This window comes from Plecotus auritus, assembly GCF_963455305.1.
Source record: "Plecotus auritus genome assembly, chromosome: 6".
Classification (NCBI taxonomy): Eukaryota; Metazoa; Chordata; class Mammalia; order Chiroptera; family Vespertilionidae; genus Plecotus; species Plecotus auritus.
The window spans coordinates 125,294,296-125,582,653 of record NC_137773.1 but is presented as its reverse complement, the minus strand read 5'-3'; the positions used below and the strand labels follow the sequence as shown (position 1 = coordinate 125,582,653).

Below are 288,358 nucleotides of genomic sequence, written 5' to 3'. Positions count from 1 at the left end.
CACCTCCCCTGAGAGAACTTTCCCGACCCTTTATTGCAGCAGCTCAGACACACACACTCTCATACCTTGTGAAGCATGCCTAGAAATTATCTTTTTACTTATTAATGTGCCCTCACCCAAATTTGTCTTGCTCACCTCAGTAGCTCTAGAGCCTATGATGGTACAGCACACAGTAGGTACTCCATAAATGTTTGTCAAAGGAAGACATTATAGAAAAAAATCACTCTCCCAGCTTAGCATTTTCCCCAAGGAGGCATTGAATTCGAGTGAAGAACAGCTGCTTGCCCAGGTAACACAGCACATCAGCAGCAAGGCCCGTCTAGTTATATCCCAAGTTCCAAAGGACAGATGCTGCAGCTCACACACCCCTGTGCTCAGTGTTGGCCACGGTGTCAATGCCCACAAAGTAAGCACTGGCTTGAGTTCCAGGCCTGAACTTGGGGGAGGCCAGTGAGGTCTTCCCCTTGGCAGCAAAATACATGGGGCGCCAACAGCTCAGTAATCAAGATAAAGAGCATTTTTATGCAGTATTTTAAAGAATCAAAATTAATGCAAAATAGTCCATGATGAACAGAATATCAATATTTTAAGTAAAGACAGGAGCCTACCTTACATTTGCACTTCTCTTCTTCACTTGCCTCACCCTAATCCTAGTCCTGGTAAAAATGCTCCCAAACTCAGTGAAATAAAGGGTAGACTTCCTAATACTGCATTTCTCTCTTTACCCACCATCTGTCATCACCAGTAGATGATACACTTGCTCATCCCTTGATTTGCCGGGGCCTAGCACAGGGTCTGGCTCATTTCAAATGCTCAGCAAACGTTTGTTCAATGACTAAATAGAAGGCAGTAGCTCCCGCAGGGGTGGGGGCAGGGGGCATTAGCAATGAGAACCCCAGGTTATCATCGGTGCTGGTGCAGGATGCTCACCTGGCCTTCTGGGCAGAGCTACCGAATCCAGCTCTGCGCTGCATACAGCCCAGTAATGGGCAGAAGTGGGTCGGGAGCCCAGTGTTCTCACCATGGATAGTGCCTATTTGTATTTTCATTATGAAAAGTTTTAGCAAAGGTCAGTAAGAAAACCAGCGCGTTCCAAGTTTCTAAGAGATGGAAGGGCTGTATCTTGAGGAAGCAGCAACTCCTTCAGTCGCTGCTAGGGGCAGCGGTCCTGTCCGGTGTCTCACTGGATACCTGTGGCTGGTGAAGGTTGCAACCGTAGGATGGCCCTGGGGAACCTGATTTGTGTGATCTGGACCTTTAACCTTTGTCCTTTGTCAAAGGGGAGACGCCAAGAAGTTGTGACTGGTCTCCATATGCACAAGGCCCAATTCCCACAAGCACCTGCCTTAAAGGGCACTTCTTCCTGGGAGAGTCCCTTGGGTCTATCTCCTCAGGGCAGGAGCCAGTTTCTAATGGGCTGGTTTTCACCTGAGGCTCCTTTCCTCCCTCCCTCCCTCCCTTCCATGCTCTCTGAAAAAGCAATGGAAACAGTATCCGCAGGTGAGGATTAACAAACAAAGAAAAATTTTTAAAAAACGCAAACAAACTTCACTCTTATTTCGATCAATTAGCCTTTGGTGAAATTGGTTTACTTATACTTTGTTTTGCTTAAAGTCACAGAATCTTGGATGGCTTTATCTCTGCACAGCCTCTCACTGGTGCTTATTTCTTTCTCTTACCTACCAGGAACAACTCTGACGGTTGTAAAAGGGGCGAATCTCCCTAGCAGTGGCCCATGCTTACAAGCGCCATCAGAGCATCCTCCTAATCAGAAACCCACAAGAGGTGTTTTGAAAAAGAGTGTGTAAAGCAGGGTAGTGAAGGAGGTGGTGGGGTGACTAGAGATGATTATCTCTCAGTGGTGGGATTATGGAGGACTTCTCTCTTCCCAATGCACACTCCTCTGTCATCCACAAACGTTCTAGTATGAGCATGAAACACCATATATAATCAGGAAAAAATTAAATCAGGAGAGAACTGGAATACACAGTGTTGGTGGGCTAAATATTTCACAGGGCATTATACTGTCTTACATGTATAAACATATTCACATATATTTAAAGCAAAAATATTTGAAATGATCCAAAGTACTACACTAAAGAGCATATATCTTTCTCTTTGAAAAAAACCTTAGAATTCTGTAGAGCCATTGGCCCCACTTATCCTAAAAATTAAATAACAAAAAAGCACAAATACGTGGTTAAAGGACAGTTATGACAGCATTCTTTCTAAGAGGAAAAAGAAAAATTACAAATGATCTAACTACTTGACATTAGAGGGACTGTTAAATAATCTCATAGAATATGGGGAAATTTAAAAATAATCTCATAGAAAATGGAGAAATTTGTATGACTACTGTTCCATTTGGAAAGCAGATTACAAAATAGCAATATGAGTTCACATTTGGAAAAGATTTGGGGTATTTGTTATGCTTTCAAAAGTACACATATATTTGAATATTGAAAAGTCCAGATTATAATAAAAATATTGCAAGTTGTGATCAATTGATTTGAGATTTGAATATCAAGTGGTTTAATAGTTTCCCTTTTGCTAGTCTAATATTTACTTTTAGTTTTAAAAAGTATATTTCTTGCCCTGGCCAGCTTGGCTCAGTGGATAGAGCATCAGCCTATGGACTGAAGGGTCCCAGGTTCGATTCTGGCCAAGGGCACATGCCTGGGTTGCGGGCTCAATCCCCGGTAGGGGGTGTGCAGGAGGCGGCCAATGATTCTCTCATCATTGATGTTTCTGTCTCTCTCTCTTTCTCCCTTCCTCTCTGAAATCAATAAAGAGATATAATGAATAAAGGTAAAATGTAAAGTATATAAATAATTATTTGACTTTTTAATGCTCTAAAAGAGTTGCAAGGTCTTAAGTGGTAGAATATAGAGATGAATTTTTCTCTTTTAATCTATGCAGAAATTCTATAAGAAGTATGTATTATTTTTAATTAAGAAACTTTTAAAATTTAAAATATAAGTGAGATTTAAATATGCATAAATAATTGTCTTATAAAACAAGTACTAGTATTCCTTTGGAAGGAGAAATTTAAGGTTTTATTTCTTAACAATTTTCTAAGTTTTTTCCCCCCCTAGGATATGTTCTTTGTAATAACAGGAAAAAAAAATTTTGTTTTCCCTTCTTCTGTCACTCCCATCAACCATGCATTTGAAGGCTTTATAATACTGTGCTCCTCATTGTCCCTGTCTCCCCATAAAAGCACAGATGCAAAGGTGACTTTTTAATAATCCCTCACACTCATGTCGCAGTAGGTAACTTATTGGAACCCTGAGAGTCACAGGAAGGTCAGGAGGAAACAGCTCAGTGAGGTGGTGGGATTTGCCTGACATCCTGGGCTGTTAGAGATGGTTCCAGAAGGAATGAAGCCAGCTTCGTAGGTCCAGGTCTCATGATCCCTTACTGCCTTTGGGGAGAGCTTTCTATTAAAGTGCATGCTCTCTTTCTGTCTCTCACACAGACACACACAGAAGTGCTCAGGGTACCCCATGTGCCTTGGGGTGGGAGCTAAGTGCATTCAAGTGCTTTTAGAGCACCCACAGGTGGACTTCCTTGCAGGGCTGGCTTAGGTCTGAGTGGACAGTGAGCATCCTTCCTCCTTAACTACCTCGTTTCCACATATTCCCCATATTGCCAGCCTCTCCTGACCCTGCTCACCGCTCGAGGCTTCCCCTTTCCCTCAGCTCTCAAGTCTCTCTTGTATCATATTTTTTAAATCCTCACCCGAGAATATGTTTTTATTGATATTTTTAGAGAGGGGGGGGGCGGGGAGAGAGGGAAAGAAACATGTGAGTGACTTTGGTTCTGGGTCTTCTTAGAAGCCAGACAGAACCAGTTTGAACCAGTTCTGCAGTTAAAAACCCCTAGGGGCAAAGACCACTTTAGCCACTTTCTGAAGATAAGAGGACAAAGTAAGTCAGGACTAGGTCTGTGCAAGCAAATATCACAACCAGGAAAGGAAAAGATTGTTTAAACTCATCCATAGCACGTTAAGATGGGTAACTTAGGTTTCTACAGGCCTGGTCTGGATCCTGGGCGGAAGCAGTCCTCTTCCGAGATGTCTGTCTTCTCTTCTTGGCCAGGTGGGGTCTGTTGTCCTGTTTCATTTGAAAAGGGACTAACTAGAGGGACTTCATAGTGTCCCTTCCACTTAGGTTGTAGCTGACCTCAATGTGGGTTTTCCCAAGTCTTGAGGGCCAGATAAAGTAGCAGCTAGAGATTGCACGTATTTTATAGTGTCAAATATTTTTACAATATGCTTAAGGAAGGGTCTCCCAGTAACGTTCCCTACGGGCTCCATTAGAGCTTGCTTCCAGGGGCTGCTCTCACCCTAAGCAGGGCAACTGATAAGACCTCATCCCAAGTAAAGTTGTTTTCTTGACATATTTATCTTTTCAGTCTTTCCTGTAGACTGAGACCTCCATGAAACAAGTTCTTTTCATTGTATTCCACAGTCCCAAGAACTCCCATGTCACCTTGGCTGTGGCTTCCCCAAAGATGGTGGGGTCTGTGGGGCGAGGCTACAGTGTTTAGACAGGTTCAAGCCTTGGACTGATGAGAGGGCACAGTCCTCTCGTGGCCACGTGCAAGTCCCAGCTTGGAGGGCAGAGCCCTCCCAGCACAATTATAGCCAATAGCTGTAGTTATAAGCTTGAACCTATGGTCCGAACACGTGGCCCCACATGTCTAAGTGATATAGGCTGCAAGTAAACAAAGCTTGATCAGGTGCATGCATGTAATTGAGTAGGATTGAAACCCACGGGAGTGTTGTAAACATCTTGACCACACCCTTACTTTGCCTCGTGGCATCTAGCTATAAAATAAAGACACGGCTTGTAGTCCGTGGCGCTTCTGGGTCCCCATCAGGGAAGCAGCGTCCCATCGAGTCCCAGCTTTTGTTCTCTTGTCTATCTTTTCTAATCCTTCATCACCCCCACTCGAGTTCACTAAACCTGGCTGAGCTGGCGCAGCACATAAGGCGCCCTGGGGCTGAGTATGCCATGGCTGTGCCGGCTCCCCACAGGGGTCATTTTAAAATCCTTGTGAAAATATCACCCAGCAATATTGTTGTTTCACCATAGTCTCTGGATCATCCCATTCAAAGGCAAAGAGTTCCTGGGACTGAGGACTTAGGGATATACAGTAAAAGGCAGTTTTTAAGTCCAGAGCTATAAACCAGCTAAAAGTCTCCAGATAAAATTGTAAGCACCAATGGATATCTACAATCTGGTTAATGGCTCCAGAAAGATCCCAAGCTCCATCATTCTTAGTCACCATCAGCGGGTTATGGTATCTGGTGGGAGGTTTGGGAGCAAGTCCCTTTTCCTTCTGGCCAAAGAAGGTTGGGACACGCCCATTTTCAGAGTGCTTCATGTCTGCAAAGAGTACTTTGCTGTGGTGTAAGAGATGGATGGTCTTCTCGGTCTAGTTGTGTATCTGGGGGTCTTACACATGGTCATTTGTTCTTCCCTGAAGACATCCCATTGGGTCTTGGCTGGTCCTGGCTGAGGGCTGCAGCGAGCAGAGAAGCTTGTCATCTCATGTCTCCTAGCTTCTGCCTTTCCTATATTTCATCTTAGCTGTTAAACACTTTAAAAGCAATCTCTAATTGAATGTTGGTATCCCCAATCTTCCTTCCAGTTTTTGCAGCTTTTTTTTCCCTCATACTTGGAGCACTGTGGTTGATAAAGCTCATATTGACCAGTCGTGTTATCTGAGTGTTCCAGATCAATAGCGTATATTGTTGGAAAGCATGAAAAATGCTTTCAAGGGCCCTGCCAGAGTGGCTCAGTAGTTGAGCGTTGACCCATGAACCAAGAGGTCCCCAGTTCAATTCTGGGTCAGAGCACATGCCCGGGTTGTGAGTTCGATCCCCAATAGGTGGCGTGCAGGAAGCAGTCGATGGATGATTCTCTCTCATCAATGTTTCTATATCTCTATCCTTCTCCCTTCCTTTCTCTCTAAAATCAATTCTTAAAAAATGCTTTCATGGAATGTGGGTGGGTTCTTTTTTGGACCTTATGCTTCCTGGATCTTATTCAAACTCTTTGTTTTGGGGATTCCTTTGAGAAGCCCCACTATCAAACATTCCTTATAGTGGTTTAGATTTGCCTGGTCTCCTGGGTCACTTGGGTCTCACCCTGGTTCTGTTCCAGGGATGGCCTGCATGCTGGGGTCCTGATTGGATTGTTTGGTTGTAATTCATGGAGCCTGTTGGCTTCTTGGCGGTCCTTCTCTAACACTATCCTACATTCCTCCGGAGTGAGGAGGGTATTCAGGAGGGCCTAGGTGACAGCCCCCTTAGGATGATGAGTAGCAGAAATCGAGGTGGAGAGAGTTTCCATGCCTTTAGGATCATCACAGTAGGATGGCATGTTATTCTTCCAATTATGTAAATCAGTTAGATAAGGGGAGTGCACATACTGGTAAACAAATCCCCAAGGTTGACCTTGGCCATCTAGACCTGCAGGGACTTGTCACAGCGGATACTGCCCTGCCTGAGGCAGAGTAACCCCAGGGCTGAATTGCATCCTCCAGTGAGTACAGGGCAGGGCCATCTCCCTGACTGTCTGGCAGGAAGGGTGGAGGGCTGGGCCCGTGGCCTCAGTGGACTGTGGGTGGCAGCCTCAGCACTGCTCAGGGGATCCCCATCTCACACGGCAGGGCATCTTCGAGGGGCAGAAGGAGGGGCAGATGTAGTAAATCACTGCTCTGACTCAGGCAAGACAGGCTTTTTTCTGAGGGTCTTCTGAACCATAATTTTACATCTCTTTTGTAAATTTTCATCCTGATATAAAGACATAAAAGATTGTGCATGTGGAATTTAATCTCATTTCCCCTCTCTTTTGCAAAGCAGGGCTAATTGTAAAATAATATCACAGGTTAAGACCCATTTTCAGGCCATTCTCCTGACTCCAACTGATATTGGGGCCAGGCAGTGTTACAAAAGCAAACCATTTTCCTCTTATTTAGGCTCATAGCTAAATATTGACCAATTTTAAATAATATATCTCAAAAGACTGCATCAGGTAAACCATTAGCATACTTCATTTTGAAAGATTTCTCAGGATTATTGGAGCAAAATGACAAGGAGCAGATTCAATGAAGTGTTGCTGTAGTCATTTGTTAACCCTTATTAACCAACTAGAGGCCCAGAGCACGAAATTCATGCATAGGTAGGGACCTGGGATCAGGGCCCATCTTCCCTGGCTGCCAGCAGCCAGCCCTGCCCCCTGCCACTAGTAGCCCTCTGTGTATGGGGCGACCGGCAGGGAGATCAAGGCCCTGGCACCACCCACATTCGCTGCCACCCTCCTGGTGGGGGGAGGAACTGAGAGGTTGGCCATTCTGCCCACTCACTGGCCCCACCCCCCGCTGCTGCTGGTCGCCCTCTGTGTGTGGGGGGCAACCGGCGGAGTGATCAGAGCCTGCGGGTTGGGGGCAGCTCCTGCATTGAGCGTCTAGCCGACTGGTCGATTTGCATATTACACTTTTATATATATAGATTCTTAACAGATAAAACAATCAGACATAGACAAACAACATCCACAACCACAGGACTCTAAACCAAGTTTGGGACTCTAACCTGATCCTTTGAATACCTTGGTGACTATAACCTATTATATTCTGTGTCTTAGGGTGAAATTTTAACCCACAATCCCAGCCCAGGAACTCTGAACCCAAAGTTCAGGACCCTAACCTGACAAAATCTCCCCAGGTGGGGCTCTAACTCACAGTTCTGATGAGGTTATTAGACAGTTTAGGTAGAAGCGTGTTGTAATGAGGTTACTCATCCAAAAGAAATTTGACCCACATACTGTTTCTCTTCCCAAACGTGGAATTGGTGCCAAAGAGCAGGGAACACCAGGGTGGATAGAGGAGCAGCCAAGGCTCAGACACACCCCTCCAGGTGGCCCCTATGGGTGGCCCCAAAGCCCACATCCCCTGGAGGCCAAAGTGCCTCAGGCAGGTGGGCACAAGATTGAAGTCCCTTCATGGATGCCAAAAGGGCTGCTGCCTGATGTGCATAGAAGCCAACACCGCGGCACCGGCTTTAAGGAAAGGAAGAGCTTTCATTGCTGAGTGAACTTCCAGGATTCTGGAGGCACCACTCAAATCCGTCTCCCTGATCCAGGGTCTGGGGCAGGATTAAAGGGTTTCATCAGCTCTTCCTAGACAACAGGCCCTTTGCTTCTGAAAGGGTTTTGGTGTTCAGGTCCCAGACATGCCCTGGTTCCCTATGGGAGCAGTTAAGGGTTCACAAGGGTTCCTCATGAGTGGCATGATTTTGGTCCCAGGTCTTGTTAGATACAGGATAGTGCCAGTTTGAGCTGGTTCTGTGGTTACAATCATCACGCAATGCCTTCTGTGAAATGAACAGAAACCATGGAAAGGAGAGAGACACCCATCACCCTAATCCAGACTTAAGAAACATCCTGTTAACAGGCTACTGATTTGGTACGAGGAGCTGATATTTCTTCTCACTCCTGGCTCAAAAATAAATATCCTCTTCCTCCTTCCTTCCCTCCCTCCCTCTTCCTCCTTCTCTCTCTTTATCTCCTTCTCTCACCCCCTCTCTCCCTCTCTCTCTGCCATAATGGCCTCTTTGTCTTACCAAGACATAATTACTCAGTAGTTCTCAACTTTTCTATGCTTATACAGTAGTCTCCTACCCCATCCGAGGTTTCACTTCCCACGGTTTCAGTTAACTGCGGTCAACCTCAGGCCAAAAATATTATATGAAAAAAAAATAATTTATAAGACATGCCTTTCTAAGCAGTGCGATGAAATCTCACACTGTCCCACTCCATCCAACCCAGGACATGACTCATCCCTTTGGCCAGCTTCTCCACATTGTAAATGCCACCCGCCCAGTGGTCACTTAGGAGCCATCTTGGTTATCAGATTGGTTATCAGAGAGAGAGAGAAAGAAAGAGACAGACCACATTCACATAACTTTTGTTACAGTGTATTGTTATAATTGTTCTATTTTGTTATTACTTATTGTGGTGAATCTCTTACTGTGCCTAATTTATAAATTAAACTTTATTATAAGTATGTATGAGAAAAACATAGTCTATATAGGGTTTGGTATTATCTGAGGTTTCAGGCATCCACTGGAGGTCTGAACGCATTCCCTGTGGGTAAAAGGCGATGTCTGTACTTTCTGATAGTAGAATTTTAGAGAGTTCTCTTGAAGGCAATAAAATACCCAGGACAAGACTAAATAGGTCAGCAATCAGTGCAACTCAATTGCTACTATAATATAAGAATCATGTGTCCATTTCACTTGTCCTTTAGCATTAAGCAGTTTGAATAGAACAGTGTGTCTCAAATTTGGCTGGCCATTAGGAATGATTAGGGGGACTTTTAAGAATCCCAGTGCCCAGGCCAATTAAATCAGCATCTCAAGGGAGGTGAGCAGGCATTAGCATTGTAAGAACTCCCCCGTGATTTCAACATGCAGTCACAAAGCAAAACCATCGGCTGTGACTCTTGAGGCAAAGACTTCTCCTGGCCAGCTTCTTTAGCTGTGATTTCTTCCTTCCAGAAGTTGTGCCCAGCTCTGCACACCCATCAGAATAAAACGCTCAGCATCTAGGTAACAGTTTATAACATAGACCTAAGGAGGGTGGGTCTAAGTTTCTAGAGGGCCTTGTGTTTACTAGGCCTGTATCCACGCAGCCAAATGTGGAGCAGGTAGGACACAGCTAAATTCTGCTCCCAGGAAGTAAAGACTGGGGTGAGGATGGGGTAGAAGAATAGGGGGAGATGGCGATGGAGGAGAACCCCTTTGTTGGCTGGGGCCCATAATGTCTAATGGGGATTGCTCAAGTGAAATGTGCAGTGCCTCAGGCCGTCCCCAGCCCAAGGCATAAGAAATCTTCCACAAAACCACGATATTCACAGATGGTTGGCATCCCTAGACCCCAGAAGGGGGCTGAGCTTTGAGTCAAGGCTGGCAAAGGGCCAACTCTGAGCTAGCTTCTGGTGACAAGTGGCAGCCCACACCTGGGCTTCAAGAGTATAAATTCAATCGCAGCCAAACTAATGATGCTCATTGGTCGGAGCAGCTGTGTTGGGCTCACGCAGCCTGGTAGAGACCCACTGGATGGAGGCAATGCTGGTGAATGCCACCGGCAAGGCTGACTTCTGTGCTCCAGGACACACCGCTCAGCATCTCTGTGAACAGAGGGTACAATCAAATTCACAATGTTAATGAGAGAAAGGGAGCCTCTAATTCCAGTAAAGGGCCTGGACGTCACATCTCCCATTTGCCCTTGGCTTGTCAACAAACACACATCACTTCAAAGACTCGAGCTAAGCCATCACTCAGGTAAAGCAGAGATTTTGGGTTTTTCAACAGCTTGAGCAAACGGATCTGATTTTTCAAGGTTCCGACCATCTGGCTTCTCACCTGCAATCCCCTTGAGGCTTTTTCCCTCCTAAACCAGCAGCCCCCAACCCAGACCTGTCTAATCCTATCTAATAAAGAGGGAATATGCTAATTGACCATCACTCCGTCACAAAGATGGCTGCACCCACAGCTGAAGCCAAGTTCCCATAAGGAGCCTTAACGAACAATCAGCAGGGACCTGAGACTATGCCTTCCCCCACCCGGCAGGGCTTGACAGGGGACATCAGGCCTCGCCCCCCGCCCTGGCGTCAGGCTGGGGGACATGAGGCCACACTCCCCACCCAGCGGGGCTTGATGGGGGACCTCAAGGTGCGCTTTCCATCCTGGTGCTGGGCTAGGGGACCTCAGGCTGCTCCCCCTGCCCAGTGCCAGGCCAGGGGACCTCAGGCTGCGCCTCCCACCAGGTGGGGCTTGACAGGGGACTTAAGGCCATGTCCCCCATCCTGGCGCCGGGCCAGGGGACCTGAGGCTACGTCCCCTGCCCACAAGGCTTGACAAGGGTGGGACTGGACAGGTCTGGATCTAGCCCAATGGGGGCGAGGGACAGTGGGTCTGGGTCTCACGAGATTTTGAGGCGCATGTGGGTGGGTGGGGACTTGACTCTGGGTCCCGTGGTGTGCCCCAGACTCTGACAGGAGGAAGGTTTTTATATTATAGAGAAAGGGCAAATAGCAATATTAAATTATTTCCTCTAATTAATCCCCTTTTAATGTGCACGAATTTCGTGCACCAGGTCACTAGTATCTTGAGAAGACCCAGTCCTAATTCTTTCCAGGGAAGTTGCCTCTTTTGTCTAGCCCAGCAGTGCTCAGCCTGGTTGCACACGAGAATAACCTGGGGAGTTACTGTCTTTAACATGTCATGTCTAGCCCCATCCTGATCAATTAAACCAGCATTCCTGTGGTGAGGCGTGACAATGGGTAGTTTTTAAAGCTCTCCAGGTGCCTGTAAAGTCCGATCAGAGTTGAAAACCTCAAATCCACCTCTTTTTCCACAATTTCTTTATGCATCTGCCTAGATTCCCTGGTCTGCCCTCTGCATGAGCCTCATCCTACACGCCCCCTCCCTTCCCAAAGCCAACAGTGCCTCTCCTCTATGTGGGAACAGCAGAGGGACCCACTGGTCAGGACAAGACCTCCAATTCCTTGCTCTTCAGAGGTGATGTCAGTGACCAGCAGCCTTGAAATGACCTGGAAACATTTAAAGTACATAACCCTGATAACTCAGAACCTGCATTTAAGCAAAATCTCCCAGTGACATGAATGCACACTGGAGTCTGAGAAGCACTGTTAACGCATAAGCCCACTCCCTCCCAGGACCTCTCCAAAGGCCCTCTCTGATGTGCCGGGGCTGGAACGATCAGACTGTCCCCCAAGGTCCTGACTCTTCACGAAGCCCTGTCCTAACTGTCTCCTCAGATGCGGTTACTTCATCCTTGCTGGCGCTCCGTGAGGTTGCTTTATGAACCCCTAAATGAAAGAAAACAAGGCTCAGAGAAGTGAAGTGACTTGTGCAAGCTGGCAAGTGATGGGTTCAGGATTTTGGCAGAGGTGTGTTTGAGTCCAAAGTTGCTTCTCTTTACAGTAAAGCAGGTGTCACCGAAATGCATGGGCACACAGAACAGGGGAGACTGCTCCTGCCATCCAGCCCCTCCTGCTCTGGACCAAAACTGTAAAGACTCTGTCTTTGCTGATATGAGAGAGACCAGCTGTCCTATTGCAGCAGCGAGTCACCATCTCACCTTGGAAATGACCGGAAGGAGCGCGGGAGTGCTGTTCTTGCACCACCGCGAACCCCCAGGGAGCACGGTCTGCTTAGTCTCTTTTGGAGGCCCTCCTGGACATGAAACTCATTTCCTCCTCAGCAGAGAATCCAATCTCTTAAGTATTAAAACGTATTCTTCCCTTTCATGATCTCTTCTCCTAAGCCCCAAATCATCAAACCAGATGGGCCTTTCTCTGTCATGTATTGGACATGCACAGTTATAAATGGTTGTAAAAAAAACCATTGGAAGTCTTGTTGAATGGAACGAACCTTCCTACTGGCAGCAAGGGAGGCTCTTACCTCTGAACACAGACTGCCTCTTTGTTTTTTTAGACAGGATCCTCAATGCTTGTAAATGGGTGAGTAGTAGACTAAATTGTCCTTTCTTCATAAAAGTGGTGGCCAGGACATGTGTCGGCATTAGGCAGCCTATCTAGTCACAAACAGTAGCTCTCACTGCTTAGGCCCATCCGAAGAGCTATTACTGTAATTTCTTGCTCACACCACAAGGGAGGGAGAGTGAAGGGTGCTCTGCTCCCTACAGACATCCAAGCCTATAACACTCCTGACTTCTGCAGCTGCCCCTTCCAGACCTGCACCAGCCAGTATGGCAGACGCTAGCCATATGTAAGTACTTAGATTGGTCAAAAGTAAAAACTTACTTCCTAAGTCATGCTAGCCACATTTGCAGTGCTCAGTAGCCACATGGAACTAGAAGCTGCTATATTGGACAGTGCAGAATAGAAGCTTTCCATTATTCCAGAAAATTCTACCAGGAAGATTGCTCTAAACTTCAGGGTCCTCCACTGGGTTGTCTGCATCCGGCCCAGAGGTCAGTGAGGAGTGTTCAGTCTGGTGTAGGAATGGTGGACATATGTCCTCCAATTCCACTGGCAAAAGTTCAAGGCGTGGCCCTCTTTACTGCAAGGGGCCTGGGAGTGTCAACTGGCTTCATGCCAGGAAGAGGACAGAGTGCAGACCTGGGCGAGCCCCTGGGCAGCCTCGTCCTAGTGCAGTGCTCCATTCCTTGCAGTTCTCATAGAACTTGCCAAGCTTCTAACCAACACTGCCTTGTTCTCATCATTGTAGATGTTCATTCTTGGTGGGGAAAAAAATGGGGGGATGAAAGCATTGGTGAGGGTGGATTCCTAGGTGCACAGGATTTTTAACAATAGCCACTTCACTTGACAGAAATACTTACAGCATTTATCTCATCAACATCGGTCCATGTGGAAAAGGTGTTCTGTTTCTATCTTCGAAATTGGGGCTGGCAAACTTTCTGCAAAGAGTCAGAGTCAATATTTTAGGCTCTGTGGGTCACGCAGTCTTTATCACAGTGACTCAACTCTGCATTTGTAGTGCAAAAGCTGTCATAGATGAGTAAGCGTGACTGTTTCAATAAAGCTTTATTTACAAAAGCAGGTGAGGGTCAGATTTGGCCTGTGGGCTTAGTTTGCCAACTTCTGCTCTCAGTTTTTTACCAGGTCCTCTTCACTTTGTAGCAAAATCACCCTTTCCTTCTTCCCATCCCCCCAAAAAAAGAATGGTAAAAAGAAAAACGGAAATGTTGGTGCATGCGTAGAACCAACATTCTGCTGTGCTGAGCACTTTACTTGAGCTAACTAAAGTTCATGTCCTTCTCACAACTCTTTAATTAGGTTTCGTAGATTGTCCCCATGTTACAGAGGAGGAGCTGAGGCACGGAGTGGGTAGTGACTTGCCGAGTGTCATGGAGCAGGCAAAGGGTGGAGCTGAAATGGAAAGCCAGGTTTGGCTGATGCAGAGGCTGGGATTCTACGTGCATGGCCTACGCTTCTCTATGAGCCACTGGGGCACAGAGCAGTATTGTTGAGTTTCCCCAACATGGTAATCAGGGAAAAAACAGAAGGAGCAAAGTCCCTATGAAGTCACATCCTGCTTCTTTGGGGTCTGCTTGGATGATACTCTAGACACATTAAACTAGCCCACTTACTTATGTTAAGCGCTCTTTGTCCAGCTCTGTGGAGGCCACCCTTTCTCTGAATTCACTCCTAAAACCCATTTCAAGGGAAAAGAACATCAGCGGGACAAATAAAAGAGGGAGAGGTTCTTAGGCCGCCACAAAAATTATTTTGCAACCCAGGTAATTGTAGCTGAGAGTTGTATCTGGAAAATGTCAAATAAATTAAATTTTGTAAATGCAGTCCTGTGTGAAAAGCTGTAAGGGCGTTCTTTATGAAAAAGGCTGTTAGGCGAATCTTTCCGTAACAAGGCTTCAAGGTTTAAATTTTTACATCTTTCCCTATCAAGGTTTACATTTTTAATGTTTTTCTCCTGGTTGCAAAAATAATACATATTTATTGTAGAAAATATGAAACACTTAGAAAAACAGAAGAAAACATTTTAAATATGTATAACTACCACTGAGAGAGCTATTTTAAATATTTTACGTTATACTTTTCCAGATAAACCAACACATACACACACGTCTGCATATACACATGTAATAAAAAGACTTTTCAAAAAATTGGAATCAAACTGTACATATTTCTTTGTAACCTGCTTTGTTTCTCTTCACCTAGCATGAGGATTTTCTCACATTACAGGTATTTTTCCACAACGTCGTTTCCAAAGGCTGCAAAGAATCCTCTTGTTGAACATTGAGGTTGTTTCCAATTTCTGATAAAATAAATAATGACACTTGTCCATATCAATATTATTTTAAATCAAGACACAGTGATGCTAAGTAAAACAATGACATTGCTCAATGCCTCATGTTTTATTCATTCTACACCACTGCAGCTATGCTTCAGGAATGGGGTAAGTGGTTCAAGTGTGTGAACACACCAACAGCTCCTGGGGCTGGACCGAGGCTGCTGCACTGCTGGGTCAGCCCTCCTGGGGTGGGGAGAGAAGCATGCCCTCAGGTGCTCAGATGCCCGGCCTTACACCTAGCTCCCAACTCGGGGGGCTTCTCTCAGTGCCTCCAATACAACTTCTACTATGAAAAGGGGCAGGAGAGGAAAAGAAAATGGATGGCTTCTGTTATGGGTTGAATTGTGTCTTTCCCTACCACCCCCCCCCCCCAAAAAAAAAAAAAAATCTGTACATTGAAGGCCAAGTTAGCTCAAGTAAAGTGCTCAGCACAGCAGAATGTTGGTTCTACGCATGCACCAACATTTCCGTTTTTCTTTTTACCATTCTTTTTTTGGGGGGATGGGAAGAAGGAAAGGGTGATTTTGCTACAAAGTGAAGAGGACCCGGTAAAGAACTGAGAGCAGAAGTTGGCAATTCTCAGTACCTCAGAATGTGACTGTATTTGGAGATAGGTGATTTAAAGAGGTTATTAGAGCAAAATGAGGTCATACAGTGGACCTTAATCCAATCTGATTGGTGTCCTTATAAGAAGAGGAGATTAAGATGCAGACACACAGAGGGAAGACCAAGTGAGGACGTAGGAGAAGACAGTCGTCTACATGCCCAGAAGACAGACCTAAGAACCCAACCAATGGACACCTCCATCTCTGACTTCATGAGGTCTCCCCAGAATCGTGAGGGAATAAATTTCTGTTGTTAAATCACCCAGTCTGTGATACTTTGTTATGGCAGCCCTAGCAAACTAATATAGCTTCCTAACAGCTTCCTACCACTTCTTAAGAGGAATTCCTTTTCCTCCTCCCTCTCTTACCCCTCCTCCTCCTTCTTTGTCTAGCAGGCCCTTTAACATTTCTTATAATACTGGTTTGACGGTAACTATTTTTTTTAGCTTTTTCTTATCTGGGACACTATTTCTCCTTCAATTTTATTTTATTTTTTATTTTTATTTATTTATTTTTAAAATAAATCTTTATTCAGATTATTACAATTGTTTCTCCTTTTTCCCCCCATAGCTCCCCTCCACCCGGTTCCCACCCCACCTTCTGCCCTTACCTCCCCCGCCACTGTCCTCATCCATAGGTGTATGATTTTTGTCCAGTCTCTTCCTGAACCCCCCATACCCTTTTCCCCCTGAGAATTATCAGTCCACTCCCTTTCTATGCCCCTGATTCTATTATATTCACCAGATTATTCTGTTTCTCAGGTTTTTAATTCACTTGATTTTTAGGTTCACTTGTTGATAGATATGTATTTGTTGTTCATAATTTTTATCTTTACTTTTTTCTTCTTCCTCTTCTTTAAGAATACCTTTCAGCATTTCATATAATACTGGTTTGGTGGTGATGAACTCCTTTAGCTTTTTCTTATCTGTGAAGCTCTTTATCTGCCCTTCATTTCTGAATGATAGCTTTGCTGGGTAGAGTAATCTTGGTTGTAGGTTCTTGCTATTCATCACATTGAAAATTTCTTGCCACTCCCGTCTGGCCTGCATAGTTTCTGTTGAGAAATCAGCTGACAGTCGTATGGGTGCTCCCTTGTAGGTAATTAACTGCTGCTTTTAATATTCTCTCTTTGTCTTTTGCTCTTGGCATTTTAATTATGATGTGTCTTGGTGTGGTCCTCTTTGGATTCCTTTTGTTTGGGATTCTGTGCGCTTCCTGGACTTGTAAGTCTATTTCTTTCACCAGGTGGGGGAAGTTTTCAGTCATTATTTCTTCAAATAGGTTTTCAGTATCTTGCTCTCTCTCTTCTTCTGGCACCCCCATAATTCTGATGTTGGTATGCTTGAAGTTGTCCCAGAGTCTTCTTACACTATCTTCAACTTTTTGGATTTTTTTTTTTCTTTTTGCTTTTTCGGTTGAGTGTTTTTTGCTTCTTTGTATTTCAATTCTTTGACTTGATTCTTGCATTCCTCTAGTCTGTTTTTGGGTCTCTGTATAATATTTTTTATTTCAGTCAGTGTATGTTTAATTTCTAGTTGGTCCTTTTTCATATCTTCGAGGGTCTCGTTATATTTATCGGCCTTTTCTAGGATATTCTTGAAAAGCCTTATAACCGTGGTTTTGAATTCTATATCCAGTCGTTTGCTTTCCTCCATTTCTTTCGTTTGTGATTTGATTCTTTGACACCGCATTTTCACTGCTTCCCTGAGTTGGTAGGGTAAATTTGTGTGCTAGGTTTCCTATGGCCCAGTGGGTCGGCCTCCCCAGTTAACCTGAGGTGGACACTCTTGGTGCACCCCTTTGTGGACTGTGTGTACAGCCTTGTTGTAATGAAGTCTTGATTGTTGTTGGTATCACTGGGAGGAATTGACCTTCAGGCCAGTTGGCTGTAAGGATCAGCTGTGTCCATGCTGGGAGAAGTTCAGTGCTGAAGACAGCCTTATAGGATTAGACTTGCCAAATTGCAATAGCCTCTGTGCTCAGCCTGGATGGGATGGAGTCTCAGGGCGGAGCAGACAGTCTTGGCTTCCCTTTAGCCTTGCCCTTGCGCGCACTCGTAGACCTCTGCCTTCCCCAGCTCCCGAGTCTCCGCCCGAGAGTCCAGACTCCCCCCACAAGAGCATGGGTCCCCAGGGGCTCACCTGAAACCGGGGTTCAGTGCAGTCAGAACTGGGGCCCAGTGCAGTCAGGAGCCTCCGACTCCCTTCCACTACGGAAAGCCTGTGGCAACCTCCACAGCCTCTGTGAGCACTGGCACGCGTGCTCCTTCAGACCTCTGCCTTCCCCGGCTCCCGAGTCTCCGCCCGAGAGTCGAGAGTCCAGACTCCCCCCGTAAGAGCGTGGGTCCCCAGAGGCTCGCCCGGAACTGGGGTTCAGTGCAGTCAGAACTGAGGTGCAGTGCGGTCGGGGGCTTCCTTCCCCCTTCCGCCAGAGAAAGTCAGCCAGGCTCTCAGCCACCCTTCCTCTCTGCGCGCACAAAGACCCTTTGCCGTACCTCCAATTCTCTGTGAGCTTTTCTCTTTCCTTCTAGTTGTAGAATTTTCACTCAGCCAGCTTTCCTGTGGTTCTGGATGGTGTCCGTTCTGTCTTTTAGTTGTAGTTTTGAAATTGTTGTGCGAGGCAGCAGTTTAGGTGCTTACCTATGCCGCCATCTTGGTTTCTCTCTCTCCTTCAATTTTAAATGACAACCTTGTTGGGTAAAGTAGTCTTGGTTATAGGTCCTTACTTTACATCACTTTGAATATTTCATGCAAATCCTTTCTGGCCTGCAATGTTTCTGTTGAGAAATCAGCTGAGAGTCTTATGTGAGTTTCATTTTAGGTAACTGTCTCTTGCTGCTTTTAAGATTCTCTCTCTGTCTTTAACCTTTGCCATTTTAAGTATTATGTATCTTGGTGTAGGCCTCTGTGGATTCAACTTGTTTGAGACTCTCTGCACTTCCTAGACTTGTGTGTCATTTTTCTTCACCAGAATTTGAAAGCTTTTGGTCATTATTTCTTCAAATAAGTTCTTGAGCCCTTACCCATTCTCTTGTCTTTTTGGTATCCCTATGCTGCATATGTTGGTTCGCTTTATGTTGTTCCAAATGTCCTTAAATTATCTTCACTTTTAAAAATTCTTTTTCTTTTTGCTGCTCCGATTTGGTGCTTTTTCTACCTTTTCTTATCCTCTTTGGAGAAGTGTATAGTCAGGTCCTTTACCCACTTTTAACTGGACTATCTTCCCTTTGTTGAGTTGTATGAGCATTCTACATATTTTGGAAATTAACCAAATGTATCATTGGCAAATATGTTCTCCCACACAGTGGGCTCCCTTTTCATTTTGATGGTTTATATTGCTGTGCAGAAGCTTTTTATTTTGATATACTCTTATTTGTTTATCTTTTCTATTGTTTCTCTTGTTCCAGGAGATATGTCAGTGAAAATTCTGCTATGTGAGATGTCTGAGGTTTTACTGACTGTGTTTTCTTCTAGGATTTTTATGGTTTAATGTCTTACATTTAAGTCTTTTATCCATTTTGAGTTTATTCTTATATATGGTGTAAGTTGGTGGTCTATTTTCATCTTTTTTGCACATGTATATCCACTTTTTCCAGCATCATTTGTTGAAGAGACTGTCTTTGCTCCATTGTGATCTGAGAAGACACGTGGTATGATATCACTATTCTTGAATTTGTATAAACTTGTTTTGTGTCCTAACACGTGGTCTGTATTTGAGAATGTTCCATGTGCACTTGAGAAGAATATATATTTTGCTGCTTTGGGGTGAAATGTTCTGTAAATATCAGTTAGATCCATCTGATCTAGTATGTCATTTACTAATAAGGCCACTGTTTTCTTGTTGATTTCTCATCTGTTAGATCTATCCAGTGATGTCAGGGTGATGTTAAACTTCCATACTATCACTGTATTGCTGCTGATCTTTCCCTTAAAGTCCATCAAGAGGGTTTTTTTTTTAATATATATTTGGGTGCTCCTGTATTAGGTGCATAAATGTTTACAAGGGTTATATGTTCTTCTTGGATCCCTTTAGTATTATGTATTGGCCTTCTTTGTCTCTTTTATGGTCTTTGTTTTGAAGTCTATTTTATCATATATGAGTATTGCTACCCCTGCTTTTTTTCATTTCCATTTGCATTGAATATTTTTTTCCATCCCCTCACTTTCAGTCTGTGTGAATCTTTTGTTCTGAGGTGGGTCTCTTGTAAGCAGCATGTATATGGGTCATCATTTTTTATCCAAACACCCTATGTCTTTTGATTGGAGCATTTAATCCATTTACATTTAAGGTTATTATTGAGAGGTACTTACTTAATGCCATTTTTCTTTACCTTTTTTGCTATTCTTATATTTTTATGCTTATGTACCTCTCTCTCTGTTTTCTTCTTCTTCTTACAAAAGTCCCTTTAACATTTCTTGCAATACTGGTTTGGTGGTAATGTACTCCTGTAGCCTTTTTGTATGTGTGTGTGTCTGGGAAACTATTTAACCTTCAATTTTAAATGATAGCCTTGCTGGATACAGTAGTCTTGAATCAGGCACTTGCTTTTCGTTACTTTGAATATTTCATGCCACTCCTCTGGCTGAAGTGTTACTATTGAGAAATGATCTCACATTCTAATAGGAGCTCCCTTGTAGGTAATTGTCTTTTTCTTGCTGCCTTTAAGATTTTTTCTTCATCATTAATCTTTGCCATTTTTATTATGAGGTGTCTATATGTGGGCCTCTTCGGGTTCATCTTGATTGGGACTCTCTGTGCCTCCTGAATGTGTGTGACTTTTTCCTTCACCGGGTTAGGGAAGTTTTCTGTCATTATTTTTTCAAACAGGTTATCTGTTCCTTACTCACATTCTTCTCCTTCTGGTAACCCTATGATGCAGATATTGTTTCATTTCATGTTGTCCCAGTCTCTTTGATATCCTGAGCTGAATGCTCTAAGTCCCCTGGTGTGCATTATTTTGGCTCTCTTGCTATAATTGGGATTTGATTGTTGATGTCCCATTCATGGGTGGGATCTCCCCTCTGACTTGCTGAATGTGAGGCTCAACCCCAAACTTGTCATGCAAACTGTAATACAGATGATGACAGAATAGTACAAGACACAACAGGACTGAACCAAAAACAACACAAAAATCAAACTAAGCAAAACACTTTCTACAAAGAAGACTAGAAGGAAAAAGAAAAGAAAGCAGAGCAAAGAAAAAATAAAAAGGTTACTAAAAGACATGAGACCAAAGTCTTAGAAGGGACATAAAGAAAAAGGGAGAAAGAAGAAAAAGAAAACATGGAAGGAAGAAGGAAGCTAAAAAAACTAGAATAAGAATAAAAAAGAAAATGAAATGGAAAATAAATGAAATAATAATGATGAATTTAGAATGTAAAAATAATGGATATATTAAAATATAATAGAAAAAATAAAATGGAAAAAGAAAATATGAAAAATCCTATTAAATAAAAGAGTAATATGCAAATTAACCATCATTCCGCTACACCCACAAGCCACGCCCACGAGCCACACCCAACAGGCAATCAGGAGCGAATATGCAAATAAACCCAACCAAGATGGCTACGGCCACAGAGAGCAGGAGGGAGGCTTGGGTTTCCCTGGCAATGGAGGAAGCCAAGCTTTCTGCCTGCCCTTGTCAGCCTAGGCCTCCACTCAAGGCTACAAAGTTTCAATGATAGAAGATAAATAAACCCAAACAGAAATGGCAGCAGCCATGGAGCTGGAGAGAGCAGGAGGCTAGGGTTGCCCCTGGTGATGGAGGAAGTCAAGCTTTCCACACACCCTGGCCGGCCCAGGCCTCCGCTTAAGGCTACAAAGTTTCAATTATAGAAGATACATAAATCCCCCCAAAAAATGGCTGCTGCCACGGACCAAGCAGAAGGCTTGGCTCCGCTCCAGGCTACAAAGTTTCAATTGTAGAAGATAAATAAACCCCAGATACTAGGGCCTCCGCTTGGGTCGCCAGGGGGCATGGCCGGCCTGCAAACCACCACTGGCCCCTCACCCAGGCCACCCCACACCCCAAGGGAACCCCCACCCTGATCCAGGGCACCCTTCAGGGCAAACCAGCTGGCCCCCACCCATGCACCAGGCCTCTATCCTATCTAATAAAAGAGTAATATGCAGACTGACCATCACTCCAACACACAAGATGGCTGCCCCCATGTGGTCAAAGATCCTGCCCCCATGTCGACACAAGATGGACACCACAAGATAGCCAGCAAGAAAGGGCAGTTGGGAGGGACCAGGCCTGCAAGGGAGGGCAATTGTGGGCAATCAGGCCAGCAGGGGAGGGCAGTTGGGAGGGACCAGGCCTGCAAGGGAGGGCAGTTGGGGGCGATCAAGCCAGCAGAGGAGGGAAGTTGGGGGCAACCAGGCCTGCAGGGAAAGGCAGTTGGGAGGGACCCAGGCCTGCAGGGGAGAGCAGTTGGAGGGGACCAGGCCTGCAGGGGGGGGGGGAAGTTAGGGGTGACCAGGCCTGCAGGGGAGGGCAGTTAGGGGGGACCAGGCCTGCAGGGGAGGGCAGTTAGGGGCAAACAGGCTGGCAGGGGAGCAGTTAGGCATCAATCAGGCTGGCAGGGGAGTGGTTAAGGAGTGATCAGTCTGGCAGGCAGAAGCAGTTAGGGGCAATCAGGAAGGCAGGCAGGCGAGCAGTTGGGAGCCAGCAGTCCTGGATTGTGAGAGGGATGTCTGACTGCCTGTTTAGGCCCAATCCACCAGGATCAGGCTTAAACGGGCAGTCGGACATCCCTCAAGGGGTCCCAGATTGGAGAGGGTGCAGGCTGGGCTGAGGGACACCCCTCTCCCCTGTGCACGAATTTCATGCACCGGGCCTCTAGTTATTAATAAAAAAGAGAGAGACAAAAAGAGAATAAAAGAGAATAAAAGGAAAGAGTGAAATTAGAGATATGCAAGAAAAAGAGAAGCAAGAAAAAAGGGGAAAAAAAGAGAGAAACACACACAAAAAGAACCCTTTGGGTCTGGTATTTGTGGTGCTCCCTGGATTTTGCTGTGATGTTGAATCTGCTCCCTTAGTGTGTCTATCCTGGGCCTCCTGGGAGCTTCTCCATTGCAGGCCAGTTTGAGTCACTGTCCCTTCCTGGCCCTGGGCAACCTGACTGAGGCCTGATAGGCAGGACCTCCTTAGCCCAGAGGCTGAGTCTGCCTTGGGTCTCACACCTGGAGTGTCCCTGTTCTGAGCTGTTCTCTTCCCTTCCCTCCCCCCACCCCCTGGAGCTGGGCTCTGCATGGGTAGCCTGGTCTTGGCCAGGATGGTTTGATCAGACTCGTGTTGGGGGTGGTGTCAGTAGCTTATAGTAGTGGGGGCTGGGCACCTCGTCTCCTTCCAATGCCTCAGCTCTGCCTGGCTTGCTGGCACCTCCTCCCTGCCACTTGCAGGGGCACAGATTTCCAGCCCCAGGCTGTTCCTCCTTGCCTCAGGTCTCTGCAAGGCGGGTCAGAAGCAGCTGTTCTGCCAGTGGTGAGAGGGCACCTCCCCTCCAAATGGCAGTGCTGATCCTCCTTCCTGGTCCTACTGTCCAATCCCCTTTCTGCTTAACAGCAGGAGTTCCTCCAAGAAATAAAGGTCCTCCCAGATGCAATGCTGGGCGTGTCCTCAGACCCCTCTGCTGGGGGCTGGCTCTGAGTTCCACTGTGTGGCCTTCCCACTGACACAGACCAGGGAGATCTTCCCGGACTGGATGATGGCAGCCTGCTAGAGTTACTCCATCCAGGGACTTCAGCCCCAGGCTTCTGCTGCGCCCACTTTGCGGTCTCCACCGTCAGCAGCCTTTGGGCCACCTCTCTGTTCCAGGCACTCCCATCTCACTCACAGACCTGCAGCCTCTTCAGTCTGTCCAGTCCTCAGCCCCAGCAAATCCGGGCGGGGGGAGGGGCGGGGGCTACAGCACCCTCTCTGGTGGTGGGGCTGTGCAGCTCAGCTCTAGGGTAGCAGTGGCCACATGATGACAGTGGTGGTGGTGGTGACAGTGGTGGCGGCAGTGGTAAGTCCAGGGTTGGGCCTTGTCATGATTCCAGGGTGGGTCCCAGGCAGTCACTTGAGGTCCAGGTGGGGTCCGAGGCAGGTGTGGGGTCCAGGCTGGGGCCACATCTAGCAGATGGTGGCAAGAATGGGTCCGGGCCAGGGCCGTGTGGAGCCCGGATGGCGGCGAGGCTGGGCACTGGCTGCAGTCCCTCCCACAGCCTCCTCAAGAGGAGGACCTCGTAAACTTTCTAAGATGGCATGGCCTCCAAGCCGGAGCTGAGAGAAGGGCTGGTCGAGTGGCTGTGGAGGCAGCGGTGGCTCCCAGGCCAGGAGAGCCTGAACCACCTTGCTCCCAAGTACCCGCACAATTGGACTCACTCTGACACACACACACACACACACACACACACACACACACACACATGCACGCCTGCCCACTCACCCTCTCTCATTCACTCCCTCCCTCACACTCTCACCCTCACTGCAGTCCTGCCTGTCACATGTTTTTTTCTTCTGTAGTTGAGTTGTGAATGCTATTGGCTCATTCATGTGTGGGGTTGACCTTCAGGCTGGCTGACTGTGAGAACCAGCCCTGACCGCGGTGTCTGAGCTGCTGTGCAGGTGCTGGCCACGGAGCAGATGCACCTCAGCAGGCCTGGCCCCAGCCGAGTTCTCCCTTTGGATATGCCGCTTGCAGAGCTTATTGGCTCCTGCTCCGATGCTGTCTCAAGCTGATCATTGGGATGTTGTTTCTGGGGCCTCTTGGGGGGCACTCTGGTGCAGGCCAATGTCAGATGCTGCCTGTGTCTGGCCCTGGGCAACCTGTTTGGAGCTACAAAGCGATCCACAGTTGCGGCTGCCTCTGTGGGCCTGGGTGTGTGCGGGAATGACCAAGCTGTGTACCAAGGCTAGCTTTTACCACCACTGGGCCCAGGGGCAGGCCCACAAACCTGAGATCTGCCTCCGCCTTTCGGCTGCCTGTTAGGCTCAGTCGCTGAAAGAGCCTGTGGAGATACTGAGTTGCATGAGAGAGGGTCTCAGTAAGTCGCCAGGTAGGTGAGTGGCATTCACCAGGCTGATACAAGATCAAACTCGGTGGTATTGCTGGGTCTGAGACCACTCAGCATTTGCAGGGTCTGCCAAGTCCAGCTGCCACCTGTGGGGTAGGGTCTTGGGGGTCTTTAGGGTGAGGCCAGTGGAATTTATCAGGCTCTAACAGACCATGATATGGCCGTGCGAAGGGAAGGCTCTGCACCAGTCAGGCATGTGAGGGGAAAATTTTCCAGTCCTGGAGCCACACAACTCTGTCTGTCCCAAAGCCTGCCAGCTCAAACATGTAATTATCCGGTAATCCTCAGGTGTCGTGGGAATGCTCCCAGGTATTCTTGCAGCAGGTTTACCTCCCCTGGTCCTCTGAACCTCTGCGTTGTCTCCTATTAGTTGCTAGGTAACTGCAGGAGATTTATGCACATCTATTTTTAATTTCTGAGGCAGCTTCCAGCTCTGCCATAAACAGCACCAGAGGCAGACACCACACTGGCTTCAGAGAGTCTCCTCTCACCCTCCCCACGATGAGGCCTCCCAGGGCACATCTCTAATATAAAACATCACATGTTCTGGTAAAAAAACAACAACAATGACCATAATGCTGGTAAATTCTCAACTTCCTGCAGAAACAGTTGAGCAAATTTGAGACACTTGGGCCTATACCCAGTGCCCTCTTGTGCCAAGTCTAATAGAATTTTTATTCAAAGAGTGTTGTCTGCCCTCTTAATTTGCTGCATGAAATCTAATCTCCCCCATCCTTCCCAGCAGCACCAAAATTCATCTTTGAGTGGAAAATTTGTGTCCGAAAGGCATCTGCAAAATTATTTCTCAAACCAGTGGTTTCATTACCTTTTTAAAGGCTCTTGTTAAGCACAAGTACCATTTATATTGGTTTGGACCAAATGTACACATTTTATTGCCACTGCCTGGGTATGTGATGAGGGAATCCAATTTATATCATGGTCCCCAAACCAAAGTTTTATAGATTGATCATAAGCATAACAACTCTTTGCATTTGGGAAATAGTCATGTTTTACTGCGAACTTCCCTGGGCATCCCACCATCGGATTCTCACCACAACTCCGTTACAAGGCCTGGTGCATGGCATTGTCGCTGCTGGCTTAGATGCCTTCATGACTTCAAGTCTGCCAACTGGTGGTCCAGCCTTCTCTCTTCCTAATCCATCCCCCACACAGGCTCCAGAGAGGTCGCTCTAACACAGAAACCCAAACACACTGCTCGGGTTTAAATCAGCAGTGTGTCTCATTTACAGGATCCAAATTCAAATTGCTCAGCACGGAAGATGAAGACCGCCAACCTCTAGCCTCTGCCGGCCTCTCCATCTTGTCTGCTGTCAGTGTCTCCTCACGCTGTGCATCCCACTAGCACCAGCCTTGGTGTGGTTCCCTGCCCACCATGCTGTTCCCTCCCCCTGAGCCTTTGGTCACACACACTATTTGCTCTGCTTTCAAAGTAGGTACTCCCACCATCCAATCATTGCACCACCTCCTCCAGGGAGCATGCTCTGACTGCCCCTCCCCTCCTCCCCACTGCTGAGTTAGATACCTCTCCTCCATGCTCCTAGAGTTCTCGATGAACATCTCTACCGGCGCACCTATGGAATTCCTTTAGAACCTTCTGGTCATCTGTCTGTGTCCCTCACTACATGTTTAAGCTTGCTCCAAGGCAGTGTCTATATGCCATCTTCTTCCTTTTGTTATTTCCAGAGCCTGGCCCAGTGCCTGGCCCATCATGTGTGTGAGTTTATTGGAGGGAAGTAGTAAAGGGGAAAGAAAGAGAGATCCTAAGGGGGAGGCCAGTGGCACCACTGGCCTGATTCAGGGATGAGGCAACCCAGGCTCCCAGGGGTGCACGAACCCAGGCAACACACTTAGCAAACAGAAGAGCCACACGTGAACAGGGAGGAAGCTGCTTAGAAAGAATCTAACCTCTCCTTGCAGATAGTGAAAAGAGCTTCTGCTCGCACAGTCCAAGGGGTGGGGTGCTCACTGCCTTTCCATGGTCGGTCAGCTACTCCGGGAGACAGTTCTCTTAGGTTGTGCTGAAACCAGTTTCCTATGATTCCAATCTGCCTGGCTCTGCTTTTGTCTTCTGCTCTTAGTCATTACCTCTTGCAGAGCAGAAACCTCAGCCTTCCCATTCTGTGGGTAAATCACTCTCCAGTTGGACCCGCCTCCCTCAATCATCATCAAAAATGCAAAGTTAACCAGATTCCTAGGCTGCATATAAGTGTTTTCCATACGCTATCTAATTCAAACCTTCTGGAAACACGAGTCAAAAAAACATGCCCAAGATCACACAGCTGGGGAGTCACAGATCAGGCCTAGACCCCAAGGGGTCTAACTCCAAGGTCATGGATTTAACCACCTCACAATACTCCTGCTTGTCTGAGCCCTTCAGTCAGTCGACAGTGAAAATCTAAGCAGATTAACAGTACATAATTCCTTCTCTCTCTCTTCCTTCTTCTCTAATGCCAGCTTTATGGGGACTAGCAGATCTCTCTTCTCTGAGGGTTATTTTAAAAAATTAGTTTCTTTCTCCTCCCTCCTCCTTCCCAGGCCCCACAAGAGGAAGAAAGATCCCTCGGTTGCTGCCTCTGCAAATACCGTGTTATTCGCCGGGTGCGGCCCTGGGACGAGCCAACTCATTAGTTTCAAAGCCTCAAATTAATCTGACATTACTGTTCCCGGAGGTGAAAGGTCATTTTTTATCTTCTCAGCATTATTCACCAGCGACGGAAATTGAGTCGTTATGCAGGCAGAGACCCGCTCCACACCGCACCCTGTGGAGGCTTCTCTTCTTTGTTTTGAGTGAAATTGAACACAGAGCGGGGATGGTTTTAAAAGGCCAGAGGTGGTTTTGTTTTAAGAAGGAGAATTTTGTAAATCATTGGGGTAGAGAAAGGACTAAGAGTCTGGTACTGGAGTGTTGAAGAAAGCTGGAGGCAGGAACAAACCCGTGATGCCAGAATGAAGCTGCCGGGCACTGGACCAGAAAGTCCTCCATCCTCCAGCGGGCGAGCTCCCTCCGGTGCTCCCTAGTGGCAGAACCTCGCCTGGCACCGCTGACTGGAGAAGAGGCAGTTATAGCCTCAGCAACACACAACAGTGGTGACTTAGAGACAACAGTTTAATAACTAGCACCAATAATCATACCCTATACCAAGGATGTGTGTTAAAAATTCAATCAGGCTAGTGTGTGGAGGCACCCGTGGGGTGGTAGTGGTCCACGCTCACGGAACATTCCAAGCTGGGTCCCGATAACGCCCCAAATCATGAAAGGAGCCACCCTGCAGAGCGAGGCATGGTTCCCAGTTCCCAGGCTGGGCTGCCCCAGTTAGACAGAGATTCCTCCTGGGTAGCCCTGGCCCTGCTGGATCAAAGCTGCATTGAGGAGGGGAAGAAAGCTGCATTGAACCCTGCCTGCTTGTGTTCACAGAAGCTATTGTCTCGTCCATAACGGTGTAATCAGAGCGAATACATTCATCAGTGTTTGCTCCCCAGCCCTGCCCTCCGTGCCTCCTCCCAGCATTTCCCCCAGCTGCATAGGGAGGTTGGCATTTACAGGAGGGTGGGGGATGGAGTGTGACCCAGGGAACAGAGAAAATACAGCCTTCTCTTTGCATCTCTAAATGCTTCTAATAGACGCCCTGCAGAAAGCATAGGTTTCCTGCAGCTTTGCGGTAGGACTGAGAGTGAGGTAGAAAGTTGCCCTTTTCCAGGGCACTGTCCATCAAAAAGGCCCCATTAACACCCTGGAGCCAAATGGCATTCCTTACGGAAAGTAGCTGCTCCACGGAACAGGGAAAAGGTCAAGGTCCAGAGGTGGGATTTGGAGTAAGAAAGCAAAATATAGTCATCATAGTTTCTAATTCAACTTAATTTTAAACCATATTCAGCAAAAAGTTTAGTGACCCCCTGGAACAGGGCAAAGCGGTTGCATTAATTACACACCATGCTTCCAATTCAGGTCTTTTCTCACTCAAAGATAGAGGTGGTGGGACACAAACCCCACTGGGAGTTAAACCCCCTGAGTGCAATCGAGGACGAGCTGAGCTGTGAGAGAGGACGGCTCGCTCGCAGTCAGTCCAGGTGTGGGCCCAGCGATCATTGGGGCCACTGGTGTTTGCCTCCAAGCTGAGCTGGCACTGTGGGGAAGGAAGACGAGGTGCCAAGGAGCCTGCCCGTCAGCCGAAGCCACCTTAACCCATTCTGGCCTAGACAGGGAGAGAAGTTAGGGGCAAGGTCTTTCTCATGTTGGTAACCAGCAAACACTGTGTAATGGGCCTCCCTACCTGATCCACTGGGGACTGGTTCTTGGCTCCAGTTGAGTTCCGCCTATGCCGATGGGTGTAGACGTGAGCAAGGCTGGTTCCTGGCTTGCTGTGGAGGCAGGAGACACAGGTTCCTCCATCCCCTTCAAGGACAGGGTAATGAGAGTCGGTCATTCTGCTTCCTTGGCGCGCTTCCCACTGTCTTCTGGTAACAGCACCATGATTTGCGTGTGGGGAGCCACTTCTTCACGTTCAGCACGTACAGTAGCTGTTGCTTCCAGATGCTTCTCTTTCCCCTTCACCCAGCACTAGGAGTAGACCTACGTCTGGCCAATTGAAATCCACCTTGGGCTTTGGTTGGAATGATCAGAAGGGAAAGCTGTCTCATGGTGGCTGTTGGGAGAACAGCTTGTGCTTCATTCAACTACAGCTCAGTGCTTCACTCAACTGAGAGGGGCAGAAATAGAATATCGGGGACCGGCTATAATTGTAAGAAATATTAATCATGCTCTGTTCACTGTGATTTTTATTCTGATTAAAGAAGGCACATTGTAACCTGGCTGGGTGTTACATGTGGGACCTGGGAGCTCACCTGGAAATGCAGCCCATCCTCTCCACCAGGGAGCTGCCTATTATCATGGAAATATTAACAATGTGTTGCAGAAATCAGAGCTCCCAGTCCTTTGAAGACACCCAGCCCTTTGCATACCCACAGGCCTTTGCAAATCTCCAGCCTGCATTACCTGTAAACTGCCCATTTGGTGTCATATTTTTCCTTAGTGTTTGTGTTTCTTTTTGCCTTTCTCTTTCTTCTTTTTACAGCAGTCCCTTTAGCATTTCTTGCATTGCTGGCTTGGTAGTGATAAACTCTCTTAGCCATTTTTTGTCTGTGAAGCTCCTGATTCCACCTTCAATTTTGAATGATAGCTTTGCTGGGTATAGTATTCTTGGATTCAGACCCTTGCTTTGCATCACTTTGTATATTTCATTCCATTCCCTTCTGGCCTGGTGTGTTTCTGTTGAGAAATCAGTTGATATTCTAATAGGAGATCCCTTGTAGGTAACTTTCTGTCTCTCTCTGGCAGCCTTTAAGATTCTTACTTTGTCATTAGTGTTCGCCAGTTTAATTATGATGTGTCTTGGCGTCGGTCTTTTGGGGTTCAACTTGTTTGGGACTCTATGTACTTCTTGGACTTGCATAGTTTTTTTCTTGCCAATATCAGGCAAGTTTTCTGTCATTATTTCTTCAAACAGGTTTTCTATTCCTTGCTTCTCTTCCTCTCCTTCTGGTATCCCTATTATTCTAATATTGTTTCGTTTTGTGTTGTCCCAAAGCTCCCTTAGGCTCTCCTCTTGCTTTTTAAGTCTTCTTTCCAGTTGCTGCTGTGTTTGTGTGTTTTTTCCTACCTCGTCTTCTAATTCGCTGATGCGGTCCTCAGCCTCTTCTAGTGTACTGTTTAGGCCTTCCATTGTGTTCTTTATTGCAGCTATGTCATTCTTCATCTCCTCTTGGTTTCTTTTCATGTTGGTGACATTCTCATTCAGCTCCTTATAGTTCTCATTGAGTTGTGTGTATTTGTCATTGAGTTGTGTGTATTTGTCATCCATCCGTTTAAACATCCTTATAACTATTACTCTGAATTCTTTCTCTGTTAAGCGGCTAGCCTCAATTTCATTTAACTCTCTTTCTGGTGAGTCCTCTTTTTCTTTCCTTTGGGAGTTGCTTTTTTGTCTCCCCATGTTTTCCTGTAATGTTTTAATTGTAGATCCAATTGCTTTGCTACCCAGGTTCTTTTGGTGATGGTGCTACTGGTGTAATCTCTCAGTTCTCCTGGGCTTGGTAATCTAGTGTAGCTCCCTACTTGAGCTATTTGGGTTCTCTTGATGTAGGCCTGCGAGCTTGAGAGGCACAACTGCGGTGTCTAGAAGTCAGCAGCCGTGGAGGGGAGTGTCCCAATTTTTGCTGTCTTGCACCCTTAATTGAAATCATGCGTGCCCAGTGGGGACTCACAGTGGCACCAAGGAACTGTCTGTCGGGGTGATGTGGCTCAGGGGGCCTGCACTCTGGAAAGGTGTGACTGTGATGCCCAGATTTCTGTAGTTATGGGGTGGGCAGACTCAGCTTTCGCTGCTGCACCTGTGGTGGATAGGCGCTTACTCCCAGTGGCGGCTCACAGGAGCACCCACGGTAAGTTTGCCAGCGAGGCACACTGAAGCACTCTGAAGGGCCCTGGCAGTGTAGCCGTGTAATTCAGGTGCCTAGCTTCTAAAGATTTCTCTTTAGGGCAGATCCTATGGCCTCAGGGAGTATTCAGATTTCATGGTGTTATTCAGGGTGGGATCTGGGTGTGGCTATATTGGTTGCCTGGAGACTGGAGGGAGGGGCTATCTCTCAGGAGAAAATGGCAACCGGGGCTTAGATATGACTCAGCACCAGACTCACTTCCACCTCTCCTGGACCGTCCACTGCCTACTCTCCCCAGATTCCACAACCCCACCCCTTCTTCTGCACCTCAGCCACAGGTAAGTGTCTGTATCTGAAAGGTCCTATGATCTAGGTTCAGTGGAGAAAGGCGCAGGCCCCAGCGCGAGGAGGGACCGCATCTCTGCAAGTTCCTCTCTCGCCGGCACTGCGCGGTCCGGCAGCTCTTCAGGGCTGCCTTTGAGCTCAGATCCCAAATCCAGACTCCAAGGTCTAAAATCCACTACCTCCCGCAGTCCCATGGACCCTTTTTTTTTTCTTTCAGTCAGACACTTTGCCTGTCCTCAGGGACGCAGCTTGGCGCTGTGTAGTTTCTCCCTGACCTTCTGGGCACAGAGGTCCGGCAGATTCTACTGCCTAGATCTTTGATTTTACCTTTATCAGGGGGATCTCTGCCCTTCCCGGGTGCAAACTCTCACCCGGCTGCGCCTCCTTCGCCAATTCAGGCTGGATTCCACTTGTTTCAGCTGCTCCCTCTATTTGCTCCGGGACAAGGCTCAGGACACGTCCGTCTATTCCGCCGCCATTTTGTCTCCAGCCTAAACTGCCCATTTGGCATACCCTTTGGCTACTTCCCCATGTAACCTTTGTCCTTCTACCCAATATAAGCAGTTGGCTTATGGTGGGGGGCAGAGCAGATTTTTGTGGATGACCTGCTGCTCTCCCATGCTGCCGGCAGTATTGGAATAAACACTCATATATGATTCAAACTTATCTCTGCTTAATTGGCTTGAGTAGTGACAGGCAGCTCAGACCTATTGATTGTCCAGTTACAGAAAAGTTGCCAAGGGCAGGCCTGCAGGAGAGGTGAAGAACTGGGGACATTCGGGCACTTAAGCTCATGGTACGAGCTGCCTGGGCTGGTGGCCGATTTGCCATCCGATGGGACAAGTCTGCCTGAATGAAGCCAACAGCAAGGAGAGCCCAGGCAAGAGATGGAGACTGAGACATGCTATTGTCATTGGGGTCCTTGGGCCCTGCTATGCCTGGCTTTTCACTTACATAATTGTTGAAGTCTGTTTCAACTGCATTTCTGTGGTTTGCAAACAATGACACCTAACTGATCTGTATCAGCTAGGAGGCTCAGGAAGTGTGGCAGGACTCAAAGGGCAGGCCCGGTAGAGAAATGGTGCTGGAGGCTGAGCCTAGAATGGTTGCCAGAGGCCACTGGCTAATTGAAATCAATCTTGGGATTTTGTTGGAACGATCAGAAGGGAAATGGAGCCTTCTACACGGTGCCCTTAGAAAGCCGATCGGTGTGCAGGGAGCGTCGGAGGACACCGCCATTGAACACTCTGGACCAAAGGAATATAAGGGCCCTTGTTCTCCAGCATCTGACAGAAACAGATGAAGAATATCAGAGTGGGCCACAGCGACACAAGCGAGCCATATTCCTCATCCCCAGAGTAGGAACAACGTAAGTTCCACAAAGACTTCTAGGATCATAGGCACTAGAGAAAGTCTTTGATCTAAAAAAGTAACCAAAATCTCAGAGCAGCAAATGAGACTTTTGACCTAAGTCTCAAGGATGCTGGTATTTGACTAGCCTTAGCAAGGACATTAACTAAGCCATTGCCATTTATTGAGAACCAGCTGTGTGCCGAGCACTGGGCTGATGAACTGACATGTGTTAGAACACCCAATCCTGTTAAGAAACCTGAGAGGTCAGTATTGTGTCACCTTTTGCAAATGAGAAAGATGAAGTTAGAGAGGTTCCATCCCCCACTGAAGGTCCTGGGGCTGAACCTCTGTCCTGCCCCAGAGCCCCACAGTTAACACGAGGCTGTGAGCCACCCTTTGTCTTTCTGACCCCAGAGCCCACAGGGACCTTTTTATTAGTACTTCCTTCCCTTGCCCTTTTAATAGCCTCCTGTTCTTTGAAATTGAGGCCCCACATCAGACTGGAGAGAAAAGCCTGCTCTCTAAAACCCTTTGTACAGTCTTATTGTAGAGGGCAGTTGTGGCTGCCGCTGCCCGGCACCAAATCTCTCATCCGGTAGGAGCACCCAGGTTTCCTTTGGGGAATCACCTTCCCCCAACCCTCAGTCCAAGTGACTGAGGTGGAACACAGCTGATCCTGCACCCTGGCTCTGCACTCCAGGTGTGGGCTTGGGAGCTGGGCTGCCCATCCCTGCAGTCCATGACCTTAGTCAGAGAGGCACACAGCCTAGTGGGGCCAGCCTACTGGGTGTGTGACCTTGAGCCACTTACCTAATCATTTCTGTGCCTCAGTCTTTCCATCTGTAAAATGGTATGATAATAATAGCACCCCTCCCCCCAGCTCTATAGAGATGTTATGAGGAAGAGTTAAGATAACGCATATGGAGAACACTGTACATACCCCCAACAAAATACCACTGTGATCATCATTGGTCCAGGTATGGGCACCTGACAGATCCCAACTGATGGCAATCTTTGCTAGGGTTTTGTTGGAAGTAGCTGAACAAGCAGTGTTCTTGCTCTCTCTCGCTCCCTCCCTCCCTCCCTCTCTCTCTTTTTCTCTCTCTCCCCCTCCCCCCACCTCGTTGTCTCCCAGGTGGGGGTGTTAGCTGGGGATGTGGGCCTGGAACACTAGAGGAAAGGAGACCTGAGATGTCCAGAGAAAGACTTTTATCAGCACTGTTTGTGGACTGGGTCTGGCTGTGCCTGCAGGCACTGCTTCCCTGGGCTTTTCAGTAGCGTGTGCCAATGATTTCCTTTTGTGGGGAAACCAGTTTTCTATGGAGTCAGGGCAGGGGACAGGCAGCAGAGTGAAAAGGGTAAGAATTGTTGGAGTATCTTCAAACTTCAGCATCTCCTGACAGTTCTCTCCTCTCTTAACCCATGAGACACGGAGCAGTAAAGTAGGACAGGGGGAGAGAGAGGCCAGAGCCTTTATGGTATTTACATCCTCCCTGTCTCCCTCTCACAAGTCAGGCAAAAGCACCTTTGATCCTTACCCATCTGGGTGTGAATCTCAGGTTGGCCATTCCCCAGTTATAAATCCTCTGATACAACCATATGAAAGGGTCATTTTTATAGGTCAAAAATGGTTCAATATTGATAATTTCACGTTGTTCAACCAACACTTTCTACCTTATGGGGTTTTGATAAGATTTAGTGAGATGATCCATGTGCAGTTCTTAGCACTATGCCTGGCACTGAGTTAATAGCTGATCAGTGTCAACTTCTAAAACAATGATGATGCTGGTGATGGTCATGGTGGTAATCACAGTAGTGGTGGTGATGGTGATGGTGATGGTGATGGTGGTGGTGGTCATGGTGGTAATCACAGTAGTGGTGGTGGTGGTAATGGTGATGGTGGTGTAGGTGGTGATGGTGATGGTGGTGGTATAGGTGGTGGTGGTGGTCATGGTGTTGTCATGGTGGTGGTGGTTATGGTGATGGTGATAGTCATGGTGGTGTAGGTGGTGGTGGTCATGGTGGTCATAATACTGGTGGTGGTGATGGTGGTGATGGTGGTGGTAGTCATGGTGGTCATGATGATGGTGGTCATGGTAGTGATGGTGATGGTATAGGTGGTGGTGGTGGTCATGGTGGTCATGATGGTGGTGGTGGTCATGGTGGTGATGGTGATAGTGGTGGTGATGGTGGTGTAGGTGGTGGTGGTGGTGGTGATGGTGGTCATGATGGTGGTGGTCATGGTGGTCATGATGGTAGTGGTGATTGTGGTGGTGGTAGTGGTGGTGGTCATGGTGGTCATGGTGGTGGTGGTGATAGTCATGGTATTGGTGGTGATGGTTAAGAAACAGTCACAAGTCAAAGCAAAAGTAAAAGCAGCAGTTTTCAGCATTGGTGTTCGGGCTCAACTGACAATTCTGCTTATTTCCCTCCAAGTCTGGCTCTTTAGGGTCTTTAGTGTTTTTGTCTCACAAACAGGGCCCCAGGGTCCACGAAGGTAAACCAGGGGTTTTCAGGCCTCAGTGACTCTTCCGTACTGAAAAGGTCCTCTGGCACCCGGGGTGTGTGACGTTCCCACAGCTGTTTTGGAGAAGAGGAGGCGGGGAGCAGGGAGAGGCTCATTTAGAATTACCACTCATATTTTTGTACATCTTGGTGTCCATAAAACAGTTTCTAATTCCGTGATAACTGAGGCATTCATTTTAACTGAGGGTTTCTCACCCACCAGTCAGTTATTGGGGTCAAAGCAGGGAATTAGTTTTCTGAAAAGCGACAATAAGACACCTAGTTACTCTCATTTCCTTAGCTTTCCTGGCGTGGCCACCAAGGTCTTCAGGTATTCTTCCTGCTTGGGACACATTCTTCCCTGCATCCAAACGCTGTCCCCTCCTTCTTCACTTGCTTCACTCCATCAGAGTTCTTAGCCTCAATGTGCCTGTGGGATTCCTTTTTAGACACCCCAAATCCATTGACCCTTCTGTAATATTACTTGGTGATCTTCTTTCACACCACATCCAACACTGCCACTCGTCTCATTATCTGTATAACTGTCTGTCGACCATCATCTTCTCCACCAGACCAGCTCCAGAGGCAGGTACTGACTGGGTCTATTGTATTCTCCACTGTGCCCAGGACCTAGCCCAAGGTATGGCACATGGTTGATAACTCCAAAAAATGTGTTAAATTGTGATCTCATCATTTAATAAATCATAATAATCAATTAAAATGCATTAATAGGTGGCAGAGGCTTGGGCCTATCCCATAGGAAATAAGGTGGGTGTTGGAATTGGGGCACAGAAGGGATTGGCAGCAAGAAGGCCACCTGGACCACCATATGAGGGAAGGGCAAGGGGAACAAAAACTCCTTGGACTTGGAACATACTCCAACTCATTGTGAAATCTGGGATACAGGACTGAAAGACATTCTAGAATTTTGTAAAAAATCCTTCACATGCAAATAGAGATTATTGAGAACCAGTCTTGAACTTTGGACATGACTAACAGCCTGGGATGAACAAGTGCCTGATTCATTTAAAGTGCACAGTGATAATGCACGAGGGAAGGGATGCTACACTAGCATCAGAGGGCGAGGGACACTTGGTCTATCTTCACAGGCTGCTCTTTGAATCATGGATGCTGGGGTGGACCTTGCTCGTGTTCCCACCTGAGTGTGCCAGCCATTGGCATTTGCAAGAAGAAACAGCAACCAGAGCAGATGTAGGGAGGAAACATTTTGTTCAGGTTACACTAGCCAGTCAACTGTAATTTATCTGCTGTCCACACTATCTCCCCTGCAGGCAGGGAGCACTCTAGGCCAGACCCTGGGCCTCACTATACTTTGCAATTTCTGTTATCCTAGAATAAATGTCTTTGGATGAACAAATGAATGATTTCTATTATTGTCACACGGCCTCTCTCCCTCAGGAAAACAAAGTACAATCCAAATCCACAGATCAAGATAATTTTACTCCAAAAAATCTCTATTATCAAGAAACGCATATTTATTGAATACTTACAATGTGCTAGGCAGCATCGTATGCTTTGAGGCACAAAGGGCCTATGGCCTCAAAGAGTTTAATTACCTGGTTAGGAAGGATCTAGTAAAAGCTCTTTGAGATCTGCATAACAGAAACCTCAGTTTAGCTCAAGTAAGGAAAAAAGAGAGAAAGCAAAAAGAAAGAAAGAAAGGAAAAATGGAGGAAAGAAAAAGAAAAAAAGGTTGTGGCATCAAGAAAGGAAAGAGTTTAGCAGGTTCCGTGGGCCCTAGAACTGGAGAGCCAGGATTGGAGGCGACCTCACCGTCTCATATGGGCTTCTTCATCTGCTTACTTATGTTGCATGTGACCCAGGAGGGCACCAGTCCCAACACTACATTATGACCCTGAAGACCAAGTGCTTACCCTAAGTCGTCCAGCATGGATGGCGAAGGTGTCCCAGTGGATCACATGATCTGCTGCCTCCTTACTGGGGCTATGTGCAGGTTGCCCCCGGAGGTGTGGCAAACGATGACTGACATTTCAAATTCAGGCAGAAAGGCTCCATAAACATGGAAAGATGCCTGAGGAAGGGGCAGCAGCCGAGGGCAGAGAAATGCCACGAAGAAGGTAATACCTATAGGTTTGGTCTGTGCAAAAGGAAATGTCACGTGGGTGGGGAATGGGGGAGGTTGCACATTCCAAACCTCAGTTAAAAAGAGGGGCTCCCAACCTTCTTTCCCATGAGTCAGGGCTGTGATGGTTTCACTGCCAGAATGCAAGGAAAATGCAAAGAAAATGACCAGGAATGATACATCCCAAATGCAAAGTAAAAGGTTGGGAAAGACACCCTGAATTGTAACCTCGAGGCAAGAGGGTCAGGACCATAATGGGCAGGGGCTGGTCCAGGGGAACTTCAGACTCTGTGACACATGAAGTTTTTTAAAAGGAGAGGGATTCATCTCTTACTTGGGTGATTACAGTTTAATTTTTAAAAAGGAAACCCGGCGTAGAGTATGCTTCTTGGGGGAACAGCAAGAAAGAGTTTAGCTGGCGGAGTTCCCTGAGGCCAGGGCAGGGTGCAGCCCCCATGGCATGGTCCCAGGACTAAGAGGCAGGTTGGCTAATTTAATGATTAACTCAACTGAAAGCATGTCTTTCTGCAGACTGAGTCCTAATTTTGACATTGATGTCAACATGTAGATTTCTGTTTTTAGAGAAAGCATCTGGTAGTGTTTTCCCAACTATTGTTAAAGCAAAATTAGATGGAAAGACAAATGTGCATAAATCACTATTTTGGGGGACTCTTGATAGAATAAGAATAGGAAATATCAGAGCACCAAGAAAGTGTGTCCAGCTGTGGGCTGTTATAATTGCATCCTGGCTTTCTCTTTGAATTTCACACACACACACACACACACACACACACCTCCTTCCTGCCCCACAATTCTCAGGAGCTTAGAGGTGAAAAATCATATAATCAACACTTAAAAGTTGTCAACGGATGAGAATGTAACCGAGAATTTATAGCCACAGATCTTCCTAAGTCTCCGAGCCTACCGTTGGTCCCAACTACTTCCTCTACAATCTTGACTAAATCTACTGCAAACCCACAAATGCTCATGCGGTCTTGTGTGTAAAGCACGTGCAGTTTCCCTTTCTGCCAGCCTGTTAGCTCTGGTGTCACACTCTCCCGCTGCCTGCCCATTTCCACTGGAGGGAGAGATCCCTTGACTCTTTATGCCTCCCTCTAGGGCAGTGGTTCTCAACCTTTCTAATGCCGCGACCCTTTAATACAGTCCCTCATGTTGTGGTGACCCCCAACCACAAAATTATTTTTGTTGCTACTTCATAACTGTAATTTTGCTACTGTTATGAATCGTAATGTAAATATCTGTGTTTTCCGATGGTCTTAGGCGACCCTGCTAGCAGTTCTCAACCTGTGGGTCGTGACCCACAGGTTGAGAACCACTGCTGTAGAGCCTAAGACAGGGGTGGGCAAACTTTTTGACTCGAGGGCCACAATGGGTTCTTAAACTGGACCGGAGGGCCGGAACAAAAGCATAGATGGAGTGTTTGTGTGAACTAATATAAATTCAAAGTAAACATCATTACATAAAAGGGTACGGTCTTTTTTTTTTATTTCAATAGTTTTATTCATTTCAAACATTTTAACAAGAAGAATGTAAACACTAATTATTATAATTTGAAACTTCAAAAAATGGAGGAATCATAGCACAATAACATACCTTATATTGAAGATGGCAAAGGCAAAATAAAATTGCCTAACAAAGGAAAGGTACAAAAGCCTTTCAAATTAAACTTAAATATAATAAAATAATTTAAAACTAAAACAAATAGAAAAGAACAAAATGTGTAAACAGTAAATTAAACATTTTCTTTAGTGCAACTTCCAAATTATGCCCGGGACGTAGATGTAGATGGCAATGTAGACTGGGTTGAAAGGTTTTTGGTCTTTAAAACATCAACTTCAGTGGGAACAGTGTTGTTGGTCTCCTTTTTAGCTAATGCTCTGATACTGTGCTCTCCAGGGGCGTGTCTCCCTACATCACCACGATAACGTGTCTACGCATTCCCAGGGTGATGTCGGGGGACGCGTCCGTGGGCATTACAAGGAGCCTCTGGAAGATTGAGAGCTTGTTCCTTCTACTGAATGGGCGGATATAAATCCGCCCACTCAGAAGAAGGAGCTGCAGCCGTGTTTCCCGGCGTTGCCATGTTAACACTGCTGCTGGTGAAGGAGCGGAGGGGAGAGCAAGAGAACCCTCCGCTCTTTCGGCTCCGCGGGCGGATAGAACAGCGGAACGGGCCGGATCCGGCCCGCGGGCCGTAGTTTGCCCACGGCTGACCTAAGACCATCGGAAAACACAGATATTTACATTACGATTCATTAACGGGAGCTAAATTACAGTTATGAAGTAGCAACGAAAATAATTTTATGGTTGGGGGTCACCACAACATGAGGAACTGTATTAAAGGGTCGCAGCATTAGAAAGGTTGAGAACCACCGCTCTAGGGCAGTGGTCAGCAAACTCATTAGTCAATAGAGCGGCAAACCGCGGCTTGCAAACTGCATGTGGCTCGCGAGCCGCAGTTTGCCAACCACTGCTCTAGGGGATTCTAATGGCCCAGGCTTCACAGAAGATACAAAAAATAATTCAATTTAAAGCCCCTTTTTGCTATGCTTTACCAGTATCTGTGGGAATGCGCAAACTAAGCTGTAAGAATTGGGTAACTTTGTTCTCGGACTATATCAACCCACAGAAATCAAGGGTTTCTTTAAAGACCAGGAATCAGAAGGTGGTCTCAGGGGAGGAGTCAGCCACCGGCTGGAAAGGCAGGAAAGAGAGGCCCGAGACCTAAGGAACTGCAGTTACAGAGTGGCCGGGACTTAGAAATACCACGGTCCACAGAGATGGAGGAAGCTCAGGCTGTGCAGACACCATTTTAAGATCTCATTTAATTCCCATGACAACCCAACTGTTATCCCCCTTTTACAGGTGAGAAAGCTGACAGTTAGGAGAGGCCAGGTCACATTATTAGGCAGAGGAGCTGGGGTTTTAAGGAAGGCAGTGTGACTCTGGTGTTTACACCCAGTAGGGAGGCAGCGATGGGGATAGGGTGGGACGGGGGGAAGAGGCTGGAAATGAGAAATTGTTTTGGAACAATCTGCAAACATCTTGAACAGAGGCAAATCTCAGCAGTGAGGTTCAAAGAATCACCAGGAATATAAATACAGGGAAACAGATTGCATTCACTGTATGCAAAGGAAGGCGTGTCATGGGGCCCATGGAAACAGATGACCACTCGGGCTGGGACAATGGGAGGAAGGCGTGTTTAGAAAGGGACTGTTTACAGAGCGGCAGGTGCAGAGGAAGGTGAGGCTGTGCCATGACCCAGGGCAGTGGCAGCAGAGGGCGTGGCCCCGCTCTGGAGGGAAGGGAGCTGAGCCTGATGATTTCTCAGCGAAGCAGCCTGAGAGGAGCACAGACCTTAGCTAGGGGCGGCCTGGCCAAGGTGACCTTGAAAGGAAGGGCCAAGAAAACCCTTGCTGCACTTCTCCCTCCTCCCACCTCCTGCTGGGGGCTCTGTTTTGGCTGAACCCCCCAGATGCCAAAGTGCAAAGGCTCCCTGTGGTCAGCCACGGGCACCAGGAAGGGGGTTCAGGGGTGAACCCAAGACGCCAGCTCAGAAGATAAGGCAGCACTTTTACCTGGAGTCAGGTGCATGGAGCTGCTGGAGGGGCAGGGGGAGCCCAGGATGCAGACTCAGACACTAAGGAGTAATAACTTAGCCTGAAATCCCGCATCTGGCCTTGGTGGAAACTGCCTGGGTGAATTGCTCATGGTCCAGATGGGTTCTTGAGCCCTTCAGAGGTTACCTGAGAGAGACCCCGCAGACAGGCCCTTAAAGGGCTTGTACCAGCAGTTATTTGTATGGCCGGTGCTGGAAATGGCTTTTCAGTAGAAGGACGCCTAACCGTTCGGGGAGCCAGGGGAAGATGGACAGGTGAGATTCAGAGCCAGGGATCCCACCACCCTCATTCCATGCAGTCCAGGGGGGAGCCTCTTCCTCATATCTGGACCCCACACCCAAGGGACCTTGGGGATAGGGTTGTGAATGAGTATGTTCAGATGATGGGGAAAAAGACATTTTTGGGGGTTAGCAATCTGAATCTAGTCACTGCCCCTTTAATTGTCTGGTCCTGCAAGACGTGCTTACTCCCATGTTAGAGAGCCCATAAACCTTCCCCAGATGAAGTTATCAGTGCTGGTGCCAGGCCAGGCCTTTGGATGAAATCTCAAAAGCCCCAGCACATAGGGCTCTTTAAGAACTTGCAAAGTTGGACTGGAAAACCCCATATTTGGGAAACAAAGGACTGGGAAAGATATAAAAAGGGACAGCTTCCTCCATGTTGTTGCTCAGAATTTGAAAGACATTTTTTTTCCCCTCTGAGCCCGCTGTTGTAATAATAAAGTGTAACTCCATTTCTCTAAGTGTTGCTTGGTTTTTCTCCGGTCTTCTATAACACAGAAATAGTTAAGATGGAAGAAAAAAGATACAAGGGAAAAAATTTTGTGACTATGTATGGTGGTGGATGTTAACTAGACTTGGGGTGATCATTTCATAATACACACAAATATCAAATCATTATGTTGTACCCCTGAAATTAATATAATGTTTTATGTCAGTTATACTTCAATCATTCTGGTAGAGGATTCTCTTTGTTTGGAGAGGGGTTTGACTTGTAGTGAAAAGAAAATTAAAAAAAAGAATGGCCCTTACATTGGGTCATTTGTTGCTAAAACCATAGGTTTCATTCAAAGAGCTGTGCCTCAGATGAGAGCCCAGAGAGAAGGCTGTCTGCAGGATGGTGAGGACATAGAAGGACCTCCCGCAGCTGTATACAGCAAAGGCAGCCTGTGAGCATACCGCTCCCGGAGGACGGACAGGGGCTTCATGTTACACTGGGTCAAGGGCAGAGGAGGGGATGGGGCAGCAGGCCAGGGTGCCAGTCTGCAAGGAACAGGAAACACCTCTGGAACACACTGGAAATAAGGTGCTCATCAGCTCAGGTTTCCTTACACCACGGGCTGGGATGCAAATCGGTTCAGATACTGTCAGAGTAGGAACTACCCTCAGGTGGAAATGACCAGCAGTGTCCACCAGGGCAGACCTGGCTCTGGGGAAAGGATTGCCACCAGCCTCTCTGAGCTGCACCGTTCAACTTGAACCCCAGGATGTGCCTCCTGACCACCGCTTTAAGGCAAAGTGTGAAGAGATGAAATTTTGGAATCAAGGAATGCATGAAGTAGTGCTGTTTCCTGGAGACTCATTTTTTACTTACATTTTGTCTCTAAAAAACGTTCTAAAAGTTGTCTGGTTTATAACATTGGAAGAGAAAATTGAAGAGAAAGGAATGGAAAGGATGAAGGATTTAGTTAGTGAGTGAATGAGTGAAGGGAATTGGTTGTGAACATCTATTCACTAGAACATGTTTGCTCTTTATCCCCATTAAATATGTTGAAGAAATATTTAAAGAATTACAGCTCGACTGGGAGACTTTCCTTGGGGAATTCTGAGAGTCCAGCCCCACTGTTACAGAAGACCGGAAAAAAACCAAACCATGCTTAGAGAAAGGGAGTTACATTTTATTAAGCGTAGGGCCAGAGAAAAATGTGCCTTTCAAATTCTGCCCCCCCCCCCCAACATGGAGGGAACCTTTTCTATTTATTTTTTCCTAGCTCTTTTGTCCCCCAAATTTGGAATGAGACTTCCGGGCCTTCTGGGAAAGAAGGCCTACGTGCTGGGAAGGGGCCATGAGACCATATCTCAAGGCCTGGCCTGGTGTCAGCATTGACAACTCTGTCTGGGGCATAGTCCATGGCCTCTCTGGAATGGGAGTAGTCTTATTTTCCTTATTATTTAAGCAAGCAAGCGTTTACAGAAGCCAAAATAGCAGGGTTAAAATTTCAAACAGCAGTTTTTATATAAGATGAATGCTTCACCACAAACTAACAAAATGTGTCAAATGCAGAAAATGACATTGCTTGTTAGTTTTTCTTCCTCTTATATTTCTTTGCAACACACTCAAATTCACCGTGCACATTCTATAAATCAGGCCCTAAGTGTTAAACATTTTAGTTACAATCCAAAGGGTTTTCACTGATACACCGACCTTGAACTCAGACACCTTGAACTCAGACACGTTTGAGACATATTCCAGTATGGTAGCCACTAGCCATGTGTTTATTTAAATTTAAAAAGATTATAATTAAATAAAATTTAAAATTCAGTTCTAAATTTTAAATGAGCCATGTGCCTGTGTTGAGTGCTCAGTAGCCACATGTGGCGGAGACTAACTACCACACACACAGAGCCACAGAGCAGACCCGCATTTCCCTCACCACAGAAAGCACTGTCGAACAGCAAAGTTTTAGACCCTCCACAGCTGTTTCTACCTCCTGGGAAATCATTTATTCAGCTGCCATTAATTGAGCACCTCCTCGGGACTGTTCGAGGTTCTGGGTCAGTTATATAAGACCATCTCACCATTGCCCCTCTCCCCGCTCACACATCTCACCCCATTTTAGAGATGAAGAAACTTGAGCACAGAGAGGCTAAGTCACCTTCCCACTATCACACAGCAAGTGAGTGGCAGAACCATGGCAGTTTGACTTCAGAGCCTTTGCTCATTCCAAGGGCATCTCCCCCACAGTAAGAGGAAAGCTCCGCCAGGGACTAGAAGGAGCTGCTGGGATTCTGGCTCTTCTGACAGAGAAGTGCCACATACCTTTGGGGGCCAGAGGACCAAGCTCAATTCCACCATCAGCTAGCTGGGTGACATGGGGCAGCTCACTTATCCTCTCTGAGTATATTTAAAGTGGGGATGCTCACAGCACCCACCTTGCAGAGCGATGAGAATTAAATGAGGCAGTGCATGTAAAGCACTTAGCACAGTATCTGGTACGTAGTAGCTGTTTAGTAATGTAGATATTATCATTATTTCTGGAGTGTGATTCCTTTTCTGCTAGTTGAGTTGGGAAAAGCAAGCAAGATTCCTTTAGCCAACTTAGTCACATTTCCTAGTCTGGCGCGCCCCCTGCTGGTCGCTTCTGGATACATAACTTGGCTGGATGTTCTCTAAAGGAGCCCCTCCTATTTGGGGGGCAAGGGGCAACTTGGCTCTAAAACAGGAAGGTCCCACGCGAGAAATCAAGGAAGTGGGTGGTGGTGGGGGGGTGTTCCTTTACATTTCAGCTCCTCTTAGCACTCAGGAGAAATTCGGAGCTTCCTACCTTTGCTGCAATCCACTGCACCGCCTTACCTGCCCGGCAGATAGAGATGTGCCTCTTCAACACCCCATTCTCAATGTCCAGGCCAGGAACCCAGGGCCTTCTAGCTGCAGTCCACCTACAAGCACGGGCACTAAGTACCATGCTGGTGGTCCTTTCAGTCCCATGCCGCCCCCATATCCCATCTGACAGTCTTGTTTTTTTCTCCTAAATATGTTTAAAATCTGTTCACTCCTCTGCCTTGTCTGTCACTACTCCAGTCCAAGCCACCATGGTGGCTCACCTGGATCACTGCGTCAGCCTCCTACTTGGTCCTCTTGTGTGTTCTCCCTCCTCCCTCCAGCCCAGGCTCCACACAGAAGCCAGCGCTGAGATGCCAGCTGCTCAGGGCCACTGGACCACCTTAGGGCCTTTAACAAACTACCAGCACCCACGCGCCAACCCCAAACTAACGAGCTTAGTGCTGGTGGCGGCGTCTCTTAACAGTAATAGCTCATTCAAAGTTCTGGATGATTCTTTTGTGCAGCCAGGATCCAGAGAGCCTGGTAAAATTCAGTAACAATAAGAACAGGAGCCATTCCCCCCCGTGGATTACCATGAGCTGGTCTTTTCACATTCTATCTCTAATCCACGCAATGACCTAGAAAAGCAAGTATCTTTATCTTTAATTTACTGATGTGGAAATGAAGACCCACAAAGGCAGAGAGATTTGGCTGAGGGCAAACAGCTAAAAGGAGCAGAGCCAGAGGGATCTGGGCTGCCCGCTTCTCAGCCACTGAGGGATACAGACGGGATACAGGAGTGAAGGAAAGAAGGGAAGAGGGAGGGAGGGAAGGAGAAGTGGTGGGAGAGAGGGAAGGACAGGAAAGGAGTTTGAAGAACTCTTCCCTCGGGGAATTTTAACAGGAAACGCTTAGCCAAGGCAAAAATGAAAAACTGAGCTATAATCAAAGAACCCTCGCCCTACTTTGCAGTTCTCTGATCCTCCCACCATCTCTTCAGAAAAGAATGATCAAGCAATGATGGCTGCCTCAACTTTTAAGGCTTTTTAGTAGCTTGCCCTGAGCATTTGGAAGAAAAGCCCAGAAAGGAGATGGAGAAGGCAGGACCTGAACCCGACCTGCTTCTGCACGGCCCACCCTCGCTTCCGGGCACAGTACAAGTTGCTCGTTCAAGGTCCTTCTGCAGCCACTGCCTCATGACTACATCAGGTAAGAAGGGACTAGCAGGGGTGGGCAAACTTTTTGACTCGAGGGCCACAATGGGTTCTTAAACTGGACCGGAGGGCCGGAACAAAAGCATGGATGGAGTGTTTGTGTGAACTAATACAAATTCAAAGTAAAAGAGCGGAGGGGAGAGCAAGAGAACCCTCCGCTCTTTCGGCTCCGCGGGCCAGATAGAACAGCCGAACGGGCCAGCCCGTGGGCCGTAGTTTGCCCATGGCTGGACTAGACGCTATAACAGATAACCCCGCCCTCCCCATCTTAACATAAAAAAAGTTTATCTCTCCAATAAAGGCCAAAATCAGTGCTCCTGATGGGGGAAGGGGGACAAGAGAGGGGAGGGGGTACTCCCACCTTGGCTGGGGAAGGGGAAAGAGTGGAAGGTTGATGGGCCAGGCCTGAAAGCGAGGCACATCATTGACCCACATTCAGGGGCCACAACTCAATGCCATCGCTATACTTAGCTGCAAGGGAAGCTGGAAAGAGAGCCTACTTCTCAGGTTAGGGGGCAGCGAGCCAGTTCCCGCCTCACTCCCTGAGCTCAGTGGGGAGCCCTCCACCTGGTGTCCCCCTCTCTCTGCGGACAGAACTTCTTCATGGCAGAGAAGACTATGAATGTCACCGCCTGGGGAGGGGCCACCTCAACCTTCCATTCCCATCTCCAAGGAAATGAGGTCTCCAGGGTTTCCCTGTGAGGAGGCTGGAGTTGGGGAAGGAGGGAAGGAAGAGGAGGCTGGATGCACCAATTTGCTCCAGGCCAGTCTTGGCTGAAAGAGGGAGACAGCTTGTCACCACTTTAGTGTGAAAAGTCTACCTGAGGCCCATTCTAGGTGTTTCAAAATTTCACTGAGCAAACACTGAGCAACAACAGTTCGGCAGACACAGGCCTTTGGGACACCAATAAAGAAAGAATATGACATAAGCCTATTCTTTAGCTGGTTGAGATTTGGAAAACATCTGTGATTAAAGTTTGAAATAATAATATTCAAGATTATATTCAGCACGTAACATAAATTATCTCATTTAATCTTCACAATAACCCTGAAAGGTAAGTACTATTATTATCCCCATTTTACAGGGGCGGAAACCGAGACCTAAAGAGATGAGATAATGTCCTAAATCTCACCACTCGTACAAGGCAGGAATGGGTCCTAACTACATTATCCTGTCCCTATTGTTAGATTGCAGCTCGGTATGCACCCATCACAGCACAGGCATGATGCAGTCGGCTGCAGAAGGCAGAAACCGCTGTGGAGTTCTGAACTGTTTGAAAGTGAGAACAGGTGGAAGCTGACCTTGGAGCTAAGCAAACTGTGTGACCCCGGAGAGATAATCCCTCTCCCCGCCCTTTAGTTTCCTTCTGTAAAATGAGGGAGCTGGCCCAGAGGACCTTACACCCTTTGTTCTTATAAAAGCCACAGGGCTAGTGGGAAGGGCAGAAGCTGTCACAGATTCCCATTCTTTCTACCTGTCTGAGCCTTTGTATTCCCATCTGTGAAATGGGAATTAGGTCTGATTTGCAAATTTTCCTTCTGGTGTCTGACACAGGGAACATAACAGGAGCTCAATAAATCCCTCTGCCCCTGCATCTCACACCTGACTGCAGATGGCAAGAATGTGCGAGCAGAAGGCAGACTTCGAAGCTTCAAGCTGTTTCTGAGAGTGCAGGGTACCTGACCCTGCATCCTGGGAACCAGGGGCATCTGGGGAGCATCTGAGGACTGAGTGTGACATCACACAAGGCCTCCCTGCCCCGCTGGCCCCCTGCCCCTGCCCTATCCCTGCAGCTCCAGCCCTGGACAACCTGGGTCCCCAGCAATCTCTCAGAATCCCCAACAGGTGAGTTCAGGACTTTGTGGCACAGGCTGTAGCTGTCCCCACAGCCCTCTCAAGCCAGCTTTATTTCTTAGGATGGATTTGGGATGCTCCCAGGAGCCCTGTAGCCTGGCAGATACTGAGGAAGGCAGAAGGGAATACAGCGTCTTGGAACGGTTGCCTGGTTACAGTGTGGCCTGGACCACCTGGTCTCCTCCCCTCCAGCGCCTGGGAGAGCTTGCTGAGGGTGAGGAATGGGGGGGGGGGGGATGGGAAGGGGGAAGGGGACACATGTCTGTGTGCAGGGGAGGAGAGGCAGCTCCTAGACACTGTGCCTCCCTTTCCACCCCACTGCCCAGGGCCAGGCCCTGCTCACTGGCTGACCAGCTGTAGAATTAGGGCACGTTCACACAGCCCAGCCATGCCTCCCCTTTAAAATCAGGCTCAGCGGTTGAGCATCAACCTATGAACCAGGAGGTCATGGTTCGATCCTGGTCAGAGCACATGCCCAGGTTGTGGGCTTGATCCCCAGTAGGGGGCGTGCAGGAGGCAGCCGATCAATGATTCTCTTTCATTATTGATGTTTCTATCTCTTCTCCCTCTCCCTTCCTCTCTGAAATCAATAAAAACATATTTTAAAACACACACACACAAAAATGAGCCTAACAGTACATAGCTCATGGGGTTCTTGCAAGGCTCCCGAAGAGCTCACATAGGAAAAAGGTGGCGCCGGGGCCGGACCCCAGTTGGCTGGACCCCAGTTGGCCGGACATCAGCAGCCAGTGCTGCCAGCCAGAGCCCGAGCCCGAGGGGGGTGCCATCAGAAGGCCAGGTCAGGAGCGGCTGCCTAATCCGAGGTCCCAGTGCAAAAGGACAGGCAGGACCCCTTGTTCGGAAAGCAGGAAAGAGGTGCAGTTGATACTGAACTGTGAAGCTGGTTGTGTTTGTGTGCAGCCTGTCAGCAATGGGCCACCATGCTCAGTACTTGCTACTAATGCCCTGCCCCCTTGGGCATGGGGCAAGCGCAGACCTTCTCGGGAGCTGCCCGCACCTGGCATGTGGGGCATGGCCTTCCGCTGCCAGGAGCTGGGAGCAGGGAAATGGAGCCAGGAATCCCTTTCCCACAGGCTCTTTACCCACCCACACTGGACAGGCAATCTTCCCGCCAGGAGGCACTCGTGCCTGATGGGGTAGGGAGAGGCTCACCCCTGCTGGGTAGCTCACTGAATACCCCACCCTCCCTATGCCCAGGCCCTGGACAGGCGTGGGGTGATGGGACCAGGAGAGTGGGGAGGGCAGATGGGGCCAGGCCTGTGACACCAAGGGGTGGGAAGCTGGCGGCTGAGAACCCACCTGGGGAGGTGGTGGGTCGGGGGGCTTCACAGGAACAGAGACCCTGACCCTGACAGCATGCTCTGGGGGCCAGCAAATGCCAATGTAAAGATACAGTTACTAAGAATAAAGAGACAGGACAGCGACAGAGCACCACACCCCACGTGCAGCCAGTCCTGCGCTGGCTGCACGCCCCGTGGCGACGCTATCCCCGCTTCTCGCCTGGCTGTCGCTAACGCCCCTCTCAGGGCCTCAGTTTCTCCTTCTCTCCATGGGGGCAGGGCTGCCTGGGGTTTGCACCCTCTTCCAGCTTTCAGAGTTTATGACCTCGAGTCCACTGACGCACTGTGGCACGGCAGGTCCCTTCCCCTCTCCGGGCCTCAGTTTCCCCACCTGTAAGTCAGGGTCCCAGGATCCCCACAGCCTCTCTAGGGGTAAAGCTTGAAGAGGCCCCTCCTTCCACCCCTTCTGGTCTGAGGGGACCGTTTTCTTCTGTGGAAGGGCGGTTAAGTTCAAGCAGGCGCTGGGTGTGGGGTTGGCGGGGACATTCCTGGTGTCTTCCCTCTGCCCCCATTAGTGAGCTTGAGGGCCATGAGGACAGAGAGGAGGGGTGCCCTGTTCTGTAACCTGAGTGTCTGTGGCCCCTGAGAGATGATAGAGGATACGTGCTGGCCCTGCCCCTCGTGCCTGGCCCAGGGCTACCACACCCGTAGGTTCCTGCGTGACAAGGACACTGGGAGCATCTTTGTTCTGACACTTGGTCTTTGCCCCTGTTCCTGACTCAGGGCTCCTGACTCAGGGTGACAGGAGTGTCTTCTGTTCTGTGAGGGGACTCCGGGTGGCCCTTGGATGGGGCCGGGCACCAGGAAGACCAGGCCATCATCAGAAGTTTGGAATTCTCAGTCCGCCCCACTCTCCCGGGAAGGGAGAAGGGCTGAAAAAGGAGCTAATGAGCCACCATGTCTACGTGATGAAGTCTTCACACAAATCCCTAAAGTACGGGGTCCGGAGGGCTTCCAGTCATGTGGGCATATCTCTGTACTGGGAGGGTGACACCCCAATTCCACAGGGACAGGAGCTTCTGCTGGGGACCCTCGCGGACCAGGTACCTGCTCATCTGGCTGTTCGCCTGTACCCTGTACTGCAGCCTGTGATAACCGGGTAAGTGTGTGTTTTCCTGAGGTCTACGAGCTGTTCTAGCAAATTGATTGAACCCGAGGCAGGGGACATGGGGACCTCCAATTTGTAGCCACGTTGAACGGAAGTTGTGGGGAACCCGGGGACCCACTCCCTGTGATTGGCATCTGAGGCAGGGCTGCTCTTGGAACTGAGGCCTTCCCCTGGGGGATCTGACGCTGCCTCCAGGAAATAGTGTCAGAATGCAGTTAAACAGGACACCCACCTGGTGTCAGGGAATTGATTGGTGGGGGGGACAACAGAAGTGATCAGAAGTATCAGAAATATCAGAAGTGAGGTGTTCTGTGTGAGAGTAAAGGAGAGAGACACAGGAGCAGAAGTCTAGGTTTTCCCCCAATTCACACCCACTCCCATAATTCTTACATTAAAGCCTTAACCCCCAATGTGATGGCCTTGGGGTTAGATGAGGCCGTGAGGGTGGAGGATGAGTGCCCTTGTGAGAAGAGACGCCAGAGCTTCCTCTCTCTGCGATATGAGGACAGGGAGAAAGACCATCTGCAAGCCAGGAGGAGGGCCCTTGCCAAGAACCGAGTCTGCTGGCGCCTTGATCTTGGACTCCCCAGTCTAGAGCTGTGAGAAATAAATGTCTATTGTTTAACCATCCAGCCTATGATATGCTAATAAGGCAGCCACTGAAGCAGACTAATGCAGCCTGCAGGGAAGGCGCCAGGAACAGGAGGCAAAGATCAGGTCATCAGAGGTGAGAAAGCAGGCAGCCCTGGGCAGTTCGTTCGTTCGTTCGTTCGTTCGTTCATTCATTCATTCATTCATTCATTCATTCATTCATTCGTTTGTTCGTTCGTTCGTTTACCTGGACGGTTGCAGTGGCTTCTGTCCCATCTCTCTGCTTCCAAGCAGTTATTCCCCTTTAATCCATTCTCTTCACAACAGCCTTAGGGAGCTTCTTATATGATAAACAACCACGTCCTTCCTTCCCGAGAACCTCCATCTGCTAGGATTAAGTTCAGCTGTTACAGGTAACACACCAACAGTCTCTCTCTCATAGAAGCACTTGGCGCTGGGTTATCCAAGACACATGGAGCAGCAGCTCAGTGGAGTCAGAATCAGGCTCTATCAGCCAGAGGCACCTCCATCCCTGGCCTCCATGTCCAAGGTCACTGCAAAGTCCGCGATGGTGCTGGGGCTCTAGCCATTTAGTCTGTGACCCGTGTAGCAGCAAGGGCAGGGGTCGCTCTTTCTTTCAAAGACACTTCTCAAGAGTGACATACCCACTCGGGCTTGCCTTCGAGGGCTGGAGCTTAAGTGCCATGCCCACACCTGCAAAGGAGCCTGGACAAGGAGCCCACATTCCAGGCAGCCACGAGCCCAGTTCAGCACTGGGTGGTCTAATGAGGAAGAGGGGCCAGACGATACTGGAAGAACTGATACTTAGCACACAATCCTTCCCTCCCTCCCTCTTGTACTCGGAATAAAACCCATACTCTTCACTATGGCCACACAGCTCAGTCTCATCTCTCTCATCATACTGCTCGCCCATGGCTTCCTTGGGATTGTCAAGGGCCAAGGCTCTTTCTCACGCAGGGTGTCCCCCATGCTGTCCCCTCGGTCTGGGACAGCCTCAGTCACTCTGCGTGCTGGCCCTTCCTGTCCTTCAGGTCTTGGCTTCCATTTCACCTCCTGAGAGAGCTCTCCTGACCACCCGTCTAGCATAGTGCTCCCCACCATTCTTGGTTGATGCCTGCTTTTCTCTCTGTAACATGCCTGGCATAGAAAGGATTTTATTAAGTTATCCGATAAAAAGCAAGACCGTGCACGCCTGCATCCTTTTGGTTGATTTCTGCCTCAGAAAGGCAGCTCCATGAGGAGAAGGTTATGTCTAGTTCACAACTATATCCCCAGAGACTCTCTGGACAAATATTATTGCTCGTCCACTGTGTACCAGACTTTAAAGACAGGAGCATGTTCAGTGCTCAGCTGCAGGGGCCAGGAGATGGGATTCGGGTTCCTCGGCACAGACCCAGGCAGAGGGACTGCGGGGAGGGGACTTTTGTCCCACTTTTAACTTTCCTGGCCTGATGTTTACTCTTCAGTCTTAGGAGCTTTACATCCTTCCTGGAAGAGAGGCAGGTAACAACAAATACAAGATAAAAGGTTTAAGGGAGAAAAAAAAATATGGCGGTGGAATAGACAGACGTGTCCCAAGCCTTGTCCCGGAGCAGATAGAAAGAACAGCTGAGGGTCACACGGGGAGTGTCTGTTGGTGAGTTAAGGGACAGCTATACTCCAGGAGAAGGTGGGGGACTGCTGGACCGGGCAGCCCCCACTGCTGCTGGGTTCGCTCCCGGAGCCACCGGCTCGGACGCGGAGACCGCACCATCTTGAAGGGTAAAGTGGATGTTATCAGAAGCCTGAAAATCTACAACTGTGGAACCCACCAGACAACTGCGAACCCCAGATCACCGGTCCCCAATTGGCGCAGACATGCGAATTCAGAGGAGCTCTACACTCCACCACAGAAGGGTCAGATTTCACCTGGGATAAGGTGAGGTCTCTGGTCCTGGCAGGACAGAGAAATGCGCGCACTGCGGGAGCTGGAGGACCGGGGGAAGTCTGCACCTAGAAAAATCCGTTTTTCTGTCAGCTGTTGGGGCTGGCATGATTCGTGAATGTGGAATGTGGAAGGGGGTCCTCAGAGCTTCTAACAGAGGGGATCTCTAAAAAGCAACCCATTTTAATCTGACGCAGGACAGCCTAAAAATTTTAAAAGTGTGCCGGCTGCTTGGACACGGGGGGTGGGGGAGGGGGAGGAAGGACTGCGCAGACTTGCGTGCAGCCCTGGAGTTCACACACATGCGCTTTCTCCTCTTTAAATCCTTGCTTCTGATTGCTGGGCCCAGTGCATGGGCTCACCCAGTTGGGGACACCCTAGGAGACTGCAGGGGAAAGTTGTTTTTCTGGAACCTGGGGACTGGAGCGGGGAGTGACCGTCGGAGAACCAGCTCTGGGGCAGCCCAATCCCCAAACCAGTATTCAGTGCCACATGGAAAGCAGGATCTAAGCACAGGTTAGAGAGGACCTATAGACCCGAAGGTCAATCCAGAAACACTGACACTCAGGGGCTGAATCACAAATTAACTCTTGTGTAATCACAAATAAAGGAATAAAAGAGAGTAAGACACACTGCCTGCTTAAAAATCAGGAGTGGCTTACAACACCGAGGAGCAGTGGAACGCAGGGAACTGCAATACTGTCCTGACTGGGAAACAGGCATGCCAAACAGAACAATAGAGGAAGTGAGTGACTTTCACTACTGCACATTTTATCTTTATTTTTTTATTTTTTAAATTTTTTTTATTTTCTATTTTTTTCATCTTTTACTTAAGAAACTATTTTTTCTTTTTTCCTCACTTGATTTTACCTTTTTAATTATTACATTTTTATTTTCAATCAGTATTATTACTACTACTATTTTACCTTTTTTTAAAAAAAGTGTCATTTTATTTTCTCTTTATTTGACTGAGATTAGTGTTCTACATTCTATTCTCATCTTTCCTTTAGCATCATTCTACTCTATCTCAACTCTACCTTTATGCCATCACTCTCTTCCTAACCTTTCCCCTTTTGTTGTTCTGTTTCTCTTACCCTTCTGCTTCACATTCTCCCTATTCTTTCTTTTTACCCCCTGTTAAAATTTCACCCTACTTATATATCTAATTTCCAATCCCCTGCTCCGAGTTCTTATACAGCTCTCTCTTCTCTGTCTTCACTATCCAAAAAATTGTTTTTCTCTCTGTCCTTTTGTTGTTGTTTGCTTGAATGTTGATTATATCAATTTTTTATGCCTGTTTGTGAGATTGTTTTGCTTCTTTTTTTTTGTTTTTTTGTTTGCTTTGTTTTTTTGTGTTTTTTTTTTGCTTTTGTTTTCCCTTGCCTTGCTTGATATTAGTTGTTGTTTGTAGTCTGTATTCATCTCCAGGTACTTGTTGCTGGCATTTGCTGGGATTAGTGGCTGTTCTATTGGAGTTTTCTCCCCATATATATAGTTTGTTCCCCTTTTCTTTCTTATTCTCTTTCTTTTCTCTCTTACTTTTTTTTTTTCCTTTTCCCAATTTCATTTTGGCACTCTTTTTTTTTTTATCGTCTTCTTTCTCTCCTATCCCCTAATTTGCCTTTCTCTGGTGGTCACCTTTATTTGGGGTTATTAATATCATGAATACATTTCTGTTCAGTGCCTTGTGTGTTGTACCTGGTTGTGTTGCATTTTGTGCCTTTAAATCAACACAGGAGAGAGAGAACTACATAACCAGACACCTGGAGAAGAGAGACCATGGGAAGACAAAAAAACAGCCCGCATATGAAAGAAAAGCAGGCATCACCAGAAAAGGAAGTAAACGAAATGGAGTCAAGAAACCTGTCAGAGAAAGAATTCAGAGAAATGGTCATAAGGTGGCTGAAAAGAATGAAAGACAAATTCGACAATATGAGTAAGAACCAAGAGGAAATGAAGAAGAACCAAGAAGAAATGAAAAATGACATCGCTGCTGTAAAGAACTCAATAGAAAGCATCAAGAGTAGACTAGAAGAAGCAGAGGACCGCATCAGTGAATTTGAAGACAAGGTAGGAAAAAATACCCAAGTAGAGCAGCTTCTTGAAAAAAAAAAATTAAAAAGTAGGAGGAGAGCCTAAGGGAACTTTGGGACAACACGAAACAAAACAACATCCGCATAATAGGGGTTCCAGAAGGAGAGGAAACTGAGCAAGGAATAGAAAACCTGTTTGAAGAAATAATGACAGAAAACTTCCCTGATATAGGGAAGAAAAAACCCACACAAATCCAAGAAGCTCACAGAGTCCCAAGCAAAATGAACCCCAAAAGACCGACACCAAGGCAAATTATAATTAATTTGGAAAACACCCACAACAAAGTAAGAATCTTAAAAGCGGCCTGATAGAGACAGAAAGTTACCCATAGAGGAACCCCCATCAGACTAGCAACTGATTTCTAAACAGAAACTCATCAGGCCAAAAAGGAATGGAATGAAATATACAAAGTCATGCAAAGGAAGGGTCTGAATCCAAGAATACTGTACCCAGCAAGGTTATCAATCAAAATTGAAGGTGAAATCTGGAGCTTCACAGACAAAAAAGGACTAAGGGAATTTATTACCACCAAGCCAGCAATGCAAGAAATGCTAAAGGGTCTGCTGTAAAAAAAAAAAAAAAAAGAAAAGAAATAGGAAGCAAAGAAGGAACACAGGGGTAAAGAATAAATGGCGGCAAATAAGTACCTATCAATAATAACTTTAAATGTAAATGGATTAAATGCCCCATCAAAAGACATAGGGTAATGGATTAGATAAGAAAACACGACCCACATATCTGCTGTCTACAAGAAACCCACCTCAGAAAAAAAGATGCACACAGACTGAGGGTGAAGGGATGGGAAAAGGTTTTTCAGGTGAATGGAAATGAAAAAAAAAGCTGGGGTAGCAATACTTATATCTGACAAATTAGATCTCAAAGTGAAGGACATAACAAGAGATAAGGAAGGCCACTTCATAATACTAAAGGGAGCAATCCAACAAGAAGAAATAACTCTGGTAAACATATATGCACCCAATACAGGAGCACCCAAATACATAAAAAACTCCTGGAGGATATCAAGGGAGAGATTGACAGCAATACAATCATAGTAGGAGACTTTAATACCCAACTATCACCATTGGACAAATCCTCTAAGCAAAAAATCAGCAAAGAAACATCAATCCTAAATGACTCACTAGACCAGATGGAATTAATTGATATCTTCAGAACATTTCACCCCAAAGCCACAGAATATACATTCTTCTCAAGTGCACATGGGTCATTTTCAAAGATAGACCATATGTTGGGTCATAGGCAAAGTCTCTTCAAATTCAAGAAGATAGAAATCATATCAAGCATCTTCTCAGATCACAGTGGCATAAAACTGGAAATCAACTACAATAAAAACAATCCAAAGAAATCAAACACATGGAGACTAAACAGCATGCTATTAAACAATGACTGGGTTACCAGAGATATCAAGGAAGAAATAAAAAACATCATGGCAACAAATGACAATGAAAACACAACAATCAAAAATCTATGTGACACAGCGAGAGCAGTCTGGAGAGGGAAGTTCACAGCTCTACAAGCCTACTGCAAAAAAACAAGAAACAATGGTAATAAATTACCTAACCCTACAACTCAAAGAATTAGAAAGAGAGCAAGAAGAAAAGCCCAGTGTAAGCAGAAGGAAGGAAATAATAAAGATCAGAGTGGAGATAAACGACATTGAGACCAAACAAACAATACAAAAGATCAGTGAAACCAAGAGCTGGTTCATTGAAAGGATAAACAAATTGATGAACCTCTAGCCAGGCTCACCAAGAAGCAAAGAGAGAGGACCCAAATAAACAAAATCAGAAATGAAAGAGGAGAAATAACAACAGACCCCACAGAAATACAAAGAATTGTTAAAAAATACTATGAACAACTCTATTCCAACAAAATGGACAACCTGGAGGAAATGGACATATTCTAGAAAAATATAACCTTCCAAAACTCAATCAGGAAGAATCTAAACATGTCAATAGGCCAATAACTATGGAAGAAATTGAAGCAGTCATCAAAAAGCTTCCAGCAAACAAAAGCCCAGGACAAGACAGCTTCACAGGGGAGTTTGACCAAACATTCAAGGAAGAACTAAAACCTATCCTCCTCAGACTATTCAAAAAAATTCAAGAGGAAGGAACACTTCCAAGCTCATTCTATGAAGCCAGCATCACCCTAATACCAAAACCAGATAAAGACAACACAATAAAAGAGAATTACAGGCCAATATCCCTCATGAACATAGATGCCAAAATCCTCAACAAAATTCTAGCAAATCGGATCCAGCAGTACATCAGAAAGATCATACACCATGACCAAGTAGGATTTATCCCAGGGATGCAAGGATGGTACAATATCCACAGATCAATAAACATGATACATCATATAAACAAATTGAGAGATAAAAATCACATAGTCCTACCAATTGATGCAGAAAAAGCATTTGACAAAATCCAACACCCTTTCTTGATAAAAACTCTCAACAAGGTGGGAATAGAAGGATCATACCTCAACATAATAAAAGCTATATATGATAAACCCACAGCTAACATCATACTCAATGGGCAAAAACTAAAACCATTTCCCCTAAGAACAGGAACAAGACAGGGATGCCCACTCTCACCACTCCTGTTTGACATAGTACTGGAAGTATTAGCCATTGCAATTAGACAGAAGAAGAAATAAAAGGCATCGAAATTGGAAAAGAAGAAGTAAAGCTGTCCTTATTTGCAGATGACATGATATTGTACATAAAAAACCCGAAAGACTCCATCCAAAAACTAATAGACTTAATAAATGAATTTGGCAATGTAGCATGATACAAAATTAACGCCAAGAAATCTATGGCATTTCTATATACCAATAGTGAACTTACAGAAAGAGAGACTATAAAAGCAATCCCATTTACCATTGCACCAAAAAAATTAAGATACCTAGGAATAAACTTAACTAAGGAGGTAAAAGACCTATACGTGGAAAACTACAGGACACTGAAGAAAGAGATAGAGGAAGACGTAAACAGATGGAAGAACATACCATGTTCATGGATTGGGAGAATCAACATGATTAAAATGTCATACTACCCAAAGCAATCTATAGATTCAATGCACTCCCCATTAAAATACCAACGGCATATTTCACAGACCTAGAAACAACTCTCCAAGAACTCATCTGGAATAAAAAAAGACCCTGAATAGCCACAGCAATCCTAAGAAAGAAAAACAAAGTAGGTGGGATCTCAATACCAGATTTCAAGCTGTACTACAAAGCCACTGTTCTCAAAACTGCCTGGTACTGGCACAAGAACAGACATATAGACCAATGGAATAGAATAGAGAACCCAGAAATCAACCCAAATCACTATGCTCAATTAATATTTGACAAAGGAGGCATGGACATACTTTGGAGTCAAGGCAGTCTCTTCAATAAATGGTGTTGGGAAAATTGGACAGATTCATGCAAAAAAATGAAACTAGACCACCAACTTACACCATACACAAAAATAAACTCAAAATGGATCAAGGACTTAAACATACAACGAGAAACCATAAAAATACTAGAGGAATCCACAGCCAGAAAAATCTTTGACATATGCCGAAGCAATTTCTTCACTTATACTGCTCCTAGGGCAATGGAAACTAAAGAGAAAATAAACAAATGGGACTACATCAAAATAAAAAGCTTTTGCACAGCAAAGGAGACCATCAATAAAACAACAAGAAAGCCCACTGCATGGGAGAACATTTTTGCCAATGATATCAATGATAAGGGTTTAATCTCCAACATTTACAGGGAACTCGTGCAGCTTAACAAAAAGAAGATAAGCAACCCAATCAAAAAATGGGCAACTGATCTAAATAGACACTTTTAGAAAGAAGACAGAAGGAAGGCCAAGTGACATATGAAAACCTGCTCCAAGTCACTAATCATCAGAGAGATGCAAATCAAAACAACAATGCGGTACCATCACACACCTGTCAGAATGGCTATTATCAACAAAACAACAAATGACAAGTGCTGGAGAGGATGCAGAGAAAAAGGAACCCTCGTGCACTGCTGGTGGGAATGCAGACTGGTGCAGCCACTGTGGAGAACAGTATGGAGTTTCCTCAAAAAACTAAAAATGGAACTCTCATTTGACCCAGTGATCCCACTTCTAGGAATATATCCCAAGAAACTAGAAACACGAATCAGAAAGGATATATGCACCTCTATGTTCATAGCAGCACAATTCACCATAGCTAAGATTTGAAAACAGCCTAAGTGCCCATCAGCAGATGAGTGGATTGAAAAACTGTGGTACATCTACACAATGGAATACTACGCTGTGGTAAAAAAGGAGTTCTTACCATTTGCATCAACATGGATGGAGATGGAGAGCATTATGCTAAGTGAAATAAGCCAGGCAGAGAAAGATAAATATCACATGATCTCACTCATTTGTGGAATATAATGAACAACATAAACTGATGAACAAAAATAGATCCAGAGACAGAGAAGCATCGATCAGACCATCAAACCTCAGGGAAGGTAGGGGAGGGTGGGGGTAAGGGGGAGAGATCAACCAAAGGACTTATATGCATGCATATGGGCCTAATCAATGGACATAGACAACAGGGGGGTGGGGTCATGAATTGGAGGTGAGGGGTAATGGGGGAATAAGGACACATATGTAATACCTTAATCAATAAAGAAATTAAAAAAATAAAAAATAAAGTATCAGACCTTGTGTTCTGCGAAACAAAAAAAAACAACAACAACAAAAAAAAAAGATTTAAGGGATTTGGGTGTGTCCAGTTGCCAGGAATAGAAACCTGTTCTAACCAGTGGCAGCCTCTCTGAATGGCAGGGCCCATCAAGCATCAGGCCGTCTACTGGGGTGTCTTAAAGGGCGGCAACCAGATGTGCCCCAAAAAGTAGCTCAGCCTCCTCCAACTGGTCTTATGAAATTGCTTATTTTGTTTATAAGAATTTGGGGAGTTAGAATGAACAGGTTAGCCAAGTAACTAACATTCATTCAAAATACATAATTGAGTAATAACTGATCTGGATTTAGGACTTCAATTTAAAATCGTACTAAGTTTATCATATGTAGTTTTAGAACACTTTAGACACTTTAAGGATTACCATATTTGTTAACTTAATATAATAGCGTTATAAAAATTATTTAAGCATCTAGATAGATCTGTCAATAATACAAGTGAGCTACTAAAAATGAAACTAAATACTCAGAATTTATAAATGTAGGTTAATTAAGTTTGCAAATGCAATCAAACATTTTTCAAATGTCTCTTAGGAAGATGTATAGGCTGCGCTTACCAGCCATGGGCAAACTACGGCCCGCGGGCCGGATCCGGCCCGTTCGGCTGTTCTATCCGGCCCGCGGAGCCGAAAGAGCGGAGGGTTCTCTTGCTCTCCCCTCCGCTCCTTTACTTTGAATTTATATTAGTTCACACAAACACTCCATCCATGCTTTTGTTCCGGCCCTCCGGTCCAGTTTAAGAATCCATTGTGGCCCTCGAGTCAAAAAGTTTGCCCACCCCTGGCTTAAACCCTTGCTTTTTTAACATGTGACTTTTAATCATTAATTTCTAAAACCAAGATGCACTTCAGAAGAGCATTTTGTATATCCTCAAACCACCAAGGACTCTAACCATTCTTTATCACATTTATCCCTCGTCAGAATGTAAGCCTCCTAAGAAGAATATTTTGCATGTTACTCACGCTGCAGTCTCGGTCCTCAGGCTGATTCTAGCACACACTAGTGCTCAGGAAAATGCTGAGTGAGTGAAAACGACTACTTTTTGCCTCTAAGTCCTACATCAGGGTTGGGGAACATCCGGCCTCAGGGCCATATAAGGCCATCAAAATCATTTGGTCTGGCCCTGCCAAGGCACAGGGGTGAGTTAGTTAGCAGGCTAATTTTTAAGTTGATAATTTTGTATGGCCCGAGAATGGTGTTATAAATATCCAAATGGCCCTTGGCAGAAAAAAAGGGTCCCCACCCCTGTATGATCTCAGCTCTTCGTACACCCTGAAGAGACAAAGACCAGTGGAAGATGGTCCTGGGACCTCGGGCCCTGCCCTCCTGGGCTCTCTGCTCTTCAAGGGCATTTATACTGGCTGCCTCCTCCATGAAGTCCCCCACTGGCCTCAAGGAGCATGTTACTCCATTTACATGACTCACCCGTGTGAGGCTACTTTTGTGCTTAGTTCATCTCTTTTTCTGCTGGGCTTAAAAGCTCTTCATTCTACACCACGCCAACATCTTCCTATGCCTTTCCAATGGATGGATGGACAGACGGACAGATGGACAGATGGGTGGATGAATAAATAAACAAACAAACAAACGGCGCTTGTGTGAAACACTGTTCCCACTGCTGCCACCAAGGTTGATAGCCCCGACTGTGCACTCAGCCTGCACGGACCCAGTGCTCCTGGCTTCAACCCACGGTTAAGAAATATTGAGAATCTTCAGGCTTTAAAAGTAAATGCTAGCTTCAATCTGCTCACCAGGCAAGATGAAAGGAAAAGCTGGCTTCAGGACGCCAGTGGCAATATTTAAAGCTGTTTGCTTAAGATATGTCAATAGATACCTGCAGATGTAAAGACCTCCCAGTTCACGCAGGCCTTCGGAGGCGGGGGGCGGGGGGGAGAGATTCAACATGGTTTACATATTACAAACAGGAGGAAATCTGGAGGGAAGGAGCCCAGAGGAGATAAGTCTTTAGGTAAATAGTTTGGGAGGCACCAGAGCCGCTTCTTGGGTTGGGCCATGACAGCCTGACGGTGGGGGTGGCTGGCTGTAGCTGGAGAACAGGGTGGGCGGGAGAAATGGAATGGACCAGGATTCAGAGCCAGGCCCCTCAAATTTTAGTGCACGAGTGAGTCCCCGGCATCTTGAGGAGGCAGCTTGGATTCAGCGGGCCTGGGCGGGGCTGATTCTGCGTTTCCCACCGGCTCCCAGGAGCATGGTGCGGCTGGCCTGGGGACGCACTCTGAGGAGCACAGTCTGGTATGAAAACATACACACCCTCCAGACATCTCAGTGCAACAAGACAACCCCACACCCAGAAGTACAAGCAGGGCCAGCGCTGCTTTTACTAGTATTCTCGCTGGGTAGGTGTATCTTAGCATGAACCATCTAAAAATTCTGCTGAGGTTCATTGATTTGCTCAACAAAAAATTACCAAGCATCTACTAAGTATGAGACACTGTTCCAGGTTTTGAGGATACAGTGGGAAGCAACCATGACAAGGTCCCTAACCTTGATGAGTTTACATCCAGTATGGAAAATCGGACAATAAACCCATACACACATATAGAAATACACAAGCAAAACAAGATAAAATTGTTTCAGTTTGTGATAAACGGCAAAAGAAAACGAAACAGGGTTATGGATTAGAGAGGGTTTGGGAAGGAGAGCTTCCGGGAAGGGGTGAGCGTAACCAGCTGTGCAGGGACCTCAGGCTGACCATCCTAAGCAGCAAGTAGAGCCCTCCATTGAGAAAGAGGCTGGTGCGTTTGAGGAAGGGTGTCTTGCTGTGGTTGGAGTATAGTGACCAATGGGCAAAGTATTAATCTGGAGCCAAATTGTGGTAAGGAGCTGGGGTTTTATTCTAAGGGTGATGGTAGATAAAAAGTTTCCAACAGAAGAGTGATATGGACACTTTTAAAAGACCATTCTGATCGATCTTCAAATCACTAATAGAGGCCTTTATGTGCCTCTTAATAAAATAAAATGTGGAGGACACAGCAACGCTGATAAATAGTCTTGCAGAATATGTCTGTAAACCTAACACCTAGCTTATAGGAACTACGGGAGATAGAGGATCAAGTTCAAGGACATCTTGAGGAAGCACTCAGAAAAATGCAGGTGGGACCACGGGTTGCCTTTCTTCTCAACCATCAGTGGCATGAAAAAGGGAGGGATGCTTTAGACTAAAAAGGAATTTAAAGATATCACAACCAAATGTTTGCAATGTGTGGGTCTTAATTGATTGTGGTTCCAATAAAGCACCTGTAAGAGACATTTTGGGGACAACTGGAAGCATTTTAAGGTGGAAACAGGATCTTAGGTAATAACGAAGAACTACTGTAATTATTTCAGGCGTCAGAAGGCATTGTGGTTAAGGAGGAGAAAGTCCTTATTTTTTAGAGGTGAAGATTGAAGAATGTAGGAGTGGAAACTCATAATGTTTGAAATTTGCTGGTGACTTGCTTCTAGTGAATAGAATATAGTGAACGAGTTGGATGCCCCCTCTGAGATTCGGTTCTGAAAGCCCCTGACTTCCATTTTGCTGACACCGTTTGTCTCTTTCTTAGCGTTTGCTCACTTGGATGAAGCAAGTTGCCCTGTCATCAGCTTCCTGGGGAGAGCAGCTGGGCCAGGGACTGAGGACAGCCCCACCAACTGCCTGCGAGGAGCTGAACCCTGCCAACAACCCTGGGAAGGAGCTGGGAGCAGGTGCCTCGGCAGGCAGCCTAGCGACGACTGCATTGGGGTCCCCATCACCATGTGTAGCTAGGACAGTGGTCGGCAAACTCATTAGTCCACAGAGCCAAATATCAACAGTTCAACGATCGAAATTTCTTTTGAAGCCAAATTTTTTAAACTTAAACTTCTTCTAATGCCACTTCTTCAAAATAGACTCACCCAGGCCGTGGTATTTTGTGGAAGAGCCACACTCAAGGGGCCAAAGAGCCGCATGTGGCTCGTGAGCCATAGTTTGCCGACCACGGGGCTAGGAGACCTGAAGGGGTCTCAGATCCAGCTAAGCCACACCTGGACCCCTGCTGCATAGACACTGCTGTGAGATAAAATAACTGTGGTTTTAAGCTGCTAAGTTTTAGGGCGGTTTGTTATGTAGCAATAGATAACTATAGACAGATAAATATTGATATAGATGAATAACTATATAATATAATATAATATACACCATTATATAGATTTATCATAATCCACTTTCCTAATCTATTCTCAGGGGCAATTAGGTTATTTCCAAGACTTTTGCTATTATAAATAATATACCCTTAGGAAAGCATTCTCTGTTTTCTTTGGTTTAAGCCTTACTGGAGGATATTTTTTCCATTGATTTTTGTTTTAGAGAGAGTGGAAGGAAGAGGGACGGGGAGGGAGGAGAGAGAGAAACATCGATGTGAGAGAGCCACATCAATTGGTTGCCTCCCACATGGCATGCACCCCAACCAGGTACATGCCCTTGACCAGAATCAAACCCTGAGACTCTTCGGTTCACCAGCTGGCGCTCTAACTACTAAGCAACGCCTGCCGGGTCAGGAAAGTATTCCTAAGGTACACTCTTAGTTTGGAGAATTACTGAATTGTCCTTCTGAAAGTCACCAATTTATACTCCTATCAACACAACTTAAAAGCATTGCAGGCGGAGCCCTGGCCCCTGTGGCTCAGTGGTTGCAGGCTCGATTCCTGGTCAAGGGCACGTACCTGGATTGCAGGTTCAATCCCCCATGCAGGAGGCAACCAATCGACGTGACTCTCTCACATTGATGTCTCTCTCTCTCTCTCTCTCTCTCTCTCTCTCTCTCTTTCCCTCCCTTCCACTCTCTGTAAAATTCAAAGGAAAAATAGGATTAACAACAACAACAAACACAAAAGAAAGCAGTGCAGGGGAGAATACTTCTACAATATTGAATAGTGTCACTTTTTCTTCTTTTGACAAATGAAAAAGATTCTCATGGATGTTTTAATTTATATATTATTGATTATGAAATAAATTGGGCATTTTCATTTGCTTGTCATTTATTTTAAATTTTCTAAAACTACCTGTTTGTGCCTTTTCACCATTTTTCTCTCTAAATTTTCCTTTTATTCTTATTCTTTTTTTCTTTCTTCATTCTTTATTTTGTTTTAAATTTTTTTTCAGTAAGCACTTATTTCTTTAACAGCCTGCTCATATTTGTTAATGAAATAATGCCTTAATCTGGCAAATAGTTTTCTCCTAGTTTATCTTTAGACCCTGTATATGGTTTTGCTTATTTGTTCATATATAAATTTTTTACTTTTATGTGATTAAATTAGTGATTTTTCTTCTTTTTTTAAAAAATATATTTTTATTGATTTCAGAGAGGAAGGGAGAGATAGAAACATCAATGATGAGAATCATTGATCGGCTATCTCCTGCATGCCCCCTACTGGGGATTGAGCCAGTAACCTGGTCCTTGGGTCCTTGACCAAAATGGGTCCTTGACCAAAATGGAACCTGGGACCCCTCAGTCCACAGGCCAACCCTCTATCCACTGAGCCAAACCAGCTAGGGTGTGGTTTTTCTTCTTCATATCTTCTGGGTTCATGTTGGCTCTAAAAAGATAATCTTAAATATATATATATATATATAAAAAATTGATTTTTTACAGAGAGGAAGGGAGAAGGATAGAGAGTTAGAAACATTGATGAGAGAGAAACATCGATCAGCTGCCTCCTGCACACCCCCTACTGGGGATGTGCCCGCAACCAAGGTACATGCCCTTGACTGGAATCGAACCTGGGACCCTTCAGTCCGGAGGCCGATGCTCTATCCACTGAGCCAAACCAGTTAGGGCTAAAAAGATAATCTTACTTAAGGATGTTGTCAGTGAGAAGGATGATGGCGATGACATGAATCGAGGGAGGGAGGGATGATGGACATTGACTTCATTCACTGTGGGCCGGTCTCTGGGCCCGAGCCCGGTGCACATCATGTCATGTCAACCTTGAACTTCCTTAGGAGATACATGCTGTGTGGACTCTGATTTACAAATGAGGAACTGGGTTCCAGGGAAGGAAGCTCCCTGTGCAGATTTTAGAAACCCACCGGAACCACCGCACACTTCCAAAGACCTATTCTGTGTCCTTTCCTGAGTTTACACCAGCACTGAGCAACGGCTCTCTGTGACCACAAAGCGACCTCTGATTAAAATGCTGTTTCATTACCAAGGAAACCCTCTACTGCATCGAAAAATGGAGCCATAGGTGATTTACACGCACAAGGAGCCAGACGTGGGGATGGTTGCTGAAAACCAGCTCCTCTGGGCCTGGCACAGAAGCAGGCTCTCAGAATGGCTCGCATCCTGTACCAATTAAGTCTTCGGAGCGACAATGGCTTCCTGATGTGGAGATCACTTTGAAACTTGTCGGCTGGTGGTTAGAGCCATTAGTCCCACTGGGGCTTCAAGGACAACTACAAAGAAAACTTTTTGTAAATTGTGCAAGAAGCATGGATTTGCCAACCCCTGGGTTAGCCCAAACTGGTCAAGCAATTGCTTTTAACACTGTTTCCTAAGAGGACTAATTCCTGGGGGAGATGGAAAACAAACCTCCCTTCAGACAACACTGGGCTTCTTAAGGTCTCTCTGTGCCAGGCAGCTATTGTGTGAAGGGCTTGGCTCGTTCCTCCCACAAAGTTTTTATTTCAGGCCCAAGATCAAGGGGGTGCAAGTGAATCCAGCGCCACTCGCCCTTTCTTTCCTGGTGGGAGCATGGCTGGCTGCTCGGGACACTGAGGAAGGCAGTTTTGAATGCTTCTCGGTCAGAGTGAACGTTGGGCCACAGAGAAAAGGGATAGGAGGGAAGTCTAACCAACTGGACAGCGGCCTCATCGCGACCTCCATGGGCTGGGACTCAGCTGCCAGTCGGGATGTAGTTGAGCAATCACCAGGAAGGGTCCTGCGATTCTGTCTTCGTTGGCTCGCTCAGGTGCAAGAGGTTATCATTCCTCCTCTTTGGGTGTGGAAGCTCCTGGTGTGGCCTGTCAGCGTGGCGGGAGTGAGGAGATATTGGCTTTAGCCTCGGCATTGCCCGTTCAATAATCTGATGTTCCAGACGCAGCTGCTCACCTACAACTCACCTACACTGAGTGGTGAAGACTCTGGGTTTGGGAGCCAGGCTGTTGGACTCTCTTAACCTTTAGTTTACTTATCTTTAAAATGGAATAAAAATAGTCGCTCCCCTCAACAGCTGTCATGAGGGGACACATGCAAAGTATTTAGGGCTCCAAGTGAATGGTACCCTCCCGAGTGTGGCTCTGTATAGATATAGATATAGATATAGATATAGATATAGATATAGATATAGATATAGGTATAGATATATAGATATAGATATATAGAGAGATATAGATATAGAGATAGAGATATAGAGATAGATATTGAGATAGAGGTGTAGATATAGATATAGATATATAGATATATATAAATATAGAGATAGGTATAGATATAGAGATAGATATAGACATAGAGATACAGGTATAGATATAGATAGATATAGGTATAGGCATAGGTATAGGTATAGATATAGACATGTACCTAGGTGTAGGTATATAGGATTTACTATATTATATGTAGATATAGAATACATAATATTATACCATTTATCTAATGATCTGGAAAGAGACTCACTTTATGGCTCACACAACTGTGAGGATGGCAAGTCTGAAAGGTGCAGGGCAGGCTGCAGACTGGGGCCCAGGAAGAGTGGATGGTGCAGTCTGAAGGAATCTGGAGGCAGAATTCCCTCTTCATCAGAGGACGAAGTCTTTACCCTTAAGGACTTCAACTGATTGGATGAGGCCCACCCACAGTGTGGAGGGTCATCTGCTTTACTCAAAGCCTACTGATCAAAACGTTCATCACACCTAGGAAACACCTCCACAACTACATCTGGACTAGTATTTGACTAAAACCTGGGTACCCTGGCCTGGCCAAGGTGACAAACAAAATTATCCATTACACATAATAAAATGGTCAGTAAATACACTTTTCATTATTCTGATGATGAAGTTATTATTATTATTGACCTATACTAGTATACCTTTTCAGGTCCCTTCTAGTCATGACATAATCCTTGATCCACACTTTCATTCACATTTTGGGAAAGAGAAAGAATTGCAGTATTTTGTGAGCAATTAGAATCTGAGGAGGAATCTTACACAAACCCTAGTTTTCTCACCTCTAGGACATGGAGTTGAGGTAAAAGTTGGGTCCATACCTTCCCCACAATAGCCTTTCCCAAATCGAAGCATGCATGATGCATGCATTTACTCATGCATTACATGTATTTTCTAATAGCTGAGAGATATTGAGTACTCACTACATGCATTGTTCTAAATGTAATAGCATATTGGATCCTCACAGCAACCACATGACATGGGTGTCATTATCATCCCTCATTTCACTGAAGAGGAAGATGAAGTCAGGAGTTAAGAGTCATGGCCAAGGTTACACCGCCAGGGAGTGGGGGAATGAAGACAAGCCATTCCATCTTGTTCCAGAGCCTGTGGGTACTGACCACACACCCACTCTGGGCAAACGCTAAGTGTGGGAGAGGCGGGGTGCGGGGAACTGCCATTGTCCAGCGACTCACTGCTGAGTGGGAAAAGTAGCCTCAGAAAGGTGGGTCTCCCATTGTGCATAGAATCACTTGGGAAGCCTGTCAAAAGGCAGATTCTCAGGCCCCATCCCTACAGCCACTGACTGAGGAAGCTTGGGGTATGTCCAGGGACCGCACAGGAACTCCCTGAGTCTCCTTTCTTTGCCCTGACTGTGCTGGGCTCAGAGGCTCCCAGATGTGGCCCTGTTCAGCCTCTGTGAGGCTGAGCATGAAGCAGTGAAGAAGTATCCTAGCTTATCAAGAAAGATAAAGAAAGCACCTTACCAAGTATATCTAAGAAAGTTTCTGTACTTAACAACGGCTCATGTTCTAAAAGACTGTCATAAGCTAAGAGAGGCCCCATAAGCCTTGAAGCAGGACAGAGACATGAGGCATGAGAGATCCCAGACCACCACTTTAGTACCATAAGAATTCCATGTCCTAGGAGGTATATCTAAATCCAGAGTTCTCGTTAAGTCTTTGGACCAATAAAGGAAGATGTTTATATATAAGAATAACATACAAAATTCCATCAAGCAGTCTACCTGTTCATAGACTTTGAGATGCAGGGGGAGGGGGGTTTAGGCAATATGTGGCATTTTAATCCAGGAACATGGGCTATGGAACATCCTTCTTTTGAAGTTAAAGGTCATTGACTTAATGGCCAGTGTGGCCTATTAGGGATTTGGACAATCATATCAGCATCTGGCCAATATCTCTGGCCCTTAAATGTGTGGAAAAGGTGTAGTAGACAGAATGACCTCCCAGAGATGTCCACATCCCAATCTCCACACCTATGAATATGCTACCTGACATTCCACAGGGCATTTGCAGATGTGATTAAGTTAAGGTTCTTATATAAGGAGGGTATCCTGGGCTAGCTGGTGGGCCCTATGCAATCACACAGGTTCTTATAAGAAGGAGGCAAGTGAGTCAAACTCAGAAAAAGGTGACATGATGATGGAAGCAGAGATTAGAGAGGGAGGTAGAGATTTGAAGATGCTACCTGCTGGCTTTGAAGATGGAGGAGGGGGCAACAAGCCAGGGAATGCAGGCGGCCTCCGGAAGCTGGAAATGAGGAGGAGGCAGTCTCTGCCCTGGAGCCTCCAGAGGGAACATAGCCTGCTCACTGGTCCATTTTAGAGGGCTGGGCTCCAGAACTGAGACATAACATTTGGGTTGAGGTCATTTGTTGCAGAGCAATAGGAAATGAGTGAGTGCAGAGCTGGAGTGAGAAGAACCACCCTGGTGATCTGATGCTCTCATGCGTTTACCTGACCAGCCTGCTGAGTCTACAGCGCTGAGTGAGCACATGACTTTTAGTCATGCCAAGAGCAAGATATAAGATCTAAAAATGATTCAGGGAATCAGGACCACCGTATGAACATTTGTGTGCTAAGGAATATGTGTAAATTTGATAGCTGATAGTTTATATAATAATAATTTTAAACATTTGAACTGTTAGAGTGGTAGTTTATAATGCCAATTTAAAATGTGTTTTAAGTTAAAACCATACTAAATTAATTTTCCACTTTGAAATATTTAAAAGAACCTTAAGTCTACTGATTTATGTAATATTTATATTTTTGTATTTATAAAGATTAAATAGTTAGAAAGACCTCCATAAGTTAGATAATGGAAGGACATATGACAGAAATAAAATTCATGAAATGTATAAATACTACATAAAATATTAGAAGGGTTTTAATTGTTTAAGTCATGAAATGGAGCAAACATCAGAAGTTTTTCAAAAAGTAATTGCTAAAAACTAAGCTGGTAAGTAAAATAATAGGATTTGTAAGCTGAACTCTAAAGCTCTTTAAGAACTAGGTTTTTGTCCTTGGAAATGTAATAAATTGAATATTAGTTGTCTTTTTTATGTACACACACCATCCTCAACCACATGGACACTCCTATCAATAGCCTGTAAGGCAAGCATGTCAAACTCGCAGCTCAGAGTCCTTATTGGGCATCATTGGGATTAATCATGTAAAACTAGCTGCGTCACCTACTGAGCAGAGGAAACATATGCCGGGCTGCAGCAAAGATGGTCTTCAGGTTTTGGGGGAAAATTGATATTTGATATTAAAAAAATAGTCTTCATGAAAAAACACACACCCCAAATTCATGGTCTGGTTTTATTTTTAATTTTGAGGTATATGTTTGAGGGGAATAATATAATCTTTTCAGGGCCTAGGACCTCAAAATGTCCTTGCAAAATCACCCCTGAAATAAGCAGAAAAATCAGATACAGAGAACAAACTGATGGTCTCCAGATGGGAAGGGGTTAGGGGCTGGATGAAAAAGGTGAAGGAATTAAGAAATACCAATTACCAGTTATAAAAATAGTCACAGGGATGTAAAATACAGCCGGGGAATGTAGTCAATAACCTTGTAATAACTATGTATGGTGTCAGATGGGTACTAGAATTATCAGGGTGATCACTTTGTAAGTTACATAATGTCTAATCATGGGGTTGTACACCTGAAACTAATATAATATTGTATGTCAACTGTAATTGAAAAATATTTTTTAAAGGGAATTCTAAGCCATGCTACAACATGGATGTTATGCTCAGGGAAATAAGGCAAATAGTGTATGATTCCACTTATAGGATGTGCCTAAAGCAATCACACTTACAGACACAAAGTAGAGTGGCAGCTGCCAGGAGCCGGGGAGGGGAGATGAGGGTTGTTTAGGATACAACAACCTGTTTTGTAAGAGGAAAGAGGTCTGGGATGGATGGTGGTGATGGTTGCACAACAATGTGAATGTACTTAATGCCACTGAGCTGTGCACTTAAAAAACAGTTAAGATAGTAAGTTTTATATTATGTGTATTTTACCACAGTAAAAAAACCTTAAAAAAAAAAAAAAAGTTAAGCAGTAAAACCCTGCAGGCTTAACAGTGCAGTGGCCCAGACTCCAGACTGAAATGACAGAGCCGGCCCTCTCCTGCCACCTATTGGTGACAGGGAGCGTTTCCCAGGGCCACTGCGGTGGAAGCAGGCTTTTATGGTGACTCAGGGCTCTGTTCCTGGCTATGGAAGCTTTCCAAGAAGGAACTTCTTAGCAGCCAGTTTAAAACACGCTCCCCCAGGCACTGGGCGTGCCCAACTCCTAGTCTTCCAGTGCTTCTCTCCATCTGCCACGCTAGGTTTTGCTCGCTATTCATTATTTTTGTATCCATCCGAAGAGGAAGAAAAATCAGCACGCTAAAGCAGAGGGAGGAACAGTATGTGTGGATGCTCTGGGAATGCAAGGCACTGGTGCTCAGGCAGAGACATGACACGTCGCCATGGGATAGGGACAGCCACGGTGGGAAACTCGGTCAGATTTATTTGAAGAAAAGAATTGCAGTGTTTTACTTGCTTATTTTTCTCATCTGTCACCACTAAAATGTAAGCTCCAAAAGGCAGAGATTTCTGTAGGTTTTGTTCACTGCTATGGCAGATGCAGCTGCCTAGTCTCCCCTCCTTCCTGTTAGTAACAGAAGCTCCTCTGGGCAGTAGCTGGGTGTGCATTGCCAACTAGAGAGTACACTTCCTAGCCTCTCTTGCAGCTACATGAAACGATGCATCTAGGCAATTGCCAATAAGTTGTGAATAAAATTTCTTCTTTAACTTCCAGGTCTTGCCTTAAAATGGCTGTCCCCTTCCTGCAGGCTAGAGACAGACATGGTGAGGATGAGCCTTGTAAGGACGATGCCTCAGAAAATGGCCAAGCCACAAAGCAGCAGGAGCCCGAGTCCTCTGATGCCATGCAGACAGAGCCACCAGCCCTCCCCGCCCCCGCCCCGCCTACCCATCTCTGCACAGCAAACGGAAGAGGAATAAATGCCCATCTTATTTTGGGGTCTCTTTGGCATAGTCTCTGTTATGAAATGCATTGTCTTCCCAAATTTTATATGTTGGAGCCCTAACTCCTAATATGACTGTATCTGGAGTTAGGGTTTCTAAGAGGTCAAATGAGGTCATAAGGGTGGAGCCCTAATCCAACAGGATGGTAGGATGGGGGTCTTTATAAGAGGAAGAGACACCAGATCTCTCTCTCCTTCTCTCTCCACGCTGGGAAAGCCCATGTGGGGACACAGCTAGAAGAGGGCTGTCTACAAGCCAGGAAGAGGGACCTCACCAGAAACCAACCCTAGTAGCACCCTGGTCTTGCACTTCCAGCCTATGAGGGATATCTTTCTGTAACCTAAGCCACCCAATCTGTGGCATTTTGATATGGACAGCCTCTTGGTCTACACCCTAAAACATTGCTGAACCTCCAGTGTCCAGAACCGAGCGTGGAAATTAGCAGAGAGGCAATAAATATTCTTTGGATAGATGAATAAATGAGTAGAATACAAAGACAGTATTTAATGTGTGCAGTGATATAAAAATGTAAAAGATGAATGGATTTCAGCAGATTGTATCTGTCTACTCACCCACCCGTCACCTTCCCATCACCCTGTTGCTATTTGGAAGCAAAGTGGAACCTCATCTTGTACTCATGCCAGTCAGTGCCTTCTCTCCCACAGCCCACCCTGCACCTACCCACCGTCAGTGCCTGTTCATTCCACCACCGACATCACTGTAATTACCTGGCATTGCAATGGTCACCGCTCTAGCCCAGGCTCTGTGATCTCTTCTTACTTTGATAGCTGCTTCCAAACCTTCCCTCCGCAGTCTCTTTACCTGAACCTGTTGCAGAGACTTCTATTTGCCTCTTTCCAATCCATGTGCCTTCTTTCCTAGGAACAGATTCCTCGTTTCCTGCAGTGTGACCATGCTCTCTGTGCAACTGCCCTATTTCCCCTGTGCCCGCAGCCCAGGTGCAGCCATAGGGCTCAATTCAGGCTGAGCAGGTACAAGCGGAATCTGTGGGTGAGGTTTTTGGAAATCCTCTTACAAAGAAGGACAGAGATCTGGGACCAGGCCACCTGTTACACATCCACCATTCCTTTTTCCTTGTTGCCTGGAATTTGGGAGTGATTGCTGGAGCTCTAGCAGCCACCACTGAAATATTGAAAATTGAGAAGTACATAGAGAAAGAACCTCCATCCCTGATGATCTTGTGGAACTGCCACACCCTCCGGGTTGCCTCCCTCCAGGTTTAATTTACACATCAGTGAAATACACCTTCCAGCGTGTAAGCCGCTGTAGCTCCTAACTGGCCCCAAACCCATGCCTTCTCTGCCGTCAGCTTAACCTTGCCTATCATGCACATTCTGAGGGCTACTCCTGGCACCACGGTGCAGGCTCAGAGGGGCTTCAGCAAACATCCAATCCTGCAGGGCAGCGGGGAGGACTATCAACAGCCTCATTTCACAAGGCTCGAGATCATTCACTTAGCAGATGTCAGGGGAAGGACGAGAAGCAAGGTTCAGATGATGTTAAGGAATGACAGGGATGGGACTGGGACTGTGGTGTGAGCTACGGGACTTGGAGACTTTACATATGCATGTGTGTGTGTGCACACAAACCCTCACACACATGCACATAGGTGTGTACATAAAACACATACACACACACAATTGGAATCTAGATTGGACACCTGCTGCTTTTGCCTGTCTTCATACCATCTGCCCTTTTCTGATGACTGAACTCTTCTGTTGTGGGAACTGTCCCTGTTCCAACTGAAGCTGTCAATCACTGGACATGACCCCAATGGGCATGTGGTCCGCCTCCACTGCACAATGTGAGGGCTCCAGAAGTGGCCTTGTGACTCACTCAGTCAGAGCTCTTCAGGGACTGCCCCTTATTCGCTGTCTGTGACTGGGGGCCTATTTGCATCTCGAAGACTCTGTCTCCTTCTTGATAGAATGATGAAAATTGATTACCTGCTCTCCTGGGTAGTCCTGGGGATGAGCTAAAACAATTCAGTAAAGGGCCTGGTATATGGTGAATGTCCACTTACTATTAGACTTCTTTGAAAAGCTCTCATTTCTATAGGCACCATTAGTCTCTAGTGTAGAAATTACTGTTAAAAAATGGACAGTTAAACTCCCAAATCCCACTTAAATCTGGTTCATTAGTTCATTTGTTCTCTGTCACACAGATAAGAGGTTTATATCTCTGATTTTTGGAAGAATCACTTCCACTGATTTGAGTGATAAAAAGACAGACTTGGGGACAGTTCCCATCCCTTATCTGTCTCTAAAATAGCAGCTATAATTGCTAAGATTAGAAACTCTGCATTTCTTCTCAATCTGGCAATCTTAAAAACTAGAGACATTTTCATTCCCACTTGAACGAGAGTCCAGAAACCATTTGGAACACAACTGTTTGGACGTGGTCATGGTATTTATTCATAGTATACTATATTTTTGCAATGTGTTAACAATGGACAACAGCATGTATTCATACACTGAGTATACCCTCTCCTGGAGTTCCGGGGTGTGGAGAACACTGCCAGGTTTTTCTTCATCTCTTTGGTTTGTGGAAGTGGGCAGGGTCTGCCAGGGGGTGTTGGCAATGACTTCCCTCCAGTCAGGTCGGAAGGCAGGAGGACCATGGCTTTGGCACTTCCATTTGGAAAGACGTAGCAGAGTGGGGTGATGGACGATCAGAAAGACTGGGGAACCTGGTTTTCCACAGTTCATGTCTTGTCACAAATGCTGATCAAAGAAGCAGCCATGAACACTGGCAGGGTCTTGGGCTTGCGGCCGGAGGGACAGGCATGTTGCCAGCCAATGTTTTCATGCAAAAGGCAATGACTAAGAACCTGGCTCTGAACTTCCGGGTATTCTGGTGGTGCTGAAGGCCAGCCGTCCTATGTATGCACCCTCGTGTCACAAATGGTAAACTTGGGCGTCATTTCAGAAAATCTTAGCAAAGTGCTAAGAGGACCTCTCTTTCTCAAGGCCCCTGGAATGACGCTGCTTGTGGGGCCCTCCGTTTTCATGCGGAGGGACTAAGGCACCATGAAATGAAGCAAAGCATATTAATAACAATCACAATAAAAAGAACAGAGTACAACTCTCTTCCAAGAAAGACATGTCCAAAAATAGGGTAAACAGCTGATCTCATTCTAGCCAAGTGATTCCGTCCATGGGACAATGTCCTTCGGTTCCTCCCTTATTAAATGTGTTTGCATTTCTGAGTCTGAAGATCACTTAAATAATACAATAGTAGCACCAAGGCAGCAATTTTGTTCCCAGAGTTCACATGAAACTGAATAGATACTTAATGTAATTCATAGCTGGTACAATCTGTGACATCACTAAATTCCTTACTGGCTAATGATGCTTTCATAGAAATGGCAAATACCGCTGTAGCACCTTGATGATAGCTAGATTGTTTTAAAAAACAAATTACAATTTTTAAAAAAAAATGAGCAATAAAAAGATTTACATATAGAAAGTAAACAATAGTGTACCGTGATAATGAAGGATCACTTTTGTCATAATACTACATATAATGTAGAGTACGTAAAATGCAGTGGTCTGACTGCAAGGAACAAAATATTGCAAAAGGCAGTCGTAATAGAATCATTTTACGTACAAAAATATTACATCACAATAAATAATTTCAAACATAAATATTAAACTTTACATCATTAGGACATTCCACAAATATACACACCCATATCCGGAGATATGTGTGTGTATATAGGTTTATATATGCATATGTATATGTACACACACACACAAGCATACAAGTCCACACTCACACGCACGCACGCACACACACACACGCCCAGATTTTAGGTGGAGGTATTGCATTACTATCCTTCATCCATCCATCACGGCTTCCTCTTCAGGGCACCTGGAAACAGATGAGCCAACCAAGAAAGGTCAATCTTCTGTCTCAAATGTCACAAGTCAAGCATAGGCAATCCATATATTTTCACATATAGAATGAACTATCACACATTCTTCTCTTAGATTTTACAAGTAATGTATGTTTGCTATAAGAAACCTGTAGATTTCAGGGGAGCATAAAGAATAAAAACTCACTAGCCAGAAATTCCCACCTGAGAGAATTCCCACCTGCTCTTCTCATACTGGTATATTTCCTTCTAGGCTTTTTCCTATATATACATGTAAATATTATGTAAAACACATGCAAACATTTATTTACCATATGTAAAGTATATAAATACACATATAATGGGGATCTCTAGTGGATACTTGCTGACTTTGCCTGCCTTCATCCCGTCTCCCCATTTCCAATAACAAACCCCTTGTGCATTGGGAACTATGTCTCCTCCAAATGAAGCTGTCAATCACCCGATTCTAGGTGGGTACATGATCTCCATTTCCTGGACATTGTGATTGGTTCAGAAATGGCCATGTGACCCAATCAGAGCCAGAGTTCCTGTGCAGAATGGATGCTGGAGATGAGCATTTACTTGGGACCATGAGCTGTAAGGGTGGTGTGAGCCTAGAGCTGCCAGGGGCCACGGTCGGGGGGAGATGACCTCCCTGAGAAGGAAGCTGTTTAAGAGACAAGCATTGCTGACTGATGGAGAAAGAACGAGTCCGGATGACTCAGTTTGAGCCTCTGGATCCAGCCATGCCTGAAGCCAGCCCATTGCTTGAATGGCTGAGTTATTTAAGACAGTAAGTTTCCTTTTGGTCTTTTGCCTCTTGCAAAGGAAGTAATCCTAACTTGAGATCAAAATTTTGAATTTAATTGAACCTTGAAATACTGCTTTATAAGTGACTACTAGGTTCTCCTGTGTCAGGGTCTTAAAGAGCTTCCCAAGTTAATGGGCTGCTGGAAACTGGACAGCAGTTAGTGGGTGGTCACATGAATAGGTTGAGTTCTTCCCTTGTGGCTGAAGGCAAGAAAAAGCGGGACTGATTCCGCCCTCTGCCCAGCAGAGAAGGCACTGGTCGGCATAATGTGGTTAGACCAGGGGTTGCCAAGCTTCAACAAGCACAACTCTCCTAGGGATTATTTGAATGCAGATGCTGGTTTCACAGGTCTAAGATGAGGCCTGGGATTCTGCATGTTTAACAAGCTCCCAACTGCACCCAAAGTGTGTGCCACAGTGCAGTCAAGAGGGCACGGGCTCTGGTGCAGGACACGCCCGGGCTTTGCCAAGGGGACTCATTGTGTCCCCGGCAAACTGCCTACTGTGTGGGCCGCGGCTCCCATCTGTAAAACAAGGATCACAGACCATGAGTGGGTTTCTTGTGAGGATTCCATGAGATGATGCCTGCAAAGTGCTGAGCATGGTGCCCGACACACAGTCAGGGCGCAGTGAACACCGAAAATATTATTATTACAATACTCCAGGCAGCATTCGCCAAGGTTGAGTCACCCACATCAGAATTCTTTGTCCTAAAAACACAGATTCCTGCATCTACCAGAGACCTCCTGAAGCAGGGCCTGCCGAGATGGAGCCCAGTGGCAGCAGTTTAACCCGCTCTGCAGCCAAAGCTGACGCAGGAAGCCTCAGACCCCAGGGTGGAGGGCAGATGAGCAGGAGAGGAAAAGGCAGGACAGTCCCCTGTCTGGGGGCAACTGACCTGGCCACATTTGTTACTCATTAGGCTACAGAAAGAATGAGGTTGATAGATAGACAGACAGACAGACACAACTTACTTACCTTAACTATAAAATCCGAACCTCCAGGCCAGTGCCTGAGGATGGAGTGCATTTCCCACAGTAACCACCGCATGTCCCCACGACTCGGGTGCCATCCTGCAAACAGATGCATGACATTAGACTACCCGCTTGGCTAGCGTTTCCAGCGCTTGCCCTGGCTCTGTAGGCAATCATTCCTGCACACACAGGAGGCAGGCCTTCTAAAGGCAGCGGCACCTGTACCTCACTGTGGGGTGAAGCTGGGTTGATGGCCGTGGGCTCAGTGCAGCCTCCACCCACTTCCATATGGCCCACAGGTCAAGAATAGTGTTGACGTTTTTACTTTATTTTTTACTTATTAATGTTGAGAGAGAGGACGGGGGAGACACAGAGAAACACTGATTTCTTATTCCACTCATTGATGCATTCATTGGTTGCTTCTTGTATGTGCCCTGACTGGGGATTGAACCCACAACCTTGGTGCATCAGAATGATGCTCTGACTAACTGAGCTACCAGCCAGAGCATGTGTACATTTTTAAAGAGTTTAGAAGAAGCAAATAATAATAATAATAATAATAATAATGATACTTCTTGACATGTGAAAATTTTATAAAATTCAAGTTTCACTGCCCATAAAGTTTTATTGAAATGTAGCCTTGTTCATTCACGCCACAATCCCAGGGTTGAGTAGCTGGGACAGCTCTCATTGCTCTATATTGCTACTCTGCACACTGCCAATCACGGTGACACCTCTTCAACCGACAGTGTTTTGAGTGCCAGGCGTATTCTATATCATGACATTCTGCTTTATTTTTTTTATTACTAGTGTCAAAACAAGAAGAGAAGAGAAAAGTGGACTCTGGATGCTACACTTTTAAGGTACAGTGATGTGTTGATTATCCCGTTATCAAATTGAGAGGGCAAAGCCTGGGCTTTATTACACAATGACATCACAGCTGTGCGAGGAGAAAACACTCTAAACCAGCAGTCGCCAACCTTTCGGACCTCATGGACCACTGGTCGGCGGACCCCTGGTTGGCGACCACTGTTAAACCAGTGTTACCAAACTCGGCCTTCATCACAATGTTTCCAACTCACGGGTGAGCAATGCCCTAAGTTCAGAATGTTTAAAAAGGAATATCTCACCGAAGCATAATTTCTTTGTAAAAATAAAAAATGCAATGAGTAAATAAGTTTCAAAGTGGCTCAATTGTTAGCCAAGAATGGAAACAGTTTACCCATGAAATCTTGTTCTATTGCAATAGCCAAAGAAATATGTCCAGAGAAAATAAACCTGTCCTTTGCAAAATTTTCCAACCCTTGATCTAGAGCAGGGTGGGGAACCTTTTCTCTGCCAGGGGCCATTTGGATATTTATAACATCATTCTGGGGCCACACAAAATTATTAACTTAAAAGTCAGCCTGCTACATTTGGTCAAACATGTAATTAACTCACCCCTAATGCCTTGGCAGGGCCAGACCAAATGATTTTGTGGGCCTTACACTCCAAATACCATCACTTCCCTCTACCCTGCCCTGCTGCACCTCTGAATTTCATTGGGCTGTTTTTCTGACGTGCTCTTTACACTAGGCCTGAGCACATGTCGCTCCTCTACCTGGAGCTCTCTCTCCTCCTTGCCCTCTGTGTGCACTGGATCAGCCCAACTTTTGACTGGAAAGTCCTTCAGGACCCAGCCCAGGGGTCCTTCCCTTTATATGCCTTCCTGACCCAGTTACTGCTACACAGCAGCCTGTAAAGTTAGGCAGTCCTTCTTTTACATCTGTCTTCCTGCTAGAAGGTGAGCCCCAGGCTGGCAAGGCAATGTCAAGTTAAGATCCCAGGGTCTCCAGAACCTAGCACAGTATACAGGAAGGGCAAACACAGGTTTCCAGGGGTACATATGGAAAACAATGCAATAGTTAATAAACAGCAATACAAAAATAAGTGTGCTTCACACACTCACACTGTGAACCTGCGTGGCTCAGAGTGATACTAAATATGCATTTGTTGAATGAATGAATGAATGAGGCTGAGGCGCACTCTTCTTTTTGATCTGGGATTCGGATCACTCTGCTCGTTAGTTCTCCTGACACTTCACCATGCAAGGAAGAACTTGTTTAAGCGGCGTCTCCCACACTGTGAGTTCCCTGTGTCGCGGTGCCCCATTACCTCCCACCCCCTCTGCACAGTGTTGGCATCTTCTACGCCCCATATGCCATCCGCTATTGGGATTAACACTATGATGGGCCATCGCGTGCCTGCATTGGGTTACATTTCCAGAACTGGGTCAAAGGCCACGGATATTTGGTTCTTAAGGCCAAATTAGGAAAGTGTCTTGCAAATAAGGATACTCTTATTAGACATAGAACTTTGCCAAGTTAACAAATAAAGAGGACAGATTAGGTTCTCTCTCTTTCACATTTGCATGCCTTGGAGTATGAGTGAGATGAGTTGGGGGGTTTCTATCACCCTGATGGTCCTGGTTTTAAGGCCCATGTGAGTTCTGGAGCGAGTCTGATGCCAGCAACTGGATCTGATGCCAGACCAAGCTTCTAGCCAGGAACCTTCTCCCAGGCTGAGAATTGGTCTGGTGGTCGTAGGATGCCAACATGCTAGAATGCCTCTGTCTCATCAAAGCTTGAGCTTCACCTAAACTCTCTCCTGACCCGGCGGAGAGAGGACCTGCTGGCGGCGTGGGGCCGGTGCTGCATCTTTAAGTAACTGTAAACCCGGGGCACCTAGAAATGGGGGTGATATTAGTCTCTCATGACAGGTTTGCTGTAAATCAATGAAGGCTTGTAAAGTGCTTGGCCTAGTATTTAACCTAATATTTGTGGAATATTCGCTGTCTATATCATAAGGGTGTATTTCCTCTGTGCATCTCCATCATTGCCTGTTGTCATGGAGACGAGGAAAGGCTGGTATTTGTAAAACCGTTGATAATGACTTTGCAACTGTCATGTTATTTCATTAATTGGGACTCTGCTAATGTGATTTAGATAAAAACTAACCCCAAATTTATTTTTATTACAGAACAACAACAACAAAACGTACTAGGGAAATGCATAGCATAAAGTGGTTGCCATAGAAACAGTGCCTATTATTGAGAAGAGGGTCAGTTTTCCAGCATTTTAGAAGCACCCACTCACCTACAACAAATCAGTAATTGCAAATCGTTTTTATTTCTTCACTAAAGCAAATAGAACTTTCTAGAAATAAGTCCCATGACTTCAACAAACATGTGGTAGCCGGCCTGGTTTGAGCTCTTACATATATTAAGATGAATGACTCTCTGCACCATTAAGGACAGTTTATATTTCATACTTTCCCCACCTTCTCTGTTTCCTCAGTCAGTATGAGAGGGGAGGTCTCCCGGTGCCTTAGCGAAGCCAGCAGCTCTGGGACTGGAGTATGCTCATTTTCCTTTCTTTGGCGTGTGCTGGTGGTGAAACTGCCCCTAAAACCTGGCATGTGCATGTATGTACATTTTCAATCCGGCCCCAGCAGTTGCATACATATGAATATATGTACAAACGTGCCTGATTTCTATAGGGATGCACAGCGTAGAAGCACAGACGTATAAGGTGATGTCACTACACTGTCTGTAGTGTGACCTTTACCCGTGGCGGACAGTTGGGTTTTCAGAAGGCATCACGGGTGGGAGGCATTCCACGGTAGAGAAAGGAGACCTGCTTCTGTACCACAAACACACAATTACCTCCTGCTACCTTCATGCCGCTGGCTATAAGGGAGCTAGACAGGCACCAACCAAGTCTATCTCCTCTACGGCAGCACACCTTCACTCATTTTACATTCCACAGCGATTCTTCTATTACAGCTCTTCCTCTACCCTCCTCCCCCGCAATCGCACAGGATTGCCAGCGAGGCCCTGGGGCCAAGCCGGAAGTCTCAGAACACAGGCCTCCAGCCCCCTATTCCCAGGTGCACACAGAGGGGGTGCCTCTCCCATGCAGCCCAACGGGATCCTCTTTCCTTCTCCCTCTGATCTCAGCTCTGGGCCACGCACTCCTTTCTGTCTGTCCATCCCTCACACACAAGCAGAGCAGAAATGCATTAGCACCTGAGCCACGCAGGTGCAGAGAAGCCTTTGCCTAGAACAGCCGTGGGCAAACTATGGCCCTCGGGCTGGATCTGGCTGTTCTATCCGGTTCTCTTGCTCTCCCCTCCGCTCCTTTACTTTGAATTTATATTAGTTCACACAAACACTCCATCCATGCTTTTGTTCCGGCCCTCCGGTCCAGTTTAAGAACCCATTGTGGCCCTCGAGTCAAAAAGTTTGCCCACCCCTGGCCTACAAGCTGGTCCCTGGGCCAAGGGGCCGTCCCACCTGCTTCACTCCTGGGTCGGGGGGGGAGGGGGTCCCATGTGGACAAAATCCATGTGGTGCTGTGGATACCAGAGGGCCCAGGCTCAGCCTTGGCTCAGGCTGCAGTCCCCTGGCCTTCCACCATCATCGCAAGGAAGCCTGCTTCCTTCGCCACCTCCACCAGCTCCTAAAAACGGTGGCCAGCCTCAGGACTGGGAAAATGTTGGATAATCCTATATAATAAAAGTCTAATATGCAAATCGACTGAACGGCGGAACAACCGGTCACTATGATGCACACTGACCACCAGGAGGCAGACACTCAACGCAGGAGCTGGCCCCTGATGGTCAGTGTGCTCCCACAGGGGGAGCACTGCTCAGCCAGAAGCCGGGCCCATGGCTGGCGAGCACAGTGCTAAGGATGTCTGACTGCCGGCTTAGGCCCGATCCCCGAGGGGACATTGTCGGAATGTCCATTTGGGCCTCCCCAGGCTGGCCAAGTTTCAGCCAGCCCCAGAGGTGGTGCAGACACAGGGTCGGGTCTGAGAACCACTGATGTGGGTAACCGCTAGTTTGAATAAAGTCACAGATTTCCACCCTGTGTACTTAATCCCACCTCTCATGCCCCATGCTTGCTGTGATGCTTTGAGAACGAAATAAAATAGAAGTTTCCTTCCAAGAGCCTTTGGCTGCCGAGGCCTATTCCCACGGAGCATCCCTGGGGTCGGGCGGGAAAAGCGGTGTTTCCTACAAGGGTTGCCTGCGGCTAGTGATGGCTCAGTCTGGCTCCAGAGGAGGCAGGCATAAGGAATGCCCCACAGACCCTGGCGATTATTTTGAGCGCAGGCTCTCTGAACTGTTGTGGAACACCAAGATTTAAAAGGAAAATGCTGACAGGCAACTGTGGAACCAATTCCCTCCTGCACAGGGGAAACCGCGCCCAAAGCTTGGGGAGCAGCCCTGGGATCTTGTCCGGTAGTAATCATTGTTTCCACAAGGTGGCGATCCCGGCTGTAACTATTTTCAGTTCCGTGAATAAAACTGCGATATTGACTTTGGCTGCCTAACAGAATTGAAACTTGTAACGCAGTTTACATAGATGGTTTCCTACATAATGATGCTTCATGTCTGACCATGTTTGGGGCAGTTAATTAGTTTTTTGTTCCTCTGGGTCATTGAAACATAATAATATGTAGGCCCTGGAGGGCAGGGGTAGGGAAGAGCATTATAATTTCAGGGCACATCCTAAAGCACGCGTGTGCTGCTCTCAGCTCTCTCCATCCCCTTCAGTGCAAGGAAAAAGATGTAATGATTAATTTATGCACAATCAATCTAATTAGAGGTAGTTGATTGGCTGAGACAAGAGGGAGATGTTTTTTTTTTTGTTGTTTTTTTTTTGTTTTTTTTTCATAGACACAAATATAACTGGCAGCTTAAAACAAGAGAACTGGGAAACTCAGATTTTCCTGGGAAGTCACAATGGGATGAAGCTGCCTTTCCCAAGGGGAAGCAGATTGAGCTGCTTCTTTATATTCTGACTTGATAGGATTAGCAAATAAAAATACAGGATGCCCAAGCAGGGGTGAATTTCAGATCAACAACAAATACTTTTTACAATGAATATGCCGCATGTGATGTTGAAGACTTAATAGTAAAAAAAGGTTCCTTGTTTATTTAAAATTCTAATTTAACGGGGCATCCCGTATTCTGTCTGGCAGCTCTACATCCCATTTCCAGTTCTCTTTTTCCTCCTTCCCTCCTCACAGTCCTGAGAGGGCCTTGGACAGGGGTCATGGCTGGGGTCAGCCTGGGGCCACGGGCCGTACTCTGTAAGCTCCCCACTTGTCCCTGGGCCAGGTTCCTGCCCCAGGTTCATAGGACTTCTGAGGGAGCTGGGAAGGGCAGTGGTTTCTGCTCTGGCTGAACATTAGAATTACCCGGGGAACTTCAAATTCTACCCCTGCTTCAGGGATGCCATCCTGTGACAAGCGGGGCCAGGGCACGTCCATGTTAAACTCTCCCAGGTGATGCTAATGTACACCCAGGCTGGGTCAGGGCGTCTCAAGCTGTAGGTGCTAATGCACCACCTGGCAACTTGCTCCAGCGCAGACCCTGACTCAGAGGCTGCGGCCTGAAGCTGCATCCAGCTCCCAGGTGATCCGGATGCTCTAGCCACATGGACACACCTTGAGGCGCAAGATTTTAGAGCATGAAAAACTGACTATTGTAGAACCCATGCGTGATTCCCCAACTCTCCAGAAATTTCACCCAAGTTATCCTTTTTTCCCAGCCCTGTTTGTATTTCAATTTTTCTTAAACGTCCTTTCCCCTAAGCTCATAAAAGGGACTCTCATGTTTGCTAATTGCACGGTGTCTGGGGCTCACACTCACCGGGTGGCTTCTTATTGCTCCCAGCCTCCTGGCCAGCACCCCCTAACCACCTGCAGGTCCGGGCTCACATCTCCACGGAGAACGCTCACCTATACACTCTTTACCTTTGGTTTATTTCCTAAATTTTCTGACGCTTTGCAAAGTGGTTTATGGAAAGGGACAGCACATTCGTACACCACAGAGGGCAGGGGTAGGAAGGGAGGGAAGAAAGAGACACCGAGCCCGCCCTCCCGCTCAGCGGTACCTTACCGGTGACTTCCTAATGTTGGAGACGGCATAGTTCCCTTGCGAAATCCATCTGGCGGACTCGGTTAAAGAAAGGCCTGTTCCGTAAAGGTTGATGCTAAAACGACCCTGGAAAATGGCCAGTGAAGAAGATTGTTAGTCCACGTGACGTCCCAAGCAAAGGCCGCGTAATCAAAGGGAACTTGGAAAGGAGACGGGTGGCAATTTATAACGAGTAACTAATTATGAAGGGTTTTCTTTTTGGGGGGAGAGGGAGTAGGTCTGGGCCAGACCCTTTACAAGCATCATCTCATCCATCATCGCGAGAGCTCTATGAAGGAGTTTTCTTCGCAGATGGGGAAACTGAGGCCCAGCAGAGCTGCTTGGCTTCTTCAGGATGCCATGCAAGCCCAACCCACGTTGTTTTCCTGACTTCAAAGTCTTCGCTCTCAACTAACGCAGCAACCCTGATGTTGCCCGTAATTATCAGATTCCTTCAGGAACAAAATGCCACAACGTAATTTTTCTAACAAGATCTCGTTGCCAAAGCTTCCTGGGCTTGGCTCCCCGCGCAGAGCACTGGGTACTGAGCACAGCAGGGCGGGACTTCAAAGGAGCGGCGCGGCCTCCGGGGCGGCCAGCAGAGGGCGCGCGCGGCCTGCTCCCGGCCCCTGGACCCCTCTGGCCCAGGGAGGCCCGCGCGCCCGCTCCAGGCTACTGGGGTTCCTTTGGATACATGGCCCTATAGTCTGTTTCCATATTTCTTCCTAAGGAAGCGGTGCAGAGAGCTGTTCTCTTGCTTTTCCCATCTGTCTCTGTCCCCTCCCTCTCTCTTTCAAAAAACGGCTTTGCAGAGGCACCTGAAATAGTTTCTTCAGAGGGAAGGTAGGGGAGGGGTAAGGGGGAGAGATCAACCAAAGGACTTGTATGCATGCATATAAGCCTAACCAATGGACAGAGACAACAGGGGGGTGAGGGCATGAGTGGGGGAGTAGGGGGCAATGGGGGGATAAGGACACATATGTAACACCTTAATCAATAAAGAAATTTAAAAAAATAGTTTCTTCTAGAGGTTTACTCCAACGCGAGCAGTTCCCGAGTGAAAACGATCCGCATGAACACGCTCAGGGCGAACGCTTCCTCCTGAACCTTACCACCCAGTCCTTTGTCAAAAGCCTTAATAACGCAAGGAGGGGTGAGCTGGAGGCCCATCAGCCCGAGTGTAAATTCAGCTCTTTTTTAGGGCATGAGAGAGACCCTGACTCATTTTTCAGCCCCTGGGACCTCGGCTTGTCTGTCTGCAGTGGAGGTAATTAATAGTAATGTTTTCTGGGGTCAGTGAGCAGCTAACGCGGAGCGGCAGCACTGTGGGGGATGTTCGCTTCCCTGACAGGTGTTTCCACGTCCAGGCTGAAAGAGGTTCTGATTTGTGACATTTGTCAGACCACAGGGGCAGCCTGCACTTCCTGGTTCCTGGTTCACAAATTAACGTGATCTGATCTAACCTGTGAATAAGAGGGGGTTAGGAGGTAACTCGCTATCTGGCAGAGTAGCTGAAATCTTAAAATGTGCCCTGCGATTATTCTGTGACAGCCCCTAGGGTTGGCGGTGGTTAATCTGAGTGTCCCCGAGTGGCTGTACCGAGGCAAAGCCGCCCTTGTGGTCCTCAGACACTGGCTTCTGCTGGCTGGATTACCCAGCAGGCCACTTTTCTTTTCTCTAGGTCATCCTTGCCCCAAGGACTGGTCCATACCCCCTCTTATGCCCAGACCACACCGTTGCCAAGGACCCCTCTCATTTCTCCCTCCCCATCCTGCTTCCCAGGCACTGGCCTATCCCACCTGCACTGCAGAAGGTAGACTTGATCTGCCCAGATGTCAAAGTTCTTAGAAGGTCCAGGCGGCTGACCTGGCTACTAGCCCAGGAAGTTATCCCCACCCCCCCACCAACTCCCTTGACCTGGTGTCCAGGGTCTGAGCTGCCCTCTCCGAGCAGGTGAGCAGGTGACACACCTGAATGGAACACACCCTCCTGCTCCCTCCTCCTTTTCCGGTTCAGGGATTTGATTGGCAGCAAGTGTCCCAGCTCTAAAGCTGAGGACTGCTTGTGGGGGGGGGGGGGGGAAGAGGGGGGAGGGAAAGACCTCTGTCCTTTCTCACTCTAGTCAGGAGCATCCTTATCCCAAGGCCTATCTTCAGGATCTGGAGGGCAGGCGAGTTTTAGCTACTAAAACTGGTTTAAAAGAGAAACAGTGATGAAGCGCCATGCATACACTAGATGACCCAGAAAGCTTTGCGAAGGATATGCCTCAAGGTTTGCTCTCTGCTCAGACGCGAGTGAATGCAGCAGAAATCCTGCCTGGAAACAGGATCAGCCAGACAAGCAGGGCTGCCATTTGCACTTCGACACCTGGGGTCAAACCTAGCCTCTACGGCGCACCTGCTGCATGGGTCTGGACAGTCACCCAGCCTTTCTACACTCAGTGTCCCCATCTGTAAGTAGGGAGTATTCTCATAGGATGCTGTGGGGGTCAAATGAGATGCTGACTTACAAATGATTAGCACAGCGCCTAAAGCCTAGTAAACAATAAATGCTACCAATACCAGCATCAAAAAGTTAATGACAAGGTGGCATCTACTGGGTTATGATTTAAAATATATACATATTCTGGTATATCTTCAGGTGAGGGCTCTTGGGGACCCCCCCGCCCCTTATGGTAAGTAAATCCCCAAAGCGGCAGCAATGGATAAGGCAGAAGAAGCAGACTGTCAGAGCATCCTCGATTTGACTTCTGTGCTCTCTCCAGGTCAGAGGATAAACCATCCTTAAGCAGCTCGCACAGCCCTGCTTTCCAGACCTTTCCCGAAAAACCGATTTGAAAACTCAACGTTGTTCATCTACATAGTCGGTGCTCAATAAAGGAAAAGAATTCTTTAAGTATCCAATATGGTTCGAAGAATGGGCTGGGAAAAAATACAAATTAGCCTCTCACTGGCTTTGGGTTTGCTCACTTAGCAACTGCTTCAATGTCAGGATTTAGCAAATCAATCTGCTCATTTGTCTCCAAATTAGTGAAATAAATGAATGCGAATTCACTCCAGTTATTTAAGCTCCCCCAAAAGATGCGCATATAGAAAAGAGAGACCCCTGAGACAGTTGACAAAGGCAGGGCGGGCCAGTCTATTCGCTGCTAAAATGCAGCCCTTACAGGGGGTGTTTGAAGTTCCCAACTGCTCTAAAGAAACTGCACTTCAAAAGTTTCCAGTCCTGGGTAATGGAGAAAAGGCCCCTTTCACCATCATGTCCTTTGTTTATTTTCTTTCTCCCCTGAGAGCTTCCTTTTCACTTCTCTGAAACGTTTAGCAATGCTTTCTAAAGCTTGGGGCTGAGAAAACACTTCCTTAAAGGAAAATTCAGATGTGTTTGTCTTTGGATGATCCCTGTGGCTGGGGGTAAATCTATCCTGGGATTCCGGAGGCATCCCCCAGTCCCTATCCCCAGGCTTTCCAAGGTGCACAGGCAGAGGGGGAGATTCCAGGCCTCCTTCGAACCAAAGGAAACCCCGGGGCCACGTTCTCCTGCCAATCACCTAGCTCTGTGTTTGTCCTGCAAAGATTGGTGGCTGTCCTCCCGAAGTAGCCCCAGCTAGTGGTGACAGCCACGCTAATGTTGCAGAAGGAGAGCTAAAACCTGTGGCGCGGGAGAATGGGCAGGAGGCCTGTGGGCAGCAGTGCTGGGGAAGCGCCAATGCAGGGGGAGATGGTGCATGTGCACTCCAGGTCTGAGCATGGCACGTTTTACACGTCTGAGGTAGGCGACTGCTTCTCCATGCCACAAACCAGACAGGGTTTTTAATGGCTGACAGGGGTGTGTTGGAGTCCTCTGCACTGGCTTTTGAGAGCTGATTGCATCTCTCCCCAGCTCTCCATTTAGTGACATAATGTCCATGCTTGAAATCAGTCACGCAGGTGGGAGGTATTTGTACCACAGAAATCGGCAAATGCTACAAAGCAGGGCTGTTCTTTCTTTCTTGGAGAGCCAGCCATTAAACATCTACCAGCATGTCACTGACTTCGTAATATTAATTTTATTATCATTTGCTTAACCAAGCTGCTTGCTAGCCCACATCTAATTTGTTTCTAAATGTTTACATTGCAATAGGTGCATTTTGCTGAATGCAGAGGTTTGGCGTGTGGCTGTGATCGGTCCCTTAGGAAACACTCCTAGGAGTGGAATGAGGTTAGATGTGAGCATTTGAGGGGCTCCTGGTGCAGGGACCAAGCTGCCCCCAGAACAGCTGTTCTAACTGCATTCCCAGCAGCCAGGCCCGGGGACAGGTTCCCAGCACATACCTGCGGGCACTTGGCGGCACTGTAGCAGTCCCCAGCGGTGGCAAAGGGCACGGGATGCCCTTCGCTCGTCCTTGCAAACTGTAAGTCCGTGGCTGTGGAGTTTGGAGAAGGGTTAAAGGCAGAAGAGAGATGATAGCGGGAGAAAGAGGCAGGGAAGGGACCGGATATTAACGAGGAGAGAGAAGGGAATAGGAATAGTAAAAGAAACAGTAAGAGGGAGTGGGAGAGGAAAAAACACACACAGTATGATTAGTGAGCAAACGCATCCAGATGTGCTCTGGCTTCTTCCTGGTTGCGGGTCTGAGAGCCTCTCCCTGGGTTGTATCAGCCCTGACTGTCTCCTCACAGCACGGAAGCCCCCAAAGGGGGTCGAGGTGACTGTATAAATGATGTGTGAACCGCCTCACTTAAACAGAGTAACAGGGAGGGGGGTGCGGGGCGGGACTGTGAACCTGCTGCTCACTCACGGCCTCCGAGGCTTCGGGACCGGGACCGGGGAAGGAAGTCAGGAAGGTGTTTCCAGGGAGTTATTCCTCGAGGCTTCCTCTGTCCTCCTGTGGCCCAGGCACTATGTTATTGCCCAAATGTGGAGCAATTAGAACCCACATCTTGAAAGTATTAATGGCAGTTTCTCAAGTTTGGGGTTAACTTGTAGTTTTTTTAAAAAGCCCATAAAACAACGGGCTTGTGTTTTTAACTGTCCTGTAGCTCTTGAGACCAGCTCTGTGAGTGGGGAAGGCCGGTCAGGAGGCAGACGGGATCCTGCAAAAGCTGTCACTGGGGGACCTTTCTGCCCTGTCTTTCTGGAATCTTCCTGTAGCTTACCACATTGTGGTGGGAGGGACATCTGAGGGACCCCTTACCGGGTTCTGCAGGAAAGGGGTCCTGGCAGGAGCCCTGGGCCTTAGCTTGGGGGGAGGGGGGAGGTCTGAGTGAGAAATTGCAGACCCCTGCCGCTAGCCCTAATGGTCCAACTAAAAGCAATTAGAAATATCTTGGTACAAATCAAGTGCAATCCACCTCAAGAGGAAAGAAGTGCAATATTATGGGTACATAGTTAATGAGGAAAAATTAATTATTCATCACTTGTTTTTCCTCTATTCAGGGGACCTTGTTTGGCTGTTTGAGCTGCATTAACCACTCCCATGATTAATGTCCCTAACAAAAATGCAGTGTTGGCCAGAGTATAAAATCAGCCCACGCACAGGCTGGTTTTAAAAGGTAATTGTGTGCTCCATTTATCTTGTGTGAATCAATCATCAGAAGAAGTTAGCTGTATGCCTGTGTGTGCGTACACTGTGTGTGGTAGCCAGGCCCACACAGGTCCCCAGTGCCTGCTCACCCCTGCTTGACCTCAAGGCCTCAATTCTGATGTCACTTTTGGGGGTGCTGCTCTGACTCCCCCACTGCAAGGGGCCCCTTTAATATGCCTCCATCTCCTCCATCCATCACAGATCTGAGGGTCCCGATGTGCAGGCACCTTCCCAGCCGGGCCCAGCAGGGACAGAGGGGAGCAGCCCCACCCTCAGGGTTAGGACAGTGGATCTTGTCCCTCCCGGCATCCTGGGCACCTGGCCCAGCCGCCAGGCTGACTGAGGGGAGGACAGATGAGCACTCCTACATGACACCCCGAGCTTACTTATTATCTGCATGGTGCCCAGGTCTATCCTGATTTTCTGGAAGCTGGAGAAGCCGGCTGCCGTGTAGTCCTTCCGACACTGGCAGTCGTCACGCCGGCTCCCGTTGTAGGGACATTCAGTCGGGTTGTGCAGCCTGCATGCCAGAGAGAACGTTCTGGTGAGGACGGACAGCGTCCAGGAACCTGCAGGGCTGGGCTCCCCAAGCCGAGCTCGCCTACCTGTGCCCGTACACCTCGGAGAAGTTCTCCGCGTCCCCACGCACCAGGGTCAGGTACTCTTTGGGGTGGTCGGACTGCATCCCTGCACAGAAGATCTGAAAGGCAGACCGGAAATTCCCCAGGGGGCGGCTCCGGAACGGGCGCTGGGGCCGGGCCGCTCGCTCCCCACGCTTTAGGGAGAGGACTGCTGTCTCACCTTCAGGAGCTTCCCCTGGATAGCCAGGAAATACTCTCCGTCTTCCGTGGCGCCGTTCAGATGCTTCACCTCCCTGCAGTTCTGGGGTAACTCGCCTGGAAAACATGAGATGCCACATGGCCTGAGATGCCCCGGGGTGGGCGTGTCTCCTCAGGCTCTTCAGCAAAGGGGACAGTTTCTTTAAAATAAATTGCATATATCTGAAGTGGGCAGGCAAACAAGTGAACAGAAAACTCTGTTCTTCAGCCCTAGCTGGTTTGGCTCAGTGGATAGAGCGCTGGCCTGCAGACTAAAGGGTCCTGGGTTTGATTCCAGTCAAGGGCACATGCCCGGGTTGTGGGCTCGATCCCCAGTAGGGGACATGCAGGAGGCAGCCAATCAATGATTCTCATCATTGATGTTTCTCTCTCTCTGAAATCAATAAAAATATATTAAAACACACACACACACACACACACACACACACAAACCACGCTGTTTTTCAGGCTCCAGAGAGGCAGCTTCACTCGGCCGACTTACAGTTGTAGATATTATGGCATGTTTTTCTCTCTTCCGGCTTCAGCTCCGCGGGGCAGAGGTGGCTGGGCTGGTCCTCGTTGGTCAAGCACTGCACGGATCGGTGCCGCACCCCGAGGCCACAGGACACTGAGCACTGCAAGGAGAGCAGGATCAGCGGCGGGCCAGCACCGTGCACAGGCGTCATGCAGACCCTCTGTTGCTGAAACAAACAGCTGACTATTGAGCACTTACGATGGACTCGTCCCTGCGCTGAGTTTTACTTCTACCACTTATGCATGCCTACTACCCACAGTTCCATATGCATGTGTACATATGATGTGATATAGTGTTACATTCTCACTTCAGTCTTACAGTGACCCTCTTATAGTAATGCCATTACTCTGTGCAGAGCAGAGATTAGGGCTCCAGTGTTAAATTTGTTCCAGGTCCAGGTGGAGCCAGGGTTCACACGCTAACACTTTCAGCGACGCCTATACTTTTGCCCAATCACTGCGATAACAGGATATGTTAGCCCAGGTGAGTTACCCAGGACTGCAGGGAGCTAGGGGCTGTGGTGATTTCCCAGGGCAGCTCCAGTTTAAAATCTTTTCCCTTGGCCTGGCCAGGGTGGCTCAGTGATTGAGTGTCAACCTATGAGCCAGGATCTCACAGTTCAACCAGCCAGGGCACATGCCTGGGCTGCAGGCTCAATCCCCAGTGGGGGGCATGGCCGATCAGTGATTCTCTCTCATCACTGATGTTTCTCTCTCCCTCTCTGAAGTCAATAAAAATATATTTAAAAAAAATAAAAATTCTCCCTTGTACCCCTTATACAACAGGATTACTTCCCGATGCAGAAAGACTAGACCACATTGACTGCTCAGCCACAGAGCGACGTGACGAAGTTCTAGGTGCTTTTTAATTTTTAATTGTGGAAACTGTATGCAACTTAAAATGTGACACTCTGACATAAGTGCTTTTTCTGTATTAACCATTTCTTCTTCACAACCACCCATATGGCAGGTGAGGCAACTGAGGCCCGGAAGTTCTGCCCTTGCCCAAGGTCATTTGACTGGGAAGTGGCCTATGCGCCCAGCAAGCCCACTGCAAGGTGCTCATGGCTGTTTCTCACCAGGTCTCTTCTAGAAGGAGAATGACAGGGTAGGTCAGGCAGGCCGTGTGACGGCAGGGTTTTCCATCCCACAGCTCTGTGATTGGATAACTCAACCATCTACTTACGCTGCCCCAGTTGCCCACTCTCCAGGTGGCGGAGGCCGGGCACTCCCTCAGGTAGCAGGGGTGCACGCTGGGGGGCTGCGTGCCCGGGCAGTTGGTGGCCGCTTGGTGGCCGTACTCATAGTTCTCCTTCCCGGTGTAAATCTCGCTACAGGAGACCAGCCTTTGCTTGTAGCCCTTTCCGCAGGTCACCGAGCACTGAGGAGAGAGGGGTTGAGGGAGAGGCTAGGGCAGGGCCCAGGGCAGCCGCCACAGACCCCTGCCCTCCGAGGCGGGCATGCCGAGCCTGCAAACAGCGCTGCGAAGGCTCTCCATGCAGCAGCGTCCTGTGCTCTGCAGCCGCCCCAGCGCACAGGAGACCCGGACCCCCTGCATCTGTGCTCCCGCTGCCTCAAGCACCTTCTGTGGATTTCAAGGGGAGGGGGGGGTGGGGGTATGGGGGGAGCTCCAGCTGTCACTGGTTCCATTTACAGCCTCCACAGCCCACACCCTGGCTTTCCCAAACCGACAATGACCACATCAAAGAACTGACCGAGTGGGATGCAGAGAGAGCCCGAGCCCAGGGCTGAGCGTCAAACCTGAGCGCTTAGCCAACAGGGGACCCTGGGACAGGCTCCTTTTCTGCTCAATGGGGTTTGCTTTTCCATCTGACCGCCACCAATTCCCTTCTCTCTTCTCTCTCCCTGGCTACGTATATTGACTAAAATGTTGCCTTTCTGCTTCTCTGTCTGTCTCACAATCATGCAGTCATTGAGCCCGTCTGCCATGATCAGCATGCATTAAAGGTACCCAGAGGCACAGAAAAGGAGGAGAAACAAGTATCTTACTAGTGTCCCACTCCGTGATGGTACTCCTAATTGGTTATTTATTTTATACGCGGTTCAACCTCCCCAGCGAAGTATTTCATGTACTATTTAAAAATAAATCTGAATGACAATGAATTTCATTTTGATATTTTTAGTCAAAGTCATCAAATAACTGGCCGTCCCCTGTGATGGTGTCACCTGAGTTCAGGTGGAGCATGAGGACTGAGACCACAGCTCTCCGGGATCCAGGGGAAGCCCGGGACAGTCCAGCAGTGGCCGGTGTGTGCTGCTTCTCTGGGCCGAGGGAACAAAGCGTCCCTTAGCTCTTATGGACTCTGAAAGCCACAGCCTGCTCTTTCCTAACGCCCTGAGCTGTGCTTTACGCCACGTGGCTTTCCTCCCTGAAACTCCTCCAGGGAGAAAGCTGTCCTTGAAGGCCTGCCAGAGGCAGGACTGAACAGGCCCAGCCGCAGGCACGCACGGCACCCTCCCAGGGCTCAGGGCTTGTCGCACTGCCTACGTTTCTTCCTTCTTTGGCAGCCGCTGTTCAAATGCCGAAGACCCGGCTGACGCCAGGCCCGGGGAGTGTGAGGCCAGTCTGGGGTGTTTCACGTGCAGGCAGATGGCTGAGGGCTGCCCTGTCCAAGCTGCAGGTTTAGCGTGTACCCTGTGTGCAGTGACCTCAGTCCGCGCGAATCTGAACAGGGCTGTGTGTCTGCCAAGTCAAGTCCTGAGAATCACCCACCCACAGAGCAGCCCGTGGCCATGGATGGGGGACACAGTGGCAGACAGGCATCTGCTGATGGAACTGAACCCAAATATGGTCAGGTTTTACTCCGAAGAGGATCTGGAAGCACGCACCCTGCCTCTGGCTCCCGAATGCATTTCAGAGCAGAGCTCGGAGGTGGAGGAGGCTCACCGCTGGGGGCGGGGGGGAGGGCGGGGGCAAGTGCAGAGGTGGGGGAGGTCCTACTGTCGATTCTCCCTGCTTTGGGGTCACCTCTTGTCATGAATGTGGGTTGCTTTTCTAATTGGAAAATAGCAGTAAAGTGAAACAATAAGAATGTGGGCTTCTGGCCTCAGTGATATCTTCTGCCCCACAGGGAAACACACCAGCCCTGGGAATCTGCTTTTGGGATCTGGCCCCGGCGCCCCAAATTTAGGAGGCCGAGCGCAGGGAGGAGCCCAAGAGCCATGGAGGGAATTCTGGCCCCATCCTTTGGCACCCTTCCCCTCACAGGGCCCCTGCCCTGTGGTCCTATGTGAAGTCCTGTCTCCAGCCTTCTCAACTTTGCTTGTACATTTGCAGATTTTTCAATCTATGACACATCTGAGAATTGGCAGATGTGTAGAAGACTTTTTTTTTTTTTTTTAAATCTTCTCCCTATGTCATCCTTTAGGGGCTAAGATTAGGTTTTAAAGCTATAGGAATAATGACTCCAGACTTAGAGACCAAATTCCTCTAGCAGAATAACAACACACCACAGACTGGCTGAGGTGACAGGGAGTGTCCCCTGCACAACAGGAGGTTTGGCAGCACTTCTGGCCTCCACCAGATGCCAGGGGCATCCCACTTCCCCAGTGGGACAAGCAACAATGTCTCCAGACGTTGCCCAATGTCCCCTGGGAGGGAGGCAGAGAGGAGGATGGAGAGGCGGAGCTAGAAAAGACTTCAGGACCAACTTTCATAGAAACAATTCAACACACACAGACCTGAAGAGCCCTGGGCAACAGTGAGCGCCTCTGCCAGGAGCCCAGGTCCTTCCCTTTCGCATCTCTAAATTCTTCTGGGCAAATCACAACTGGTTTTGATGTTACAGATCTTTCCATGTTTGGAAATATTGTGAGGTCGCAAAGTAATAGAATCATGCTATTATTGCTGTTGTTGGATTAATGATAAAAAGTGTCCAGATAGGCACTCTCTGCCAGAGGGGATAGTGAAAAATAGACCCTTGAAATTCCTTGTATATTATGGGAAATTATTTTGTTCCTGTGAGCAGAGTTGTTAAATGGGCAACCCACATCTGGCCCATGAATGTGTTTGGTTTGCCCTACACAATGTTTCAAACAAATAATTTGAGTCCACATTTTAAAATTAGGAGACCTCAGATAAAACCACAGGCTGTGTCCTCTCCTGAAAGATCAGGTTTAGACCCATATTTCTGCACGGCCTCTGCGAGTGGGAGAGAGCCGTCCCATTATACACATGTGCTAGTGTGCCGCAGTCTCCGCCTCTCCCTGCCGCCTCCCGGCCATGAAGGCGTTTTCTTATACGTAACTCTCTTCTGCATGGAGAGGCATCTTCTGAATGTGCAGCCTCGGTTATGATGTCTCCCTAATCATACCAGCAGGACATCGAAGTGAATCACAGAACCAAGAGTTGAGGGGAGCTCACCCCTTCATGCTCCTTCCCCAGTATGCACACGGGGGCCCTGGCCAGGGAAGGCGGAGGGATTTGTCTGAGACCTGTGCTCAGGGGAATGCGTGCCCTCCCACCCTGCTTCCCTCAGGCCACTGCTGACCACTGAGTCCCCAGGACGCACCTCCGACCACTCTCCTGTGATCCAGATGTACTCGCAGGGCTGCACACTGCAGCTCTCACGGTCAGCAGGCCGCTTGCTGGGGTCACAGTGCCCGCCGTGCACCTCGCCGCCTTTGTCCTCATCCACACACAGCACCCTGCGGTACCTGGCGCCTTCGCCGCAGGTCCTGGTGCACTGCCGAAGACAAGCAAAGAGGGCTGATGTGCAAGGGTCTGGAACAGTGATGTCCTGTTCTCATATATCTGATATGCTACCTATTGTGTATAGAAGGCGATCTTCTTGTTGTAATTGCTTGTTTTCCTGGCTAGCACCCCTTTAAGACTGAGACCCTGGGATGAGCAGGGGTTACCCGCAGCACTGCCCCGGCACAGCCCGCAGCAGCCGGTGTGTGGCTGCCTGCAGCAGGAATGGAAACGGGATGATTAATTTCAGGTCTGCAAAGACCTAACGGTCTATTTACTTAGAACACCTACCCCGCTCAAATATGGAATTCTTTTCAAACAATGGCCAAATGGTTTTCAAAATATTATTTAGTCACTTCCCTGACTCAAGAGGTGACTGAATACTTCTTAAATCAGGGAAGTCATTACCTGTCCACGTGGCCCATTTCATTTTAAACCAGGACTCAATGCCTCTCTGCGGGTCCCAGCCTCTTGTCCTGGTGGCCGATTGCAGGCAGCAGGGAGGACAAGTTTAATTTCTCACCAGTGACCGCTCTAGGCCTCGAGGAGAGCTCCCCTGTGGCCCTACAGCCCTTTCTTCTCCAGGTGACCTGCTCATCTGGTCATTCAGCAACTATTCACCAGGTTCCTAATCAGGGCCAGGCTGAGAGTGGACAGGGTGGTGCGGCCCTGCTCTCCCAGAGGAGCGCGTGTATTTCAGTAACAAAGCCAGGCGGGGAGTGAGTGAGCAGGAGCTATGATCTCCATTTTCAGATGAAGAAACTGGGGCCTAGAAAGCCCCTATGTCTTGCTCCAGGTCACACATCTCTCTGTGAGGCAGGAGGGACCGATAATGGTATTCCCAGGAGCCAAGCAAGGAAACAGCAGCTGGTATGTGTTGTCCTGGGATGACCTATCTCTATGCTGTCCATTTGAGTTTAGGAGCCAATTTCACTCAAAATTCTTTCCTGAGAAAAATGGACAGATACATGCAAAAAAAAAAACACCCAAAAAACAAAAAACAAAAAAAAACAAGAAAAGAAAGACAGAAAGAAACTAGACCACTTTCTTACACCAGGTACAAGAATAAACTCCCAGTGGATTAAAAACTTAAACTTAAGACCCCCAAACCATAAAACTCCTAGCAGAAAACATAGGCACTAAAATCTCTGACACTTCTCTTAGAAATCTGGTTTCTGATATATCTCCTTGGGCAAGGGAAACAAAAGAAAAAATACACAAATGGGATTACAACAAAGGAAACCATCAACAAAAGGAAAAGACCAATTACTGGTTGGGAGGAGATATTTGCCAATAACATAACTGATAAGGGGTTAAACTTCAAAATTTATAAAGAACTTATACAAGTCAAGACCAAAAAAACAAACAATCCAATTAAAAAATGGACAAAGGACCTGAATAGACACTTCTTCAAAGAGGACATACAGATGGTTAATAGACATATGAAAAGATGCTCAATGTCACTAATCATCACAGAAATGCAAATTAAAACCACAATGAGATATCACCTCACACCTGTCAGAATGGCTACCATCAATAAATCCACAAACAACAATGGCTGGCAAGGATGTGGAGAAAAGGGAACCCTCGTGCACTGTTGGTGGGGATTTAGATTGGTGCAGCCACTGTAGAAAACAGTGTGGAGTCTCCTCAAAAAATTGAAAATAGAACTGCCTTTTGACTCAGTGACCCCATTTCTGGAAATATATCCTAAGAATCCTGAAGCACCAATTCAAAAGGATATATGTACCCCTATGTTTATCGCAGTGTTATTTACAGTAGCCAAGATATGGAAGAAACCCAACTGTCCGTCAGCAGATGAGTGGATAAAAACATGTTGGTACATGTATTCAATGGAATGTTCCTTGGCCATAAAAAGAATGAAACCTTACCACTTGAGATAGCATGAACAGACCTAGAGGGTATTATGCCCAGTGAAATGTCAGCAAAAAAAGACCAATATCATATGACTTCACTTATATGTGGGGTCTAAAGAACAAAATAAACCAACAAAATAGAAACAGATTCATAGATGCAGAAAACAGACTGATGGTTGCCAGAGGTGAGAAGAGGTGGGGGACTGGCAAATAAGATGAAGCGATTAATAAGTACTAACTGGTACAACACAGTCACGGAGATAGAAAGTTCAGCATAGGGAATACAGCCAATAATATTGTAATAACAATGTGTGGTGCCAGGTGGGTACTGAAATATTGAGGGGAACACTTTGTGAAGTATATGATTGTCTAACAACTATGCTATACACCTGAAACTAATACAAAATAATATTGAATGTAAACTGTAATTAAAAAATACAATTTAAAATAAAGAAATTATTTCCTGATATTATTATTATTATTATTATTCTTCTTCTTCTTCTTCTTCTTCTTCTTCTTCTTCTTCTTCTTCTTCTTCTCCTTCTTCTCCTCTCTTTCTCTCTCTCTCTCTCTCTCTCTCTCTCTCTCTCTCTCTCTCTCTGGTAAAATAAGCATAACATAGCTATCTTAAAGTGTACAATTCAATGTCATTAAGTTACCCACAATGTTGTGCAATAATTACCCTATCTATCCAAAACATTTTTATTGCTCCAAAAGAAAACCCTGAGCCTGTTAAGCAGCCACTCCTCCTCCCCCACTCTCCTCCCCTATGGCAACCACCGATCTGCTTTCTTGCTCTATGAGTTTGCCTATTCTGGGTATTTCATATGAATCTAATTATCCAGTATGTGTCCTTTGGTGACTGGCTGCTTTCATTTAGCATAATGTTTTCAAGGCTATTCCATGTTAAGCATGTATCCTGTTTATGGCTGAATAATAGTCCAATGCATGGATATGCCATGTTTGGTTCAAATGTTGATGGATAAATAGGGGTAATTATTGCACAACATTTTGGGTAAATGCTGTGGACATGCACGTACACCTGATTTCAATTCTTTTGGCTGCATTCCCGGGAGCGGAAGTGCCGGGCCACATGACTTCTGTGAGCTGCTTTGCTCTTTAAGATGCAGAAGGGATGCATGGCGTGTTCTGGTAGCCCCTTATCATTTGCAAACTTAACTCGAAATTTATTCCTGCTGCTTGGAAGAAAACCGCAATGTCTAGAATGTGAAGTTATTTGTAATTTTTCTGAGGCACAAATATGAATCAAAATCACTATGAGATGAGCACAGAGGAGCAAATCGCTCCCAACCAGTGAGGGGCTGGCGGGCCCAGGGCTGGCTCCATCCTGGTTCAGTGGTTTGGGGGTTTTCTGTGTCCCTGGAGGGTGCTGGGAAGGACTGTGAAGTAATAATTTCTTTGTTTCTTCATTTAAGAAATGACTTAATAAGTTAGGGAGCCACTGAATGTTACAAAACAAAACAAAAACGTGGTTAATCTGTTATGTGTAGGTACAGGCAGGAGAAATACTTAACTCCCCTCAGAAAAGCAGCTCCCTAGAAATTGGTGGCTCAGAGGATGAAGCTGAGCAGCCGCCTGCCCCGGGCCGCCCGGGCCCCATGCCTTCCCTAATCTGCAGGGCTTTCCTTGTGTCAATGAGTAACAGTTTAGAGCAGCAGTGCAGAGATTACTAAATCCTTCCTGCTAGTTCACTGCTTCTCTCTTGGTTTTGAAGAATGTGTAACTACCATCAAAGCTCTTTTGCCAATGGCGGAAAGGGAGTGGGAAACCTTGTGTCAAGGTAAGAAATGTCTAAACCTGTAGAGAATATTAATGAGTTTCTTTGAGCCAAACTGACAATTGCCAAGAAGCGAAATCTCAATGGATGGAGAAAATGCTCTGGAGAAGGGCAGTTTGCAGCTTATTTCCTACATTAGAATCAAAGGGGGAGGCGTAAGGAGGGTTACATGAACCCACTGTGGTAGATTAGGGGGGTGGCAGCAAGCAAGGCGAGAAGTCTCTGGGATAGAGAAAAGGCAAAATGGAGAAACACATGCTTCTTTTACATGGGTGGGTACAGGATAGATCATCATTCAGTTCCCAGCACACGGAGATGGTGTGCGGGAAGAGGTAACGGTGAGGGCTCCGTGGTCTCCGCTCTCGCAGGAACAAGAGTGAGCCCTGCGGGGTCCGGGAGAGGAAGTTAGCTGACATTCCAAGGCCTGTTATCTTGGATGCAGAAAGGCAACAGCAGCTCAGTTAGCTAAAGAGTGACCTTTGTCAGGGAGGCTACAGGCCTGGGACGTGACTACCGGCCATGCCTCACTTTTGGTCCGGAAGTTTTATGGTCAGGCCACCCGTGTGCTTACTGTAGGTCTCTGAGTTTGTGAAGCCCCTGAGCTGTCAGGTTTAGGGTGTGGCCCCCTTTTTGCCCACAAATGAATATAACTTTTAGAAAAATTAAGGTGAGTAAGTGAGATGTGCGTGCTCTGGAAGGAGTCTGCAGACGCTCTGGAGTCGCAGCAGCTTGTCTGCTGGCGCCTGGACCCGAACCAGAGCTGAGGCGGGTGGTCGGAGCAGCCCAGCCCCATGCTTTTGGATGATCAGCCTTGGGTAACATCACTCCCCCTCTGATTTATGAACGCTTTTCTTTCTCCTGGAGAATGATCTAGATTCTAGAATGTCCTGAAAAACAGCTAGAAAGATCCACTAGCCTCATTTTAATTTCATTACAGCTTTTGGGATAAAGTATGCCGAGTGCCTAAGTCATAGCGCCAGCCTCCTGGACTCCAGCCTCACTGATGCAGACAGCAGACAACAGCGGCCAGGCTGCCCCAGAGCCTGCCACTGCCTCGCAGGCCGCATGCGCCTTTCAATGTGCCCAAATAAACGGGGGACAACTTTCCAAATCTGAGGGCAAGACCTAAAATAAATGTTTAAAGTACGATTTTGTTTAGCCAGGCAGGTTGGCCACAGGGGAAAGGTCTAAAAAGGGTTGACACTTTGGGTAGAAACTGTCTTTCTTTAAAGATTGTAATCAAGCTGCTTTCCACTTGATTTCTTTATGGAGGAAAGGATTGGTCGCCTGCTTCCAGGGCTCCCAGCTATCCTTGTCAGATAGTGTGAGCACAGACCCCCACCAGACAGTGTGGGCTCAGACCCCCGTCAGATGGCATGGGCACATGCCCCCCTCAGACAGCGTGGGCTCAGACCCTCACCAGACGGCGTGGGAACCCCTCTCCCCCGCCCCAGACAGCGTGGGCCAGGACAAACGGACAGCTTAGCAGCAGGCGCTCTGCGTGCTGCGTGGAGGCCTGTGTGCTAAGGAGCAGTGCTGACCATCAGTTTATCTAACATTCCTTTAAAGTAAAAAGAGAAAAAGCCGTCTTTAAATGACCAAGAGGTTCTACTCTCAAAGCCAGGAATGTGGACTTTAGATACGTTTATCCCAATATAGTATATTTGCAAGGAAAAAGGCAGAGACAAGGCTGTGGAGACATTTCATAACTTTCAAGTCATTCACACTCTCAGGCAATATTGTCAATGGGCCCAAATCCATGCTGGGTGCGGAGGTGCATCCCTGACACCCCACCCCCCTCTGTCTTGGTTATGACATAGGCGGCTGCTCCCAGCCAGGGTCTCTGTCAGAACAGCAGGCAAACTGGTGGCCCTGGGATTCATGTTTCAGGCACCCTATGTGGCTGTGTGAGCAGATGTGGGCTCACAACAGACTGTGACCGCAGCGGAGGACAGGGCGCGCTCCCACAGCTGGAGGGGTGCTGGGGGACGGCAGGCGGGGAGCAGGAGGCGGTGAGCAGGGGCCAGGGGAAGCTGGCCCTGGCTCAGGGGGCTCTGCGTGCCTGAGGCTGGGGATGAATGACATCAAGGGGAAGGGGGGTTGGGCGACTATAGCAGCTTGGGGTTGTGAGAGCCTTGGATCTGGGATAGGGACTCCCAAGGTGGGCAGAGGTCAGTCATGAGGGGCTCATCAACCTCCTACAAGGCTCTGGAGAAAACCCGAACCCTTCCCTGGGCTACAAGGGCGTGTCATAACCCCGCCCCTCCTGCGCCCACCCTCATAGCGTCTGGTCCCCACCCCCTCTCCTGCGATGCTGCGCTTTTCTGTACAAAGGGCCTGTGCTGGGACCTCCCTCTTCCTTTGACCTGGAATCACCTTTGCTTGCCCTTGGCCCCCTGACCACCCTAGAGACATGGGCCCGGCCTGTCATTCTCTGTCTCTCTCTCGGTACCTCATTTCTTTCCGGCCACCGCACTTTTAACAGTTGGCAATTTCATGTAACATGTTTGCTTGTTTTCTCTCTGTCAACTCCACCACGGCATTTCCGTAATCTCTACTGCATCCCTAATGCCTAGTGCCTGGCGCTTTGCAGGCGCTTGATAAAGATTTGTGGAATGAATAATAAAGAGTTAATATCCGGCCCTTGTACACACATGAAAACCTGATCACTCCCTATTGGAAACTTGAAGAAAACTTTGTAACCACTGACCAAGGACCTGCTGCTCATTTCTAACTTTTCTGTGCTAAGGCGATAGATAAACTTGGGACACTCCACAGCTGATCTCAATCAAAGTTCTTAGAATCCAAGTCCCCGCCCTGGGCCAAACAGCTGTGGGATGGCAGCCTGCAAAGGCCACACATGCCCGAGCACAGCTTGTCCGTGGCAATATGACAGGAAAACAAAACAGCTGTTCTTACAGGAACACAGGAATTTGCTTGCCTGTTCTAAAAGACATTCCAAAGATTTAAAGAAGAAAGGCCATCGATGAGTAGGCATTGTTTTATAATTCCTTCCTTCCTCCCAACATCGTCTTGTCCCTCCATTCATTTTATTCATTCAACAGTGCCTTCAATGCTTGAGGTACTGTGCTAAATGCCGGGGAAAACTCTGGTGAGTAAACTCTCTGACCCCAAATAGCTGATAACATAGATAAGGAAAACAGGGACAACACTTCAGAGAGCTAACTGCTAGAGCTGAGTGTTTTCAGGCTGCTGTGGGGAGGGCATCTGACTCAGTCATTAGTGTGGAGGGGTGATCAGCACAGGCTTCTGAGAGGAAGTGACCTCTGAGGCTTGAAGGACAACAAGGGTGACTGAAGCAAGGGAAGGAGCAGGGCAGCCTCGCTGTGACCCAGAGCAGTGGTCGGCAAACCGCGGCTCTTTGGCCCCTTGAGTGTGGCTCTTCCACAAAATACCACGGCCTGGGCAAGTCTATTTTGAAGTGGTGTTAGAAGAAGTTTAAGTTTAAAAATTTGCCTCTCAAAAGAAATTTCAATCGTTGTACTGTTGATATTTGGCTCTGTTGACTAACGAGGTTGCCGACCACTGACCCAGAGTTACTAGGGAGGAAAGAGAGTATTCTAGGCAAAGAAAAAAGAAAGTTTGCAAGTCCTGGGAGGTTTATTCCTTAATGCTGAGAGATGCATAACCCACATGCTCACAGTTCAAATTTGACTGAAAGTCCTCTGAAAGCTATAAGAAAAAAATTTGTCAGATTATAATACTATTACTAAGTAAATCCTTTGTGGTTGTAATTTTCAAAGGAATTAAAAAGTACTGTTTTCCTTTTTACAAATTCAAACAGCCTCCTGAGGATTATAAGTCTAAAGTGAGTAAAGCTGATCACTGAGAGGCTAAATATCTAGCCCAAAGTTGGCAAGCGCCATTAAAAGCCCAGCACTGCGATGTGGAGGCCACCAGACTGAAGAGAAGTAGTGTGTGGAAGGTCTTAGAATCTGTGAGCCCCTCACTTAGTCCCACTTAATCCTCAGGAGGACCCTTCCACCATGTCCGCCTATAATTTCCATTTAGCAGATGAGCTAACTGGAGCCTGAAGACTGAAGTAGTTTCCCAGAGCCACGCATTGAATCATCTTTTGTTTACAACATGGTGCATTGAGGGCATAAACAAAATGAGACACAGATGTCATTTTTCCTCTTCTCCAATTATTTTGCTCCACATCTGAAGGTCTAGGCCAGTGGTTGGCAAACTCATTAGTCAACAGAGCCAAATATCAACAGTACAACGATTGAAATTTCTTTTGAGAGCCAAATTTTTTAAACTTAAACTTCTTCTAACGCCACTTCTTCAAAATAGACTTGCCCAGGCCGTGGTATTTTGTGGAAGAGCCACACTCAAGGGGCCAAAGAGCCGCATGTGGCTTGTGAGCCACAGTTTGCCGACCACTGGTCTAGGCTCTCCCTTATGGTATCCTGAAGGCACACTGATGCCCTTCCTCCCCATACAGCCAAGGGGCCTTGCAATAAACAAAGCGGTCCACTGAGGTGCTCCAACATCATCAAGACTCACCCCCACCCAATCACATGGCTTGGGTCTGATCATCAACCAACTGGATCAACAATTTCATTTTTGGAAGCAGGTGGAGGTGGTCTCCCAGTAAAGGAGATGTTGATGCCAATGGGGCAATAAGAGGCTGGACAAGCCAGTGAAGGGAAATAAAATGATTCATATGGTGCATGGAAGGCAGTGGAATATAAAGATCCAGAGCATATGCTGCAGAGGCCAGGCATTGGGCCTCAAACCCCAGGCTTACTACTTGGGAAATGCACGAACTTGGATGAATCAACCCAACTAAGGCTCAAATTTCCTCACCTTTAAGTGAGGATGGAAAGTTAATGACTACATTAGAGTATGGAAAAAGTTAAATGAGGCTTTGCGCTTGGTCCAGAGCTTAATAAACAATAAAATGCATGATCTTTTTAAGCATCACCAGTCTTAGGGCTTTTGCTCTATACAACTCAAGGGCATGCCCCTGACCTTTCAGCCTATGGGAACAGCACCCCCAGAGCATGCAGTGCGCATGTGTGGCTGTAATAAAACATGATGATGATGCTATTGGGAATATGCAGGACTTGTGCTTCTCAAGGTGGATGCCTGGATTATTTCTCAAAAAGAGGAGGGTGCCACTCGCTATGTGTCTTGCATGAAATGCATCTTGCCAACAAACAGGTGAGTTTTAATAGTGCACAATGGGGAAGCAAAAGGGGAAAATGCACACGCAAAAAGCAAGCAAGATCTCTAAGCTGGCTGCCAGGGACTGCTAACGGGAAGAGAGCTCCTGTAAGGGGAGGTGGGGGAGCCCAGCACATCCCATTCTGTGGGCCTTGAGGCTGCGCCCTAGCATGCTCACTGACATCAGGTCAAGGTGCCACTCAATGAGGGGAGCAAAGCCAAGGCACATGCCTGCCCCAAGGAGGTACCAGGTAAAATGTAGCAGCGAGTGGGTGAGCGAGGTGAGAGAAGTCCACAGGAAAGAGATGACTGCAAACAGTGGAGCCCTCAGGAGGGGGAGTGAGAGAGAACAGGGCTGGAAGGCTAAATCCTCACCCATGTTAACACTGCAGTTCTGAAAAAACAATCCCATTTAAAACGGCATCAAAAGAATAAAACAACTAGTAATAAATTTATTCAAGGAGGTGGAAGATCAGTACACTGAAAACTGTAAGACTCTGAAGAAAACACAAATAAATGAAAAGATATTCTGTGCTCATGCACTGGAAGAATTAATACTGTTAAAATGTTCACACTACCCAAAGCAATGTACAGATTCCATGCAATCTTATCAAAATTACAAAGGCATGTTTCACAGAAATAAAGAGAAATCCTAAAATTTGTTTGTATGGAAATTGAACCACAAAAGAACACCTGATTGCCAAAACAATCTTGAGAAAGAAGAACAAAGATGAAGGCATCATACTTCCTGATTTCAACCACATTACAAACCTATAGTAATCAAAACAGTATGGTATTGGCATAAAAAAAGGCACAGATCAATGGAATAGAATAGAGAACCCAGAACACAATCAGTTAATTTAGACAAAGGAGCCAAGACTATACAGAAGGGAAAGGACAGTCTGTGCAATAATGGTGCTGGGAAAACTGGATAGCTACATGCAAAAGAATGAAACTGGACTCCTATCTTATACCTTACACAAAAATCAATTAAAATGGATTAAAGACTTAAATATAACACCTGAAATCATAAAACTTCCAGGAGAAAACATAATGGGTCAGTTTCTTGGCATTAGTCTTGGCAATGATTTTTTAGATTGACACCAAAACCAAAGGCAACAAAAGCAAAACTAAACAAGTAGGACTATATTAAACTGAAAATGAGCAAAGGACCTAATAGACATTTCTTAAAAGAAGACAAACAAATGGCCAACCAACATATGAAAAGGTGGTCGACATCACTAATCATCAGGGACATGTAAATGAAAACCACAGTGAGATTATCACCTCACACCTGTTAGAATGGCTATCATCAACAAGACAAGAAATAGTAAGTGTTGGCAGGGATGTGAAGAAAAGGGAAACCTCATGTGTGAATTGGTGTAGCCACTATGGAAAACAGTATGAAGGTTCCCCAACAAATTAAAAACAGAGCCATCATATGACCCAGCAATTCCACTTCTGGGTATTTATCCTAAGGAAATAAAATCACTAACTCAAAAAAATATATGCACCCCCATGTTCACTGCATTATTTATAATAGCCAAGAAGTCACCTAAGTGTCCATTAACAGAGTAATGGATAAAGAAAATATTATCTATATACATAAAAGCCTAAGCGACCTTCGCAGCTGAACAGACGACCGAACAGGCTGTGTGGGGTGACCAGGCCGGCAGTGGGGGGGGCAGTGAGGGGCAACCAGGCTGGCAGGGGGGCAGTTGGGGGCAACTAGGCTGGCAGGGGGACAGTTAGGGGCGACCAGGCTGGTGGGGGGGGGCAGTTAGGGGTGACCAGGCCTGCGGAGGGGGGCAGTGGGACGACTAGGCTGGCAGGGGGGCCATTAGGGGCAATCAGGCAGGCAGGCAGGTGAGCAATTAGGAGCCAGTGGTCCTGGATTGTGAGAGGGATGTTTGACTGCCGGTTTAGGCCCGATCCCCAGGATAGGGCCTAAACTGTCAGTCGGACATCCCCCGAGGGGTCCCGGATTGGAGAGGGTGCAGGCTGGGCTGAGGGGACTCCCCCCCCACCCCGTGCATGAATTTTGTGCACCGGGCCTCTAGTGTATATACATATACACACAGTGGAATATAATTCAGCTATGAAAAGGAAGGAAATCCTACCATCTGTGACAACATGAATGAACCTTGAGGACATTATAGTGATATAAATCAGACAGAGAAAGACAAATACTGTATGACCTCACTTATATGTGGAATCTTTAAAAAACAAACAAACATAAATATAGAGAATAGATTGGTGATTGGCAGAGGTGGTGGGGTGGGAGGTTGGAGGGGGGAGTGGGTGAATGAGTGAAGCTGATCGAAGGTACAAACTTGAGCCCTGGCTCGGTAGCTCAGTTGGTTAGAGTGTCATCCTAAAATGCTAAGGCTGTGGGTTTGATCCCTGGTCAACCAATGAATGCATAAATAGGTGGAACAACAAATCAATGCTTCTCTCTCTCTCTTTAAAAATCAATTACAAAAAAAGGTAAATAAGTCCTGGGGATGTAATGTACAGCTTGGTAACTATAGTTAAAATATCATATTACATATTTAAAATTTGCTAAGAGTCTTAAAACTTATCACAAGAAAAATAATTTATAAGTATGTGAGGTGATGATATTAACTATAACATAGATGATATTAACTATAGCTATAACATAGTACAACCTAGATTTCTGTCTATCTACAGCCTAAGTAACTAAAATTACTGTGGTATACTGTAATATACACATATATCAAATCATGTTTTCACTGAAAATGAATACAATGTTATATGCAAAAATATCTCAATAAAACTGGAAAAAAGTGGCATTGTCACAGTACTTGTGTAAAATGATAATAAAAAAGAATGTAGTATAGTATCTCATAATGGTTTGAGAGAAAACACACTTGGGATCGAGTCTTGCTTCTTCCACTTGCTAGGTGTGTGGCACTTGGACAAATGACACTGGCTCTCCGAACCTCAGTTTTCTTGACTGCAAAAATGGGGTAGTAATAATAATACCTACTTTGTCTAGTGATTGCAAAGATTAAGTGAGGTGATGAACATGAAGCACTTAGCCCAGTGCGGGGCATGATTTCTCCCTGTTCTAAAAACCATTCCTGGTGAGAAATTTCTGTCTTATTATCCATATCTCTGAACCTTTTACAGCATGCACTTTCTTTTTTTAAATTAAATTTATTGGGATAACATTATATAAATTTCAGGTATACACCTTATAATCTGGCCTCTGTATACTGTATTATGTGCTCATCACCCGAAGTCTAGTCTCCTTACATCACCATATATTTTATCCCCTTTACCCTCTTTATCCCCCACCTCCTTCCCCTTGTAACCACCATTCTGTTGTCTGTATCTATGGGTTTGCTTTCTGTTTGTTTTATTAATTTGTTGCTTTTAGCTTTATATGCCATATATCAGTGAAATCATATGGCTCTTGTACTTTTCCACCTGACTTATTTAACTTAGCATAATACTCTCAAGATCCAACCATGTGTTCACAAATGGCAATATTTCATCTTTTTTATGGCTAAGTATATTCCATTATATACACACAGCGTGAGCAAAAGTAGGTTTACAGTTGTATGTGAAACACAGTTTATTCTTGTATTATGATTATTTAGGAATTACGGTATCATTTATTTGTAATACAACTATAAACCTACACTTGCCCACCCCTGTGTGTGTACCACTCCTCTAGCTAATCCAGGCGTCCTCAAACTGCGGCCCACCGAGGACATTTATCTGGCCCACCGGGTGCTGCTGCCTGTCCTGCTTAGCAGCCGACTCGTCCCGGGCCCGCAGTGCGCATAGGAATTTGTTCATGGTTTTTTTTTTTAAACTATAGTCCGGCCCTCCAACTGTCTGAGGGACAGTGAACTGGCCCCCTGTTTAAAAAGTTTGAGGACCCCTGAATTTGTCACAGGACACTTGGGCTGCTGCCACGTCCTGGCTATGGTGAATAACAGCATGCATTTTCTACTTCATCCCAATGTCAGTGGGTGTGGTTTTGCTTCCTAAAGCTCATTCCCCCTTTTCTACAATCCAATCTTCTGATACAGAGGTTACCGCCTACTAATGTCTTTCTTTGCCAGCCAGACGTTTCCCCAGGGACATCTGGTGTATTATTTAACTGAGCGTTAACATTAAACATTAACATTTTCTTAAACCAATTATTAGAGGGAGAAAAACAAGTCTGTCTGTTTCAGCATCAACGGAGCAGTTCTTCAGATTCCATCATTTTTCAATGTTAAAATACTTCACTAATTAACCGGGATTTCGGTGAGGGCCCGTCTTCTACCTCACAGCCAAGACCTGGGCGCAGGAGGAGCACAGGGGGGTCCCAGCTCGAGTCTGTGGCTGTCTGCACTAACACAGAACAGCCAAGTCTGGATACACATATTTAAAATATTTCCTCCATTCCCCCTCCTCCTGGGACAGTTATCTGCAAGCATTTTGCCTAAGGCAGCTGGACTAGGAACCTTCAAGGATGTAGACAGAGGAATTGTGCAAAAGGAGGAGCCGCCCCACCCGGGTGGGAGTGAGCTGCCTGTCTGACCGCAGACCTCTGGGTCAGAGCCAGCCCTGTCACCGTGCTTGAAGGCTTAACAGGGGATGGATGTAATGACGGCAAGGGGGTTGGTTGAGCAAAATGCCTGGCAGGTGCCCACTTCATGGCTACACTTACTTCTTGCCATTCCTCTGCCCTCCAGGCGTAGAGCGGACACAGTGGGGCTCTGCAGGTGCGCTCCGACTCCGGCCTGGTGTACGGGTTGCACTCGGTCTCTCCGGCTACCTTGCGAGGTCCCAGCTGACAGCCCACATTTCTCCGCTGCACGCCTTGGCCGCAGGACACAGAGCACTAAGAAGACAGAGTGTGTAAGTGGGAGCTGTGGGTCACTGTGTGGAGGGGGGCGGGAAGAGTCACAGACCTGGGGAGGCACCCTCATCCAATGCCTTTCACAGCTACCACAAGGGTTTCTAATTTCCAGTGAAGGAGACCCACTGCCTGTGCATGTCGGGGAGGAGGAGGATGTTGAAGTTTGGGGAATCTCTAAAGTGAACAAAACTCTTAGGATGATTGAAGGGGTTGGGAGAGATCATTAGGAAACATTTAGTACAACCTAGGAACAGCTGTCACGTGAAATGGGAATCCCAAATGATGGCTATCCTGGAGGATTTGAGGCTCTTGAAAATGGGCACTCCAGCACTCTACAGGAATAACTTCTTGGCAGGTTAAAAGAATAACCCAAGGAGAGGAAGTAGAAGAAGTATTTCTCCAGCCTCTTCCTCTTTCTATTCCTGTAGATGCCTTTTTAAAAACAAACAAACAAAAAAAAACCTATGGCATTCACTAAAGTATTTCTGTCTATCTACAGCCTAAGATGAATACATAGGAATAAAAGCTGACGAGGTAAAACCCTTTCCGCAGGCATAATGTTTCAGCTCCTGAAAAATACTGATAATCAGGCTGAACCATTTGGTTGACCAAGTTGCAAAACACCACATTAAATCTGCAATTAACTTTCCTCTAAATTAATTTTTTAATGGCTTCCTCATTGCTGGATTTTGTAATCTCACTGATGGGTAGGCCAAGAATGATAGTCTTTATTAAGGCTTTGACAGGTAGAAACTAAAGGCACCGTGTATTATTACACTTAGCTACTTAAAATGTTTACCAAGTTTTTGTGATAGCTCAGCCTCCATTAATTTGGCTGGCATGGAGAAAACAAGTTTAACATACATTAAAGCCATATTCCTCAGAGGAAGTCTTTATAAAGAATAGAATTATGCTCTTAAATTGGAAAGAAATTCTTATCTAATTAACCTGCAGTAGGACTCATCTCACTCTGAGCTCATGGAAATTGACTCTCATGTACACCCATGGGACTTGCTAAATATGAACTTTATTGCCATTTCAGATTTGACGGTAAGAAAATAGGTGATACTATGTAGAAGGCAGCTCGGGAAATCATATTGTTTCAGATGAGTCTGTGCCAGGCCAGAGCTCCAATGCTCAAAGCCGGCTGGAGAGGAACTATTCTGGAGAAACATAGGTGCTGTTGTTTGGATTTATTTGTATTCATTGAATTGCCTGAGTTTGTGACCCACAAAAACCAGACTTTTAAAGTCGTTATGTCCCGGTGGAATGGGGACCGCCTGAACAGGAGCGACAGCCTTGTGTCCAGGGGGTGGCCGTAGAATGCCACGGGAGCCACATGTACAGCATTTCCCACTGATTACACTGGAAACGCATGGACAGTGCCACGGGAGAGTTAGACATGAATGACAGAAACATCAAACACTGTCATCACCAACAGACAACAACCACCTTTAAAAAGCCCTTTGGCGATTTAAATTTGGGGTCTAAAATATAAATCAGTACATTTCCAGAACATTGTGTCCAAATGGAAATACAAAGACAGAAAAAGAACTGTTACACAAACAAATCTGAGTTGGGCACAGGGCTGATATATATTCAAAAGCTCACAGTGCCTTAATAGCTTAAAGAAAATTATTCAGGCTCACAGTCAACAGAACCTCTTTTTAATGCTGTCCTTACTGAGTAAATCACTCATGGCTCAAGGAAGGCAGGGTATCGAGAACCCTAAGTATGCAACATTTAAAAAATCACTTCCTACAATGGGTGATAACTTTTCAGAGGCAAATAAGGACATAGGAAAGTTCAATTACATCATATATCTCTGTGGCTTCTGATTTTCATAATGTCAAAGCCAGCTATGAAATGACAACAAAGTTCCCCCATAGCTGAAATGCATAGCAAGGCAGGCACGCATGCGTGGCTCCATGAGAATCTGTGTTAGAAGGGAGTGCCCTGCCTCAGGTCCTCTCTGGACTCCAGGCTTTTTCCTGTGCTGTCTCGGGGATGCAAGGATTTACATACATAGCCAGCCAGGCTTGCTTGGCAAATCCTGAGAGGTTTGTGCAGAAACCCCATGAATAAAACAGCATCAAAAAGACCTTCACATGACCCCAGAGTGGTGGCGGTGGTGGCATGTGCACTGTGCGTGCTTAATTCTTCTTGTTTGTCAAGGGGAAAAGTTAAGCAGCCTGTGTGAACATGTCCCCCACTGCCCTCATTCCGCACGGCAGTCTATCTGCGCGGGATTGAAAGGCGATGTTTTCAGTTCCGAACGAATGAGCTGGAGCTGGGTTTCATCTCTGTGCTCCCTGCTGTGTGGAGCTAGTTTGCAGAACTCACCACCCTAAAGAGAAAACTTGATGCTTATGTGCTTCCATAGATAACATAATCTCTGTGGAAGTTCTGTTTGGGGAATCATAATATACACTTGAAAACCTGGAGAGAATTTTAGATACTTTCTCCCAGTATTACTGTGGTGACATTACTTAAAGGAGGGACTAGCTTGAAAAGTAACTATATGAACCAACTATCTATACTAATTGGCTGGGATGCCCTCACGCAAAGACCGAACAGCAGGCTGCATGGGGTGACCAGGCCAGTAGGGGGTGGGGAGCAGTGAGGGGTGACCAGGACAATGGGGGGGGCAGTGAAGAGTGACCAGGCCAGGGGGGGGCAATCAGGCTGGCAGGCAGAGGTGGTTAGGGGTGATCAGGCTGGCAGGGGGGGCAGTTAAGGGCAATCAGGCAGGCAGGCAGAGGCCATTAGGGGCGATCAGGCAGGCAGGCAGGTGAGCGGTTAGGAGCCAGCAGTCCCGGATTGTGAGAAGGATGTCCGACTGCCAGTTTAGGCCCGATCCAAGGACATCCCTCGAGGGGTCCCGGATTGGAGAGGGTGCAGGCTGGTCTGAGCCCCCCACCTGCCATGCACCAATTTCATGTACCAGGCCTCTAGTCCTATGTAATAAAGAGCTAATATGCTAATTAGACTGAGCAGCAGAACGACCATCTGGACGACTTTCTGGACAAAGCCGGGGCTGAGAGGGCCTACCCTTGCACAAATTTCGTGCATTGGGCCTCTAGTAATAATATAACCATGTAATAATAGTAACAAGAGTAACAGCAACATTTTTCTAAGCATTGACTATGACCAGTCTCTAAACTAGAGCTTTTCACCCTATATTCTTCTTTGTTGGGGACTGTCTGGTGCCTTATAGGAAGTCTAGCAGCGTCTCTGGACTCTACCCACTGGATGTCAGTTGCATTTCCCTTCCTCCACCAGGTTGTGGCAACCAAAGCTGTCTCCAGATGCTGCCAAATGTCTCGAGAGGTAAAAAAACCACCCTGGTTGGGAGCTTAGCTCTATGCTAAGCACGTTACATGAAATACCTTTTGTATTTTCTTAGTAATCCTCTTAGACAGATACTCCACAAATAAATTAAGCAAAGAGCACACATAATCACTCTAACTCAAGCAGAAGCAAGGAAAAAACAAACAACAAAGTAAAGTCTGTCCCTGGCAATGTACTGACTGTAGCTACTGTGGGTGAGAATGTGGCTCCCAGCTTTAAAGTGGTGCGGATAGGAGGCAGTCTTCTGTACTATGTCAGCAGGAGTGTGGGTGAGAGGCCTGTATTCAAACAAGTCAACCTCTGCTTATAGTCCAAACACAAGCACAGATATGAGAGCACACGCATCTGCCTCTAAAGCTGACCATGCGCGTATGGTCTCCTTGATTTCGCAAAAGACACAGCAACCTATTTGCCATGCTGCTCCCTTACACACATGCAGAGCTCTTCAGAGCCTGACACCACAGCCAAGCTGTTCTCACTGTCGTCATGACAAAAATCCTAAACCAAATGGCCGCTAGATTCACGTTACAAGCGCTAGCTTCTATTTTGGCAATTGCTCTAAGAGCTTGAAAAAATGAATTATTTCCCTGAATCTAAGACACCAGTAATTGCAAGCACAGCATTATGTTTTTATCAGTAAGAAAGAAAACAGGGACTAATAATTACATCATGGCATTCCATTGATTGTTAGGCCCATCCTGACCCTTGTGATGGTAAATCATAAAAAAGACGGGTATCTCAGGATTGGTGAATGCACCCAGTGAATGAGTTCATGACTGATAAATTCTAATTCGATTATTTATTCTTTTCACTTATAATCTTCATTTTTTAAAAAGCCTTTCAATAGGAACAGGATAAAGTAAAAAAAAAAAAAAAAAAAAAAAAAGATCACTCTGGAATGCTTTCACATTGAGACAAAACAGGTTTCTCACTTTTATCCAGAGGAATCAGGAATCTGATGTTGATTTTTGTCTTAAATTTCATAGGCATCTAACCTTAGCTCTTGATTAAAATCATCTAAACAACCTGAACATGAACTTTTGAAAAAAATGCTTTAAAACTACAGTGAGGATGTTTCCCAAGAAAAGCGTTGCTTTCCTTGGAGAAATTTCCTTTACAATTTCAAGATTTTCAAAAGGTATAGATTGAATGAAACATTCCACTTTAGACTTCAAAACACCAATTTTGAGGGAGAGACTATGAAGATTAATTAGTACAACCACCCCAGTCTCCTATCCCAATATTCCAAATGTCTTATTATCAGACATTTTGACATGATGAGAAATTGCACTAATTATTCTTCCTACCTTAAAGAAGAGATGACCAGAAAATAGCTACCAGCAGAAGACACAGGGACCAGATATGAAATCTTCTAAATTTGTTGCAAATGGATCATCATTACTCTTGCTGTAATATTGCTGCGTTGGGGATATTCCTGTCTACCACCGTATCATTAGTGAGCCAATAAATCCTTAATCATGCAGACTGCCTTTCTACATCAACCACTGGGACTGGTTATTTTCCCGCACACTTCTAAGCTGCACACATTGGGTTTCACCTCTGTAGCACCTTGTCTTACCTGCTTTCATAATTCTTTTCTACAAATCAAATCAGGGCATCTTTAGCTGGACGTTTCTAAGCAATCACTTTGAACAGGTGCGGTGTTTTCTGAGGAGGAGCTCTGATAATCCTATTAGCTTACATTTGAAAATACCCCTGGGTTCAAACCTAATCATCGCAGGTTTGTGAACAATTTTAGATTTCCTGTCAAGATCACAGGATACTGAAGTAAAACTCACTCTGTGTTTACCAATAAAGAGCGAAAGGTCCTTTTCATTGCCTTTTTATTGAACGAACTGGACTTTAAAATGAACATCATTTTACATGCTCTGAACTTAATATTCAGGGCAATATGCAAATAGGTAAGTAGAGGTAAGGAACATAAAGAAAAGTGAGAGCATGGAAGTCTAAAAGGACAGGCTCATTAGTGTGGAACCCTAAAGCACATCAGCAGCAAGCTTTTATGCGAACTGAAGAGCTCCCAGAATAAGTCCTAGAAGGTGGAGATGACAGTAGTCACTTAGACAACCGTTATGGTGACTCGCAGGAAACACCCTTGAAATCACAGTCCCTGAGGACACCAAAGGAGGACCTAGCTCTGGCTGGAACATGCTTTGAGGCTTAAATTAAACAAAAGCAAAACATGTTCATTATGGTAAAGACCTTGAGAGGAATCAGACTCCTGTGCTGGAGAACATGCAGGGAAGTGGAGTGTGGTAGGAGGTATCGGGGACAGCGATGCCAGCTCAAAGCATGTAAGAAAATTCACATTTCTAGAATTTTCTATGGGTCATGTAGAAATGGAGGATTCTCATCTCCTCCCATGTTAATCCAGATGCCCAGTGCTTCTTTGGGGCCTTAGGGATCAAGACCCAGGCCCTGGCAGAACCAATCTAACGGCTGCCAACCTTGAACCTAGTGTTTTATTGATTCTCAGGATCATCTCTGGTTCTCCTGTGCATAGAAGAGCCACAAATTCCCTCAGACCTCCCTGAAGCAAAGCCCCGGAGAGCAGCAGCGGCATTAGGTACAGAACATGCGGGAAGAGAGGCAGCCGTCGTTTCAGCGAGTGCCTGCGACCACGCAGAGAAAGGTACAAGTGTGGGGAGGCGAGGTTTACTTTAAGGACTAGATGCCAGTGACTAGTTTACTTGTTTAAAAGTAAAGAGCCGTTTTGAGAGTTCCTTCTTGAACTCAACTGCGAAACTCTCATCCTCAATTTCTGACTAAATCACCCAATGTTTAGAATTAGTAGTTTATTGGGTACTAACCCCTCGCGCCTTCCAAAAAACATCTCACACTCATCCAAACAAATTATTATCCTAGAGAGCCTATAAGATGCAAGTATGTGGCATTCATCATGGCACTGAACCCTCATAAGAACTATGTGAAGTAGGCTCAGGAAGGTTAAAGAAAGCACCCAAGGCCGCATAACACCCCCACCTCTCTCGTATACAAGGAAATGGGTTATTATTTTCTAATACTTTATATTGACAGTCCTTTCTTTCAGACCCTCCAAGAAAATTCACATGCAGTTCCTGCCAGGGGCCCGCGGGCCACCTCACTGCAGTCTGAATGCGTGTCTTCTAAGTGGTGTGTGTAACACACGTGAAGTCAGGAGGGGCTGCTCTGTGCTAGACATCTGACATCCACATCTGCTACCACACAGAATTAATCCTCACAACCACCCTACCGCAGGGATTAATCAGAGTGCCGAGGCTTGAAGCCACTTGCCCAGGTCCCACAGCTGGTACGTGTCCTGATGCAGTCTTCCCTCCCAGTCCAGCGCTCCCCTCTGAAAAAGCAGAACTCGGCCCAGGAGCACGAGCCAGCACGCTGGCGTCCCAGGGCCCGAAGCAGTCATAGGGGAGAAGCATTGCTCACCTGACTCCAGGCGCCAGCCTTCCACTTGGGGCATCTTCCTCCTCGGCACTCTCTGTGCCCATCTGGCTTAGCAAGGTGTTTACAGTACTCACTTTCTAAAAGGCTTCCATCTCTTGCCATGCAGTAAACACTTCGTTGCTTATGCCCTCGACCACAAGAGACAGAACACTGAAATATAAAGCAATGGCAAGGTTGTTGTTTTTTTTTTTTTTTTTTTTTAATCACATGGAGTTTGCTAAAAACCTGTGTTGTGAGATGTTAAGATCATGCCTAACAAGAGTCACCATTCCCCTCTCCAGCGCGTTTTGGTAACATCTCAAGCACAACATGGGAGGAAGGCAGCAGTGGAGGAAGAATGTCCACAGCGCGACAGCCCCAAGCCTGTGGGGTGTTTTGGGGTCACTCAGGAGAGTGGGTACATCTTGATGATGTAGGCCAAGAATGAAGCCCACGGACCTGAAATTACCATGCGATTCTGATTAAAAAGCTCCTAATCTGAATAAGGACTTCTTTTCAGATCTCACTTCTTACAATCTCTGACCAAAACATTCCTTCAACAGCATGCCTCATGAGTCACTGATTTGGATAGAGTTGCATTTCCAAAATACAACTGTGTCCCATTTCCCAATTAAATGATCGAAGGACATTCCTCACCATTTTTTCAGAGGATAAACTCTCATTTGCCCAGTCCACTGGGGAGAAGGGGGAAAGGCACGTTGGGAACTGGAAGGTAAGCTTGCAGGTAAGTCTGCCAAGTTCAGGAGGGAGGCATTACCTTTCACCTTTGGCCAGCAGGTTCATTGAACTGTTTTAAGTTTGACCTTGTCTGACCACATCTAGGAAACCTGACTTTGATTTCAGATTAGGTTTCTCAGGAAGGTCTAGGAATCAAAGTGCCCATGGAGTCGGGACAACAATGTGATGTGACAGCTTCTTGCCGCACAGGCAAGAGGCTGCCCCGGTGAGTGTGCTGGGAGAGTCAGCGTCCCTTGATCATTAATGATTATAGAAGTCATTACCACGGGATCATAAGCTTGCTGGCTCAGGTTCTTAGGTCACATTATTTCCCAATATAGCGTTCCTGCTTTTCAGAGGGAAATGAGTTTAAGAATCAAGGGGAAAATGTAAAAATGCAATGAAAATAGATTTCAAGTGTCATTTCCTTCTATTCAATATTTCTTATTTCCTCCACTAACTTTGTGGTTTTGTTAACTTAAATTACTGAACGGCCCTTTTATGCCTAATAGATAAATAGCTCTATGTAAAACATATAGCCTAATATCAATTCAACCACAATTCTCAGCCAAGCATGCTCAAAGTTATACAATTCATAAACTTGCCAGACATGTTTTGCTAGTAGACATAAGCCATTATAAAAATTTCAATAGTAGCTGATAGATGTAAAAATGTATCTTAACAGGTGTGGCTATGACTTGGCTTTAGGAGATGGATGCATGATTTGGAGCAATCATTCTGGAAATCTTAACGGAGACAGGTGTGGAAGGAAGGAGCACACTTTGAATATCAATACCAAAACCGAAATAGCCATCATTCAACAGACAGTGCTGTGATGTGAATTAAGACTTTGGGGTATAATTCTAGAAGGCTTTCAGGATAAAGTTTCTAGGCATCTTCCTACAAACCAGTGATCCAGTGACTTGCACCCAGGTACACCCTGTTATCAGTAACTAATTTTAATATTTTAAAATGTTACTTTGACAAGAAAGTAACACAAGGGCATAATTAGAATTTAGGGTGAGTTCATTTGTTTATTCAACATACATTTATTGAGTACCTACTAAGTCCCAAGAATTATGCGATGTGTTGGGGATATAATACCTCTCCTCATAAAGTCTATAACAATTATCAAGGGATGACAAAAATAAATATATGCTTATTCATTGAGAAGAGCTTTAGGAAAGAAAGTCCGGAGTAGTTAAAAGAGGGCTCCCTGAGGCATCCCCTGGGGCATGCAGAGCTCACAGGTCACAATACTGTGTTTGGAATTTTTTCTGCATGCAATGGGAAATCACTGAAGAGTTTTAAGTCAGGGTAAGACATGCTCTCACTTTTGTTTAAAAAATTCTACCTTGACTACTGCGTGAACCATGGGGGAGAACATAAGTGTGAGTGGAAATACGAAAACTGCTTGGGAAGCTGTTGCATAGATGAGAGGTGATGGCGGCTTACATTAGGTGCAGAGTGTGGGGTGGGAGGCTGGTGGATTGAAGCCATATGTTTGAGGTGGAAATGATAGTACCCGAGGGACCAGCTGTGGGGTGGAGAGGAGAAGTTTGAGTGAATGATGACTCCCAAGTTTTTGGTATGGGCAACAGGATGGAGAAATGACATTTATGGAGATGGGGAAAACAACATTGGGGGTCACGGATATATTTAGTTGTAGGAAATTGACTGGGCTTAAAAGATACAGACTCATGGATAGTAAATTTGGTTGATTAGAGTAATCAGATGAATCTGGGTGAACTTAAAGCAAGTCTATGCTTAGGGATAATCATTTTAATGTACAAACAGTACAAACTACCCCTTAATATCGAGAGGCAGCAGGGAGTTGATAGAAATGCCACTTTAACAATCTGCAGTAGTCATCGGAAGAGAGAGCCTACCAGTAGGCAGCAATCTTCAGAGGCCGAATTAGAAAAGGCACAGCTTTATCATGTTACTTATCTGCCCCGCACTTCTCTACAGCTTGAAATGCATTATCTCATTTAACCATCCCAATAACCATAGAGATCGGTACTATTATTGGAGACAACTGGTGTCTTCAGACTAGGGTAAGCACAGTGTTTTATGTATACCTCTGCCGACATGACTCCAACACCAGGGGACAGGTGTCCACCAGGAAGTCAAAGCACAATGAGAATACTACATAAGCACATCACTGACAATGCATCCGAGGGCACCCAGCACCTGACTGCCCATGAAACGGAGATGACTGAGCAGTCTCTAAGTATGTTGCCAGAAGATCGTTTACCATCTGGATTAGCCAGGTCCCCACACGGCTATGTGCCTTTCCTTATTTGGAGACCAAAATGGAACCGACTTGGAAAAAAAGAACGAAATACGTCAGCATGACTCACAGCACATGGTACTTGCCTAACATTGTTAAGATCCTAAAGCAATTAGAAAATTCGCCAGGTATGTAATTTGGTAGAAAATACCTTTCATTTTATGCTTTCTAACTTCCCAATGAAGAAAAGCAGCTGCTAGTGGAAATTTTCATATCCAACAGTGTATTAACGGGCCTATTATGACTTCATACAGGAGCTGTGATTCTGATAATCAAACTAACACAGGTTTCAGCTCTCATATTCTGAGGGAAATTTCCATCCGACTGTTTCCAGTCCTTTCCCAGGTCCTGCCTTTTGCATTCACAAGCGTCACTGAGAGAACAGTTAAATTTAGTGCATCAGCCAGTACATGTTACTTACTGGCTACATATCTGAGGGTTCTTTCTCTGGGAAATATCTCATCCCTTAAATCTGCAGCTAAATTAGCCTCCTAATTTCCCAATAGAAATGTGACATTTTTCCTCTGAGGAAACAACCCAAATTGTTTAGAATGATTCCCCCTCCCCCAATGCGGAGCAGGACTCCCAAACCATGCAGCCCCTGCCTCTCACTCAGAACATCAGGGTCCTGAAGCAGTGCCCGGCTTCGGGCTTTTGTTTCTGTGAAGCCTTTCTAAGGGCATGCTTAACGTGGAGTGTTAGTCAGATGTAGCCTCAACACTTGCTGCACACTAAGGTCTCAGAGTTTGAAATCCTTGCATTTCAGCTCCTCTGGGGAGAATGAAACTCAAGGCATGGGCAGTCTGCTCGTGGCTTCTACCGAGGGCTTGCTCTCTCTTGAGTGGCAGCCCCGCTGGAGACCTGGGTCTGCTGTGTTGTCCCGGCCTCATGGGCATCGGTCCTTCCACGCGTATTGAGGGGCATGGTCTCCCAGTCACTGAGAAGCCAGCAAACACTGCCTAGAAGGGAAAGGGTGAGACCGAAAGAGAATGAGACCCCGGAACTGCTGAGGCAGCTGAGACCGGGCACCCAAATGAAGACGGAGGATTACCCCAGAGCCAATAAGGACACCACAGGAGGCATCCGAAGGGGACGGTGGAGGTCAGGGGTTTACATAGAACCTGGGGCTGGAGGTGGTGGGGCTGACACATGGGTGGAGTTACAGGACTGGCTGGGTTACATCAGGCACCTAATACATGTGGGTCAACAGATGGTCCAGGAGGAGGGCCCTGGAGTGTCTGGCCTGGCTCTGTAGGTCCAGGGCGTTCTCATCTCCAAATGATCTAGATACATGAGAGTCTGTAAACAGGAGCTGTGTCTCAGAGGATGCTGACTGGCTAGTCCACATTTCCGAGCACAGGGCTGGCTGACAGCAAGAGAGAAGCCGGCAGGCACAGACATGCCTCAGAGGGCTACCCACCAGCAGCCAGTAAGTCAAGACAGGCTTAGGATTTCTGACAGCTGGGTAGCTCACCATCACTCCGAGACGGGTGGGCAAAGTTCACTTTTGAGACAGGAGACCTTGCTAACTATTATTCCAGGCCTTTCTCTGTGATTCTCCAAAAGATGAAAATAACATCTCAGTCACTTCATTTAAAATGTTCAGTTGTGTCTGTTCATAACAACAACCAGCTCTTCTTGATTCTACTCTCACTTTGACCTTGTTTAACGAAACATAATGTCACACCTCATCTGGAAAGTATTTTATCAGAAATGATGCAATGCTTGCCCTCCAGGTTCAGGCTGCTTTGCTGATGATGGTGACGAATGAAGTGAGCTGCGTGAGCACCGCGCCATCGGGAGCGGCAAAGGGATGCCAGCCTGGCCCTCCTGCTACACTGAACAAAGACACCGAACAAGGACATGGATTTAGGGATCAAAGTTTCAGATACTACTCAGTGCAAGGCCTGGAAAACCACATGGGCTTGTCACATTGAAAAAAGTTAGCTACGACTCACACAGCCCTATTTCCTGTCGTCCACGCTGCAGGCAGGCAGCCAGTGTGTATGGAAATGAGCGAACCCTTGAAACCTGCAGCCATCGTAGGGGTGCACTGCAGATGAAATGCCATGCTTTCCTAAAGGCCACAGAGAAAGCCACCTGGGCTCTGCCCCGCAGTGCTGGTGCCCCGCTGATCTGGTGCAATGGCTCTTGATGCCGAGGCCTCCCCACGAGCACGCCTCCTCTGCAGCGGAACCATCGGAGCCCACACTGGCCACCTCCCACGGAACTCCCACCTGGAGTGGGAATTGGCTGCAGGACCCCGGCTGCAATTAACCCCAGCAGCAGCCTGTGGCTCAGGGCTCTAGCGTCCCTTTTCAAGGTCAGGAGGCTGAGGATTAAAGAGAGGCCACCACTTGCCCAGGCTCACAGACAGGAAGTGAGGGGCCAGATTCTAGTCCAGCATGCCCCCCACTGACCACCGTCTTCCTCACGCTAGCCTGAAGAGAGGGCCTGGCCGGGGAAACAGGCTGCTCACCTCTGCTTACCCAGGCGACCACAGAAAGCAAGGATCTCAGAGGAATGTTTCTGAAGACTGTTTTAGAGACCCCTGCTTCCTTGGTCTCCCAAAAGGAGAGTCGCTGAGCAATGTCAGGACTGCAACTTAATACTCTCTTCACAACATCGTTAGCACCTTGGGAAGAAAGGCACCATGGGAAGAAAGGCACCATGGAAAGCAAATGGGCAGTCACATCAGGAAAGGGCCACATTTTCCTTTGGCCAAAGCCACACCCCGATTTCTCTTGGCCATTTTTTCAGGCTCTGATTGCCCCGGGGCCTGCTGATACCACGTGGTGGGTGTTCACTGGGGAAGGACTCTGTCTGATCAGGGACGGAAGGCTGCAGGTTGTAAAGTTTGGCCTGCTGTTTCTCCAAGGATGGCTCTCTAAAACAGCTGAGCTGTGGAGCATCTCAAATATTTTCAGTCCCTCTAATTATTTTATAAATTCAACACTAGAAGGAAGGAGACATGGTCACACAGGGAGGGAGGAGTCCATGCAGGCGCAGGACTCTGAGCCTCTGCCCCTTGCACACACTGTTCACTGCCCATTGCCCTGGGATCTGTGGCAGTTCCCATGTCCTGCACCGGCACCACAGCTACCAGATGACTAACTGTTCCTACTCCAGTCGGCGCTGCTCACCAGCAGCTAGCAGGATGGAAGGGACTGCAGAGGCAGGCGAGGCGAGGCACCTCTGGCTTTGACAGGCAGTGAACACTGGCAGGAACAAGCGAGGGCAACAAGCTCTGGTTCCGGGTTCTAGTTAGGAACCGATTCTAAGGGTGGGTGTGCACACGCCATAAGGACACGGCGGCTCCTGTCCACGTGTGCAGAGAGGCAGCGTCTCAAGGCCCAGGTTTTGACAGACCTGGGCTGCAGTGCCACCTGCCACTTTTCTCTGGTGCCATTTGGGCAAGTGACTTAACATTTCTCAGCTGAGATCTGTTCTCAATGTAATGGAGACAACGGCACTATCTATACTCGAAAGAGGTGTACACAGTTAAGTGAGACGGTGCAGTTGTGCACAGTTAAGTGAGACGGTGCAGTTGTGCACAGTTAAGTGAGACGGTGCAGTTGTGCACAGTTAAGTGAGACGGTGCAGTTGTGCACAGTTAAGTGAGACGGTGCAGTTGTGCACAGTTAAGTGAGACGGTGCAGTTGTGCACAGTTAAGTGAGACGGTGCATGCAGACAGAGCTCTTCATGTTTTGGCGGAACATTATAAAAATCAACACACGTTCACTATCACCACGACTACTGTTCAGCAGAGTCTTTTACTCTCTCCTAAGATGCAGTTAAAAAGGTGAGTAGTTTAAAATATGTGTTAACTAATGGAACCTAAGATTAACATTCTAACCGGGAATATGCTGGGCGAAGGAGGGACTCAATCTAGCAAGATCTCGCCACGTGAATGGGAGGAGCTCTCTTTTCCCAAGGGCACAGGCCTGGCGCAGAGCCGCCATGCGGGACTCCCTCTGCTGCAGTGCCCTGTCCTCCTACACACAGACAACCACTCCTAACACCGCATCTTCCAGCCACGGAAGACAGGAAACAAGTAAGAGAAAGAAAGACCACGTCTTTCCTGCTCCATCATTTCCTCTCATACCTATTGTCTAAGAGCTACGTGTGTGTCCCATGTTTTCATTGTGTTCTTTCTTAAATGTCCTGACACACAGACTCCACATAGTAATTACCATCACCGAGAACAGATCGCTCACTTCCCTGCTCCGCTCAGCTCAGCTGTGGGAATGTTGCAGGTCTTTGTCAAAAACACTTCTTATGGGCGGGCGGGGGGAGGGGGGTCAGGGTGAGGAATGACACATTTAGGGGTTTTTCATCGAGGCTCCCACAGCACAAGAATGGCTCTGCAGGGGGCACCAGGGAGCAGCAAGGCCTTAGGAGGAAGGGGAGAAAGCTTTGCCAGGAAACAAGAGCCATGACTTCAGGGCGTAAAGCCAGTGCTGACAGCCGGCCTGATGGCTGTGTGTGCCCAGGACCACCGTGGCACTTATTACCATGAAGAGGCACCGAGAAAGCATGAGATTGGCAGGGAACACCCTGGAAGCTCAGATGTGGGAGTCACGGTCATCCAGTTGGATGCGGCATTAGGCCGTCATCCCGTCTCCACTGCCCCCCAAGCCCTCGGCCTTTGCAATGCTACAAAGGCCTCAGACTGTGGGAGAAAAGGAAGGGAGATGCACACTTCACTCTTGGCATACCCTTGAAGGCTGCCATCAATACTGCAGCCAAGTAGGTGGCCCTGCATGGGCCTCCGAAGGGAGGGGTAGGACCAGGCAAGTAAGGGGAGCCAAGGAGAGGTGCTCCTGCCATTACCTCTCATCACCCCAAGAATGAGGAGGCACAAGGCTCTCCAGCTGCCCCTTCCCACCTCATAATGAAACAACTCCATATGGGGGGGGGGGTGCTGTAAATGTTAACATTAAATATAGCAGCATATGCGATTAGCTATGTAAGTTGTGAAGCCCAAATTGTGGTTCTTTTTGTTCTGCAAGAGTATAAATATTACAGCATTTCTAGTTACAAAGACAGAAAACAAAAGCCAAGAAAATCTGCACAAGCAGCATCTACTGTGGCCATATCCAGTGGTACCTCGGGAATGAGCAGCATCTCACACCATCAGCCCTGTCCGCTGTGTGCCCTTGCCTTCCCCATTCCCAAGCACATGCACTCTTTTTACACAACTTCTTCTCCCTCAGTCATGCATAATGGTTATGGTAACTGACTTCAGCAGAATAATGATACTGGCATTTTCAGGAAAGAGGTGAAGATGGTGCAAGGACCACACTCATGCTTGCACAGGATTATCTATGAGGGCAGTTAGGGACTCGGGGAGGGTGGTGGGTGAGATATTGAGCAGTTAGGGACTCAGGGAGGGCGGTGGGTGAGATATTGGGCAGTTAGGAAGTCAGGGAGGGTGGTGGGTGAGGATCCTTACTCTCAATCATTGCAAAGGTAAGTGAAGAAGTGTCTGAGAAGTAATTGATGGAAAAGCTATGGCTGATGGGAATGGTGACCCAAGTTTCTTGGCATTCTGAAGGTGGACCGTGACCAAAGGCCCAGGCAGGAGGGCTCAAGGCTACACAGAGATGTCATTCTGCTAGAAGATGACAGTGCCAGGAACACCCACTTATGACTTGTGCTATGTCACAGGCAGTCAGGAACACACCCGGAAGCTGTAATATTTATACTCTCACACCGGAAGCTTAAGTCACCGTTGGGAACGTTTCTGTAGAGAAGTAAACCCTGCAGGTGGTCTATGGACTTTCCCATACCTAACCAATGCCCAGCCCTCGAATCGCTTCCTCCTACCAAAGAGCTAGTCCATGTGTTGTTCAGTTCTTAATAGATACTGGGACAGAGTTCATTTAATTGCATTTTCTAGTCTTGCTTTTTATGCCTGCCTGGCCCTTCCTCCATCAACCTGGTGTGAAAGGAACATCTTCACATGCCAATACATCAAACATCTTAATGCTGAAAAATTTACAACATTTTTGGGAAAATAGTTCATGTACTCAATTTGCTTTAGGGTAGATATTAATGCCACCTCAGAGCTGAGAAGTGCATACCTATCTGGGTTTGTACCCAGAGAACTATATCGCAGCAGGAGGGAAAGAGTCATTTTAACCATTATTAAATTAGATGCCCGACCTCCGACTTTGCATTGCTGTATTGGGGGTTCAGATAAGACCAAGTCACTGTCAATATGCACTGTTCTAGTTCTTTGTGGCTTTTCTTATCTCCTCCTCCTGCTTATCTTTTGGGAAAGGAATGGCTCAAAAGTACCACTATGAAAGAATGACTAGAAGAAATAAAAACCAGCTAAAGTGTAAATGGCTCCCAACATGGAAGACTTAGCATTCAAAGTGGCTAGAATTAGGTTTGGTTTTCTGTGAATTTAAATGATTCCTATACTATTCTGAGATTTATTCAGGTGGAAATACAAGGGTTGAGGCAGGAGAGGGTGATAGTTATGAACTTGGTTTTGGAATCCATCAGAACCTAGTTTGACCAGTACTCCTTCTTCCTTTGTGATCTTATGCAAAGGAAGATGCCTAACCACAACAAGCATTCTTTCCAATTTTGTTCAGAGAGGCATGAAGTGACGGCTAATAAGAACCTCAAATGCAGCATCCCCCGAACAGATGTCTTGATCTTCCTCTGCAGCTCTCCTCTTCCTAGAACCTCCCCATGGCAACCAATGGACGCTCCACCTCCCACTTGCTCAGAGCACAGCACTGGGAGTCATTCTACCTCCTCCATCGCTTGTACCCCATATCCAAGCGCTCAGCTGATCCTTTGTGTCTCCCTTAAGTACATCAGACTCCCCCACTTTTACAGCTCCCATTGTGAACACTCTCATCTGAGCTACTGCAATGGCTTCCTCATAGTCTCCCTGCTTCCATATTGTTCCTCCTGCAGCTTCTTCTAACTTCAAGAGCCAGAATCATTCTTTAAAAAAAAATTCATGGCCCGGCTGGTGTGGCTCAGTAGTTGAGCATGGACTAATGAATCATGGTTCGATTTCTGGTCAGGGCACATGCCTGGGATGTGGGCTTGGTCCCCAATGTGGGGCATGCAGGGGCAGCTGATCAATGATTCTCTCTCATCATTGATGTTTCTCTCTCTCTCTCTCTCCCTCTCTCTCACTCTCCCTTCCTCTCTGAAATCAATAAAAATGTATAATAAATAAATAAATATCATTAAAAAAGTTTATGCTCCTATTCAATCCCCCTCTCCCCTCAATGGCTTCCTACCTCTCTGGGTGGAAGGAAAAAACCCTACATGCTCTAACCTTTCCTCTCCCCTCCCATGATCTACCTCCATGTTCCTCTTCCTCAGCTTCATCTCTAACTTCATATCCCACCCAACCCCACCTCTCACCCATACAGGCCTCCTTGCTATCACTGAGATGTGCCTTGTGCGCTCCTGCCTCCGGGTCTTGCCCTGAAATACTCTTTTCCTGGATATCCACGTGGCTTGCTTTTGAATTTTCCCAAATCTCTGCTCAAATGTCACCTTCTTAATGGAGACTTGCCTGACCTCCTTCAAATTACAATTCTTCCTTGCTATTTATTCTATCCCTCTTCTCTAATTTAGTTTTAACCCTGTCAACATCACTTTCACAATATATCGTTTGCCTTTTCTTACTTTGTTTGTTATTTATAGGTTATTTCCTCAGCCCCACTAGAATGTAAGCTCGGTGAGTTCAATAACTTTTGTGTGTTTTGTTCACTGCTATATCCCCAGAGGCTAAAGCAGTGCCTGGTTTATGGAACACACGCCCACACTTATGGGATACACAAATGAGTGCAAGAAACAGTGAGTGAAGAATCTCTGCTAGAATCTGGAACCACTTACATCACAAGCACTCGTAAGGATTAAGTAAACATTCTGCACAATGCCTAGCCCACTGTACAGACCAAATACATAACTACTGCTCTTGCCTATATCCCGTGTCTATTGAGTCCAAAACCGGCTAAGTACTCTTGTGGTTTAATATTTAATGTATAGTGACAGCACCAAATGTTGCGCTGGGACGTCTCAGAGGAAGGTTATCTGAGAACGTGATATGTGATAACAGATGGCAGTGGCAGCAGCGCGGGACTCAGGATGCCACCCGGCCCTGCAGAGCCAGGACGGACGCCCCCCGCACCATGGGTGTCACATGTTTCTCCTCCCCAAAAATGTCACCTTAGAACGATACCTTTGCCAGATGGAAATATGTAGATATACCTGGTACAGATTTAAAATAACCTACAAAGAAACATAATGGACGAGAACGGGTCCTATCTAGGCCAGGTAATATCTATTTCCATTCTAGCTGGAGACATCTGAAAGCAAAACCTGAAGGCTCACACTGTTTTCATTTAGAAAAAGGCCCTAACAGTGCAGGATATCCAGGACTACAAAACCAGTGCAGGTCCTGAGACTGTGTAATGTAGAGTAAATTGGATAGACATGAATCATGGCCACCTGCCTGCACACTCTCCACAAACTGACCACCACAAGCTTCTCTATTAGGGGGTCATTGTTACCCAAATATTAGGGGCAGGCCATGTCCAGAAAGATCTAATTTTAGTCCAGCAGACATCTCCCTAGATGTGCCATGCCACACCATGCTGGGGGCTGCCAATGCTCCTTGGGGGAGCCCACCCTTTTCAGAGCTCTGGTCTGGGAACTCCAGGTGACCAAGTCCAGCTTCTGAGCTCCTTTAAAAATCACTCAAAACCAAGTTCAGTGTTAAAATGGTTTATTCAAAAATGCAAATATTCAGCTACCTCCCACTTTTGATAAGGAAAATAAATAAAACCAGGAACCTGGCTGAAAACCCTGGGACATATTCAGATGCTAAGGACTAAGCTCTATGGCTTTTAAAATGCAGACAAGCGCTAAACGGGTTCTGGGCAAGAGATTGCTTCTTTTATGTGTCACATTTCAAAGTCAGTATTTCTAGAGGTTTTGAAAGTGGGAAAGCATTGGGGCTTGGGGGTCAGTCATGTATGGATCCCAGATTTACTGATTATAAGATATTGGGAAACTTGCTTAGCCTCCCCGCAGTTCAGTTTTCCTGCCTACATAACAAGGTCCATTTTGCAAGGATTACATGAGGCTTAGCAATTATGCATACAAAGGACCATCCCAGAGCTTGGCTCACAGCAGGGGCTCAGCAAACGGGGCCTTTGGTATTATTTCTACACTTCCGGTCAAGTGTGCTACATCAAGACGTGTAAGACTGGTTGGTCATCCTTTGGTGACTGAGATGTGGAGAGACTCATTCATTCAGGGAAGCGAGCTTTTCAGGGGTGGCTGTGTCTCCTCATTTTTTATTTCTTGAACATTTGCTTGTGGCCAATTTATAGCCTAGAATCACTGGTAAGTTTATAATTAGGTAAAAGTCAAAACTCAATTTCTAATTTAAAAGGCTTTTTACATAGTCCATTGTTAATTTAAGGTTCTAGTTAACTCTGGAAGCTGGACCCCACTTGCTGGCTAGAAAATCAAGACTTCTACATTGGGCACCAATGTGCATGTCTTCTTTTAATAAAAATTTCTGCGGTCTCCTGTCAAATAAAGTCTACCCCTTGTGGGGAAAACTCAGTATTTCCTTAGGGCTAGGTCCTGTCATAAAACTTCTGAGGTCAATGACAGTGTCTTGGGTCCATTTGGCTTGCCTTTCCTCTACTGGTAGATGTCTCCTCCATCTCAGGGCCTCGGAGTCACTACCAGGTGTGTGGCCATTGTTAGTGACCTTTTTGAAGAAGAGTTGAAAGATTGTCCTTCTAAGGCCAGGAGATGCATCACCTGAAATGTTCCCTGATGCACAGTCTCAGCGCTGAGCTGCTGTTCTGAGTCTGCGTGTGTGTCTGTGGCATGGGGGGTGGAATTGAGTACACATTACTCACTGTCTGCGAGAGCAGGGGCCATTGGAAAAGGGGAAAGGGGGTGTGCTGTGGCGGCAGAACTTCAGAAACCTTCTTCCCCAGAAGTTCATGGCCTGAAGAGCCAATTAGTGGCACACATCTGGGAAAGCTGGGCACCTACCTAAGGCTTCCGCGATGGGTTAGAAAGACTGGTGGGGAAACCCGATGATCTCTGCCATGTAAAGATTCATTGTCCCAAGAGGAGGAAGGGAGGGATTGTCATCAAACATGTTGGGGAAATGCTTCAGACTCTACCAGGAGGACATGGAAGAAGAGTTCTGTAAGAAACCCAGTACTGCCTAGGGGGCACTTGGCGATGTCTGAGGACACTGCTGGTTGTCACAACGAAGAGGATATGCTATTGACACCCAGTGGGTAGAGGCCACGGGTGCTGCTAAACATGCCACAGTGCACAGAGCAGCCCCAACAGAATTATCTGGTCCCAAATATCAGCAGTACTGAGGTAGGGAAACTCTGCTTCATACCTATTTACAACCCATGGAACACTTTCTGGACCATTCACTGTCTTAGTTCCGAATCAGAAAGGTAGTCTGCTATTCCCTAGATAAAATGCAAACTAGGACTAATCCTACTTTTAAAAGAGTACCTCCACCCCCACCCCCTCCCCCCCCCCAAAAAAAAAACAACCACCTAAATATTCAACTCTGACACCAATTCCTAGATAGAGCTGGACCGTGACATACATGCAGAGTCTATCATGGATGAGGGAGGTACTGTTGTTTGAAATATAAAATTAAAAGGAACATGTACATATGAGCTGTCAGCGTCATCAGAAGGATCCAAATGTATGAACATGTTGGAGTAACCCAGGTTTTCTTTCCTTTCTTTTTAATTTTATTTTGTTGCTAACCCTGGCTTTCTCAGAGATGCCCATTCTCATTTATGCCTTTCTTTCCAAAGTTGGCCATTCCTGCCGAAGTGGCCATGCAGTGGGCCTGTGGGTCGCCATGGGCACATCGGTAAGCTTTACAAATCCCTCCTCCTCCAAGGAAAGAACGCGTGACATTGCTTGCTGGTTTGCAGATTCACAGTCCGTGAGACAATTTGGAGACCTTGAATTTTTAGCTCATCCTTTGACTGACCTTGATAGCTTCCTGGGATCCCACATAATATTTTGTGGAAAATTTAACTCTCCAGAGAGAATTGCTTTCTGATAGCTAACCAGTGTCATTCCACGGGGCCTGCAACTGTGCCTTCAACTCTGACTTTTGACTAGGAGTCCTCTTTCTCTTCACCAGATGTCTCCACTGGGTTCCTCAACCTTGGCACCATTTCAGCATTTTTTTTTTAAAGGCTTGATTATTTTTATTTATTTATTTATTTTTAAATAAATCTTTATTCAGATTATTACAATTATTTCTCCTTTTTCCCCCCCATAGCTCCCCTCCACCCATTTCCCACCCCACCTTCTGCCCTTACCTCCCCCCCACTGTCCTCTTCCATAGGTGTATGATTTTTGTCCAGTCTCTTCATGAACCCCCCATACCCCTTTCCCCCTGAGAATTATCAGTCCACTCCCTTTCTATGCCCCTGATTCTATTATATTCACCAGATTATTCTGTTCCTCAGGTTTTTAATTCACTTGATTTTTAGGTTCACTTGTTGATAGATATGTATTTGTTGTTCATAATTTTTATCTTTACTTTTTTCTTCTTCCTCTTCTTTAAGAATACCTTTCAGCATTTCATATAATACTGGTTTGGTGGTGATGAACTCCTTCAGCTTTTTCTTATCTGTGAAGCTCTTTATCTGCCCTTCAATTCTGAATGATAGCTTTGCTGGGTAGAGTAATCTTGGTTGTAGGTTCTTGCTATTCATCACATTGAAAATTTCTTGCCACTCCCGTCTGGCCTGCATAGTTTCTGTTGAGAAGTCAGCTGACAGTCGTATGGGTGCTCCCTTGTAGGTAACTAACTGTTTTTCTCTTGCTGCTTTTAATATTCTCTCTTTGTCTTTTGCTCTTGGCATTTTAATTATGATGTGTCTTGGTGTGGTCCTCTTTGGATTCCTTTTGTTTGGGGTTCTCTGCACTTCCTGGATTTGTAAGTCTATTTCTTTCACCAGATGGGGGAAGTTTTTGGTCATTATTTCTTCAAATAGGTTTTCAGTATCTTGCTCTCTCTCTTCTTCTGGCACCCCCATAATTCTGATGTTGGTATGCTTGAAGTTGTCCCAGAGTCTTCTTACATTATCTTCAACTTTTTGGATTTTTTTTTTTTGCTTTTTGCTTTTTCGGTTGAGTGTTTTTTGCTTCTTTGTATTTCAATTCTTTGACTTGATTTTTGTGTTCCTCTTGTCTGTTTTTGGGTCTCTGTATAATATTTTTTATTTCAGTCAGTGTATGTTTAATTTCTAGTTGGTCCTTTTACATATCTTCGAGGGTCTCATTATATTTATTGGCCTTTTCTAGGATATTCTTAAAAAGCCTTATAACCGTGGTTTTGAATTCTATATCCAGTCGTTTGTTTTCCTCCATTTCTTTCGTTTGTGATCTGATTCTTTGACGCCGCATTTTCACTGCTTCCCTGAGTTGGTAAGGTAGATTTGTGTGCTAGGTTTCCAATATGGCCCAGTGGGTCTGCCTCCCCAGTTAACCTGAGGTGGACACTCTTGGTGCACCCCTTTGTGGACTGTGTGTACAGCCTTGTTGTAATTAAGTCTTTATTGTTGTTGGTATCACTGGGAAGAATTGACCTCCGGGCCAGTTGGCTGTAAGGATCAGCTGTGTCTATGCTGGGAGAAGTTCGGTGCTGGAGACAGCCTTATAGGATTAGACTTGCCAAATTGCAATAGCCTCTGTGCTCAGCTTGGATAGGGTGGAGTCTCAGTCTTGGCTTCCCGTCAGCCTTGCCCTTGCGCGCACGTGCGCACCTTCAGACCTCTGCCTTCCCGGCTCCCGAGTCTCCGCCCAAGAGTCCAGACTCCCCCCGTAAGAGCGTGGGTCCCCAGGGGCTCACCCGGAACTGGGGTTCAGTGCAGTCAGAACTGGGGTTCAGTGCGGTCGGGGGGCTTCCTTCCCCCTTCCGCCAGAGAAAGTCAGCCAGGCTCTCAGCCGCCCTTCCTCTCTGCACGCACAAAGACCCTTTGCCGTACCTCCAATTCTCTGTGAGCTTTTCTCTTTCCTTCTAGTTGTAGAATTTTCACTCAGCCAGCTTTCCTGTGGTTCTGGATGGTGTCCGTTCTGTCTTTTAGTTGTAGTTTTGAAATTGTTGTGCGAGGCAGCAGTTTAGGTGTTTACCTATGCCGCCATCTTGGTTTCTCTCCCCATTTCAGCATTTTGGGTGAGAGAATTCATCGTTGTTGGGGGCTATGCTCTGCACTGTAAAATGCTCAGCAACAAGCCCTGGCTTCTATTCACTAGAGGCCAGTAGCACCTCCAACCCATTTGTGACAACGAACGACATTCCAGACACTGCCCAGTGTCCACTTGTGGTGGGGGTTGAGATAAAAACCACTCCCAACTGAGAACCACTGAATTATCCCCAGGTTTTGAGTAAGTCCTTCAACAAGCTCTCAAAATGGAATTGATTTTAATTGACCTTATGGGGGCAGGGCACACAGCTTCTTTTGGATGGAGTGGTAAAGGGCTTGCTGAACATCCATCCAACAAGGTCAAGATCTTAGGCTAAAAGGGTAGGGAAGCCCTGATCTATAGAGAACATGACATGTACAACGTGAAATCAATCGCCACGCACAGCAATGGAGACCCCAACTGCCATGAACAAGCATGGTGTCCATGACCAGCTGTTGCTGAGGGGATCCTGGGCACTTCCGAGTCTGATTAAGAGACAGCCAAGGAGAAAGAAAGAAAGATTTGATTAAGAAAGGGCCAACTGCAATGTGGGAATAGGTGAGCTGGTTGCAAGAGGGCTTTTATTAAGTGCAAGGAAAACAAACAGTACACATTTTCTTTTTCAAAGGAATCTGGGCTGTGACCGGAGCAGCAGATAGAAAATAAAGGAGTCTGTGTATGTCCAAGTATTTACTGACAAGACTTGCAATAAAAGTGCATCTCCCTGGGAAAAGGGGAGGAGAAAACGCAGCATTCCCAGAGGCCTTTCATTTTAGCTGCCTGGGTGGGAGGTGGTAGAGGGAGGGAGGGAGGGAGGGAGACAGAGACAAGGGAAGAGAAAGCCACGGGAAAAAGGCCAATAAAAAACCAGGAAGGGTTCTGTTTATGCAGAGCTCTGGCTGCAGTACCCAATTTTATTGATGTTACAGCACAAATCTGAGATTAAAAACAGCTTTGTAAAATGTGTCAAAAATGTTAAAGTCCTGCAATAAATCCAGACCTACTCTTCACTTCCTTGTGAAGTAAAATACACACTCTCAACATATTTATGTTTAAGAAAAATTTAAAAATAACCTATTTTGAAAAATTTCAAACTTAAAGAGAAATTATAAGAGCATCACAAAGAACTTTAAACCCCCTTCTCCAGATTCCTCAACTTCCAACATTTCACCACATTTACTCCTTCCTTCAAATATATATAGTCCCCCCCAAATGTATGTACACTTTAATAACAGCTGATAGCTCAATTTTGAAAATGAAAAATATTTTAATAAACACTGCCTTTATAATTATTCAAAGTGTGTGTATACATTTTTGGGACACTATGTATAGACATATATGCCAATATTATTTTGTCTTTTCCTGGACAATTTGAGAGCAATTTGCAAACATCATGTCTTGTCATCTCCAAAACACTCATTTCCCCAAATCAAGGACAGTCTCCTACAGAAATACCACACAAATCCCCAAGTCAGAAAATCACTATTGACACAACACCACCACCCAATCGTATGTATTTTTTTTTAACGATTCCTTTCTACAAGTTAGTCCTTTATTTCCACATTTCTAAGCCAGTGCAATAAGGAGGCCAGTTCCAGAGTAGCTGGGCTCATTCATTCGTTCCTCTATTGCCTCTGGTATGTCTGCACTGAGTAAGGCAGCAGGTTTGAACACTGGGCCTCTTCAGCCCAAAGGATATTAAGGTTTGGGGGAATTAAATAAATGATTTGAGAAACACGTTTTCCAGTTGAAACATGGTGGCTATGCGTACATTTCTTCCTCTGTCTAGCTAAGAAAAAGGAATCAAACCCACCCTTTTTTTCCGTTATATTTTCCCTCCCTTTATCATACACAGCTCCCCACCACAACCATGCCTAATCATTCATGGGCACGCAGACTGAGGGGGACAGCGGAAGTGGGGGGATGAGGGTGGAGCCAGGAAGGCTGCAAGACAGAGCTCTGAGGGGCTGCCTGTTCTACCAATGGGGATGAGCAAGACTCGGCAAAGGAAGAGTTCAACTCCTGTAGCTTAGCTTCTGCTCAAGAAATAGTGTGGAGATATCTCACTGCAGTTCATCTGCTTTATTTCAACCAGAGTTATTAATGTGAGATAACTTTTTAACACATTTTAATTTCATCATTTTTCAGAGTTCACTTGTACACGACAGCATACACATTCTACAACAACCCTTATCTCCACAAACATCTGCAGACCCCCTAACTGGCTTTAACAAAACCTAATCTATCATCCCCAGTATCTATACATCTCTGAGTAAAGAAAACACTTTGATTTATAACCTCCCGTTACTGAAGTTCTCTTTACATATTAAAATGTCAGAAACATCAACTAATGTGTGCTTACTCAATACTGGATGCTTTTTCCCCCTTCCTCGGAGTCTTCTAGCAGGCCCAAATTTTGCTCTTTATGGCTTGTTTTAATTTTAAGAGAAACAATTTTCTCATATTCATCCCCTTATACCTCTGAGCAAAATTCATAAATGGCTCAATAATTCCAGAATGCTTTAAGTAGTTACAAACTGGGATGACAGAAAATCTTAGGTTGTAGACATTCTTTCCATAGAAGTTGCATTTCACCACCCCACCAACTGAACAGTAATACGAGGAGACTGTATCTTAGTAAAACCAGGGCTTTGAAAGTCAGGAAGGCCCTGGCTCAAGTTCTGCATCAGCCACTTCCCAGCAGTGTGACTGAAAACCAACCTAACTTCTCTGATGGTGCTAACTCCACTAGATAGAGAGGGTTAAGTTAGTTACATAATTCCCAGCAAAAAGTAAATGCTTCAAAATGTGATTGGTACCATAAAAAAAACAAAGTCCTCCCTATGATGATGGAGGGAAATATATTGGTGCAAAATTAAAGGAGGAAATAGCAGTTCTTTGTGGATGAAGCTGCCCACTTATCCCCTTTCTGAGATAGCTCAGAGGACTGTGGGCTCAGGGAGAACTTTTGAATAATTTCCCATTTTAGTGCACAGATCACCTAAGAGTAAGAATAATAAATTCATGAGAGTGTAAAACAAACAACCCCATCTGAATGGTTTATAGTTTAATTCAGGACATTGCTCTAAAGCAGGGGTGGGGAACATCTTGCCCGGGGGCTGTATAAGGCCCGCAAAATCATTTGGTCTGGCCCTGACACGGCTTTAAGGGTGAGTTAGTTAAATGTTTGACCAAACACAGCAGGCTGGCTTTTAAGTTGATAATCTTGTATGGCCAGTGAATGAGGTTATAAATATCCAAATAGCCCTTGGCCAGGGGTGGGCAAACTTTTTGACTCGAGGGCCACAATGGGTTCTTAAACTGGACCGGAGGGCCGGAACAAAAGCATGGATGGAGTGTTTGTGTGAACTAATATAAATTCAAAGTAAAGGAGCGGAGGGGAGAGCAAGAGAACCGGATAGAACAGCCGGATCCGGCCTGCAGGCCATAGTTTGCCCACAGCTGCCCTTGGCAGAGAAAAGGTTCCTCACCCCTGCTCTAAAGGAAAAAAAACCAAACAAATTTTATCTGGCCACTGGAAAAGGGAATTGATGACATCATTAGCCAATCTGCAGCCAATGTTGTTGCATACATTTTAATTTCTGGGGGACATCAGTATGGAGCATGAATGTGAATGAGCCCAAGGGTTTTCTTAACGCTGTGGACACCACCTCTTGGGACGTTAAGTGATGGCAATGACAGTGATGGAGGCAACTCTTCCTCGACTGTGCTCCTTTTGAAGTGTCTTTGACACGGAGCCCTGCAAAGCTGACGGCTCAGCCTCCACCTGCTGGGCTCAGCACCAGTGCAAAGCTGCCTTCCGGAAACTCTCCTTCAAAGGACGGCCCTCTTGGGAGTCAGGCTTCCACCAGGTAGCTACCCGGTGTTTTCCATTTTGGCCTTCTCCTGATGAGCATCAATCAAGCCTTGCCCTTCCAGCCCACTGCACACATAAACATTCTTTCTCCTGAACTGAACTTACTGCCAGGATGAACTTGAACTCTAAGCTGCACAAGAGCAGCGTTTGTTTTAACAGCTGTTTTGACATCGAGGCCTGGGAGTAACTACTCCCAAGACAGCTGGTTCTGACAGCTTCTCTTTTTTATTGTCCTCTGCTCTTTCTAACGCCCAGCTGTCAGGGAACACCCACGGAAGTGTTCCAGAACAAAGGCACAGAACAGAAAGGCAAGAGAATGCCACTCACTGCAGGGACGGGCATCCTAAAAGGGCCTCCTCTATGCTGAGCCAGGGTTTTTCTCCCCCACTTATTTTTATAAGTTTATTGGCTTCTTTGCCAGTTTATTATTAATTGCTAAAGATGCACTGTTGCCTAGGTTGCCCTGTCCAGTATGGTAGTCACCGGCCACAGGTGGCTGCTTGAACTTAGAGTAATTAAAATGAAATAAAATTCAAAATGCACTTCCCAGTTGAACTTGGCCACATTTCAAGTGCTCAGTATTAGCCACATGTGGCTAGCGGCTTGATATTGGAGAGCAAAGCCAGACAACATTTCCCTCAACATTTCTTGTTGGGCTGTGCTGGCCAAGGCATAACCTCTTCCTGAGGAGAAAGGGGGTGCAGACCTGGCTAAGAATGATGGCTTTGTAGGGTTGTTTTAATTGTTGTTGTATATATTGATTATCTTCCATATATCTTCCTGTGCACTCTTTCCTAGGCTGCCCATGTTCTATTTTATAAATTTCTAGAAAGGGAAGTTGTGGTCATTAAAACCATCCATGGAAATGATCCCAGTTTAGAGGAAACAACAAGAAGCAAAGGTGGTAGGTGGCCATGCACACGTTCCAGACATTGGTACCCACTGAGTAACCAAGGGGGGGTTTGCTCTTGGCCAGCTCCCCACACGTGTTGGGGCTGGGAACTTCAGCAGGGAGCGGCAGGGAGCCAGGCCCTCCAATTATCCTGGCTTCCAAGCCACTGAACTCACTTCTGGGTTCTAGTGTAAAAGCGAATAGAAGCATATTCCCTGCTGGGAGGTTTTTAAAGGTTTCATGCTATTAGCCAGGGAACATTTATCCCTGAAAATGATTGGGCAAGTATATATTTAAAAGGAAAGATAGGATCAATAATTTTTATTTATTAAACAAAGTTCATTAGCAGCTACATATATATATATATATATATATATTGCTTCCCTCCCCACTCCGAGGGATGGGCAAAAGTAGATTTATAGTTGTGAGTACATGAAAGTATGAAAGTTTATTCTTGTATTATTATTTATTTATTAATTATTATAATTAACCTTCTTTTGCCCACCCTGTGTGTGTGTGTGTGTGTGTGTGTGTATCATAATAGTAATATGTTTTTTTTTTATTTTTATTTCTAAGGTTTAGTGAGGCTTCCAGGAAAAAAAAAGGGTCAGTTCTTTAATTACATGTGTAATTTTATTCCTTTAATACCAGTTTTTCTCTCTCCACTGGAATGAATAGCTCTGCCTTGTTCATGCTGTATCTCAGCACCTAGAACAGTGCTGGCTCACAGCAGGCACACAAAAAGTATTTGCTGAGAAATGAATGACTTTTATTTTTTTAAGGAATGACCCAGAATTTTTTACTTCCCCCTCATAAAATAAATCTTCCCTGACTGCCTTTACTGGTCAGGATTCCTCACCAGCCAATTAGACATGGACTCAACCTCGCCTCCCACTCCACATTCCGGTTTCCAATCCTCTCCATTCCAGAGGGCGCCTCTGATGTGAGTCAGCAGAGGCCCACTCCTCCGCAGGCCTAGGAGCCCTCCACCCCTGCCGCCCCCGCCCTTGCCCCCGCCTTTGGACTTTTTAAAACTGTAAAAGTGAAAACCTGTCAAGCTCTCATGAAATATCAGTTGTCAGAGGTAGGAACAGAGTCTGAGACAGGCAAACAATCACTAAAACACTAGAAAAAAAAGGTCAGCTAAGTTTTATCTCCAATGAACTAGATGCAGGCCAGCACTGGGCTTGTTTTGAACGCATTTTTAGGTGAGTGTTTAGAGACTTAATCTACACTAAATTCAGGTAAACTTAGTAATTTCACATGTAATGTTTTGATTTCAAAAACTATCTCATTTTTTATACTTCATATTGGTAAGCCAGATAATATGTGTTTTTTTAAAGGCACTAAGCAGTATGTTTAAGATGTGTCTTTGTTAGTTAAAAAAAACCTCATATTTATAAACAATGCATATGCATTTAATGTGATGTTCCTTATGGTCTAATCTTTCCATCTTCATCCTAATATAGCTAACATGATTCTTTAAAATGAAAGAGAAATGTGTTTTGCCATTCCCTAAACATAACCGGTTGTTTGAAGTGGTCATAACTGCTGGTTATGGGAACTGGCCGATAACAGGACTAAACTGGGATTTTCTGTCATTGGAGTGACAGGGACAGTCAATACTCGCTCAATAAGTTTGAGGTGAGATGGAGTTTGAATGTTAGGCATATCCTTTATCAAATATGAACAGGAGTTTAAAAATCTCATATGAACATGGGGTATTTGTTTCAATCAAAATAAGCAGGACTAATACAGTGAGTATACTGACACTGAAGTCTTATCACTAAAGTAGATTATCACATAGATCATTAAAAACACTTCCCTCACAGGGTAACCTGGGTTAAATGTGATGTGTACTTGCTTAACTTGGCTTGGTACATAGTTATTACTCAATAAATGTCAGCTATGATCATATGCTTTCAAGAAATATTAGTTTCACCTTATAACGTTACAATGTTATTATATTCACCTAGTCAGCACCTTATAAAAATGTCAAACTCATATAGGGACTCCCTTATTTGGATCCTTCCACCCTCATTAGCCAATCTGCAGCCAATGTTGTTGCATACATTTTAATGCAACAAGGTGCATTAAATTAGGTTGTAGACATTAACACCTTAATTGAGAAGGTGTCTGGGCTCATCTTTATGATTTATAATTTATGATTTATAATTTTTTGAAAAGTGCAGGATCTCTTAAAACTTCCAAGCGTATTGTTACAGCGTTTTCTTTATTTTTCTTTAATAAGAAATGGTTTCTGAAATGTATTGCAGGCGAACAAAGAACAGAACTGACAAATGTGGAAGTATTTTACAGTTACCTGAACACAAGAATAAGGTCTGATGAATTTCGGGGAGCTTTTTTCTATACCTATCTCCTCTTACATGTGCAGAACCATTTGTTCTAATCACACGCTTGTCTTCTGGCTATGCTTTATCATTATCCATAAATTCACTAAATGGAGCATTCATATTTCATCATTCAGACTCAGTGAATCTAACAGTGGTATTAGTAAAAGGAAAAGAAAACAAATGTTAAGCCCCAGATATTTTTGTTTATATCACTAAGCATCATTTCTAATTCAAATATATTTTTTAATGTATGCCTTTAGAATATACATTTTAAACTGTCCAATTACATAAAGCTTGTCATTTGGCTACTCAGATTTGGAGAGGAACGGGACAGGTTGCAGGGGATATACTAGTACAAAATTAAAATGTATCCTTTTAAAACCAAAAGAAACACACAAATGCCTTTCTAGTTCACATAGCCTATATGACTTTACAGTCTACTGATAAACACCAATTTAAACATTTGTATATAAAATTAAATAACGTGGAAAAATAAATTATACTTTATTATATAAACACATTGAAATCTGTACTGCTCAAAATATTCAGATAATACCAGGCTTGGCTGCTTAAAGCTGTATTCAGAAAATATGGTAGAGATGTTTACAATCTTTATTATTTTGAGAGAGATTCAGTGAGGTGATAAAATAGCCGATATCAAACATTTCCTCCTTCTACCTACAGGAGCTGCAAACTTTACTATGAAAATGAGGTAGACAAAATTCATAAGTTGGCCACGCAGAAACAAAAGCACAGTTCCTTCATAAATTCTCATTGTTCGGGTTGACAAGCATTATTCCAAATCACCTAACGCAAGGCTCAGAGACTGCTTGGAGGTTTGTCATGGAAAACACAAATGAGCAATTTCTCCGAGGCAAGAACAGTTGGCAAGATGGTCAGCTAGCAGATACACGGAGAGTGGCGAAAGAGGGATGCAATGGGACCAGCTTGCAGGGGTGACATCACTCACCTAGCCACCGTTTCCACTTGAATTATCTCGATGAATCAGCTTACTCTAGAAGGCTGCGGGTGTTTAACCTACTTTGGGCTGCATTTGACAGTATGAAGCTCTCTTTCCAATGCACCCTTCTAGTCAGGGGGCGTGTGCACTCACTACAGTCTGCTGCTGGGGCGGCTGCAGGAGCCACTCAAAGGCCTATCAGTGGAAGAACCTGATTTCAATAACAAAACAGTACCAACTAAGGTGCAAGGACACATGAAAAGGCGGACAGAGAAGCCTGAATTTTTGAAGATGTTTCTTATAATCATGACTTAATCCACAGTGATCTGAGGCAGAACTAAGGTCTAGGACAGGCATGAACCCTATGTTTACAGGAGCTTCCTTTTATACACTGGGAGCCATGCTAACAGTGATTTGGAGTTTCTTTCCTAAATATTGCTCCTTAGTTGCAACTGTTGAACGGGCTATCTCCATTTTGAGCTTGGAAAGGCCTACTTGCTCAGTGGCCATTGCTTCTGACACTACTTCCAGCATGGCGTGCGTGGGGACAGAAGAGAAAGCAAGTGGCCGAAGGACTGTTACCCTTGGTCTCTCATAAACCTAGTGTGCTTTCCTTTGAAAGAAACATGTTAGCACCTCAAATGTACTTTTTGTTGTTAATTTCACTGTCAGTTACAATGATGGAGCACCATAGAAGTGGCTTTATGGCTAATAACACAATTTACTGAGGTATGCTTAAATTTAGAATTACTATGAAATTGTACCAAAGCATCCATAAAAATCAATAAAAGTAAAACAAAAATCCTACCGTAAGAATCTAAAATACTTATACATATTTAAAGTAATATATTACAAATGTATATATTTAAATAAAATGCTTTTGATTTAAATTTTTTTAAAATCACAGTTAAAAGCCTTGCAAGAGTGGCCTTGCTACTAGATTGCAGAGGTATTTAAATATATATTTGAATAATGATCGCTTTACAAAGGAAGCACTAAAATCAGAGGCAGCAAAATGTATGTAACAGAGGATTAAAATCTCTCTCTTTTTCTCTCTATGTGTTTCAGAAAACTTTTGTAGGCTCAAGAAGAACGACTATAGTAAAAATAATGTAAAGTATTCAGTTAAATTAAATAGCAGGTCATAATTTTAAAATTTAAGCATTTGAGCTCTTAAAATATCTGTGGGGGAGGGTGGTGATCCTGTGTAAAAAAAATTGAGCTGAATTTAGAATGGATTCTAAGAAGAGAACGCTATGGGAAATCAATATATGTTATATAGTGTATCACCAGGGTAAACCTACTTTTGCCTGACCCTGTACCTATACTATACAATACACAATATATATTACATTATTGTATTGTATTATATTGGGTATACACACAGACACACACCCTCTGAGGTTTAGATGTTTTTTTGGTCAAATTAAAGAAACAATTTGTTAGAGAGCTAGCAGATTTTTTGAAACGTAACTTGGCTGTGGTGTTGTGGGTTGAGTGAACAGGGTGAAAATATATGGGGCCCAAGAAGGAGAATTTCATGAGGAATAATATGTGATGGTGACTTAGGAAAGTTAAGAATGCCAGAGGATGGGCCTGGCACTCTAAGCACATTTCTATTCTTTTTCAAACTGCTCACTTTGGGGATGCCAGTACTGCGGGCAAGATGCTCCAAAGTGAAATGTACATCTGATTCTGGCACTTCTAAGCTCTTCAGTAAAACCCTCGCAGCCCAGGGAAATACTGCCCATTGAGATGGCACGCTGAACGCCTCTAGAGTCCTACTGACTACAGTGGCTATATCACTGTGCTCAACCTGGGACACGGCAACCTTGACTGTTAGAAGCTGGTTCCAGGAATAGTTATGACCACTCCTAGAACCATATAAAAAAATTCTGGATATGACCTAATATAATGTGATTTCAGCTTCAGTGCAATTAATGTGTTTACAGGAATGTTCAGTACATTTACTTGAAACGGCCCTAATGGCTCCACAAGTTACGGCACAACTTTGCTGAAGGATTGTTTGGCATAGCTGATCCTTCTGTTTGCCAAGAGCTGCCCTGGACTTCTGCACAGTGCGGAGCGGCAAACCATCTCACGGTGCCAGCTAAGCACAGAGCAAAGGAAGCCTAGGTCCAAAGCAAAAAATGGTCTCGAATGGGCTTCGTGTCTTCGTGGAAGAAAGAGGACATTTCAGGCACAGTGAAAAGCACCAGGTCACGGAGTCTACTGTTGCTCTTTTGCATTTTTCAAATGACTTCAGTCTATTTTATGGGCACAACCTTTGAGGTGATTGTGGTGAGAGTTGTACCTGAGTCATTGCAGAAAACATTGCTTTGGCCTCAATAAGCAGGTATTTTCCCCAAAGTCAAAACAGCCATAGCTAAGGAAAGGAAGGTCCGCCTGCTATCGAGCTGTCTGTTTAAATCACTTTGGAGCTGAACAACTACCTTAAGGTACTTGGTTTCTTTTAAAAAATCCAAACATACCTCACCTAGTTCTTCTAGGGAAGGAAGCTACTCCCTGGCAGGAGGCGCATGCATTCTGCAGAGTAGCTTTGGCAATCTCACAAAAAGCCACTCTGTTGTGTATCAATATGAAGAAAACAACAGACTGCTGATCGCCAGGGAATGCCCTTGTGAGCATGACAACTGTCTGTCGCAGAGGAAGGCCTCAGAACGCCTCGGAATTGGGTGTGTCAGCTAGACAGTCTGGATAACGAACATTAAAAGTTAGGGCCGTACCGAACTCCAAGGGCCGGTGCTCCATGCAGCGTCTTGGGGACAAGCGTGCGGGTTACACTGCTCCTGGTCTGGAGGCTTGTCCAGAATTTCACAGCTCAGATCTGGAAAGCGCTCCCCGCTGGGCCGCTGACAGACCACCAGCCTGGTTCGCAGGCCTCCGCCACAGAGCTTAGAACACTGCACAGAGGCAAAGGAAGGCTACAGTTAGCTGTCTGAAAAGCCAATGGCAAACTTTCTTTTCCCATAAGAAATATTTCTCAGCCAAACCCTACCATGACACAGGGCAAGCAAGCCTCTGGACAAAACTCTGACTTTCCGCAGCCGACCTAAAACAGACTGGCGCTCTCTGGCTCAACGGGGGCACTACTTACCCAGGGCTTCCTCTCAGCCTGCACAGAAGCTCTCAGAGACATGATCTCACCCAGAGGAGAGAATAATTATTTGCCCCATTTCACATGTGGGGCAACTAAGCTTAAGAGAGGTTAATTAATCTGATAAGGTACATTTAATAGCAAGAGTTTAGAATAAGATTACAGTATAAAACCAAACATCAAATATGCAAAACACCACACAGTACCACCTAAAGGAAATACTATAATGACTTAGCCAGTTCTACTTCCTGGCAACCTCTAAGAAGCTACGCCAACCTCTAGCTGTTCTGGGATGCCAATCTTTATGAGAAGCTATTTTATGTTATCTCCAAATCTTAGCACAACTCTGACCCTCCCCAGGGATGAACACCCATCGTGACGGGTTGCTGGATCAGGTTCTGACTCCTGGCTGGATGCGAACTTCCAAGGCAGGGATGGATGTGTTTCTTGGACGGAACCGCTCTGCTCACTTCCAGGAACACCGACGGGTGGCCTCCCTGCTGTGCCAGGGCCAGATCTCCCGCAGAATCTGGATGATCTGGTCCTTGCTGACAGCAAGCATTCCCGCCAGTGCTGCCCTATCCTGGCTCCAGTCCAATGACAGAAGCTTAATCATGGGCCCCACAGGACACAGCTTTTTGAGGAGTTTTGGGAAAACCATGATACATCACTCTCAAAGCCTGACTCCCCCTTCCTGCCTTTCAGCCAAGCCCTCCAGAATGACGCACTGTCAACAAAAGCCAACAGAAACCTCCATGTGACTGCCCAGGACTACTGGGCTGCGTGCGGGAAACCGTGACATGTGGACACGTGTCCCGTTAGCCAGGGGCACTAGTGGGCCCAACCACTTCATTTGCCTTCCCCCCCTTGGCATCAGGGTCTCCAAGATATTAATCCTCATGTTTTATTTTATAACCTAGAGGCCTGATGCACGAAATTCATGCAAGAGTAGGCCTTCCTTCCCCCTGGCTGCTGGCACCCGCTTCCCTCTGGCACCCAGGATCTGGGCTTCCCTCACAGCCTTGGCTTCATCCAGAAGGTCATCCGGAAGGACGTCCGGTCTAATGAGCATATTACGCCTAATTAATATAGATTGTACAGTCAAGACAGGAACACTCAAGAAGCTTTAAATATGTGATTTCCCTATAAATTCAAAGTAGAGACGTATCTTCTTGGTTAATTAAAGACAAAACAGTAAGTATAAAAGCCCTACATGTAATAGTGGTCGAAAGCCCACTTAATAATGATAGTGATGTTAATCATAATAATAATTATTACTAATAATAATAATTTGTATCATAGCAGTTGACTTTGATTTAAGGCTAATGTGCTAGGCATTTGACATGTACTATCTCAAATAATAGTCATGAATATTATGAAGTTGATGCCATTATCTTTCCCATTTATAGAAGAGGATACAGATGTCTGGCAACGTTACAAGGCTGGGAATTGTACCCCGTTTTCCCTGGCCCAAATACTCTATTGTCTTTCATCAGTCATAGCAGGTAACTCTTTAGAAAGGTCTAAAAGATAACAGCCGAAGAATCTCATTATTTAAGAATATAGCTAATTATTCACTTCCATGTTTAAAATGAGTCACCTTTGATGGGAAGAACAGAACCTATTAATTATGGTTTCATCCGGAGTTTGAAATAATGACAGATTACACCATGAGAATAAGAGTGTATCAAAAACACCCCAAAACTATGAAGAAGATGGCAACATTTCCATTGACGAATTTTACATATATTTTCAATCACTTTAAAAGTTTCCTCCATTTTTAACCAGCAGAGGTTAACAATTTAAATTAGCATTTATCTGCATTCTTTCCTCATTTTTCTAACCTGCGTAATCAAGCTGTCTATAATTGGTCAAAAATGCACTTTTAAAGTAGTCTAGCATTAAGACAGGTCTCCTAGTTAATTCCAAAATAAAGAAGCTTTAACTGGAGCTATTTCTTCTTCCTTCAAATAAACTATGAACAATAACACAGTTTGGTCAGCAAAATTAGTTTTTTCCAAAGCACTTACAAAGGGCCTTGACTCTCACCTCGCCCCAGCTGCCATAAGCCCACTGCGGACACGGGCCGGACTCGCAGGCTCTTTGCTCATCGGGTTTGATTCTCTCCACACAGTCACTTGCGGTGTATCCGTTCTCATCCTGACATACAACGACACGCCGCTGGAACCCGCCAGCACAGGTACTAGAACACTGAACACATAGACATCAGTCAACAGGTCAGTCCTCACCTCGATTTCCATTTTCGGATCATAAAAAACAGCTGATGGGAAGGTCAGAGGCAAATGTGGCAGAAATCGTTCACAATGGACAGAAAGCAATTGTAAGAACTTCCCTTCTGTGAAGCTGTTTAATGTGCAAGTCTTAAAATAAATACCCCGAGGGCAGAGACGTGCTTCTCCTTGGCAAGCGTTAGGCTTTGAGTAGGTGTCCGTGATAAATGTCCAATGGAGGTGTCCGACACATGTCGGTGTTCCATAGATGTCTATGAGTGATAATGTGCTGTGATTTCTAAAGCAGCCTTATTTATGGTCCTCCTTTATCTTCTCCAGGCTTCTGACAGGTACACAGGTGTGGACTGACCCCAGTCTATTGAGAAAGCCTTTTCTTTTCAAAACTCCAAGTGCTTATTTAGAACCAACCTGGGACTTCCCTTACAACAGTGGAGTCAAATGACCTGCTTAACGAATAGCCAGTTGTTGAAACTAAGCTTTCATATTAACTCATTCACTTGCGTGGAGCGTCACTTAGACATCAGTTTCCCACAGGTCATGTTCCCATCTCCCCCTTCATAATAGGGTCTACTTTAGGGGCGGATTGCAGCAAGATTTTTCTTCTTTATTTCTATTTCCCAATGCGCTTCCTTAAACACCATATGGACAAACCTCTCTCCGGATGGAGGTTCAGTCTGGCACTCCCTCTCATGGTTGTTCCTAGAATTATGTTTGCATTGCAGCTCGTTTCCCACACAGGCTTCTCATAGCTTTCTTATTTATCTACATCTTCAGTGTGTTTGTCTTCCCATAACTGTGTTATCTTTTGAAACCCAATGTGTTTGCTAGTATTCTTCACTCTGACCCCTAACAGTTTGCCTATGTGATAACCATCTAGTCCTCAAAGCAAAGCAGTTCCCACGAGTTATCATCTCAAATGCATTTGCAACAATGTTTTGAGTTCCGGGTTCTGGTAACTGACTTGTGCTTTCTATCAAACCTCAGCCCACACCTGCGTTATTTCAAAATACCTGCCAATACTGGTTCTTGCCGGTCGCTTTTTCCTTATAATGATGTGAAAGTAGTTTGCTTATCACATAGGACCTCAGTTCAATTTCCCTACCTATGCTTGTTAAAATATGAATGGCTTAAAAACAAATTGGGCTTAATTTTAAAACATGTATAAAGCAAGAAAATCGATTTATGAATTCTGTCTGAGAAAATATTTAGGTAATTTTCAACTTAGCTAATTTTTGAATGTTTTAAAATATTCTACCTCTATTCTCAGATGGTCTGGTACACTTACTCTAAACTTGAAAATATTTGTTTTCTACTTTTGAAACAGAGAACTATTATTTTAATTAGCTTTGTTTGGGGGCCATGATTTAAAATGTTTGGGAGGATCTTCCATATATAAATAGATTTAGAATATATCTTCTGGCCCTTGAATTTTTCCCTTCATAATAAAATCTTGTATTATTTCTTTATTAAGTCTCCTGTGAGTGTTATGGCCCAACAAAATGGTAAACTCCTCGAGGGAGGGCGGCTCAATGGCATCACGCACATCCCCGTGACTCCTACAACACTGGTCTCAGGTTTTATTGCTGGTTCCATTCACATTTCTGGAATCGGTACCTCTATAAGCAACAGGCCACCCTCTTCAATACAGCCCAGTGGAGCAAGGATGGATCCCTGATCCAAGGCGAGCTCATCTACAGCTGCCCATTGGCCAATCAGATGCTTCCTCCTGAGGATCTGACGGAAAGGTGGAGAGAATGCTCTGCGGGGGCCAAGCAATTGAACCTCCCAGCTCTAAAATCGCACTGCACATTTCCAAACCCAGGGCGGCTTGGGTCTGTATCCTCCCACACATGCGTGGAGTGTTGCACTGCAACAGTGCCTAGGTTGCAGAATTTCTTGTGGCCCCTCTTTTGTTAACAAGTTTCCTATTCTCTTTAGATGACATATTTTTCTTTGTAGACTTTGAACAAAGCCCTGCTCCTATTATCCCCACTGCACAACACAAGGAAAAATGGTCTTTAGAAAAGCAAGAGGTAAGGGACATCTTACCTGCCTCATGTACTTTGCCACATCTGGCAGCGTAATTCTCTTGTAAGGAACTTTTCCTCCCCAAAGGATGCCACCTTGTTGGGCCTGTCTATTAAGATCTCTGGTCAAGGTGTGAGTAAGTGGAACAAGCTGGACCAATCAGACTCACCTGGGAATTTGAATACTGAGTAGAGTAACTCAAGGGTGGTTCAGAGGTGAAAGGGATTCATTAAGACATAAACTCCTTAAAGAAGTTATTCTTTAGTTACTGGTCCATCTAGATCAGGATTTGGCAAACCCCAGCCCGAGGGCCAAATCGAGGGCCAAATATGGCCTGCCATCTGTTTTTATAAATAAAGTTTTATTGAAACACAGCCATGCCTGTTCATGTATTGTCTATGCCTGCTTTTGCATTGGTTAGTTGTGTCAGAGACTGTATGGTCCACAGAGATAAAAATGTTTACTATCTGGTCCTTTGCAGAAGAAAACTGACAAACCCTGAGCTAGATCCCCGAAGGTGCTCGGTCTCTGCTTGTGCCAGGGCTAAGTGAATGCTTTTACTTGAAAGAGTCAGTTTTCGTTTCTTTTGCTTGCAACCAGAGACCCCTAATTGAGAACACACAGAAAACCTCACACACGGTTCATGTTTATGCGAAATCTAGTGTAAAATGAGGTCCTTACTCTAGAATCCAGTACAAACTTGACATTCGCATTCTTTCGTGTTCATGATTCTTTGCTGCCTTTTCTGCCACGGAGGCAGGAAGACCCCCGCACACTCCTGAGAGTAGGTCAGGCAGCACAGCACAGGCTGGCCTAAAAATCATGGTCCTTAACTTAGAAAAAAAATCCCCAAACAAAAAACAGGCACACTGGGGGGAAGAATGGTGCTGCCCACTGCTGTGAAAAGGTTACCTAATCCTCCCTAATTGGGAACTCTGCCCAGGGCAAAAGCATTCAGTCTTAAAGGAATGCACTTTCCCAAATGCAGTCCCAAATAAGAACAGCTTTCAAATGGCTTTTAAAAACTTTCTAGTGCTCTCCTTAGAACACACATACATGCGTTCCGTACTCTTCAATTAGAAAAACTGTGGGACACCCTGTGGTTACCTCCCTGAGTCACCCTTTGACATCCCTTCTGAGCCAGGCGAAGGGAGACAGCAGGAAGCAAGCCAGGAGCAGGAGATGGCAAAGGTCCCAACCACTTGGCAGAGAGACAACCCACACTTGCAAATGTGCCGCGGCTAATCAGAAACCTCGGAGCGTCAGTGTGACTCCCTGAACAACCACATGAGAAACAGACAGCCTCCTTCTAATCCTTTTCAGTCCACACATAATTATACACAATTAGCAGGACTAGAAGGAAACACAGTAAATCATTAAAAAGAAGACTCCGAGTGATGGGTAAGCCCTCACTCTGCAGGCCGTGCTTCCTCACTCCCTGCGGTTTCATTAGACATGGCCGGTAATCACAATGTAATCATTTTTTTAAAAAAATTATTTAGTTAAAAAAAAACACATTCAAAAGCATATCTTTCCTTTGAATATTGGATATTTTTCAAGGTCTCCTCAATTTGAAGGACAATGATGATGATAAAGATCATTGCTGACATCTATTAAGGTCTTACTCCGTGTCATGCAGAGTGCCAAGCACTTTATTTGCATGATTGTATTTAATTCTTACAGCCCAGCAAAGACAGAATGATGGTTCACTTTGTTTTACAGATGAGGAAACTGAGGCTCAAAGAGTATGCTACTTCCCCTTTCAGCTCAGATTTCACCCAGCCTCGTGTGTCACCCTGCCCTCACACAGGACAATGATCTACTGCCACACACGTTAACAACTCACGGGTCTGGGAAATAGCGAGAAGGAAAATGAGGCTCATGAAACGCTCCCTTTCAGAAAAGCGCCTCTGCCCTTTTAACGCCCCCAGGCTCCTGCATTGTGGCCTTCACAGTGCCTTCTGGAGGCCACTGCACCTGGCAGGGACACTCCCTTCTCCCACCAGTCAAGGAAGCTTGTGACACCTTCTCAGGGACTGCAATGAACCCACTGCAGTTCACCCCAAAACAAGCGAAAATGATGTCACCCTTGTGAGAAAAAATGCTCCGAAGGTGTTTCTAGTCCATTCCCCACTGTACCCCAACACTGCCTCCAGTGAGAGAAGAAGGCAAATTAGGAAAAGACTCAGTCATACTCACTGCTCCCCAGGGGCCGGTCCTCCACTGGTTCCCACCGAGCACGTGGGTCTGGCTGGGGCCCAGGCTCCTGGGGTGATAGCCTGCGTTCTGGAAAGGGTGCTGGGCAAGGCCCCTGTCTGGGGTCTGGCGTGAGCACGGTGGCAGGGAGCAGTCCTGTGCGGTTTCTGGGATATAATCTGTGTCACACTGGCTCTGATCAATCATGTGGTCACTGTAGTCCACACACAACACTTGCCGGGTCATCCTACCTTGCCCACACGTCACGGAACACTGTGGGGAATGTTCAGGAAGAGAAAGGGTCAGTCATTCGGCAGTCATGAATTCATGAATGTGTATGTTTTGTAAATTGCCCTCTACTCACCCAGTTGACCAGGTCAAAACCTTGGTGTTATCCTTGACTCCTCCCTTTTCTTCCCATCCCATAGCCATTTCATTGAGAAATGATTTAGCTCAGTGGTCAAAACATAACCCCAGCCCAGCCACTTCTCACCACCTCCTCCATCACCTCTCTCGTCCAAGCCATCATCTTCCCTTGCTGGGACTATTGTAGTAACTTTCCATGTGGACTCCTGCTTATAACCTTGAGCCCATCCCCAAGTCTTCTATCTATAGATCACAAACAGTGACCCTTGCAAACAAAAGTCATGTCATGTCATTCCCTCTAGTGACTCTCCAATTCCTCATCCTGGCAGCTGACATGCCTCATCCAGGTCCCTTTCCCACAAGTGGCTAAGTACTGGGTGTTGGAGCAAAATAGTGTAGAAATGTTGTTAGAATCAGTCTCTAGTTGGACAGTAATCCACTTTCTATGGTCATGTCAGAGAACGTCTTCTTCCCCTTTGGACATTACTTAAGGTCCAAAGTCCTTACTTGAATTAAAGACCCTTAGTGATATGGCCACCAGCTATCACTTTGACGAACCTCCTATCACTCTCCTCCCTGCGTTCCAGCCCAATGGCCTTTTGGATGCTTCGTTAACCTGCCAAGGACACTCACATCTCAGGCAGGTGCATCTGCTGTACCACATGAGTACCCACGTGGCTTACTCCCTCATTCATTCAGTCCTGCTCAATCAACGTCAGTCCTTTTCTGACCACCTTGTCTGAGAGCATGTCCCAGCTTTCTCTGTGCCATTCCTCTGCTACAGTAGCCCTGTACTTATCAGTATCACCACCTGTTCTATATCACACATGTATTTCTTATTTTCTCAGTGACTGGAATCTCCACTGGAATAATCTCCATGAAGGCAAGGACTTTATTATTTGTTGTTCACTGCTCTTTGTACAGTGAGCTTTAACAAACACCTGGTGAGTAAACAGTTGTACCCGACATATGAATGTACTAGTATGTACGTTTGGAGACTCAAGCATGAGGATGAGATTATCTATCATTTATTGAACATCTATTTTGTGCTAAATATTGAATATATTTAATCTCAAATAATTCCCACAACAACCTTGAAGGTAGGTATTTTTTTGGTCTTCTTTGAAGAGCAGAAGAAACTAAGGCTCAAGGTCTTTAACCAGACAGCTCAAGGTCATGCAGCCAGTAAATGACCAGGTCTGGATGCCTACACAGCTCTGTTTGAATCTACCTCTCACATTTTATATACATGTTATGATATCTTTGACATATTAGCCTCCGTTTTCCTCCTGATGTCTCCTCGCCTATCCTCAGTTTGTATTTCCTGGACTCTGGTTTTGACAAGGCAGAAAGCAGAAGTTGCCTGAAGACAGAGGTTTTCCTACTTTTAGAAAATCCTGTAGATGGTGCCTGGTGTGCACAGAGGCCGGGTCGCAGCACCGGAGGAGGGGTCTCACTGCCTACTCTTGGCAGGGAAGCCCAGAGCCACTGGACTTCAAGGGACTGCAGGATGCAGGAGGCACCCAGACTTCACAACTTTGGGTACCATACACACATAGGACATTCTGATGTGACTGGTTTCCATTCAGCACCACAGGATAGGGGCTTGTGTCCATTGTAAATTGATTTACATGTTTTTTTTAAATGTGCATTTCTTGTACACCTGGCTAAGATTTATACCAGCTGCACATATATGAAGCACAACAATTGAAATCACAATCTAAGTCTGATTCTAAAATATTACCCATCGACATCTGAGACCTCTTATTAGTTCTCCCCCTTACTGCTCCCCAATCCTTCTCCAGTCCCCAAATTCCCTCGCTTACAGGGCTCCAGTCCAAAGCCTTCCACCGGCCACAGGGGGTCCCCACACATTCCTCCTCTGCCAGTGGTCGAGGCAGGGCTGTGCAGGCGCTCTCGTCAGCCACGGAGCCGTCCTCTTCCCGGCAGCTGACATACCTCATCCGGGTCCCTTTTCCACAGGTGGCTGAGCACTGGGTGTTGGAGCAAAATCATGCAGAAATGTTACTGTAGGCGTTCGCTACCTGGACAGTGATCCACTTTCTATGTCATGTCAGAGAGCACCTTCCCCCCTGCCACCGCCCCAGCTTCTACCATTCGATTTCTTACTGGAGTCCAAGACCCAAATCGCCACTGGGTTCTTGGCACACTGTGTGTGCTCCTCCTTGCTTCAGGGACAGCTGGCGGAGGGTGACAAGATGGCAATTCACAGTCCTAGATGTGAGAAGGGGGGACACCAGTTACCTTTATGTCAATAAAGGTCATGGCAAAGAAAAACAGAAAAACTGAAAATTCTAAGACTTCAGATTTGTGTGTGATTTTGAGAGATATCAAGTAACATGCTATCTCAGCCCCAATTTCTTTTTTTTAACTTTAAAAAAATCATTGGTTTATAGAAAGAGTGAAAAGCGGGGGAGAGAGAGAAAAAAAAAGAGAGAGAGAAAGAGAAAAATATCAATGTAACAGGGAAACATTGATTGGCTGCCTCCCATATGCATCCTGACTGGGGATTGAACCGGTGACCTTTCGGTGTACTGGATGACACTCCAATCAACTGAGCCACACTGGCCAAAGCCAGCCCCAATTTTGTTAACTGTAAATGGAATATAATTTAATTTGTGGGCGCCTGTTAGGGGTCTATTTAATGATTTTTAATACCATATTTACTAATCTTTCAAGTGGAAAGAGAAAAATATCAATTGTTAATTTTTCAAAATTCTGAAGGCCAAACTTTGTTCCCAAACTTCAATTAGTTTCCTAATCAGAATTCGCTGATCATGAACTTGCATGAACTTGCTTTCCAAGTTAACTTAAAAATAACTCCTGAGGTCCTGAAGGTCAAATCTAGATAGAAGAGGTATATTCCATATTCCGATGACTAGGTTTATATGACACCCCTCAACCACTCCAGAGAAAAATCCCTATAATGAATGAGGCCATCTGTGTGTAGATAATATTCTCAGACTTACAAATGGGAAAACAGAAGTATACTGCTGCTCACAATCACTCCCAGCCTCAGTGGTTAGCAAATATTCTTTGGTTAAATACCTGTCCGTAAAATGCCTGTGATGTTATGCATGGTGTGAAGTGCTGGGAGAAGGATGTATCCTTGACTTTAGGGAGCTTACAATCTGAATGGAACATTCTGACCTCACCTATTCCTCTGTCCGTGGTCCAGAGAAAGCCACAGGGATATTTTCTTACTGAGAAGAAATGAATCACATGCTGCAACTGTGGGGCTGCCCTCTAGTCCAGTGGATATTATGGAACAGTTTAGAGAGAAATGTATGTTTTGAATCTCTAAGGGAGCTGCTAAGTCCTTCCTTCATGACTGCTCAGACATAATAGCTAACATTTCACAGGCCTATATAATATGGTGTTTTGAAATATTTCAATAAAGTAATAAAAATAAAGACACAACTCACAAGTTGTGTTTGGCCAATTGATCAGCACGGATGGCCCTGCCATATCCTTTATTTTTCTGACACGCCTCATCCATAGACAACCATGGCGACATGCATAGACAAAGGGTGTCCTAACAGAGTCTGTGCCCTGCCGGATGGAGCCTGGGAGCATGACTTCTGGGCACAGTCTGTGTTCAGATCTGGTCTTCAGCAATTAGCAAAGCTGATGTACAAACCCAAGTCTTCTCTTTACAAAAAAGGATGCCCAAATCAAAACCCACACAGAGTGGTGTGCTGGTGAGTGATCGCCAACTAGCTCTCAAGGAAAAAGGTGTGCATGTTTTTGTGTAGACAGATATATATTTACACATATACATATATGCTTATTATAAATTTTACTGATATAAAGAATATGCAGCATACAATTTATAAATAACAATAAAATATAGAATTCTTCATTTAAAATTCCATACAGCCCATTGATTCTCACAGAATAGTTTTGATGATTTTTGCTGAACTCTGCAATCAGTTGACAAACTATGGTTGTAATTGCCAGACAAGTGTAGTTCTGACATAAATGTTAGTTGATGTTTTGTTTACTTTTAAGCATAAGGTGAAAGTGAAACAATAAAGATGTCTGTACAAACTTGGCTCATTCACCAATGACATGAACAATTTCTTTGCTGAACCAGATAGTAATTTTCAAATACTGGAAAAATATTTCTTTAATTTTTGTGCTATTCATAATGTAACAGCTACAGACACTAGACTCTTTTAAGTTTTATTTGCATGATTACTATTTTCTCCATCACCTTCTTAGATCCAAAGAATCAACAACACAGTGTATAAAACCCTGGAATATGTAATATTTGCTGACTTTTGAGCTGTAAATACTCTCACCATGGCTTGTTCAAGCCACCAACCTGATGTCAAGTTGGGCAGAGATATACAGTAGCCACTGTTTACAGTATTTCCAGCACACAGACACGCACACAGCTAAGAACCTCAAGAGCACAGTCGAGAGTAAGATGCAGGAACAAGCCAGCACCAGGACTGCTGCCTGAATATACGACACTATCTACTGAACCTTACATTGAAATAATTAAAACAACAAAGAAAATAATACCAAACAATCAACATTTGCCATCCAATAAGAATCAGAATCAAACCTACATACATCTCAAATGACCAGAGAAGAACAAAACTGGTACATCAAAATACTAGATTAAAAATATAACAAATAAGTAAATCCAGAACCATTTAATCAACAGTTTTCTCTACCTACATCCTTACCTATGAAAAGACTTGCCTATGAAAAGAACCACTAGGCAGTTTTGGCATATCAGTGCCCAAAGCCAATAAGGGATTTGAATGAAGGAGACTCACCTGGACCTCAGATGGTCTAGCTGCTGCATTACAGACATTGACATCCACCACTGACACGCCATAGGTCCCAATGATGCACTGCACCACTCTTTGCTGGTATCCCCGTCCACAAGTGACACTGCACTGGGGGAAAGAAACAAAACACAAGTTATATAATTCAGCAACATTTCTCTTTCCCTTACTTTCCACATAACATTCTACAAGAGAAAAAAAGAATTCCATCACTGTGGGCCAGAGGGTAGGCACCCAAAGAAATTACGTGAAAGTAGGCAATTCTGCTTTGTACAAATTATCACTACAACACTTGAAATTATTTCTAACTCCATTGAAATTATATCTGCAGGAGTTTAGTTCCTTAACTGTGAACCCATGGAAGAAGAGTACATTTCAATAATTTTTACACCTTTCACACTATAGTTACCAGCACCATGAAAAATAGTATGGTAGGTCCTCAAAGAATTTAACACAGAATTGCCATATAACCCAGCAATTCCTCTTTTAGGTATATATCCAAAAGAATTGAAAGCAGAGTCTCAAAGAGAGATTAATATACTCTCATGTTTATAGCAGCATTAGTCACAATAGCCAAAAAATGAAAGCAACCCAAGCGTCCTTCAACAGATGAATGCATAAACAAAGTGTGATATATACATACAATGGATTATTATTCAGACTTAAAACTTTTAGGAAGAAAATGATGATATTATGCCAATGAAATAATCCAGTCCCAATAGGACAAATAATAATGATTCTACTTTCAGAGGTATCCAGAATAGTCAAATGCATAGAGAAAGTAGACTAGTGGTTGCCAGGGGCTGGGTGGAGGGCAAATGGGCAGTTATTTAATGGATAGAGGTTTTTTTTAATTTAATTCTTACCCGGGGATATTTTTTTAATTGATTTGAGTGGTGGGGAAGAGAGAGAGAGAGAGACATTGATGTGAGAAAGAAATATCGATTGGTTGCCACCTGTATGTATGCGCCCCAACTGGAGATTCCCTACAACCCTTTGGAGTATGGGCTGATGCTCCAGCGAACTGAGCCACCTGGCCAGGGCAATGGGTAGAGTTTTCATTTTGCAAGATTAAAAGTTCGGGATATTGGTTGCACCAGTGATGTAAATATACTCAAGACTACTGAACTATACACTTACAAATGGTTAGAATGGTAAACTTAATGTTATCTGTATTTTACCACAATTACAAACTTTTAAATAATGGGATAAGGAATTGAATAGACATGTTTGCAAAGAAGATATACAAATGGCCAACAAGCTCATGAAAAGATAGCCAACAAGTCCTTAGGGAAATACAAGTCAAAACCTTAGGTATCATAATTAAAAAGTGGGAAAATAAGAAGTGTTGGCAAGGATGTAGATGAATTGGAACCTTTGTGTATTACTGGTAGAAATGTAAAAGGGTGCAGGTTCTGTGGAAAACTGGTAGTTAAAATGTTAAACACAGAATGATCACATAACTCATCAACACCACTCATAGGTATATACCCAAAAGAATTGAAATCAGGTACTAAAAAGGACACTCATTCATAGCAGCACTATTCACAATATCCAAGAGGTGTGAATAACCCAAATATCCAATGAGGGATGACTGGATAAACAAGTGTGGTATATCCACACAATGGAATATTACACAGCCATAAAAAAGAACAGAGTAAAGAGGTGTGCTACAATGTGGGTCACCCCTGAAAACATTATGCTATGTAAAAGAGCCAGACACAGCCCTAACCAGTTTTGCTCAGTGGATAGAGCATCAGCTTGTGGACTCAAGGGTCACAGGTTCGATTCCGGTCAAGGGCATGTACCTTGGTTGCAGGCACATCCCCAGGAGGGGGTGTGCAGGAGGCAGCTGATTGATGTTTCTCTCTCATCAATGTTTCTAACTCTCTCCCCTCTCCCTTCCTCTCTGTAAAAAATCAATAAAATGTATTTTTTTAAAAGCCAGACACAAAAGGTCCAATATTGCATGATCCCATTTATATGAGATACTTAGAATAAGTAACTACACAGAGGCAGAAAGCAGATTGTGGGCTCCAGGGAAGAGTCAACAGGGAGCAACTGCTGAGGGAGTGTTCTGGGGGCCATGGAAATGTTCTGGAAGTAGACAGAGGTGGTGATTGAACACTATGAATGCTCTCAATGACACTGACTTGTTCACTTTGAAATGGTTAATTTTGTAGATGAATTTTACTTCAGTTAAAAAAGCCCAAGTCTAATCTTAATATAAAAATACTTCTTATAAAAATATTATAGGAAAATCATATACATATTAATAATGTAATATCTGTAGTGTAGAGTTAGAAGTATGTTTGGTTTTCTTCTCTTTGATAAATAACATCTAGCAAAATTTTTCTTATGAACAGGCATGACTCTTAAACAATATTTTTAAAAGCAATATTCTGTTGCCCTGAATTGCATGTTCAGGCAAAGGAAGAACCAATCTCTAGCTAGGATTGGTCTGGTGTGGATAGGGGTAAAAAACAGGCCCAGCAGTTCTAACCGATGCTCTATTCCAGTCTTACCAGCGACCCTGAGCTGTGCATCTCTCCTCTGCCGACTCCCTAAGATGATGCGGATGGAGACAAAGAGGAGGCGAGATGAGAAGTGGGCGTGGACTTTCCCTGTGTATGCAGAGTGATCAGCCCATGTTTTGACTGGGGATGCTGGGCGATGGGGAGGATTCGGAAGAGTGTGGATGCTAATGACAGAAACCGCAGGCATGGAAACCAAGAAGTCAGCTGGAGGAATGAAGTGGCTGAAGCTGGGACTGGACCCCGTGGAAGGAGAGTCATTCTTCAAGATATTACGTAAGTGACAGCAGGCAGCTGCTTTGCTTCCCTTGGGAACCCAGAGAGCTACTTAAATAGGACCAGAATGCTTTTTGCTTCCATATTGGGAAGGACTTAATCTGAAGAGCAGTGGCTTCTGCACTGCACTCTCTCCTTTAAGAGCAGGTCTAGTCAAGAGTTAAAACCGACTCGGAAAAGACTCTTGCAAAGCGAGATGATTCTGCAGCCTTGGACCTAATTAATCTGTTTGAACAGTCTGACTTATTTATGAGAGGTGAGCACTGGAAACACGACAATGGGAGCCACAACGTCCCATCCAAGTCCCAGTCCAGACCCTTCTGCAAAGATGCTGGGGTTGGGCCCCTTTTCTGTGATAGACACACAGGACACACGAGAAGAGAACATCAGCCAGATTCCAGATCTGTTGTGACAAGTTCCAATGCTCGTGTCTCAATCTAGTTTTAATCCCAGAAAGTAGACAAGCACGCGGGTCTGCAAAGGGGACAGTCGGCTGCAGGAGGGCCAAGGCAACCCTGGGAAGTGGGGCGAAATGGGTGCAGAGTTTCTCCTGTTGGGCCCAGAGCAGTGAGACCCAGCGGTGAGGTCTGCCGCTGGCATGCCTGCTGTAAGTGCTCTCCAGGTGAAAGGAAAGAATGCAGTTAAGAACTTTATCTTTGAAATACCTGTCCCCAGGGACCCGCCTGCCAGGACGCACATTCTGGCTGCTGACAGGTCTGCACGGAGGCCGGCTTGGTCTGAGGGTCACAGATTCTGTCGTCTAATCGATCTTCACCGAACTGACACCAGACCTGCCGGTGCTTGTGCCCTTCCCCGCAGGTGACCAAGCACTGCAATGGAAGCACAGCCAGTCAGGCCCACTTCTCAGCACTGAGGGGTCCCGGGCCACTCCTGACCAGCAGGAACAGGAGTGTTCTTTCCCACAGCAATTCCTCTCTCCCAGCACCGTGGGAAATAGCGAGGCTCATTCACTCACTCATTCACTCATTCATTCATTCACTCTGTATTTATACAGATTCCAGTTTCAAGCACAGAAGACACTCGACACAGCACCATACTCTGAAGTACTGAAGAGCAGCATTCACAGTTTTCTCGTGAGGGAGTCAGGTGTGGGGAATTCAGTCAGATCAATCTGGGTTTTAATTCATAGGTCAAGTGGCCTCTCTGTGCCTCAGTTTTCCTATCTGTGCCATGGGGGACAATAATGCCTACTGCCAGGACTTGTGAAAACTAAATGACAACAAATCCAACTAAAGTGCTTACCCCATGTTCATCTAATAAATATAAAATATAATTGCCGCTATTGTCTAGTCTATGCTCATTGTAAAATACTTGTAAAGTACAGGAAAACATAAAAGAAAAATCTATAGTGATCCCCAAATCTTACTACCCAGGGAGAATCATTAACATGTTGCTGTCTGCTTCCCAGTCTGTTTATCTATGGAATGCTGGATCATACTGAATATATCCTACTAGAGGTCCGGTGCACAAAATTCATGCACCGGGGCAGGGGAGAGGGGGGAATTCCTCAGCCCGGCCTGCACCCTCTCCAATCTGGGACCCCTCAGAGGATGTCCAACTGCAGATGGGGCCTAAACCGGCAGTCGGACATCCCTTTTGCAATCCGGGACTACTGGCTCCTAACCACTTGCCTGTCTGCCTGCCTGATCGCCCCTAACTGCCTCTGCTTGCTGGCCTGATCGCCCCCTAACTGGTCCCCTGCTGGCCTGGCTGCCCCGACTGCTGGCCTGGTCGGCCCCTAACTGACCCCCTGCTGGCCTGGTGCCCCCTTAATTCCCCACTGCTGGCCTGGTCACCCCTTAACTGTCTGGAAGGAAGTTGGACGGAAGATGTCTGGTCGACCTGGTCTAATTAGCATATTACCCTTTTATTAGTATAGATAGTTTGAGAACCCTGGCTTGCACTTTATCAAGCATTCTTGCACAAGTTTGTTACTTACTTTGAAATGCTACTTTAGTTCAGAATAGCTATCTAAGAAAAATAAACCCAGTACCTTCTTTTATCTTTTTAAAAACAATACAGGGGTTTAAGAGAAGGCAGCTTGTCAACAGTGAAAGCACTGGGCCTGTTGGTAACTGTCCAGAATAAGACACTGCTAAGCACATGCACCATTGCTTGCCTGCCATTAAAGGGGCATTAACAGTGTCCTCTTAAGATTCACATTCTATTTGATGCTAAAAGTGAACAGCTCCCCTGCGCTTGTGTGGATGGGGTAAGGGAGTGCATGCAGAGGGTGCTAACAGGAAACACCTCTTCCCCACATTCCCGACTTGGCCCATAAACAAGGGAACTTCGGTTTTCCTTCCATTTGCTGGCCAGAAGGAAGGTGGAAGAAGTCACCACTGGGTGAGAGTCCCAGGGGTATGCTAGTGGTGAGCGCTAACAGGCTTAACAGCATGAAAGAGGTTCCACCATGCTGCGCCCTACGCTTCCCCAGGTAAGGGACCGGAAGGTATAAACAGGGAATGCCCAGCGACCCTTTCTCTTTCCTGTTTCCATTAGCACCTGGACGGATATGTGAGAGAGGCCACTCGCTGGGGTCTGATTCTCCTATGTTACAGATGAGGAAGCAGGACACCTCATTATTTATTGTAGGCCTAAGCCAGTGCGTCTATCATTCCTAAAGCCTGGATTCCCTTTGCAGTGACCTTGCTGGGGCTCAAAGAGGAAGGGAGGGGAGACAAGAGACTGGAACTTCAAAAATCACCAACAAAAGCTGCCGTGGCAGGTGATGCAGCTAGCCTGGCGGTGCCTCCGAAGTCGCCAGTGGACCCTCCCGTCCAGTATGGTGGTCCTGGGGTGGGTGGAGGACTCGGGTCGTTTCCTCAATGGAAGGTGCAGGAAAGGCGCAGCAGGTTTAACCCTGAACCTCCCGGGGGGTGGGGGGATAAGGGGGTGAGGGGAGGGGCTTGGAGTTGGAATGTCAGATATGACCCAGGGAAAATGACAGCCCTGCCCTCTCACCTCGGACCAGTCTCCCGATTTCCACCGAGGACAAGGGAACTCGTTGCACCTCTGAACGGTGACTTTCTCTTGATGTGTGCATTTGCTGTCATCCAGGACATCATTTTGGACGTTGACACAAACAGCCCTTCTCCTCTGGATTCCACCATCACAGCTTTCAGAACACTGAAAAGACAAAAGACAAAATAAAACTGAGTTTCTTACCAAGCATGCTTGAGATCCCGGCTGAGCTGGCTGGTCTCTGCCAGACCTTAAGACACAACCAACCAACCAACCAACCAACCAACTAAAGCTGGCCAATCTGGTGGTTATTTTGGGACTATCTGAAGTCAGTCAATGGGCACAGTAAAATGAAATTAGGAATGGCCACGGGGTATGAGAAAGTGATTTGTTGAGTGGGTGGACCATTCCCAATTTCCCACATGCCATGGCCGCGTCAGACATTACAGATTAACCATGGCACTCTTCTTTGCAGATTTCGAGTGGGATCAGGCATTATAAATCAATCATGGGACTCTTTCCATACAGCTACACGGGGTTTCTCAACACAGCCCTAAGGAATGAATTAGCTCAGTGGTCAGCAAACTGCGGCTCGCGAGCCACATGCGGCTCTTTGGCCCCTTGAGTGTGGCTCTTCCACAAAATACCACAGCCTGGGCGAGTCTATTTTGAAGAAGTGGCATTAGAAGAAGTTTAAGTTTAAAAAATTTGCCTCTCAAAAGAAATTTCAATCTTTGTACTGTTGATATTTGGCTCTGTTGACTAATGAGTTTGCCGACCACTGAATTAGCTGATTCATCCTCATCCACTAATCAGACGCAGCACTCGAGAAGACTGTCTTTCAGAGAGAAGCAACTCACTTCAGTCCAAGCAGAATAGTGCCAGCCCCCGGTGTTACATTCTCCTGAGCATTTTTCCTGGTTGCTTGGTTTGGGGTGACTGCTGCAAAAACTGTCATCCACCTTCTCGGTCCTCCCGTCCAGCCGGCTGTATCTGGCACAGTAGATGTCTAACGTGCGGTAGCCCAGGCCACACTGGGCGCTGCACTCACTCCTGCTAGCCACCTGCCACCTGTGCACACCGGGAAGACACCAATACTTCTGTTAAATACGTCTCATCTACAGTCAGCTGGTGGAAGAGTTGATTTCATCTCCCCCCCCACACACACCTTAACTCAAACACCATGAAACCATAGTCAGTTATTGAAATCAAATTTTAAACCAACATATCCCTGTATTTTTCATGGCTGCCAATGTCATGGAAGTCACAGACTGATAACTAGAGGTTCTGTCTTTGTAAAGGTTCTCTCCTGATATATTCAATCTAAAATTCAAGCAACCAAAAGGGGGAAAAAAAACCCACCAGAAGTCAACAGAGCAAAAGAGCAATTTTATATTTAAAAGGTTCATGCTACCCAGCATTTCATTTATCAAGCAGGCTGCTTCCAACAGGAAACTACTTTGGGAATCCCCCAAAAACCTCCCTCATGTGGGCCTGTGTTAGAAGATGCACAGTGAACATTCTGTGAGTAATAAAAGAATGGATCATTTGGACTGTAATTGTGGAGTTAAGCGTGCTAAACTGTGTACATTACTACCTGTGAGTAAAGACCTTAAGTTACTTGAATACAAGGACCGTTGTCTATACAACTCAATTATACAATTAAAAAAAAGAGAGACTTTATTTTTTTAGAGCAGTTTTAGGTCCATGCTAACACTGAGAGGAAGGCACGGAGATTTCCCATATACTCTTTGCACCCCACCTCCCCTCAATGGATCTTCTTTTATTAGCTTCCCCCACCAGAGTGGTACATTTGTTTAATAAATGAACCTATGTTGATGTATTCTTGTCACCCAAAGCCCCTAGTTTACATTAGGATTCACTCTTGGTGTTGTACATTCTATGGGTCTGGACAAATGTGTAATGATAGGTGTTCATCATCTTACCTAATAATAGACAAACATGTAAATTGACCGTACCTCCACTACGCCCATAGCCAATCCAAGTGAGTATGCAAATTAACCCAACAAAGATGGCAGTTAATTTGCATACATAGGCGCCCAGCGCCTGGGTCCCAGGAACATCCTGGCACCCAGGTCACTCTGAGGTAGGCCCCACGTGGGCCCTGAGCAGCCTGGGAAGGGCCTGAGCCAGGGGGCTCCTGGGCAGGGCCAAGCCTGTGATCAGAACCGAGGGGGCAGGGGCGGAGCCAGCGATCGGAGGGAGCTGGGGGGTCCCTGCCCAGGCCTAAAGCCTCGGTCAGAGGCTTTAGGCCTGGGCAGGGCAGAGCCAGAAATCGGAGGGGGCTGGGGGTCCCCTGCCCAGGCCTAAAGCTTCAGCCAGAGACTTTAGGCCTGGGCAGGGTCCAGCTGGCGATTGGTGTGAACTACAGAGGAAACACTTTTTCTGACTGCTCATTGGCTAAGCTTCCTGTATGCCACTGGTAATATTCTTAGTAACTTGGGTAATAAGAATCCAATAAGGTGATCTAGGGTTTTTCCACCACACTTCTGGAGAAAAAAACGAAGGTCCACTGCTGGAGGGCTAAGAAATGTCATATCCTGCCCTAGCCAGTTTGGCTCAGTGGATAATGCCTCGGCCTGCCGACTGTAGGGTCTGGGTTTAATTCTGATCAAGGGCATGTACCTAGGTTGCAGGATCCTCCCTGGCCAGGTCCCAGGTCAGGGCTCATGCAGGAGGCAACCAATCAAAGTGTTCCTCTCACTTTGATGTTTCTCTCTGTTTTTCCCTTTCTCTTCCACATTCTTTAAAAGTCAATGGAAACATATCCTCAGGTGAGGATAAAAAAAAAAAATAAAATAAGGAAAGAAATGTCATATCCTATGAAAGACACATCTTGAAAATGCCTAAAGAAAGTTGTCATTTTTTCATGGTGAAGGGACTGGAGTCTGTGTTGATGAAAACACCTTGGTGGCTGTGGTGACTGGCAGTGGCTGCAGCAGCAGGGTGATGGGGCTGGTGCCTTCCCCTGATCAGCTTAGTCGCCTCCCATGGGGAGTGGGCCTAAGCCATCAGTAGGACATCCCCTGAGGGCTCCCAGTATGTGAGAGGGGGCAGGTTGGGCTGAGAGACACCCTACCCCCAGTGCACGAATTTCATGCACCGGGCCCCTAGTCCTATATAATAAAAGGTTAATATGCAAATTGACAAAACGGCAAAATGACCAGATGCTATGACATGCACTGACCACCAGGGGCAGACGCTCAACGCAGGAGCTGCCCCCTGGTGGTCAGTGCACTCCCACAGGGGGAGCGCCACTCAGCCAGAACACGGGCTCACAGCTGGTGAGCACAGTGGGGGTGGTGGTAGGCTCTCCCACCTCTGCAGCAGCGCTAAGGATGTCCGACTGTGGCTTAGGCATGCTCCCCACAGGGCACGGGCCTAAGCCATCAGTTGGACATCCCCCGAGGGCTCCCAGACTGCGAAAGGGCGCAGGCCGGGCTGAGGGACAACCCCCCCTCCGTGCACAAAATTTCGTGCACTGGGTCTCTAGTTATAACATAATATAATACTCTAGAGAGTATTTGTGCTGCCTTAAAACTCCTCTGTGTTCCACCTGTTATTTTTCCTTACTGCTCCACAATTACATATTTTAAAAACTAGTTTTGAATCTACAGATCTTTGTAGCCTTTCTTGGCACACAGAAGGTGCTCAGAATGGGATAATAAATTCTTTTAATGCTCAGGAACATGGTCAGTACTTAAAGAAAAAAGGCTTAAATTGAATTTATTTAGAATAGTCTAAATAAATAAACTTGAAATATATTGTGTTGATTAAATCTAATAATTGAAAAAGATTGCTTTCTTTATCATCTTCATTTGGATTTGCTCTTTATTGTTAATTCTGTATTGTTCAGAAATTCAGTGGCTTGATGAGGCCCTAAGAATTCTTCCATCCACACCTGTCCAGGGCGAGGACGTGGGAAGAAAATAGTACTGGACACATGCTTATCTTGGAATTCCTCACTAATGCTCACAAGCAGGTCAGAGTTGACCTACTTTTACATTTGGCATGTAAAGTGGGCTAACGGGATTTTGCTCTGATCGGAACATCTTACATGAGGGACAGTAAAACAATGCTTTATCTCATCCTGCCAAAGTTTAATCTGGGCGAACCCTCACTTCCCTGAGGAAGTGAGGCAAAACCCTGGACCAGTTCAGCAGAGGCATCTGGAACTTTCATCTGCCCTTCGGTTCCTGACTACCTCCTCTTTGCCTTCCTCACCGTTTCCGTGTGGAAAGGTTATTTTCCATCCTGGATGAGGGAGGCAGGAGTCCCGCCCCCGCAGCGCAGGCTGGAAAAGCATAGTGGAGACTCCCTGATAGTCACACAATGCCCGGAATCCGAGCAGAGAACCTGGAAGAGTGTCAAAGGTCATACACTGCCCTGGGAAAGTTCTCAAAATGCGATCCTTTGCTTCACAGTCTCTCCCTCGAAGGTGGTGTCAACTACAGTGTTCTGAATTCATTCGGTTCATTTCATGTAACAATTGTATTTTGTTACTCTATTTCAGAAAAGCGAAGTGTCTGTTAATAAGTGGAAACAGAAAAAATGTGCTGTCTCTATGGGAGGGTGCGGCATTACTTTGGGAGCTACAATTTAAGGAGAGTCTACATGCAGAATTTCTCAGAGCCTTCAGAATGCTCATCAGCACTACCGATGTCCACACAGGGGAGGAGACAGTCAAACATCCTGGCCGGCCAGCGATCACCTCGTGGAACTAGGGTTCTGCAAACATGCTTTGGGCAAAACCATTTTAGAGTTTGACCATCAGTAACAATCCTCTCCTCAGTCTTTTCGCTTTGCACATGGCCACTTGGCAATATTCAGTATAAATCACAGTTATAGAAACTGTCAGGGTGACAGAAGAAAGAGAAAACACCTCCTCTGGGCTCGGTTTGTATCTGTGTGTGTTTTTCAGTGAACAACTTCTACCAGATGTTTCCACTAAAAGACATGGCTACCACTCCTTTGCCTTTTCTTTCATCAGCCACAGGTGCTACTCTCATCCAAGCCTGTGCCTCGAGCTGCTGTCCTCCTTTGGTCTCAGTAGAGTCGAAGTATTTCTTTTTTTAAGCTAAGTATAAAAAAGATGCCTTTCTCTGAATAGGATATTTAGAATAGCAACTTTGACATACCTATTATATGACGAAATGAAAAGATTTTAAATCCTGGTTTCACCTTGGTCATGGGAAATGATTTTTATAAAAGTGAGAGGGTGATTTATGAAATCAGAAAGACTTAGGTGTGAACGCGAGCTCTAACACTTTTTAGCTATAGACCCCACGTAGGTCACTTAACCCTAAGCTTCAGGTTCCTTATCTGTGAAATGGGGGAAATGGGATTGTTTTCATGGGGCTACAGGGAAGATGAGAAGGCCAGGCATGTATAGCATTGAACACACATGACACCCACTCAAGAAAAGTAGCTATTAATGACTACTACTGCTCTCGGTGTTTTATTCTCCGGCCAAGTTCAAGTATCACGTACCTCCGCAAAAACCACAACTCAGTTTGAGGAGACATCCAGTTGAGATCTGCCATATACACTGAGTGGCCAGATTATTATGATCTCTGAATGCATAATAATCTGACCACTCAGTGTATATCCTATATAATAAAAGGCTAATATGCAAATTGTCCCCTCGACCAGGAGTTTGACCAGCAGGCAGGCCAGCCAACCACCCATGTCCCCTCCCCCTGGCCAGGCTGGCCGGACCCCACCCATGCACGAATTCATGCACTGGGCCTCATATATATATATATATATATATATATATATATATATATATTCCTTATTTGTTAATTTAGCGTAATATATATATATGTATATGTGTGTGTGTGTGTATGTGTATGTATATGTATGTGTGTATATGTATTGGGTGGAGTGGGGCCTCTGGGAATCACTAGGGTGGGCAAATAGCAATGGCTGCCAGTCAGCCCTGCACTAGAGAGGTCCCTGGGTCTTCACTTCCCATGCCCCCATGTAGGAACAATGATACACACACACACACACACATACATATACATATATATATATATATATATATTGAGTGGCCAGATTATTATGCGTTCAGAGATCATAATAATCTGGCCACTCAGTGTAATTCTTCATAAGTCTCATAGATTCGAGGCGCCCTCTCAATGTACTTGCTTTCTAAAGTTTGCTTTAATTGTGATTTTATATCTGAGAGCTTCCAGTGCAGGAGAAACTCTGGGAGACCATCGGATTAGCAGGCATCACTACCAACTACCTGGTAGCTGACTGGAATTTGTTTGAAGTGAGCATTTTTAGTTCCTTGAAGTAACAGTTCAAACATCAGCTCCACCTCAAATTGTTGCTCCTTGGGTTAACTTAAGCAGGTTCTTAAAGAATCTTTTTTTTTTTTTTCTTTACTGGTAAGGTCATGTCCTAATACTGGAGATGCTTTGCACAAACTTGTCTTTTCCACAATGAGAGGAGCATGCTTAGTGCTGCAGCAGGAGTCCCACAATATCTGCACTGGTCACTCGAGACTCCCCCATCATCAGTCTCCTGGTGTAACCCAGCCAGTGCACAAATGACGGCGAAGGGGTCAAATAAGAGAGAGAACAAGGATGGGGCAGGAATGTCCTAGGAGGTGTTTCTCTTCACAAAGGAAGAAAAGCTACACAAAATGAGATCAAAGAGTATCAATCACTATGCCCGAATTCAAAATGAAAACAGCTCTCTCCAAAGAGTAAGGCTCAAGGGTCAGACAGAGCATATTTAAATCCTGCCCCTTCACTAACTAGTTGTGTGACCTGGGGCAGTTTGCTTAACTTCTTTCACCCTGTGTTCCTTATTTGTTAATTTAGCGTAATAATAATAATACTTAGGTACTGTTTTGCTTATTAGATTATTAATAAGATAAATAGGACATTAATGTAATATATTAACTAATAAATAGGATAATATTTTACATATATATGTGATTATATAAGAACTATCCTATTAACAAAAGACTGTTAATAGGATCATATATAACTTAAAAATAATCCTTGAGGAAGAACCAAGATGGCAGCATAGGTAAACATCTAGACTTGCTGCCTCACACAACCACATCAAAATTACAACTAAAAGCAGAACAACTACCACCCAGAACTGCAGGAAAGCTGGCTGAGTGGAAGTTCCACAACTAGAGAGGTGAAGAAAGCGCATTGAGACTGGTAAGAGGTGCGAAGGCGCAGAAAGTGCTGGCATCTGGATGTGCTGCTCTTTTAATCGGGAGGAAGATACAAGCTCCCGCTTGCTCTGAACTCCAGTTCCCCGGCGAGACTCTGGGAGACCCAGACACATACGGGGAGAAACTGGACTGTCTGGCATTGGGACAGGAACATGAGGGCGGCTTTCTCTCAGAGGTGCTTGCAGCGATCATTGTTCCTACATGGGGGCATGGGACGTGGAGACCCGGGGACCTCTCTAGTGCAGGGCTGACTGGCAGCCATTGCTATTTGCCCACCGTGGTGATTCCCAGAGGCCCCACTCCACCCAATTTACAACCCCACCCAAACTATGTGCATCAGCTTTTGCATATGAATGGCCTGTCTTTTCTCAGTCTAAAACCTGTCTAACTACAGCTGAGTCAGAGAACCCCAGAGCTTCCAAAAGAAAGCCCAAGGCCTGGCAGCAGCAGCCTGCCTTGCTTCACAGCTGGGCCTCATCTGGGTATTTCCAAACCCTATAGAAAGAGGAGGAATCTGCAGATGTCTCTGTAGCTCCTGCTGGGTGGCCCCAGACAGTGGCTGACCTTGCACCTCCTTGGAGATCCAAGAGCCAGTGTATCCAGTGGACAGAGTGAGACCATACAGGATTGCAACCTTTCACATCCATAAGAGACACACTCAAGGGGCAGACTCAGTGAGCACCAAAGCCCCACTGAAGCAAGTCCTGCCCCATAAGGGTGTCTCCTGTGCAACAGATCTTCCAGTGTAGACACAGCTGGTCATCACAGCCAATTGGCCTGGAGGTCAATTCCTCCCAGTGATACCAACAGCAATCAAGGGTTAACTACAACAAGACTGTACAAACAGCCCACAAAGGGGTGCACCAAGAGCGTCCACCTCAGGTGATTGGAGAGGCTGAGCCACTGGGCCGTATAGGACACCTAGCACAAAAGGCCACTCTATCAACTCAAGGAGATTTAGCAACTACCCAGTACATAGAAACAAACACAGGGAAGCAGCCAAAATGCGGAGACAAAGAAACAAGTCACAAATGAAAGAAATGGATGAAAGCAAAAGACTGGATATAGAGTTCAAAACCACGGTTATAAGGTTTTTCAAGAATCTTCTAGAAACCTCCAAGAAATTTAGTGAGACCCTCAAGGATATGAAACAAGACCAATCAGAAATTAAGCATACACTGACTGAAATAAAGAATAATATACAGAGATTCAACAGCAGACTAGAGGATCCCAAGAATCAAGTCAAAGATTTGAAATACGAAGAAGCAAAGAACACCCAACCGGAAAAGCAAAAAGAAAAAAGAATCCAAAAATATGAAGACAGTGTAAGGAGCCTCTGGGACAACTTCAAGTGTACCAACATCCAAATTATGGGGGTGCCAGAAGAAGAGAGAGAGCAAGATACTGAAAACCTATTTGAAGAAATAATGACAGAAAACTTCCCCTACCTGGTGAAAGAAATAGATTTACAAGTCCAGGAAGTGCAGAAACCCCAAACAAGAGGAATCCAAAGAGGACCACACCAAGACACATCATAATTAAAATGCCAAGGGCAAAAGATAAAGAGAATCTTAAAAGCAGCAAGAGAAAAAACAGTTAGTTACCTACAAGGGAGTACCCATATGACTGTCAGCTGATTTCTCAACAGAAACTATGCAGGCCAGAAGGCAGTGGCAAGAAATATACAAAGTGATGAACAGCAAGAACCTACAACCAAGATTACTCTACCCAGCAAAGCTATCATTTAGAATTGAAGGTCAGATAAAGAGCTTCACAGATAAGAAAAAGCTAAAGGGGTTTATCACCACCAAACCAGTATTATATGAAATGCTGAAGGGTATTCTCTAAGAAGAGGAAGAAGAAGAAAAAGGTAAAGATAAAAAATTATGAACAACGAAGTGACAACAAATACATATCTATCAACAAGTGAACCTAAAAATCAAATGAATAAAAAACCTGATGAACAGAACAGACTGGTGAATATAATAGAATCAGGGGCATGGAAAGGGAGAAGACTGACAATTCTCAGGGGGAAGGGGTTGTGGGGGGTGCGGGAAGAGATTGGACAAAGAGCTTACACCTATGGACAAGGTCAGTGGGTGGGGGGAGGCTTGGAGTGCAGTGGGGACCGGCTGGAGGGGAGCTATGGGGGGAAAAAAGAGGAACATCTGCAATAATCTGAACAATAAAGATTAAAAAAAAAAGAAAATTAGCAAAAAAAATGTTTGACATAGAAAAAAAAATAATCCTTAGTAAATGGTTGACTCTTTTATTACTTGCAGCATAGTTAACACTCTGAATAATATAATTACTATTATTGTTACAATATTATTAGTTATCCTATCTAATAAAAGAGTAATATGCAAATTGGCCATCACTCTAACACACAAGATGGCTGCCCAGATGTGGTCAAAGATGGCTGGCCCCATGTGGACACAAGATGGCCACCACAAGATGGCCAGAAGGGGAGGACAGTTGGGAGGGACCAGGACTGCAAGGGAGAGCAGTTGGGGGGGACCAGGCCTGCAGGGGAGAGCAGTTGGGGGTGACTGGGCCAGCAGGGGAGGGCAGTTAGGGGTGACCAAGCCTGCAGGGCAAGGCAGTTAGGGGTGACCAGGCCTTCAGGGGAGGGCAGTTAGGGGTGACCAGGTCTGCAGGCGAGGGCAGTTAGGGGCAATCAGGCTGGCAGGGGAGCAGTTAGGCATCAATCAGGCTGTCAGGGGAGTGGTTAGGGGGTGATCAGGCTGGCAGGCAGAAGCGGTTAGGGGCAATCAGGAAGGCAGGCAGGCGAGCAGTTGGGAGCCAGCAGTCCTGGATTGTGAGAGGGATGTCCGACTGCCTGTTTAGGCCCAATCCTACAGGATTGGGCCTAAACAGGCAGTCGGACATCCCTTGAGGGGTCCCAGATTGGAGAGGGTGCAGGCTGGGCTGAGGGACACCCCCCTCCCCATGCACGAATTTTGTGCACTGGGCCTCTAGTAATTGATATAAGGTTAATTGTAAAATGTCACCTTTCCCAATTTATTGAGGTTATGCTTCAAGGAATCTCTCCACCAATTCAATGTTTCCCCCCTAAACTTCAGTGATTAATTCAGTTTAGCATTAACTAAGATAATTATTTTTCTGAAAAGACCTTGAACTTTAGTTTAACTCAGTTGGCTGACGCAAAGGGTTTGTATGGACATTGCCTATAATAAGAATTAATGCTGCCCCTGTAAATGTCTGCCTTTTAAGGCCTTGGGTTATTCTTTCTACAATGACCTCTATTGATGCTTTTTGACAAACCCACGAGCAAGCAGGTCAGTGACACGGGTGGAGAGGCAGGGCAGTGGGGAGAGAGCCAGGGCTCTGAAATCAGAGACTTCAGACCAGGACTCACAAAGATGTGGCATGCGTGCCATGTTGCCCCTCCTATTCCTATGACAGACATGACTAAATGATTGCAGCACTGCTCTTCTCTCGTAACCTTGAGAATGCCTTATCATCATCCCTCTAGCCAACAGGCCTGCCAACACCACTTGACAGGATTTGGTATGGTGATGTGGAACCTGCGAAGTGCTTAAGTGTCTATTTTGCTTGTGGTGAGACCTTTACAAGTTCCCATACCATTCTATATTAATCATTTCTTTTCTGTCAAAGGACACTAAAGAACCAACTCATCTTATCTGCATTTAACTAATATGTAGACTGTACAATGCAACCCCCAGGCTACTTAATATTCAAACGTGACACAATCAAACTTATAGGCAAATGGGAAAACTATAGCATTCTCCACCCACCCACCATTTCTTGCCTCAGATTTCAGACTTAAATACAGAATTGTTTGGATCCTTAGGCAGCTACATACAGATTTCCTTCCAACTCCTATGAGTCCACCTTACCTTAGCGCATTGCAACCTTCATATGCATAAAAGTTCCCCTGGGGTGGATACACTCTGGGTGATTACAGACTATTCCAGGTATTTCAAGGGATAAAGTGTCCCCCTTTTCTGTTGAGTTTCAAACTAAACTTTTGCATAAGATGTGATGCAATCATAGTGATACCATACCTACACAGTGATTTGTGAGGGTCAAATGAAAGCTGTTTTTGGCAGGTGCTAACTTTACTAGCTATTTTTTAATTGTTAAAAAAGAGGAATAAAAAATGTGCAGGTGTGTGTGTGGATAATCTCCATATCACAGAAACACAAGGATGGGGACAAAAGACCAACATCCCCTGCTCCTGTTCCTCACCCAGAGACCTCCGGCGAGACCCCCACAGCTCAGGAGTAAAGACCATGATGAAACGCTAGCCTTACCTCAGGTCACAGTCTGTGCCACAGGGCTCAGTGATGGGGGTTGGCTGGGGCAGCCGATCACACCTTTGATCAGAAACTGTGAGCTGATTGAACTCCCTGGTGCAAACGGGTTTTCGTTTCCGCTCTCCTAAGCAGGGGGAAAATTAGTCAGAGAGAGTAACCTATTCCATAAACTGTTCAGACGAGGGCTTGGCAAACATTTCCTATAAAGGGTTAGATCAGTGGTCGGCAAAGTGTGGCTCGCGAGCCACATGCGGCTCCTTGGCCCCTTGAGTGTGGCTCTTCCACAAAATACCATGGCCTGGGTGAGTCTATTTTGAAGAAGTGGCATTAGAAGAAGTTTAAGTTTAAAAAATTTGGCTCTCAAAAGATATTTCAATCATTGTACTGTTGATATTTGGCTCTATTGACTAATGAGTTTGCCGACCACTGGGTTAGATAGTAAATAGTTTGGGTTTTGTGGGCCCAGTGACCTTTGTTGAAACTCAGCTCAGCCATTATGAGACAAAAGCAGCCGCTCATAGACAGTATATAAACAAGTGACGTGTGTCTGTGTTCCAATAAAACTTTATTTATAAAAGCAGAAGGTAGGTTGAAATTGGCCCACTGTCTGTGGTTTGCCAACACTTAATTCAGACTAAAGGAAACAAAATAAATAATATGTCACATGACTACTAAATAGATGTTTCTGGAAAGTGACAGAGCCAGTTGGTTTGGCTTCCCAGCGTGTGTGAAACTCTTAGACGAGGAAAGCTAACAGAGCCCTCAGCCCTCAGAAAGCTTACCCAGCAGCCAAGTGTGAGACAGACTCAGAGAATGCACAGTAGAGAATGCAGGCAGATATAAAGTTGTATAAACAGCATGTATTTGCCTGTTTCTTAAAAATATTTAAAAACACTGCAATTCTTTCTTCTTTTTTTTTTTTTTAGCTCAAAAACACCTCAAAGTGAACTAAGTCAGATAGAGAAAGAAGAACTGTGGAATCTAAAAAGAAAACCAAGCTCATAGAAACAGAGATGAGATTAGTGGTTGCCAGAGGTGTGGGCTGGGGGTAGGAATGGACAAAATGGGTTAAAAGTGGTCAAAGCTACAAACTTCCCCTTGGAAGATAAATAAGTCCTGGGAATGTAATGTATAGCATGGTGACTGCGATTAACAGCACTGTGCTGTATATCTGAAAGTTTCTCAGAGAGTAGATCTTAAAAGTTCCCATTGCAAGAAGGAAAATTGTAACTATGTGTGATGATGGGTGAGAACTAAATTTATGGTGGTGATCCTTTTGTAATATATCCAATCATTACATCGTACACCTTAAACATACAATGTTATAATATCAATTATATGTCGATAAAACTGGAAAATGAACACAGTAACAGGATACCTCACATCCCCCAAACTCAACTGGAAAGCTGATACCTTGGCAGGGTTTGCTGCAGGCCTGCCAGGGCCCGTGACTGTTCCAGTAGAACTGCGGGGGCCTGTCTTCAATGGGGACATTGAAAGAGTAGTACACATTGGGGTCGAACAATTGCCCCACTGACAGCACCTGGGATGAGCAGACAAAATGGACATGTTGTTTGTAGGCCTGGTTGGCTCGAGTGGAAGCAAAGGGCTGTGGGCTCATGGCCACGCATTTACCTGAAGCAGGAGTTCTTGTTCAATGCGGCCTGAGCAGTTGAGTCTCTCCACGAGGGTGTCGGAGCCGCTGTACTCGATCAGAGCCTTCCCAATGCGGATTTCCTTCTTGGCCATTGTGATAACGAAGTTCCCATTTAAGAAGAACTCACCGTCACTGTTCGATAGTGCTGTAGGTAAGAAAACAGATTCCACCGATTTGCCGCCAAAGGCTCCCTGATGAACGATGACATGATGCTTGGATAAGGAGTCAGAGTGCAAAGGACATGGGCTTTTCAGGCAAACAGGCATGGACTCTAGTCCTAGCTCTGCCACCTGCCAGCTCCGGGGCCTTGGGAAATCACGTCCTCACCTCAGTCTCCATTTCTTTATCTCTCAGACAGAGATAACAACACCTACCCTTCACGGTGCCTCTCAAAGTTAAGAGAAATCCAAGCATCCTGATTAGCCTAAGCTTTGTTATACAAGCCCCACAATTACAAGGGTTAGACATGGAAACAAGAGTGTCAAGATGTAAACTAGGTACAATGAATTAAACACTTACAAAACGGATCCCCACACAAATATCCCTCCCTACTTCACATTGGCTTTAGTCGGGCTTATGAAGTCTTGGTTGGTCTTTGTGTGACAGATGTGGGGACCTGAAAATCCATGGCCAATCTGCCACATGTGTGCTCAAATGCCACATTTTCCATGAGGCCCGCAGCAGTGGCCAGCCTCCAATCGGGCCCAGTGACCTCTGCCTCCTGGAACTCACCTCATGGGTCATCCCCTCCCGCATGGCATAGCACTGACCATGTAGTCTTTAGGACACTGCAGAAATGACAGTGTGACTTCCAAGGCCAGGTGAAAGGCATGTGGCTCTGCCCTGCTCTTCCTTGCATCTCTGGTTTCAGGAAGAAAAGCCAGCTGCCATATTGCAAGGAAGCCTAAGCAGCCCATGGAGGGCCTTCTTGCAAACAGCAGTGAGGACTGAGGTCTCTCCCAACGGGTCCAAGGGAGGCACCTGGGAAGTGAATCTGCCAGCCCCAGTCAAGCTTTTAGATGCGCAGACACCTCACGCCAGAAACATACAGCCGTGCTGCCTCGGAATTCCTGACACACAAAATATGGAGTCCGTCTGTATCTGTTCTGCGAAGCCACACGTTTTGAGATCATTTGTTAAACAGTAAAAGCTGTTCAACGGAACCATTAGTTTTGAATCTGCCGTCCCTCCGACCGCCAGCACAGATCCCCATTTCCTATACCGTTTCCCACTTGCGTGTCTCGCCACAGCACTGTTTATGCTTTCCTCACCAAAGAAGAATGTAGGCCCCTGAGGACAAGGACCTGGGGACCGTCTTGTTCACTGCTATGTATATGCCAGCTTCCAAAGAGCACTTGGTAGGTGCTCAATAAACACTTTCCTTGGCAGAATGAATGAATCTACTCAGATCTTACAAAAGAGGAAACAATCCGTGAAGCTGGAAAAATAATGTTGGAGAACTGCCTGAGTCAAGTGCCGAAACATTAGCCAACGCAGAACGTGACAGTTAGACCCGTGAGTAAGGTACACAAAGGACCGAAAATGGACAAGGAAGATGAGATGGCGGCTGCTTTCCGAGGAATAATTTATTTATCAAGTGTCAGGAGAGAGCGAACAAAGCCCCAGAAAGTTTTTAAGAAGGGACTCCCTCTCAGAGATGACTGTTGAATTCAGATGGTAACGAAAGAATGCACCACTCTGACATCATGACTTGAGTGGGTAACTTTGGCAGAAATATTTACCAAGTGTGTTAGTCTCCATCTACAAAACTGGGCACGATAAAAATTAAAATGTAATCCTGTTGAACATAAACATAAGAAAAATAAATGTATTCTCATACTTTTTGACTAATTTCTCAAGATAAAATCCTCATCACCTCTTTCCCCCTCGTATTTATTATTAAAGTTTTGGTTTGACGTACCAGTTGGTTTTCCCAATGCCCATGCTCCCTGAATAATGAATCCTCTGAGGACTGGGCTGGACATGAAACAGGCACTCAACAAATCAGAGATACAAACATGTGGGCTCTGCAGAAAATACTAGAGAAAAGGCCCCTCACCTTTTGTAAATTGTGCCTGATTAGCAAATCTCAGCAGGAAGGGAGCCATTGAAATACCCAGGCCATGAGTTTAGGTGAATAAAAGGAACACAAACATTTAACGCATAGATAGCAAATAGGTTTCACCCAGCACCAATGTCCATGGGTTGGTACTAGCTGCCCAAGAACCTACACAGGGCAGGGTCCCTGGAAGCTTCCTGTCTCCGCAACATGTTAATGGCAATCTGTCTTGGCTGTGAGATGAGGAGGGGCCAAGTGTAGCCAGGTCCTCGCCCAGCTTTCATCGAGGCAAGCAGTGCACTTTCCCCGAGCAGGCAGAAGCGTGTGTGTAGGAGAGGGTTAGAGGGCTAGGGAGAGAAGGCAGGGTGCCCCATGTGGAGATGAAAGCGGGCTGAGAGGAGCGCTGAGTGCTCCTTGCAGCTCAGGAGCAGCAGGCTCTTGTTTCTTGCACAGGGAACCTCCCAGAGCTCCCTCAGCTGGACACTAGCTCTGCAGGGTCAGGAATTAACTGCATGGAATTCTGTCCCTAATCCAGCACTTCTCTTCCCGAATTCCCACCCTGGGAGCCCCATCTGGGCCCTGAGGGAAGCATAGGATGCCATCATTTGAAATGGTGGGGAAGAACGTGGAGACAGGGGAAAAGGCTTTAAAATAGATTTAAAAAAACCCAAAACCTCCAAAACCATGGCGGCTTCTTCTTAGCTCAAAATTCTTTGGCAATCCCTAGTGCCTAGAGAATTTAGTTCACATTCCCTAGGATAACTTTCTATACCTTCACAAATCTTATCCTGACCTATTTTTCCAGCCTCACCATTCACTCCCACTGATAAACCTCCATTTCCAGTCATGCGTATCCCCAGGTCCCATCAGCCATACATTTTTCTACAGGGAGGCAATACAATGAGGTGCTTAAGGGTGTAGGGTCTGAAGTCAGACCAAAAAGCAATACAATTTTCCTCTTCTGTTTGTGTGATCTTGGGTGAGTTACCTAACCTCTCTGAGCCTCAGTTTCTTCCTCTGTATAATGGGTTTCTCATAGGATTGTTAAGCATGTTAGACACGACAGGACACACAGGCTTCCGTTCCTGGCCAATCAGAATGCCTTTACTAGTATATGCATCGTCTCCCTATCAGACTGCTATTGATGCCTAATATAGACAAGAAAAGCATGACTTAAATACTGGCAAGTACTTTCCCAAGGCAGGTCTCTTGTCCAGGAAGCCTGTCTCCAAAGCCTGCTAACCACTAGAGTTTTCTAAGAAGGACGTCAACAAACAAAAACGAATTCATGCATTCTTTCTCATGTGTACAGATACAACCCAAATATATTTAGCTACACATTTTTTAAAAAATTTAAATTGTTTGCTGCTAGACTGCAGGAGCCCCTTTAGTAAAGTGACCATTTAAAAATGCACATTTCTAAGGCTGAGAAAGATCCCAGTAGGTGCTCAATCAATGATGTTAAAGGAGGAGTGATTGGCTGAATCTGACATCAAGACAAGGAACAGAGTGCTTCCAGCCAAATGCCTGTTTCCTTGTCAGTGTGAGCCCCTGGCAGCCTCGTCTCACCTGCAGCTCCTGCAGCGTGAGCCCCACCAGCTTAGCGAGAAGCACGAGTTTCAGTGGGTCACTGATTGGAGATGAAGTCGTTTCCATGGCACCAGGGCATCCGGAGACTCCTAATGTGGGTCCCTTACATGGTGATGGCAGGGCATGCTGCCAACAACACGACCCAGTTTTTCAAGTGAAGTCGCCTGCTAGCCACCCAGCTGATGCTTCACAAAAAGGGGGAAGTAAGGTGTCATCAGGCCGTCTGTAAATGAAGCGGTAATCCAGTTTTGCTCATATTCAAAGAGCAACCGTTTATTCTAGGGGACTCTGGGCTCCTGTCCCATGTCTCCATGCTTCCTCTCATGCTCTTGCTGACTTGACCCTTCACCCTTCCCTGCATCTCCTTGTTCCAAAGACGGTGAGCAGGGAATGAGATGGGAGTCACCAGGTGAGATGGCGTTCCCACTTTACCTTGAGCCAAATCTATCCCCGTCTTCCCACTGCCACAGCTGATTCGGCGCTAAGTGCACTGGAGGCAAGTAAGTATCCCAGCAATGGCTCTTTTTTCCTCCAAAAACAAAAACCAAAAAACAGCATCCTTGTGGTTCTGGGGGCAGCGGGCCTTCAACCCAACAGGCGGAAGGGTGTGTGTGAAAGGGTGACCTTTGACAGGGAGACTTTCTGCTTCGGTACCTTGTGAAGGAATCGTTTCCTGAAAACAACAGTAGACTGCCCAGCCTCCCACTAATGCGATTAGGGGAGCTAATTTCCTGGCTTTCTTCCCCCCCATTTCCCCCATCAGAGCTGGGCTCTCCAAAGGCCCTCTCCCTTGGAAGTGGCTCCCTCACCAAAACACGCGGAAGGACTGTGGCTGGGCTGGCCTTCACACATCAGGAGGGATAAGGATGAAGATGGCTTAGCAATGAAACAGCTGTGAATGGACTCGAGCAAGATTCAACAGTGGGTTTTTAAACCTTCTTTGAGCATTGACTGTACCTTCCTGCAAGCCAAGAGAGAGCCTTTAGCACCCGATCTGATGGTGTCCTTTCCTTCCTAACTGAAGAACCCACTGCCGGGTTCAAAGGCTCTGAGGTGCCAGCGGTCACGCTCCGTGAACGGTGACTTCCAGGCCTGCACACTTCTCATGTGTGACCAGAGAGACGTCCTTCTGCTCACAGGTGACTTTACCATATATTCCATTAAAGAGTCATGGCTGCCTCAGACTGCCTGTTGCAGATGGCAAGTCTTTCACTTTGCTTGCGTTCTTTACAAAAGATTAAGAAACCTCCCGTGAGGAATAAAAGGCTATCACAGGAGGCCCTCCTCCATCCAGGCGCCTGACCTGGTGGATGAAGCTGAATGGAAGTGAGGCCCCTATGTGGAAAGAGATTACTTTTCCAAGAAGGAGGAGAATAAGGGAGAATCGTTCTCCCTTTCAAGGAAAAGAAAGGAGGAGGTCAACATGGCTTTCAGCTCACAGGAAATTAATTTATACAGGAGGTTGTATGCGATGCTGCTGATGTGATTAGGAAGTAGGAAGGCCACATGCTCAAATTAATAACCCAGTGCGTGCAGAAAAATGCTTGACCCATTCTGCATGGTGGTGGGATGAGGAGCATGGGATTGCCAAAAAAATAATTTGTAACAAAACCCCAAGAACTTCGCTAAGTGTCTTGTGAAGTCACCGCTCATTTAGATACTTGGATGTGGAAAGCTGAGTGACTGATTTCAAGTAAGACATGATGGTCTTTAAAAGAAGGGGCGAGTCTGTCTATTTCCATGGTAACCCCACCCCCCCAGGAGCACACAGTGGGCACTCTATGAAGACAGCATGAGCAATGGTTGTTTCCAACTCAGCAATCATATACCTACTTCGTGTGTAGGCTTTGTATCAGGAGCTAAAGATATAACGGCACAGCCTCTGACCTTAAAACCTCGTGCTCATGGGGAAAGGAAGAAATAAGCGTTTCATCTCAGTTGATGGCACTTCCTCCCCTCAGTTGCTCAGACTTCCAAACCCTGAAGCCCCCCTCTTTCTCTCACAGGCCACATTCAGTCCATCAACACACCACGATGCCTCTGGCTTCACAAGATACCCAAAGTTCTCCCACGTGCCACACCTCTGCTGCCCCACTTGGGGCCAAGCCACCAGCACCTCCTGGATTATTGCAGTAACTCCCCAACCAGTCTTCCTGCTTCTGCCCTGTACCCTCCCCTGCCACCTATTCTCAACATCACAACCTGCTTGACTAAAGGGTCACTGTCTATCTTAAGAAGGATTCCATGCAGACATTCCAAAATACAGACACAGGTACTAACCTGATTCAACTAATACTCATGTACTAGCTCAATATGGCGAGTGTTTGGAGGAAGCCTCCCATAGAGGCTGTATTCAGATGGATAAACAGGGTTCCCGTCTGGACAGTATAGGAGAAAGTCCATTAGCACGCTCATTTCTTTTAACCTGACTGTCCGCAGGACTGTCCGATCTCCCAGATCTGAGTGCAGTGCTGGCATGCTGCTTCTCACGGGCAAGGGTATGGTGGTGCCAGGTGACCAGCCGGATCCTCTCAGTCATGACCCCTCTCCCCATGTCCTCCTTTTAATTAAAAATGGTTGGCAAATTTCATCATCACTTACTGCAGTTTTCGGAATGATAAATGGAAGTGGGACTCGCCTGAGCAGACTGTTGAAAATGAACACCAGGTTGTCAGGGTGCTATGGTTTCAATATAAGGAATAGGTATGAACTAATCATGTGCCTGAGCGTGGGGAGAGAAGGATGAAGAATCAGTAAAGTAACCAGATGGGCCTAGTCATGACATGAGAAAAATATTGCCACTATCGAACCTTTTGGAATGACCAGCTATAAGCAAACATAGAGTAAGTCCACTCTTGGTTAGAGTTGAGAACATAAACATAAAGTCAGGTAATACCTCTAATAAAACATTTGCAAGTCAGTTACCCACAGGACAGATTTTTTTTAAAAAAAGACTCAAAGAGCAATGATTTTATGCTAAACTTACAAGACAAGTACTTTCAAAATTTGATGTAGGGCTCAGGCCAGTGTGGGTCAGTTGGTTGGAGCATCGTCCCATACAACAAAAGGTGGCGGGTTCGATTCTCCATCAGGGCACATACCTAGGTTTCGGGTTTGATCCCCAGTAGGGATACCTGAAGGAGGCAATCGATCGATGTTTCTCTCTCTCTCTGTCTCACTTCCTCTCTCTCTCAAATCATTTAAAAAATGGCTTAAAATTTTTGATTTAGGGCCTTTCTATTTTCTAAGATACAGAGTAAAATCCCTCAATATTGACTGATATAACTGCATGACTCTTACATCAATACTCTGAGAGTCTATATATGTGGGAGAAATAAAATAAGTGAATTTCAAGACCAAATGCTTTTGTGAAAATACATGCCACCTGAAAGCTCTCCATGTGCAACACAGGGCGGGAAGTGTCCACCAACTGCTCCAGAAAACAAGAATTCCTGCCAATGCCAGGGGCACCCATCTCACCTAAGTAGTTATCGTCCTCCAGTTTTCCTGAATCACTCCTCTGCTGCACATAGATGCTGGTAGCACCCGCTGGAATTCGGACCACGAGATTATAACCTGAAAAGAATTGGGCAGAAGTTCAGTATTCCATAGCATGGCTCATTTCTCTAAGCCTGGAATAAAATGTGGGCAACAAAGGAATACATTATAACTCTCACTCATTAGGTGCCTTCTAGCCAGGTGGGTAACGTGCCTTCACAAGACTGATTTTACGCTTGACACTATTACTTTTTACATATTACACACGGTGAGCAATTTTTAAACGGTGACCACTTTCCTTCGCATGGGAGTTAGGAACAGAGTCTTACCATAATGCACTGCTTTACATGTTCCTTCCACTGTTTTGCATGAAGAATTATCACCACCGCACACCCCGCACTTATCTCTCCGGGCTTTTGAGTTTAAAACATGATCGCATCCAGCTTGCTTTTAAAAAGAAACATTTGAAATAAATGGTAATTATTATAAAGATGATGAAACAATGCGTAATGTGTTTCTTTGCATTCTGGACATTCAAAATTAAGTCAAACTTGCTATGGAAAATGTGGTCGGGGCCAGCAGCCCGGGGCACCCCGAGCCTGTGAGATGTGCAGATTCTCGAGCACCCTCAGATCTGCTGACTCGGGGAGATTTCCTGGCATGTTCACAAGCTCCTTAGGTGTTGCATCTACAGATTCGAGTTTGAGGAGCATTAGCCCACAAATAAACTGAGTAAATGAAAAACCCACTTGGGACTGGGAAAAGGAGCAGTGAGGGCTGCATCCAATTAAAGAGCTCCTGTCCTATCTTAAGGGGGCAGCACTGCTAACTGCGGCCACCGCCGCCACGCCACGCAGAAACAGGCACCCAGTGCTGACATTTCCCAGTTGTGCAAGACAAGCTGGAAAATGCACTTGATGTGAAACCGCCTGTTTAAATATTGCCGATGCGTGCAGGCCCGCGATGGCTGCAGACACCAGTTGCAGGCCTGAGGCTCCCAATGGCCTCCCGGATATAGTTAGGTCTCAATGCATTCCTGCCCATCTGGTTCCTTTGTAGGAACCAGTCTTTAGGGAAGAACTCCAGTGCTGCTGCAAAATACGCTGACAAGGAGGACCCATACTGTCAGCCGCGAGCAGGGCGTGGGTGGCGCCCTCAAAGGCTCGTGCAGTCGGATCCTTCGATTAGGAATCCAATCTGCCGTGAACCACAAGCAAAGAACAAACAGGTCATCTCCTAGCCTTGCTGTGCTAGGGATGATCTGTGACGGGTGTGCACAGTAAGATGGGATCAGCCCCTGAGAAATCACTGCTCTGATGCTTTACCATCGGCCATAAGTGTCTTGATTTCCCTTCAAAGAGTAAATGACAGTGTGCCTCAGGCAGCAGCTATCCTGCTTAAAGTCAGAAAGACAAATCTGAGTGAGGCCAGCCCTTCCTCACGAGACCATCCTGGCGCAGAGCTAGTCAACCTGGAAATTGCTGCCAGGGAGCATTTGGGTTTCACCGTAAGCACTGAGGTTACAGTGAAGGCGTGTGTGGGGAAACTTGCAATAAACCTTCACAGGGAGGCTCTGTGCAGGCCCGAGAGGCTGAGAATATCAAGAAAAACCCATGGCAGCAGGTTCAAGGGGTGCTGATGCTGCTCTGGGGACCCCACTTGGAGAACCACTGCCCGTAGACAGTGCACAGGTATTAGCGGCTGCTACTCTGTCAAGAAAGCCACAGACCACAGCTTGGCAGCAAGACAACGCAGTGACAGAAACACCAGCTGGGACTTACCCGGCAGAGGCCTTGGACACAGATATCGCTGGTGTCCTGGCCACATGGGGTCCCGTCCACCACTCGGTCTTTGAGCTGGTAGTAGGCTGTGCTCGTTGCCACCCTGCAGAACAGCTTGCATCGGTCCTTCAGCAAAACTAGAGGAGACACGCAGTGAGTGCAGTGCGCCTCCTGCGGGGACCGCCCTGGGCCCCGGGACCGCCCTGGGCCCCCGGAACACTGAGCACTTACTGCCACTGTACTTGGGCACCCAGCGCACGGTCGGAAGGATCCCGTTGATGTTGAAGTGCTTCCCGTCAAACTGAGCACACTGCTCCTCTCGGAAGTCACGCTTCTGCTTGGGACACGGCTCCGCGTTGCAGGACCTAAATTTCATCCTACGCCCGGTACAGTACTTTCCACCGTTTTTTGGCCTGAGCAAAAGGAAAGTACACACGCTGTTTATAAGGTATTTCTCTCACCTGTGGCTTCCAGTCTTCTAGGGAAGGACATTTGAAGTGGCCGGTGACAAGGAACAGGGCCAGGGCTCTGAAATCTGCGTTTGCATTCTGCCTTCAACACCATTAACCATCTAACCTTGGGCAAGTCACTTAACCTCAAGCCTCAGTCTGCCCATCTGTAAAATGGGAAGGTGCTATTTGATAAGGCTGTTCTGAGGGTAAAGTACGAGAGTGTATAACTTAAAGTATGAAATTCGAAGCCTGGAATTGATTAGCCCATTTTCTCGCCTCTTTCTCCCAGTCAGTCAGTCCTTAGATTTCAAAAAGGTAGAAGGTGAAAGGTACAGATGAGTGGTTAGAATGCTGCCTGTCTGCCTCTCCTACTGATGTTCTCCCGGAAAACCATCCTAAACCTTTGCATCCCACCCCCATTCATGCCCTCCATCCTCTCTTCCCATGAATAACCATTGTATTTGTTTTACAAATAACATGGAATAAGGGGAATGAATGTGTCTGTATTTCCACTAACTTAATAGCAGAAGCAGGAGAGCCCACTGGCTTCATTGCCTTTTGTGGGACAAGAGTATGGAGTCTGGCTTACAAAGCATCACAGTGCAAATTTAATCTCTGCATGCAACCCGTGCATGTACTTTCCAGATGTGACCGGAGAGTAAATTATACAACACGTCTCCCAGCAGTCAGCAGCTTGCCAAATTCATCATGGAAACTGGAAGATCAGAGTCATAGGCAGTCTGGCTCACCCACCCAGGGCTGGTACAGCTCAGATTTCTCTGCCACCCTAGGACAACTCTCTAACCTTCTCGCCTCTCTTCCGCGGAATGAATCTTTCAGAGTGATTTGGACCGTAAGAAGTGTTTTTTGTTTTTTGTTTTGTTTTGTTTTGTTTTGTTTTGTTTTGTTAAACCAGGCCCTGGAGGAATGGGAAATGTATCCAAGCCCAGAGAGGCAGCCCAGAGGAACAGGTAAGAGTTGCTCTGGGTTCCGCTCTTGGCCGCATCCTCGCCAAGCGACGACTCTTAGTCTCCCCACACTTCAGTTCTCTCCTTCTCTAACGTCTGCGCACAATGGACGCCTGGAAGGTTAACTACTGTGAGATGCATGTGAGCACTCCCAACCTAACCGATCCAGGTCAGCAGCTTGCGTGTTTGAGAGCCAAATCCGAGCTACAACGTGGCTTGCATGCTGAGGCAGGATGCGGTGCTCCTGCAGCGTGCCCACGCCTCAGGCAGGGCCCCCTGGCCGGGACACTGTCAGCATGGTCCCTTGATCAAAGATTGTGGAGTAAGGTAAGAGCGTGGGCTTTGCAGTTACAGCTGAGGACTTTTGTGTAAGTCCCCTGGACTCTCTGAGCTCTGTCCTGCACATGTAAAGCTTTTATAAATAATTATCATAAAGAAAACTGCATCTAAAGATGCAAAATGACACATAACCCAGCAGTATCTGTCTGATTGTTTTCCCATCAAACACAGTTAAATCCACAAGCTTTTAATCTGTACTGTGCATTTGACTAGCCAAAATGCACGCATGCTTTGCCCAAGAGAAAGGCAAAGGTTCTTTAATACCATGCAAGAGGAGGTTCAGAGAAGTTGAGTACTTTGCCCAAGGTTACACAGCTCATAAAAGAGCAGAGACAGGAGTAGAGGTCACGTTTCCCAGGTTCTTGCTCTGTGCTCTTTCTGCTACATGATCTGGAGCTATGGCCCAGAACTTTTCTTTTTCTCTTTTGATGCCATTTAGAGATACATCCTAGGTTTCCTGGATTCCAAGCTATTCACTCAATACAAAGGCACCCAAGTCTCATACATACAATGTCAGGTTACACATGAATGATAGCTCAGGCCCACGTAGCTGTGCAGGTGAAACTTGTTTTAAATGTGCTACAAGGAAGAGCCCCTTCAACTTTCCCTCAAATTGAAATGAACTTTGTGAATTGTTTTAAATGCCCCAACTAATTCTGGTGGATGGATCATTTATTTGTTGCCTGAAAATAATTCACATCCCTTTCTCTTTGAAAATAAATTTAAAAGTTGATTTTTTTTTTTTGTGGGGGGGGTGGTTCTGTTACCTAATGAGTCTCAGCTGACTCTTGCAACTGACCAAATGCAGCTGTTCTTTGGGCTGCAGAGAGTTAATACTTGTAAGTGGCTTCCCTGCAGATGGTGACACCTTCCACCTTTGCTTGCTGTGACGACTATCAAATGGCAAATCGCATTTAGTGATTTAATTTTATAAATGACATTTTAAAAAATATATCTCTGTTGATTTCAGAAAGGAAGGGAGAGGGAGGAAGCGGTAGAAACATCAATGATGAGAGAAAATCATTGATCAGCTGCCTCCTGCACACCCCAAACTGGGGATAGAGCCTGAAACCCAGGCATGTGCCCTGACTGGGAATCGAACCATGATCTGGTTCATAGGTCGATGATCAACCATTGAGACATGCTGGCCAGGCTATAAATGACATTTTTATAAACAACTCATAGAAAACACTCTATGTGAGAGGCCATGTTTCTGAAGTTATAAAGTTGGACCCTTCAAACAGAGGGTTTGAATCCCAGCCCTGCCTCTTAGTAAGAGAGCAATCTTAGGCAAGGTATTTCATCTCTCTAAGCCTGCTCCCCTCCTGTAACAGGGAGATGATGCTAATGTCTGCTTCATCGGCTGAGGGAGAGTTAACTGGGTGAATCCATTCAAAGCACTTGAGCGAGGCCTGCCACACGATAAATGCTGAGCTATGAACGATAGCATATGGGCCAAAATCTGGCCTACTACCTGTTTTTTACATAGCCAGTGAGAAAATAATGTTGTTGCTGTGTGTGTTTTTTTTACATTTTAGAATAGTTTAAAAACTTTTAAAAAATTGGAGATACATAAAAACTAGGTGAAATTCAAATTTCAGTGTTCATAAATGAAGTTTTATTGGAACACAGCCACTAAGATCCTCAAAGTCTAAAATACTTATGAAATGTTTTACAGAAAAAGTATTCGTTTATGAAGAGTGTGCTGGCCCTGAGCTATTCTTCTGAGTGTGCAGGGACACACTCTGAGGTGGGCAGTGGCATTCTGGTGTCTGAAACTCTGTGAGAAATGGGCTCAGAAATGTTAAGCATTCTGTCAAGGTCACATGCCAATTAAGTGAGATGTGCTGGCTGAGACCAACCCTGTCTCCCTGACCTTTCACTCATCATCTGGCCTCACTGCTAGGCCTCCTCTCTTGAAATAGCACTCTTTTCATATCAAAACTCATCCTCTGACCTTATTTGCTTTTTATAATAAAGGCAGATTATATTTAATTAATAAACATAAATTTGCCATTTTGAAATATATGGCTTATCTTATATCCCAGCCAATGTGATCCCGGCCTGCTTTGCATGTATCGTATAATGGGGTAGGCTTTAGCCAACTTAACTTACCTTTCAGCACGGAAAATTTCATTTTACACTTTAGTAATTTAGCTGGGTAGGCGTATTTTTTTCCATGTAGGAAAATACTGAAAATTATAGGAAATGCAACTTGAAAAAATATTAACCACATTTTCCAACCATTAAGATCCTTTAAAAATACTGCATGTCAAATAGGGATGAAAAGGACTTAAGGAAATTGTTAGACAGCATAGCCACGCTGAATCTTCCCTTCCAGCACATATTACACAAACATGCTTATTCATACATACAAAGGAAATTTGCAATGCTGCACGGCCAAAGATGAAGGCATTTGACAAGGATCATCAAAGGTGCATTCTACCATCAAGGGAAGCCAACCTTTAGTCTGCAAATGGTTTTAAACAGAAATCTTGACTTCTATGTTTACTTACAAAGAGTTAGGGCAGGCAGATTAGGGTCAGCACAAGGCAGAAATTTCTAATAATACAACAGCAGCCCCTGAAGGTAGTGTATTTCCTAAGTTTGGAGGGTTTTTAGAAGGAGTTAAATGACCAACTGCAGAGGATGCTGAAAAGCTATTCAGGGATTAGATTGGATGAGCCAGGAAGCAGTACTAGTCATCACTGAGGATCCTGCCAAGTGGGGCAGTCTCTGGGACTGGATACTAACTCATTAGTCCATGGCCCTCACACAGTAGCTAATTCTGGACATTTTTAAATAAGTTCATCCAACTCAGTGCCTCAAAGAGCTTTGCAGCAGTTTTTTTTACAGCCAAATGAGAGATTGGTTTTCTTAGACGAAATAGACATATATGTCTATTCTCTTGTATTTCCCTCTTCTAGTGCTTCTGTTTTGCTTTTAAATTCGAAGGTAGGTTAAATTTAATAACAATAAACTCATTGATTTAAGAAAAGAAAAAGTTGTGAACTGGATATTTCTTATTTAGGCTTTCATCATAGCAGTGAAATCTCATCAGCAGTTGCTATGGTGAAAACCTAAATAAGAAATATCCAGTTCACAACTTTGTCTTTTCTTAAATCAATGAGTTTATTGTTATTAAATTTAACCTACCTTCGAATTTAAAAGCAAAACAGAAGCACTAGAAGAGGGAAATACTTTGCCTTTCCTAAAGAACTGGCTTGATTTTTTATTTTGATGGACATTAACAATTCTATAAACCATTTCTTCCAAGGTACATTTCTTCCAGTCACCAAGAAGCTCGGGGTCAAACTGAGAGCCCAAAATAACAAGTGTGGGCCCACTGGCCTGACCATGCCTCTTCTGGTTCCATTGCTGGTCTCGTTCTGATACTCTAAGTTAGAATCTGCTGGTTCTGATTTAAATTTTTGCCCTATTTTGTATTTCTCATGGATTGGGTGACCATATAATTAATTGTCCAATCCAGGGCACTTTGAGAGAAAAAAGGGACCTATTAAACATCTCCAGGACAACAGATGCAAATGGGAACCAGAACAAATGCTCCTTTTACCTATAGGACATGGGTCAAAAATGGAATTAAGAACAATAAATAAAGCATTTAAAGACAAAATATTAGGGCCCCATTGTCATGACGGCAAATCTGGACCACTGTATACAAACTGAGGCCACGATTTTGGACTAAAATTAGAAAGCATAGGGTTTATACAGCTTTCTCGTGGGCGTGGCACTGGCACAACCCATGTGCATAGCAAGGCCACTTTCCTTTTTCAGCTTTTATACTTTCAAGGAAAAAAACCTCAACATCCAGCACCATGTGTCTGGATGTTAAATAAATGCATTCTTGAATCACATGGATACTGTGAAAAATTAAAAACAATCCAGTGCTCTTAATAGAGACAACTTTGAATTCTGAAGTTGGAGCTCAACATCGAATTCTCAGGGCTCCTGGCAGTGAGGAAAGGGGGTCTCCCGGCGGGGGGGGGGGGGGGGGGGGGGACCGCCCCCCTCAGACTGAGGATCAGGGGAGCAACCGCTTCCATGGTCCCTAATGAACCATCCGCTCTGCCAATGTCTCTGAACAAGCTTTTAAACTGAGGTTTGGATCTGATTTCGCTGTTCTGTGCCCCCTTCTCTGGTCAAACTGACTGGCTGGTTCACTGGGACCTCGCTTCGGAGGCAGTCTCCTTCCTCAGCCCCAGGCGTCCTAATGAAGTGGTGTCCCTGTGGCCACTGGGCTAGGCAGACTGCCTCCGTGTAAAACCCCGGGGGCAAACAGCAAGAACAAGGGCCTCTCACTGACGGCTTCACTTCTGAATGTGAGGATCTTCCTTTCCCATGGGGACCATCCCGCGGGTGACTGTGTCTGGCCCAGGCCAGTTCTGCAGGACTCATCTCTTTCCCCCTTCCACAGCACTTCTACAACTGCCCTGATGCTTTTTAAAAAAGAAAAAACTAACATTTCATTTGAATACAATATTCTTGAGTCAAAATTTCAAAAGTGCCTACTATTTGCAATACCCTTACCCTTGTGATAATATAGCTTACTATAATAATAATTTGGCTCACTGTAACCACCCACTAGTTTTTAGTTTTTAAAAATTCACATTTGCTGTTAGCTTTAAATGTTTTATTTTAAAATTTCAACAGTGCAAATAGCTATATATTTGATTTTAAAAAGCAAGTTATAGAACACATAGTGTGATCTTTATTTTGTATAATGCTTATTTCATACAATATATAAAATTGTTTTTGGCAGTTATTTCTTTTGGGGATAACGGGGTTAGAAATAACAATGATAGGAATTTTTATATCATATACTTTTGAATTTACGTTTTTTAAAGCATGTACTATTTTATACCATTATTTAAAAACAAATACCAGATATGGGCAAATCTAATGTTTTTTAGCTCATATACATAGCTATAGTGTTAGTTTTATAAACCAGAGTCTATATCTCATAGCTCTATAGTTGTCTTCAATAGAAACTACTAATATGTGGACGTGAACTCAATGTTGAGCTGTGAGCAAAAATATATTAAAATAAATTGATCATCATCTGTGATTTGTGCTACAGGGTATTTACAGGGCTTGCAACAGTGACCTACAGCTATGTTGTTTTTGGTTCACACAACTCAGATTTTTCTGGTAAAAAATCTGGAAGCTTTGTTAATAGCAGGCCCTTTTCCTACCAATCAGCACTTGGTCTCCACCGCTCTGCAACGCAACCCTATTTAACTGAACCAGCCCACTCTGCTACTTTACCTGCCAGCTTCTCTCTGCAACCCACCTGCGCTCCTGCGTGTAGGCTGTTACAACGAAATGAGTACAGCTGGGTGCATCATTTTACATTATCCAAAAGCAGCTGGCTCTTAAAAAACGGTTGTTGCTTTATACATCTAGAAACTATGCCGAATCTGTGAAGACTTCTTGGTGTCCCCACCTACATAGGTTCAGTGGCAATAATATCCTGTATTAATTTTCTATTCCTTTAAATTTGATACACCTCCTAGCCACACAAAATTGGATGTCATTCCTCACAACGAAGAGAGCAATTTTTAAAACCTGCTGGCTAATAGCCTCCCAGCAAACACAGGATAACAAACACATGCCAGGATGGGTGCTGAGAAAAACCCCACTGACTTTATTTGACCATGTAAGTCCTAACAAGGCCGGGCTGGTCACATGAGGGTTATCCTGAAGAGCAGGACACTCCCACTCTTTAAACGCTCAGGTTGTCTCACCTGTGAAACAACCAGATTGATTCAAAAAGTAATTCCTGGCTTGGGGCTCCAGATCCATTGGATCTGCTGATGCTGCCTTGGGGGTCTGGGTACCCTTCCCAGCATTTCAGACGCTCACTGGAAAGGGTGCATTTCTCTATAATCTGGATGCAAATGGCCAGTTTATTTGTTTCCGCAGGAAAAATTTATCTGTTTACTTTAGTAGCGTGCAAGCTCTGGGGGGCAGTGAGCTATGCCTGCCTGTCAGAGTTGTTAAATAGGCCAAGTAACACAAATGCATCTACTGTTGGGTAGAGAAAACTTTTAATAATAAAGGAGCATTGGAGGAAATAATAAACATTCGTTTTGGCAGCCCTAGAAGTCCACCCACTCTCTTAATTTGGAAAGAGCTCTTCATCTGCCCCCAGCTAAATGATGCCCTTCAGGTGTTTTTCGCTCCTGCTATCCCGGCAATAACAGGGAGGAGTTCTGGGACTTACTCTGGTCTGTTGCACTCCCGGACAGCGATGCGGATGCCCCCTCCACACGTTCTTGAGCAGGTTCCAAACTGAGTCCAACTTCCCCAGGATCCATCAATCACGGGGGTCTCCATTTCTTTGGGAACACAAAATCCAAACTTGCAGTGCTGTATTTAATAAGGGAACAATGAGGGAGAGCTCGGTGCTGAGACATTGCAGGACCCGCTGTCCTTCCAATACACCCTGTTCTAACTGACTGCCAGGTGCTGGTGGGAAATGCTGCAATGCCATCAGCTATGTGAGTAATGGACATTGTAGGGATCTTAATCTCCTACTGATTGATTTTAGGCTGTCTTCATTTAAAACTTGCTTGAATAAAACTGGCTAACGAGTGGTCGGCTCCAGGCTGGTCAGGGTGGCCAGCTTCGAGGTGCTCAATGAGTTGATGTGGAGAAATAAGGAGTGGAAATGGGCAGACTGGCTGTAGACAAAGCCAAAACGAGTTACTGGATTTGCAGAGCAAATCTCCATTAACAAGGCCCAGAGATGCTTCGAGCCTGTTAAAATCCAATGCTTTACTGCTTCCCGTGGATTTGAAAACCCATTTTTTTAATGAAACAGGAAAGAAAAAAAGCTAGTTTCAGGATTCCTATATAGTCACTCCACCAAGGCACAAGGACACACTAAAGCAAAATGGACACATTACAGAGAGTCCTGAGCTTTATTGCTTTTTTGTTACTAATGGTTTCGCATTCTCCAGCCCCGAGCTGGAAGGAGGCCATGGTGTTTACAACAAAACAAAACACAAAAGTCCTCAGCAGGACAAGGGAGGCCAAGAAGGCCATCTCAGGCCTCTGCCATGGCCGGTGTGAGGCTGACACAAAGCCAAGGTCACTGAGCAGGGGACAAAGGGAGAGTGGCAGCCCAGGCAGCAGGAGGGTGATGCCGCGCAGCTCACTCAGGTCTCCACGCAGAGCGAGTGTGACTTATCCACAGGGAGGGCACAGTCCTGGAGCCACGAAGGCCGGGGGGTGGGGGGTGGGGTGCATATTCGGGGAAAGTGGGCAAAAAAGAGGCAGGTGAAGGTCCCAGTCTAAATGGCGGTCCCAGGAAAGACTTGGTGAACGATTATTTAAGAGTGTAATTAAACTGTCTATTCTGCTGCGTCTTCTCCCTCGTAAGTCACCTCTCTGAATATCTGAGGACACGTCCCTCTCCCTGGGCTGTTTGGCTGAGACCTAAAAGGTTCTGTATCCAAAGAATCCTGGGCAACTCGGTACCCAAGACATGTGGGCAGAGGCAGAGGTGCCCAAAACACCCCTGCAGTCACTTCCCATGCGTCTCTACCCTGGTCTTGAACATTCTGGGAACACACGCACTAGAGATAAAAGAGAGCGCAGCTGTCTAGGCAGCGGTCGCCAATGGGTGGTCCGCGGATCACTGGTGGTCTGTGAGGTTCAAAAGGTTGGCGACCGCTGGTCTAGAGTGCCACTCCCCAAGGAGAATGTGACTTGAGTCACATATTTAAGCAAATCTAACTGTTCCAGGAAGCCACATTAAAACAAAAAGAAAACGGAAATTAATTTTAATATCTCTTATTTAGCTCAAAATATCCGAAACATTATTGTTTCTATATGTATAATCAACACAAAATTATGAGTGAGTTTTTAAATCCTTTTGTCCATCTAGGTCTCAACACCTGGTGTGTCTTTTCACTTAAGCACATCTCGGTTCAGGCTGACATTTCACATGCTCACCAGCCGCACGTGGCTAGTGGCTGCCACTCGGGACAGTGCAGGGACAGGTGTAGCAGGCACAAGTCTAGTTTCCACAAACAGTGCTGTGCCTTCCGGGGTGTCACTGAGTTCTGCTTCCACAGAAGAAAAACGACCAAAGTTGTCTTGGAGTGTCACAGGAGAAAGTGCATCTAAGCACATACTACACAGCTGAGCACATAGGGACCAGACTTAAATAGAGTTAGCAAAAATAATGGCAAACATTTGCACTTAATGTTTGTCAGGCCCCGTTCTAAACATTAGCTTACCTAACTTACATATTAACTTACTTAACTCTTACAGCATACTATGAAGTGGTACTGTTAGTTACCCCCATTTCGACAGAAAAGGAAGTGAAGGCACAAAGGGGTGGAGGCCAGACCTCTGTAAGAGGCAGAGCCTAACCATTAGACCATCCGACTCCAGAGTGCACCCCTAGCTTCGATACATGCTGCCTGTCTCTCCATTGTGAGCAAATGGGGCCATTCTGACATCTAAATAAAGACTGAAATTTAAAATAAAAGCAAATTAATGAAATGGTTTGGTAAGTCTAAGTTGTCTACTTCATATCCATTCTCCCTTTCATCCTTGGTACAGACTCTGTATACCCCCAGATTCTTGAACAGATAAGAGTGGTCAAGGAGATGTTAGCAGGATTCGTTGGGTGAGATTCTGGGAAGGTTCTTTGCCCCTTTGTTCCTTGCTCTTTGGCTTCATTCTGCCTGGAACTCAGACTTGATGGCTGGAGCTGCAGCAGCTATTTTGTGACTTTGAGGATGAAGACCATTTGCATACGATAGTGGAGTAGAAAGAAATTAGGAGCCTGGGTCTCTGATGATTTTGTGGAGCTGCCACAACAGCTCCATAACCTGTTTCAGTGTGGACTAGTTTTTTTTGTGTGTCAGGAAAAAAAAAAGATGCAGTTTGCTTACACTACGATAATTGGGTCTGACCTGAACAAAATTTCTAATCCTATCTAATAAAAGGGTAATATGCAAATTGACCATCACTCCAACACACAAGATGGCTGCCCCCATGTGGTCAAAGATGGCTGCCCCCATATGGACACAAGATGGCCACCACAAGATGGCCAGCAGGGGAGGGCAGTTGGGAGGGACCAGGCCTGCAAGGGAGGGCAGTTGTGGGTGATCAGGCCAGCAGGGGAGGGCAGTTGGGAGGGACCAGGCCTGCAGGGGAGAGCAGTTAGGGGTGACCAGGCCTGCAGAGGAGGGCAGTTAGGGACAACCAGGCTGGCAGGGGAGCAGTTAGGCATCAATCAGGCTGGCAGGGGAGTGGTTAGGGGGTGATCAGGCTGGCAGGTAGAGCAGTTAGGGGCAATCAGGCAGGCAGGCGAGCGGTTGGGAGCCAGCAGTCCTGGATTGTGAGAGGGATGTCTGACTGCCCATTAAGGACCGATCCCTAAACGGGCAGTTGGGCATCCCTCGAGGGGTCCCAGATTGAAGACGGTGCAGCTGGGCTGAGGGACAAACACCACCCCCCTCCCCCCGCCCACCTTACCCCCCCATGCACCAGGCCTCTAGTTAATATATAATTGAGGTCATAGCTATTGCCCAAATTCAGCCTTTGAGTCTTGGTGCCAGATTCAGTTTATAAATTCTACAAAGTAAGGAATAAGTTCCTATGACAATTCATGGAGTTTAATAATAAGAAATTGCCTGGATATATAGTTTTTCTCCTCTTGACACTGTCTTCAGTCTGTTGCTCTCTCTATTCTATAGATGCTACTTCCATAGAAGAACAAACAATAAACTTCAGAGCAAAATGAGGACACAGGTGCTGCTTTGCCAGAGTGCTACCATTCAGCACTGCACGCAAATGTCCTAACATGGCCTCTTTAAAAAAGGAAGCTTCTAATTGAAAACTGGTCTACAAATGAAACATGTCTTACTGATATGACCATGGACAGGTATTCAAAGGAGAGGAAGAGCCTCAGAGGACAGGGGACTGCCTCAGGTGACAGAGGCTGGAAATCATGGCTATTTGGCAAATATGTACCAAGATAGTCTATTTTTCCAGGCAAAGCTGACAAACAATAATTACATATTGAAATAGCCCTTACATCATAACAAATCATTAAGTGGCAGTAGAACCCCAGCCAAAATATAGTCAGCCTTTCCTAAAAGTGTCCAGAACCATTTAAATGATATTCTACCTAAATAATCTCCAAGTTGCTTAAAAAAAAAAAAAAAAAAAGTGGTTGGAAAAGGGACTTGGGGATCAATTTTGTGCCAAGGAGGCTTAAAACAAAGTTTCAAGCCTGAGATTCACAAACAGGGTTTAAATAAAAATGTTAATGGACTTAACAAGAGAATAGGGAAAATAAAGAGACAGAGACGTTCATCAAAATAACATTTGTCAGCAGCCCAGGAGAACTCCCTGCAGAGGGAGCAGGGCAGGAAGAAGAGAAAGGAAAAAAATGAACCCCTCAGCAAAGGGAGGCAGAATTTGCTAGAGGAAAGTGTATGGTTTTACTGCCAATTCTATAAAAACAAAATGAAGAACACACAGAATTTCTATGCCAACATCTCTGGCATTTGTAAAATGTATAAATACTCTTCGGGGGAATAAACACACATATACCCAGTTCTTTAGTAAAAGCTACTAGACTTGGACACTTTTCCCCACTTTCCTAAAACACAACTAGAAAGGTCCCCATCATTTTCTCTGCAGAGTTGCTGCTCAGAACGTGTTCTGAATCTGCCCTTGGAATGCCCTGAAGTCCCTCACTCTTGCTGAACACGAGCATACATGGAAAAAGCCTTCCCAAGGATCTCCCACATTTCCCATCCCTCAGACATCAGATTACCCTGCAACCCTTATCATCTGTGTCTGCTACAAAAACAGAAGATTGGAAAAGGACACAACATACATCCTCCAAAGTTCTGTGTTCCAGGATTGAGTGGCTACCATGTCACTACATGGCACTTGGCAGCCTGTTCATGACAACTTACTAGATATACTTCACTGAGAATCCTTCTTTGTTAGAGTTTCTTAAAGCAACAGCATGTGTCAGAAATAGACATATGGGTGGGTACATCAGATTGACTAAGAACCACAACACAATGCTAGTGATTTTTCTGAGATTAAACAGGTTCAATTTAAGTAACATAGTTGACTGGCTCTAAATCAAGCCAACTCACCAAGTCATCAACAGGGTATCATGCCTGGTGGCAGCTGTCAGGGCCACTGTGTTTAGGACTCTGAGGCCTCTTCATTTCGTAATGATGAGTGAATTCCTAATGGCTGCCATAAAAACCCAAGAACCGTATTCCCACTCAAAGCTATGACCCTCTGGTCATCAACATGTTGAGTTAAATGTCCCACAAAAAGTGAATGATTCGCTTTGACCAAGGAGATATATTTCTTTTTAAGCTAATGAAAGGTACAAAGGTCGCTGTACCTATGTCTGCATGTAGTTTTGGTGAGGTTGTCATTGGGGAAAGGTGTATACTTAATTGCTGAAGTCCTAGCCATTAAGAAGTGATAAGTTGAACTGATTTAGTCACCACGACAAGTAAAAAATCATTTTCATTGTACTTTTGTATTGAACTTTATGTTTTTCAAATATCGTTCATGCCCTCCAGCTCATGTAACTGTTACCGCCTGAGAGATGAGCGAAGAAACCACTAGTCCTCCTGTTTGACCAATAGAAACTCAAGCTCAGTTACGGCCCCTTCAGACCAAACAGAGGCGGAGGTTCTGGAGGGCAGGGGCTCAGGTGTCAGGGACTCTGCTCTGAATGAACTGTGAGATAGATCTTGGGCAAGCCGCTTCTTTTTCTGTTCCCTATCTATAAAATTGGGGAAAAGAGAATTTCGTTCTGTCATCTCTTTAGGACCCCTTCCATGGAAACTGGTGCTATTGATTCTATAAGGAAAAGTGGAGGAAAAAATGTGAGATGAGAATAAAATATTAAAAGTGAGCAAAGTAGACGATGGGAAGAAGAGAGAAGACATGAAACATATGTAAGAAAGACTCAGAATATAACCCAGGAGTTGCATCAATGCTGAGTGAAATCCATTTTCCATATGGATTTAAAAAATCAGGATTGATATGGATTAGAAAACACTTTCTAACCAAATTTTTGGGTGATGATGATATCACTAATATAGTTCCTTTTTTTTTTGAGATGGATACCAGGTGAAGCAGATTGCGTTAATCATGCTCTTAGGTGCATGGGATGTTGTTATCATCGGGCTATGCAAGTAGATTTTGTGTGGTTACTAACAAGTGGGAACCAACTGAGAATTTGGACTTGGATATATCCCAGGTGACATCATCTCTTCTTAAAGGGACAACGGTTGGGAAAAGCCTGGCATCCCAGTAGTGAACACAGTATGTTTACTGTATTTCTTCATTTCTTTGGTTTTAAGATGCTTCAGCATAGATCAGTGGTCGGCAAACTGTGGCTCTTTGGCCCCTTGAGTGTGGCTCTTTCACAAGAACCACGTGCGGGTGTGCACATACAGTGCGATTGAAACTTCGTGGCCCATGCGCAGAAGTCGGTTTTCGGCTCTCAAAAGAAATTTCAATAGTTGTACTGTTGATATTTGGCTCTATTGACTAATGAGTTTGCCGACCACTGGCATAGATGAATAGAATTCCATTGCCACCTCCAAAAGAGACAGAAAGAAGAAAAAGAAAGATTACATTAAATGTACCTATACATTAAAAAGTACACGGGGTTTCAGAAATGTTAAAATGAGAAAAAGTATGTCTTAAAATGGAGGCAATAGTGATAGCCATGTCAAGTTTTCACCATTTTCAATAGTAAAACGGAACCTCTCGCCTCAAAAAAAAGTATTCCGCATGCTAAAACACGCTGCACTAACAGCAAGCAGCGGTGACTGGCCCTGTAGCCAAAACCTGGCCCCTTTCTGGCCCAAGACAGAAGGCAGGGCTGGGGCATTACTTGCCTTTCCAGGCTCACACTCGGTGCCATCGGCCCAGGGCGTGTGCTGAGTTTGGCAGCCTTTGCTGTTTGCATCCGCTCCGTCCACGTTACTGCACCAGAGTCGTCGGCACTGCATCTGCTCATTTCAGTGACAAGCAATCAGAGACAACATGATTAGATGACAGCAAACAAGGCCAGCATTACTTTCAGTTCATGTTTTGCCAATGATACAGTATAGGTTGAAAAGGGGTTTTATTTCTTGGTATGATAAGTGATCAAATATTCCGAGGGACACAGAGGCCAGCTCCTGAGACACACGTCTCTGGCTGGCAGGACATGAGATGGTGTGAAAAAGGGGCTTCTGTGCATCCAGTGAGACTGGAGATCCACTGGAGCCATGTTGGGATTAGCTGCGATTTCAGTTTAGGTGAGGCCTGACCACAAAACTAATGCTTTCTTCTAGTAGGCTACATAATTCCACAGTCATCGGATGTCTCCTTTCTAGGGTGTCAGGAATTATCAGAGGGAAAAAGGGACATACTATTGTGAACATTTCAGACTTACAAAAAATGCAAACAGCCACATAATAGACAGCCATGGACCCACCACCCAACTAAAGAAAGAAAACCTCACAGGCCCAGCTGAAGGCCTGGTACATCCTCCCTCCTCAGTCTCAATCCCTTCCCCTCCTCCCAGAGATGACCACTGTTCTGAGTGGTGGCCATCATTTCTTCATTCCCGTTGCTTTGACCACAAATGTATATTATACATTTCAACTTGAAACAAACAATAGCATTCAGCATTTCAAGATATGCTCATAGGCCTTGCAACTTGCTTTTCCCCTCTACACAGACACAGTATGTTTTAGATTTACACAAGTTAATATATTTAGCTCTATTTTGGGGCATACATTTTAAAGACCTTTTTTCCTGATTATTACACTAAACCATGCTCATAATAGAGACATTTATAAAGTACTAAAATTTTATATTAATCCTCACCCGAAGATGTTTTCCATTGATTTTTTAAAAATATATATTTTATTGATTTTTTACAGAGAGGAAGGGAGAGGGAGAGAGAGTCAGAAACATCGATGAGAGAGAAACATCAATCAGCTGCCTCCTACACACCCCCTACTAGGGATGTGCCCACAACCAAGGTACATGCCCTTAACCGGAATCGAACCTGGGACCCTTGAGTCCACAGGCCGACACTCTAGCCACTGAGCCAAACTGGTTAGGGCTCCATTGATTTTTTAGAGAGAGTAGAAGGGAGGGAGACATGGGGGGAGACACAGAGAGAGAGAGAGAAAAAGAGAGAGAAACATCAATGTGAGAGAGACACATTGATTGGTTGCCTCCCATACACACCCCAACTGGGGCCGGGAATTGAACCTGTAACCCAGATACATGCCCTCGACCAAGATTAAACCCAAGACTCTTTGGTGTAGGGGACGGTGCTCTAACCACTTAGCAACACCACCTAGGGCTAATTATTTATTTATTAAAAAATAGAAGAGCCTCAGACTACTCAGTCTTTCCTGTAGTTTCTTGCCTTTTACAGTTGAGAACATACTCTATAAAATAATTATTTATACTGTTCAGCTCCTCAGAAATCTGAGAGCCATGAGATCATATCATTGGTCCACATGTCCACAACACCTACAGCAAAATGCCACACACCCACCAGCTGAGCTACCACCAGACATGATTTCACAGGAACAGCTTTGATGAGCTAAAACAGAGAAACAGGTTTGTCTCATGAATTACTTTTACTGAATCTAGAAGAATTCCTATAATAAAGGTCAACTAGACAGGTCAGTGGGCATGAGAAGAGACAGGAGAGAAAAGGGCTGAGCTTGGCCATCACCAGTTCTGCACCCTGTCCTCTGTGAGCATCTCCCTGTTGGACTGTCCCAAGAGGGAAATGAGGAAGTGCGGGTAAAGCACCATCTAACAGTGAGCACTGTGATTACTTATCACCATCATCATTTCTACTACCATTAAGAGTCAATGGACCATTCTCAACTTTTCCATGGGTGGTTTATATTCGGGTGAAAATCTAATGGAAACTATGAATAAAAAGAAGTCCAGTATCAACCCCTAAACACTTACCATATATGGGCACACCTGATAACCTTGTCCAAAAATCAATTCACATTGTTTATTCACGTTGTAAAGGAGGCCTGGCAGTTGGGAAGGCAAACTGTAGGCTCTGTATCCAGGTTCGTTAAGCAAACACTCGCCGTAACCAGTGCTATGGAAAGCAAAAATACAGATGGTGAGTGTGGTGGGTGACTCATGGCTTGTCAACACCTCTAGCTGAAAGGGAAGGCCATCTGCCATTATAATGGTAGATCAGACAGTTCCTTTTTTTTTTTTTAATTTTAAAAATATATTTTTATTGATGTCAGAGAGGAAGGGAGGGAGAAAGACATAGAAGCATCAATGACGAGAGAGAATCATTGACTGGCTACCTCCTGCACGCCCCACACTGAGGATCGAGCCTGCAACCCGGCATGTGCCCTTGACTGGAATCCAACCCAGGACCCTTCAGTCCACAGGTTGCTGCTCTATCCACTGAGCCAAACCAGCTGGGGCAGGACAATTCCTTTCTCATATCTGTTTTATTCTTTTCACCCAGGGTTAAATCTAGAAGCTGAAGTTATATAATTTGGTCTACACTTGTTTGTACTCTGATTGGCTATGTATACAACCCAGCTAGTAGGAAATATGTATCTGTTACAGCATTTATCACATTTCAGGGCAATTATCTTTTTGTTACAATCTTTTCCAAAAGACTGTAAGCTTCTTAGGGGCAAAGATAGTGTCTTTTTCATCCTCATAACAACAGATGTTTAGTTGAATAGGTGAGTGAGTTAATCAACAACTATCTCGAGAAACACCTTAGACCACCTGATTAAAGAGGAAAACCAGCAGCCCTCCAGTCCTTTTGACTTTTATACAAACACTTCTGGAAAATTCACACCCGGTGAGTTCTGACTAATAAAGCCCTCTCTTTCCTGTGGTTGCAGAAATATACACCCAGTGACCTCCAGACAATCACTTAACCTTTCGTACTTCTGGGAGAGAAAAGCAATAAATCCGTAACACAGGGATACTGTACAATGTAATTGGATCTTTGAGCAGCCTGGTAGGAAGCTCAAAAAAGAAAACAAGAAAAGAGAGGACAGAGAAAGAGTGAGAGACAGAGGGAGAGAGAAATGTCCTCCATTCAACAACAGGAAGGTGTGCTGCAATTTTCATCCACCCAGATAACTTCTTTGGGATTGCCTCACGATCCTACCCCTCTCCAAGCCAAAATGACCAAGTTAAAGCCCATAAATATTTGTGGACTTCCTTCATCATATAATCACATTTATGGTCCCTCCCCCAAGATCGGAACAGATTTCCTATCTTTACCAGGAATAAAGTAACATTTACACATTCTCTGTAAGGTCCAATTTTCTTTTTAGCTCAGTCTGTAATCTTCTGAACTCGGGCAAGGACATGAACTGCACAGATGGCAGAGAGTATTATTTTTTCCTCCTCCAAGGAATGTCAACAAAAAAACAACACGAAAAATAATGCTTAGCTCTACATTTTCTTTCCCACAATTAGATTACTACACGAAAGCCAGATACCAGAAGTCTGTGCTACAAAAAAGTTCAAGTCTTACTCTAAAAATTCAGTGATGTATTTTCGACTACACTTTGACCACATCCAGGGCTTGGTGTAAAAGTTCAGTGTTGGAGCCATGACATGCTGGGGACTCTTGACTCCGTCTTCTTTGCACTTATTGCTGTCATCATGAGGCATATTAAACCTAAGGCCAACGAGACAAGGATGAGAATGTCAATAAATATCAAGGGATCGAGCTGTTATCATTGATTTCAAGAATGCACCTGTCCAAAAACATTTTTATTAACTGATAGGAAGCATTTGTCATTCCAGAAACATCAGTTGTATGATCAACATACCATTCTCAGCTTGATAACTACCCACTGGCCAACAAGCTCAGAGGGCTGTCCTGTCTGCATGACTTTCCCCAATCACAAGTTTGATGCATATGAATAATTTAGGGAGGAATTTACTTCACTAGTTCATCTTGAAATATGGAAATCAGTGAGTCAGAAGTGTATAGACTTGCTTCATATAAAAGTAAAAGCTGGGATAAAGGTCTGTGAGGTCCAGTCCATTGATTTCTCACGTGTTTGGTTTTCTTTTTCTTTCAAAAATTTGGGTCTCATGCCCAGCCTACATGGCTCAGTGGTTGAGTGTAGACCTATGAACCAGGAGGTCATGGTTCGATTTCTGGTTAGGGCACATGCCTGGCTTGTGGGCTCAATCCCCAGTGTGGGGCATGCAGGAGGCAGCCGATTAATGATTCTCTCTTATCATTGATGTTTCTAACTCTCTTTCCCTCTCCCTTCTTCTCTGATATCAATAAATACATATATTAAAAAATATTTGGGTCCCACAATAATTACCAGATGGAATAATTGCCTAATGGAAACTGTGAGATAGAAAAACTCTGTCTTGTTTGAACTTAAAATGAGTTCTTAATGCTTACAAGTCCATTTTCATAAAAGAATGACTGTCCAGGTTTCTAGTTCGCAGCTGCATAGTCAGTAATACTACCTGTACTACCAAAGCCAACCCAGACCAAGCATCCAAACCTACTTTAGCTGTTGGGTTCTCTGTGGTGCAAAGGAGCTGGTGTTTACTCCCCACCCCCCACCAGACCTTGACAAAATCCAGTCTATTTCATCATGTAATCATAAAACTTCTTTTCATTCAAATATCAGGCACATCTGCACAAAGCAGGGGCTAGGTAATAATGCATATTCGTTAAGCACTTACTAACCAATAATAACCAAAACATTTTTTTTTTTTGCATTCACAACACACAGGACAGTGTGTTAAATGTGTCAGATGCTTTTTTTCACTTAATTACCTATTTGACCCAATGAATAATACAATTACTATCCATGTTTTACAGGTAAGGAAACTGAGTTGTAGAGGTTTAATTACTTAATTGAGGTTGTAAGGCTACTAAGATGGGGGAACTGGGATTGGAATCTACTTTAGTCTGGTTCTAAAACCTCTTGTTTTGGAGTATATATAAACTATAGTTCCTCCTGTTAGATGAGTTGTGATGATTTGTCAGGAATATTGTGGAAAGATTTCTATATCCAGAAGACACTGAATTACCTCCCCACCTTCCCCTTCCACTCTGTGTCTATGGACATTCCTGTGCGAGAGGGGAGGGGCTGTTTGTGAAACATACAATGACATTCAACAGATACAAGAGCAATTGCTCCCTCCCCACCAATAGCTGTTGGGATTTTTATTATCAGAAAGTCCCGACTGAAACACCTTAACATGTAATTGTGAAAAGGTTCCGTAGAAAATCTGCGATTTTCATTTTTGTTCACTGTGAGTAAACCTAACTACATGAGACAAAGCATCAAAACAAAAAGCATTCATTAAAGGGTTAGGAATATACTTTTCGTTTAACTAATAACTCACATCATCCACCAATTATTTCATATTTCACTTTCTAATACTTTTGAGTTGGGGTCTATATGTATTGTGCCCACCTCACAGGTAGGGAAACAGCATACATTTTCAAGTCAAGCAGAATGTGGAACAATTCAGTCCAGAACTTGGTATCTGGCTCCCAACCGACCTCTGCCTGAAAGCAGGTACCCCAGCATAGTACCGCCAGGTCAAGCCCAGAGAAACAACAACCCCTCCCTGTGCGCCTGGTGAGGACTAACGACATCATGGAAATGGAAGCCCCTCTAACAATGCCGCCGACTTGGGTTTTGTGTAGGGAAGATATTTGTTAACTATGCATTGAATTTTCTCAACAGCTGAAAATAATTTAGTTTTTGCTACTCAAAATTCTCACTTTCCTCAAAATGTCAACATTATACACAGTCTAAAAGAAGTTTATAAGCTCTTGTTGGAAAGAAATTAATAATGTTTCTTCAAATGGTACACTTTTCTTAGCCATATGTTGGGGATAAATGTTAGTCTGCTAATGGAAATTTTCTGCCTTTGAATGCCTTCCTATCTGTAACTTTTCCTCTTCCATTTCCTAGGAAAGGAACAGCGGCCCTGTTGAAATGCCACCTATTCTTCACGGTTAAATCTACCCTCCTACTTAAAGTTCCAAAGAAATGTACTACGTTTTATGTAACCTAAACAAATATTCCTAAAAGATTCTGTTACAATAGGTTTGGGAAAACTGAGTTAAACAAATTCAAAAGTTTACTATAGAACTTGTCAGAGCCTTTATTTTATACCATTTAGCCTTATGACTACAACCAGGGATAGACTAGCAAAACATTTTTTAAAATCACAAGACTGCTAAACTTAACAGATACTACACTTGATCTTAGCCACAAGGCTGAATAGTGACCTGGAGAGTATGTGAAATACGCCGGTCAGAGAAAGACGAATGCCATATGACCTCACTTATATGTGGAATCTAATGAAAAAAAAAAATAAACAAAATAGAAACAGACTCATAGATAGAGAGAACAAACAGACTGACAGCTGTCAGAGGGGGTGGGGGATGGGAGACTGAGTGAAAAAGGTAAAGGGATTAAGCAAAAAACAACAACCACAACTCATAGACACAGACAATAGTATGGTGATTACCAGAGGAAAAGAAGGGCGTGGGGGAGGTAGAAGAGGGTACAGAGGAGATAAATAGTGATGGAAGGAGACTTGACTTTGGGTGGTGAACACGCAGTACAATATACAGGTGATGTATTGTGGAATTGTACACTTAAAACCTATATAATTCATTTTTTTATATATTTTACTGATTTTTACAGAGAGGAAGGGAGAGGGATAGAGAGTTAGAAACACTGATGAGAGAGAAACATTAATCAGCTGCCTCCTGCACACTCCCCACTGGGGATGTGCCTGCAACCAAGGTACATGCCCTTGACCGGAACCAAACCTGGGACCCTTCAGTCTGCAGGCTGACATTCCATCCACTGAGCCAAACCAGTTAGGGCAAAACCTATATAATTTATTAACCAATGTCATCCAAATAAATTTAGTAAAAAAATTTTTTTTTTAATCACTTTTACAAAACACATCTTTCTCCCTCTCTCTCTTGGTAATAGCATGGATGGACCTAGAGGGTATTATGCCAAGTGAAATAAGTGCAACAGAGAAAGACTTCACTTATATGTGGAATCTAATGAACAAATAAACACACAAACAAAATAGAAAAAGACATAGGTACAGAGAACAGACTGACAACTGTCAGAGGGGAAGGGGTGGGGGCTGGGTGAAAAGGTGAAGGGATTAAGAAGTACCGATTGGTAGTTATAGAACAGTCACAGGGATGTAAAGTTCGGCATAGGGAACAGAGTCACTAATATCATGATAACTAGTATGTGATAACTAGTCTGGGGCCAGGTGGGCACTTGAAGTGGCAGGGAGACCACTATGGAAAGTATAAGCTTTTCTAACCTCTTTGCTGTACATCTGAAGCTAATATAGCATAACCCTGAATGTCAACTGTAATTGAAAAATAAAAAATATCACGACTACAAAACTCCTTTTGTTTTCACTGACCATTCTTTTGGAAATGGTGTTCAAATTGTGCTTTGGGAAACACTAGTGGGATCAGTAGTTGTCAAACAGAGTTCCAAGAATTCATGACAGCATTTGAGAAACCAAAAGGACAGAGAGAAAGCTAATGCGGCCACCCACCACAGCTGCTTAACGGAAAGCCAAGCCTTTGTGTGCTATAAATATTGGGTATCTGATAACATTTCCTTTAGAGAAAAGAAAAGGGGTATGCTCTTAAAATACGCTTGAAAGGTGCTGGTTTTGAAAATACCCATTCTATGTTGAACTGAAGTGGGGAGATACCTATCTATCTGCCTTGCTTTATGCCTAGCACTGCACACTGCACAGAGGTGCCTTTGGAAGCCTGGTGGATGATAAAGCTTGCTTAACAGGTGATTTTAGTTATAAAGTTAACATCTGACATGAAAATTGATATACAACTCCACTAGTGACAGCTGAGAAAATGATTTCAAAAAGATGTAAGTAATTTAATTACTACTTGTGGAAAGAAAATGCTGCAGCTCAAATAGCAGAATAATTTCTGGCAAATTTACACTGTTTTGCCACATGTTCTAACCATGCTCTGCCTCTAAAAGAACAAAAGGAAAAGCCAGTTTCACAATGATCACGTAGTAACCAAAATTAGTGTTTTCCTTGCTCTCTCTTTGTTCATTCTCTCCCATGACAGAGGGGTATCCCTGTCTGAATTGTAGGCATATAAACAGAAGCAGGGAGGATCTGGATTTGTGAAAATCTCTGGAGCTTGGGCAATGATGGACCTTCATCGACAAAGATGTCAAGCCCTCCTCCTCCGATTCCCAGTGGGAAGGGAGAATATTAGACTTTTCATAGAAAACGTGCGCAATTAAAGCAAAGATCCACAGGGGCTGGGGCCAACGAGGGTGCACGCATTCACTCAGCTTTCCAGAACCAAAGTCACTTCTCCCTTCCAGGGTCAAAGCGCGTCCATCCTGCAGATTCTGCTGTGACTCAACAAGCGTCTCACCCTCGAAAGGCAAGGAAAGGCTCCCTGCTGCGAAGGAAGAAAGTTTTAGGTCACTCTGAATTCAATGAAAACAGGAAAGGAAACATACAGATGGCCCAGTTCATGGGCTATGGTAAAAGCTGTGCTCAATCCATTATCTTCACTAATAGAACAGCTTCTGGAGGGATCACAAAGGGTTCCCAGTTCAGCCAGACCTATTGGAAAGAAAGAACCAGGGTTTACTTGAACAGGCAGTTGTGGCTTAGAGTGAAAATATGCAGGAAAGGGTGGGAGCCACAGAGGATCGCACAGCTGACTCACCTAGGGTGTCACACTTGTCCTGAGCTCTGCAGATGTCCTGTCTGAAAGTAAAGCACACTTAGGGCCTTGACAACACCAGAGAGGAAACATCAGTACCAGTCACCACTTCAGAGCCTTCTAGGCGCTCACAACATATCCGCCATCGGGAGGGGGTTACAAAACCACGGCTTTCAGTATAGAAAGCCACATGGACAGGTCGCCTGCTGCCTCAGGAGTGGCCTGGAACCAGCAGAACTCTTTCTGACCAGGGTTCTTCCTCATACACTGAGGAAGTGATTCTAGTTTACGCACAAAGATTCCTGACAAACAGGCCTCTCCTCTATGCTCGTGAGTGCGTGCCCGGGAGCGAATCCGCGGCAGGTGGTGGGCAGCACAGCAAGGCAGCAGGCCTCTTCGCTGCCCCACACAGTGTTTGAGAATATTTTCTAGGTAGGAGCTACGATTTAAACATTGGGAGAGTTCACTTTAAAGACAAATGTGTATCCCCGACTCCTTGCAAAATCACAGAAGTTGGCAGCAGTGGACTGTACCCCGCCTGGTAACAATGGGCTCCACCTGAAGAGCCGCTGGCCCCCTAGAAGGCCACTTCCTTTCAGGCCTGCCCAATGCTCTCACTGTCTATTCAGCACCTACAGGTAAGTGGTTCCCAACAGGGGTGATTCGATGCTCCCCTCCCCCACCTCAGCCCATCCCCGCCCTCACAGGGCATTTGGCAACCTCTGTGGGCTGAGGACACTGTTGGTGGGCACAACTGAGAGGAGCAATTGCTACTGGTCAGTAGTGGGCAGAGACCCCGGACACTGCTAAGCATCCTGACATGCACAGGACTCCCCACAACAGAGTTATCTGCTCCCAAATGCCAACAGTGCTGAACAGCCTCGTGCCGGGAGCTGGCTGCCAGGAACATACACCTGCCATCACCTTGCCTGGAAACTGCGAGTTGAGAAGCATCAGGACTGCATACCTCGTTATCAGGATGGCAGTATCATGCTGGATCCCACCTGTATTGTTCTTCTGCCACTGGCAGAAGTTCCTTAATGTCGTCTGGGCATTAAAAGAGATGGGCGGTCCTTCCTAAGCACAGAAAAGAATTATGGTTGGTCGGTTGTACTGATTGCATACGCCATTTCGGATACAGAGAGAAGAAAGAAGAAAAAAACTTGATTACCTGTTCATTATGAATCACAACTAAGTTCACAACAACAATATTAATTAAATTTCCAATACTGGGGTCTTTATAGATAGAGGCTACCTGCAACCGAGATAAATTTTTCAAAGTTAATTGTGAACTCTGTGTAAGCAGCAAGCAATTCACTTATGTGTGGCTCCACTTATTTTTACATTTCATGCAACATATGCATTTTTCAGTTTTGAATTTTCATTCATTCATCAAACACTCATTAAAACTATCTTCGTAAAATTATTTATAGGTGAAAGTTTTAAATAATAATAAATTCTAACACATTTAAGTTTTAAGGTATTTTCTTTAAAAATTGCATGGCCATGCATCTTAATAGTTCTCTATGCCAAAATACTGGATATTAACTTTTCATCAAGCTCCTTCACCGCAGTTGAAGTCCCGGATTGCCAAATTATGGATCTCACATTGACCACGACTTTGCCGATACTGCTGCTCTGCATGCTTACCACACATCTGTGTTCTCCACAGCCTGGTAACCTAGTTTTTTAATCCATATTGTTAAATTATGAGAGCTAACATTCATTGAATGCTTCTTGTGGACTAGACCGTGTTGAAAACTGCATATGCATTTGCATTTAGTCCCAGTAATACCTGTGCTAGGCATTGGTCTAACCTCTACTCAACAAATGAGGAAACAAAGGCTCAGAGAAATTAAGTAACTCATCCAAGACTATATACAGTGGTGAGTAGCAGAGCCAGAACTCTCAACCTCTGTCAACTTGACCCAAGTCCATGCTCACAATTGGAATTCTTAGAACAGGTCTGAATTTATGGGTTGGAAACAGAGTTGAGTCTGCGTAAGGTCTGATTACATTTTTCTTTCTCTGCTCCAGGACAGGAGAAGGCTGGGACACATAGGACTGAGGGTGGCAGAGGTGGGTAACGGGAGGGTGGAGGGAGGCAGGCTTTGGTGTGGGGGGGAGAGCACCGGGGGACTGGTTCACAGTAGTGAGGGAAAGACAAGGAGAGCCACAGGCCAGGGAGCGGGAAGAAGAAACTCTAAAGTAATGTTCCCAAACATGGTTGCTTTCCACATTCATTTGTGGAATATATAAAAAGCAGATTCCTATTCAAATACATTAGGGTCAGTGAATGGGGGCAAGATCATAGAGACTGCTATAGAAAACAACCTCCAATATTTCAAGAAAAAAGCAATGTGTAAAAGAGTCTAGGACAATTCTGCATTTCTGTTTAAGAACCAGTTGTATATGCATACATATATGCTTAAGAAGTGCTCAGTGCCTCGCCATCTGATACGGTAGCCACTTGCCACGTATAGTCACTGAGTACTAGAAACGTGGCGGGTCCCAACTGAGATGTGCAGTGAGGATAAAACATACTGGCTTTTGAAGGCTTAGTATGAAAAATATTAAAATATCTCATTAATAATGTTTGAAGTAATATCTGGATATAAAATACAAATGCATTATTAAAATTAATTTACCTATTTGTTTTATTTCATGAGGCTACTAGAAAATTTAAAATTATTTATGTGGCTTACATTATATCTCTATTGGGCAGAGCTGATTAGAAACATATGCAAAAAAGCTTACTAGTGGTTGCCTCTGGGAAGGGGTGGAAGCATGAATAGGGAACAAGTTTTTTTTTCTTTTTAAGGAAACTTTTTTATTTTGTTAATCCTCATCCAAGGATATTTTTCCATTGATTTTTAGGGAGAGTGGAAAAGAGAGGGAAAGACAGAGAAACATCGATATGAGAGAAACACATGGATTGGTTGCCTCCGCATGGGCTGGGGAGGAGCCTGCAACCAAGGTATGTGCCCTTGACCGGAATTGAACCCGGGACTCTTTGGTCCACAGGCCAACACTCCATCCACTGAGCCAAACCGGGTAGGGCAGAACAAGTTATTTTTCATCAATGGGCTTTTATGTTAGATTTTTTAAAATTATGCAAATATATTGCTCTTTCAATTCAAAATGGGCATAGAAAAAATAGAGTGAGAGATTTCTAGGCCCCACCCAAGGGCTAATTAGAATCCTAGGGAAGAGCCTAGGTGACTCTGATTCACAGCCAGCATCGGAAGCCTAGAGACTCACACCTGGCTGTGCAAGCTCACATGTCAGACAAAGACTGCTGCTCTCTGCAACTGGACCAGCTAGATGTCACATCAGTCTCCAAGCCTTCACATGACCATGGGCAAGTGACCCAACTCCTCTGAGGTTCAGTTTTCTTATTTCTAAAATAGGGATGATAATCCTACCTAGCAGAGTTGCCCAAAGGTTTAGAAATTATGCCTTTTAAGTAAACAAGCACATTGTCAAATGATCACAGAACAAACACTCAATGTTGATAGCCATGACGGTCACAAAACAGCAAGCAATGAATAATCTTATGTTCTTTCTAGTCACTTGCCTGAGTCGGTGAAATGCCAGCCCTGAATGATCCTCCAAAGCCCTGCATGGAAGCCCCCCACGCCCCCAATGGCACCTGTAGGGGCTCATAAATCAGGTTCTTTTATGTGTACTTACAATGGACATTAAAGTTAAAACATAGTGTTGAAGGTTTGCTCCATGGTATGACATCATTTTTCGGTCTGCCACCACCGTCACTTCTACAAACCGTGGGTAGGATAAGAAACGCTTTGTTCTTCTGTGGGACCTCTGTTCTCTTACGCTGTCCGACTTGGTACCATAGGCAGAAAGCACCTTTGTTTGGAAGCCGCTCTTGAGTACTACCACGTCATCAGCCAGGCTGCTCCGTCCTCCCCGTTCCCTTGCTCTTGGTTTCCTCCTGTCTTTACTGTGACTATCTCTGTGTTCTGTAACAAATCAAAGGCAGGCATTACATATCAAGCCACATTTACTTCGTATTAAGAACTGAACAGGACACATCTTGAAATAATGCCGCTAATGTCAAATCGCATACAAAATCAAGTTCAACACACTTTGGGCTCTGCCAGTGAACCTCAATCTTCACTCTCATCTAAATGACTAAGGATGTGAAATTAGGCTCCCCTGAAGTTTCCAGAAATGCTCACTTAAGGTATTAGAAAAGAAATCAGGCCTGAGTTTAACAATTGCAAATGATTCTTTTCATTTGGTAACAGAAGTCTTGCTGGCATTTAAGCAGTTTCTATTCATTGTTATTTGGCATAGATATAGTAAGGGCCAATGGCAGCCAGAGAGCTCTAGAGAATGGAAATGCAGATGTTTCCTATACACCACTTTAGATATTCACTAAGATACAATATAAAGAGGTCTGAGAGGTGGGCAGCCTAATAGACAACACAAAGGAACTATAGACAATGCATGACAAGGTAGACATAGTATTATTCTATTACTGTATTTGATCATTATGATATGCAAAATTTAAGAATAGAATCACTGCTATTCAATGCCTCTGAATTTTAGAGCTCATTTAAGAAGGTTCATTAAACTCAGAGAGTGTGAACAGATAGTGGGGACCATGATGCATAACGACAGATAATAGCTCTAGTCAGTTCCAACTCATGCCCCGCCCTCCAAGGTTCTACACAACCTTACTGCTCACAGTGTGGTCCTTGGACCTGAAGCACTGGCAACCCTTGGAAACTTGTTAGAAATGCAGACTCTCTGGCCCCACCCAGGACCTGACAAGTCAGAAACTACATTTTAACAAGATCTCCAGGTGACTCATATTCATGTTAATGTTTCGAGAAGCACTAGCCCCAGTCTCGGCTTGCAGCTTGTATTGCTAGTGAGAATATTCCATTTCAAAGCCATCAATCACACAATAAGCAGAATAAGCATAAAAGCACCTGCCACAATATGCTTTGAGTAATAACATGATTCAATCAGTTATCTTGCCTATCAGTTTATTAATGTGCTTGTGTTTGGGCCAGGAGAAAGCTTCCTTTTGCCCTTCTAGGTTCTTCTGGCTGGTCTAGATATTAAATTAACATGAAACACATTAACAAGATAAAATAGCCAAATTCAGTTACATACATTTGTATGGAAACCTCATGCACATGAGATAGTCAGAGACCCCCCCCCCCCCCCCACATACATGAGAGGTTCAGAGACAAAAAGATAAAATGAGATATACATGACGTTCTGAGCTAAGGAGGAGGTAAAGAGCCTTGGGCTTCAGAGGGGAGAAAAGTCAATCATTGGAACATAAGAGGAGCAGATGTTGAGTAGTTACATGTTTGTCTGCCCTATGCATAGATTATAAAGTCATTTCTGGTGATAACTCTAATATGTGCAAGGTCCTTAATATAGATCTTTTAGGGAGAGGGAAACATTCCTTGTGAGCCTGTGTGGTCTTAACTACCTTCAGCTCAAAATAATTCAAGTGCCAAAGGGGCACATCTTCAGGAGGCCTGTTCTGCACCCCACCCCTTCAAATGCCACTAGCTGTAATCTGAAACAGTCCACAGAGTTGTACAACTAAGAAGTATGCTTACCTAAGACATAGGGATACAATTCTTTACACCACTAAACATATATAATGACAACAAAAAAGTTAAACTATAAGTGGCTCGGTTTTTTAAGGGTGCAAATATTTCATCTTTATAACTTACTGCTAAAACAATCAATTTAGGCCAGGATGTGTATTTTGCCCAAGTTGAGTATTTTAGCTGTTGTTAAAACAGTTAAATCAGTCCAAATTATCCAATAAGTTATATGTGGTACAGCTACAGATAACAGGACTAGCCCAAAGCCTGGTACCCAGGATTCAATATTACATTCTTTTCTTCAATTCTCTTCTTTAAAAGCATACTCATGCCATATGGGTAATTAGGCTGTCATTCCGTTTTTAAATCATCAAGTGATTACAGAATAGGTACTACTATGTGCCAGGTATTGAACTAGGTTCTTTTGGGTATGTTATCTCACAATTGCTCTCAGACTAAGAAAATTAATCTCTATTTTATAGAGGAGGAAGATAAATCTCAAAGATATTGAGCAATTTGTCCAAAGTCACATAGCCAGTAGTGGTGGCATGAGGAATCAGGCATGGCTTTGTAAACAACCTAAGCAGTATTCTATCAGATCAGATTTCTGAAAAGCTTGGAATTGAAATGGACTCAAGGTTTGATGGACAGTTTCCAAACAGAATTTGAATTAGAAGAGAGCACCTGGAAGATATTTTCACAAAGGTTAGTTTCTTATAACAGGTATGTAAGAAGCTATGTTGAATCTGATATTTTTGAAAACATAAGAAAATTTGTCACTTATTTTGTAAAAAAATAATCCCTGTTTAATGTTTTCTGTAAATATTTTAATACATTTTATTATAACCAGTAAAGTTTCAAATGTTTAAAGTCTCATTTTTTTATTCTCTATTTCATTAATTTCTGCTCTATTTTCTTCTTTCTGCTTGCTATAGGTTTAGTTTTCTCTTCATTTTCCAGTGTCTTGAGTGGACTTGTTGGCAGCTGCAAAAAATGGCAACAGGTGTTAGACAGGTGGAGTCAGAGAGGACCTTGGTTCAGCAATCTTAGTTCTTGAGTTCTGCTAAGAAAGAATTCAGAGCCAAGACTCAAACTATAAGAGAAAGTTTATTTAGAAAGTCACAGAGGTAGCAGTGAGCCATAGAAGAAATGGGCTTTAGGAAACAGGTTACAGAGGCAAAAGAAGGGCCCTTGGAGCTTAGGAGAAAGAGAGACAAGGAAACTGTGTCTGGGAGAAGGAAGAGGGGGAAAGGCAGATGCTGATGTGCTCTGTAGAGAGAGCCCAACTGGGCTCTCTGCCTTGAGGGTATTTATCTGGACTCAAGGGAGGATCCCAATAGACTATTCATCAACTTTCCAGGTGGTGTCCTTTCCAGGTCAAGGTCTCTACTTATTGGTAGGCACCCTAACAGGGAGTCATTAGTCAACACAGGTAGAGTGTCACTTATCTAGTGTTGCTGCTTTTCTGGGCCTGGAGCTGAAACACAGCTGAGGCTAGATGTATTTGATGGGGGTCTCTCGACCTCTAAGGGGATCTAACTGCATGACTAGCAACATGCCAGGGGAGGAAAGGTCAGGAAAGGGTCTGAACTGCATAACCAGCGATATGAAAGGTGAGGTCTGAACCGCATGACCATCGATATCCTAGGGGAGAAAAGGTTATCCTGGAGACAAGGTCCTTGTTTTCCCACTTTGCCTGTGGCTAAGTACTTGAAGCTTTCCAACCTAGTGACCTTCTGTACCTGGCCTATTGTCCTTTCTCTGCTCTAGTTTGTCTAGCTGCCTACCACAGAAGATTATATTATTGACTTGAGATATTTGTTTTTCTCCTAATAGGGGCATCTATAGATATACATTTCCCTCTAAGCACTGCTTTTGCTGCCTCCCATAAGTTCAATTTCATTCATCTGGAAGTATTTTATGACTTCTCCTTTGACTTACTGGTTATTTAGAAGTGTGATGCTTGCTTTCCACATAGTTTTAGTTTCCCCGTATTTTTTTTTTCTTCCTGTCATTGACTTCTAATTTCATTTCCACTTTGGTCAGAGAAAATACTATGTATTATTTCTGTCCTTTTATATTTATTGAGGTTTGTTATGACCTAGCATATAGTCTGTTCTAGAGAATATGCCTGTACACTGCAGAAGCATGCTGCCTCTGCTACTGCTGGGGCAGTGTACTATAGACATCTGCTAGAGTAGCTGATTACAGTGCTGTTCATGTTTCCTATTTCCTTGCTGATCTTCTGCATAGCTGTTTTACCCATTATTGAATATGGAGTATTGAAGTTTCCAACTATTATTGCTGAATTATCAGTGTCTTCCTTCCTTTGTGTCAGTTTTTGCTTCATGTATTTTGGTGCTCTATTCTGAGGTGCATCTATGTTCATAATTGTTAAATCCCCCTAATGAACTGACACTTTTTTTTATTATAAAACTCTTTGATAAACTTAACCCTATCAGTAAAGTGAAAGAAGCCAGTCACAGAAGACCACCTACTACATGATTGTAATCATGAAATATCATGAATAGGGAAATCTATAGAGATGGAAAGTAAATCATTTGCTTAAGGATGGAGATGGAGTGGGGACGTAGTGAGTTGATAGCTAAAGGGTACAAGGTTTCTTCTTCGAGTGATAAAAAATGCTCTAAAATTGACTTTGATATTGGTTGCACTAAACATCATGTTGGTTGCATATCTGTGAATACACTAAAAACCACTGAATTGGACACTTTAAATGAGTGAATAGTAAGGTATGGGAATCATCCTATCTAATAAAAGATGAATATGCAAATTGACCATCACTCCAACACACAAGATGGCTGCCCCCATGTGGTCAAAGATGGCCGCCACAAGATGGCCAGCAGGGTATGGCAGTTGGGGGGGACCAGGCCTGCAGGGGAGGGCAGTTGGGGGTACCCAGGCCTGCACGGGAGGGCAGAAGGGGGGGACCAGGCCTGTAGGGGAGGGCAGTTGGGGTACCCAGGCCTGCAGGGGAGGGCAGTTGGGGGTGACTAGGCCTGCAGGAGAGGGCAGCTGGGGGTGACTAGGCCTGCAGGGGAGGGCAGTTGGGGGTGACTAGGCCTGCAAGGGAGGGCAGTTGGGGGTACCCAGGCCTGCAGGGGAGGGCAGAAGGGGGGGACCAGGCCTGAAGGGGAGGACAGTTAGGGGCAACCAGGCTGGCAAGGGAGGGCAGTTAGGGGTTACCGGGCCAGCAGGGTAGGGCAGTTGGAGGCGACCAGGCCTGCAGGGGAGGGCAGTTAGGGGTGATCAGGCCAGCAGGGGAGAGCAGTTAGGGGCAATCAGACCAGCAGGGGAGGGCAATTACGGGTGACCAGACCTGCAGGGGAGGGCAGTTGGGGGCAATCAGGCAGGCAGCAGAGCAGTTAGGCGTCGATCAGGCTGGCAGGGGAGTGGTTAGAGGGTGATCAGGCTGGCAGGCAGAAGCGGTTAGGGGCAATCAGGCAGGCAGACAAGCAAGTGGTTGGGAGCCAGCAGTCCTGGATTGTGAGAGGGATGTCCGGCTGCCCGTTTAGGCCCAATACCCGTGGGATCGGGCCTAAATGGGCAGCCGGACATCCCTTAAGGGGTCCCAGATTAGAGAGGGTGCAGGCTGGGCTGAGGAACACACACCCCCACCCATGCACGAATTTCGTGCACCGGGCCTCTAGTCCTAATATAGAAAAACCCAGGGTCCGTAATGTCCAAATCGACCGAAGCCTTGACCAAACACAGGAAGTCAGTCCTACAGTCAGTCCTGGGTTACCGTGGCGACCCAGCACTGACTGCCACTGGTGTGGGCGCAGTGACCCAGCACTGACTACTGATGGGGCTGTGGATCAGGCCCGGAGAGAGGCCCAGAGAAAGAGGAAGGGTCTGATCCCCAGCCTCCATGGCAGCTGTTGATCAGCTATTGCCTCTCTCTTTCTCTCTGGGCTTTGCCAGCAGCCACGCCTGTTTCTCTCCAGGTCTCTGTGGGGGTTGCTGATCAGTCCCGCCTCTCTGATTAGGCCCAGAGATAGGCCTGGAGACGCTGACTGGCATAGAAACTGACCAATCAGAACCAAATCTGGGCAAACAGTGAGGAGCCAATGGCTGCCTAGGAGGCAGAGCTTTAGACGCTGACTGGCATAGAAACCGACGAATCAGAACCAAATTGGCTGGCAGGGGACGTCAGTTTGGGGCAAGATCAGGCCAGCAGGGGAGGGCAGTTAGGGGTGATCAGGCAGGCAGAGGTGGTTAGGGGTGATCAGGCCAGCAGGGGAGGGCAGTTGGGGGCAATCAGGCAGGCAGGCAGAGGGGTTAGGGGCAATCAGGCAGGCAGGCAGAGGCAGTTAGGGGTGATCAGGCAGGCAGGTAGATGAGCGGTTAGGAGCCAGCGGTCCCAGATTGCAAGAGGGATGTCCAATTGCCAAGGGGTCCCTGATTGGAGAGGGTGCAAGCTGGGCTGAGGGAACCCCCCACTCTGTGCATGAATTTCATGCACTGGGCTACTAGTATCTCAATAAAGCTGTTTTAAAAAGACGATATGTCACTTAGGTTGTAAAAAGTAAATAATCCTTACTTAATGTCTCTTATAAATATTTTGACTTACTGGTTATTCAGACAAATGTATACCTACAGTGAGAAAAACACTCAAGAAATGCTGTGCAGAATTTACTTATTTTGACTACTAAAGGGGAAATATGTAGTCTCAGAGTCATCAGGGGGGATTTGGGCATGGGAAAACCAGAGGATAATTTAGGGCCCTCCTTGGAAATAAGGAACATTTACTTAAATAGCAAAGTTGAAAAAAATTAAGGCATTAACCAGAGAAAGGCTACAATTTCTATCACAGCATAACCCATGTAAATTCTAACATGCCTGGAAGATATTCCATTCACAAGTAACCTGTGGCATAAAAATTCAGGAATAAAATTACTTCTGCCCTAACCGGTTTGGCTCAGTGGATAGAGCGTCGGCCTGCGGACTGAAGGGTCCCAGGTTCGATTCCGGTCAAGGGCATGTACCTTGGTTGCAGGCACATCCCCAGTGGGAGGTGTGCAGGAGGCAGCTGATCGGTGTTTCTCTCTCATTGATGTTTCTGACTCTCTATCCCTTTCCCTTCCTCTCTGTAAAAAATCGATAAAATATATTTTAAAAAATTACTTCTTCAGAGTAGATATGTCTTCTTCTAATACATAACATTTACCTATCTTTTACCCAACTGATCTTTTATCCTAGTGAGTTAGAGTCAGATTTATTGACCTAATTAGCCCAACTAATTTCTATCACATTAATCATGTTAGCATTAAAAATAGTATGAGCTTCAAAGATTCAAATATTCACTATGACTACAAACATAAACATTTTTACTTAGAATAAAAAAAACCATTATAATTTGTAAACCTACTCAGCTCTCTTGCCTCTGAACAATGATTTCTACCAAGTGACACATTGGTAGGATGGAAAGGAAGCCATCCACATTTCTCTTTAATGACCTTTTAGCATAAAGGAATTGGGGCAAATGTTTCTAATTTGCAATGCCATTTGCGAATAGCTTATCAGAATGGGCTACATAATGAAATTTCATCCTTGTGGAAAGTATAGTATAAAAATTGTATATATAATGTATATTAGATAGATAGAGATATAGATAGATATTTTTAAAATAATCCTTATCTGAGAATATGTTTCATTAATTCTAAAAGAAAGGAAGAGAGGGGGAAAGGGAGGGAGAGCGAGAAAGAGAGAAACATTGATGTGAGATACATAACTTGGTTGCCTCATGCATGCATCCTGACCTGGGATTGAACCTACAACCTGAGTATGTGCCCTGACTGGGAATCGAACTCACCACCTTTGGTGTGCATGGGACAACGCTCTAACCAACTTGCCAGGGCTGGTCTGTATATTTTATGATCTTCCTTTCCACACATTTATTATTACTTTTTATTGAGATATAATTTGTATACCATAAAATTCAGTAGTTTTTAGTGTATTCATAGAGTTGTGAAATAATCACTATTATCAAGTTTTAGAACATTTTCAGTATCCCAGAAAGAAACTCTCTGCTCATTAGCAGTCACTCCCCATCCCCCCTCTCCCTCCAGCATCTGGCAATCACTAAACTGTGTTTGTACTTATGAACTGTGTCCATGAATTTGCCTATTCTGGCATTTCATACAAGTGGAGTCATACAGTACGTGGCTTTCTGTGTCTGACTTCCCTCACTTGGCATATTTTCAAAGCTCATCCATGTTGTAGCATGTATCAACACTCTATCACTTTTCATTTCCAAATACTATTCCGCTGTGTGGCTATCTCACATTTTGTATAACTATTCATCAGTTGGTGGACAGTTGGGTACAACAACTCAATTGAATAATGCTTTTATGTACATGTGTGTGCAAGCTTTTGTGTAGTCACGCTTACATTCTCTCTGGTAGACACCTAGAAGGAGAACTCCCGGGTCACATGGTAACGATGTTTAACATTTTGAGGAACTGCCTCATTGTTCTCCACAGTGGCTGCACCATTTTCATGCCTCTTTCTGAAGTTCAAATGTGCCACTCAGAAATAGGAAATCCTTTTTATGGTTCTTTTCTTTAAGAACGTCTTAATAATTAAGCATGTTTACTTCATTAAATAACTGATGAGCAACCTGACCTAGTTCATATCTTAAAGTAGCAAGTTGAACCAAAGAAGATATACAAATGGCAGATAAGCATATAAAGATGTGCTCCACATCATATATCATCAGGGAAATACAAATTAATACAACAACGAGATAACACTACCCACTGGTTAGAATGGCCAAAATCCAGCACAGATGCTGGTGAGGATGTGGAGCAAAGGAACCTTCACTCATTGCTGGTGGGAATGCAAAATGGTACAGCCACGTTGTAAGAGAGGTTAGGTATTTCTTATAAAAGTTCCTTCTATACTCTTAATGTATAATACAGCAATTACGCTCCTCAGTATCTACTCAAAGGAGCTGAACATTTGTGTCTGCCAAAAACATACACGTGGATGTTTCTGGCAGCTTTATTCATAATTGCTAAAAGTTGGAAACAACCAGAATGTCCTTCAGTAGATGAATGGATAAACTGTGATACATCAGACAATGGAATATTATTCAGGACTAAACAGAAATGAGCTATCAAGCCATGAAAAGATCTGGAGGAAACTTAAAAGCACATTACTAAGCAAAAGCAGCCAATCTGAAAAGGCTGCATACTGTAAGATTCCAATCATGTGACATTCTAGAAAAGGCAAAACAATGGAGACAGTAAAGGATCAGTGACAGCTGGGGATTGGGGCTACGGAGGGATGGACACATGTCAATCAATATTCGTCCAAGCCCACAGAATGTACAACACTCATAGGGAATCATAAGTAAGTTATGGACTTTGGGCGATTATCATCCATCAGTGTAGGTTCATCAGTTGTAACAACTGTACCACTCTGGTGAAGGATGTTAAGGTTGGGGGAGGCTGTGCCTGTGTGGGGATGGGATGTATGAAAATTTCTGTACCTTCATCTCAATTTTTCTGTGAAATTAAAACTGCTCTAAAATATGAGACTTAATAAAAAGCATACTATGTGATACCTCCAAAAATCAAACGCACATTTGCATTATTTAGCAATTTGAACCCTCACATGTGCATGTGCATGGAAACAAAATTCAGGCATGTTTAGAAGCTCCCACTGGCCATACTGTGCTTCCTAATGAAAGTCAGAGGCACTGCAGCCATTACGTTTTATTCCAAGGATGTGACAACTGTTTGGCCTTGATGCCATGAGGGGAAGTGGTGACACTGACTCTATAGACAACCAGTGTTTTAAAATCATCTGCTCTGAGGGGAGCCAGCTCCAAGTTCTATTTGACCTTGGGCAAGTGAGTGACTCGCCACCCTCCTTCTCCCATGCGTGAAGATGGGTAAGAACAGTGCCATCTCATAGAGTTGCTTTGAGAACCAGCTGTAGATCATACAGGTAAAGTGTCTACCACATAGGAAGAAACCAATAAATATGGTAATTTTTTCCTATTTTTAGTAGTCATAAAGTAAGTTAGAACAAAAAGGAACCACTTATGGGAGAGTGACTAACCATTAAAAACAATTTTCTGGCTTAAAATAACAATTTCAAAGATAGAAGCTGTTTATACTCTAAAATGACCTTTTCTAAGTCCCAGTTTCCTGACCTCTTAAAGGAGCATAAAAATATCTGCTTCCATCTTAAACGCTGTTTTTTTTTTAAATAAGTGAGAAAGTATATGGAAAATCCCTTGTGGGTTATAAATTGACTTTATTATTTAATTATTATTACTTCTTGAGCACCTACTTTGTGAAAGGCACTGAGCTGTAGATAAGCTGAACAAAATAAAACAAGAATAAAACTTAAAGAGAAACTATTATAAAAATTTAAGATGATATCATTATTTAAAAACCTCATAACCAAAAACTTGAATATTTACTCATTTATTGGTAAAACTGTTTTAAACGAGTTTCACTTTCCCAATGCCAGGCAGCACAATGCATATTCCATTCCTAAGTACTGGACTCGTTAAGCAGTTACTCACCCAGTGTTTCCCACCACCTGCAGTTGGGCGGAGATGTGAATGCTAACAGTGGCAGCTGAGAAGTTAATTGCTGCCCTCTATTTTTATAAGGTTTATCAAAATTTAACTGAACTTCCTAAGGCAACCAGCCACCTGCCACCTCATGGTGAAAGTGGGCAGCGCAATCCCAGCCCAGGACCACAGAGAGGAGGAGAGCAAGTTCCTTTCTGCTCCGCCCTGGCCGGCTTGTCAGCCAGGAGGAAGCTGGACAGGAAGCACAGCCCTGGGTTTTGCACTTGGTTCTGGAGCCAAGCAGCCCTGGCTCACCAGCCTGCCTCCAAGCCTCAGTTTCCTTATCTGTGAAATGAGGATAATACAGCGCATACTCTCAGGCTAACTGTGCCGACAAAAGGGGAAAGCACATAAAACGCCCCTAGAGCCCTGTGTGACACACAGGGAGGAGCCATGAGATATTTCACATGGTAATTACTAGCTGGTACTGTTTTACTAGCAGCATGCAACACCCTCTCCTCATAAATTAGTTTGTTGACATTAGGGTTTCTCAAGCAAAACAACTTTACTTTAGAAGGAACCTTCTATGGGAAAGGAGAGTTAGAAGGAAGAAAGGGAAGGAGAGGGGGGAAGAAGGGAAGGAAGGAAGGAAGGAAGGAAGGAAGGAAGGAAGGAAGGAAGGAAGGAAGGGAGGGAGGGAGGGAGGGAGGGAGGGAGGGAGGGAGGGAGGGAGGGAGGGAGGGAGGACAGAAAAGGCCAGGCCCTGCCTCCACAGAACTTTCAATCTAGGTAGCAACACATGAGGGTTAAGAGTGAGAAGACATAGTCTGTGATGTAATTCCATGTAAACAAATGCAAACACTGGCACTTCTCAACTGGCTCCAAGGGCTGATAACACGGAGCAAGAGAGGAAGCCGAGGCAGCTCCCTGCCCTCTGAGTCCTCCTCAGATCTAAGCTTGGGCTCTGGTCCTGTGCTCAGAGAGCTACTGGGCAGGGCCTACAGGGAAGGACGGAGAAGCGGTCTGCGGGGTCGGTGGAAGGTGGATACACAGCGTGTAGAGGAAGAGATAAAACAGAAAAACAAAAACAGCCATAAAACAATGAATGTTCTAATAATACAGAACAATGTGTTTCCAAAAATTGGGTCTGGGGGTGCTGAGGGAGATGGGGTTGTTCTGTGTTTATAAAGCTTTAAAGGGCATGAATGAAACTACCAAGGTTTACTTTTTTTAAAAGGGCCCTCAATTTGCTAGCTTTAAAAACAACAGTGAATCTTGGATACTCACTAGATCAAGTTCCCGTGTGCATCACTCTGTGCGCTCGCGTGCGTGTGTGCGTGTGTGTGTGTGTGTGTGTGTGTGTGTGTGTGTGTGCGCGCGCGTGTGGCATGCCCGTGCCTGATGGCCCTCCATGCTCAGTACTGATGAAATGTGTGCAAAGGGCAGTGGAGGAAGAGATTATATTGCTAAGCCTTCTTTTTGGCTCCCAGAACCTTTATGTTTCCCTGAGTGGTTTCCGGAACATTAGTCCCAGAAGATATTTCCAAAAACAAACCAGGTAGCTTTGCAAAAACCCCTTAAGCACATTCACATCTGGGACCTCTCCCAGGCACATTAGCATTTTAAGAGCTTTGAGAAGTCTTGCAGCAAAGAAACCAGTTTACATTGGTTTAACCATGAACTAGGGCACTCCCAGGACCTTGGCCAGTTTGTGGGGCAGGTGAGGGGACCAAGCACCTGGGAAGAGAGGGACAGAAGGAGGGTACTGCCGGCTGCTGCTCAGGGAAGAATGTGAGAAGCTTCTTGCAGTTCAAGGGGCTATGCTGGGAGGTGGGTGGCAGGAGCCATGTCTGAGGGTCATCACACTGTTTTATAGGGGTGGGTGCCTCCCACTACGTGGGGAGTTAAATTTGCTGACTCAGGGCCCAGAGCTGGGGCACCCCCCTACCCCCCAAAGGCCCTGCTGCACACCTTCCTTCAGCATCCTGATGCTCCTCCGGCTAATGCAGTAATGGCGAGACGACGGCTACAATAGTCCCAACTCACCATGTCGGAGGCCTCCCTGTCAGGCTCTCCTCTAAGCATTTCAAGTGGATTAGTCTGTTATTCCTCACGGCACCCAGACACAGTGGGGACTGAGGAAACTGAGGCACACTGGAAACAACTTGAGAAAGTATTTAAAGAACATCAATTTGAAGTTATAAAATGCTGAACATACCCAAGTCTATATTTTTCTAAGAGACTGTTTGGTTTTGCTATTAATATCCTGCAAAATACCCTTTGGGAAATGTTGGTTCTGACTCACTCCATCTCTAAGCAAAGGGGAGCTAGGCCCTTCTGGCTGGTGGGTGCCAGCTGCCCACAGCCCCCCCTGCACTGTCTGTGGCCCTGTTTCGACATGCCTTGGGGTTTTCTAGGTCAGCACTTTCCAGTAGAAATAAAATGTGAGCCACACCTGGAAGCTAAGAATGTCTAACAGCCACATTAAAAGAAAAAGCCAAAAGAAACAGGTGAAATTAATTTTAATACTCTACTATTCTATTTAAGTCAATATATGCAACATATTGTCATTACAACACGTGGCACTAGCCACATCTCAAGGGCTCAGGAGCCACATGGGGCTACTGGCTGCTCTATAGGACTGTGCATTCCAGGCATTTAGTGTTTGCAGAGTGAATACTGGCGGCAGTGAGATATCTTAGATAAGAGTTGGGGCCTGAGAGTCAGAGAGACATGTGTTCAAATCCCAGCTGCTCCACATTCAATCGGTGTGACCTTGGCAAGTCACTTAAGTCCTCTGTGTCCCCGTTTCCTCATCTGTGAAATGGGGTACCAATGGTTCCTCCCTAGGAGGGGAGTTAAATACTTTAATACACGTAACATGCTGCAACAGGGCCTGGGGCTTGGTACACGCTGAGGGTGTTGGCTGTGGTGACTCATTCCTGAGGGTAGCACCCTTTTTGGGCTGTGAATGGAGTGGCTCCAGGGCTTCCTGCTATCTGACAGCAGCTCCTGGGTGGCCCAAGGCGGAACAGATGGCTGTGGTGGGTCTAGGTATCACTGCCTTATCAGAGACTAAAGATCAGTTGGGCAGGGTCTCTTTAAAAAAGCTTCTAGCAGCTCCTGGAGAGCATATCTCCCGCATTCCTTTGCTGCATAGCCTCCCAGTTCCCACAGGATGAGGGCAAGTTTGCACACCAGTCTGCAGTTCCAGCCCTTTCCCATCCTGATGTCGGTGTTCCAGCCACTATGGCAACAAGTGGACCCAGGGGCACACTGTGCTCTAATCACAGTGGAGCTCCCCGGGAACCCTCGCAGCCATAGGTCACCTTCCCACAGCACCTGGTCAGGAACCCTCCCAGCCACAGGCCATCTGCCCACAGCACCTGGTCAGGAACCCTCCCAGACACAGGTCATTTGCCCACAGCACCTGGTCAGGAACCCTCCCAGACACAGGTCATCTGCCCACAGCACCTGGTCAGGAACCCTCCCAGACACAGGTCATCTGCCCACAGCACCTGGTCAGGAACCCTCCCAGCCACAGGTCACCTTCCCACAGCACCTGGCCAGGAACCCTCCCAGCCACAGGTCACTCGCCCACAGCACCTGGTCAGGAACCCTCCCAGCCACAGGTCACCTTCCCACAGCACCTGGTCAGGAACCCTCTCAGCCACAGGCCATCTGCCCACAGCACCTGGTCAGGAACCCTCCCCGACACAGGTCATCTGCCCACAGCACCTGGTCAGGAACCCTCCCCGACACAGGTCATCTGCCCACAGCACCTGGTCAGGAACCCTCCCAGCCACAGGCCATCTGCCCACAGCACCTGGTCAGGAACCCTCCCAGCCACAGGTCATTTGCCCACAGCACCTGGTCAGGAACCCTCCCAGACACAGGTCACCTTCCCACAGCACCTGGTCAGGAACCCTCCCAGCCACAGGCCATCTGCCCACAGCACCTGGTCAAGAACCCTCCCAGACACAGGTCATCTGCCCACAGCACCTGGTCAGGAACCCTCCCAGCCACAGGTCACCTTCCCACAGCACCTGGTCAGGAACCCTCCCAGCCACAGGTCACCTTCCCACAGCACCTGGTCAGGAACCCTCCCAGCCACAGGCCATCTGCCCACAGCACCTGGTCAAGAACCCTCCCAGACACAGGTCATCTGCCCACAGCACCTGGTCAGGAACCCTCCCAGCCACAGGTCACCTTCCCACAGCACCTGGCCAGGAACCCTCCCAGCCACAGGTCACCTTCCCACAGCACCTGGTCAGGAACCCTCCCAGCCACAGGTCACTCGCCCACAGCACCTGGTCAGGAACCCTCCCAGCCACAGGTCACCTTCCCACAGCACCTGGTCAGGAACCCTCCCAGCCACAGGTCACCTTCCCACAGCACCTGGTCAGGAACCCTACCAGCCACAGGTCACCTTCCCACAGCACCTGGTCAGGAACCCTCTCAGCCACAGGTCACCTTCCCACAGCACCTGGTCAGGAACCCTCCCATCCACAGGCCATCTGCCCACAGCACCTGGTCAGGAACCCTCCCAGCCAGAGGTCACCTTCCCACAGCACCTGGTCAGGAACCCTCCCAGCCACAGGTCACTCGCCCACAGCACCTGGTCAGGAACCCTCCCAGCCACAGGTCACCTTCCCACAGCACCTGGCCAGGAACCCTCCCAGCCACAGGTCACCTTCCCACAGCACCTGGTCAGGAACCCTCCCAGCCACAGGTCACTCGCCCACAGCACCTGGTCAGGAACCCTCCCAGCCACAGGTCACCTTCCCACAGCACCTGGTCAGGAACCCTCCCAGCCACAGGTCACCTTCCCACAGCACCTGGTCAGGAACCCCCCCAGCCACAGGTCACTCACCCACAGCACCTGGTCAGGAACCCTCCCAGCCACAGGTCACCTTCCCACAGCACCTGGTCAGGAACCCTCCCAGCCACAGGTCACCTTCCCACAGCACCTGGTCAGGAACCCCCCCAGCCACAGGTCACTCACCCACAGCACCTGGTCAGGAACCCTACCAGCCACAGGTCACCTTCCCACAGCACCTGGTCAGGAACCCTACCAGCCACAGGTCACCTTCCCACAGCACCTGGTCAGGAACCCTCCCAGCCACAGGTCATCTGCCCACAGCACCTGGTCAGGAACCCTCCCAGCCACAGGCCATCTGCCCACAGCACCTGGCCAGGAACCCTCCCAGCCACAGGTCACCTTCCCACAGCACCTGGTCAGGAACCCCCCCAGCCACAGGTCACTCACCCACAGCACCTGGTCAGGAACCCCCCCAGCCACAGGTCACTCACCCACAGCACCTGGCCAGGAACCCTCCCAGCCATAGGTCACTCACCCACAGCACCTGGCTAGGAACCCTCCCAGCCAGAGGTCACTTGCCTGCAGCATCTGGCCAGCTCAAATATTTAGTTGCTATAAATTCAGCTCTCCTGTAACAACTTAATTCCTTAAATGAATTAAAAGTCTGTTATCTTTCTCCATAGCCTTAAGATAACTGAAATGATCCCACTGGTTTCTTCTTAATTGTTCTTACACTTAAATCCAGTGGCACTTTCAACATGTCATTTGAGTCCCACTTAAAAAAAAAATGTTTCTATTGATTTTAAAGAGAGAGAAGAGGAAAGGGAGAGAGACAAATATCGATCAGTTGCCTCCTGCACACCCCCTACCGGGGATCCAGCTGGCAACCCAGTCATGGGTCCTGACCCCTATGACCTCTTGGTGTATAGGGGCACCACTCAACCAGCTGAGCTACACTGGCCAGGGCTTGAGTGGCACTTTGGAACATCCTCTTTCTAAGCACCTTCCCAGCCAGCTTTTCTGTGACTTGCAGCCTGAAGAGAACACAGGGCTGGTAAGTAAGAGGCCTGTCAGGGCCACCTTTCCATTTGCTCTAGCTCCGATTGCAAATCCCTTTGAAATTCCAAGTCTTGATCCTCTTATTCGTAAAGAGACGAACTGGGGTAGAGTTCTCTCCAAATTCCCTCTAGTATTAAAAAAACAAGTTCTTATATTTATAAGATAAAGGTGGCCCTAACTGGCTTGGCTCAGTGGATAGAGCGTTGGCCTGCGGACTCAAGGGTCCCAGGTTCGATTCCGGTCAAGTATATGTACCTTGGTTGCGGGCACATCTCCAGTGGGTGGTGTGCAGGAGGCAGCTGATTGATGTTTCTCTCTCATTGATGTTTCTAACTCTCTCTCCCTCTCCCTTCCTCTCTGTAAAAAATTAATAAAATATATTTTTAAAAAAGATAAAGGTGAATAATGCTTCAAAATGAAGTCCTAGGATTTGAAAGGAGCAAAACCCAAGAACCTCTTCTCTTGGCCACTGTCGCTCAGGGCACAGGAGAAATAACCACACAGTGACAGGGTGGGCAGGCCAGAGACAGAGTAAGCCCAACGCGGAGACCAACATGAAAGAAGTGGACTATGGCTGACGTTAAATAATGTCAGGGGAAGTACAACTTACACATCTCCATCACTTACTGTGAAGCTTTTATTTTGGACCTGCTGAAACAGATAACAGTGTCTGAAAACCACTTCCATTCTCTCTAATTGGACTAGTTACAATGGACCAGCATCAAATGTAAGGATTAGGAAACCTTTGGGAAAACTCCTGTATTGCCCACAAAGCATAGCATAGGAACTCGGGGAAATCATGGGGTTATGTGTCCCATTCCTCTTCCCCCAGGAGTGTGGCCTTGCAGGGCTGAGCGTCACACCACTACCCCTCCTGCCTCACTGCCCCTGGCTTTCTCTTTCTCTCCTTGTGGGGTGCGTGCTATGTGCGAGAGAACATAGTCGCATCCTCAGGCATCCAAAGCTTCCTCTGTAACTGCTTCACTTGTGAGGCTAGAGAGCACACTCCCAGCATAAAGCACACTGGCTTGAAGCGGGAAGCTGTCTGTGTACACCGATGAGAAATAACAACAGCGCCTTCTCTGTCGGCATAGGCACTGCTTTCAAGAACAAGTCGCAAACAAGCCTTTCCTAGTCCATCTCTCTTCACCTGCGTCTTGAACACACTCTCTACCAAATCCCGCGCTGCGCTTTGTCAATGTCGTCCTGACAGCGCTGTCTGTGCTGCACGCAATATCTGCACTCAAGTAAGAAAGCCATGGATGCAATAATGTCTGCAAATGGGTACAATGAGAGTCGAGCCAATCCCCCACCTGGGATCCAGCTGGCACCCCAAGCATGTGCCCTGGGGGGAAGACATTTGAACTACATAGCTGATGCAGGGCTTATATCCAGAATATATAAAGAAATCTCAATTCAATAATAAGAAATATTCCAGTTCTTTATAATGTGGGCAAAAGATTTAGACTCTTAACCAAAGAAGATACACGGATGGCAAATAAGCAGACGAAGAGATGCTTAGTCATCAGGGAAATGCAAATTAAAACTGCGAGGAGATACCACTATGCATCTATCAGAAGGGCTAAAATTAAAAGGCAAAACCAAATATTGGCAATAACAAATGCTAGTGAGGGCGCAGAAAAATGGAACTTTTATACCCTGCTGCTGGGACTGCAACATGGCACCACCACTTTAAAAAACAGATGGCAGTATCTTATGAAGTTAAACATATCCTTACCGTATAACCTAGCAATCTCCCACCTAAGTATTGACCCAAGTGAAATGAAAATGTATGGATTTATTTGTAATTGTCAAAACTTTGTACCTCAGCTGGGTCAGATAAACAAACTGTGGTATGTGTATTCATGCAAAGGAACACTGCTCACAGTGAAAAAAGATGAATTCTGATGCAGGCTACCCGGATGAACCGCAGCACTATGCTTAGTGATTCTATTTCTATGACAGCTGGGAAGGGGCTAACCTGCAGAAACAGAAAAGGGGTCTGACCACCAAAGACACCAGGAATTCCTCTCTGTGTTGACTGTGATGATGGTGACATGACTATATACATTTTCTAAAATTTGCAAAACTGGACACTAGAAAGGATAACTGTTACTGCACGTAAATTATACCTTACTAGAAACATGGGAAAAGAAACCTAGAAAATAAAAAGATTTGTAAAACAAAAACTAACAGAAAAATGCTGAGGCCAATCACATCAACTAGAAGTTTTTCCATGCACCAGAGGCCAACTGCTTTCCATATCCACTCTAATTCCCACGTCCCGTGAGAGATGGGGGTCGATACAGAAGGAAGCGCTTAGCCCACATTTACACTCCTTTTGATTTCGTTCCTTCTCAAAGCCCACAGCCCACACATGCACAAACCATCACACCTTGCATTTTCTTATCCTTTTTGTGATACTTAGAATGCTTCCTATTCATTAATGATTTTCAGTTGAGTACAGTGGTAGCTAACAGGTGATCCACGGACCCCTGGTGGTCCGTGAGATCTGAAAGGTTGGCGACACTACCGCTGCTAGACACTGCATCAAAAAGCCACCTACCACAGGGCCTTCTGTGCTCAGTGAAGCTACTGACAGAGGCTCCTTCTGCTGGCAGAGTTCTTGGTACCTGCTTTGGGTTTGGGTGCTGACTCTGCTCTTTCAAATGGTTGCAAATGCAGCCTAACCTTATGATGACAAAGGCCAAGCAAAGAGCCAGCGAAGTAGAAAGGAGAAAAGGGGCCATGGGAGCAAAACTAAAAAACTAAAACTAAAATAGCAACTTTAACAACTATAATGACAACAAGTGAAGTTGCTTAAGAGACATAACCAATCGCAATGTGTGGATCTTATTTATATCACAATCTAAGCAAAAGGACTATAAAAAGGCATTTTGGGAACAATTAGAAAAACTTTACTATAGGAACTCTTTAGGTGATATGGAGAAATTATCATTGATTTATCTCACCATCTTATCGAATAAAAGAGTAATATGCAAATTAACCATCACTCCGCTACACCCACAAGCCATGCCCACCAGTCAATCAGGAGCAAATATGCAAATAAACCCAACCAAGATGGCTACCGCCACAGAGAGCAGGAGGGAGGCTTGGGTTTCCCCGGCAATGGAGGAGGCCAAGCTTTCCGCCTGCCCTTGCTGGCCTAGGCCTCCACTCAAGGCTACAAAGTTTCAATGATAGAAGATACATAAACCCAAACAGAAATGGCGGCAGCTGCGGAGCTGGAAAGAGCAGGAGGCTAGGGCTGCCCCCGGTGATGGAGGAAGCCAAACTTTCCACATACCCTGGCCAGCCCAGGCCTCCGCTTAAGGCTACAAAGTTTCAATTATAGAAGATACATAAATCCCCAAAAAATGGCTGCTGCCACCGAGCAAGCAGAAGGCTTGGCTCCACTCCAGGCTACAAAGTTTCAATTGTAGAAGATAAATAAACCCCAGATACCAGGGCCTCTGCTTGGGTCGCCAGGGGGCGTGGCCAGCCTGAAAACCACCACAGGCCCTTCGCCCAAGCCGCTCCACGCCCCAAGGGAACCCCCACTCTGATCCGGGACACCCTTCAGGGCAAACCAGCTGGCCCCCACCCGTGCACCAGGCCTCTATCCTATCTAATAAAAGAGTAATATGCAGATTGACCATCACTCCAACACACAAGATGGCTGCCCCCATGTGGTCAAAGATCCTGCCCCCATGTGGACACAAGACGGCCACCACAAGATGGCCAGCAAGGGAGGGCAGTTGGGAGGGACCAGGTCTCCAAGGGAGGGCAGTTGTGGGAGATCAGGCCAGCAGGGGAGGGCAGTTAGGGTGACCAAGCCGGCAGAGGAGGCAAGTTGGGGCGACCAGGCCTGCAGGGAAGGGCAGTTAGGGGTGACCCGGCTGGCAGAGGAGGGAAGTTGGGGGCGACCAGGCCTGCAGGGAAAGGCAGTTGGGAGGGACCCAGGCCTGCAGGGGAAAGCAGTTGGGGGGGACCAGGCCTGCAGGGGAGGGCAGTTGTGGGGGACCCAGGCCTGCAGGGGCGAGCAGTTGCGGGGGACCAGGCCTGCAGGGGAGGGCAGTTAGGGGTGATCAGGCTTGCAGGGGAGGGCAGTTAGGGGCAAACAGGCTGGCAGGGGAGCAGTTAGGCATCAATCAGGCTGGCAGGGGAGTGGTTAGGGGGTGATCAGGCTGGTAGGCAGAAGCAGTTAGGGGCAATCAGGAAGGCAGGCAGGTGAGCAGTTGGGAGCCAGCAGTCCTGGTTTATGAGAGGGATGTCCAACTGCCCGTTTAGGCCCAATCCTACCTGGATCGGGCCTAAATGGGCAGTCAGACATCCCTCAAGGGGTCCCAGATTGGAGAGGGTGCAGGCTGGGCTGAGGGACACCCCCCCTCCCCCGTGCACAAATTTCGTGTACCGGGCCTCTAGTCATAAATAATGTTACAGTTATATAAGAAAATATCTTCAGCCCTAGCTGGTTTGGCTCAGTAGATAGAGCGCCGGCCTGCAGACTGAAAGGTCCCAGGTTCGATTCCAGTCAAGGGCACATGCCCAGGTTATGGGCTTGATCCCCAGTAGGGAGCGTCCATGAGGCAGCCAATCAATGATTCTTATCATTGATGTTTCTATCTCTCTCTCCCTCTCCCTTCCTCTCTTAAATCAATAAAAATATATTTAAAAAAAAGAAAATATCTTCATCATCCAGACAGGTAGATTGCAGTGTTTAGAGAGAAGATGTCATGATATCTGGGTTTAGTTTAAAATACTCTAGCAAACAGGAAAATTAAGCAGCAAATGTGGAAAATGCTTTGTCATTGTTAAATGTAGAGGGTATGTTTGCTTTACCACTGCCTCTAACTTTTTTAAGTGCTTTTAAAAAAACAAGATGAAAAGTAAAAAAATAAAATGAAAAATTCAATGAATAAATGAGAACAGATGAGAGAAGAAACCGTTCCTATATTAGGGGTTTCTTTTGTTCTCTCCTTTAATGACTTCGTTGGCATATTACACTATAGTTTCCAATGTTAAAAATAGCAATCTTTATATATATGCCACAAAGAAGATAAAGCTGAGGAAATAAACTCAAGAATTCAGTTATTTAAAATAATAGTTTCATAATAACTTACTAAGGCTTTTAGACGTCATTGCTTATATTGACTGTTTATTAATCATCAAGTCATTGAGGAAAATAAAAAAGATAAAAAGGTATGAAGGCTGAGGCGGAACAAAATGGGGAAAGTGAAAGGTAATTAAGTCAACACAAAAGAACCCAAATGGCAGGAACTGTCCTGAACGGTGAGCCAGGCCTGGCTGGAGCACCCCTGCTTCCTGTACACACTGAGGCAGGCCACTGACCCTCCAAGTCAGTCTTCTCAGCTATAAAATGGGAGTCACTGGAGCACCTGCCCCCCAGCGATCTGCTCCAGGCGGAAAGGAAGCAACTATGGCCCCTCCTGTTGTCTGTCCTGTGCACAGGCCCAGGGGCTGGGGGAAGGGTCTGAGGGCTTGAGTGTGTGTGGGAAAATGGAGGCTGGCTAGCTTCTCACAGAAATCACTAATTAGCCAACAGCCACTGCCCTGCTGGGACCCAGCCGGGACTGTGAGGTCAGCCAAAGCTTCCGTTACTGCCTGGAACCCTCGAGCTGTCCCAGAATTGTTTACTTAAAGCCCCCTCAGAGGTCTGCCCCTCAGCTCTGTCTCTCACTCCATTTGGGCCCAACTCTCAGGGCAGCTAATCTAATCAACTAATCTATGCTAAATTATTAATGGATTCTAGAGGTTAATGTGTAACAAGCCTCCCCTCCAATCGAGGCATCCTGGAGACACAGGCCCTGGTGACTCAGTCTGGGTGGGAATTCCGGGCACCAGGCAGCTCTCCTTACATCAAATCAAATTCTGGGAAGGCATTTAAAAAATCCTACAGAAAAGGTAATTCATATGTGAATACAATTGAATCAACAGAGGGATAGGCCAAAGAATCCTCTAAGGAGACCAGGACAAAAGGCTTTGTTTATGAGCTTTGTGACCTTGGGTAAGTCAATTTCATGGACTTCTCTGTGTCTTTATTTTCCCAACTGCAAAATCAATCCAGGCTGAGATAAGGATTAAAACTTATAATCCACGTAAAACATGGGTAATAGTGCCTGCCACACAACCCATGCTCAACAAATGTTAGCCATTGTTAGTGACATTTAGAGATTAGATTAGATGGAAGTCAAAAAGGATGTTCTGAAATCTTAAGTAAAAATGCATTTTTAGAGGCAGCTTCTGCCATTGTTTTCAGGGTAATCTGGGCCACACTGGGATCCGATCCAAGATGAAGTCAGCCCACTTCCTACCAGCTGTGTGACTTTAGAGTGGTCATTTTCTCAACTGTAAAATAAGGATAATAATACCTACCCTGCAGTGTTGATGACTGGATTACATATGATAATGTATGGAACATGTGTAGCACTGAGACCCATATGCGCATACTATGAGACCAACAAATGATGACTTTAATTATCATCTTATATTTTTCCGCCTTTATGATCATATCCTTGGGAACCTAACCAAAAAGTCACAGTACATTCTAATGGGGTGACAGGTCCCCAATCCCTAATGGAGATTGAATCATGGTAATCCCCAGGTCAATCCAATAGGTACAAGGAATTTAGTCAGGTGGCGAGAAACCCTCAGCTCTGACCAGCCCAGTGTTCCAAAGAAGTAGCTACAAAGCAGGATTTTTATCTGTGTGGCATCGAAACTCTCTCATTCCCAAAAAGAAAAAGAAAGAAAGAAAGCAAGCATAGGATCTTGGCTTGGCTGTTGGTCCCTGGTTTCAAGAGCTATGGGGCTATCCAATAACTACATGCCACCACCCCGTTTCTTTTCAAACTCCATTTTCTGATTATGAAACTGCTATAGAATCATGGCGAAAATGTAATAACATAAAAGACTGCCTATGTTCCTGCCAAACAGAAATAATTCCTCTTAATATTTTCATGCATATTGCTTCAGATTTTTTCTTTACACCCCCATGCACCCACACACACTGCATTATTTTAAAAAATACCATATACACTGAATCATCACTGCCTGTTCACTTAATATACATATTTCTGTGTTTGTTAACATACATCTCTGCCATCATTGTTAATAGCTGCATAGGAATCTATCAAATGCACACCTCACCCCCCACCCATGGGCACTTAGGTTGTGTCCAGTGTTTTTCTATAAATAACACTGTACTGAGTATTCTCCCATAAATACCTTTCACAATTGTCCGATTATTTCCAAAGAAGTGGCATTGGTGGGTTAATAAGTGTATAATTCCTAAATGCCTTAAGAAACAAAAACAGCTGGCCTTGCTGAGATGGGAGGGTAAGAGAGGTATTTTAGCAACAGATAAACACTGTCTTCTATGCCCAGGCAAATGAGACAATCTTCTTCCTGTTGGCCCACTCCCCTGCCTTTCACTCACCTATCAGAAAGCATGTCTATCTCACTGATAAGGACAACTACATCCCCTTGTCCTTGTGCAAAGTTCAGGGTCAAATAGAGAGTGTCCATGTGACAGAACGTGGGGTTTCATCTGGAAATGCAAAGGGAAGGATGGGCAGAAAGGGGCTTACAAAAGAGCAAAGGTTCCTGAATGGCTCCCATGGGCAGGCCACTTGGTTACTCTTGGTTACCACTCAGTGATGGGGGGGGGTGGGGAGGAGGGGAGGGAGGAGCATCCCTGAAGCTAAATGCATTGATTTACTGAGAGGATGTTTTCCTCTCTGACCAGAGGGTCTTCTCCCACCCCCCACCTACTTTCACTCCCTGTGCGAAGGCTACCTGGTTTCAGTGGTTGCCATGACCTGCTGACCCATCTCTCTAATGGCAGCTGGCAACCGGGCCATACTCCAAAGTTTTTTCCAACTATTGTGAGCCCCTGCATCTGAGCTGAAAGAAGGGGTGCAGGAGCAGCTGGAGGAGAGAAACCAGAGTGGCGAGTCCAGCAGCAGCCTTTGGAGGAACAGTCAAAGCTGCTGGAATGAAGGAAGGGCCCACCACACTGGTCACTGACAAGCCAAAGTCAGAAGGAAAAATAAAGGCTGGCCGTGGTGATCTGAAATGTGGCCCTTAAAGGCCCCAATATCAACAATGCCCAGAACCCAAATAAGCTTTTATGACAAAGTAAGGCATCTCCCACTGTCCTCAATCTTCACCTTTTTAGATTCCCTCTTCTTTATGTTTAAATAAGATTTGACAATGACTTGTCCTCTAGCCCAGAAAATCAATCCAAAGTCCATTGACTTGGGTAGTTAATTTAAAAATAAACCTTGAGGGTATTTTGAAAGGCGTTATTAAGTCTTCTCCTCTCTCTCTCTCTCTCTTCCTCTCTCTCTCTCTCTCTCTCTCTCTCTCTCTCTCTCTCTCTCACACACACACACACACACACACACACACACACACACACACACACCTGCACAGAGAAAACGAACCATGGAATAAGACAGGCAAACAAGGGTTTTCCTTATGGTCTAGCTGTGAGATCGTAAGTGGGGTCATGGGGTCATCTCTGAAAGCCTCAGCATCCCTGCCAGGTCCAGTGGCGGTGAGAATGCTGCCCACCTCACAGGCAGCATGCAGCCTCAGTGCACCTGGCCAGGATGGAAGGCAATCAGCTATGGGCACAGACACATTTGAGAGAAACTCAACCGTGGGACCCTCACTTCCAGTCACATATTCCTGAAGCCACAAAACATGAGCTAAGCTGAAGCTGATAGGAAAAATCCCAGGAAACACATAGTTTTCCTGAGTTCTATTTGTAACCTTACATGATAAAATAAATAGAACACAAGAAACATAAGCAAATGCTGACTAAAGATAGGGCTCTAAAAGCCTAGGACAGCGGTCGCCAACCAGTGGTCCGCAGACCGCTGGTGGTCCATGAGGTCGGAAAGGTTGATGACTGCTGGCCTAGGACATTACTAAGCTTAGTCATATTCAACAAAAGAGGCAGCTCTGCCCAGAGTGGGCTCGGAGTCACTGCTATTTGAGTTTGAATCCTGGCCTTGTCACTCATTAGCTCTGCCACCTGGGACAAGGTGCTAAGGATCTTTTTAGCTTTCACATCTGTACAATGGATATTCCGATCTCACTTGAAGATCAAATAAAAGACAATGGCAATGGTAGTACTTTTAGCCTATGCAAGAGCTACATCTCTGTAGCAGGGCAATGAACCATCACAGGGGTGGGATCTCTGCTGAAGGAAAACACGAATACCTGAGGTGTCGCACACGTGCCTTTCCGTGGAGGGCTCTCCGTGGGCAGTGCTGAGCCTGTAGATAACGTGGGGTTTATTTTGTTCATCTTCATCTTCTTGTTCATCAACGGACAGCAGTGGTTCAATAAAATAATCCCCATCCTGGGACCGGAACGTGCCCAGCTGCAAAGGAAGAGATGAGAGGTTGATTTCATAAAAATGAAACATTTGAAAGTGGAGATGGTGCCATTTTACCCAATCTCTTTGTCCTGAGGGCTGCTTAAACCGAAAATGCTGCGGACACATTTGGAGAAGCGATTTATTTTCATTCTCAGCCATACCAGTACCTTCTCCTTGACTTGACTCTATTGTACCTGCTCACCAAATCTGTCTCTAAGGAATATTTCCTTGGTGCTCAAGTTCTAATCACATATTCCCTTCTCCAGGCTGTTGAAAGACAGTGTGTCTCTGTGTGAAGACAGCCTGGGAATTTAGGGACCCGTGTGAGCTCTGAGAGAAAAGCTGACCCGTGGAAGCATTATCATGACTTCAAATTCAGGAAGCATATGTTGACCACAAGGCACTCAAGGTGGTGCCACCTGTGACACCAGCACATGAGTGTCTCCCAGCCTTCCCTTTGCAACAGGGAGTGATTCGATACCACCAGGCTTTGGAGCCGGACTGCCCAGCACAGGTCCCAGTCCCAGCACAGCCGCTTACCCACCCATCTTGGGCAAGTTTCTTAAATGCTGAACCTCAGCTTCCTTGTTCGTCAATTAGGGATAAAAATACTTACTATAAAGGATTATCGTGCAGATTAAATGAGATAATGCACTTCAAGTGCTTAGCCAAGTGACACCTTGTAAGGGCTTAGAACACATTAGTGGCTTTTGGTGTTGTGGTGTTAGCCTCTCCCCGCCAGGATACAGTTGTGTTTGCCAATCATTCTAAGCACTTTGAAAGAGGCAAGTCTTTCTCCTCCCCTTCTCACATACCCACAAGTTTTGCAACGATGAATGATGCCTCAAAGTTGACCCACCCAAACAAAACGTTACAAGAGCATGAAAAAGTTCCCCATGCCATGCAACGTGTTAGAAGTCAAGCCCTTCTCTCATCTTCCATTGTTTCCTTTCCTGTACTGGGGGAGAAAAAAAAAAAGGAAAAAAAGAAAAAATAAAGGAAAAACAGAGACCTTTTACTTTCCCCTGGACACAAAGGAAATGATTGTCCATAAAGGTTATAAGCATCATCCAGAAATTTGTTAGAAATTCAAATAATCACACTCCACCCCAAATCTGACCCATTGAATCAAAATCTCAGGGCAGGGCAGGAGTTGGAATTTTAATGAGAACTCCATGGTATTCTTATGCACGATAAAGTTTGTGAAGCATTAGGCTAGGACAGGTTCCAAATCTGGCTAAGCTTCAAAATTGTTTGGGAAGTTTTTTAAAAATTCAGATTTGGGGCATTATGCCTTATCTGCAAACTGGAATTTCCAGGGGTAAGGTCTAGCTCTAGCATCTATGATTTAGGGGCCACTACTCAAAGAGGGAACAGCTCTCGTGTGCACAGAGTTAGCAAAAGAGTAGCTGGTTTCTGGCGAAGTGATTTAACAAATTTATTCTCACCCAGGCAGCTCTCTCTGTTTCCAATATTCAACTCTGGTGTTCTCTGAACACAGCGCAGGATATATACTACGATATGTAAACCTATTAGAGACAGGCCATAAGTACTGGGAAAAAACCTGAGAGTTCATCTGCTGAGGGTCTGGCCCCTCTGGTGAAAAGGGAAATCGAGGGAGAAAGTGGCTTGTCTACAGTTGCCCTTTGGTGGTACAGAGCAGCTGAACAGAGCCAGTGCTGAATCTAGAACTCAGGTATCCCAACCTCAGTCCAGTGCCTTTTTATTTTATCTTTACTATTATTTTTTAAATCCTCACCCAAGGACATGTTTTTATTGATGCTTAGAAAGGGAGAGTGAGAGAGAAAGAAACATGGATGTGAGAGAGAGAAACATCGATTGGTTGCCCCCTGTATGCACCCCTACCAGGGATGGAGCCTGCAACCCAGGAATGTGCCCTGACCAGGGATCAAACCCACACTTTTTGATGCATGGGATGACGCTGGCCAGGACAGTGCAGTGCCTTTTTTAGTGAAATTATCTTTAGGAATACAGATTCAGTCTCTGAGTGGCTAAATGCATGGGTCAGAAAGACTGGGTGGGAACCCCAGCTGTGCCACTTAGGAGTGTGAGACTTCGAGCAAGCCTCCAACTCTCAGTGCCTCACTGTCTCCATCTGTAAAATGAGTTGAGCATTGGATTGTTGTGAGGGTTTTGTATGAGATGATGCATACATAAAGCACTCATTAGAGGGCAAGACACATAATGAGAGTTCAATAATTGGTACCCATATGGAGCCAAATTAATTTTACTGTTGATTCATAAGTAGTTGCTTGATCTAAGAGTAATTCTTTCTTGGTCAAGTGAACATTTATTCAAACATACAGGCTATCCTATATAATAAAACCCTAATATGCAAATCAACCAAACAGCAGAACGACCGGTCGCTATGATGCTCACTGACACCAGGGGGTAGATGCTCAATGCAGGAACTGCCCCCTGGTAGTCAGTGCACTCCCACAGGGGAGCACTGCTCAGCCAGAAGCTGGGCTCACAGCTGGTGAGCACAGCAGTGGTGGCAGGAGCCTCTCCTGCCTCTGCTGCAGGCAGGAGATAAGGAGCAAGGGGTCCTGGACTGGGAGAAGGCACAGGCCGGGCTGAGGGACCTCCCCCCCCCCTGTGCACAAATTTCGTGCACCGGGCCTCTAGTGTACCTATAATACATAAGGCTCCAATACAGAAGAGAAATGCAGTGATGCTGATCCTGCTGCCAAAGAGAAAGGGACAGAACAGACCTACCAATAACTGTAATTATAATACAGGGGAGTGCATACAAGAACCATAGAGAAATACACATACACATATGCATCTATGAAGGTGAAGGGGGAGACATGACAGCAGTCCGTAGGACCAGGAAGACATTTCCTGGGAAGGAAGATATCTAAGTTACATTTAAGTTACACTTCAAAAGAAGGGCATGATTTGAGCATGTGAAGCTGGGTGAGATGAACAAATAAATCTGGAGGCCCAAGGGCAATGAGGCAGGATTCGGATAGAAGGGAAATTCAGAAAAAGAAGCAAAAGCAGGTTGTCTGAAATACAGGCCTTGTGGAGGAAAGCTTGAGAGATGCCCCTGGACCTGCCAGCGTGAGAGGGGTGAGAAATACTGCAAATGGTCTCAAGGACCAGACAGAGTTCACAGTTGTGACTGGGCATGCGCTGTGCAGAGCTGGTGAGCAGGGGAACGATGTGGTCTTGTACCCGATGATCATTCGTTAGTGGCAGAGCTTAAGAGAGAAGAGTCTGAAGGAAAAGCCAGAGACAAATATTTCTTAGACATCAGTCCTAATGAGAGCAGAGAAGTGAAGAGGGCTAGAGTTAGGGTAGAGATGCTCAGAAAAGGTAAGAGTCACGTCTGAGATGGAATTCAGGGAAACTGATACTTTACCAGTGAGGTGTGTGTGTGTGTGTGTGTGTGTGTGTGTGTGTGTGTGTGTGGTGATGGGGGGAGGCAGAAATAGCATGGTCCACCCTGAAGAGTGAAAGATTTCCTAGGAGATTTTAGGCCACTGGGAACATCACAATTCCACAGCTACAAAAAATGGTAAGGGGAAGTCTTGGGGGAGGGGGAGGGAGGTGGATAAAGACAAGTTTCAGAAGGAAGACGAAGGGGCGAGGGTTTGGGGGATAGATTCATCACTGACGTGTGCATACATTTAAGATGTATGTTAGAACTGCCCCCTCCTCCAAATGAGGCAGATTGCAAATGAAATGCAATATAAATGGGATTATAAGGGTCTAGGCATCATTTCTGAAGAACCAGTCCCCAGTTGCCTAAGTTACCACTCGCAGTTCCACGTGCGAGTTGCTGCCTAAACTGCCAATAGGAATGAAGGTCCTGCGCAGCAAAATATTCATACAACTGCAGGGGCCACTCAGCGGGGTGTGGAGGCGGGGAAGGGGAGGAGTAAAGGCTGTTTACAAACTTGACGTACAGACGCAGCCCTACCCCTTAGGTTCTGAAATTCGGGGTTAGTCTTGGGATCTGCAGGCGTTCTGATGCCCTTGGTTCCGGCACCCGAATTATGCCCACACCGGCCGGTGGAACCTTTCGAAGAACAGAAGGATTCCTGGGCTCCAGCCCTACCTAGGTCTGGAGGCAGCGATGACTCATCAGCACCCCCTTTCCTTCGCCAAACTGCCGTCTCCGCCCACCCTAATCTCCCCGTCGCGCCGCGGCTCTCTGCTGGGGGCTAAAGGGGCTCATCCTGATGCCCGCATCCCAGAGGCTAACCCTGCCTCCTCCCAGTCTTCAGGTTTGCCTGGCTCCCACCCGACCCCTCCGCTGAGCGGCGGAGATGGATGCGACCTCCACACGGGGATCTCTGGAGTCGCCGAACCGCAGCAGCAGCGCGCAGAGGGGTAGCCGAGCACCCCGGGTGGGTAAGTATCCATGCTCCCACTTTAAAGGTAACAGTGGGCGTGCGGGTGCTTAGGGGAAGACTAACGCATCACCCGGGCGCCCTACGCTAGGAGAGCCTGACCCGGGAAAGTTTCTGCGTCACACGCGCGTGGCAGCAACGTATGTCACTTGAGAAAGTCAAGGACTACTATCAATCGGGCCAGAATCTTACTGTGGGTCCTCAAATGTCACGGGAGAAGTGTGTGTGTGTGGGGGGGGGGGGGGGACGATGCCGTAGGACCCCCTGAAGGGCAAGTTGGGGCGGGGGGTTGTAAGCGTGGGGGATTGGGGAGCGGGTGTCAGGATACCAGCTTGGATCCCAGGCTAAGTCTATACTTTGCTGCGCAGGGAGGTGGCCTCCCCGCCCTCTCGCCTCCCTCTCTAGGGAAACGTGCGGCGCAGGCTTCCTTTTCTGATTCTAGGGAAACTCCAATGGGTGACAGAAGCCCCAAAAGAACTGACGTCTCCGCCTCTCCAGGCTCTCCCGCAATCTTTCTGCTTCTCCTTGCCACCCCACCACTAGGGTGCAGAGTCGGACTGCGCCGCACCCCACTACCCGTTTCCTCCCTAATTCAGTGTCTGAGGCAGGCGCCGCCTTCTCCCCGCCCCCGAGCGCTGGGCCCACCCTTCCGTTCCGGGATGGGACCTGTTCCCTGTCAATCCTGGTTAGCCTCAGGGTTCCTGGCGCATGAAAAAAAGTCCAGGAGAGAACGCGCGGACTCTAGATTACGCACGGCCCTCCACGATACACAGAGGGAACTCCCCGCACCCAAGCCTGTGGATCCTCAGCCCACACCCCCAACTCACGACACACCAATAAGGAGTCGGGCCCTCCCTACACTCAGCGGGTCCTGAGCGGCCGAGTGTAAAAACCAACTTCCAAGCCTTCACCCGGCGTTAGGCAAGCGCAGCTGAGCAGGGTTAGGACCCTAGAAAGCTCCAAAATTCCAGAACCCCGTGCTCGCCTCTCGAGTGTAAGCGCACGCTCTGGGCAAGCCACCTCAGAGCTCACACTTAAGACCGGAGCAGAGACTCGCCGCAGTGAGGGTCTTAGGCTGGAGAGCAATTAAGTCTTTCAGAAGCGGGTGAGGGGAGAGGGAGCGCGCGCCCACTCACCATTCCTGAGCAGAGGCTGATGACCGCCGTGTGCTCGGACTTGGTATTGACGTGGCCTTTGTAGAAACAGTGCTTGAGTTCTGCTTCGTCCTCGGAATAAAACTTTGTCTGGTTCTCCTCGGGCGCCCCGAGGAGGGTGACAGTGAACTGTGGAGCGATAAATCCGGCATGGGCGGTGAGATTAAATAGAAACTGCTGGCCGAAGGCGGAGAGGCGGTAATGCGCCTGGGAGGAGGTAGCGGAGGAAGAGGAGGAGGCGAAGGCAGGCCAGGGGTCAGAGGCAGAGTTAATGCTCCGTCGCCTTCTTTTGAAGTGCACGTTCGTGGGAAAGGGCTCTCCGAGAGCGTTCACTCGGACAGGAGACGCGATTTCGTATTCGCTCAGGGTCTCTAATAATTTCACTGCAGAGAGAAGCAGAGACACATAACCAGTAATTCGGTTTTCCGCAAGTTTTAAATTAAAATAAAGGTGAGGGAGGGCTTTGTCCTGAGTGGCTTTACAGCGGGTTTTCTTTTCCCATTTGACTCAACCCCTTCACCCTCAGTCAGTGGACAAATATTTGCTGAGCACCTACTGAGTGCTAGGAAGAGCCAGGAAATGTGCAAGACGCTGAGGATACAACTTTAGGAGCCAGGAAAATGAACAACTCAAAATACATAAAGTAATTTCAGATTCTGACAGATACTCTCAATAAAATAAAACATGCTGCTAGCCGTTGCCCCAGTTACTATGTTATGGTGGTTTTGGGCACAGAGGTTGGGAAGGGAGAAAATCGGGCTAAAAGCAAAGGGTGTGGGGGATAAGCTCCTTCCCCAGTGTCACTCTCTGGAAATTGGCTGGGAATGACCTAAAGAAGGGAGAGGCTGCAAAGCGGGAAATAATTCTTTCTAGGAAAAGGAAAGAGGCTTCCGCTGCGGGTGCCCGCTCCCGGGCGCGGAGGCTGGGGAGTTGGGGACAGGGGCAGAAGGGTCCAGGGGCCGGAGCCTCATTACCTTGCCTCGGGTGCAGCCTGTCCGTGCGCACGGCCGCCGCGGCGTCTGGGCTCGCCATCTCGGCCAGGTCCCGCACCAGGAGCGTTAGCAGTGTGGCCCAGGATACAAACTGCATGGTGCTCCTCACCCCTCCCCCGCTGCTCTCACCCCCTCCCACCTGCCCCCCTTGGCTGCGGCGGCAACCCGAGGCAGCGGCCGCGTAGAGCGCGCGGAGGCCGGCGCCCGCCGCCAATTTTTGACTTTAGGAGTCGCTGAGGTCCCGCCGCGAGGGTCCCGTCTGCGCTCGGCTGAGCAACGCCGCCGCCTGCCGAGAGCTGAGCCGCTCGGGCCGCAGGAGGAGCCGCCGGAGGAGCACTTGGAGGACTGGGACTCCACTGCTCGGCAGCATAATGTCCGGGGAACGTGTAAGAGAAAGCGCGGAACGTGCGCTCCGAGGCGCGGCGCGCGCCCTGTGCTGGCGCGGATAGCGGAGCGGCTTCTTGAATGGGGGGCGGAGGCGGGGGGGCCGCGGGTCCTCCGCCGCTCAAATACCCCGCGTGCCCGCCTCCAGGAGAAGAGGGGTGGAGAAAGCGGAGTGAGTGCGGACCGCCTCCTTCCAGACCGCGTCCCCTGCCTGCCAGGCCAGTGCGGGACTCCCGGCCTCTGGCTTCAGGAGGCGGCGGCCTGAGGCGCCGGGAGCGCGGTGGCTGCGGGTCGCCGTCTCGGCCGCCTCGTGGAGATGAGCTTTTCTGGGACTCCCCGCCCCGGGAGAGAGAGCTGATTTGCGGTCTCTTTCCTGGCGCTCGCAGTCCCTCTTCGGGTCTCTCGGTCTCTCGTTTCCTCTGCCCTCTCTCCTCCCCGCTTTCTTTCCTCTTCCAATCTCCTCTCTCCTCCACGCTCGCTCTCCAGGCCGCTCGGAATCGGCCTTCCTCCACCCCACCCCCTCCGTGGTCTCTACTCCTTCCACGGCGCCCCTCTAATTCCCCGTATTTCTCTTTCCTTTTTTCTTTATCTCTCGTATGTTCCCATCTTTTTGCAACACTCCTTTTCCTCTTCTCTCCTCCCCGGTCCTCTGTCCTCCCCGGTCCTCTCTCCTCCAAACCCCCTTTTTTTTGGTTTCTTACAAGTGAAAGTGGCCTAGTGCAGAAGCGCCTTCCCTTCTTAGTCTCACTAGGGTCGAGATTTGTTATCTAATCGCCCCAAGCCAGGAATTTTAGGGATGGGGTTCCTAATCTTACAGTTGGGGGTGTGTTCCAAGTCCTTGGCCTCCTGGAAGTTTCGAAAAACTTTCTAGCTGTGCTTTCCCTAGACTCTCGTCCCATTCTGAGAGGGTCCATGGCTCTCTGTAGGTCCCAACCCAAAAAAGGTTAAGAACCACTCCTGGCAGCCAGAGGCGGCGGGGACTTTGGCGCTCGGACTGCCCGGGGTGGGGGAGGGGTTAGAGGTATGGGGGGTGAGGGCGAATGCAAGAGGAGAGTCCTGGCCCCAGAGGGGAAGCACCAGCCCTAAGAGGGATTTCTCAGTCACTTATGCATGCTTTCTGCCAGAGATGCTTCCAGCCCCGCAAAGCTGAACTTCAACCTACACTTACCTCCGCCCTGCGATGCAAATTTGAGTCAGAAAGTAAGCCAGAGAGGGAGGATGCCAGTCTGTGAATGTGTGAGTCTGTGTGTAAATGGTTTAATCCCTAGGGTTCAAAAGCACCTTTTCCTTTACCAGTCCTCAGGAAGATGGGCTGTGCTAATTTCAAGTGAAAGGAAATGACAATTTTTGTAAAAGATACCACATGTGCATTTGCCCAAGTTTCCCAGAACCAGAGTTCCCTGTCACTTAGTAGGCTGGCACTCGGGGTTAAAAATACTTAAGGTTGCCAATACCAGGGACCAAATAGCAATATGCTAGAAATGTACACTATTCTGGAAATATTAATGCACATATTTCTCCTGGTAGAAGGAAAAATAACGTGGCAAGACTGGAATATCCTAAAGAAGTTGTTAATCCAAATGGACTGACTACCATTGCCATTGTCCAACTGTATTCCTGAAATGTATAACTCCTGGGTGTATGCAATGATGCATAAAGATGGTAAAATAGTAACACCTGCATAGTACACAATAAGAGATTTTTAAGAGATGACATTTAAGTATTTGTCTTAAACCTTCAAAGTAATTCAGTAAAATACATTTCTTCAAATACAAGATCTTTCTTCTCATTATCAATAAAATTCCTCACAATCACAGCATCAGGGAATTGCTGAGAGTTTAGCAAGGAACAGAAAAGTATCAATAAATCAAACTATTAGCTGATTCTCAGGGAAAGTATTGTAGAACTCACACTATAAAATCGCTAAAATATATAGCACCTTTATAGGCACTTAGGTGAATGGAACAGAATAGAGAACCCAGAAGTACACCAATGCACACATGGTCAATTTATTTATGACAAAAGAGCTGAGAATGTACGATGGGGAAAGGATAATACCTTCAACAAATGGTTTTGAGAAAACTGGACAGCCACACGCATGCAAAAGAATGAAACTGGATCGCTTTCTTGCATCATATACAAAAATTAGCTCAAAGTGGATTAATGATTTGAACATAAGACCTGAAATCATAAAACTAGAAGAAACATACGGGGTGATCTCCCTGACATCGGTCTTAGTGATGATACTTTGGATTTGACACCAACCAAAAGCAAAGGCAACCAAAGGAAAAATAAGTGGGACTACATCAAACTGACAAACTTCTGCACAGCAAAAGAAACCAGCCACAAAACGAAAAGGCAACCTATGGAATGGAAAAAATATGTGCACGTCACATATATCAGAGAGGGGGTTAATGTCCAAAGTATATAAAGAACTCATATAGCTCAGTAGTAAAATACACACACACACACACACACACACACACACACACACAGATTTAAAAATGGAAAGAGGATCTGAATAATTTTTTTTTTCAAAGAAGACAATGGAAATCAAAACCACAATGAGATACTACCCCACACCTGTTAGAATGGCTTTTATCAAAAAGATGAAAAATAAGTGTTTTTTTTTTTTTTTTTTTTTTTTTTTTTTTTTTTTTTTTTTTTAAATATATTTTATTGATTTTTTACAGAGAGGAAGGAAGAGGGATAGATAGTCAGAAACATCGATGAGAGAGAAACATCGATCAGCTGCCTCTTGCACACCTCCTACTGGGGATGTGCCCGCAACCAAGTTACATGCCCTTGACCGGAATCGAACCTGGGACCTTTCAGTCCGCAGGCTGACGCTCTATCCACTGAGCCAAACCGGTTTTGGCTGAAAAATAAGTGTTGCAAGGATGTGGAGAAAAGGGAACCCTTGTGCACTGTTGGTAACGGTATGGAAGTTTTGCCAAAAATTAAAAGTAGAACTAGTAATTCCACTTCCTGGTATTTATCTGAAGGAAATGAAAAAAACTTAACTCGAAAAGATACCTGCACCCTCATGTTCATTGAAACATTATTTAAAATGCCCAAGGCATGGGATAACCTAAGTGTTCTGGAATGGATGAACACTTTGTATTTCCCTTCCCTTCAGCTCTTATGAAATGATTGGGTTGTATCAGCAGCAACCCGGCCTGCTCAGTGGTTGAGTGTTGACCTATAAAATAGGAGGAGGTCACAGGTTTGATTCCTGGTTAGGGCACATGCCCTGGTTGCTGGCTCAATCCCCAGTAGAGGGCGTGCAGGAGACAGCCAATCAACGATTCTCTCTCATTGATGTTTCTATCTCTCCCTCTCCCTTCCTCTCTGAAATCAATAAAAATATATTTAAATAAAATAAAGAAGAAAGAAATCTTACCATCTATGACCACATGGATGGACCCTTCAGGGCATTACGAAAAGTGAAATAAGTCATACAGATACCATACGATCTTATTTATATGGAACCTAAAAAAAAAAAGAACTTATAAAGAGAACAGACTAATGGACTAGTGGTTGCATAAGGTGGGGGTGGGCAAAATGGGTAAAGATGGTCAAAAGGTACCAAATTCCAGTTATCAAACAAATAAGTTCTGGGGAATGTAATGTACAACATGGTCAATAGAGTTAATAATATTCTATTGTAGATTAGAAAGTTGCTAAGAGAGTAGATCTTAAAAGATCTCATCATAGGAAATGAAAATTTTTGGTGATTTCACAATATATTCTTATATCAAATTATTATGTTATACAGCCGAAACTAAAATAATGTTATATGTCACTTATACCACAACTAAAAATTAAAGTTTATAAAGGATTAAAAGTAGCACTTTTCAATATTTCCTATTAAACAATTTCCCTCTATTTTCATTTAAACCACTCCTGATAAAGAGAAGCTAGTTCTTATATGTGGGGACAGAACCCTTCTTTGTTTATTCTCTCTTTAGCTTACTTTCTAGGATTTGGTTTTAAAGGATGAACTTTGTTTACTGTTGTTTAAAATTGCTGCTGATACAACCCAATCATTTCACAAGAGCTGAAGGGAAGGGAAATACAAAGTAGCTCTTGGTGACCTCGGGAGGTGACCAAGAGGCTGAGTTTCTGAATTTCTCATCGTCAGTCAGTCTATTAATCCTTTCTCAAGTATATTATCTTGCCTCTGAATTTACAGCTGTACACAAGTCTCAAAGAGTCTTAGGAAGATGTTTGAAATCATAAGACATGAATAGAACAATTGAGCTATCTAAATAATTAAGGTTTAAGATATTTTATCTGGATAATAGTTATAATAATCAAATTTTATGTAGTACTTACCTTGTGTCAGACTGCATGCTAATATAAGCATTAAATGTAATTCTTACAACAGCTCTATGAGCAGGTGGTATTAATAACTTCATGGTACAGGTAAGGATTTTACGGCCTAAAGATGTGAAATAATTTGACAGGGGTTCCCCGACTACTAGTAAGTGAGAGGCATAATTCAACTTCTGTTTCAGCAGCTTAGTTCAAGTTCATAATTATTATATCACATATAATGAATAAATGATCTGCAGGTTGCTGGGTTTGGGGAGGTTTGGTTTGGGGGAGGGTGGCTAAAATAACCTATAGAATTGTCTCAGTTTTCTTTCATATGTATAATTTTCTTTGGCTCTCTAACTCCTTTTTCCAATGCTGAATATTTCATGATAACTTCTTAGCTATTTCATTGATATTTCACAACTTTTTCCTCAGCACCTAGAACAGGTCTGGCACATAGTAGGTTCTCAAAAAATGTTTATTGAATAAATATAACCCTTCTACTTTGGTTCAACTGTGGTAAATGACTTCTTTATTACACACACACACACACACACACACACACACACACAGAGGCACGTGCTATCTGGAGGTTGGTCCTATAAATAGGAGTATCGAATTACCTGAGTTGGTGGGGGGGTGCAGAGAGTGGTTTCTATAATAAACTGGCCCATCACAAGGGTTTGCTCTGAAAGAAGTAGAGCTTTTTTTTTTTTCTTTTTTATATTTTTATTGATGTCAGAGAGGAAGGAAGAGGGAGAGAGGGATAGAAACACCAATGATGAGAGAGAATCATTTATTGGCTGCCTCCTGCACACCCCACACTGGGGATCAAGCCTGCAACCCAGGCATGTGCCCTGACAGGGAATCGAACTCTGATCTCCTGGTTTATAGGTCAACGTTCAGCCACTGAGCTATGCCAGCCGGGCAGAAGCAGAGCTTTCTGAGGTTACCCAAAGTTAACAGAGTGACAGTTCTTAGCCCATTTTCGTCTCCCGGGCTTTACTGGAATTGAATGTTATTGTAGGTTAAGTGGAGACTCCTTTGGATGATTCCTCATTAAAATTGGATCTCGGGGGAGTGGTGATTGACATTAGTCACTAGGGAGAGGCAATCTGGTCACTGGAAATATGAAAGATGCTATCACACGTGACTTTGCAGAACTCCACTGAAAACAGCAGGAAGGAGATTTGAAGCAAAGCCACTTATTTCACAGAGAGGGAAACCCACACCTGAATGCCAAGGAGAGAGCAGGGGGCCAGAATTAGAGGGAATAGTTCCTGAGTGGTCAGCAGTGGGTGGCGTCTACAGTAGACAAGCCCATGCTATTACCACAGGATTCTGGTGAGCCAAGTACCAAGCAGGGACTTGGTTGTGGCAGAACTCTGTGACCTGGGGCAGTGTGATTTCTGATCCAGTTTCATGTTTGCAGAGTGGAAGTGGGGAAACACCATGTCATCTTTTCTTGCCACATGGGTGAATGGCCCTAGTATTTTTAAAAATAAATTTATTTGGGTGACATTAATTGATAACATTATATACATTTCAGGTGTACAATTCTACCATACATTACCTGTATATTGCATTGTGTGCTTATCACCCAAAGTCTAGTCTCCTTCTGTCACCATAATTTTGACCCCTTTATCTCTTTATTTCTTTATTCTCTGCCCCTACCTTCTGGTAACCACCATTCTGTTGTCTGTGTCAATGAGGTTTTTTTTGTTGTTGTTGTTCATTTGTTGCTTTCTGTTTTATATCCCCATGAGTTCTTGCCCTTTTCCATCTGACTTACTTAGCGTGGCTCTCAAGGTACATGTTGTCGCAAATGGCAATACTTTATCTTTTTATGGTTGAGTAGTATTCCATTGTATATATGTACTACATCTTTATCCAGTCATCTGTTGAAAGACACTTAGGTTGTTTCCATGTTTGGCTACTGTGAATAATGCTCCAGTAAATATAGGAATATATATATATATATATATAATCTTTAAGAATAAGTCATTTCAAATTTTTCAAGTAGATAGGCGAGATACTGCTGGGTCATATGGTAGCTCTATTCTTAAATTTTTTTTATGAATCTCCATACTGTTTGCCAAAGAGGCTGTACCAATTTATATTCCATTCCCACCAGCAGTGTACAATGGTTCACTTTTCTCTGCACACTCCCCAATACTTATTTTTGTCTTATTGATAATAGCCATTATAATAGGTGTGAGGTGATATCTCATGGTTTTGATTGGCATTTCTCTTATAGTTAGTGAAGTTAGCATCTTTTCATATATCTGTTGGCTGTCTTTATGTCTTCTTGGGGAAAAGTGTCTTCAGGTTCTCTGCCGAATTTTTAATTGGATTATTTGTGTGTGTTTTTGTTGAAATATATGAGTTCGTTATATATTTTGGATATTAGCCCCTTGTAGACTACTGCCTGACACCATACACAAAAATTAACTCAAAATGGATTAAAGACATGAATTTAAGACCTGAAACAATAAAATACAGAGAAGAAAACATATGCACTAAACTTATGGACCTTGGTCTCAGGTTTTTTTGTGAACTTGACCCCAAAGGTAAGGAAAGTAAAGCAAAAATAAATGAATGGAGCTACATCAAACTAAAAAGCTTCTGCACAGCAAAAGAAATAATCAACAAAACAAAAAGGTAACCAACCAAATGGGAGAAGATATTTGCAAATAATACCTCCTAGTGTATTTTTTAAAGTTTTCCAAATAGTGACTTCAAGCAAAGCATAATGTACAGAAAACATAATGTTAGTGTTCAGTGAGTATACGGAAGTATAACAGTGAAGTTATACTGTTAATGACAATAATGTAAGATTCTTTTCATTGAGTTCCTAATTATTCAATCCTCCTAGCAGTCCTGCCAACTGGGTTCTATTCTCCCCATTTTACATGTGATGAAAATGAGACTCAGCACGTTAAAGGACTTGCCTAGAATACAGAGCTAGACTGTGCTGAGTTGGGATTTGGACTAGGGTCAGGTTACCTCCAAAGCTTATGATCTCCATTAATCAGAGTAGCCTAGTAATATAAAGACATTCACCAAACTGTGTGTGTTTTTTAATCCTCACCCGAGGACATTCACTGATTTTTAGTGAGAGGGAGGGAGGGAGAGAGAGAGAGAGAGAGAGAGAGAGAGAAACATCGATGTGAAAGAGAAACATCAACCGCCACCTCCACACACTCTCTGACTGGGAATTGAACCTGTGACCTTTCGGTGTATGGAACCACGCTCCAACCAACTGAGCCACATCATCCAGGGATCACCTACTTGTTCTTGATCATTCATCCTTTGTACTTGGCCTGATGAATATGACCTATAAGAACTTTTTTTTCTTTTAGTACTAAATCTAAAGTTCTAAATAACTTCTCTTGAGCCTATTGTTAAGTTCCAATGTTTAAGGTGGCTCTATATAGCTCATGACTAGCTATGGCAATTCTACAAAGTTGTTTGCTCACTAGGTGCTCCTTGCTTGCCATTCCAGAAGACCTTTTCCACCCCCTCTACCTTGACACCCAGAGTTCAACATCACAACTACCCATGATTCGGGAGTACTGGACTTCTAGCTGAGATCCAAACTACTCTTAAACTGAAGCCAAATGAGAAAGCAATACAAAGTGTGCAGACAGAGAGAAACCAAGATGGCGGCATAGGTAAACACCTGAACTTGCTGCCTCACACAACCACTTCAAAACTACAGCTAAAAGACAAAACAGACAACATCCAGAACCACAGGAAGGCTGGCTAAGTGGAAATTCTACAACTAGAAGGGAAGAGAAAAGCACACTGAGACTCAGAGGAGCTGCGGAAGTAAAGGCAGAGGTACGGAGGTGCACGCACAGAAAGGGCTGGCAACTGAGTATGCGGCTGTCTTTTTCAATTCTGCAGGGAGACACAAGCTCCAGACTGCTCTGAACTCCAGTTCTGGGCGATACTCTGGGGACCCAGACTCATAAGGGGAGAAACTGGACTGTCTGGCATCGGGCGGAACTCAAGGGCGACTTTCTCTCAGAGGTGCTTGCAGCAATTACCAAGGGACACTGAGACACAGGGGCCTCTTAGGGCAGGGCTGATGGAAAGCCATTGCTGTTTGCTCCGCCCTGAGACTCCGCCCCACCCCAGCTGTGTACAGAGGCTTTTGCATATGAATGGCCTCGTCCTTTGAAATCTAAACTTACCTAACAAACTGCAGCTGAGTCAGAGAGACCCAGAACATCCAAAAGAAGGACCAAGGCCCCACAGCAGCTAGCATTGCTTCACAAATAGGCCTCATCTGGGCACCTCCAAAACCCAAACAAAGAAGAGGAATCTGCAGATCTCTCCATACCTCCTGCTGGGTGGCCTCAGGCAGAGGCTAAATTAGCACCTCCTTGGAGATCCAAGAGCCAGTGTACCCAGGGGTCAGAACAGGACCATCCAGATTACAACTCCTCAGATCCATAAGGAACACACTCAGGGGACAGACTCAGTGAGTACCAAAGCCCCACTGAAGCAAGTCTTGCTTCATAAGGGTGTCTCCAGCACAGAAGTTCTCCCATAATAGACACAGCTGATCCTCACAGCCAATTGGCCTGGACGTCAATTCCTTCCAGTGATACCAAAAACAATCAAGGCTTAACTTGATACAATAAGACTGTGCACACAGCCCACAAAGGGGTGCACCAAGAGTGTCTACCTCAGGTAACTGGGGAGGCTGAGCCACGGGCCCTATAGGACACCTAGCACACAAAGCCACTATATCAACACAGGGAAGCAGCCAAAATGCAGAGACAAAGAAACAGGTCACAAATGAAAGAAATGGAGGAAAGCAAACTACTGGATATAGAGTTCAAAACCACGGTTATAAGGTTTTTCAAGAATGTTCTAGAAAAGGCCGATAAATTTAGTGAGACCCTTGAGGATATGAAAAAGGACCAACTAGAAATTAAGCATACACTGACTGAAATAAAAAATAATATACAGAGATCCAACAGCAGACTAGAGGATCCCAAGAATCAAGTCAAAGATTTAAAATACAAAGAAGCAAAAAAACACCTAGCCGGAAAAGCAAAAAGAAAAAAGAATCCAAAAATATGAAGATAGTGTAAGGAGCCTCTGGGACAACTTCAAGCATACCAACATCCGAATTATGGGGCTGCCAGAAGAAGAGAGAGAGCAAGATACTGAAAACCTATTTGAAGAAATAATGACCAAAAACTTCCCCCATCTGGTGAAAGAAATAGACTTACAAATCCAGGAAGTGCAGAGAACCCCAAACAAAAGGAATCCAAAGAAGACCGCACCAAGACACATCATAATTAAAATGCCAAGAGCAAAAGACAAAGAGAGAATATTAAAAGCAGCAAGAGAAAAACAGTTAGTTACCTACAAGGGAGCACCCATACAATTGTCAGCTGATTTCTCAACAGAAACTATACAGGCCAGACAGGAGTGGCAAGAAATATTCAAAGTGATGAATAGCAAGAACCTACAACCAAGATTACTCTACCCAGCAAAGCTATCATTCAGAATTGAAGGTCAGATAAAGAGCTTCACATATAAGAAAAAGCTAAAGGAGTTCATCACCGCCAAACCAGTATTATATGCAATGCTGAAAGGTATTCTTTAAGAAGAGGAAGAAAAAGGAAAAGGTAAAGATAAAAAGTATGAACAACAAATACATATCTATCAACAAGTGATTCTAAAAATCAAGTGAATAAAAATCTGATGAACAGAATAATCTGGTGAATGTAATAGACTCAGGGGCATAGAAAGGGAGTGGACTGACAATCCTCGGGGGGAAAGGGGTAGTGGGGGGTGCGGGAAGAGACTGGACAAAAATCATACACTTATGGATGAGGACAGTGCGGGGGGGTGGTAAGGGCATGGAGTGGGGTTGGAACCAGGTGGAGGGGAGCTATAGGGGGAAAAAAGAAGAACAACTTTAATAATCTGAACAATAAAGATTTAATAAAATAAAATAAAAAGGAAAAACAAAACAAAAACCAAAGTGTGCAGACATAGTTTCACCATTTCCTAAAAGGGCACATTCAACATAGGTAGTTGTTAGAGACAACGCTGGCATGGAATCTGCTAACTCTCAGAGTATTTTGAGGTGCACCAGGATGCCATGTGCCCACTGAGCCCTGAACTTCTGTCCTAGTTTGTTCCACACTTTTTGTTGTGCTTAGTGTCCTGTGTTAGGGGGAAATGTATCTCCCTCATTGCTGTATCCCCTTGGTGGCACCTAATCGGCCCTTAATAAATATTTGTTAAGTTCATGAATTAACTATCACCACAAAATGGTTCTAGAGCATTTCTTTTAATTTATAAAAGTATTCTTTCACACACACACACACACACACACACACACACACACACCACACACACAGACACGCACATGCACGTGAAATCTCAGGAATGACTGAGGTCATCTCTGTGTCTGATGGTATCATTACTCACGGGGCACAAGTCCTGCTTTAATCAGAATCTCATCAAGATTCCTTTATTTTCCCCCTAGAGTAGACATTTCCAGAGCTAGGCTTTCCCCAAAGGCTATTTCAGGATTCTGAGCATTGGCCAGTAAGAGACCAACACTGTAGGCAGGTCCCACATCCTTTCCATATGCTGAAAACAGGGTAACCATAGTTACCTGCCTGAGAATGAATGGACCTATGAACACACACGGTGGCATAGTGGCTGCATGGAACAAGTGGTCTCTGAATGCTCCAATCAGCGGTCCCACTGGGACCTAGCTGCCAGGGAGGGTCCTGACTCAGGTGATGGAGAAGGGTGCTGGCAGCCTCCCACTCCTCTCCAGTTTCCTCCCATCATGAGCCTCCATTCCTCTGGGAAGGAGGACAAGCCATGTGTAAACTTGTATTCTTCCACTGTGTGTTTTTCCCACTCAACTTTGCTGTTAGCCTTTTTGTCCTGTATTTTTTTTTCCATTTTTTTAAAACAGCTTTACTCACCCTCACACTCTGCTTAAATTAGCATTTCACATATGTTCAATTTAGCAGTCTTTCAACCACTAATCTTTTTTTCTGGCAGAATTTAAAAAATAGCCAGAACATTTTTTAAAAGCCTGTTTTATATGGTAAACAATTTTTACATGTGCAAAATTGTAATTTCCTGTGCCAGATAATGTGTAGTCAGTTGTCTGTCCTAATGGTATTTGATAATAATGATAAACCTTAGTGATTGCTTCCTACATCTAGGCACAGTGGGTAATACTGTATGCAGTCCTGACAGCCCCATGAAATGGGAATGCCATGAGCCCCACTCTTCAGAGGAGGAAATGAAGGCACAGAAAGGGGAAGCTGCCTGCCAAGGTTGCACAGCTAGTGAGTAGCTGAGTGGGTATTCAAAGCCAGGCTTTCTGACTTCTAGGCCTGTACTCTTAATCCATAACATTATACTGACTGACATATGTTTTGATGCTTTCTTAAGCTTAATACAGGATGCATTGTGATGCTTAGGGATGCAATCACAAAGAGCGGACACTCAGACATTAGTAGAAATTCAGATATCAGGCCAAATGGGAGAGAAGGCCAATAGGAGGTCTGAGTTAGGGTGTCAGTCACATGTGGTTGGATTCTGGACAGCAGGTCACATGCAGTTGAAGACAGTGTCTTTCCTACACCCCAAACCACTCATTCACCTAACTAATAAGGCTGGCTCTTCAGTGGTCTTATTGCTACAACCATTCCTTTAAACTCCCATGGCCCTTAGGTCAGCTCAGTGTGCTTGTGTTGTTTAGACCGTGTTGTGGTCCTTGCTATAAAAATAGCACATGCCCAGAGCCCTGCTTTGGAGTTACGAAAGAGTGCAGGATTTCAGTTTCCCACGATGAGCCTATGTGGAGGCCTACTACAAGGAAGGTTTTCAAAGAACTATTCAAAAGAGTGACTGCCCAGGACAATGGAGACGGACTGGGGGCCGGGAAGAATACCTTTGTTTTCCAAATCAATGTGCAAAAATGTAGATTCATGCCATGGATCACCTTGACCTGGTAATGAGATTATATGACATCAAATCAATCCCAGTTATAAATGGTATATTTGCCGTGCACTGCCTTGGTGTTACTTGGCACCGATAACACAAAATAGGATGCTTCCTTAAATGTAAGCCTAGCAATTAGTGCCTAGTCAAGTCCCTATCAGATGTTGGCAAAATAATTGGCTTTGCTTTTTTTTTTCTTCATTAAAGACAGGTCTGACCATACACATCGGCGGCATTCATGGCAAGCATAACTGGATAAGCCTCAGCTACTGCTAGGCTCTGTGCAAGAGGTGCCACTACAAAGAGCAAGTGTTTGGCGCTGTCATTTCCTTTCAGGCACTCTCATCACAGCGCTGGTGGGGCCTGCATTCCGGTTACAACAGCAACACATGTTCACCCATGTCAGTTTATGTACAGCCACACTCCTACAGCTGACTGTTCAGTTCGTTAGTTCCGAACACAGATCTGGGCCTCACAGAACTTCTCTTGGCTCTACGGTGTCTTTCCCAACAAAACAGAGGTCGCAGCAGAGAAATGGCTTGCTCAGCAGGGGCTTTGGTCCTTGAGTCCAGGAGTGGCAGAGGTCCCCAAAATTAAAACGTGCAATTCAAGACCCTCTCCTCCCCACTTCACCAATCAGGTAAAAATGGAAGGGAATCCACTGTCAGGAGACAACACGTGCAATGAAATGTTAGGCAATTATTAAAGAGTAAGGAAGAGCTGGCTTGTTTTTTATTTTGTTTTTGTTTTGTTTTTAGCACATAAACATATCCAAGATGTATTATTAAGCAAGCAAGTCACTGTGTTGTTTATCTAATTGGGTCCTGTAGTAGCAAAACCAAAATAAGACAGCAACAACATCAGCTGGGCCAGGACAGAATATGCACAGAAGTAAGTCTAGAAAGATGGACATACATTAAACTAGGATCGATGACTCTGATCTTTGGAACTGGGAATTGTGGGAATATTTTATACTTTCTACATTTCTATGATACCCAGTTCCATATTGTTTGAATATTTTTACAACAAGAACAAGTAACTTTCTTAATGAGAAAAGTACTTGTTTTTATAAAGAGTTTTTTTATACATATACATATGATGGGCATTTTTGCTCATAAATTATGTATAGCTTAAGCTTTTTCTTTTTTTTTAAACACTGAAATACCCACTCTGATTTAAAACTTTTATTTATTTTTATTTTTTTAAATATATTTTATTTATTTTTATAGAGGAGAAGGGAGAGGGAGAGAGAGTCAGAAACATCGATGAAAGAAACATCTATTAGCTGACTCCTGCATGCCCCCCACTGGGGATGTGCCCACAACCAAGGCACATGCCCTTGTCAGGAACCCTTCAGTCCACAGGCCGACGCTCTATCCACTGAGCCAAACCGGTCAGGACTAGCTTAAGTTTTTTCTAGAGCATTCAGGGTGAGTTTGAAAATAATTTTATATATATATGGTGAGTATGTGAACAAACACTAGGAAGAGATTTATTCTAGTTAAATCAGGCTCTTGAGGGAATTTGAGGAATGCTTGTGTCTTTTTTTAGAAATATAAGCACTTGATATTTCATAACTCTGGATTTAAAATGTGAATGGAGAATAGTAGGTGCATAGCAGGAAAAATTATATGCTTACCCTACCTGACTATATACACAGAGAAGATATTTGTTCATTCATTCAACATATATTTACTGAACACCTACTATGTGCCAGGCACTTTGTAGATAGCAGAGGAGTTTGCAGTCTAGTGAGGAAGAGAAACACAAAATGAGTACACCTGGGAACATGTATGTAATTAAACATTGCTCTAAGCTTTGTAAAGGAGATTAAAGGGAGATTAGGTGAGCAGAGAAGGCCTCTTTGAGAAGTGAAAGGAAACTGAGACTTAGAGAATGAGAAGGAGCCAGCTCCTTAAAGAACAGGAAGAAACCTATTCCTGCAGAGAACAGCAGGACAGGGTCTGCAACAGAAGTAGGGGTGTTTCAGAGCCCAGAGAAGCCCAGTGGCTAGAGTTCTGTGAATGAGGAGGAGGTGAATGAGAACGGGCTGGGTGATACAGGGACTTTCAGTGAGGAGCTTCCATTTTATTCAGCGTGCAAGGAAAGCCATGGAAATATTTTAGGCAAAGGGATTCCAAGATGCTCTTTTTGTTTTGAAAAGATCTCTCTGGCTGCTCTGACTATGGAGTCAAGGAGGCTGTTGTTCAAATGAAGATCCAAGTGGCTTGAACTAGGGTGGTTGGTAGTGGAGGTGGCAGGATTTGGACACATATTAAGTGTATTTTAGAAAGAGAATCAACAGGACATGGTGAAGGATGTTGTACTGGGACTGAGTCCCAAAATTATTATGCATAATATACATACACACACCCACGCACACACACACAGACACACACATAACCATATAGAGAATATAGGATAAAAACTCAGCACACAATTGCACCAAAATAATAGAGAATAGAAATAACAAGAACAAGAAACGTGCATTGCCTATATGATAATATTTTAAAACACTAAATGAAGGTTTCAGAGGAGATGTGAGTAGATGGAGAAATACCATATTCTTACGACAAAGGTGATGCTAATACCACAAAGGTGATGCTCTCCATAAAATAGTTTATAAATGTTTGGAATCTCAATACAAATAACAACAATTTCTTTCTGTTATTTTCTTTTGCTCGAATGAGACAAATTGAGCCAAAATTTATTTGGGAAGATGAATAAACAACAAAAAAAAGCCAGCTTGGAGAACTTTAAAAATGAAAAGCAATGTGGAGAATCTACACGAATAAAAGAGAAATATGCAAATTGACCTTCACTTCATGACACCCACCAGCCAATCAGGAGTGAGTATGCAAATTAACCCAACAAAGATGATGGCGGCAGCACGCATGAGGTGCGGAGTGGCTGGGCAGGGCGGGATGCCTGCTATGAGGGGGAGTGCAGGGGGCGGAGGGAGCTACAGGAGCAGCACTCCAGCTGGAGTGAAGACTGAAGGCTCCGGCAGGAGCAAAGGCCTGGGTTCCGGGTGCTGGAGGAAAACCGGTGCTGGCAGCCAGGGGAAGGAAGGCCTATTGCATGAATCTTTGTGCAACGGGCCTCTAGTCTAGTAATAATACCAGATATTAAAATGTACTATAAAACCTCGATAAATGAATAGGTGATACTGGATTGTGAATGAACAGAAAAACCAATGGAGGAGACTAGAAAATCCGGAAATAGATCTAACTGTGAGAATCCTTCTGAAACTAATTGGGAAAATATGGACCACTCAATGCTAGTATGACTTGGTGGCCATACGGTTTAATAATAATAATAATAATAATAATAATAGCAATAATAATGATAAAGTTGAATCTATACCTCATACTTTATTAAAAAATTTTAAAATTCTCACCTGAGGATATGTTTATTGATTTTAGAGAGGAGAAAGAGACCGAGACAGACAGAGGAACGTTGATGTGGGAAACACCAATTGGTTGCCTCCCATACCCACCCTAACCAGGCATCAAACCCGCAACCCAGGTATGTGCCCTAACTGGGAATCCAACCTGAAACAAATTGAACTCACAACCCTTTAGGTGTATGTGCTAGCGCTCCAACCAACAGAGCCACCAGGCCAGCACCCTCATACTTTAATATATACTTGATTCATATAAATTGGTTCAAGAGTTTAATGTACAATCAAAACAGATCTAGAAGGACACAGGAGTGAATAATTATATCTAAGGCATAAGGAAGGTCTACAGCTAGTAATTATGAGTCAAAATCCACAAGCCATACAAGAGAAAAAGTTGAAACATTTAATTTTATTATAAAACAAAAACAAGTTCTGCGTGACACAAAAATCAAAAGTCAAGTGACAAACTGAGAAAAATATTTTCAGCTCATAACATAAAGGAACCTTTTCTTTAATCCAGAAGAAAAACCTGCAGGAGGTGTCAGTTGACAGCTCACAGCAAAGGAAATGTGAATGGTGCAAACCTGCGATGAGATACTAGGCTTTACTCATAATAAAGAATATTCATTTTAAAACTATACAGTACCAGTTTTTCAGCTGTCAGGCAAAATCCTAATGCATATGGTCAATTTCTAAGGCTTTGAAGAACTTTTATATATTGTTGTTGGGTGAGTACATTAGAACAACCCCTAAGAAGGTAATTTGACATCTGTCAAAACTGCAAAATCATATACTCTTTGACTTAGCATTCTGCATTTTATACATCATATATTTTTCCCTATAGGAAAATGACATGCACAGGATTCTTCATTGATTGCAGTATCATTCCTAATGGCAAAAAATCACAAACTAAAGATATAAACTATAGAGGACTGATTAAATAAGTTAAGATACATGCATACAATGAAGCACAATGCATCTGTAAAAGAAATGGTGCTTTTGTGTGTATTTGTGTATGTGTAAAAAGTGGGGGAAAATAACATTAAATGTTTTTATTTCCTTATATATTTAAAGAAACTCTGAACAGATACATAAGAACCTAGGCACAGTGGTTATCCTGGGAGGAAGATTGGGAACCGGGAAGTGGGGGATATGTTAGTTGGCTAAGGCTGAAATTTAGTCATACTTCTTCAGAAAGACAGAACAAAGAGGATGAATATGTATGTGTACACACACACACACACACACACACACATTTATTTATTTAAAAATTTATTTTAATTACAGTGGACACTCAATATTATTAGTTTCAAGTGTACAGCTTAGTGGTTAGACATTTTATAACTTATGAAGTGATCCCCCTGATAGGTCTAGTACCTATCTGGCACTATACATAGTTATTACAATACTAGAGGCCCAGTGCATGAAATTCATGCACGGGGAGGGGGGGTCCTTCAGCCCAGCCTGCACCCTCTCCAATCAGGGACCCCTCGAGGAATGTCTGACTGCCTGTTTAGGCCCGATCCAGGATCGGGCCTAAACGGGCAGTCAGACATCCCTCTCACAATCCAGAACTGCTGGCTCCCAACTGCTCACCTGCCTGCCTTCCTGATTGCCCCTAACCGCTTCTGCCCGCCAGCCTGATCACCCTCTAACCACTCCCCTGCCAGCCTGATTGGTTCCTAACTGCTCCCCTGCCAGCCTGTTTGCCCCTAACTGCCCTCCCCTGCAGGCCCAGGTCCCCCCCAACTGCCCTCCCCTGCAGGCCCAGTCGCCCCCAACTTCCCTCCTCTGCCGGCCTGGTCACCCCTAACTGCCCTCCCCTGCAGGCTTGATCTCCCCCAACTGCCCTCCCTTGCAGGCCTGGTCCCTCCCAATTGCCCTCCCCTGCTGGCCATCTTGTGGAGACCATCTTGTGTCCACATAGGGGCATCCATCTTTGACCACATGGGGGCAGTGATCTTGTGTGTTGGAGTGATGGTCAATTTGCATATTACTCTTTTATTAGATAGGATAGAGGCCTGGTGCACAGGTGGGGGCCGGCTGATTTGCCCTGAAGGTTGTCCCAGATCAGGGTGGGGGTTCCCTTGGGGTGTGGGGCGGCCTGGGTGAGGGGCCTGTGGTGGTTTGCAGGCTGGCCATGCCCCCTGGTGACCCAAGAGGAGGTTCTGGTATCTAGGATTTATTTATCTTCTATAATTGAACTTTGTAGCCTTGAGCGGAGGCCAGGGCAGGTCAGGGCTGTGGGAAGCTTGGCTTCCTTCATTGCCAGGGCCAACTCAAGCCTCCTGCCCTTTCCAGCTCTGTGGCTGCCTCCATTTTTGTTGGGATTTATTTATCTTCTATAATTGAAACTTTGTAGCCTTGAGCCGAGGCCAGGGCCAGCCAGAGCAGGCGGGAAGCTTGGCTTCCTCCATTGCCGGGGAAACCCAAGCCTCTTGCTCGCTCCATGGCCGCAACCATCTTAGTTGGGTTAATTTGCATACTCACTCCTGATTGGCTGGTGAGCGTGGCTTGTGGGTGTAGCGGAGGTATGGTCAATTTGCATGTTTCTCTTTTATTAGGGTAGATTATTGACTAGATTCCCTCTGCTATACTCTACATCTCCATAACTATTTTGCAACTACAAATTTGTATGGTTTAATCCCTTCGTCTTTTTTACCCAATCTCCACCTCCAACCTGGCAACCATCAGTTTGTTCTCTTCATCTATGAGTTTGTTTTTCATTTATTTGTTCATTTTGTTCTTTAGGTTCCACATATAAGTGAAATCTTTTATTTCACTAAGCACAATACCCTCTAGGTCTATCCATGTTATTGCAAATGGTAAGACTTTATTCTCTTTTATGACTAATACTAGTGGCCTAGTGCACGAAATTCATGCACATTAAAAGGGGATTAATTAGAGGAAATAATTTAATATTGCTATTTGCCCTTTCTTATAATAGAAGTGTCAGAGATGAAAGAAAATTAGTAAAATGTATATGAAAACCTTCCTCCTGTCAGAGTCTGGGGCACACCATGGGACTCAGAGTCAAGTCCCCGCCCACCCACATGCGCCTCAAAATCGCGTGAGACCCAGACCCGGCCACCCCGCCCCCCTCATTGGGATAGATCCAGACCTGGCTAGTCCCACCCTTGCCGGGCAGGGAACGTAGCCTTAGCTCCCCTGGCCCGGCGCCAGGACAGGGGGGCATGGCCTGAGGTCCCCCAGCCCAGACCGGGGTGTGGGGGCATGCCTTGAGATCCCCCGTCAAGCCCCACCAGGTGTGGGACATGGCCTGAGATCCCCAGTCAAGCCCCGCTGGGTGGGGGGTATGGCCTGAGGTCCCCTGTCAAGCCCCATTGGCAGGGGGGTGCAGCCTCAGGTCCCCCCTGGGTGGGGGGCTTGGCCTGAGTTCCCCCAACCCAGCACTGGGGGTGCACCTTGAGGTCCCCTGTCAAAGCCCACCAGGCAGGGGGGCACAGCCTCAGGTCCCCTGGCTCGGTGCTGGGGCAGGGGGTGCGGCCTGAGGTCCCCTGGCCTGGTGCCAGGGTGGGGGGAATGGCCTGAGGTCCCCTGTCAAGTCCTGCCAGGTGGGGGGCGCGGCCTGAGGTCCCCCGGCCTGGCACTGGAGCAGGGGGAGCAGCCTGAGGTCCCCTAGCCCAGCACCAGGACAGGAAGTGCACCTTGAGGTCCCCTGTCAAGCCCTGCCGGGTGGGGGGTGTGGCCTGAAGTCCCCTGTCAAGCCCCACCTGGTGAGGGGTGGGGCCTTAGGTCCCCTGGCCTGGCACTGGGGTTGGGGGAGCAGCCTGAGGTCCCATAGCCCAGCACCAGGATGGGAAGCACACCTTGAGGTCCCCCATCAAGCCCTGCCAGGTGTGGAAGGTGGCCTGAGGTCCCCTGTCAAGCCCCACCAGGTGGGGGGTGCGGCCTGAGGTCCCCTGTCAAGCCCCATGGGGGTGGGGGAGGGTATAGCCTTAGGTCCCTGCTGATTGCTTGTTAAGGTTCCTTATGGGAACTTGGCCTCAGCTGTGGATGCAGCCATCTTTGTGATGGAGTGATGGTTAATTAGCATATTCCCTCTTTATTAGATAGGATTCCATTGTATACATGTACCACCTCTTCTTTACCCAGTCATCTATCGATGGACATTTAGGTTGCTTCCATATATTGGCTATTGTATAAAGTGCTGCAATGAACTTAAATATGCAGATATTTTTCTAATTAGTGTTTTGGATTTCTTCAGATAGACATGCAGAAATGGGATTGCTGAGTCATATGGTAGTTCTATTTTTAATGTTTTGAGGACTCTTCATACTATTTTCCACAGTGACTGAACCAATTTGCACTCCCATCAGCAGTACACGAGGGTTCCCTTTTCTCCTCATCTTCAGCAATGCTTGTTGTTTGCCAAGATCTGCAGAGTGAGTCAATAAGTCGGAGACCCAGGAGAGCTGCTGGTTTAGTTCAGTCTAAGTCTCAGGCCTAGGAGAGCTGGTGGGTTAGTCCAGTCTAAGTCTCAGACCCAGGAGTGCTGCTGGTCTAGTTCCAGTCTAAGTCTCAGACCCAGGAGAGCTGGTGGTTTAGTTTTGTCTAGAGGCTGGCAGGCTTAAGACCCAGGAAAACCGTGTTTCAGTTCAAGTCTGAATGCAGAAGAAAGACACTGTTCCAGTTTGAAGGCTGCCAGGCAGGAAGAATTCCTTTACTCAGGAGATGGTCAGTTTTTTTAAAAAAATTCTGGGCTCCAATTGTCTGGATGAAGCCTTCCCACATTATGGAAAGCAATCTTCTTTATTCAGTCTACCAATTTAAATGTTACTCGCATGCAAAAACACCTCAGAAACACCTAGAATAATGTTTGATCAAATATCTGGGTACCCTGTGGCCCAGGCAAGTTGACACATGAAATTAACCATCACAGGCTGGGTGGCTGGAAGACATAGTTCAGGAGGCTGGAAGTCCAAGATCAAGCTGTCTGCAGGATTGGTTTCTCAGAGGCCTCTTGTAGCCTGCTTGTTGGCAGCTGCCTGCTCACTGTGTCCTTGTTTGGCCTTTCCTCTGAACACCAAACTCCTGGTGTCTCTGCCTCTTCTTATAAAGACGCCAGTCCTATTGAGTTAGAGCTCCACACTTATCTCATTTAACCTTAATTACCTCCCTGAAGGCCCTATCTCCAAATATAGTCACATTAGGAGTTGGGGTTACAACATATGAGTTTTTTGGGTTTTTTTGGTGGGGGGGACACAATTCAGTTCATAACAGGATAAGGGTGGGAGGGTGACAGTGTTTACTTTTTTATAACATCTGGGGTTTAAGGTACATGAATGGATTATGTATTTTAAAATATTTTAAAAATCCACATTTCTGCCTCTAGTATCTTGGAGGATTTGATGCCACTCACGGGAATGAAAAAGGCTGAGGGAAAAATAGTTTGTTAAGGTGGGAGCAGGTGGGAGCATTGGAGATGCTGGAGAGGCACCATAGTGGAATGTCAGGTAGGCCGTTGGTGTCCAGGAGAGGAGTCTAGGATGGAGATGAGAAAAAGGAAGTCTTCTACGTGTTTACAAAGTCAGTGAGATAAATGCCATCACCCAGCTCAGTGGTTTTCAAATTTCAGTTAGCATTCTCCAGGATCATCTGGAGAGCTTGCTACAACATATATGGCCCATCCCCCTGTTTCTGATTCAGTAAGTAGTCCTGAGGTTGGTACTGCTGGTTGGAGACTCCATTTGAAGAACTACGAGCCCAGGCAATGATGCTCCATTCTAGCATCTCATTAGTATCGCATGGAGGACCATGCGAATGCGTACCTCCAACCCTCCCCACTGCAGGCCAATGAAGTCAGAGCCTCAGGGAAGGGGGCCTGGGCACTGGACATGGAAAAGCTCCCCAGTTGTTTCTACTGTACAGTAGGGATAAGAGCTTCTGACCAAGGGAAAGAGATGGGAGAAACAAGAGAAGGCCAAGACCAAAGACCTTAGGACATCAACCTTTTAAATGACAGGTAGGCAAGGAGACGGAGAAATGAAGAGATAAAGGAAGTGTCATGGAAGGCAGTTATTAGCTGTCAGGCTCTGTGTGGGGTTGTGGTGGCCAGATACAAATAAGACTACACAGCCTTCAAAGAAGCCTTACTGTTAAGGCCAAGATGCCTTGTCAAAGAAGCAACGGCATAATCTATCCACTTCTTGGTGTGTGCCCCAGAGAACTACTTGCTCATGTGAATGAGAACTGCTAGTGGAGATGCTCATGGAGTCGTTGCTTGCAGTGGAGATGCTCATGGAGTCGCTGCTTGCAGTAGTGACAAGCTGGACACTGCCGTCCTCAGCAGAGGCACGGCCTTCACAGACTATGGTGAGGCATGTGGCGGAACATGGTGCAGCAGTTCAAAGGCGAGAACTGGGCAGGCATCGATTGGCAAGATCTCAAAAAATATTGTTGAAGGAAAAAGCAAGTTGCAGTATGATTAGTATATCATATATGTGAAAAACAAGTCACACATACATGTTTTTGTGCAGAAAGATATAAAAAGTCACCTAGAAGGATGCACTCCGAATTCCTGTCTGGAGAAAAGGAGAGGAACGCGTTTGAAGATGAAGTGCAAAAAGGACTTTAGATGTATTTGTAATGCTCTTAAAATTTTAAGACTTTTGATAAATGCACATATTTAACAACCTCAGTGCTGCACTACTTTAAAGTTTTTTGTTTTTTTAAAAATATATTTTATTGATTTTTTACAGAGAGGAAGGGAGAGGGATAGAGAGCTAGAAACATCAATGAGAGAGAAACATCGATCAGCTGCCTCCTGCACACCTCCCACTGGGGATGTGCCCGCAACCAAGGTACATGCCCTTGACCGGAATCGAACCCAGGACCCTTCAGTCCGCAGGCTGATGCTCTATCCACTGAGCCAAACCGGTTTCAGCTACTTTAAAGTTTTAAAAGGCATTTACAGATGTCAAGAATTACTATCAAATCTAGAGTTCATGTACGCACGCACTAGACTCTTTTACTTTGTGTGGGGTTTTGAAATAATGCTCTCTGCATCCCCTCCTGCTTTTGAGGTTAACTCAGAATTTCACTGACCACATGAAGTATATCTCTCAACGCATTTCATAAACTGAGGAAAGGGCAGAAACTGTGACTTCAGAGGAAAAACAAACACACTGCCTGGCCATGACTCTCCCAGGAATTATACTGAATAACGATCACCCTGCACTCCCGCCCCAGAGTGTTGCCTGGCAGACATGTAGTTATTCAGTCAAGTGGCGGTGCTGGAATGCAGCGCTGAAAAGGCATCCTAGATTTTTATTTTACCGACCGCTGTCTCTTACAGAGCAGGTGCATGATGCTGGGAGACTGCAGGCAAAGATGTAGAATCCACTGAAGCATCCTTTAGCCCAACCACACCCATGCCTTTCTAGATAAGTGAATACTTTGGAGCTACCTATGTTGGCAAACCTCAGTTGTCTCCCTAGAAAGCAATGACTTTTCAATCCTCGAGTGTTCATTTTCAGAGTAGGGAGACAATCTCTCTAAGAACGTTCTAGAAGAGCAAGAACTTTGTCTGATTCATTACCATTGTGTGCCCAGTGCCCTGCATACTGCCTGGCTTATAGCAGATGCCCAGTAAACATTTGTGGAATGAAGGAAACCATGCAAAAGAAAGATAAAAATAAGACCATGGAGGAATTCTATATACTGTTGAGTGAAAGAAATCAGACACAGAAAAGTACATCCTACATTTTTTATTGATATAATGTTAAAAATAGACAAAATCAATTGATAATGATAGAAAATGGTTCCTTTTGAGGGGTGGTGATTTGGAAGGGCTCAGGGGGCTTCTGGGATGCTGGCCATGTTCTATTGCTTGGTCTTTGTGGTGGTTACAGGGAGCTGTGCACTTTGTGAAAATTCATTCAGCTATCCAATTGTGATTTGTGCACTTTGCTGTATGCATGTTATTTTTGTAACGTTTACTTAAAATAAATGAAATAAACACTTAGCCATAAAAATTCACTGTTAAATAAAGTCACATCAACCGAGGTTTTAAAACTTTAAACCTTTATGTAGTAGATGATCAAGTCTCTGGAAAATTATTTCCAACCCTAGACATATTGTCCTTCCAGATTTCTGAAAAGACTATGCATCACGTCAACTCCAGGACTTGCCGGCTTCGGCCCCTTTTCGATGGTGTGTGCTCCTCCTTTTGGAGTGCCAGAGAGGAAGCAGCTCCGCTACTGGGATTTTAGCACCCATCCTTTTCCCTGTCCGCCCGCCCCCCCCCCCCCCCCCCACTTTGAAATTTCCAACCCCTTAAACAGATGAGGGAGATATTGAAAGAAAACCAGAAACTTCAGAGATGTACACTCTGGGAAAAACATGTGACATTTCCCGCCATTTAATAACCACCAGATTCAATAAATTTCCTAATTGTTTTCTTTGTGCTCTCTTCCTCATTCCTTTTTCCTTTTTGATAATAATATTAACAAAAAATGTTTAAATCTATGACCATTTATGTACATCTGTTTGAATCATTGATTTCAATTACTTTACCTAGCAGTGACTTGCTGGATCATATTGATATTATAGGTTTAACATTTTAAGGAACTGTCAAACTGTTTCCTGCAGAGGCCAACCCATTGTGAATGTCCACCACAAATGTCCAAGCATTCTTGATTTCTTCACACTTGTCAACTCTTGTTATTTTCATTTTTTAAAAATTAGCAATCTTAGTGCAGATGAAGTGGTACCACTGTGACTTCAATATGCATATCCCTCGTGACTAATGATGTTGAACATCTCTTCCTATGTTTGTTGGCCATTTGTCTATCTTCTTTGGAGAATGTTCTATGCAGGTTCTTTTCCCATTTTGATTAAGTTATCTTTTTGTCCTTGATACTAATTATAGATACTAGACTCTCCTATCAGATATGACTTGCAAATATTTTTCCCCATTGTATAGATTGTCTTTGCACTGTTTTGATCTTGTCCTTAGATGCATTTGCTACTTTTACTTACTAGTGTTTACACAGAGAAATATTATTTTCTGTTCTCCCAGTTTCACCTAAAAGTAAACTTTGGACATATTTTTGTCATTGACCTTATTATCACAATCACATTATTATCATTTTTATGCCTGCATGACATTCTGTCATATTGATACATTTTTTAAGGTTCTCTTAGTAACAGGAACAAATTAAATCCAATTAAACCCATTCAACAACCAGGCACTAAGAAGGGCAGGAACCAGGTTGGTCTGAGGATCACATGAGTTTGTGGCCTTGGCCTCAACACTGCAGTAAACTCGCCTCCCCACTTCAGGTTCTCTGTCTCCCATCTCAGACTCTTATACAACAGTACCTTGCTGGCTCACCATGGGTCGGTGTTGACCCTTCTAGGGGATGCCCAACTACCCAGCCCCGAACCCCACTCGGGACCGAGGTGCTCTTCCTCCCAGATGCCACAGTGTGGCTGCTGCCAGCTCCCTGGGACTTGCCTTTGCCTGAAGATAACCTTTCACCCCAAGTCATGTGTCCTTTCCTAGGGCAGCTCACATGTAATGATGGCTGTGCAGTTCACTTTTCCCTGTGCTGCGCCCTGTTTACCTCACTTTCCCACAGGTACTGACCCCTCAAATACCTCCTGCATCTAATAGCTGCCAGAGACCTGCTTCCCAGGAACCCAGCCTGTTAAAATGTTTAATCCAGTCACCACTGGCCCAGGCCTTGGGGCAACACTGAGGATGTCAAAGCGGGAAGGGATGGCTTATGGTGTACTCGTGTGGACTATTGAGTAACACTGGAGTAGCAGCTTTACTTCTATTATTGCTTTTGAATAAATCCCTAAGAGTTGGGTTATCATTCCTCCTATGCATTTGTATGCTGCTTTCCAGAAGGACTTCTCCAATTAACAAGGCCACTAACAAGGAGTGAATGCAACTCTGAATTCCTAATACACCTGTAACAAAAAGGGGATGGATGGCCCAGGCTGGTGTTGCTCAGTTGGTTGAGTGTCATCCCATGCACTGAGAGGTCACTGGTTCAATGCCCTGTCTGGGCACATGCCTGGGTTGTGGGCTTGATCCCTGTAGGAGGCATGCAGAAGGCAGCCGATAAATGCTCCTCTCTCTCTCTCTCTCTCTCTCTCTCTCTCTCTCTCTCTCTCTCTCTCGCCTCTAAAACCAATAAAAACATATCTTTAAAAAAAGGGTGGGATGGATAAAGACAATGTCATGTGTGCCAGGATATCTGCTATGGGCTTAAGTAAGTCCTATGGTGTCTCCTAATACTTCATTTCCAATATTAACAATAATTTATTAAAACTTCTAACTTATTTGAGTTATTACTGCTGAGCATGAACAATGTATTTCCCAACTTCTCCCATATCAGACACGTGCCTACGTTCTGTCCCCTGGGATGGGAGTACTTGATGTGGGAAACTTTGTGTCTTTGAAGGGAGGGGCAGCCCTCTGCTCCTCCTTTCCCCTTTCTGTTGGGTGGAATTAGGCCATGGAGCTGAGCCATTCCAGACAATTAAAGATGAAAACTACCCAGGGGGGAGGGAAGAGTCACAGGACAGAAGGACCTTGGGTCCGTGACACTGTGCAGCCACAATACCAGCCCGAGTACTTGTACCTTGTTTATTACATGGGAGAAAAATAAGGTATTTTCTTGTTTAAACCAGTGATATTCTGGATCTTGGTGTCAGCAGCTGGACATGTATACTAACTTAACACACAACATTCTCTCTTCTCGCTCCATCCTTTGGTAATAATTATCTGTACTGTTTTAGATCTGAAGAGATGGAGGGTTGCAAATATTAAGGAATTCATCCCAGAATCACATAACAGGGATCAAATCTAGTCCAGATCAAATCCAGGGATCCAATTGGAAAGCCCAGATTTGGTCATTGTTCTTTTCCTGAAGAATTTATAGTTTTTCATAGGCACCTAATTTTCAGTCTCTATCTTGCTAACTATCTGACAAGATTTTTATACAGATTTTAAGTCACAGTAATCACATTGCTAACAATGTAGAAATAAATGTATTTATGCCTATTTTTCTCCACATTTGTCTTTTCTACCTTTTGTGATTTAACTTTTTCTGACCTCTGAACAAAATAGGTGTGAAAGCTATTTTGGGGTGATCATAAGTTTTAAAAATTATTTTGTTGCTCGTAAAGCTTTTGAGGCAAGGAAACTTTAGGAATTTGATGACCTTTGAAAGGAACCATAATTATGGGTAGGGTTTTGTATAATCAAGCTTGTTTTTAGTGACAAAAGCCCAACTCAAACTCGTTTAAGCAAAAATAGAAAAATGTGTTGGCTTGGCTAACTGGACAAATCCAGGGTATCTGCTTCAGGCACAGTTGGGCTCAGGACATCTAGATGATGCTGTGCCCATGTCGTGACTGTTTTATCTTGTACTGACTGTGTTTTCAGGTAGGCTTCTTCCTCATGTAGGTAGGGATGAACACCAGCTTTTCCAGGCTCCCCCTTTTACCAGCTCCATTACTTGAGCAAAAAGAGAGTGCCTGCCTCCCAATAAACCCAACAAAATATATGAATGGGACTCTGTGTGGCCAGGTCTGGATCGCAAACCCACTTCTGGGGTCGAAGAAGATAGGCTTAGCTCCACCAAATTGAGCTTGGGCAGGATTGAGCTTGGACAGGAATGAGTGTTTTAAACTGAAAAAAAAAAAAAAAGAAGAGGAGAAATGGGTGCTGGATAGTAAAAACCAAAACCACAAACCAACAAAACAAAAATAAACAAAAGAACCCCGGTGTCCATATCAGGCTTCACAGGTGAAATGAGAATGGGGAAGGAGTTTCAGGTGGAAGCCACAGCCTGCATAAAGGCATGGAGGCAAGGTCCTTTAGGAAAGTCAAGTCTGAGGAGAAGGTTGAAGAAGAGAGAAGCATTGAGCTGAAATGTGTTGGAGGAAGGGCAGCTCTTTATGCCCAGTTTCAAAGGCAGTGGGGAGCCAAGAAGCACCCACACTATCATCACATATTGCAAGAACAATACATCATCAACTGCAATTGAAAATCAGTTAGTGTTCTATACTTTCTTCAAGAGTCTGGTACGTAGTTGTAGGCTTCATTTATAAGGCATTTATTTTCAATTAAGTGATATAAGCTTGCCTGACCTACTACTGGGAAAAGTTTCATTAGGTTTGTTGAATGCATCTGTCTCGCCCAGCTTATTAAATTTCTTGGTTCCTATAACATTGGGATTTGGCAATCCCAGGTGAAGAACCAGGGAACTCTCAGAGATAAATAAAAAGAGTTCACCCAATCATGAATCCTTAGACCTGATGGGCATTTTACAGCCCACCACTTGAAGGGAAGACCTGCACTTATTTTTCAGGTAAAGTTCTCTGAACCTTAGCACAGACGTTGGGGGAAAGGAATGCTTTGTTTTATGAATGATTTAAAAATGCATTTGGAGGAAATAACTTGCTGATGAAGATTAATTTCCCTCTCCCTTCTTCTCCTATTTTCTGTGTCTTCTCTAAAAACAGAAATGAGAAAATGATTGACCAGAGCCTAGAGTAATGGGCCACAAAATTCCTGATGGAGGGTCAACCCGAGTTGACCGTAACATAGTTTTAATGGCTTAACTTCACTGTAGGTTAAATGAGAAAGGGTTTTGCAGACAGCAAAATGCGACACATGAATTAATAATCATTATCAATAACCAGGTGAGACCTACAAGGTGGGTTACTATGGTTCCCATGTTTCTGATGTGAAGCAGTGTAGCTTCATGATAGCTAGGTTGTGGGCTCCTGAATAAGTCCTAGGTTTTTGTTGTTTAACATACTTGAGCTCCCATCACCTTATCTGTAAGATAGGATAAAAAAGTATGTTCCTATCTAATAGTAGTTTGCAGATAATGAGATGAGATAAAAATGAGTAAAAAAACAACTAGTTCAGTGCAGGGTGACCAACTCATCCCAGTTTTGCCAGAATTTTCCTGGTTTTAGCTCCATAAATCCGATAGCCTGAGAACCTTGTCAGTCCTAGGCAAACTGGGATGACTGGTCAGCCAAAAATCAGGAACTCAGAGAACTGTCTTAGAAATATTGGCCATTTATTTCAGAGGAGAAAAGTGAAGATTGAAATATTCAGTATGGTGTAGGGAACACAGACATTTTTTTTTTAAAGGCATCCATTATAATTATAGAATTAGATGTCTTGGGATTCATATGTGAGGCTTCTAAAATCCAAATCCTGTTCTTTTTCTATGGAGCTTTCCTTCTTTCTTTCATTAAATTCTTCATTCATTTAATCAAACCCTGACCTCACAGACCTTTAACAGTTACCTTACCACTGATTTAAATTGCCATTGTGCTAATTGCATCTGAGTGGTTTTCCCATACATTTTTCTGAATCCACCCACTCTCAAGTGTTTCCTTTGGCAGTGGAGGAGGAGATGAGAATCAGCCTGAAATGACCATATTTGGTCTGGTTAGTGGGGTTCCTCTTTTTACATTTTCATGGATTAGCAGACTCAAGGAGTACAGTGTCCTCATCTCTGTCACCTGGATTAATCCATTGTTGGCAGGCTCCTAACCAAAGGGGAGGCCCTCTCAGGTCCCTGCAGGTGAATCTGGTAGCACTTGCCAGCCAAAGGTCACAAAATATGAAAAGACCCTGGAGCCTTCCATTCAACCCATGTGCTCACCATCCACAGAGAGCCTTCCATTCAACCCATGCTCCCACCATTCACAGAAATCTTTCCATTCAGCCCATGTGCTCACCATCCACAGAGAGCCTTCCATTCAACCCATGCTCCCACCATCCACAGAGAGCCTTCCATTCAACCCATGCTCCCACCATCCACAGAGAACCTTCCATTCAACCCATGCTCCCACCATTCACAGAAATCTTTCCATTCAGCCCATGTGCTCACCATCCACAGAGAGCCTTCCATTCAACCCATGCTCCCACCATCCACAGAGAGCCTTCCATTCAACCCATGCTCCCACCATTCACAGAAATCCTTCCATTCAGCCCATGTGCTCACCATCCACAGAGAGCCTTCCATTCAACCCATGCTTCCACCATTCACAGAGAACCTTCCATTCAACCCTTGCTCCCACCATTCACAGAGAACCTTCCATTCAGCCCATGCTCTCACCATCCACAGAGAACCTTCGGTTCAACTACACTCTCACCATCCACAGGCAAGGGAAGTAGATTTTCCAAATGTGCTCCCATTCACAGTGCTGTGTGGTCTTTCATTTTCATTTCAGTAGAGCCAGACAATTCAGAATCAGTAACTTAGTCCAAAATATAATAATCTTCTGGCATTATATTTATAACAACATATCACAGGGAAAGTGGATATTTCATCTGGGAGCCCGGGCTGTCACTGATGGACTTACTTTCCTAGGCAGTACTGTGTTAATAAACTCGAGAAAGCCCTGGGTTGGGTTAAAATGCACCCCCACCCCCGCCACATGGCAAACTGAATAGGGAAGGCAACCTCTAGCAAAACAGGATTAGATTTCACAAAAAGATATGGAAAGGGATACAAAATCCTTCACCGTGTCTCCTGCGAAAATAAAAGAGCCAGTGGCCATTTATTCAAAGAAGAACCTTCCCTGGACTGTTTTCATTTAAAATCTACTTCTTTCTTACACTTCGGTTTAGTTGGCTGGTATTTAACAGAATCTTTACACAGCTAAGTGTTTTTTATTTTATGTCTTATTTGGGACACCTTTCAGGAAGGACTTTTAGGTATTTGGATTTAGAAGGAAATTCTATGATCAGGTCCTGAGAAAATAGTGTTTATTTTTGGTTTGGGACATATGTGGTACAGGCAGTCAGGAGATTATCGAAGAGCAGTGGTTCTGTGGCATCAGGGACCAGGAGGCTGCTTTAAAAGTGTGGCCTCACCCTGGCTGGTTTCTCAGTGGTTAGAGCTTCGGCCCTCTGTCAGAAGGGTCTCAGGTTTGATTCCCAGGCAAGGGCACATACCTCAGTTGCAGGTTCAATCCCAACCCCTGGCTGTGTCTCAAGTGGGCGGCTACCAATTGATGTCTCTCTCACTTCAATGTTTCTCTCTCACTTGGATGTTTCTCTGTCTTTCTCTTGCCCCCTCTCCCCTCCCTTTCACTCTCTAAAAAAAAATCAATGGGTGAGGATTAAAAATAATCATAATAAATAACAAAAAATAAATAAAAGTGTGGCTCACCACTCAGCAAAGGGCTGGTGTGGCAGTGGTCCTACCCTCCCCCCACTCAGACGGGAGCTCAGGAAGCTGGGATTGGAGGCCTAAGAGGTCAGGCTGGATTTGGGAAGGGACAGGCTTCCCTGCTTATGTGACACCAAGCCAAGAGATCCAAGAGGAAACAAGCAGGACAAGAAAGCAGTCCCAAGGGAAACTGTTCCAAGCAAAGGGTGCGAGGCAGAGTCATGGAAAGAGATACTTTTATAAGAAGTGGGTGGGGGAGTGGGGAGTAAGGAGTCAAAGAATGAGGGCCCAGGATGCACCAGTGCTGGAGACGGAGGTGGTCTTTTGCTCATTCATTAGCCCTCCTCTAGGAAGCCTTACAGTGTCTCGACTCTACCTCCATCACAGATTTGGTTAGTGAATGAAGAACTAATGAACTGGTGAACTTGCAGTGAGTCAAAACACATGGGGTTATTTACTCTTGGATTTGTGATGACGTGCTTCTTTCTGTTGTTCTGAAAACATCTTCAGCCCAGGACACGATCAATTTCAAAAATAAGATACCAGCACTCGGTGACATGGAACCTTGAGCAGATAAGCCTCTCATGGCCTCCCACCCATATGCCTCTTAGAGCTTGCCCGAAGGCAGGGGAGAATGAGGGAATTGCAATGTCCATGAAAAGAAGAGGAACAGAGATGTGAGAATGGCATGCACAGAGGATGGAAAAAAGCAAGATGGACAAGCAAGAGATGGTGACAGGCCAGATCAGCTGAGGGAAAGGGTTCTTAGAGGGTGGAGTGGGTTTAATTATTGCTGCCAAAAAGATATATCTGGAACCTATGAATGTGATCTCATTTGGAAAAGGGGTCTTTGCAGGGGGGTGGGTCCTAAATCCAACAAGCATCCTTATAAAATACAGAAGAAGGGAAAACACAGAGGAGACAGCCATGTGAAGCTGGAGGCAGAGACTAGCCACAAGCCAAGGACACCTGGAGCCACCAGAAGCTGGAAGAGGCAAGCAGGATTCTCCCCTAGAGCTTATAGAGGGATCAGAGTCCTGACAACACCTTGATCTCAAATTTCTGGCCGCCAGAATTGTAAGAGAATAAATTTTTGTTGTTTAAAGTCCGCCTCTCCCCCACTCCCACCAAATAGCAGCAGTATTTTTATTAGCATTCTCCTTTTGTTTCTTTTTTCTTTTGAAATTGCAGCAAATCTGTGACTATTTCTTAAAGAAATTTAATGCAAAAGTTGTGCCCCTTGCTAATCTGAGATCTTGCCCAAGATCTGAAAACATGCCCAATGCAGATATGTGTTCAGAGACTTCAAGTGAAAGAAATAAGTTCAAAAATATTTTTTTTCTTCTGGTGGTGGTGTAGGGTGGGGGAGTGTTGGAGAGGAGCTACATCTGTTTCTCTTTCCTTTTTCTTTTCTTTTTTAAAGGAAGGTTCTTTGTTAATCAGACATCATTGCAAGAAAGAAAAAAGGAGAGATCTTGTCATTGCTAATCTTGTTCAGTGATATGGGTTGAATTATGCCTCCTTCCTCCCACCCCCCAAAATTCACATGTTGAATTCCTAACCCACACTGCCTTAGAATGTGGCTGTATATCGAGGTTGGGCTTCTAAAGAGATAATTAAGATAAAATGAGGTCCTATGTGGAATCTCTAATCCAATATAACTGAAGGGAAGTTTGGACTCAGACATGGGCACACAGAGGGAAGACCATGTGAAGACACTGTAAGAGGCATCAATCAGAAAGCTAAGGAGATGCCCCAGAAAGAAGACAACCCTGACAGCACCTTGATCTTGGACTTCTAGCCTCCAGGACTGTGAGGCAATACATTTCTGTCATTTAAGCCACCCAGTCTGTGGCATTTCGGTATGGCAGCCAGAGGATTCTAATACACTAAGTCAAGTCACCCTAAGTCAAATGACTATTTCTGCCAAAGGATGTTGCTAATGGGCATGGAAACTTCTGTCTGAAGAGAAAACAGTGGCTTGCTTTAGGTTCTTAGTTATCTTTTAATATATTTTTATTGATTTCAGAGAGGAAGGGAGAGGGAGAGAGAGACAGAAACATCAATGATGAGAGAAAATCATTGGTCAGCTGCCTCCTGCACTCCCCACACTGGGGATTGAGCCCACAACCCAGATATACATCCTGACTGGGAATCAAACCATGACCTTCTGGTTCATAATACTGGCTGGGCCTTAGTTATCTTTTAAAATGACATACAGAACTCAGGGAACCTAGGTTTCCATAGAGTTACTGGAGGGCAGAAGAAGGGATGTGAGAATGTATTCCAGTCACATTTATTAATTTGAGTGTACTTTAATATGCTTAATAAAATTCTCAATCATGCATGGCCTATAAGATAATTTTTAAATTAAAGAATATTCATATATTTTTCAAAGCTTTTTATTTCTTTGCATGGCATAACTTGGATTTCTTCTTTTTAACTTAAAATGACAATGCAAGTTCTTTTTTCCTCCTGAACTTTGTAAGTTGCTTAAAATGTCCATGTTCAACCTCAGAATAATTAAAATAAATATGATACAGCTGTAGATAGAATAAAATGCAGCTGTTTAAGAAGAATGTAAATGCACACTATCAAAAAACATTTTTAGTATTAACCGAAAGAATAATTTTAAATCATTGTAGGTATATTATTACTGCAATTATGCATAATTACATGTAGAGCATGTATATTGTAATTATACATATAGTATCGTTCCAGTTGGGTTTGTTTTTTTAAGCCTAACCATAGAAAATTTACTGAGGAAGTGCACGGAAATGATTACTTTTGCGGAATGGGATTATGACTGCTCTTCTCCCCTAGCCCCGTTCATTTTCATTTTTGCCTACACTTCTTTCATAAGTATTATTTTCATGATTAACAATTATCTGCCAGCAGTGTAAAAATGCATATGAGTTTGTTATACATTAATAGTTAAACGAGCTAACCTCCAGGTGTAAACACCTGGTATAGTGCCCGGTCCAGACCATGAGCTCAGTCAAGGTAATTCTCTTTCTCCACATGTCAGACTAGTTTTCAGCCATACAACGGGATACAGGTGTCCTGGGGTGGCTACTGATACTCACTGTAACTACTCGACACACAAAACTAAGAGTCAACACATTTTAAAATATGGGTAGAAAGTGGAAGGGGAAGGAATGTAGGTCTCACAATTAGCAGAATTTAATCTTCTTAGTGAATTAGTAATGTACATTCTTCACTGGTAGACTTTTTAAAGCATTTACCAGTTGTATGTTTTTGAGGAATTACAAATATCATGATGCTCCCATTCCCACAAAAGGACATTGTCTTCCAGGAAGATGGGTGGGAGAGGAAAGAACATGTTGCAAGTTAGAAAAGTACATACTCTGCCTTGAAGTTCCATTTAAAAAGCATTCTGTAGGCCTTGCACGGTCTTTCTGTAAAATACTGTTTGAGGAGCTATAGAAACAAGGGAGAGCTGTTTCTTTGATCGGCTGCCCTTGCCTGTTGACACGAGGAAGGCACCGGGGAGAATATCTAGGTGCCTGAATTAACTGTTCAGCACATGTGGCTAATTTCAGTCGAGGGCCTGAAATGGGCCAGCGCTCCCAGAACTGTGTTTTTTATCTCGCTTCTCAGCTTCCTGGCCCTCCTCCTTCCCTAGGGAAAAAAAATCCCTAAGCCGCTTTTAGAATAGCTAAGGAAGTTGTGTAATGAGGTGCAGGAAACCCTGGTGGCTTAAAGAAAGGGCTTTTCAATATGGTCTAGCTAAATGCATACTGAAAAATTCTAGATTTTTTTCTGGAGACCTAGAACCCAGCAACACATGAAAATAGATGGCAGTGTGCGGTGTGAAATCTTATTTTTCTCTGCAGATGGATGGGGACCTTCAATAACGACAGGCAGCTTTCGGGCCTGGCACAGTTTCTCACCTGACAACCCTCTCAGGTTCCCAGCGGAGTGGAGATATAAGAGGCTGGGGGAAACTCTGAAAGGCTGCCCCAGGCACAAGGGGATCACGAATCACTTGTATTCCTAGATGCTGAGCTGAGTCGTTTTTTCTCGACTGAATAAAGCACTTTATTTTCCAGTTCAGTGTGAGCTGACCTGAAACTCTAGGCCTGGGCCCAGTTACAATTCCTACCAGGAATTGGCCTTGTTAACAAATTCCTAACTGGAGTCCCATTTTTCCTGAGGTCTAGCTGAACCTTATAACGGCAGTAGGGCTCATTGGAACAATGTGAGCTTTCATAGCCTTGCTATTTAAGATTCTTTCTCTCAGACTAAATAAGCAAAACTGCTCCCAGACATCCATCATGAGGATCACAGAATGACTTACGTCTCATGTAACTTAGCCCAGGACGCAGGCCCTTCAGACTTCCTCACTTCGGGGAGCTGCATCTGCTAAGGTTGGAAATGGGTTTTGAAGACATTGTATCATTTGGCCAGGAATATGGAGGGCCAGGTGGCTTTGAAAGAATATTAAATGGCAGAGGCTCTCTTGGAATGCTTAACTGTTTCTAGACATCATGCTTATATTTCCTAAATAGTGTCCTCTTTGGGGAAAATTTTTGTTATTTTTACCCAAACCAGAGAAAATAAAGAAGATGAATACTTTTAGGATATTTTCTAAAATAAAGATGATGAAAGCTTTTGAAAAGTGATAAATATAATTTTGAATATCTTTGATGGTATGGTAGTTTATCTTACTGACACATTCTGTTTTATCAGGGAAGGCATAATATTTACTGTTAGTATTCAGCAATGTGTTTCCTATGGTGAAGGAAAATGTTTGAAGACTAGAACGATAACCTTTGCTTATAATGTGGAAACTTAAGTATACACCAGGAAGATCTGAAGAATGAAAGTTGATCTTTACTGTCAGTGGGATTAATAAAATATGTACAAAATATCTGAGAATAATGCCTGGCACATTATAACTGCTCAATAAATTCAATTACTGTTATGATGAGGGTCGAGCTGTAGATTCAGGAAGCCAACTTCTTATTTGACGTATCTTAGCTATCTCCAGGCACCTCAAACTTGACAAATTCAACGATGAGTTATTTATTTCTTCCTTATTGAATCTGGCTCCTCCCACAGTTTCCCTCATCTTAATAAATGTCACTCCAAAATTTTCAAGCCAGAAGTCTGGGACTTATACCTGATACCCCCTTTTCTCCAAACATTCTATATTCATCCTTCACTAAGTCCCATTCATTTCATAGTTTAAAAGATTTTTAAATTAATCTCCTTATCTCTATCACTATTGCTAAACTTCCAGCCTAGGGTTTTCACCCCCTGTACTTTTGATACTTTGGGTCAGATAATTCTTTGATGTGGGGGGCTGTCCTGTCCACTGTAGGATTATTAGCAGTACCCCTATTCTCTACCCAGTGGATGCCCCTGAGACCACACATTTGTGGCAACTTAAACATGTCCCTAGACATTGTCAAATGCCCCCGGATGTGGGAATCTCCCCCAGTTGAGAACCACTGATTAAGCCCAAATGACTATCTCCTACTTCAACTCCTTCAAAGCCTCTTTAGTGGTCTCTCTCCAGAAGTATAAGGCCCTCCCCCACTCACATTAAAGCCTTTCTCCACAGAGCACTCAGAAGTCTTCACAACATATGAATCTCATCGGTTCACATCCCAGCCTTAACCTTTTACCCACTTTCCTTCACACTTAGAACAAAACACTCCCAACCTGTCCTGGTCCTCTCTCCAACCCAATCTTGTGCATCTTCCTGTGCGCCAGCCTCAGTGAATTCTTCCCCAGAATAGTAAGCATCTGTGCACCTCACACCTTCACCTTGGAGAGCTCTGCAGACGACTTTAACACTCAGCCATGAAGGGCCCCATCACAGGTTTTTCCATCAGTGCCTTCATCATGGTTTGTAATTGCACACTTTTTATCTTATTTTTGTCTCATACTAGACTACAATTTTCTTGAAGGCAGGAGCAGGTCTGTTTTATTCCTTACTTAATACCAGCAGCCACAACAGTGTCTTGTACATAATTGAGAATCCATGCAGATATGTGGAATGAATGAGTGATGAATGAATGACATAAGAAAGCAGTTTTGGTTGGAAGTTGCTTTCCCCATTCTTCACACTAGGGGGTGCCAAATAAAATAAATAAAAATTTTACAGTATTCGGGAGTTTGGATGTTCCTTTCCCATGATGCCATTTAAAGTTATTAGCTAAAAAATTGTTCTTCTCACTTCAGAGTAGTTTTTAAGTTCAAAGTGTTGTGCTAATTAAGTGAGATATGCTTGCAACACACTTAGCACAATAGAACCAGGCACTCAGAAGAGCTCAGTAAGAGCTAATTACTATTTTAACCTATTAAATTATTTAAAAATTCAATTTTCATCAGCCTTGCCACCAAAGTGATTAGGGGAAGTAGTTTAAAGCAGAGAAACATTAATTACTAACATATATCCCCTAAACAATTCCATTTCTATGCCCCAGGGTTTTCATTATTTGCATTGAACATATAACTTCCAGCCCATAATAAAATGTAATCATGTTTAAAATACAGAATAGCTAAAATTTGAAGAATGAACTGTTCAATAAAAATAGTAGATTGATTTCATTTTAAGCCAATCATTGGTGTTCTAATTTCTAAATAAAAATGTCATATGATGAGATATATAACTGAAAATTAAATCTTGACTTCATTTAAAATTTATTAGGGTTTTTGAAAGCCCTATTGCTGAATGAGGATTTTATGACACATTTTGCTAAATTGGAATAGCTACAGGTTAAGGGTATTCCTTAGACAATATGGGAGCCAAGTCTTAGAGAGTAGTGCCGAATACTAGCATGTTGCTCTGATTCTTCTCAGCACATTTTGAGTCAGTCTTCATTTCACGCTGAAATTCTACCACTTAAGGACATTAAACCCTCTTAGATAGCGTATGTGACAAAATAGTGTCTTGCAGACATCTACTTGTCATATATGGAGTAGTTTTCACATTGCATGAATATGTCGCTACAAAGTAGAGCTGTAACTTCACTATTTTCTGCTCTCCCTTCAGGTTTTCGGATTGCCCTGATTGCTTTGTTTTTTCTATGACATTTGTAAACTTGTGCCTATTAGATCATCACAGTGAAATGGTTATTCTTAAGTCCCAGAAAGGCATGTTACCTCTTTCCCAAGCCTTTGCCCAAGGATCCATTGTAATTGGAATTAAAATATCCCCAAAGAAAATTCACTGAGGATAAAGAAAAAGGTATCCAAATAATAAAAATATTTCTTGCAGACAGTTCTATTATAGAGCCAAAGAAAATAACTCAGGGACTAGTTTGGGATTTCATTCTAACTCCATGTCAGACTAGTTAGTTTGGTTGGTTATGAGGTTATGAGTGTGGTACTAGTGAGGCCGTGATATCCAAGTTGGGACCTGATCTTGTTCACAGGGTGGCCTGGCTTAGGGATTCTGGAGGAATAATTTCAAGTTTGTCTATAAAAGCAGAAACACAAGTCAAAGAGTTTTGTTCTTTAATGATAAGAGTAAAATTATTTTCAAGCTGCTTTATCTATAAAATTGGCCTTTGAATAGAAGGTAGGGATTAGGAGGGAGAGATAAAGAATCACTGAGCTCACCAATAGCATGCTCATGCTCACCTCAGAGCAATGAGGCTGCCAGCTTCTGTTCTATGCTAACTTGTATCCAAAGGTTGGGTTATCTTTTTCTAACAAAAATTTTATTGTGGGAAAGTTTAAAACTCTTTTGAGGGAAAACTTTACAGTGACCCAATTTCTTGTGACCTAAATTCTCCCTGTTTGCTTTCATTATGAAACAAACTTCTTTTCAACTCCCCTAAAGAGTGCACCCTGCTCAGTAGATGCCCATGTACAAGTGAAAGCTGCCCCTTAGATGCCTGATACCCAGACACACTGTGGAGATAAACCCTCCTCTCTGCAAGGAGCACCACAAAGATGCTGAGAAGAGATGCACCTAATAATGACAGTAGCTTACATTATTGGGCATTTCTCCATTCTCTCCAGATAATGTCAGTCAATTATTTTAAATATTTATACACAAAATGTGTATATATATATATGTGTGTGTGTGTGTGTATATATATATACACACACACACACACATATATATATATACACATTTTGTGTGTGTGTGTATATATATATATATACACACACACACATATATATAAAGAATATTTGAATATATATTCATGTTTGATAGTATACCTATTTTTTTTTCTAATTTTATATGTGGGATCCTAAGAATAAGAATGGTATTTTATCCTTGTACCCACTACATAATAACTAATTACAAGATGATATTGACTTATTACTGTAGGAGTAGACTTCCTGTAGTTTCTAGTTTATGAGCTCCACAGATATGTCTGCCTTGATCATTGCTGTATCCATAGCACCCAACACAGTGCCAGAAATATTGTAGAGACTCATGATGAATAGTTGATTAACATTGAATAAGACCAAAGCTTACTTTTTAACCATTCACTGTGTCCTACGCTGTGTTGGACACCTAGCATGGGCTCACTTATGTTTTAGAAATTTCACAGTGGCTTTTGGCTGAAGGAGTGGAGATTTGACTACTGCTGCTTAGCTCCAGTAGTGGGTTTGCACTGATCCATCCACCCAGTTCCACTCTAACTTGCAATGGGGCTGCCCATGGAATGGGACCAATCATAGCAATAACATCTTAGAACTTGAATAAAGGGAACTGACCCCTCCACGGATCAAAGCCATGACCTTCACCTCTTTAGTTATTGCTATAGTAATAAAAAAAAGTAATCTCATAAAACAGAAGGATAAGTATAGGAGCAAGCGAATACCATCTGGTCAGAAACTCTATATTACAATGCTGGGTACATCCCAAAATTTCTCCCTAGCACCCCATTAAATTAAATTGTATATCCTAAAGGGAGGTCTGAGCTACCAGGTGACACGTAAGGCCACTTTGTGCGGGAAGGTGTTTTTATTACTAAGAAGCGAGTCTAGAAAATTCATAGGCTAGGCTCAAAACAACAATCACAAACACCCACCTTGACCTGAATACAAGGTCTGCTATCCCTGTGGTTGACCTTGAGCAAGAGATAACTTTTCTGAGCTCAGTTTCCTCATCTTTAAATTAGAGATTAATCTCTTAGCCTAGCTCAGTGGACTCACAAGGGCCATTTGACCAAGTCTCAAGTTCACAAAAAGTTTCAAATGCAGATGTTTGACATAATTATCAAATGAGGTTTCATTCAATTCTCCTTAGAGATACTGACAAGATGGAAAGAAGTTAATTGTATTGCTTTAAATGTATGTTCTATTACTAGACCACACTACTTACAGTTCATTACAAATTATTATATTTTTGCAAAATAAGCCAGTCAGAGAAAGACAAGTATCACATGATCTCACTTATATGTGAAATCTAATGAACAAAATAATCTGATGAACAAAATAGGTCCATAGGTGTGGAAGCATGAAACAGATGGACAGATCTTAGAGGGAAGGGGGTGGGGATGTGGGAAGAGATTAACCAAAGAACTTATATGCATACTAGAGGCCTGATGCATGAAATCTGTGCAAGAGTAGGCCTGCCTTCCCCCCCGCTGCTGGCACCTGCTACCCTCTTGCACCCGGGACCCAGGCTTCCCTTGCAGCCCTGGCTTCGTCTGGAAGGTCTTCTGGAAGGTCATCCGGAAGGACATCCAGTCTAATTAGCACATTATCCTTTTATTATTATAGATATGCATTGCCCATGGACACAGACAATAGGGTGGTAAAGGCTTGCAGTGGGGCGGGAACCGAATGGAGAGGGGCAAGGGGATATAAAAAAGGGGTATATTTGTAATACTCTTAACCAGTGGTCGGCAAACTCATTAGTCAACAGAGCCAAATATCAACAGTACAACGATTGACATTTCTTTTGAGAGCCAAATTTTTTAAACTTAAACTTCTTCTAATGCCACTTGTTCAAAATAGACTCGCTCAGGCCGTGGTATTTTGTGGAAGAGCCACACTCAAGGGGCCAAAGAGCCGCATGTGGCTCGCGAGCCACGGTTTGCCAACCACTGCTCTTAACAATAAAGACAAATTTAAAATTATCTTGCTTTTGCACAAGTATATTATACTGCATTTCCTTCTACTTGAAAAGCATCAATCTGGTCAGTGTAAATCTTTAAGAACATAAGGTATTTCCGACTGCGCAGTCTCTGCTGCTTCAGAAGCAGACTGTGGGAAGGCAGCCTGAGACAGCCCTTTGAAGCTGCCCAGCCCAAAATATTGCACCGAACTCTACATTTAAAAATGGTTAAGATGGTAAATTTTATGTTATGTTACATTATATTTTAGCACATTAACTGTTAAAAATTACTTAATATTTTGAAAGGAAATGATTTTTAGTTCTCATTTTAATCAATGAATAGCCCAATATAAACCTCTCAAAGGAGATAACTTAAAACCATGCTGCCAAATTGGAGCGTTGTGATTTCCTGTCCTCCTACAATTATTTATCAAGCACCCACTTACTTGCTGACACTCTTTGAAGAGTTGGGAAAGAGGAAGAGAACAAAGTTTCAGTGCTCAGGAATCTTACCTTCCAGCAAGGGGTGGGGCATAAACAGAAAAACCAGTGACATCAGGTGGAGATAAATGTCGTGGAGAAAAATCATCAGGAGCTATCACTGAAGAGACTGCTCTTCTAGTCTGGGAGCAGCTCAGATGTTTAAAAGCCTTTCTGTGGTTTTGTCCTGGAATTTCTCTTGACTGTGCACAGCCATGCTACAAACCTGACCCAATTCTTTCTTTTTTAAAAAATATATATTGATTGATTTCAGAGAGGAAGGGAGAGGAAGAGTGAGATAGAAGCATCAATGATGAGAGAGAATCATTGATCAGCTGCCTCTTGCATGCCTCCTACTGGGGATCGAGCCAACAACCCGGGCATGTGCCCTTGACCAGAATCGAACCCGGGACCCTTCATTCTGTAGGCTGATGCTCTATCCACTGAGCCAAACCAGCGAGGGCCCAATTCTTTCTTTTTGGCTTTTCCCGCTGAAACCTGTAATTGAAATGGTAATTATGCTGGATGTTAACAATATTTTATTACTAACATACAGCATAATTTACAAGCAGATCCCTAGGCAGTTGCCTTCTGACATAGGTATGCTCTATGTATCTCTGTGATAGTTACTCATTCTTTTGTTTTGAAACCAATATTTTTCAGGTTACTATATAGCATTAATTTCTATTTGTGGGCATTAAGTTTTTTCCCAGAGTTTTAAACATGCTTCATTTTCTCACCACACTAATTAAATTCTGATCTCAAATGGGGCGGAGCCAGAATGCAGCTCCTCTCACGGGACATTGTTCTGTGGTTCTGTAGTTACTTAGAGATGCTCCCCATCTGTGAAGGGGGATGATCCCCTTTGACGCACCTCCGCAGACTGTTGTTTGATGCATGGAGACAGAGAGTTCTAGAAGTAAAGGGGCCTATACAAATGCTGGGCTTGGTTACTCCTGACCGGCATTCAGTGGAAGAAGTGCCCAGTTCTAAAAGGCTCTGTGGCTGTACAGGGTGCTGGGACCGGGTCTTCATACTGCAGGAAGACAGCTTCTCTCTCTTTGGCCGCCACACTGCTGCCAGAGCAATCTTTGGAAGACAGATCTTGATCCCCCACTTCTAATCTGGGATCTCTTCATGAACTCTCCAGGCGCAGAGGACAAAACCCTTGCTTCGTAGTGTGGCTGAAAGGCTGCTTTGCTGTCTCTTGCCTCTCCCCACCATGCGCAGTCCAGCTTCCACTAAAGAACCAATGCAGACGGGCCTGGCATAGCTCAGTGGTTTTGCTGGATCCACTGTTGCCCCTCAGTCAATAATCTGAAAAGTACTAGACTAATACATAAGCTCACTAACTCCATGTTTCTGCCCCAGTTTACCTCCTCCCTACGGATCCTGCCAACTCCAGACCACCTATGGTATATTAGCATAGGTCCTATGCTAATGAACAGAGTAATTAGTGTTGAACAAATGTCTGTTTTGGTAACAGTGTTATATTTATTTATTTATTTATTTATTTTAAAACCTCACCTGAGGATATTTTTCCCATTGATTTTTAGAAAGCGTGGAAGGGAGGGAGAGAGGGGGAGGGAAAGAGAGAGCAAAAAAAACCCCATCAATGTGACAGACACACATCGATTGGTTGCCACCACGCGTGCCCCAACCTGGGCTGAGGATCAAACCTACAACCCAGGTATGTGCCCTTGATCAGGGGGAATCGAACCTGCCACCCTCTGGTGCACAGGCCAACACTCTCATCAGTGAGCAACACTGGCCAGGGCAATGCTATTTTAAAAAGTAGATGTTTTTGAAACATCACTGCTATATGAATTTGGAATGTATTATACATCTTAATTCCTCAGGTCCAGCAAGTACCTCAGCTTGAGTTTTTTAGATTATTGCCAAGGTCTGTTTGGATGTCCCCCAACACGCACCAAGAATTGTTTACCAGTGTGCGAGCAACCGAGTGACCTCTGGAAATGAAGTGTTTCTTCCGGGTAATTTCCTAATGTGTGTCACAGACATACACTTTATGGATGACTGGAGTCCCTTAAAACCATGTTTACTTAAAAAATAGAAGTTAGGAAATATAACTGTGCTGTTCATTGAGCCAATGTGTATTTAGCACACATGTAAAGTCCTGGGTTGGAGATTCATTTTTATTTGACTTCTGTATATTAGGGTTTCCAAATTCTTTTCTTTCTAGCCAGTCCTCCTATAGCTTAGACTCCCAGTAGTGCTTATGTTCATTCTGCCTTTCCATTATAATTTAAAGGGACCAAGATAGGATGTGGGGCAAGCCCTTTGGAAAGTGAAAATCCCGGTACACATTGTAGGCCTTCGAATTGCTGTCATCCCTGGTGTACTTGACTCTTCTGCCTGTTAAGCTGCTTTCTAGTTGTGATGGACTAAGAAATTGACTTTTTGTCAGTCTACTCACTGCTTAGCACTTCCCAGCTTCTTTACAGTTTTCCTGGGACAGGAAAGAATCCACGAATAAAGTGTGCTCTCTGCATATCTTTTCTCCTCACTGCATGCCCCGCCAGTCAGGGCAGACCAAAAGAAAGGGCTTCAGCATAGATACAGCTCTACAACTCGAGACTCTTGTTTCTTGCAGGTTTGGGTTCAGTTTCCCAGATGTTACACACCGATGGGTGATGATGGGCATGTTACTTATCCTCTGTGAGCTTTGGTTCTCTCATCCCTAAAGTGGGGATGATAAGAGTACCTCTCCTTGTATCGAATGAGGTAATACAGGGAAATCTGATAAGTATCACATAGAGAGCAGGTACTTAAATGCTGGTAATACACAAGTTGTTGGGCAATATCAGGGGTGTTGAGCTTCAAATCAGGCCTGGTCTTCTATTAAAAAAAATTATTTAAGATACAAGTAAGAAAAAAAAGTGTGGTAGAATCTAGATGTATATGAAAGTCTCTATTAAAAATAAGTTGGTTGGGAAATCAAGTTATCTAGACCAGTGGTCGGCAAACTCATTAGTCAACAGAGCCAAATATCAACAGTACAATGATTGAAATTTCTTTTGAGAGCCGAAAACTGACTTCTGCGCATGGGCCATGAAGTTTCAATTGCACTGTATGTGCGCGCCCGCATGTGGTATTTTGTGCAAGAGCCAGACTCAAGGGGCCAAAGAGCCGCATGTGGCTCGCGAGCCGCAGTTTGCCGACCA

The 288,358-nt window shown here is 45.2% G+C and overlaps 1 protein-coding gene and 1 long non-coding RNA gene across 2 annotated transcripts; one reads left to right on the top strand and one right to left on the bottom strand.

The window, feature by feature from the left end:
* Window positions 1-74,322: 74,322 nt before the first annotated feature.
* On the bottom strand, window positions 74,323-243,775 carry ADAMTS9 (ADAM metallopeptidase with thrombospondin type 1 motif 9). The gene is made up of 40 exons (XM_080671508.1): window positions 243,323-243,775; window positions 242,331-242,731; window positions 236,653-236,815; window positions 211,059-211,348; window positions 208,537-208,620; window positions 208,333-208,442; window positions 207,369-207,409; window positions 207,157-207,262; window positions 202,140-202,286; window positions 200,576-200,717; window positions 198,484-198,597; window positions 191,793-191,938; window positions 184,021-184,202; window positions 183,790-183,926; window positions 182,338-182,455; window positions 181,991-182,086; window positions 174,840-175,006; window positions 174,618-174,747; window positions 173,202-173,328; window positions 162,539-162,749; window positions 161,679-161,843; window positions 159,359-159,523; window positions 155,872-155,994; window positions 153,191-153,295; window positions 152,887-153,054; window positions 150,698-150,967; window positions 146,268-146,429; window positions 143,848-144,024; window positions 116,734-116,901; window positions 109,747-109,920; window positions 96,007-96,180; window positions 92,661-92,855; window positions 91,443-91,575; window positions 90,924-91,018; window positions 90,728-90,822; window positions 90,509-90,642; window positions 88,870-88,961; window positions 84,542-84,646; window positions 77,595-77,689; window positions 74,323-75,802 (listed from the first exon to the last, which is right to left on the bottom strand). The coding sequence occupies exons 1-39, from the start codon at window positions 243,435-243,437 to the stop codon at window positions 77,600-77,602; spliced, it is 5,817 nt and encodes a 1,938-aa protein (XP_080527634.1). The 5' UTR covers window positions 243,438-243,775; the 3' UTR covers window positions 74,323-75,802; window positions 77,595-77,599.
* A 13,663-nt stretch (window positions 243,776-257,438) lies between these two features.
* On the top strand, window positions 257,439-267,877 carry LOC308249739. The gene is made up of 3 exons (XR_013960768.1): window positions 257,439-258,897; window positions 259,474-259,576; window positions 267,563-267,877. It is a non-coding gene; the product is annotated as an uncharacterized lncRNA (long non-coding RNA).
* The last annotated feature ends 20,481 nt before the right edge of the window (window positions 267,878-288,358 follow it).

What these genes read in the sequence shown, in the direction of transcription:
- ADAMTS9 (XM_080671508.1), bottom strand. Translation starts at nt 243,437, where the DNA reads ATGCAGTTTGTATCCTGGGCCACACTGCTAACGCTCCTGGTGCGGGAC. An exon ending in ATGTAAAGCAGTGCATTATG is followed by an intron (nt 182,087 to 182,337) that starts GTAAGACTCTGT and finishes AATTCTTTTCAG; the next exon opens with GTTATAATCTCGTGGTCCGA. An exon ending in TCCGAGGTGTACGGGCACAG is followed by an intron (nt 90,643 to 90,727) that starts GTAGGCGAGCTC and finishes TCTGGCATGCAG; the next exon opens with GCTGCACAACCCGACTGAAT.